Here is a 288358-nt window from a genome sequence, read left to right on the forward strand (position 1 = left end):
ACCAAGTAATATACCATCATAAGGACAACATATAATTTTACTAAGGCAGAGAAAGTGGCATGAAGGCACCCACACGTTAATACACTTTCTAAGTGTAAAAAATAAACAACAACTAGTTGACTGCATTGAACGTATTATGCTATCCCCTATGTCTTATTGAACATATATGGAAGACTAATGGCAAAATTATGCCTAGAAGCATTGGTATACTTTGTAAGGCGCTGCGGAACACTTGTGGCGCCATATAAATCAATGATAATAACTGTGTCCTAGCCTACTTCTGTCATCTCTAATCCAACATACAGTGCCATCTGCTGGTCACATTAATATATTCAGATAACAGTAAAGTACATGGTATACAGAGCCTGATTCAGCAAGGAACGCAGTTGCTAATACGCACGCAATTGGTCGATTAATTTGCATTGCGTATGCATCGCAGTGCGCATACGTGAACTAGTAATTGCAATGGGAACTGCGTTTGCAGAGGCTACGCAGACTCAGAACAGAGTGAATGACAGGAAGTGCCATTTGTGGGTGGTGACGAGGGGGTGGTCGGGAGAACGCAGGCGTGCCAGTGCATTTCAATGCTGTTACATGGGCATGCATAAATTAGAAACTGCGATACCAGACACCTCCTGAGGCCTCATAGCGTGCGCAGAAGTTAGCAAACCCTGAGTGAGGTCTGTCCTGCATTAACTGTGCGTATGGGTCCGATGTTACCGATTGTTTAGCTATGTTCCCCTAGTATACGGATGTGAGTAAGGGGAAGTGGGCGTCCTTATGTCTGGCTGTGATCGCAATGTGAATGCAAACATTTAAATATCACCGCTGATATTAGCAACTACGGTGTATAAGCAGAATAGCGATCCTTGCTGAATCCTACCCATAGTGCACATAAAAACAGGTGCTATGCCTGTAAATCCATGCTTGTACTGAAATACCAGTTTCTTGCAATGTTCCTATTTTATAGATCTGCTTTAAGACAAATTCCACAGAAGCCACATTTGCTGTAGTCACTAAATACTTCCAGTCCCCAAAAAACTGGGATAAGAATTGGCCACACCCAGATCTACACAACCATCCCCTGAATCAGTCATTTTGGGCCACTGATCCTCAGGACGGTTGGGAGTGTTTGGTGTTGAGACGTTATGTGCTATGTTGCAGATAACCCATGGATTGTAAGCTTACGAGCAGGGCCCTCTTACCTCTCTATCTGTCTGTTATTACCCAGTATTGATTTATTGCTGTTCTATTACTGTTTTGTTCCTAACTGTAAAGTGCAATGGCATATACTGGCGCTATGTAAGTAATTACCACTGCAGAGCTGCTGAATAAGACACATTACATTTAAAGCCCTCAGAACATGTCTTTTAAGTCGCCACAGGTACCGGCGTATTTATTAATGTATTCATAGTACAGTACAGCTCTGCTGCCATTTCTGTATTTGCAGCTGTATAGCATCTCAGAAGACAGAGCTAGCGCGGTAAGTGTAATAGCCTGCGGGATGCAGGCACCGGGACACGAGAGAGGGGGTGCAGGTAGGATGTAAAGGTGCATACACACTACACAATGTGTGTACGCAGCAATGTGACCGGCGACCCCCCCCCCTTGCCACGTCGGCCCCTGCTGCATCCCGCTACATGGGGTATACAGCGCTATCGTCAGGATGACCTGCACGTAGGACCGACCCGATTGTGCTTTCAACGATGTATCATTCTGATCCGTTGGAATCGGGCAAATAGTTAAAAAAATCATCTACTGTACCTTAAGACGTAACCTATTTATTTTGCATTATGTTTTATGTTCTGATTGCCAAAAACTTTTGCAAACAAATTAAAAATAAATATAAAATAATTGAAAAAAAAACAAAAAAAGCTCAGATAACGTATGGACCTGATTCACTACGGATGCTATTGCAATCGCAGCTGCCATTAAGCACGCGGGTCTGCTGTGAAAATATGCTAATGAATGCAATCGCAAAGCCGTCGCAGAACCGGCATAGAGATGCCCACTACCGCTATCTCACATCCGTAATACCCTGCAGTCCTGCGTATACATCAGTAACATCGGCCCCTCACGCACTATTATAGCAGGTCTGGCCTTACTCAGAAATTACTAACCTCGTGAGTACATGAGCTCCATATGCCGTCACAGTGGCTAATTTATGCACGCCCAAGTAACCGCGATACCAGAGGCACACCTACATTTCTCAGACCACTCCCCATCACCATCCCCAAACACTGACCTCCCATCGCTCATTTTGCGGTGGCCTTGTATCTGCGTAAGTGATCACAGTGCAAACGCAATGCTAACTCACGCATGCGCACTGCGGTGCCTACGCTTGTGCTGTACACACCATCGGCCGATCTGCATACGCTATTACAATTGCTATCTGTAATGAATCAGGGCCTATGTATGTAATTTCCTAAAAGGACTTTTAACAAAGAAAAAATAAATAATATTTATGGGCTAGTGAAAAAAAAGCTCTCAGAGTGGGGTGGATTGAATTAGTAGCAAGCCTGAGTATGTGCATGTATATCTTATATCTTATACGCACGCAACGCAGGTGCTAATATCAGTGGTGATATGTAAATGTTTGCATTCGCATTGTGATCGCAGCCTAACATTAGGACGTCCACTTCCCCTTACACACATCTGTATACTTTGTCAACATAGCAAAATAATCGGAAACATCGGACCCAGACGCACAGTTAAGGCAGGTCAGACCTCACTCAGGAATTGCTCATTTCAGCGCACGCTATGAGGCCTCAGGCTACGTATGGTATTGCAGTGGCTAATTTATGCACGCCAGCGTTCGCCCGACCACCCCCACACCCCCCCGTCACCACCCGCAAACGGCACTTCCTGTCAATCACTGCAATGGGTCTGCGTATACTCTGATCGCAATCCCAATCGCAGTGGCTGGTACGCACACTGCAATCGATGCATATGCATGCGCTGTACACACCATCGGCCAATTGCGTGCGTATAAGCAACTGCGTTCCTTGCTGAATCAGGCCCTCTATCCCTGAGACCATGGGATCTGCAATTTCGGGCCAAAATTGGGGCGTAATGGTATCAATTTGATGTGCCATTGCTGGCATTTCCATGCTGTCGTAACGGTACATTGCGGGCATCGTCTGCAATTGAATCGACCCAAAATGTTTCCCTGGTTTCATATACTTGTTGCTGGTTCTGACAAAGCCTGATTCAGAGATGGAGGCTAATGCAGTCACAGCTGCGATGGAGCATGGACCACAGCTGCGAAAATATGCTGATACCTGTAGTTACAAAGCTTACCCGAGCATAGCTGCTGCCTTCTAATCTGCGTCCTACATCGCGTACCAGCGTAACATCAACGCACATCGACCAGCCATGCAGCCCTTGCGGAAAGTCTGACCTGTCTCAAATGCCGCGGCTCTCCTGACACGCTGAGAGCTCTCATGTCATGCTGCGTAGGAGATCGCAATGGATGATTTTTGCACGCCCATGTAACGGCGTTTAAGCGCTCAGATACGCCTACATTGATCTAATCACCCCGTTATCTCCCCCAAATGCTACCTGTCACTCACTTTGTGAATGGGTTCTCTGTGCGAGTGCAATCGCAAGACATTCGCAGCGTGACTTTGACGCATGCGCAATAGCAAAAAAATGCTCGTTCTTCGTAACAATCACAATTGAGTATTTCTCCGAATCAGTCCCAAAGTCCTTATACCTATAATCTACAAGAAAATAAAATTCATAATGCCTACGGCTAAGACATCCCATGACTTGTGATAAATTATCAAAATATAACGTTTCGTAGCGAACTCAGGGCCTGATTCACTACGGATCGCAATTCTGCTTATACGCACGCACCACAGTTGCTAATATCAGTGGTGATATGTAAATGTTTGCATTCACAATACGATGGCAGCCTGACATGAGGACGCCCACTACCCCTTACATCCGTATACTAGGGAAACATAGCAAAACAATCGGTAACATCGAGTACCATCGGACCCATATGCACACTTGCACAAGCCCTGACCTTACTCAGAGATTGCTAACAGCCACGCACGCTATCAGTGCTATGGCTGCTTATGGCCACGCAGTGGATAATTTATGCACGCCCCTGCAACTGCGGTGAAAGGCACTGGCACGCCTGCGTTTGCCCGACCACCCCACTGTCAACACCCACAAACAGCACTTCCTTCCACTCACTCTGCTCTGGGTCTGCGTAGCCCCTGCAATCACAGTTCCGATCGCAATTGCTAGTACGCGCAATGCGATGCATGTGCGGAATGCAACAATCGACCGATTGCGTTCGTATTAGCAAATGTGGGCGTAATTCAGACCCGCTCGCGAGCACTGAGCGCTCGCAAGCGGGTCGATGTTGGCCCAGTGCACATGCGCACGACGGACCCGGCTCCGTCGTGCGCATGCGCGGGACCCGGATAGCGACGGGCAAGCCGTCGCTATGGGTCTCGCTACAAAGGGGGCGTGCTGTTGATGGTGAGTGACAGCACGCCCCCTTTGCTGGGCGTGCTGGGGGCGTGGCTGGCCAGACGGAGGCGTTCCCATGGTGATGTCAGTGGGAGTGCTTTCGGCTCTGCTAGGCGTTCACAAGTGATGTCAGTGGGAGTGCTTTCGGCTCTGCTAGAGCCAAAAGCACTCCAGGGCTTGCAGCAACGAGACCCTACCACTAGGGTCTCGTCGCAAGCCCGATGGTCGTGATGGTCTTGACCATTGCGACCATCTTCCTGGCCGCTCGCTATAGCTGTGGGTGGTCACCCACAGCTATACGAGCGGCCAGGAGGCCGCTCTAAAAATTCAGGACGGCCCTGATTCAGAGCGAGTGCTCTGTCAGAGCGTCCGGCTCTGAATCAGGGCCAGTGTTCCTTGCCGAATCAGACCCTCATAGTACACGTGAAATGAAGAAAGACACATCCAAATCACTGTCATGGAAACATGCTTTCTCCTAATACGTTTATTGTACAATCCATATAAAAAAGTTTCCAAACTTTTTTGACTCATGTCGCACTAGAGTTATCAGCATTTTTGCACAGCACCCCTGAGCCAAAAGTTTCTTATTTAAAAATTCAGAAAAAAATTAAATGAAGTAAATTGTGCTTCTATGTCACCCTTCGGTTCTGTTATGTGGCGGTTGACAGGGCTGCACTAGTTTTTGTCCACACGTTCTTTGATTGGCAGTAATTAGCACTGGTCTTGCCTATCGCACTGACTAAATATAATTTTTTTTGGTACTGGACCACCAACCCGAGGCACCCCTGCAAGTGCCCTGAGGCACCCCAGGGTGCCACGGCACACAGTTTGGGAACCACTGGTCTAGTTTAAATTAATGCTGCGCTGGTACTTTAGCTTGCGGGTCTGACGTCTGGTACAGATCTCGGAGTCTATCAAACTTTGATCCCCATTCGCATAGGTATTCATAACTGAAGTCTTCATCAGCACAGGAGGAGTACAGAGAGCTGAGGCTCCCGGCTACCGAGCCAGCGCCCTCTGTAGAGTAGGTGTGGAGGGCATCTGGTGGGTGGCTTTTCTTATCATTATCCATGGCTAACACAATCTGGGACATGTAGGCCTGAAAGTAGGGGACACTGGTCTTGGTGTTAGCCTTTCCGTGATGCCCTGGTCCTCTGCATCTATCTACATTGGGTATGTGGTCAGTCTCTATAAGATGCCCTGGTCCTCCTGATCTATCTACATTGGGTATATGGTCAGCCTCTATAAGATGCACTGGTCCTCCTGATCTATCTACATTGAGAATATGGTCAGAACTGTGACACAACTTTGAAGTTCTGGGGTCATTTGAGGTAGAACATAGTTGATGGGTGTTTGCTCTTATTGTTTTTTTGAGTCTCTGAGGGTAATATCCATTCTGAAAAGAGAATAACATCAGGTCAGTTATAGAAAGTCACTAGTGATTGTTATCATTACATTTACAAGTTCGATAATATATGTTTTTAAGCAACATATTAAATGGTACAAAGCTGCCAAAATTGGTGAATGTTCTGGTCAGTTACTAAAAACAACAACTGTTTGTATCTGACATACTGTGTCTGTCACCGGTGGGGCTGTTGATCAGTGGCGTAATTAAGGGGGGTCAAGCAGGGCGTGTGCCCTGGTACTGACCGCCCTAGTTAGGCAGTGTAGCGCAGTGTGTGCGGTCAGCGCTACACATTTACAAAAGACCAGCGCTAGGCTTCCCTGCCGAGGCCTTCCCTCCCCCTGAGCGCTTACCCAATGGCGACAGGAGAAGGGTGGGAGGCAGGCAGTCTCAGGTTGTGCAGTAACACACACATCGCCGCCAGTGCGGCAGCAATGTGTGTGTTAACCAGCAGCCAATGAGAGTCAGACAGACTCTCATTGACTGATGAACTACCACTGCAAGAGCCGGCTCCTGCAGTGAGTAATGGGAGAGACGTCATGATGTCATGACGTCTCTCCCATAATGCAGAGCGCGCCAGCCTGGGAGGACTGACGTGCGGCGCCGGGAGCAGTGGCTGGAGCCGGAGCGTGGATTCAGGCAAGTGTATTTTTTTTTACTTGTGTTGTGTGTCTGCACATCGGGGGGGGACCACTACTGGGGCACCATTACAGGGGGGGAGCATTACTGGGGGCACCATTATTGGGGGGACCACTACTGGGGGCACCACTACTGGGAGTGGGGCACTACTGGGGACTACAACTGGAGGGGACTACTATTGGGGGCACCACATCGGGAGGGGGGGGGAACTACTACTGGGGGCACTATATCAGGGGCTTACTACTAGGGGACCACTACTGGGGGCACTAAATAGGGAGGAAAACTACAGGGGGCACTGGATAGGTGGGATCACTGCTGGGGGCCTAAATAAGGGGGACCACTACTGGGGGCACTGCATAAGGGAGGGGACTACTGCTGGGGGCACTATATAAAGGAGCACTGCATAAGGGGGACCACTACTGGGGTCCTGAATAAGGGGAACTAATGAGGGGCTGCATAGGGGGGACCACTACTGGGGGCATTGCATACTGGGGGTACTGTATAAGGGGAACTAATTGGGGGCTGCATAAGAGGGAGCACTACTGGGGGTACTGTATAAGGGGCACTACTATGGGCCTGCATAAGACGGACCACAACTGGGGACATTGCATACTGGGGGTACTGTATAAGGGACACTACTGGGGTTAAGGTGCATATGGAAAGGAATGTTCAGAGTGACGATAAAGGGGTGTGTCATGTTGACGCCCCATTTTTAAGTGACCACGCCCATTTTTTTTATTATTATTTTTGCCGTGCGCGCCTACTGCGCACGCCCATAGGGGGGGGGCAACAATTTTACATTTCCCTGGGCTCCAAATACCCTAGTTACGCCGCTGCTGTTGATAGTTGTACACAAATGAGAACTAAACAAATAATGAGAGAAAACGATAAGCAATGAGCCGTTCTCATTATTAGCTCTAATCCAATTCTTATGGCCTGATATGGTATACAAGGTTTGGTGTAGGAATAACTTTGCTGCCGAGTAGCTGATGCAGAGAGCCCCATATTACCCCTAAACCTAAAATATATGTTGTTTAGCGGGTTGGACCTTGAAATTTGAAACAGAAACCCCCCGTGGAGCAGAAGGGCACACAGGGTTTTCTGTCCTCCCTGAGCTCGCCTTAGGACACCTGCGTTACGTTTTCCTTTAATTATTAGTGATGTTTTAAACCTGCTGAGACTTGCAAAAGCCGGCGCTCTGTAAGTGTACCCCTGAATGAAACACATTTCAAGTTCAGTCAATGTAGGGAGGATGCAGGACCTATTGTGCCCTTCTGCAGGCGCCCAACCATCTGAGATGTATGCTAAGCAGTGAGTGTGCATACTGCACATCTCTCTGACTGCTAGCACTGACTATGCACTACTCACGGGAAGCATGCACCTAGTATGCAGTATGTACGTGTGTATGCACCATGAATTATGCCCAATGACTGCTAGCACTGACTATGCACTACTCATAGGGAAGCATGCACCTAGTATGCAGTATGTACGTGTGTATGCACCATGAATTATGCCCAATGACTGCTAGCACTGACTATGCACTATTCATAGGGAAGCATGCACCTAGTATGCAGTATGTACGTGTGTATGCACCATGAATTATGCCCAATGACTGCTAGCACTGACGTATGCACTACTCACGGGAAGCATGCACCTAGTATGCAGTATGTACGTGTGTATGCACCATGAATTATGCCCAATGACTGCTAGCACTGACTATGCACTACTCATAGTGAAGCATGCACCTAGTATGCAGTATGTACGTGTGTATGCACCATGAATTATGCCCAATGACTGCTAGCACTGACTATGCACTACTCACGGGAAGCATGCACCTAGTATGTAGTATGTACGTGTGTATGCACCATGAATTATGCCCAATGACTGCTAGCACTGACGTATGCACTACTCATAGGGAAGCATGCACCTAGTATGCAGTATGTACGTGTGTATGCACCATGAATTATGCCCAATGACTGCTAGCACTGACTATGCACTACTCACGGGAAGCATGCACCTAGTATGCAGTATGTACGTGTGTATGCACCATGAATTATGCCCAATGACTGCTAGCACTGACTATGCACTACTCATAGGGAAGCATGCACCTAGTATGTAGTATGTACGTGTGTATGCACCATGAATTATGCCCAATGACTGCTAGCACTGACTATGCACTACTCACGGGAAGCATGCACCTAGTATGCAGTATGTACGTGTGTATGCACCATGAATTATGCCCAATGACTGCTAGCACTGACGTATGCACTACTCACGGGAAGCATGCACCTAGTATGCAGTATGTACGTGTGTATGCACCATGAATTATGCCCAATGACTGCTAGCACTGACTATGCACTACTCATAGGGAAGCATGCACCTAGTATGCAGTATGTACGTGTGTATGCACCATGAATTATGGCCAATGACTGCTAGCACTGACGTATGCACTACTCATAGGGAAGCATGCACCTAGTATGCAGTATGTACGTGTGTATGCACCATGAATTATGCCCAATGACTGCTAGCACTGACTATGCACTACTCATAGGGAAGCATGCACCTAGTATGTAGTATGTACGTGTGTATGCACCATGAATTATGCCCAATGACTGCTAGCACTGACTATGCACTACTCACGGGAAGCATGCACCTAGTATGCAGTATGTACGTGTGTATGCACCATGAATTATGCCCAATGACTGCTAGCACTGACTATGCACTACTCACGGGAAGCATGCACCTAGTATGCAGTATGTACGTGTGTATGCACCATGAATTATGCCCAATGACTGCTAGCACTGACTATGCACTACTCACGGGAAGCATGCACCTAGTATGCAGTATGTACGTGTGTATGCACCATGAATTATGCCCAATGACTGCTAGCACTGACTATGCACTACTCATAGGGAAGCATGCACCTAGTATGTAGTATGTACGTGTGTATGCACCATGAATTATGCCCAATGACTGCTAGCACTGACTATGCACTACTCACGGGAAGCATGCACCTAGTATGCAGTATGTACGTGTGTATGCACCATGAATTATGCCCAATGACTGCTAGCACTGACGTATGCACTACTCACGGGAAGCATGCACCTAGTATGCAATATGTAGGTGTGTATGCACCATGAATTATGCCCAATGACTGCTAGCACTGACTATGCACTACTCATAGGGAAGCATGCACCTAGTATGCAGTATGTACGTGTGTATGCACCATGAATTATGGCCAATGACTGCTAGCACTGACTATGCACTACTCATAGGGAAGCATGCACCTAGTATGCAGTATGTACGTGTGTATGCACCATGAATTATGGCCAATGACTGCTAGCACTGAATATGCACTACTCACGGGAAGCATGCACCTAGAATGTAGTATGTATGTGTGTATGCACCATGAATTATGCCCAATGACTGCTAGCACTGACGTATGCACTACTCACGGGAAGCATGCACCTAGTATGCAGTATGTACGTGTGTATGCACCATGAATTATGCCCAATGACTGCTAGCACTGACGTATGCACTACTCATAGGGAAGCATGCACCTAGTATGCAGTATGTACGTGTGTATGCACCTTGAATTATGCCCAATGACTGCTAGCACTGACGTATGCACTACTCATAGGGAAGCATGCACCTAGTATGCAGTATGTACGTATGTATGCACCATGAATTATGGCCAATGACTGCTAGCACTGACTATGCACTACTCACGGGAAGCATGCACCTAGTAAGTAGTATGTACGTGTGTATGCACCATGAATTATGCCCAATGACTGCTAGCACTGAATATGCACTACTCACGGGAAGCATGCACCTAGTATGTAGTATGTACGTGTGTATGCACCATGAATTATGCCCAATGACTGCTAGCACTGACATATGCACTACTCACGGGAAGCATGCACCTAGTATGCAGTATGTACATGTGTATGCACCATGAATTATGCCCAATGACTGCTAGCACTGACGTATGCACTACTCATAGGGAAGCATGCACCTAGTATGCAGTATGTACGGGTGTATGCACCATGAATTATGCCCAATGACTGCTAGCACTGAATATGCACTACTCATAGGGAAGCATGCACCTAGTATGTAGTATGTACGTGTGTATGCACCATGAATTATGCCCAATGACTGCTAGCACTGACGTATGCACTACTCATAGGGAAGCATGCACCTAGTATGCAGTATGTACGTGTGTATGCACCATGAATTATGCCCAATGACTGCTAGCACTGACGTATGCACTACTCACGGGAAGCATGCACCTAGTATGCAGTATGTACGGGTGTATGCACCATGAATTATGCCCAATGACTGCTAGCACTGACGTATGCACTACTCATAGGGAAGCACGCACCTAGTATGCAGTATGTACGTGTGTATGCACCATGAATTATGCCCAATGACTGCTAGCACTGACGTATGCACTACTCATAGGGAAGCACGCACCTAGTATGCAGTATGTACGGGTGTATGCACCATGAATTATGCCCAATGACTGCTAGCACTGACGTATGCACTACTCATAGGGAAGCACGCACCTAGTATGCAGTATGCACGTGTGTATGCACCATGAATTATGCCCAATGACTGCTACCACTGACGTATGCACTACTCATAGGGAAGCATGCACCTAGTATGCAGTATGTACGTGTGTATGCACCATGAATTATGCCCAATGACTGCTAGCACTGACGTATGCACTACTCACGGGAAGCATGCACCTAGTATGCAGTATGTACGTGTGTATGCACCATGAATTATGCCCAATGACTGCTAGCACTGACTATGCACTACTCACGGGAAGCATGCACCTAGTATGCAGTATGTACGTGTGTATGCACCATGAATTATGCCCAATGACTGCTAGCACTGACTATGCACTACTCATAGGGAAGCATGCACCTAGTATGTAGTATGTACGTGTGTATGCACCATGAATTATGCCCAATGACTGCTAGCACTGACTATGCACTACTCACGGGAAGCATGCACCTAGTATGCAGTATGTACGTGTGTATGCACCATGAATTATGCCCAATGACTGCTAGCACTGACGTATGCACTACTCACGGGAAGCATGCACCTAGTATGCAGTATGTACGTGTGTATGCACCATGAATTATGCCCAATGACTGCTAGCACTGACTATGCACTACTCATAGGGAAGCATGCACCTAGTATGCAGTATGTACGTGTGTATGCACCATGAATTATGGCCAATGACTGCTAGCACTGACGTATGCATTACTCATGGGAAGCATGCACCTAGTATGCAGTATGTACGTGTGTATGCACCATGAATTATGCCCAATGACTGCTAGCACTGACGTATGCACTACTCACGGGAAGCATGCACCTAGTATGCAGTATGTACGTGTGTATGCACCATGAATTATGCCCAATGACTGCTAGCACTGACTATGCACTACTCATGGGAAGCATGCACCTAGTATGCAGTATGTACGTGTGTATGCACCATGAATTATGCCCAATGACTGCTAGCACTGACTATGCACTACTCATAGGGAAGCATGCACCTAGTATGTAGTATGTACGTGTGTATGCACCATGAATTATGCCCAATGACTGCTAGCACTGACTATGCACTACTCACGGGAAGCATGCACCTAGTATGCAGTATGTACGTGTGTATGCACCATGAATTATGCCCAATGACTGCTAGCACTGACGTATGCACTACTCACGGGAAGCATGCACCTAGTATGCAGTATGTAGGTGTGTATGCACCATGAATTATGCCCAATGACTGCTAGCACTGACTATGCACTACTCATAGGGCAGCATGCACCTAGTATGCAGTATGTACGTGTGTATGCACCATGAATTATGGCCAATGACTGCTAGCACTGACTATGCACTACTCACGGGAAGCATGCACCTAGTATGTAGTATGTACGTGTGTATGCACCATGAATTATGCCCAATGACTGCTAGCACTGAATATGCACTACTCACGGGAAGCATGCACCTAGAATGTAGTATGTATGTGTGTATGCACCATGAATTATGCCCAATGACTGCTAGCACTGACATATGCACTACTCACGGGAAGCATGCACCTAGTATGTAGTATGTACGTGTGTATGCACCATGAATTATGCCCAATGACTGCTAGCACTGACGTATGCACTACTCACGGGAAGCATGCACCTAGTATGCAGTATGTACGTGTGTATGCACCATGAATTATGCCCAATGACTGCTAGCACTGACTATGCACTACTCATAGGGAAGCATGCACCTAGTATGTAGTATGTACGTGTGTATGCACCATGAATTATGCCCAATGACTGCTAGCACTGAATATGCACTACTCACGGGAAGCATGCACCTAGTATGTAGTATGTACGTGTGTATGCACCATGAATTATGCCCAATGACTGCTAGCACTGACGTATGCACTACTCACGGGAAGCATGCACCTAGTATGTAGTATGTACGTGTGTATGCACCATGAATTATGCCCAATGACTGCTAGCACTGAATATGCACTACTCATAGGGAAGCATGCACCTAGTATGTAGTATGTACGTGTGTATGAACCATGAATTATGCCCAATGACTGCTAGCACTGACATATGCACTACTCACGGGAAGCATGCACCTAGTATGTAGTATGTACGTGTGTATGCACCATGAATTATGCCCAATGACTGCTAGCACTGACGTATGCACTACTCACGGGAAGCATGCACCTAGTATGCAGTATGTACGTGTGTATGCACCATGAATTATGCCCAATGACTGCTAGCACTGACATATGCACTACTCACGGGAAGCATGCACCTAGTATGCAGTATGTACGTGTGTATGCACCATGAATTATGCCCAATGACTGCTAGCACTGACGCATGCACTACTCACGGGAAGCATGCACCTAGTATGCAGTATGTACGTGTGTATGCACCATGAATTATGCCCAATGACTGCTAGCACTGACGTATGCACTACTCACGGGAAGCATGCACCTAGTATGCAGTATTTACTTGTGTGGTGAAAAGTTGACACCAAACTGCTGACAGGTTCTGATTGACAACAGTCTAAATGTCGACATGGACATTTGGTCAACGGGTAAAATGTCGACATTCCTAAATGTCTACATGATTACATTGTCAACATGTTCATAATGTAAACATTTAACTTGTCAACACCAAATGTTCAAAAACAGATTTTTGCCTTACTTTAACCTTAAACCTAACAATAACACAAAAATGTACTGTCGACCTATTGGTATTGATATTCTGACTGTATACATTGTGACTGTCAAGATTCTGACTGGAACCCCTATTTACCAAGGCTTTATACAATGTACTGAGATTGTAGTGTCGACATGCTAAGCGGTGACATTTGACTGTGTTGACCTAAATACATGTCTACAGAATGATGGTCGACCTAATGACCATGTCAACATTTTTACTGTCTACATTCAGATCCAGTCGACCGTTATACTGTTGACCTTTTATATCACACCCCCTTCTTCCAACTCCTACGGTCATTTGCTGTTATCGCGCATTTGCATATTTTCATATTCTGGGACCCACAGTTTGAATTCACACAAAATACAATATGCAACCTGGGTTAATACTATATCTCTCTCTCTCTCTGCCTGTTCTCTAAGTGTGCAATAACCAATCAGCTAATTTGTACATCTGATTGAATGGTTTGGGTTACTGTACACGTGAACTTTCTCTATGTTGATAATGTTCCACATCGAGTGACCTCTCGTATAACTCAACTTGCACTATATGTATGGTCTCTGTCACTAGACTTGCACTATATGTATGGTCTCTGCCACTAGACTTGCACTATATGTATGGTCTCTGCTACTAGACTTGCACTATATATATGGTCTCTGTCACTAGACTTGCACAATATGTATGGTCTCTGCCACTAGACTTGCACTATATGTATGGTCTCTGCCACTAGACTTGCACTATATGTATGGTCTCTGCTACTAGACTTGCACTATATGTATGGTCTCTGCCACTAGACTTGCACTATATGTATGGTCTCTGCCACTAGACTTGCACTATATGTATGGTCTCTGCCACTAGACTTGCACTATATATATGGTCTCTGCCACTAGACTTGCACTATATGTATGGTCTCTGCCACTAGACTTGCACTATATGTATGGTCTCTGCTACTAGACTTGCACTATATGTATGGTCTCTGCTACTAGACTTGCACTATATGTATGGTCTCTGCCACTAGACTTGCACTATATGTATGGTCTCTGCCACTAGACTTGCACTATATGTATGGTCTCTGCCACTAGACTTGCACTATATGTATGGTCTCTGCTACTAGACTTGCACTATATGTATGGTCTCTGCCACTAGACTTGCACTATATGTATGGTCTCTGCCACTAGACTTGCACTATATGTATGGTCTCTGCCACTAGACTTGCACTATATGTATGGTCTCTGCCACTAGACTTGCACTATATGTATGGTCTCTGCCACTAGACTTGCACTATATGTATGGTCTCTGCCACTAGACTTGCACTATATGTATGGTCTCTGCCACTAGACTTGCACTATATGTATGGTCTCTGCCACTAGACTTGCACTATATGTATGGTCTGCGGGGGACGGGGGTTTAGGGGAGGGAGGGGGGGGCGGTGCAGGACTCGGGAGACTTGACTCCTTTTATGGGTGGCTGCCCATTTTGGGATAGTAGGCTAGTATGTGTTGTGCAGATATTCTGTACCACATCCTATGCCACTATACATAAAGCCTAAATATTTTCAGATCTCACCAATAACTTTACATTTTGGAGAGATTGTCACAATGGATATGTCTTCCTCACAGTAAGGTACGATTGTGTCTGACTAATCATATTATCAACTCTTTTAATACTTATTTTCCTCTGTTTGTTAATACAAAGTAGGCACAGAAATTCATAGTAAATAGCAGAAGCTTATCCAGCAGACCTCCTTAGGCTGTGTACACACGGGTGTTTATGTACGTCTCCCTAGCTTTCGCCTTTTGGCAGGTGCCTAGAGAAGAGAAGGACACTGACAAAGAGATTGCTTCAATTCTTTCTCCCTCTGCCATGTCTTAGGGCCTGATTCAGACATGGACGCTATTGGCACCGTCGCTGCGCCTTTGTATGCAGCGGCTGTGCGAAAATATGCAAAAGGCTCAGGAGGCGTATTGTGTACAAAGGCGCCCTCAGCCGTCTTCTGTGATTCGCTGCTTCATCCGTAGACGCAGCATCGGATCACCATCGTGATCACTGGGCAGGCATCGGCCATCTGAGTAACCCACAGCTCCGGTGCCAAGGCCAGTAAATCTGCATCTGTAGACGCAGTCACTGGCCTAGGCACTCCCACAAAACGGAGACGACACGCCTCCACAACGGTCCTAGTCTCCTCCCCCAAATGGCAGGCTGCGGCTTCCCCTGCGTCTGGAACTGCAGCAGTATTATAGTCAGTATGTAAATGTTGAATATGCCAGTCTCTGCCACAATCATTAATCATGTCCCCTGAGTTAACTCCTCCCACGCCTGCGCGCTCTATCATGTTCCTAGTTGGCCGTGTGCTCACCTGGTCACTCAGGTCATTGCAACTCAGGGATGGCCGACTGTCAAGGGGCGGAGTCACAGCAAAAACATGAAAAATGGCTGCCTGCAGAGACCGGCAAGCTGGCATTTTCAGTGGGTATTTTGTGAAAACTTCTCCCCTGAAAGAAAATAAAGCCAAAGCCTGGTGTTCTTGTGAGGTGTAATCAACAGACAGCTTATTTTATTTAAAAATAAATAAGTTAAATCCAATACATATTCATAAATACAGGGATATTAAGGCAGTTTCTACTTACAACAACCTTGGTATCATTGTGGATTACTGTCCCACTTAGTCTGTCTGCTTTCTTCCAGCGCTGAAAATAACAGCAAAAGTGACTATTATTTCCTTGTGACATTGCTTTTTAGAAGTTATAGAGCACTTATGAGGCATGTACAGTGTTGGCAGCCATTTTGGGAGTGACATCTGCATTTGTTTACTTAACCATTAGCTAAAGAATAATGGTCTTGCTAAGCTGTATTCTCACGCACATTAGTGCAGGAAAAATGTAGCTGCTGTGACGTGTGACTTTAATTGCAGTACAATGACACTGCACAGTATGAATATATAATATAATCTTTAAATCATGGGGTTTGTTATAAGGTGTACAAATGGGATTATTTACTGCAGAAGGCGCTGTGTGATGGCCATACCTGCTCATGCTCTCCTCCACCCTCTTCATTATAATGTAAGACATTCTCTCTGATGTCCTCCCAGCTCTCATGTTCTGCGGGTATGTGGTAAACTCCTCCTTTACGAAACTTCGACCTTCCCCATTGACTCCATACTGTGTAGGAGACTAACAAGGCTGCAACAACAGGAATATACATTTTTCTTTGGTGAAGGAAGCTCCCCCAGTAAAATCGCAGGGACTGTCTGGCAGTAACAAGGACTTTCCCATGGGAAGCGTCCGGACTGCAATAGCAGAGAACACTTCCCATGGGAAGCCACTCCCCTGCTATTACGGCAGCCCTTACCGGCTTCTAGGGGCTGCAGCCGATGCAGTCCCTAGCAGCCGGCCAGTTTGATCATTTGTGTGCATCGGCGTGATTGCAATGCGCACAATTTAAGACCCCCTGGCTAGAAAGGAGCTGGACTGGTTAAAGCAGCTCTATTCTATCTTTAACACAGCCTCTGCGCTATTATATGAGAAAACAGGTGAAATATAAAAAAAACATCCCACAGAAGAGGAAAATGGCCGCCATCTCACCTATGAAGATCAGGAGACACATACTGATGGCTAGAATGGATCCTGAGCTCAGACCGATGGTCCTCCCTGTCTTGTTCTGGGTGTTCTCACAGGCCCTCCCCTTGTATCCATTCTTGCATTGGCAGACATATTTATTCTGGGAATGCACCACACAAGTGCCCCCGTTCTTACAGCTCCATTTTGTGCAGGGTGATGGGTGACACTGCTTCTGTTCTGTCACATTACTCATCACCTCCACTTTGTCTGCTGGGCATCTGAACAAGAAGAATTCATGTTACAAATACAATGTTGGATATATTGGCCTTATCACCAGAATGAGATAAGTGCACACCTCAATATTCCACCTTAGGTATTCCTGTCACTCACACAACAAAGGCACTTCTGGCTGCAGGGGCATAACTTGGTTGCAAAGGGGCGGTCGCACGTAAGGTAAGTTGAATGAGGGCGTGTCACAGGCGGGTAGGTGGAACTACGCGCTATGCAGAGTTGTGCGCACACAAAAATCCACCTGATTTCAGATAGATCTCTTGCACTAGATATAAGGCTGGCACAGGTGCGTGCTGATAATGACGACAGGTATTACATATGGAACAGGGCGGTGTGGTCGCATTTCCGTGCATACAGTATGAGTGCAATTGCGGCTGATTTGCACGCTACTATGAATCATATATTAATGATGTTGCCAGTTTCTGATGAACTGATCAGATATATTCATGAAATCAGCCTCGGCCCAGAAATTCTCTGCATGTTGGCTACAGATAGGCCTCAACATTTGTGCCAACAAAAGGACTTTGCTTGTGGGCACCAACTAACAAACAGAGGTTTCTGTACATACGCACATTAGCAGCCTTAGAATAAAGCATATATAAGGCATTCAGCAGATCCCTCCAGACAGTTACCTGCACAAAGCACCCAATATATTCAACCTTACAACGCTACATGGAGAGCCACAGCTAAAGCTTCAAGCAGTCACAGTCTATGATTAAGGAAGCACTGAGGCCCTTTAAATCCAAGCATTCATCAGCATGGAGTGCTATTTTCTCCATGTGGTGCTCCGGCTTCCTCCCATTGGGCAAAGGCATACTGGCAGCAGATTAATTTTCCATGGTGTGAGAGTACGTGACAGGGAAATTAGACTGTAAGCTCCAGTGGGAAATGCTTAAATAAAACTGTCCGATTGCACAGTACCCTGGAACACGTTGGTTCCATGTAAATGAAGGATAACAGCAAAAGCAGCCAGAAAATACATTGGTTATGTTGCATTTGTCATTCAAGTCATTGGTCACATAACTACTGCTGCTACAGTCATACACAGCAGGAATAGCCTGGGGACATCTACATTACTAATATAACTTTACAATATTTGTGTTGGTGCAGCGTACCTGCACTCATACTTTCTCCATAGATCGATGCAGATGAGATGAGATGCACAAGGCAGGCTCCTGCATACGTCAGTGTGGCAGCCATTGCTGACTCCCTGCACGCTGGCCACAGAGCCGTACTCGTTCCCCTCTTCACCCAATGGCAGCCAGTGCCCATTGAGGCGCAGGTCACGCAGGCATCCTGTTCACAAAAGCGACATTCTCAGGATATAAACACTCATCCATTAAACAGACAATACACAAGAGATCATTGCTGTTGTTGCTCCAGCCTACAGCTCAGGAACATTATATTCCCATCCTGTTCCAAGCCTGATGAAATGTAAATAAACACCTCTGAGCATGGCGTTATTTGCAGACACCTAAAAGCAAAGTTCAGCAAGTGTCTCTGAAAGGTAAATTAATAACACATGCTATATTAACTAGGAGTTTGTCCAGTAAGCCATTTAAAACCAGACACAGTATACACGTGTATTCAGCACTGCATAGTTTTGCAGGCTGTACGTTTCACCTGTGTCAGGTTGACCTAGCAATCCAACACTTACGAAACTGGCATTGGATTATGACCAGGAGTAGGTTAAGTAGAGATACTAAAAAACTAAAACAAGTGTTGCCGTAGCAACCAATCTTGATCTTGCTATAATTTTCTGGAATGTACTAGATAAATGAAAGTTATAGTCTGATTGGTTGCAATCAGCAACACCTCCATTTGTCCTTTATATAGGCTTTAGTAAATCTTAGGGACTCATTCATTTACCGCGCGGGGAGTAGGGCGATAGCCTCAGACTTTTACGCCTGAGGCTATTCAAGCAAGAGCTTTTTTAATCGCGCGGTAAGTCTGCTGCTAACTCGCCTTAACCCATGGATTCCGGGATAAGTAATAGGAGCTATGGCTTAAAACGTTTGCGGCTGCTGCAATAATAGCAGAAAACCCTATATAACGCGGACGTCTGTTCGAGCCTCAGGAGGAGGTGAACAGAAATCCGCGTGCAGTGGGCAGTAATTGAATAGCCCTGGGCACTGCATCGCGGGTTTTTAGCCCTTTGAGGCTAATTGAGTTTGGCCCTTAAACTCCCTGGTAAATGGGTTGTTTACCATGGTAATACTATACTTGCCTACTTTTGCACTGTCTCCTCCAGGAGAAGCCCAGAGGAGAGATGCAGCGGATTGGAGATGGGGGTGAGGCCCAGTGACAGGGCTGGACTGACCATCGGGCACTTCTGGCATTTGCTAGAAGGGCCGATGGTGTCAGAGCCGGTACGAGGAGGGTGGAAGTACCCCCTTCCTCCACTCCACACCACCGGATACATGATATTCGGTCAGGGGGAGGGAAGGGGTGGCGTCAGTGGTCCGGGAAGAGAGGGGGGCGTGCCACGCGGCCAGGCCCCTGTGACTTGTGGCACGCCCCCTTCAAGAGAGCGTGCGCACAGGACGGACTGCCAGGGATGATGTACAGCCCCAGTCCGTGTACTCGCAGCAATATCCTTTCCATAGTTCCCACTTCGTTAGGAAGTAGGCAGGCTGCAGGAGGGCCACCAACTCTTTCTGGGTCCGGGGGTCAGCTCCCAAATTCGGGAGTCTCCTGCACCTTCTGGGAGAGTAGGATAGTATGGGTAATACTGTGCTTTTCTCTGTATTGGAAAATACAAAACAGTTGCGAAATCTTTATTTATTTTTTAAATAAATCTTGCACAATTTCCTATCCAATATTCTGTTAAACTACAGATATATATATGTCTAACTTAAAGCCTGTTTCTAACGCTTAAAGTCTGTTTCTGGCAGCCATTTTCCTGGTGACTAGAGGAAAACTGAAGGACGTTTACATGAATGACTGAGGCAAACGTCCAATCAGGAGCCAGCTGTCATTTGACTCAAGAGTATTGAACCTTCTAAAGAGGACAAGAGGAAATGATGGCCATTGCAACTAATCAGCTTCGAGCTATCATTGATTTAGTTCATTCCATAAAAAGATAGGAAGAATCTGATTAGTTGCTATAGTCAACTTCTCTACTTTTCCTGTTTAGGTTTGATACATCTCTCTCCCATTTGTGTTGGATCTGTACTATAATGACTACACAGTGACACTTACCCTGAAAACCATTCTCCGCTTGTTGCGGCAAGCTGTTTCCTAGCAACACACTGGATGTGTCAGCATCAAACAGCCAGTTTCTCCCAATAACAGATGTTACTTCGCGGGCACCACCCCCTCTGTCAATACGTAATGTGAACACATTGCCATAACGCTCCATGTTCAGAAGCGTCCACTGCCCGTGATCTATTCGCAGATCTGGAAGTCTGATCATGTGGTTTCGCTCTCCAAAGTTGAAGTAGACAGCAAAATGTCCTCCAGCAATCTGCAGGAGACAAAAATACACAGAAAGTATAATGTTATATACTGTACATACCTCCCAACATGACCCTCTCCAGGAGGGACACAATGCTCTGGTCCTGGACTTCCCAGGTAAGAGGCTGGGCTGCAGCACAGTTCAAAATTCAAATAGGGGAGACACACCAACTGTCATTTCACACGCTGCCAAACATCACTGGCTGGGACTCAGTGGCAGTTGGTGTGACTCCCCTATTTGAATTTTGGACTGTACTGCAGCCTCACCTCTGGAGCCGCCACCAATCATAAATTACCAGGGAAGTCCAGGACCAGAGCATTGTGTCCCTCCTGGAGAGGGTCATGTTGGGAGGTATGTATACAGATACAGTGGTCATCAAGGGTTGGGTACGGGATCCCGACAGAATCCAGACCCAATTAGGTAAGTGTCATAGCCCTAACCCCTAAAAAAACAGTCTCCTCTGCCTGCACTTGGTAGGACGGGGGAGAGCGATTGCACTGATCGCCTCCCCCTGGATCTGCCCCTTGCTGAGGGACACAATGGCATTCTGCAAATATAAGAGGGGGGCATGCCGCGCGGCCAGGCCCCTGTGACTTGTGGCACGCCCCCTTAGAGAGAGCATGCGCACAGGGCGGACTGCCAGGGATGATGTACAGCCCCAGTCCGTGTACCCGCAGCATTATCCTTTCCATAGTTCCCACTACGTTAGAAAGTAGGAAGGCTGCAGGAGGGCCACCAACTCTTCCTGGGTCCGGGGGACAGCTCCCAAATTCGGGAGTCTCCCGCACCTTCTGGGAGAGTAGGATAGTATGGTTAATACTGTGCTTTTCTCTGTAGGGGAAAATACAAAACAGTTGCTAAATCTTTATTTATTTTTTAAATAAATCTTGCACAATTTCCTATCCAATATTCTGTTAAACTACTATAAATGTCTAACTTAAAGCCTGTTTCTACAGCTTAAAGTCTGTTTCTGGCAGCCATTTTCCTGGTGACTAGAGGAAAACTGAAGGACGTTTACATGAATGACTGAGGCAAACGTCCACTCAGGAGGCAGCTGTCATTTGGCTCAAGAGTATTGAACCTTCTAAAGAGGACAAGAGAAACTGTTGGCCATTGCAACTAATCAGTTTCGAGCTATCATTGATTTAGTTCATTCCATAAAAAGATAGGAAGAATCTGATTAGTTGCTACAGTCAACTTCTCTACGTTTCCTGTTTAGAAGGTTTGATATATCTCTCTCCCATTTGTGTTGGATATGGGATCCTAGCAGTCAGAATACCGACAGCGGCATCCCGAAAGTCAGAATTCCGACCCAATTAGGTAAGTGTCATAGCCCTAACCCCTAAAAAAAAACCAGTCTCCTCTGCCTGCACTTGGTAGGAGGGGGGAGAGCGATTGCACTGATCGTCTGGCTGAGGGACACAATGGCATTCTGCAAATATAATTTTTTGTAAGGAGATGTCCTTACATTAGGCCACACTCCTTGCCAGTAGCCGGGACGGCCAGGCTCTCTACAGCCCTGAGCGGAGAGGGTGGGACTGAGCAGCAGAGACGGAGGTGTAGCGGGACAGAGATGGGTCAGAGCAGCAGATAGAGAGGGGGCAGGCCTGAGCGGGGCAGACTGAGGGGACCTGGCATATGCCGAGTCCCTTTTCTAGTTATAAAGGGTTTGTGTTTTAAGCTTGATACCCAGGGGCGCATTTATAATGGGAGGGGTGCGGTGCACATGGGCCCCTGGGTCTAGGGGGGCCCACACCGCACACCCTGCACCCATATTTAGTAGTACTTACCAAAAAATCACAGGGAAAATGGCATCCATTTTCCCAGTGACTCGCGCACACGCAGGAAAAATGTCCCCGGGTGCCATTTTCCCAGAGACCAGCGCATGCACATTAGATTCTGGTATGAAGCCGCAATCTACTTAGCTGACAGAAAGGAGGGGGGCCAAACGGAGGCTGCACACAGGCCTCCTCATCTCTTAAAATGCCCCTGTTGATACCCTTCACTAATCTTCCATTCAAACATCAACATTATATATCATCCAGCCTAAATCACATACATGTGGTTACTGGCGATTTATTCAGATTTGGGGACCTAACTGGCGGGTTCCACATGTCTCACCTCCAGCCGCAGGAAAGAAGATCTGTCTTTTGAAGCCAAGTGGAGGATAGTAGAAGAAGACACTCGTGTGCGAAGCATAAGCTGTACGTGTGTACTGTGCGGGCTGAGAGAATGATGGATTACAAGATGGACCCAACTTCCTCTTTCAAAGGTCCATTCCTGTAGAGCTGGCAAAAACGTAGCACAATTATAATCTAATAGTATTAACATAGGCAGCCTATTTTACATTTCCATCAATTCATGTTATGTGACATGTTAATATCTTCTTCTAGTTGTTGATGTCAGAGGAGCATATTCTGCTTGTAGAACTGTCCTTTAATAAACTATTTTTTGGGGGGTCAGATTCTATATTATTAAATACATTTAAGGGCAGTAGTGCAAACAGACAGATATAGGCCTGATATAAGGCAGGGGTGTATCTATAATGGGTGCGGGGTGCTGAACGAAAACTTATGCAGAAGCCCCCTCATTTGTTACAAGGATATAAGGAACAGGAGGAAAGAAGCAGTCAGATCACATAGGGGCTGATTCGGATGCAGTGGGGTGTTTTTCCTTCCATGCATGCCTCTATGTCATGTATCTCATGTATCCACATAACTCACACACAGAGTCGTAGCTGCGATAGAGGCGGACACGAGACGCGCAAATGTGTTGAAAGCATTCCTAGACAGTGACAGGGAGGTCGCTTAGAGCACGCACGAAGATGGTCCGTATTATGGGCGTGTTATGGGAGTGTTGGGGACCACACTCAGACAGAGAAACTGCAACTGCCATGGTACAAGCTATGGTGCCATATAAGGACGCGGGAGTGGGAGTGTCAATGCTTGCACAATCAGTCGCTCGGATGTACACAAGGTAAGGAGCCTGTATGCCGTTTGCCTAAAGTCGCAGACGGGCCAAAAGATGCGTCAGTCTCAGCCCATAATCCCTCCACATTATTTATTTTAACATGAGGGTCACTCAGATGAACCATGATCCGATGCTGCGTCTTCAGATAATTCAGCAGCAGCGGATCACAAAAGCAATGCATAGTTTAGCACAGCCGCAGTGTACAAAGACTGTGTAATACCAGTATCTCTGTATCAGGCCCATGTATTTTAGCTTAATCTTTGGAAATTTCGTTTTACACTTCTAGTTGTCCTTTAAGAACATATACCTATAATGACCAGAGATTAGTCCATAATATAAAAAAATATATACCAATGCCACATTTCTAGACACTATAATTTGAAAACATTAATATGACAGGGAAACTTGGATTTAAAATAAGTTACTACTCAGTGAAAAATTTTTTTTTAAATAGCATTAACAAACATTAATAAATATTTCCATGAGGGATTAAAGTGGACAATAAATGCACTGATGACAATTCAGCTTGTCAGCTCACTGGAAACTAGTAGCCAATCAGTGATGTCACTACTAGTGACATCACTGATTGGCTTCACTGCTGTGTACAATGTGCATCTCTGTGAGTGCATTGGACCATACTTGTTTTGCATACTCTCCCGTGACGTCTGGGACACTCACAAATTTTGGCCAATCCCCCAAAGGAGACCAAAAAGGTGAGTATGCATTGTGACCTCATATTGGGCCTGATTCAGGAATGGATGCAAATGGCGCTGCTGCGGCGTCTTTTTACGCAGAGGCTGTGTAAAAATATGCAAATGTGGCAGGCCCCGGGACTTGCATTGACACGCCCACCTGCGACATCTCAGATCCGCCGCTTGCTTACAAAGACGCAGCCATCAGTCGCACATCGGTCGATCATTGAACTTCTGAGTAGCACTGTGGATTACTCAGAATGGCCGTCGGAAATGAAACGCCGCAGCCTTCACTACTGCGTACGGGATCGCAGGCTGTGATGCCCAGAAAATGGTCGCAACATGCTAGCTTTTTTGAGTCGCCAGCTCCCCCTGTTGCCACCCACAAATGGTCCCTGCCTGTCAATCACTTTGCAAATAAATCCTCAAAGTGAACGCCGGCGCAGGACCATCACGGCACATTACAGTGGTGGCCAAAATTGCGGACACTTTTTGAAATTTGAATGTTTTTCAGCTTCGAATGCTTATAAAAACCGTTACACTTCATGCAGTGCAATGATTCATGTATCAAATGAAAGGAAATTTAATGTTGAATTCAACACAATAAACAGAGGTCAAATATTTGCATTACAAGGGAAGTTATGCCGTGAAAACAACACTTAGGGTGAAAATCCCTGTGTACTTATGATGTTACTGTCCTATCAGTATTTCGTTGGGTATCCTTTATTTTTCAAGACAGCAGCACAGCGACGTGGCATTGAGCCAACCAATGTTGGAGCTCTTCCTTCTTTTTTATGTGGTGCCATGAGACAATTATAGCCTCAATTAATTGTCTTTTATTGGATGGGCGCCTCAGATGTACCAGTTTTTTCAAACTGAACCACAAATGTTCTATGGGGTTCAGGTCTAGGCGGTTTGCTGGCCATCCCAGCACCTGCATGTCATTCTCCGTGAATCACTGTTTGCATATCCGTGCAGTGTGGCAGGGAGCTGAATCCTGATGGGAAAAAAATGGGGCAATATCTGGAAAAAAATCTCTGATAGAAGGTAGAAGTTTTGGTTGTAGGATGGTGTCAATGTACTTTCTGCTGTTCAGTGTGCCATCTATGACATAAAGGCGGCCTACAGCATCTGCTGTCATACATGCCCAGATCATAACACGTAGGATTCTTTGTTGTCGCTTGAATGCAATCTGGGTGTACCTCTTCCCCGATGCGACGTCTCCAATATTTTCTCCCATCACGGCCTAATATCGATATCTTAGTTTCGTCACTCCATATAACTTGTTTCCACTGACCTTCTGTCCATGCAATGTGTTCTTGTGCCCACTGTACTCATTTCTGCCACTGCTTTTTATTCAGCAATGGCTTTTTTGGGGGGAATCCTACCTTTTAGGCCAACCTCCAATAGTCTTCTCCGTTCCTTTCTTGCACTGACAAAAACACCATTTGCACTCAGGTCACTGCTAATGGCCGCAGATGACATCCATCTGGCCCTGACGCAAATTCGTTTTATTCTCCTATCATTGACAGCTGTTTTCCGGCCTTTTCCTTCTTTGTTTTGTATAGATTGTGTTTCCTGATGGCGTAAACAAAACTTTCGTACTCCTGATGTTGTCACATTCCCACCAACTTCTCTCACAATTGCTGCATACGAAAGACCATTATCACGTAACACCACAATCCTGGATCTCTTCCTGGGTGACCAGTCACCACTTTGCCTGGACGACATTGTTGTATTTATTTCTTACACCGTTGTTAGCACTAAACAATACACACAAACATCCAACCATAATTGCACTTCAATAACCAACTTTATTCTGCAAAATGAAACCGCCAAACTGACCTTTCCCACCTTTGAACATGACCTTGCACCTGCTTATAAACAACAGCTGATTGGTCCTCAGAACAACGATTCCGATTGGCTGGTAGTAGCTGTTACTACAATCCGCTTCTTGAATCTAACGCATCTGTGCTTCTTTATCTGACTGAAAGTAGCATAACTTCCCTTGTAATGCAAATATTTGACCTCTGTTTATTGTGTTGAATTCAGCATTAAATTTCCTTTCATTTGACATATGAATCATTGCGTAAAGTGAAAAAGTTTTTATAAGCATTCAAAGTTGAAGAACATTCAAATTTCAAAATGTGTCCACAATTTTGGCCACCAGTGTACACAGGGCCTGATTCAGACTTGCTTGCGAGCGCTATGCGCTCACAAGCGGGTCGATGGTGGCCCAGTGCGCATGCGCACGACGGTGCCGAGCAATCCGCCGCTCTGGGTCTCGTACCAAAGGGGGCGAGCTGTCGATGTTGAGTGACAGCACGCCCCTTTGGTGGGCGGGCCGGGGGAGTGGCTGCCCAGACGGAGGCGTTCCCATGGGAACGCCTACCATCTGGGGCCGGCCCCACTGACATCACAAGTGATGTCAGTGGGAGTGCTTTCGGCTCTGTTAGAGCCGGAAGCTCTCTGGGGCTTGCAGCAACGAGACCCTACCACAAGGGTCTCGTCGCAAGCCCGATGGTCGCGATGGTCTTGACCATCGCGACCATCTTCCTGGCCGCTCGCTATAGCTGTGGGTGTTCACCCACAGCTATGTGAGCGGCCAGGAGGCCGCTCTGAAAAACAAGAAGGACGGCCCTGATTCAGAGTGAGCGCTCTGTCAGAGCGTCCGGCTCTGAATCAGGGCCACAGTGTGAATTAAAATAAAATGGTTATTTGCGAAAACTTTGGCATTGCATCCATCTGTGAGTCATATGATACAAAAATATAATTTCCCATGCATGGCAATGGCTGATTTTGCTAAGCAATACAAATGATGACCTTGTCTGACCCAGCATGTTTAAGGATATATAGCTAAAGAAGCACTGACACTAATGAGGAAACATACAGTACACTGTATATTGTTACAGAGAATGCGGACTGGTGGGACTCATTTCCTTACCTGTATCACAGTGTTCCCCGTAGTAACCGGGATGACAGTTACATTTGGCAGAATTCCATTCACTTATACAGAATCCGTGACCTCCACAAGGGGGCGAGCCAGTGACACTGCACAGCTCATCTGTTATAGCACATCCGGCCGCACTGTTTACTGACTCCACAGGCTGCTCCAAGTCATAGACCTCAGAAAAAGGCAACAACTGAATGCAAAACAACTGAACTGCATAAAGCCACAGCATAGATACAAAGCAAAATACCATTATCGCCTAGGTCAGTGCTTCTCAACCTCGGTCCCCGGGACACAATAACAGTCCAGGTTTTAATTACATCCATGCATGGGCATAGGTGGGGTAGATTAAGTACCTTCATCATTTTGATTGAACCATTTGTCCTCATGGCTATCCTTTATAACCTGGACTGTTAGTGGGCCTGATTCAGGTCCTGACGCTAGTAAGGGTATTAACGAATCCAGTTTTCAGATTATCGGAAAACTGCGCTGCGATCTCGCTCACAGATCCCCAAGCATCAGCATGATTGACATGTTGCAGTGTTTGGGGCAAACCTGCCTACCTTTTTGTTCTCCTCCCTGGGAGAAGCAGGTGGGTTGCGATGGGGGCGGGGCCTGACGGTTTGCATAATTAAGCCCCACCCCCTTTGTGGTAAATTGACGCTCATGAAGAATCACGTCATTAAGCTCCGCCCCCTACACAGGGACCCGCGATCGTCGTGGAAATTCTCCCCATTCTGCCCACTTAGTGTCTACCCTTCCGGGGGTGCGGGGGGGTTACCCGAAAAATTGGGAGCCTCCCGCGAATTCCGGGAGGGTAGGCATGTATTGTTTGGGGATCAGAGTGTCACCCCCGTTTTCCGGGAGTGCTGAGGCCAGGGCTAGCGTCAGTGGACGCAGATTTCCTGACATCGCATGCTGCCAGCCTGAGTAAGCTTACTCAAACTGCCCGGTGCCGCAGCCCAGGGCCGTAGCTAGGGTAGTGCGGCCGGTACCATCGCACAGGGCACCACAGGTCAGGGGGCGCTGTTTGGGCCTGTCAAATTTGGGCCTGTCAAATTTCTGTTTATTATCATTCTCGCTTGTAGCTTCCTCTTATTTCATCCTCAGCATCTACTGGCCTCCCCTATCTTTTCCCTGGCCCTTCCCCAAGTAGCCATTCCCCTTTTTTGGGTGCATTATGAAAACACTTGGCTGCTTATGTGGGTGTAAAGGTCGCTAATATATAGCAATGTTTATTATCCATGTCCGTGTCCTGCTTGTTATTGTAAGTCGCTGGTTACTTATTTGTTTATGTACTTTGTAAGACGCTGCGGAACACTTGTGGCGCCATATAAATAAATGATAATAATAAAATCAGGCCCAGTGTGTCTTGAGGACCGAGTTTGAGAAACACTGGCCAAGATTATAATAGATTTCAGTAATTAGTGGCAATAGGATCCAATATTTTTTTCATATTGTGCAATTAAAAATAGATATATAGATAGATAGATATGGGATAGATAGATAGATAGATAGATAGATAGATAGATAGATAGATAGATAGATAGATAGATATGGGCTAGATAGATACAGGGCCGGCTCCAGGGGTCAGAGCACCCTGTGCCGGCCCATGTTATGGTGCCCTGTCATCGCGCGCGCCCGAATTTGGGGGCGTGGCCTAATTACCATAGGCCACACCCCCTATGTGCTGTTATTTGGAGGCGTGCCCGCATGGCACGCCTCCAAATAACGTCAGGCTGGGGGTAAAGCCCAGCAATCCGTCACTGGCTGGGCTTCCCCCAGCCCTCTTCCGTCAGTGAATGGATGCTGCGCGCATGCGCGGCATCCATTCACACTCTGGGGGTCCCCAACCTCCCAATTAGACCACCCTCAGGCCACTTCGGCCCGCGGATGGAGCAGCGGGACAGTACTGTCCCGCTGAAATCGGGATGTTGGGAAAGGATGCCGACCTCTAGGGGTGGCGCCCTTGTGCGACCGCACTGGTCGAACACCCCTAGAGCCGGCCCTGGATAGATAGATAGCTATGAGATAGATAGATTTGAGATAGATAGATAGATAGATATGGGATAGATAGATAGATAGATAGATAGATAGATAGATAGATAGATAGATATCTGTGAGATAGACAGATAGATATGACATAGATAGATAGATAGCTGTGAGATAGATAGATAGATAGATAGATAGATAGATAGATAGATAGATATGGGATAGAGAGAGAGATACACAGATGGATAAATAGATAGATAGATAGATAGATAGATAGATACTATTCAGAATCTATTATGTTTCAAAGCAGGCATTTCATATCAGGCAGTGTGGTGCGAGTGTACCATATAACTTTCTTGTTATTTGAAAAAAAGAGGTGACCATCTCTGCCCAGGACGGGACTGCACAATGCCTCTTACCTTGCTATCCACCAGCAGATTCCTGATGCAACCAGTAAAGCCCTTCAGATGGATGGAAGGATGAACACTTGTTGGGAATGTCTTTACTCCGCCAAGCTGCAGGGGCTGGTAAACATTAAGGAACCTAGGTAAACGGCAAAGAACAACAGTCAAGAATACATATGTATTAATATACTAAGGGTCAGATTTATTAAAACTTTATTTGTGGGAAATCTTCAGAAAACAGGACTTTAGGGAATATTCCCACAAAATGTAAGCATTGCCACAATGTATGAAGAGCTGACCGCATTTCTATATTTATGACACATTGGCTAAATAAATAATTAATTTCTTATTGGGGCTAAAATGTGAATCTAGATAAATATGCCCCTAATATACAAGAGTATTATATATCAGATATGATATTATACTGTATTTGACCCAGGCGTAACCTAGATTTTTTTGTATTCTGTTTTTTTCTTTTTTCTCTCACCAGTGTCTACCTTTCAATTCTTTTTACAGGTCCACATGTCTCTCTTCTCCACTCTTTCCGCCCGGCTTTCTCTTTCCCCCTCTCCCTCCTGTATCTCCGTCTACCGCCTAGCGAGCATTGGCGCCCCCTCATTTTTCAAAGGGACATAATGCACCCAAAAAAGAGTAATGGCCTCATGAGGAAGGGCCAGGGAAGAGATAGGGGAGGCCAGGAGATGCTGGGGATGAAATAAGAGGAAGCTACAAGCAAGAATGATAATAACAAGAGATATGGTAAGAACTTACCTTTGTTATCTCTGTTTCTACGAAGTCCATAGGGTCCACAGGGTTGACCTTGGGGATATAGCTGGATCAGGATCCATGGGCACCACACAGTTAAGCTTTTAGCTCTCAGGATGCACTTGGGTCCTCCTCTATACCCCGCCCCCGAGCCACAGGCACCTCAGTTGGTAAGCAGCCTAGGCCGGAGGAGAATATGGAACAGAGAGAAGGAAGACTGGAACACACAAGAAACCATACTCACAGAAATGGGAGACGGAAAACCGGTGACCAGCCACACAGCCCATTTGAAGCCAGGTGCGTCAGGGCGGGCGCCCTGTGGACCCTATGGACTTCGTAGAAACAGAGATAACAAAGGTAAGTTCTTACCATATCTCTTGTTTTCTACTTCAGGGTCCATAGGGGGTCCACAGGGTTGACCTTGGGGATGTCCCAAAGTAGTTCAACTAAGGGCGGGGACGCTCCTGTGCTGAAAGGAGCACCCGGCGCCCAAAGGATGCATCCTGAGAGGCGAAGGTGTCAAACGCATAGAACCTCAAAAACGTTTGAATTGAAGACCAAGTGGCCGCCTTACACAGCTGAACAGCAGAGGCGCCACGTCTAGCAGCCCAAGAGGGACCCACAGAACGAGTGGAATGAGCCTTAACAGAAGCTGGCACAGGTAAACCCTCCTGTGCATAAGCCTCACAAATAACGGAACGAAGCCAACGGGCTAACGTTTGTTTGTTGGCAGGCCAACCCCTCTTGTGAAAACCAAAGAGGATAAACAAGGAATCAGACTTCCTAACCGAAGCTGTCCGGTCTACATAAATTCTAAGCGCCCGGACCACATCTAAGGAAGTCTCACCAGCTGAAAGATCAGGGGACTGAAAAGCTGGCACAACAAGTTCCTGATTAATGTGGAACTTCGAGACCACTTTGGGCAAAAACTCAGGACGAGTGCGGAGCACCGCTCTGTCCCGGTGAAAAATCAGGAAAGGAGGGCGACAGGAAAGCGCCCCCAATTCAGACACCCTCCTGGCTGAAGCAATTGCCAGGAGAAAAACCGTCTTAAATGTCAGCCACTTGAGCTCCACCGACTCAAGAGGCTCAAACGGAGGACCCTGCAGGACCCGTAGCACCACTGCCAAGTCCCAAGGAGCCACAGGAGGCACAAAGGGAGGCTGGATCCTGAGAACACCTTGGAAAAAGGTGTGAACGTCTGGCAGTATTGCAATCCGCCGTTGAAACCACACGGACAAGGCGGACACATGAACCTTCAGAGATGCAAGGCGTAAGCCGAGGTCCAATCCTGACTGAAGAAATTCCAAGATCCTAGAAACTCGGAACACCTGAGGATCATAATGTCTAGACTCACACCACTGAAAGTAAGTGTGCCACACTCTGTGATAAATCCGTGCTGAAGCAGGCTTGCGTGCCCTGAGCATGGTACCAATAACCGAACTGGAGAAGCCCGAGACCTCAAGACGGCTGTCTCAAGAGCCACGTCGTCAAAGACAGCCGACCCAGATCCGGGTAAAGGCAGGGCCCCTGAGACAACAGGTCCCGACGCTGAGGAAGAAGGTACGGCGAGTCGATGGAGAGGCTCCTGAGATCGGAGTACCAAGGCCGTCTGGGCCACGCCGGAGCCACCAGCACGAGCGTGCCGCCGTCCTGCTTGAATTTCTGCAGAACCCGAGGAAGTAGGGATATCGGAGGAAACAGATACATCAGGTGAAAAGACCATTTCACCGACAGCGCGTCCACCAGACTTGCGCCTGCGTCTCTTGTCCTTGACCCGTAAACGGGCAACTTGTGATTGTGACGGGAGGCCATCAAGTCCAGCTCTGGCAGTCCCCATCTGTCCACGAGTAGCTGAAACACCTCTGGGTGAAGCGACCATTCCCCGGGATGCACGTCGTGACGGCTGAGGAAGTCCGCTTCCCAATTGAGGACTCCGGGGATGAAGACCGCCGAGATCGCTGGAATGTGACCCTCCGCCCACGTCAGGATGCGAGACACCTCCGACATCGCTGCCCGACTGCGAGTTCCGCCTTGGTGGTTGATATACGCCACCGTGGTGGCGTTGTCGGACTGCACCTGTACCGCCCTTCCTTGAAGCGCGGGGCCGGACGACTGCAGGGCCCTGTATACTGCCCGCAGTTCCAGGATGTTGATGGGAAGAAGTGCTTCTTCCGCAGACCAACGACCCTGGAGAGACAATGAGCCGGTCACTGCCCCCCAACCCCGGAGACTGGCATCGGTCGTGAGCAGGACCCAGTCCGGGATCCAAAAGGGGTGCCCCTCGACGAGATGAGCAGTCTGAAGCCACCAAGCCAAAGATTTCCGAACGTCCGGAGACAACACCAGCACCTGAGAGCGGATCCGGTGAGGTAACCCGTTCCATTCCGATAGAATCAGCCCCTGCAGGGGCCGGGAATGGAACTGGGCAAATTCCACCATGTCGAATGTCGACACCATGGACCCCAGAACTCTCATAGCCGAATGGACCGACAGGTGGCAACTGCTCAGGCAACTGCGTATCCGCAGCTGTAGGGAGGCGACCTTCTCCGGAGTCAGGAAGATCCTTTGCTGACGCGAATCCAGCAGGGCTCCCAAATGAACCATCCGCTGTGATGGAATCAGGGAGGACTTTTTCCAATTTATCAGCCACCCGTGCGCTTGTAGGCAAGCGATCGTCAGGTGGAGATGTTGAAGCAGTACCTCCGGGGAGCTCGCCAGCAACAGGAGGTCGTCCAGATACGGCAGCAGCCGTACATTCCGGTTCCGAAGATGTGCGGCCATGACCGCCATAATCTTCGTGAACACCCTCGGTGCCATGGAGAGACCAAAGGGCAGCGCCCGCAACTGATAGTGGTGTTGAAGGATAGCGAACCTCAGATACCGCTGGTGCGAAGATGCTATCGGAACATGGAGGTAGGCGTCCTGGATGTCCAGGGACACCATGTAATCCCCCGGTTCCATCGCCAGAATGATGGAACGTAACGTTTCCATCCTGAACTTGGGAACTCTGAGGAATTTGTTCAGAGACTTCAAGTTGAGGATAGGGCGATGAGAACCATTGGGTTTCTGCACCAGAAACAGAGACGAATAATACCCCATCCCTCGTTGTGATTGAGGAACGGGAACAATGACCCCTGCTTTCAGCAAGGACTCTATAGCCTCCTGAACCTGTAACGCCTTGGTCTTGTCCTGAGAAGGACTCGTGCAGAAAAACTGGTGGGGTGGTCTGTGCCGAAAAGACAGGGCGTACCCCTGGGAGACCACTTCTCGAACCCAGGCATCCGTGGTGGTATTGTGCCAGCACTGGGCAAATAGAAGAAGTCGGCCTCCCACTCTGAGGTCCCTCAGAGGGAGGCCTGTCCCATCAGGCCGCAGGTTTATCTTCCTGCTTGGAAGAAGGGCGCCGAGCACTCCAGGCTTGCTTCTTGGGTTTAGAGGCAGTCTTACTCGCAGACTGTCTTGGGAAGGACTGACCTTTCGCCTTACCCTGAACCCGAAAGGAACGAAAAGCCGAACTCCTAACCTTAGCAGGCAGTGCCGCCGAAGGGAGGAAGGCCGACTTGGATTTAGCCAGGGTATCCACTATTTTGTCCAAGTCCGGACCAAATAGTAATTCCCCATTGAAAGGTAAGGCCTCCAGACCTTTCTTTGAATCAGAGTCCGCTCTCCAGGACTGCAACCATAAGGATCGGCGGGCAGACACCGCTGCAGCCGATACCCGCGAGGTCAGTAGACTAGCATCTAAAGAAGCTTCTCCAATGTAAGAAGCAGCGTCCCTCATTTGTCCCAACAATGCCCACTGGACATCCGGAGCGTCGTCCGGGAAGGTATCTTCCAATGCATTGGCCCACCCCTCAATGGCCTTGGCCACCCAGGAGATGGCCATGGACGGTCGGGCCACCGCCCCGGAGAGGGAGTAAATAGACTTTAAGCAAGTCTCAACTGTCCGTGGGATCCTTCAGCGAGGATATCGACGGTAATGGTAAGGTAGCGCCCCGAGTTAAACGGGTGACATGGGAATCCACCGCCGGTGGAGTTTCCCATTTTTTACAATGTGCCTCAGGGAAGGGATAATTAGAAGCCAACCGCTTCTGAGGAAGGAATCTCTTACTGGGCGCCTGCCAAGCTACCGCCATATGATCCGTCAACTGATCCGACAGGGGAAACACCGCAGAAGCCACCTTAGTTTTTTTGAAACTAGGAAACTTCGACTTAGGAACCGGTGCCTCATCCTCTATAAGAAGAATAGCTCGCACCGCCCTAACTAGTGCTCGTACATTAATGGACGACTTGGTATCCATTTCCTGGACCGAGGCGTCCGAGTCAGTGTCATCAGGGACCTCCCCATCATCTGAGGAACCCTCTGAGTCCGATACCTGAGCAGCCCGTGTCATGAGTGGGCGTTTTGAAATCCTAGAAGGCATGTCAGTCTGCAACATTGACTGAAAAGCCGAGGAAGCGGCCGCCAAATTTTGCACGGAGTTGGAGAGCACATCCACCCAGGGTGGAGGAGTCGCCATAGGGGCCTGAAAAGGTACCACAGGCTGCTGCGGCACAGGGGAAGCCTGTATATACACAGGCAACCCCGCATAGGGACCCACTGACTGAGACCCAGGAGGACTCTGCAATAACTGCGGGACACCCGGGGAATGAGGGATGGTCGGCTGGGGTAACGCCCTAGTAGGGAGAGCAGTCGGGACCGATAGACGGTCCGCAATAGACACCAGCACTTGAGAAAACATCGCCCACGGTGGTTCCTGCGTCAGAGAAGGTCTGGATGGGCCAGGAGCCACCTGGCATCGACTACACAGGCCATCCTGTGACAAATCCTCCCTATCCACTCCTGCAGAACAGCGTCCGCAGGAGGCCAACACCGGAGCCACTGAGCGCTCAACCTCCTCGTCTGACATGACAGAATATATCTGGCAACAGGGCAGAAGTAAACGCACTCACCGGTGTGCTGAACAACAGCCCACAATATGGCACTGTGTAGCACACAACTGTATGTGACGGACCTCACAAATACGTGATCTATATAAGTGAGGTCAGTAGAAACGCCCCTCCCCCACACACCTGTAGGGCTTGTAGGAGAAGGAAAGGGATAGGTATAAGCTGACAGTAAGCGGAAAATAAGCACAGACAGGCAGCACTAGCAAAAGTCACATACCATGCAGAGAAGATATACTCACTGCACCTTTTCACTACAATCAACCTACCCAGATTCAGTGTCTGGGAGGGCTATAGCGCTGTGTACACTCTCCTTAAATCGGGGGAGAGGTACACAGGGGGACCGGTCCGCGTGCTCCCTGAGATCTGCGCTGCCACATAGAAAATGGCCCCCAGAGACCTCAGAGGAGGAGTGGCCGTAGAGTCTGCAGCTCAGCGACGCCAGACTGCGTGTTGAAAGGCGCGCTGAGCTGAGGGAGGAGCCGCTGTACAGGGAAGGCTTCCTCCCCTGGCTGGCCATAACCCCAGGGATGCTGGCTTCCCGCATGCCTGTTAACCCTGGTGGTCTAGTGGTCCCACGGGTTATGGGGGGCCCGCCGCCACTGCCAGCAGCCTCCGGTCTGTCCCCAGGACCGGAGGCTAAAGGACTGCATTTTAAGGCATTCCGCGCGCCGCCGCTAGCCAGCGACGCGCGGCTTACCTGAATCCCCGGCGACTCCGGCAGCAGTCCTGGGAGGTAGACAGAGTCCGGCTAGCACGGACTCTGTCCTCCCACCGCGATCCCCAGATCAGTATTGGCGTCGCGGCGCCAGTCGGGGATCAGAGCGGCAGCGTGGGCGTCTGAATAGACAGCCCTTCGCTGCCGTCTGTAGTGAAAAGAAAGATTAAATAAACAAAATCTAAAAAAAGCTTCTGGGGGCTGCTCCTGCAGCCCCCCCTGCGCGGTGACCGACTCCGGCCGGGCACCAACTTACACTGAGGTGCCTGTGGCTCGGGGGCGGGGTATAGAGGAGGACCCAAGTGCATCCTGGGAGCTAAAAGCTTAACTGTGTGGTGCCCATGGATCCTGATCCAGCTATATCCCCAAGGTCAACCCTGTGGACCCCCTATGGACCCTGAAGTAGAAAAACAGAAATTTGACAGGCCCAAACAGCGCCTCCTGACCTGTGGTGCCCTGTGCGATGGCACCGGCCGCACTACCCTAGCTATGGCCCTGGGTCTTACGTCCATGTGTCAAAGTTTTCATGTGATATTACTTACTTTTATTATATAGACTATTATGCTATTTTAAGCTTTTATGGGACCTGTTGGTCATCAGTATCTGCTTCTGTTTAGTTATTAAAGGCAACTCCAAGACCTTTTTGATATAGGCAATATTAACACCACTTGGGAGAGATGTGAAATATGGGGGCTATTACTTTATAGAGAATGATGTACACCATTAGGCTACAGTAGTTTCCAATTTCTCTTACTTCCTGTTATCAGAACAGAGCTATAGCCTAGGACTTATTCTTACAGGAGTACTTGTATGCTCTAATAAAGCATATACTGTAGGGGAAGAGCCAGAGTTGAACACAAGTAGGGGATATTCGCCTGTATACTGTATATGCAGGGTCTCAAGCCCCTATCCATACATTTACTTAAATAACCATCATTATCATTGCACATGTTGCACTGTGTACAGTGCGCTCGTGAAATGTGCATCAACCACTTTATACCATAGTTGCCTACCTTTCAGTTGCTCTTCCCGGGAGAAGCCCGGGTAAGAGAAGCAGCAGGGGGGGTGACGGGGGCGGGGCCTGACAAATCGCGTCATCAAGCCCCGCCCCTCGTGGTAAAATTGCCGCGATTGGTTAAAATTTGCATAGGGGGCGGGGCCAAACAACGTGATTCATGTAGAATCACGTCTTAAGCCCCGCCCCCTACACGGAGACCCGCGATCGCCGCCAGAATTCTCCTCATTCTGCCCACTTCACTAGGAAGTGGGCAGAATGCGGGAGAAATGCCTACCCTTCCGGGGGTGCGGGGGGTTACCCGAAAAATCGGGAGCCTCCCGCGAAAACCGGGAGGGTAGGCATGTATGCTTTATACCTGTTCAATAGTATTGAACAGGTATAAAGTGGTTGATGCACATTTCACGAGCGCACTGTACACAGTGCAACATGTGCAATGATAATGATACCAAGGATCTGGTTTCTGATCATGCAAAAAACATAAATGTGTATCTGTATGCAAAAACTCGCCATTTGCACCTGTGCAACACAATCAATCCTTTTTTTTTTTCTCAGTTCACCTAAAACTGATGATAAGGACAGGTATAAAACCAAACGTTGAGATAGGGGTGGTCTACCCACATAAATGTGCACAAACTCTGTATACCAGCGAATAAACGCATTTAGGGAATAGAGTGAGATATCTCTCTCATCTGATCATCTTGGTGAAACCATGCTGCACTGCAGGGGGGGCAGATTTAAAATGTGCAGAGAGATTTAGATTTGGGAGGGAGGTGTCCAAACTGACATCTAAATTGTAGAGTAGTAATAAAGCTGTGCAGAATTTGTGGGCTACATGTAACAGCAGCCAGTATTTACCCTACATGCAAAAAAAATATGTATTTACACCCCTTGCATTACAACATGGTTTGTCCAGGTACACAGTTAAGTGCTATCTCTCTCTCTCTATTCCCGACTCTGAATCAGGGCCTTAGTTCTGTGCATGCAATGCGGGGGAAATTACACCCCAACATGTTTTCAACCCTGCATCTGTTTGTAGATTATTTTATCACCTTTTGCTCCTAGGTGTTTCCCCAGATACTTCACACAATGACCGATCTGTATGTGTCCCATGAAAACCAACTTCTTCATTCACCGGGGCTTCTGCACAGTGATCCAGGGTCATCTTCACTTCCTAGTACAAGAAACAGAATAATGAATAAGCCATCATGCTAGAATAGTAGAAAGTTTATGTATGCCGAAATCTAAAAAAGGTCTCAACAACAGTGTGACAGCACTTAAGTGTTACTCAACGGTAACAGAACATATTAGATTACAACAAGAACATGTTATAACCGTGATGGCACAAACTAAACGCGGAGCATGTGATGTGCTGGCACATTAGCCTCTATCTGCAATAAATTATTACCAGCAGGGGGCGATATAAAGTGATGACAGCCGCATGAAATATAGGGGCTAATTCTAACTCGGTCGCACTTCTGTGTGCAGGTGCAAATGGCGAGTTTTGCACAGGACCGCCTTAACTTGTGGGAGTCTAATAGGAGTGTGGTCTGTGTATATGAAATCAACTGCGTGATTGGTGGGTACAGGAAAGGGAAACCTGCTTCTGACGGTGCAAGTACAGATACCAATGATGACTGATGCGACGACTGGCATAAAATCAGTGTGCAGCGCGCCCTCCTGCTTGCAGGCACACAAGCCTTAGTTGTATGGAAATTCGCATTAGCCTAACGTAGTAAATCAGATGTTTGCAGATGCCCGCAAATACAGCAACTTCTGCCTCATAGTGGGTATATGGGGGAGATTTATCAAGCCTTGGAAAAAGTCATAGTACAGGCTGCGTTTGAAAAATGATAGGAGCTGATTGGTTGGTAGTTTATCTCGCCAATGCTTGATACATATCCCCCTTATTCACATAGGAGCAAAAAGGGCACAGCCACAAAATGGTTCTCTTGCATGTGCTCACATTGCTGCCGTACAGCTGCCACATAGAGACACCCACTTAGCGGTCACAGAGAATCGGCTGAGATCCATTCAGCTAAGATTTGTGCATACTGTCGTAAACTTGCATGTTCAGCCCAGGACGTATAGTATGCAAATAATAACTAGATGCCACCACATTTGAAGTCAGGTATATTGTCTTTCATAGTCTATTATGTCATTGATGAATCAAAGAAAATGACTGGTTGGTTGCTATAAGTGACAGAGCCTGTCCACTAATGCTAGAGAATAACCTCCAGTACGTCCATAAAGAAAACCTACCAAATCCATCAATCAATTCTCAGATATCAATTCTGTAAACTCTAGATTTGATGCGTAATGTCCGTCATCCAACAAACAACAATGTTCATACGTAGGGATAAAATCAAGATGTACATTGTATCCTCTGTGACCTACTACATAATATGGTACCTTTCCATTGCTTGTGATCTTTACGTTATGCCAGCGCCGGTCTGACACATTAAGTTTCTTGGCAAACTCCAGGAATAGTGATCCAGAACCGTGGTTAATAGCCAGGCGAGGAGATCCGTTCTGAAGCTCTATATAAAAGAGAAATACGCACATGTAGATAAGTATTATTGGTGCTTTTACCTTTTAGAGACAGTGTATGGTGCTCAGTACAGTTTAGCACAAAAGAACCAGTAACTAGAGATCCAGATCATAAATGTCTTTAATATGTGGTCAGAAATTAGGGATGTGCGCAGACCCCTGTGTTTTGGTTTTGGATCTGTATCTCCTTCAAGGTTTTGGTTTTGGATCTGGATTTGGTTTTACAAAACCACCCTTGCGTGTTTTGGATCTGTATTTTTTTCTAAACAAATCATAAAAACAGCTGAAATCACATAATTTTGGCCAGTTTTTGTTCCTACAGTATTATTAACAGCAATAACATTTATTTCCAGTCATTTCCAGTCAATTATGACCACCTCACAATATTGATTTCATCCAGTTTAGGCCAAAAGGTTGCATCGAGCTAGCTGGCTGAATAAGCTAAGCGACAGCAGTGGGCGGCACTAACATGTGGCAGTTTAGCTTCCAACATGGCACAGAGTGGCACAGCAGTGGCAGACAGGATAGCAGTTAAACTAAAATTGAAAATGTCAGGCAGCAATGCCCCAAACAGCACATACTGCCCCTTATATGGTTCCCCAGATAGTGGTCCCCCTATGCAGTGCCCCTTATATAATGCCCCCCGTAGTAGTCACCCCCTGTGCAGTGCCCCTTATATAGTGCCCCCAGTACTAACCCCCCCCAGTTCAGTGCCCCCAGTAGTGGTCCCCCCGATGCAGTGCTACCAGTAGTAGCCCCCCCAGCAGTGCCTCCAGTAGTCTACCCCCCAGCTGCGCCCCCAGTAGTAGTCCCCCACCTTTGCAGTGCCCCCAGCAGTGTTCCCCACCTTTGCAGTGCCCCCAGCAGTAATCCCCACCTTTGCAGTGCCCCTGGGTAGCGGTCCCACCAGTGCAGTGCCCCCAGCAGTAATCCCCCCCAGCAGTGCCCCCAGTAGTAGCCAGTAGCCTCCCCCCAGCAATGCCCCCAGAAGTAATCGTGCCCCCAGTAGTAGCCTCCCCCCAGGAGTGCCCCCAGTAGTAGCCTCCCCTCAGCAATACCCCAGTAGTGATCGTGCCCCCAGTAGTAGCCTCCCCCCAGCAATGCCCCAGTAGTAATCGTGCCCCCAGTAGTAGCCACCCCCCCAGCAGTGCCCCCAGTAGTAGCCTCCCCCCAGCAGTGCCCCCAGAAGTATTCATGCCCCCAGTAGCAGCCTCCCCCCAGCAGTGCCCCCAGTAGTGATACCCCCCCAGCAGTAATCCCAGACAGACACAAACGGAAGAAAAAAAACAAAAGCCTTCACTTACCGTAATCCACGCTCTGACGTCCGCTCCTCTGTCACCTAGGCCGGCCCGCTCTGCATGATGGGAGAAACGTCATGACGTCTCTCCCATCACTCACTGCTGGAGCCGAAAAATGAAGCTTATGAGTAAGCTCCAGCCCGGCTCTGGCAGTGGGCGCAGCAGCCGATGAGAGTTTGTCTGACTCTCATCGGCTGCTACAACAAACACACAGCTGCCGGCGCCAGCGGCTGTGTGTTTGTTCCTAGTAGTGTAGTGCAGACTGCAGTTATGTGCGGTCCACACTACCGCCCTACAGTGGCCGGCGCTCTTAGGTAGCTGCCTAAGTTTGCCTAGTGGTAGCGTCGGCCCTGACTATAATGCAAAGAAAAGAGGTGCAAGATGGAATTGTCCTTGGGCCCTTCCACCCACCCATATGTTGTATATAATAATGTAAACAGGAAATGCACAGTTTAACAAACCAATAACTTCAGTGACAGGGACTGCCAATTGTGGATGAAGCGATTGGTTTGTTTGGGCACCCACAAAACAAGCTACAAACGGGCAGCTGACATTGCTGGCAATGATCTCTCTGTGCACAAACTAGCTTAACAGAGGCAAGATATTGTCACCATCATCATCCGATTCCTCACCCTCATTAGTGTGTACATCTTCACATAATATTAATTCATCCCCGCTGGAATCCGCCATTACAGCCTCAGGTGTCGCTCTAATTTTTGGATGTAATTGGCGGTAAAGGTCTTCCTCGTGGAATTTGTAGTTCATTTTGATGAACATCATCTTTTCCAAATTATGAGGAAGTAGCCTTCTATGCCGATCGCTGACAAGGTTCCCGGCTACACTGAAAACTGTTTCTGAGTACACACTGGAGGGTGGGCAGCTCGAGTAAAGAAAGCCAGTTTGTGTAAGGGACTCCAAATTGCCTTTTTTTCCTGCCAGTAGTGAAAAGGACTGACTGACATGCCTATTTGGACGCTATCATTAAAATAGTCCTCAAGCATTCTTTGAATGGTGACTGTATCAGATGGAGTCACGGTAGAGGTCTCATTAATTGTAGGCAATTCTTTTAGACCCGACCAGATGTCAAAACGGTTGTGTTGATTCATCTGCATTACCAGTGGGTCTTTTTTAGGGAAAGTTTCGTTTTTTCTTGGCAGCTGCACTTGCTGGAGAAACTGAAGGAGGAGCCATCGCTACATCACGTGTTGCTTGAGCTGAGAATATCCTTACCAACAGCTCTTTACATCTATTCAGATCTGTGTCTGCTGGGAAGAAAGACACGACATATGACTTAAACCTAGAATCCAGCATGGTTGCCAAAATGTATTGATCTGATTGTAAGATCCTGACAACCCTTGGCTCCTGGCAAAGCAATTCTTGATCTACAAATCCAAATAATTTAATGGAATCGCTTCATTTCAGCTCCTCCTTCAGTTTCTCAAGCTGCTTTTCCAACAGTCTAATTAGGGGAATTACCAGACTCAAGCTGGTAGTGTCTTAACTCACTTCACAGGTGACTATTTCGAAGGGTTTCAGCACTTTGCACAACACGGAAAGTATTTTCCACTGAGCTTGAGTAAGGTACATTCCCCCTCCTCTTCCTATATCAGTTTGTTGTGTAGCTTTGGATTGCTTATTGCTGTTCCTCCATCTGCTGAAGCATATAAAGGGTGGAGTTCCACCTTGTAACTACCTCTTGCTTCAGCTGGTGACAGAGCAAATTCAACAATTCTTGTAGGTGCTGCAATCTTCTAAATGCAGCTGCTGGATGACGAAAATGTCCAGAAATTTTGCTGGCCACAGAGAGCATCTACTGCATAGCCCTGTCATTTTTTAAAACATTTTGCACCGCCAAGTTGATTGTGTGAGCAAAACATGGAACGTGTTGGAATTCACCCTGCTGTAATGCTCTCACAATATTGGTGGATTTGTCAGAAATCCCAAATCCCGAGAAGAGTCCAAGCGGGGTAAGCCATTTTGCAATGACTTCCCTGAGGTTTTCTAAGAGATTGTTAGCATTATGCCTCTTAGTGAAACTGGTGATACACAGAGTAGCCTGCCTTTGAATGAGCTGCTGTTTCTTAAATGCTGATGCTGCTGTTGGTGGCGTTGAAGACAATACACCCACCCAGTGGGCTGTTACAGTCATGTAATCCTTCATTTGCCCTGTTCCGCTTGTCCACATATCTGTGGTTAAGTGGCCAGTGGGCACAATGGCATTTTGGAGGACAATAATTAAGTTTTTTTTAACGTCCCTGTACAGGCTAGGAATTGCATTTCTAGTGAAGTGGAACCTAGATGGGATTTGGTAGCGGGGACACAGGACCTCAATTAACTGTCTAAAACCCACTGTACTAATGGCGGATATTGGATGCACATCTAATACCAGCATAGATATTATGGGGTCAGTGATCCGCTGTACAACTGCTGCCATACTTATTCCCCTTGCAAAGGATTGTTTAACAGCCAATTTTTTTTTAAACTACTACTAGTAGTCTTCCTGGTCCCCTTCTGGGATGAAGATTCACTCCCAGCAGCAGGCATAGCACTCAAGGATTCTTCTGAGGAATCCAGGATAGGGAAGGACTGAGTTAGCCTGATCAAATTTGATGCAGGACTAGTTCCAATCATGATTAAGGATATTGTTGATGAAGGTGTTGGGGGTGAAGTTGCCAGGTGCTTGGATCTAGCAGAGAGAAGGGAACTAGCTGACGCTGCACTGCTTGTTGTTACTTTTTAGCCAAAGTTTCTGAAATTTACAAACATTTTGGATGGATGCACTGTAGATGATGTAACAGGGAGGAGTTTCCTAGATGGTTAAGGTCCATACCTCTATTTACTCTGGCATGACAATGGGTACAGATGGCTTGACAATTGTTGTCCGGATTTGGGTAGAAATGATTCCATACATAAGAAGTGGATTTATGCCCAGGTATGACAATGGGCTTTTCGGGCAACAACTGTTTCCACTGGGTCCTAATTTACACAAACAACATGCTCATCAACAACATCCTCATCATTAGCATCCTCATCATCAACATACTTATTAGCGTCAGCTACACAAATATCCTCTTCATCCTGGTGCACTTCCACAGAAGCATCCTCGATTTCTGTGTCAGCATGTTGACTTGTGCTGCTCATCCCCACATTTGCAGAGGATGCACAAGTGGTGGAAGGAGGCTCCTCTTCAAGTACAGTTTTGGAAAGGTCAGGCTCACACATGGCACCCGCTGACACACTTAGATTCTCCTCAGGGATTTGTGAGAGCAAAGTTGGTGCCTTCATTTTTTTGGAAACGTCTACAGGGAGAAGGGCTTACATCATCATAAGAGGTAGAACCACCAGCCTTAGCCTTTCTTTGCCACTTTGTGTGGTGAAAGGCACATTGCCAATTTTATGTCTTTCTGCAGCTAACTTTCCCTTTGATGTTTTTTTCTTTACCACTGTTAAAGATTGCTTCTTTGATTTTAGATGCCCTGACTTAATACCTGTATGCCCTTGGGCATCGGCTTTAGTAAATGACGTAGACGGACTAGTATCGTCATAACTGGTGGCACTGGCTGCATCTCCAGCACTAGTATGTGGTTCCTTGCTCTCCTCTCGACTAATCATTCTCCATTTCAACAAATAAGAACGAAGTGGGGTACAGCACACATGTCAATTTGTAAAAATGTTAAATATGACACTGCGGTATCAACAGTACAGTACCTACAGTGACACAGTATTTTTTTATGAATACACTGCGCTACCATGTACAGTGTCACAATAGGTGTTGAATATTACACTGCATTTCCACTTACAGTTACAATAATTTTTATGAATACACTGCGCTACAGTATATCTTACAGTCTCACAATAGTTGTTGAATATTACACTTCATTTCCATTTACAGTGTCACAATATTGTTTATGAATAAGACACTGTTACCACTTAGTTTCACAATATTTTTATGAATACACTGCGCTACCATCAAATTATATTATTAGCTTTTATTTGCTTTTTTTTTTTACACTGGGAACCCTTGGACAGACAGAGCACCCCTGGATGGACACAGCAGCCCCTGCCCCTGGATGGACACAGCAACCCCTCGATGGACTCAGAAGCCCCTGCCCTGGATGGACACAGCAGCCCCTGGATGGACACAGCAACCACTGCCCCTGGATGGACACAGCAGCCCCTGGATGGACACAGCAGCCACGGCATGGGATGGACACAGCAACCCCTGGATGGACACAGCAGCCACTGCCCCTGGATGGACACAGCAGCCACTGCCCCTGGACAGACACAGCACGTCTGTTCACTTCACTCTCCACAGCCGGAGTGAAATGGCGCCGATGACCGGGTACCTTTGTAGCATCCAAAACCCAGAATCCGAAAGCGGGATGATGACATTTTGCCTCGTTTTGGGAGCAGAGTCAGGCGGGAAAAACCCCGAGCTGGACTCGGATCCCAGCCCGGATCGCAAAGTTCGGGTGGGTCTGGCTCTCAGGGAACTGGACTCGCTCATCTCTAGTCAGAATAGGTCACTTACACTTAGGACACAGTTTTGAATTAAACTATTTAAACAAATAGGTCTCTATGTTGCGCTGGCTTGGTTCTAATCGCAAATGTAAATTGCATGTAGGAATAAAACACATACGCATTTGCCACCTATGCATAGTTGCTTGCGGACACGAGATGCATCCAGCACAGAGTGGCCAGCAAAATGCTCCTCCTTACTCCAGCAAATCCCAGGAGCAGATGTGACTGGACTACAATAGGGGGTTATTATTTTTTTATTTAAGTACACAATAGTAGTTAGTAGCTCATTCAGACCCATTCGCAAGCGGCCGCTCGCTCATTCGCGGCCGATGGTAAGCGACCGTGCATGCGCACGCTTCGTTCTGCATGTGCGCAAACTACTTGGAATTCGCTCGCTCGCCCAGCAAAGGCAGCCCATTGTAATGAGTGACAGGAGAGGCTGTTTGTGGGTGGTAACAGGGGCAGGACACTAATAACGGGGTAGTGGAGGTGCAAACGCAGGCGTGCCTCTGTGTTTCAACGCCATTTCAGAGGCGTGCATAATTATCAGCCAGCGTCATGGTACATGTCACCTGCCTGTTTTTTACACTGAAGTCCTCGCAGTGCTTACGGTAACGTAAGGCAACCACAAGTGCTGCGTTAGCTTCCGATGGTGCTCGATGTACCAATGTATTAATACACTTCCTGGAGATGACGTGCGCTAGTGGGCATCTCTACATACGCTAATGGGTGTCGATAAACACAAAGTGATCGTTCGCCAACACAAAGTGGACGTGCTTATGCCTTTCCGAGTGCCTGCCATGCCGTCACTTAGCCGAATTTGCATATGCTGGGTGCGAGCGATCGCATCTAGCGAGCGGCTCTGAATGAGCTCCTTAGCCTTCCCCTTTACAAGCTGACTAGGAAACATGCTATATTGATAATCTCATAGTGCACTCTAATTCTGCCAAAAGATCACAGCGGCATCATTATTAGAATATTAGCATAAGTGGGAGGGGTTTAGATGCAGTCAGCCAATCAGATACAACCGTCATCATCATCATCTTCATCAGTTTGCAACTTGCATCACATGTTGAGCACCCACAAGTCATCAGCCTTCAAACAGCATGGGACACGTTTTGCAAGGACGTCCTTCCTGCGTTTCGGACACGTCTACATGCTCCCCTCACAACCCTGTCTCACCACCCTTTGTGAAGACTCGTAGGTGCTTAATGTCTATTTATTAGCAAGTGTACACCAATTAGGTACACATATAAAGGGCTCTATTTACTACAATCCGCATATTGAATGCAGATTGTAGTGTGATATTAACGACTGAATTCGCATTGCGAATTCAGGCAATATCACAGGGATTTACTACAAATCCCTTGCAGGGACAGAGCTTTTGCAAAAAATACCGTGATTAAGTGCCCGCGCATGCGCCGACCGATCGCCACTGCTAACCCCCCGGTGCTAAGCCCCGCCCCCGCGATCGCGGACCCCCCCTCCCCACCCGCAACCCCCCCCCCCCCCTTACTTACACTTACCTGCATGCTCCGGGCCTCCGGTGATGTTCACTATTCCTCCGGTCAGGTGATCTCCCATACTGCACTGGGGCCCGATCACCTGATGACCGGGCAGCAGTGCACTATGGGAGACCAGCTGACAAGAGGGGAGTCATCACCGGAGGCCCGATCACCAGTCCCTGGAGTCAGGTAAGTAAATTTTTTTTTTTTTTTCTTTTTTTTACAGTAATCAGCTTGCGGTCTGTTTAGACCACTCAGCTGATTACTGGGACCGACTCCCGGCTCTGCTCTCCCCGTTAGAGCAGAGCAGGAGTCCGGTAACCGGGGGAGACCCTGGATAACGCCACCTCCAGGTGGCGTTATTATCACAGGGCTTTCCCCGGATATTTTTTCACATTTTATTTTTAGTAACTGTGGTCGGATCACATTTCCCATTACAGTTAAAGCGATCTGCTTTACTAAAAATAAGTGATACTTAGGGGTTGGAGTAGAATTTTACGACTTCTACTCCAATTGCCCTGTAATAACTATAGGTGATACTAAAATAATGTGAAAAGGGTGTGAAAACACCCCTTTTCACTTTATTTTAGTCAAAATAATGTTAATAAATAAAGCCCTTAGTGCATAAGCATTTTACTGGGAAATAGTGCCAAACATTGCGTTTAAGTCCAACTCAGCATGAGCCCCTTAGTAAATAACCATTAATGTGTTTACTGGAAGGTAGAATTATTTTTTTATTTATTCTCGCACAGTTTGAACTTGAAGGTACAAATTTGTCCCATAAATCGCCCATGTTAGAGGGTGTGAGTTTGACTTGCATTAGAGTGAATACGAGTTAAACTGCGGTAAACTCGCACCTTGTAATGCGACTTTCATTACAAGGTGTGAGTTAGACTGAAGCCTTCACAGAACAGTGAGATCTGTGAAGGTTTCTGTTTGTAAAAAGCTAGTAAAATGTTAAAAATAAAAAAATTTAATTATGTGGCATCCCCCCTTAAAGCACCACCAGCACAGGGCTGTGTTAGCCAGTCCTGGTTGTGAAAATACGGGGGGGAAAAAGATGTAGGGGTTCCCTGTATTTTCAACAACCAGCACGAGGCTCAGTGAACCATCCTGTTTGTGGAAATACGGAGGACAAAATGAGTAAGGGTCCCCTGCATTAGCCACAACCAGCACTGGACTCTTTCTAGCAGGGGTGTAATGCTGCAGCAAAGCAATCGTATCCCATGCTAATCAGCCCAGGCCAGGGATCCCTGGGGAGATGGGGACCCCACCAACACAGGGGCCCCTCTCCAGGGTACCCCACCTGGGGATCCCCCTCTCCAGGGTAACCCAGGTGCGGAGCTGATAGCCCGGGGCTATCCCCGGCACCCCTAGGTGGTGGGTGCTGAGTTGATAGTGTAATAAATAGTTAAAATGATATTCTCCTTTACAGGAGGACTAGAGGTCCCAGCAAGTCTCCCCTGCAAGCTGGTACTTGGAGAACCACAAGTACCAGCATGCAGGGCATTGAGGGACCGCTGGTACCTCTAGTTCACCTGCAAAAAAATATATAAAATAAGGACACACACACCAAAGCTTTTAATATTTTATTCCACATACACTCACTCACTTACACTCACACTACATACTTCACTTCCCGGTCTGTCCCCTTCTCCAGTTGAATCCACATCGATACCCGTTAGTTTCGGCCCTCATGTAATAGTTTGCATTTTCTTGCACCCTATTACATGTGTGAGTTGTGAAAAATGTTTAAACGTTTAGCGCTAAACTTGCATTTTTTTTTTTTTACAACACGCTCCCTATTACATTTAGCCCTATATCTTTTGATCAAAACGCTGTGCATTTTGTACATGAGATGATGAGATTGGCTGGAATAAAAAAACACCTTCTGGCAAGAAGTCTCGGACAGCATGAAGTACGGGCTGGCAAGTCATGATATTCATTTATGACAGCAGTCACCAAAAAACCCATCAGTCCTTTTGGTTGCCGGCAAACTTCTAGGGACCTACAGAACAACCTACTATGCCTGTAGGATGGTTTAGATGTTCTAAAAGGAGCTCTTAGTACTAGGGGTGAGCGGGTTCGGATTTCTGAAATCCGAACCCCCCCGAGCCCCCCCGATCCGAGTCCGATCCGAATCAGGCTCGACTTTTCCCGCCTGACTCGGATCTGAAATCGAGGCAAAACGTCATCATCCCGCCTTCCGAGTCTCGCGGGTTTTGGATCCTATATAAGGTACCCACGTCGGCGCCATTTTCTCACTCGGCTGTGGACAGTGAAGAGGGAGGGTGGGAGTTAGGGCTGTGTAGTGTAGTGTAGTGTAGTGCTGCTGTTGTCCACTACTTCAAAGTCCATAGGGGCTGGCTGTGTTGTGCTGTGCTGCTGTTGTTAATAGGGGCTGTGTCCACTACTTCAAAGTCCATAGGGGCTGGCTGGACTGTGTTGTGCAGTCAGTTCTCCATAGGGGCTGTGTCCACTCCAAAGTCCTGTGCAGTGTCCCAGTCCTAAAGAGGTGCTGTAGTGTTGTCCAGGGGGTGCTCTGTCCATCAGGGGTGCTCCCCCCAAGTGCTAAAAAAATAATATATTTTCTGTGTTTGTGAATTGTGTGCGCAGTAGCCGCACGTGCATCAACAAAGTAGTGCCAAGCGTGCGCCTGTGTCATAAGTAAAGGGCCGGCTGGCTTGACCGTTAAAGGGTGCTGTAACCCCCGAAAGTACACTCCAGTCCAAACCAAAAAAAAATTATTTTCTGTGTTTGTGAATTGTGTGCGCAGTAGCCGCACGTGCATCAACAAAGTAGTGCCAAGCGTGCGCCTGTGTCATAAGTAAAGGGCCGGCTGGCTTGACCGTTAAGGGTGCTGTAACCCCCGAAAGTACACTCCAGTCCAAACCAAAAAAAAAATTATTTTCTGTGTTTGTGAATTGTGTGCGCAGTAGCCGCACGTGCATCAACAAAGTAGTGCCAAGCGTGCGCCTGTGTCATAAGTAAAGGGCCGGCTGGCTTGACCGTTAAGGGTGCTGTAACCCCCGAAAGTACACTCCAGTCCAAACCAAAAAAAAAATTATTTTCTGTGTTTGTGAATTGTGTGCGCAGTAGCCGCACGTGCATCAACAAAGTAGTGCCAAACGTGCGCCTGTGTCATAAGTAAAGGGCCGGCTGGCTTGACCGTTAAAGGGTGCTGTAACCCCCAAAGTACACTCCAGTCCAAACCAAAAAAAAAATTATTTTCTGTGTTTGTGAATTGTGTGCGCAGTAGCCGCATGTGCATCAACAAAGTAGTGCCAAGCGTGTGCCTGTGTCATAAGTAAAGGGCCAGCTGGCTTGACCGTTAAAGGGTGCTGTAACCCCCAAAGTACACTCCAGTCCAAACCAAAAAAAAATTTATTTTCTGTGTTTGTGAATTGTGTGCGCAGTAGCCGCACGTGCATCAACAAAGTAGTGCCAAGCGTGCGCCTGTGTCATAAGTAAAGGGCCGGCTGGCTTGACCGTTAAAGGGTGCTGTAACCCCCGAAAGTACACTCCAGTCCAAACCAAAAAAAAAATTATTTTCTGTGTTTGTGAATTGTGTGCGCAGTAGCCGCACGTGCATCAACAAAGTAGCAGCGACAAGCGTGCGTCTGTCTGTTAAAGGGTGTTGTAACTCTCAAAGTGCTCCAAAAAATCAAAAAAATTTTTTTTATGTGTTTGTGACTTGTGTGCGATGTAGCCACACTTGCATCCTCAAAGCAGCAGCGACAAGCGTGCGTCTGTCTGTTAAAGGGTGGTGACACCCTCAAAGTGTGCTACACAAACAATTAAAATATTGTTATTTTTTCTGTCTTTGTGAATTGTGTGGGCTGTAGCCGCACCTGCATCCTTAAAGCAGCAGCGACAAGCGTGCGTCTGTCTGTTAAAGGGTGGTGACACCCTCAAAGTGTTCTACACAAACAATTAAAATATTGTTCTTTTTTTTCGGTCTTTGTGAAATGTGTGGGCTGTAGCCGCACCTGCATCCTTAAAGCAGCAGCGACAAGCGTGCGTCTGTCTGTTAAAGGGTGGTGACACCCTCAAAGTGTGCTACACAAACAATTAAAATATTGTTCTTTTTTTTTCGGTCTTTGTGAAATGTGTGGGCTGTAGCCGCACCTGCATCCTTAAAGCAGCAGCGACAAGCGTGCGTCTGTCTGTTAAAGGGTGGTGACACCCTCAAAGTGTGCTACACAAAGAATAAAAATATTCTTCTTCTTTTTTCTGTCTTTGTGAATTGTGTGGGCTGTAGCCGCACTTGCATCCTCAAAGCAGCAGCGACAAGCGTACGTCTGTCTGTTAGAGGGTGGTGTAACCCTCAAAGTGTGCTCCACAAACAATAAAAATATTCTTTTTTTTTTTCTGTCTTTGTGAATTGTGTGGGCTGTAGCCGCACTTGAATCCTCAAAGCAGCAGCGACAAGCGTGCGTCTGTCTGTTAAAGGATTACATCGGTGACAGCATCCAAGTAGGCATGTCAGACAGTCCGTACCTGTACTGGCAGGAAAAAGAAGCAATTTGGAGGTCCCTGTACAAACTGGCTCTATTTTACCTGAGTTGCCCCCCCTCCAGTGTGTACTCCGAAAGAGTGTTTAGTGCAGCCGGGAACCTTGTTAGCGAAAGGCGTAGGAGGTTGCTTCCACAAAATGTGGAGAAGATGATGTTCATAAAATGAATGATCAACTCTTCCAGGGAGACCAGCCTCCAGAACGTACAGAGGGACCTGTGGTTCCAGCAGGGACGAATTAATACTCTGTGAGGATGAGGATGTACATAACACTGAAGAGGGTGAGGAATCTGTGGATGAGGAGGATGAGGACGACTTCTTGCCTCCGTAGAGCCAGTTTGTGCAGGGACAGATTAATTGCCAGCTTGTTTTGTGGGGGCCCAAACGAACCAATCATTTCAGCCACAGTTGTGTGGCAGACCCTGGCGCTGAAATGATTGGTTTGTTAAAGTGTGCATGTCCTGTTTATACAACATAAGGGTGGGTGGGAGGGCCCAAAGACAATTCCATCTTGCACCTCTTTTTTTTCTTTGCATTATGTACAGTTTGGGGCCTAGTTTTTCAATGCCATCCTGTCTGCCACTGCAGTTTCACGCCTAGATGGGTCACGTGTTTGTGCCGCCCACTCGTGTCGCTTAGCATAGTCATCCAGCTACCTCGGTGCAACCTTTTGGACATAAAAACACTATTGTGAGGTGTGAGGTATTCAGAATAGACTGGAAATGAGTGGAAATTAAGGTTATTGAGGTTAATAATAGCATAGGAGCAGAAAAACCTACAAATTCTGTGATTTTAGCTGTTTTTATGCTTTTTTTCAAAAAAATACAGATCCAAAACACAAAACCCAGAACCCAAAACACGGAAGGGTGGTTTTGGCAAAACCAATCCAGATCCAAAACACGAAGAAAGATCCAGATCCAAAACCAAAACACAAAACACGAAAAGTGGCCGGTGCACACCCCTACTTAGTACCTGTATGGTTTATGCATGCTCTGTGTACCATTTTATTATGGCTCCCATTCATAATCCAACATCCAACATATATCTGAGAACTGTGTAATGATTAAACATAAACAATCCAGTATACTTGATGTTTCTATCATGCTACGGGGTCATCAAACCTTTCAAAAAGGACAAGTGGAGATGTTGCCTATAACAACTAAATCAGATTGTAGCTGTCGTTTTAGAATATGTACTAGATAAGTAATAGCTACAATCTGAATGGTTGATATGGGCAACACGCCCTCTTTAGAAGGCAGGTTTTCCAAGCAATGACACATTGATAATCTCACCTAGAGCAATGAAATCCTCCGAGTCCCCACGACTGCTGGCTGCCATAGGACCACTGTACAGGAGGAGGCCATCAGCTACTTCTGTGATGAAATCCAAGGAGATCTGGCTTTCCAAGCAGAGCAACATGGGAGAGAACCAGGCATAGCCCTGTCCTGTAAATGTGCGTTTTGTTTGCTGACATTCAGGTCCATCATAAATAGGAGAACATTCGCACCTGTGAGACAAATCAGAATTGCTAGTACAGTAGTTACAGGGACAATTTGCACCATTAGATATTACATTAGAAATATAGAGTTTTGAAACATTAAGCGTAACATGAAAATGACAACTGCAAAAGAGAAAGCAATCTCCGCCTTTTTTTTTTTTCTTTACTAGTGAAGATAACATTTTAGTATATTCAGAAATCAACATTAATCAATTAACAGATGGATATACAAGATTAATGCTGTGAAGTCTGGCTTTTGCTATTGGGAAAGCTCTTATTGGTTCACGATTGTTTGGGAGAAAATGTGGGTCTATTTATTGGTTGCTATGGGCAACTTCTCCACTGGTTCACGTCTCCACACTTTTCACTGCTTGATAAATAGACCCCAAAGTGGAGAGAGATAAAGGGGTCTATATACCAAGCATTGGAGAGAGTTAGGGGTCTATTTACTAAAGCAGTGTTAGAAGACAAAGGGCTCTATTTATCAACATTATTTTTACTAAAATAATGTGAAAAAGGGTGTTTTCACACCCTTTTCACATTATTTTAGTATCACCTATAGTTATTACAGGGCAATTGGAGTAGAATTCATAAAATTCTACTCCAACCCCTAAGTATCACTTATTTTTAGTAAAGCAGATCGCATTTCCCATAACTGTAATGGGAAATGTGATCTGACCATAGTTACTAAAAATAAATGTGGCGTTATCCAGGGTCTCCCCCGGTTACCGGACTCCTGGCCTGCTCTAACGGGGAGAGCAGAGCCGGGAGTCGGTCCCAGTAATCAGCTGTGTGATCTAAACAGACCGCAAGCTGATTACTGTAAAAAAAAAGAAAAAAAAAATAGTAAAAAAAAAAATTACTTACCTGACTCCAGGGACCGGTGATCGGGCCTCCGGTGATGTCTCCCCTCCGATCAGCTGGTCTCCCACAGTGCACTGCTGCCCGGTCAGCAGGTGATTGGGCCCCAGTGCAGTATGGGAGATCACCTAACCGGAGGAATGGAGAACATCACCGGAGGCCCGGAGCATGCAGGTAAGTGTAAGTAAGGGAGAGGGGGGTCGCGGGGGGTCGCGGGGGGTCCGTGATCGCGGGGGCGGGGCTTAGCGCCAGGGGGGTAGCAGCGGCGTCCGGTCGGCGTATGCGCGGGCACTTAATCACAGTATTTTTTGTGAAAATATCGTGATAAGGCTCCGAAGGGGATTAGCAGGGACAGAGCTTTATCGCAAGCTCTGTCCCTGCAAGGGATTTGTAGTAAATCCCTTTGATATTGCCTGAATTCGCAATGCGAATTCACTCGGTAATATCACACTACAATCTGCATTACCAATGCGGATTGTAGTAAATAGAGCCCCTAGTGTAAGGAGATAAGGTACCAGCCAATCAGCTCCCAACTGTCATTTTTTAAATACAGCCTGTGACATGGCAGTTAGGAGCTGATTGGCTGGTACCTTATCTCATATAGGGGTCTATTTACTAAGCAGTGTTAGGAGACAGAGTGAAAAGTGATAAGGTGCCAGCCAATCAGCTCCCAACTGTCATCTCACAGGCTGTGTCTGAAAAATGACAGCTGGGAGCTGATTGACTGGCACCTTATCACTTCTTTATCACTTTTCACTCTGGCACCTTATCACTTTTCACTCTGTCGCCTAACACTGCTTAGTAAATAGTCCCCTTAATTTTGTCTCCTAACACTGCTTAGTAAATAGACCCCCCTAAAGTGGATAGAGATAAAGGACCAACCAGTCAGCTCCTAACTGTAATTTTTCAAATGCAGCCTGTAAAGTTAGTTAGGAGCTGATCGGTACTTTATCTCCTTCCACTTTATCTCTCTCTGGTACTTCATAAGTAGGCCCCTTAACATGTTGTCTCTATGTGTACTAGATAGATGTGATTGATTTTACAAGAACGCAAAGCTCCTGATCCTGAGTCGGACATACGCACAGCTGTGGAGGCATCTCGCGGATATCAGCATACTGTACATGCTCCATAGAAAGAAGGCTTCCTTTGCGCATGTGCAGGATCAGCCATGCGTTTACTGAAGGAGATCAATACCACGAACAGACTGAAATTACCAGGACCATCTCCAGGGCTAATAGCGCCCTGTGCTGGCCGAGTGCTCTGCGCTCCTTATTGCGCGTGGCTGAAATTGGGGGCGTGGACTATTTACCATATGCCACGCCTCCTTATGTGACGTTATCTGAGGGACATGTCCTCATGGCACAGATCCAAATAACGTCAAGCTGGGGGGAGCCTCACTAGCTGGGCTTCCCCCAGTCCTCTCACAGCACTGAATGGATGCCGCACGCATGCGCACAGCATCCATTCAGACTCCAGGGTCCCGACACCGCCGCACAGCTGCGGTGGTGGGGGTCCCCAACCCCTGATTTGAACACCCCCGGGCCACTTCGGCCCACGGGTGGAACAGCAGGACAGCACTGTCCAGCTGAAATCGGGATGCTGGGGAAGGGTGCGCCCTCTATGGGTGGTACCCCTGTTTGACCGCTCAGGTCGAACACCCCTAGAGCCGGCCCTGGAAATTGCCATACTTTACTTGTCGTGAGGAGACATTTCACCTGCAGTATTCCTCTACCTGATAAACATTGGGCCATGACAGGTGGACCTCAGTACAAAGCTGATGAAGATCGGAGCAGGCAAGGGAAGTATATATAAGATAATAAACTCCCTACTGTAAATGATAAAGTTATTAGACATTATCACGGAGTTAAGTGATCATTTAAAGACACACGTCTCCAGGCCAAGTGCTTTTATATGGAAATCCCAGATGATATTTAGTATTCGATATAATTTACATGAGGGTTATCTCTTTTATCATACAATAGGGTTCCTAAAGAACACACAAAAGATGACATGAGAACTAATCATTTGTAAGCAATGGCATCAAATTATCATTCATAAAGAGTTAATATACACATCCTGGGTCTGATTCAGAGTTGAACACTATTCCACTGTTTACCCATTTGAGCGGTTATCAGTAGGACAGTCCTGTTTTTCTGGGATTGTCCCACCCGCAGTGTAGGGGGGGGTGAGCACACAACGCTGCTCTGCACAGCAGAGCACGGCATCTAGCCAGAGTGTAGGGGGAGCCTGTAGGCAGCCCAGAATCGTGGAGAGTGCTGGGCACACCCTCACAGTGACGCGAAAGGAGGATGCCCCAACACCCCGCCCCATTCACAGAGTGTACACCCCCTTTTCATTGCACGCAATGTCCCTCTTCGAAGAGCATAAAAGTTGGGAGGTATGCTACTGGCACTGGGCATGTGTACGACTGGTACCAGTGTTTGAGCTGCTTGGAAAGGCAGACTGGGGGCATTCCCATGTAAGTGCAGAACCAGAAGGGCGGGCGGGCGCAAGTTAAGCATGCTCCTTCAAAAACGGAGAGTTCCTGGAGAGTAGCCAATGGAGAGCTCCCGTAAATCAGGTGGCACTCCTGGCGACCCGGAAGGGTGTCAAGTTTCACAAAGCTGGCTGCAACCCGCCCTCAGCCGCCCCCTTATCGAGCAAAAGTGGATGGTACCGGCAGCCGATGATGCGATTTGCGCTGAATCACTTCCAATCCGCTCCTGTCATTCTTCAAATACAGCCTGTAAAGTTACAGGTAGGAGCTGATTGGTTGGTACTTTATCTCCGTCCACTTCATCTCTCTCTAAGACTTAGTACATAGACCCCTTATTAGACGCATTTGCACTTAAAAAACATTGACCTTTTGTGCGAATATCAGCATTACGTCTAACTCAGGATCAGACCCAATGTGTTTGTGTGCTATGGATATGGTAGATCAGGATTCACTATAGCAATATGATATACTATTACATATATTATATAACAGGTAGCATTAGCGAAAGAATAAGTCACACATCAGACACATATATCAATGGTACGGTTATAAATACACTAATTATTATTATAGTAGTGGCTTAGTGCTCCAAAATAATTTTCCTTTATAATGTTACAGGATTAATTTTCTACCTTCAAATGTCATGCAAAGAAGCAAAAGAACAAATATGTCTTACTGGTGCACTCATTATTAATAGTAGATGAAAATCATAATATATATAATGACAAAAACAAGAAAAAGTATTTATATGTATAGACGTAATACTTAACCTTTATTTAATTGTTTAAAAAAAGAAAACAGTGTATTGGTAGATACACCTATATAAATGTAAAATCTCAAAAAGATACGGATAATAAATAAATTTACACACAACAATCTTGCATGTATAAATTAATCCAGGCGAAAATATTAACTCCCAATTCCTAATTAAATATTAAGCGAATGTATAGCATGAGTAATTGGGGATGAAAACCACCTGCTTCAATGTTCAAAATATGTGAACAGTGTCATCACTACATCAGGTAGCAGTTTAGACTTGTTAAATAAGGAAGATAACCGCATATCCCAATAAGTCATAAATATTACATGAAACATCAGAAAGATTGCAGCTCAAAAAACAAACAATGTTAAAGCCTGATCGGTAAATTAGGCTAAACAGATTGCAACGCTCACTAAGCTGAAATCATTTAAAACACATAATTATATAATCAGAATATATGTCAAATAATGGAATTCATATATATACACATCAAAGATCTGAGTGTATATCACATAAGAAACACATCTAGACATCAAGGTGTAGAGATGTTGAAAATAATCAGTATTCAATAGTTAATGCATCTATGCTGCAAAAGGTGGAATATATCACAGCAAAAACAGAATATAAATCAATTCCATGATATCCGATGGTATTAATAGATGTCATGCTGATTCCTATACATGATATCTGAAATGAGCGTTTACTGAAATAACACTTGTAATGAATTGAAAGAAAAGAAAAGCCTGGGGAGAAGAAGTGTTTAAACGACTTCTGCTTTCCCTTGTCAAAATGAATTTCAAACAAGGGATGAGAGAGAAGCAAACAGTGGCCCTGATTCAGAGTCGCTCGCTCTGACCAGAGCGCTCACTCTGAATCAGGGCCCTCCTCCATTAAAATGGAGCGTCCTCCTGGACGCTCATATAGCTGTGGGTGACCACCCACAGCATATACGAGCGTCTAAAAAGATGGTCGCGATGGTCTTGACCATCACGACCATCGGACTTGCGAGGGAAACCCTGCGGTCGGGTTTCCCAGCCACAAGCCCTGGAGTGATTTTGGCTCTATCAGAGCCAAAATCACCCCCACTGACATCACTTGTGATGTCAGTGGGGCCGGCTTCAGACGGTAGGCGTTCCCATGGGAACGCCTCCGTCTGGCCGGCACGCCCACCAAAGGGGGCGTGCTGTCAGTCACCATCGACAGCACGCCCCCTTTGGTGCGAGACCCGGAGTGACAGCTTGGCTGTCGCAGTCCGGGTCTCGCGCATGCGCACGACGGAGCTCCCTCCGTCGTGCGCATGTGCAGTGGGGACCATCGACCCACTTGCGAGCGTACTGCCGCTTGCGAGTGGGTCTGAATGACCCCCAGTGTCCCCAGGGAAACAACAGTTTAAGAGCGCTTCTGCTGTCCCCGCTCCTGACAGTATCTCCCCTCTGTTACTATAATAGCATAGCAGAGGAGGAGTTTCAGTCCGGCTTGGATGAGAGAGCGCTATAGAGATAGAAATGGTATAGAAATACCTCGTGAAGAGCTAATAGGCAGGAAATGCGACTGCCGGTGGTAACTCAATAGAATTTAGCTATACAGAGGAATGCCAAATATCATGGGCAGGGAATACAGCTGCCTGTAGTAAATCAGCTGAGCTGTGCAATGGAAACGGCCAGTCAGACAAAGAATTCAGGCTATACAAATAATGTATACACACATCAATGATCCGAATGTATATCACATAACGAACACATCTAAAAATCAACAAAAATGTTGAAAATAATCTGTGTACAATAATTAATGCCTATATACTGCAAAAAGTGGATTACTTCACAGTGTAAACAGAGTACATATGGATTCCATGATATCTGAGGATGTTGATTGATGTATTACCTGATTTTTTTATATATGTATATCTACAATGAGCGTAACTAAGGTGTCACTTATAAAGTAAAGAAGAAGAAAGAAAAGCCTGGGGAAAAGAAATGTTACACAACTTCTGCTATCCCTTGTCAAAGTGGATTTCAAACAAGGGATGAGAGAGAAGCAAGACAATGTCCCCAGGGAAACAACAGTTTGAGAGCGCTTCTACTATCCCCGCTCCTGACAGTATCTCCCCTCTGTTGCTATATGAGCATAGCAGAGGAGGAGTTTCAGTCCGGCTTGGATCCTGAAAGCGCTATAGAGATAGGAGAGATAAAGAGATACCTCATGGAGAGCTGATAGGTAGGGAATGTGGCTGCTGGTGGTAAATCAAAGGGGCTCTGCTGCACGGACGCCCGCCGAATGTCATAGGCAGGGAATGCGACTGCCTGTAGTGTATCAGCTGGGCTGTGCAGTAGAAACGGCCTGACAGGACGCGCGTTTCGCCTCTGAAGGCTTGATCGTCACCAGGTGTATTCCCTGCCCATGATATTTGGCATACCTCTGTATAGCTAAGTTCTATTGAGTTACCACCGGCAGTCGCATTTCCTGCCTATTAGCTCTTCACAAGGTATTTCTATACCATTTCTATCTCTATAGCGCTCTCTCATCCAAGCCGGACTGAAACTCCTCCTCTGCTATGCTATTATAGTAACAGAGGTGAGATACTGTCAGGAGCGGGGACAGCAGAAGCGCTCTTAAACTGTTGTTTCCCTGGGGACACTGGGGGTCATTCAGACCCACTCGCAAGCGGCAGTACGCTCGCAAGTGTGTCGATGGTCCCCACTGCGCAAGCGCACGACGGAGGGAGCTCCGTCGTGCGCATGCGCGAGACCCGGACTGCGACAGCCAAGCTGTCACTCCGGGTCTCGCACCAAAGGGGGCGTGCTGTCGATGGTGACTGACAGCACGCCCCCTTTGGTGGGCGTGCCGGGGGTGTGGCGGCCAGACGGAGGCGTTCCCATGGGAACGCCTACCGTCTGAAGCCGGCCCCACTGACATCACAAGTGATGTCAGTGGGAGTGATTTTGGCTCTGATAGAGCCAAAATCACTCCAGGGCTTGTGGCTGGGAAACCCGACCGCAGGGTTTCCCTCGCAAGTCCAATGGTCGTGATGGTCAAGACCATCGCGACCATCTTTTTAGACGCTCGTATATGCTGTGGGTGGTCACCCACAGCTATACGAGCGTCCAGGAGGACGCTCCATTTTAATGGAGGAGGGCCCTGATTCAGAGCGAGCGCTCTGGTCAGAGCGAGCGGCTCTGAATCAGGGCCACTGTTTGCTTCTCTCTCATCCCTTGTTTGAAATTCATTTTGACAAGGGAAAGCAGAAGTCGTTTAAACACTTCTTCTCCCCAGGCTTTTCTTTTCTTTCAATTCATTACAAGTGTTATTTCAGTAAACGCTCATTTCAGATATCATGTATAGGAATCAGCATGACATCTATTAATACCATCGGATATCATGGAATTGATTTATATTCTGTTTTTGCTGTGATATATTCCACCTTTTGCAGCATAGATGCATTAACTATTGAATACTGATTATTTTCAACATCTCTACACCTTGATGTCTAGATGTGTTTCTTATGTGATATACACTCAGATCTTTGATGTGTATATATATGAATTCCATTATTTGACATATATCCTGATTATATAATTATGTGTTTTAAATGATTTCAGCTTAGTGAGCGTTGCAATCTGTTTAGCCTAATTTACTGATCAGGCTTTAACATTGTTTGTTTTTTGAGCTGCAATCTTTCTGATGTTTCATGTAATATTTATGACTTATAGGGATATGCGGTTATCTTCCTTATTTAACAAGTCTAAACTGCTACCTGATGTAGTGATGACACTGTTCACATATTTTGAACATTGAAGCAGGTGGTTTTCATCCCCAATTACTCATGCTATACATTCGCTTAATATTTAATTAGGAATTGGGAGTTAATATTTTCGCCTGGATTAATTTATACATGCAAGATTGTTGTGTGTAAATTTATTTATTATCCGTATCTTTTTGAGATTTTACATTTATATAGGTGTATCTACCTGTACACTGTTTTCTTTTTTTAAACAATTAAATAAAGGTTAAGTATTACGTCTATACATATAAATACTTTTTCTTATTTTTGTCATTATATATATTATGATTTTCATCTACTATTAATAATGAGTGCACCAGTAAGACATATTTGTTCTTTTGCTTCTTTGCATGACATTTGAATTGTGATTTTCACAAATTTTCTGGTAGCACCTCCAACCACAGTATCAGTCTTACTTCAATTTATTTCAGTTAAGACCTGTATGTTGGTATTTATAATTTCACTTAGATTTATTACATGACCATACTGAGTGACTGGTGCGGACTCCACTCATACTCTTTTTGTCCATTAATTTTCTACCTGTCAGCACCTCAGACCAAGCGTCATCTTTTGAACACTATGAAAGGCTTAATTCTATCTATTGTGTGTGTATACATACATACATTACCTATATCCAAGGTCAGTGTCTATGCAGCTGCCCCCATTAAGACATGGAGTGGATGGATAGGAGGAGCAGGACAAGTGCTGATGCTCCCGGGCAGGGCAGGAGCAATGAACATGAGTCACCACAGTCACTGATCCAAAGGAGACGCTGGTAGCTCTGACCATGGTGGGGAGATGTTTGTATGTAGTCTCTATGACACATCCAGTCTTGTGGCTGCACAGCGCAGTCTCACACTCCTGCTCCCCAATCTGAGCCACATGAACGCCCAGTGCAGATTCTAACTGTGGGGAATAAGGGCTGACTGTTAGCACTGGAGTTACACCTTTGTACATACATTCAATGCATGTTATTAATTATGGGTTCTAAGATAAAAGAAAAAAAAATACAGTATACAGTAGGATTCACTGGATGAATAAAAGAAAAATGTGGCTCTATATATATATATATATATATATATATATATATATATATATATATATATATAGGGGTACAACAGGTGAATGAAGAAATCATTTCTAGATGAATAAAAGGGAACCTGACACAAATGCAGCAAGGGTTGGGTACAGGATGCCAGCGCTCGGGATCCTGGCTGTCAGAATCCCGACGTAGGCATCCTGACAGGGTTACGATACCACCACCTGTCTGTAAGTTTTCTAACCCTACTCCTAACCCTAACTCTCTCTCCCCGCACCCTACACCTAACCTCCCCCCTTACTGCCTAAACCTAACCCGCCCCCCCAGTGCCTAACCCCACTACTTACCGTCAGGATGCCGGTGCCAGGATTTTGAGTGATGTTGGGATTCTGGCACCGGCATCCCGACAGCCGGGATTCCAACTACCTCCCTGCAGCAATGCTATAGCACAGGGGCAGAACTATGGGAGACAATGGAGGCGCCTGCCGCCGGGCGCCAGCACTGAAGGGCACCTCCTCCATTGCCCACAATATATTCACCCCACTTAGGGCTGTAACTATGTACCCAGAGTGTACCGTCATGGCCTCCCAGTACATGGCACCTCTTCCCGGCACCTGAGAAGCCACCATACTGGAGAGCTCCGTGTTAGACCATCAGCTGCCGCCTCCATCTATATATAGCCTTGTCCCTACTCATTGGTGTTTCGCTGCTCCTCAGATCATGTCAGTGTGACACATCCGGCGCCTCCCCTCACCCACAACTCCCCGTCGCACTCGTCCCTGGCGGCAGCACTAGCCTCAGACCCGTGCAGCAGTCCCGGCGCACCCCCTCACCTACCACTCCCCATCCCACTCCATACATCTATCCTCCGTGCGCTACAAGTCGCGTTACACATAACGTGTGAGCACAGAGTGACTCGTTAGCGCCGAGCATCTTTTCGTGCAGATATTCTCATTGGAATGCATCTTATTTGCACAGCAATGCCAATAGGATGCACAAGCAGCGCCTTTTCGTGCAACTTTTTACCTTCAAATGTGTTATTTCCACAAAGCGATGCAAACAGGATGGACAGGCAGCTTCTGCTGATTAAAATGATATGCGGCATGCCTATATTCTGTGTGTGACTGAGGGTGCATCTGCATGCAAAATGCTACGTTACAAAGTCAACAGCTGTGACGGGGGCGGCACCAAATTATAACTTGCCTCCGGGCATCTGGGATGAATTTACGCCACTGCTATAGCTCAACTGTTCATTTACATGATGTAGCATAGACTGTTCAGCTTTACTTTTTAACATGTGTACCTGTTTCAGAGCTGCCGCCACCGAGCTTGTGTCTTTTTGCGGAGATGCAGCAAAGATAATATGAAAATGCTAGTTTCAGCCTTCCCCTTGTGTACTAACGTGCAACACTGCCGGTGGTTCCAAACAACTTACCATTGGCGCACCATCGTCCCTTGTACCAGCCTATGGAAGGTGCAGTGTCTAAATTCCATCTAAACGTGACCTCTGTGGCTGCAACTCTGTGACAGCCGCTGTCGCTGACACGCCACGACACTGCCATAGAACGCCCACACCCAGGGGCGCCGAGAGGGGGGGGGGGGCGGGTACAGTTTACCCGGGCCCGGGCTTCCAGAGGGGCCCGGCGGGGGCCCGTGTCTGGCGCCGCCCCCCCCTCACTTACTCCCTCCCTCCCTCTGCAGCAGCTGGGCTGCAGTGGGAGATTGCTTGCGGCTGCTAAGTAGCAGCCACAGCAAACTCCTATGCCTGAAGGGGGGAGCGACCATACTGATCTCGCCCCCCACTGGCTTTGCGCCGGGCTGAGGGGCTCACAGCGCCCCCTCCCCAGCCAAACACTATTTTTTTTAAGGGGGCGTGACCACGCCTTCTGAAATTAGGCCACGCTCCCTCTTTACCGGGGCCCCGCGTGGCTCTCTATGCCCCTGCCCACACCCATGGGACAGATTTTTTTGTGTTGCTACTATAGACCACCTCCCAGTCACCACCCAGGAATGCCCATGGTTTTCCCTCGCCAGTTCTCATACCAGTGGTCCCATATGCAACAGCGCATTTGTGCGTACACACAGGACAATGCATTATTTTGCACATACGCAGTAGCAAACAATCGCTCAACTGTGTGAACACCGATATTGCGTGCACTTAGGGCCTGATTCAGCAGTACACGCAAGATTCTTGATTATTAGAAATCTGCGCGAGCAATTTCAGGTAACCTTTAGTAACCTAGCAGTTCTTACCGTTGAAGACGATGGTGAGAACATTTCATTGGGTGAGAGCAGCGGAGGATGTGAAATGCCGTGCCTGAGCTGACATTCGGGAAGTACCGTCCTTAGAGGATGGTACTTAAGTCAGTGGGTTGGGCTTTGCATTTTTTTTATTTTGCAGGTGAACTAGAGGTACCAGTGGGCCCTTAATGCCCTGCTTGCTGGTACTTGTGGTTCTCCATGTACCAGCATGCGGGGAGACTTTCTGGGACCTCTAGATCTCCTGTAAAAGACAATGTTAGTTAATCTATTTTTACACACAATCAACCCGGCACCCACTGCCAAGGGTGCTGGGGATAGTCTCGGGCTATCAGCCCAGGCCTGGTGTGCCTTGGAGAGGGGGAACCCCTTTATTGGAATTTATTGAGGGGTCACCACCTCCCTAGGGATCCCCAGCCTGGGGATATTGCTATGGCTATACTGCTTTGGCCGGGGGACCCGGTGAAAGGGTTACCTAGTTGTGGCATTACACCCCCGCTAGAAAGAGGCAGGTGCTGGTTTTGGAAAATACAGGGACCCCTACGTCTTTTGTCCCCTACATATTCCCAAAACAAGGACCGGCACACTGAGCCCAGTGCTGGTTGTGAAAAATACGGGGGACCCCTATGTCCTTTGTACCCCGTATTTCAAACCAGGACCGGCTCAGAAAAACACTTTACAAACATTTTACACACTGAAGCATGCATGGATCTCAATGATCTGGGCAGCACAGACGGTGTAATGGTTAGCTTTACTGCCTCACATCACTGAGGTCATGGGTTCAATTCCCACCATGGCCCTACTTGTGCGGAGTTTGTATATTCTCCCTGTGCTTGCGTGGGTTTCCTCTGGGTACTCCGGTTTCCTCCCATACGCCAAAAATATACTGGTAGGTTAATTGTCTCCCAACAAAAATTAACCCTAGTGTGTATGTGTGAGCATGTGATAGGGAATATAGATTGTAAGCTCCACTGGGGCAGTGACTGATGTGAGTGGCCAAATATTCTCTGTAAAGTGCTGCGGAATATGTGTGCGCTATATAAATAACTGCTAATAAATTAATATTAATAATCTGTGCATGTATCTGTGTAATTCATACTTGCTCATGCTAAAATTGCCAGCATGAAGCAGGTCTATTATTTTGGAGATATGAAGCTCAATTAGGTGTTCCTTTTCAAATAGAATATTAGTAAATGTGGGATTTGTATGTTGGTCTTTGTAAAAGTACCGATGTTTTGCCGATGTTTGATTTTGATTGGGAGTTGAGTGGGATTCGGTTTCATGTACGATTTGACATTCGGTTTTGCCTTTAGTAATTCTCCAAAGGCAAAATCGAATATAAACCGAATGCAAAACAAATGTGAAATCACACAAAACTCAAAATAGAACATTAGTAAATAGATACCCTAGATATCAGATCCAATCAACTAGAATGTAAGCACTCTCTCTCTTGAGCAGGGCCTTCCCTAACTCTTGTTTCATTTCTGCAGTTATTTTATCCACCTGTTTTTGCTCCGATTTGTTTGATGGCTGTGGAGCAGAAATCTGTGACAATAACAATAATAATAATAAGGGTTTACAAATGACCTTGTCTTGGTGGGAGGCCACAATGCCAATCAGTTTTTTAGCTTGGTGATACGGAGGTCCGGAAACTGAAAACCAAACATCTGTAGAGTTGGAGAGACCGGGAACGTTCATTATGCTGAATAGGTGGACGTGATCTCGTACACAGGGAATTATTGCTGACAGGATATCCCTCATCTGTTCACATTTGCTAATGGTCCCTTGAGTCCGAGCTATGAACTCTTCTGCTGTGATACCTGCATCCGTGAAAAAGAAAATTACGTTAAAAAAAAATGCTTTGTTTTAAATAAATTACATGCATACTATTACATTTGTTTCCACCTCTTTATTACTTTTGTTTATTGTTTGATCTCCTGCAACTTTTACAAATTATAGAACTTTTTCTTAATATCTTCTTTCTCTGCCTCTTAGCCATGTATTTATATCATTATGAGATGACATACAGAGCGGCTTTCTGCTATGAAGAACACAATCAAGCTGTGTTGTAATCTGCTGTAGGGCACTTAAAAATAAACAAAAAATAAACAAACTTTTGAAGATATATTACATGATGTGGTAATAAACAAAGAAAGAAGGTAAAAAGAAAAGCAATGTGCCTGTTACAAAGCAAAAAATCCTCCATGTTGATGTTTGCCACCTCAAGTAGACCTAGATTTCCATCAAAGACTTAAGAAACAAGATGGAGGACAAGCAGACACTTGCACTGATCAGTGGGAGGAGTCAGACGGAGTGAGGGGGTTCCTTGTAAATTTGGAGGAGGTGCACTGGTTGCCTCGTTTTGTGAAGCAGTGTGAAAACAAGATCTCATTTTGTGGAGTGAGGTTATTGAAATAAGAGAAAGAGGTGGAGAAGACACATTGTAAGTAGGGAGGACAATCCCGGGCCGTTTATTGAAAAAAACTCAATCCCGGGATTCCCAGGATAACCGGGATTGTCCTGGTTTTTAAAAAAAATGTTCCCCTGTCCAGCCCCCACAGTGACTTTCTGGGCGGCGGCCGTGTGGCGGCAGGGAAACGACAGCGTGTCCTCACGTTATGCTGCGTAGTGCGCACAGCCGGGGGAAAGGAGAACCGGGCAGCGTCTGAGAACTCTGCTGGAGGCGCTCAGTGCTGCCCGGCAATTAAAAAAAAAACATTTATGGCCAATGCCGGGATCAGGATTGGAGGCTTCCAATCCCAGGCTTCAATGCCGGTCATTTTTAGGCCAAAATCCCTGGATCCCGATCCCGAGATTGGCCTCCCTAATTGTAAGGGGTGTTCCAGTCAGAGGGACGATGAACTGGACGTGCCAACTAACATTCCCTGCAAGTCAGGTGAAATGTGCTGGCTGCTAGGATGGCTGGACAGTCCCCAAGAATCAGAACTGTCTTTTTCAGCTAACTAATAAGCTAATGTATAACAGGACTGTAACTTCTCACCTCGTAATCTCACGCCTACAGCATTACGAGCATCTGCCTCAGTGACGTCAGCCAGTACAACCTTCACTGTACAGATCACATCAGGCCACAAGCCATCTGTCACTCTCACCCTCAGCTTATAAATGCCGGGCATGGCTCCTTCTCTTATGGTCAGTAAGCCAGAGACATCATGGAGCGAGAAGAGCCTGTCAGGTTTAAAAGTCAAAATTATAACTTAACTGCTTATAAATGTTTTACAAACCATCTACTCCTTTTTAGAGGATTACCTATGGCACACTACAATATCTTATCATTTATTATCAGAACAGTTACTTTAACAAAGAAAATCATAAAAAAGTTGCTCACTACAAATAGCCATATTTCTGTGAAAGCCTTACACCCCAAGTCACTGAGATGGACGAATAAGCGATACTGCGATTACCTTGATTTAGTTTCCAGATAATACATTTTGTGTTCCCAGTCATCTAGGTCTGGTGACAGAACCTTTCCAAGGACCACTGTTGGAAGTATTCCTGTTAAAAGATGACATACCAAATCATATGCATAATATCCCATACAGCTGAAATTTGCCATACTCATTCATGCTCACAAATGCTAAATGTATGTATCTAATATAAATGCCAAAGTACCAGTTCAGAACAGAATTTGGGAGACAATTAGGCGACATTCGTTTCTTGACGGTCACAGATAACTAGCATTAGTAGTAGCAGGGCCGGATTAAGGTCTGTGGGGGCCCCTGGGCAACAAACATGTGGGGGCCCCTATTACGTGCCCTTTATGCAGTGCACCCAGTAGTAGTGCCCCCAGGAGTGTTGCTCCTTATGCAGGGCCCCCTATGCAATGCCCCCTGTAGTTATACCCCCAGTAGTAGTGTTCCCAATAGTAATTCCCCCTGTATAAATACCCCCAGTAGTAATACCCCTGTAGTTGTGACCCCTGTGGTAGTGTCACCAGTAGTAATGCCCCTTGTGGTAGTGGCACCAGTAGTAATGCCCCCCCCCCGAGTAATGTCCCCCCCGAGTAATGTCCCCTGTAGTAATGTCCCCCTCGAGTAATGCCCCCCCCAGTAGTAATGCCCCCCCCGGGTAATGCCCCCCCCAGTAGTAATGTCCCCCCGAGTAATGCAGCCGGTAGTAATGTCCCCCTCGAGTAATGTCCCACCCGGCAGTGGAAAAGCCGCTTGCGCTAAAGAGAAAAAAAAAAAAATCATACTTACCTTTAATAAGCCCCGCTCCCGCTGCCTTCTGATCCGCTCAGCTGGCGCTGCTCCTCTGCACTATGGGAGAGACGTCATGCGGTGTCCGGAAGAGGCGGAACCGGTTCACTTTAACTCCGATGGCTGGGTGTGGGGGCCCTTCAGGTGTGGGAGCCCAGGGACGATCGCCCCTGTCGTCCCCCCTTTAATCCGGCCCTGAGTAGTAGGTGATGCAGTGGTGGAACTAGCGGTGGTGCAGCCGGTGGCTTGTGCAGGGGCCCATAGCTGCTGCACCCACCACCAGTGTCCCCTGGGCCCCACAGTATGTAAGTGTGAGTATTTGAGAGTAGTCCGCACTACACAGAAACAAATACACCGCCGTCACACAGACTCTCATTGGCTGCTGAGGCCACGGGGGGAGCCAACTGGAGCTTACTGATGAGCTCCACCTTCCGCCTCCCCCCACAGCAGGTGGAGAAACGTCATGACGTCTCTCCCATAGTGCAGAGCGGGCCAGGAGGAGCGGACAGCGGCAGGAGCGGGGATTCAGGTAAGTTATGTGGTTTCTTTTTTTTTGTGTTTGTGCTATTTAAAAAAAATATATATATTATTTGTGTCTATTTTAAAAAGTTCCAACGCATTCTGCAGCACTGTGTAATCAAAGACAACAAATAAAGTGGTTGAAGGGAATGCAATGTTAGGGATTAGTTTGAGTGACGTAGGTAGTGCATACCAGTTTACAGCGTCAGCCAGGGAGATAGAAGTGGGAGGGTCAATCTTGGAGACAGGAGTAGGAGGTTATGATTGGTGTAGGTCATTGTCTGACCAAAGAGCAGGGTTAGAGAGGCAAGAGATGGTGCAGCACTGGAATATTGATATAGCCTATTGGGGTGGTGGTCACAATAGGTGTCAGGCGGAATGTGAAAGTGACTGTTAGGCCACACGGAGAGCCTGTAACCAGGATACCGGTTTATTGATAACAGCAGGGTAATCAATGGTAAGCAGAATATTGCAGGAGATAAGCGGTATTGCAGGAGATAACAGCGGTATTTAGATGTTTCATCTCAGGAGCTAAGTACTGTGCACCAGCTGCACATGAGTATTAGTCCAGCGGAGACACCATCAGGTCGGAGTTTCCACCTCCCACTGACTCTGGATACTAGTGCCCAGCATGTATGGCAGAGAGAGGAGACAGTGCCGGAGCCCACTGCTCTCTCTAATACCCCTTTTCCACTGCCTAATAAACCCGGGTAATTGCCGTGTCTACCCTGGACTGAGCTCAGTGGAAACGGCTCCAGGGAAAAAATCCTGGTTCTTCTGACCCAGGATTATTTCCCGGGTAGCGAACAGGGTTTTTAGTGGGTAAAACCTGGTAATGCTGCAGTGGAAACAGCTCTTAACCAGGTTTTTTTACCCGCATAATTCCAAAAGCCGCTGATTGGTCCTTCCAGGGCGTTGGCTGCTGATGTAATCACCCAAAGACTGCAGGAGACAAGTCCACGCTGGGTGAGCCTGAATAAAGGCCATTATTTATGACATCCATAGGTTTTGCTGGCCTTTTCTGGGTTCAGTGGAAACGGAGATGATCCGGGAAAAACCCAGGATGAAGGTGCCGTGGAAAAGGTGTAAAAGCCGAGTACGACCTGGCAAAATACCTGGTCAAAAAACCCGAGACAGACCCGGGATTTTGGTGGAAAAAGTATAATTGGTGGAAAAGGGTATATGAAGAGCTTTGTAGATAAGAAAGCACAGACAGCCAGTGCAGTGAGTTGGCACTTTATGTGTGCCAAAATTGCCACCAGCAACCCCAGGAAAGGGGGGGGTGGAAAAGAGTGGAAGAAGATCTACGGTCTAAGGCACAAGTGAGAGTTTAGTTATAGTGATCTGTGATCAGGTTAGGATATGAAAGGAAAATGACATTTGCGGTTATAAGGTGCCATTAAATAATATGTTATTTGGAGTTTTGGCTTCGGTGCATGGAAAAGTAAGATTTTTATCCTTACCTGTAAAATCTTTTTTTCTGAGTCCATGGGAGACACTGGAAACCATGGGTATAGTGGAGCTGCAGGAGTCCTGGACACCAAAGAGTTAACTTCTTTTTGGACAGCAGCACAGGCTCCTCCTTCCCTATACCCCACCCCCAGCCAAAGGACCAGGAAACAGAGGAGAGGAGAAGACCAACACACACCCAGACACAATGATGGTGGGCATCCTGTGTCCCCCATGGACTCACAAAAAAGGATTTTACAGGTAAGAACAATGGGGGACACTGAAAACCATGGGACATCCCAAAACTGTCCCTTTAAGGGAGGGAACGCTCCTGTGCTGTGCTTTTGGACCCTATTCCCAAAGGCGAAGGTTTCAAAACTGTAGAATTTGCTGAAAGTGTGGGCAGAGTACCACGTGGCATTCTGACACCAGCTCAAGCACCACAGCGAACCACCCAAGAGGTCCCTAGTGGAATGAGCCTGCACCTAGGTCAGAACCTGTCAATTTGCTAAAAGGTCTGTTTAGAAGCTGGCCAGCCACAGTTAGTAAAGTCATAAAGGACGAACAATAAATCTGACTTGCGAATGTCCAGAGTCCAATCGACTTAAGTACGGAGAGCCCGGACCACGTCTAGAGTGATCAGAGATGGACATTTGTTACACTGTAGAATAAATCTGCACACAGACACACAGTAAATATACTAAGGGCCTGATTCAGAGGCGCTCGTTGTTTTCGAGAGCTTGCTCTGAATCAGGGCATGCACACGCCAGATGCAGCGCATGCGCAGTCAGGGACCATAGTCTGAATCAGGCCCTAAGCTTTTGTGTGAGTGCAAGAGCACTGAATACTGTGAGACCACAAATACAAGAATAAGTGGTGGATTTGTGGTTCTGTTACCGTAAGGTCCCAATTACAGCGCAGTGAATACCATTACCAATAAACAAATGAGTAGTCCAGGGGTGGGGAACCTTTTTTGTGCCGAGGGCCATTTTGATATATATAACATTATTCGGGGGCCCGGTGCAAACCACGCCCCTGTGTGACACACGGGGCGGGGCCACAATCGCCGGTGATTACAGCAATGCCAAACAACAAACACCTAAACTATAGAATTTAACTAATTTAGCAGGCAGTAATGTGTTATAGTACAAAATAAATAACCACAGACAATGAGTAGGCACTTATAAAAAAAATAAGCCCTATACTGCAGATTTAATCTAATTTAGCCGCTTACTTGTCCCTTGATCCAACCATGGTTGCTCCCAGCGCAGTGTGTGTAAATGCTGACCCACTAACAGCCCAAAAGTGAAAGTAAAAAGTAAAGTAATAAAGAAGTTAAAATAAAAAAAGTCAGGTTGCTTCTGGCAGCCCTTGAAAACGAGCCGAGCTCCTTGGGCACCAAAGAAAAACTGGCTTTCCTGGGCTAAACTGGCTTCCCTGGGCTGGGTGCGGGGTATAGGGGAAGAGGAGCCTGTGCTGCAGTCCAAAAAGAAGTTAGCTCTTTAGTGCCCATGACTCCTGCAGCTTCACTATACCCATGTTTTCAGTGTCTCCGTTTGACGAAAGAATAAAGTACTAATCTGAGAAGTATACACAATGCAATGGCAGCAGAGTGCTTATAGCATTATACTAGTAAATCCCAGTGACGTCATCATGTGATGTCACTAGGAATTTCCAAAGGAAGGCTGTGGATCATAACTGTTATTGTGGTACCATATAATTCAGTTTGTATTGGATCTATGAATAGTAAAACTAGGACAAAATGATTGGAATATTATTATTTAAGAACTCTCTTAGTTAAAATAAACCTAAAACTAAACATACAGTATATCGATAATCTGGTATCACTATACTCAACATACACTTGAGCAATTTATTAGTCATTTTGTTGGATTACTCTGAACAGGTTACAATGGGAAAAATACGTAAAACTTTATTTTGTATGATTTTTGTCCCTCTTCCCACCTAATAGGTGCAAAAATGAATCTATGTCAATATGTTAATTGGGTAGGTAGTATAAATCTAACTCAATGTCCTGAGAAAAATAAAATTAGCTTGGGTAGACTAATAAATAAAAAAGAGATTTCCATCCAGAAACACGTGTCATAGCGGTGTTAGTCACTTTTGGTTTTGAAGGAATAAAATGGGTTTACAGTCTTTAGATAACATTAATGTATTGGCTCGTATGTCACGTTTTTACTCTCTACACTATTTACATTTCCAGCCAGGCCGGCAGTGCTGCAAAAAAGTCATTTTGGGGCCAAATTTAATAGTCTGAGAGTTAAGAAAATGTGAGAGTTTTCTCGTACTTTTTAAACTCGGCCAATGTAATAAAGTCAGAGAACAGGGCAAACTCACATGTTTTTTAGACTCAAAATACTCTCACGATGTTAACTCTCATCCAGATGTTTTCCCATTTTGAATATAAAATTCGACCAATGTAATAGTGTGAGAGTTTTCTGCTAAACTGTCACATTCTCTAAACTCTCACCCCAGGGGCGTGTTAAGAGAGGAGGGGTCCCGTGTGCATTCCCCGTCTGGGGAACCCACTTCTCTCCCCAGCGGCCAGCAGCAAACTGACACGCTGATAGGCGACCCGCAGCATCAGTAGACTCTGGGCATTAGTGGCCATTTTCCGGAGTTTTGTGCAGGGTAGAGAAACCTGACGTGGAACCTCGAAGAGGTGATTATTAGATAAAATGGGTGCGAGCCCCCTGCACCCATTATACATATGCCCCTGATCTCACCCTATTACATTTTGCCATTGGTTCTGGTTTTAGTTGTTAATGAGGTGTATCTGTGCACATTAAAATGTCAGTAAGTGACCCTTACTGAGTGCTAAACACAGTTAATGCCAGCATAATTACATTATCTTGTTATGTTGGGAAGTTAGGAAGAGCAACTAAAGCATTTATTTTATTTTAATTTAAAAATATAAATTAAATATAATTTTACAAGCTGTTAAATTTAAAGAAAATCATTTCATAATATATTTATTGCTATAGGATTTACTTTATTTTACCTTCTTCTTAGTATTTTGGCAGTTTGTTAATGTATTCCCTATAGTCCATGGCATCACTATACTTCTCAGAAGCGATGGCTCCTGCAATGGCCAATGCTTACACCAACACAGCTATGATGGAAGAACTTAAAATTATTTGAACCTTGTATATATTTTCATTGAGTTGTCTCTAAACTGCTTCAGATGCTGAACAGTATACAGTATATAGGTGTAGGTAACAATATATGAAGGTGTAGCTAACAAGAGGGAAGAAGATAAGATAAGTGTCGTAACATCAACTGGCCAAGTATTTAGATTTGTTACCCTTATAACTGTACACAGTGCAGTCCAGGTGTCCAGGAGAATGAGGGTGATCATTCCTGTCTCCAATAAGGATTGTTAAGGTATTTGTTGACGTCATAGGAGGGCTTCCACTATCCGTAATTAAAATTGGCAAATAAAACACCTTATGCAATTCTCGGTCAAAGCTACGCAGAGCGGTGATCATTGCACTTCCATTGTGAAAGTCCTTTAAACTGAAGAAGCTGGTGTCCAGAGGATCGTTCAATAAATGAAAAGTAAATGGAGGACCATTTACTGCTGTATCATTGTCTTTAGCATATAACAATGTTGAGGTTTTGTTTATTTGTACAACATGCGGATACTCCGTATTTTCCCATATCATAGGACTATACTGAGCTTCAAATTCTGGAGCACTATCATTGATATCTTCAAGGCTGAAGAGGATGGTGGCACTTCCGGTGAGAGCTGGCTCACCCATGTCCGTAGCAAGGACCACCAGCTGGGGATGAGGAGATGATTCCCTGTCTAATGGACTAGAGACAACAACAAAACCATCACCAACAACTGAGAACTGGTTGCTGGGATCTGAAGAATTTAGAATGTGATAAGTGAACATCCCATTTAGTCCAGAATCTAAATCTATTGCAGAAACTTGGACCACCGTTGTGCCAACAGTGACGTCTTCTGACAACGGGGCAACTTCATAAAGATGTGGATAAAATATCGGAGCCTGGTCATTTGAGTCTTGAACGTGGATGATGCAGTAGGCGATACTGAAAAAGTCCATGTCTTCTACTTTTATTGTCAAATTAAATGATCTTTCATAGGGCTTTTCATAGTCCATCCTTTTTCTAAGACGAATGACACCTCGTTTTTGAATTTTATCAGTCTCGATAAAGAACTTGCGGTCATTGTCTCCTCCAATGATGCTGAAAGCCATCATCGCATTTTCCCCCTCGTCGATGTCCCAGGCATGTAAAGCAGCCACTTCGCTGTTAACGCCTGAACTTTCAGGAACAACGGCTGTATAAATCTTCTGTGTAAAAACTGGTGCATGGTCATTCACATCAGATACTAGGATGGTGGCCGTGCCTGTCCCGCTAAGACCTCCTCCATCTTTTGCTTCTACGACAATCAAGTATCGGTCTTCTTTCTCTCTATCCAGAGAACCCAACATGGTGTATATGGAACCAGTAGATGGATTAATTGCAAATAAATTAAGGTTAATCTCATTTTGGACATTTTGGACAATTCTGTATGTCAACACAGCATTCTTGCCAGATTTTGGGTCATCCAAGTCCAAAGCTGTCATCTCCATCACTGTAGTATCTGCAGGTGAGTTTTCTGGGATGTACCCCATGAAGCAATCATCAGCGGTGCAGAGGAACATTGGTGGGTTGTCATTTACGTCTTTAACATCAACCACCACGTCTGTAAAACCTGTTAATCCTTCCCCGTTCTCATCAGTAGCAAGAACAAGGAAGCACCAGCGGGCGCGCTGTTCTCGGTCTTGCTTTTTCTGCACATATATTTTTCCGCTGTACTGATCGATGCTAAACTCGCTGTTGGCTCCTTGTCCATGCAGGGAATATTGCAGAGCAGTTTGATCTGCTTCTTGGTCAGGATCGGTAGCTGAAACCTGCACAGAATCGAAGATAAAAAGATCAGTGACTAGTTTATTAGCAAAATGCAAATGTCATGATGTTGGCGTATATATAGGAAATGACCTGGGCTTTAACAGTAAACTGCTGAACAGATGAGTGTATTTGATTTGTTGATTCCTTCGTTTAGTATTTTCGACTTAAACAATTATTTTGAGTGAACATTTCAAAATATTGGCGGGATGTATCAATCTAAAAGATTATGTTTTGGGAGATTTACTGCAATACATATGGTTCCCCATGTATGTATTAAAAAGGTCAGCAGCAGATACCAGATGCAGCAAGCTCCATAAAGAATAACTTTCCGGAGCTTCTCACCAATAGGCAACAGCATCTATAGATGTGGATTGGGAATGCGGAGACCAACAGGACTCCTGGTAATAATAGTGGAAGTCAGTACTTTGCCAGGGGTTGGGTATGAAATACTGGCGGCATCCCGATAGATGAAGATCCCGACAGGTTGCGGTGAGTACATTAACCCTCCCCCTCTCCTCCCCCGGTGATGCCTAACCATAACCTCCCCCCCCTGGAGGTGCCTAACCCTAACCTCCCTTCCTGTGGTGCCTAACTCTAATCCCCCCTGACCGCACCCTAAACCTAACCCTCCCCAGGGGGATTCCTAACCCTAACCTCCCCCTGGTGGTGCCTATCCCTGAGCCCCCCTCCCCGTAGCTTAACCCTAACCCTCCCCAGGGGGGGGGTGCCTCACCCTAATCTCCCCCTGGAGATCCCTAAACATAATCCTCCCCCCACGTTTAGACCTTACAGGCCCCGCTTACCTGCATTCGGGATAGCAACTGTCAGAATTTTGGCATCGGGATTAAGCTAGGCACCGGGATCTCAATGCCTATCTTTAGTCCCGGGTTGTGCTACAGATGTCGGCATTTGGCCGCTAGTAATGTAACTACATCCCCTTTGCCAGGACAGCGCTATATAACTACAGCAAGATGTTTTTGCGCATTTCAGCACTTTGTTATATACAGTTTGTAAAAAAAAATGTCCTTCCAAATAAGTTATAATTAAAGGTGAATTACTTTAAAAAAAAAATTGACATCATAATTTGACTACAGGAATACATCGGTCTGTCTGACATAAGACCATTTTAAAAAAAAAAATATTTAATTATACATCAGACCAGATATATAGAAATTCCTATATATTTACAGAGATGCTAGATTATGTTATTTACTGTAAACTAAAGCCTGATTAGGAAACAGGATATTTTTCGTTTAGTGCTAGGGCTGGCAGACCAAGATTACCGGGACTAATGGTGTCAATTAGACATTGCAATGCAAATCAGTCAATTACAATTTAGAACAAAAGGGAGCAATTAGAAACGATGGGCGCAAAGTGCTGAAGAAACGGTCGGAATGCCGTCACCTCTTGGCCATCTCACATTTTTCCTTACACCCCATAGACATGTGTAGGAAAATACGCAATGTCGGGGTACTGTAATTATCGATTATGTGCACGTATTGCCCTTTTATGTATATAAAACTTATTTACACTAATATATTAAGTACAAATAAGGTAATGCAACTTTAACATTACCTACTGAAATTGTCAATCCACATTAGCTCTATGCTATAGTGCGGGGTAAGTATACAGGCTTCTACCCCTGACATAACAATATTTGAGATAGCGACAAGGTGTTAGATAGCAATATATAGTTCTTCAACAGGAGCAAGTTTATATTTCTAATATGAGGGTTGTTTTCTATATCCACGATCTTAATGATTTCTGTATGTTCATTTTTGATCACTGACAAACATTTTTTTTAAATTAAGTGAACTTTTTTAACTATCTATTAATGAAAGTCAAAGAGCTCCAGTTTATTCTAATTTTCTTTCTCAACCTTTATTTTGTTATGTATTTGTTTTTGTTATGTGGATGGTGACCTGTAGTACAAGCACAGGAAGGTCTGTTAATTCCTCCAGGATGCTGTCATGATATTCGCTCTGTGTGAAGACCGGGGCCTCGTCATTTAGGTTGATGACATTGATGACCACAAGAGTGTGGTTCTCCCACTTTCCATCAGACGCCACCAGCCTGAGCTCGAACTGTGTATCCTGCTCATAGTTCAGACTCTGAGTAATAAATATTCTTCCAATCTCTGGCTCCACATCAAATATGCCCTTGGCATTTCCACTGGTAATCTGGTATCTTAGTTTGGCGTTGGCACCTGTACTGAAGAACACTATTTTCATCACAGGTTATTAAAACATACATATGATATAACACAAAACCCCCTAAGGCTGTGTTTCTGGGAGCAATAAAAGGGCAAAAACATATTGGGGTCTATTTACTAAGCAGTGTTATGAGACAGAGTGAAAAGTGATAAGGAAGTGATAATGTGACAGCCAATCAGCTCCCAACTGTCATTTTTCAAACACAGCCTGTGAGATGACAGGTGGGAGCTGATTGGCTGGCACCTTATCACTTTTCACTCTGTCTCCTAACACTGCTTAGTAAATAGACCCCATTGTCTGTTAAAGGTTTGAAGTTCTATTAAAAATGGATTCATTAGGAAGTGGGATGAGGTTCTAGGTGAGCAGTTAAGTATGATGAGTATATTTAATTATATGTTATATAGCAAATATGATTTTTGCATTTATTCATAGGATTGTCCAGACTCTATGGATCTGTTGTGACACTTCTTTACATTATTATATTGTGTACAAATAGGGTAGTGCAACTTTATTACTACTAAAACTGCTAAGCCACATCTCTGCACATTGTCTGTGCTACCATGTGGAGTAAGTAACAACTGTTACGTCTAGAGCAAATACTACTGTTCTTCAGCTGGACATATCGTGAGACTAAACCAGTGGTTCCCAAACTGTGTGCTGTGGCACCTCGGGACACTTGCAGGGGTGCCTCAGATTGGTGGTCCAGCACCAAATCAAATTATTTGTGGTCAATGCAATGCAAATATGTGGACAAACAGAATCACAAACCTGTCCACCACCACATAACTGAGCCTGAGGATGACAGGTCAGCACAATTTACTGCACTTTACTAAATTTTTTCTAAATCTCTCAATAACAAACTTAAACTTAGGGGTGCCGTGAAAACAATGCTGATAACCGAGGGCGTGATTCAAAAAAGGTTTGGGAAGCACTGAACTAAACTGAATATATGCAGGAATACACATTTCCCGCACTAATATGCTACCACAATATAAAGCTAAAATATCCCAGGTAATTTAATTCAGATTATTACAACGTTGTAACCATTAGGAATATGAAACAATTTCTACTCACGTGTTCTTACTACCCACAACTACACATTTACATGAAATATTTGCACAGTTTAATGTGGTCACAAATGTACAGATAATTCTTACAAACGTTACCTTTCTATGACATTAAAGAATTCAATTACGACACTATGTTTAGGAGCAGATTCAATTAAGCTTCAGAAATCTCCGGAATAGGTCCCCGCGGCTTCCGCGTGTTTACTACAGAACGGAAAACAATGTCGTTTTTTTACGATGCACTGCCGACTAGTGCACCATAACAATCTACGGGGTCTATTTACTAAGCAGTGTTAAAAGACAACGTGAAATAAGATAAGGTACCAGCCAATCAGCTCCCAACTATCATTTTTCAAACACAGCCTGTGTGCTTCATGGCAGTTAGGAGCTGATTGGCTGGTACCTTATCTCATTTCACTTTGTCTCCTAGCACTGCTTAGTAAATAGACCCCTACGTACTTTTCCCTTGATTTGCCTAAGCCTATGTAGCTGGTAGCACCTCCTTTGCAATGACATTGGTGGTACTTATAATAGGAGAAATAGTCGGTTTTGACCTGTGCAATCAGTCATCCCTCTTACAATCGTTAACTAGAGAAGGGATTCTGCTGGCGGCCTATGGAGTTGCGAGCAGAATCTGACTAGCGGATAAACGCGCAATGCGAGCTGCCATGGGATAATTGAATCCTCCCCTTTGACTCCACTGAAAAAAGAATAACATAGAATATATGTATCATAATATATTACTCTTACTATAGGTGTAAATGCTGAGTTTTGATACAATCAGTTACATTTGGTGAGCTCCTGTATGTAACAGTCTCCCTGTAGAAGACATACTGTATAAGGGTAGAAGTAGATCAGATATATTAATACTTTATGCCAGATTTTGTGTACAGTTTGCGGAGCTGACTTCACATATAAGGGGAGATGTATCAATCCTTGGACAGATAAATTGGAGTGGTTGCCGAAAGCTGCTGTCATTTCAAAGACTTTACTAGATAAATGACAGTTAGAAGCTGATTTACCCCCCTCTGAAGCTTGATACATCTCCCCAATAGTATGATGACATTAATCTGTATTGGAATACTTATGTGGCCATGTGATCAGGAAACACTGTGCATTCTATTTCCCATTGTAATTAAATATATGTGATATATTTCCAACTGCTATAAAACCTATTAATTGAAACAAATGAAAGTGTATGCTTTACCTTCATCTTCATCAGTAGCACTTACAGTCATTACAACATAACCCACTTCCTTATCCTCTTCCACGCTGGCCTCATATCTCTGCTGTGGGAACACTGGGGCATTGTCATTGACATCACTTACGAGTATCCTCACATAGGCTGTATCTAAGGAGAAGAGAGATCACAAGTCATCCTAACAGATATGAGGAACAACCACCTTTCCCCTTACAGAGAGCATGAATAATGCATCCCCCCTCCCCCATGCTCTAGAACATATGGAGGAAAAAATAAATAAATAAATAATCAGGTCACAACGAATTGTTACCACTAGTCCATCATTTGTACGTGCAGGAGAAACAGAGATTTTTTAGACTGAACCACTATGCGAAGGAATGCACTTTACTGAGAAGTAGTGACATCACTGAGTGAGAAGTAGTGACATCACTGAGGGCGACTCCCTGTCTGTAGGTAGCAGGCACTTTAATGCAGACATTCTTTGCCACAGGCAACCAGGGCCTTGATCATTGTATCTGTCTGTCTACTGTATGCACTCAGAAAATAAAGCTATTTAAAGGAGTAAGAAGCTTATTGACTAACTGCAAAATACACTGACATGCTAAGTACATGTTATGTAAATATGATGATTTTTGGCAAGTGCCAAGGCAAACACTACGGGAAGAAGAGAAAAGAGAATCCAGCAAATGTAAAACATTGGGTCAAAGATTGTTGACTCATACACTACACCAGTGGTTCCCAAACTGGGAGGCACCCTGGGGTGAAATCAATTGATTTCCGTTGGCATCTTTGTAGGCTGGGTCTTGTATTGTCTGTTGGCATTTGCACAGGCTGCACTGCTTAGTGCTGTATATGCCTGGCAGCCCAGCTCTCTCCTGTACTTCCCATGAATTCTATTCCTCTTCCACACGGTTTCCTACAGTACATACACACAGACTCTCGGCAGACTTCAATGCAAGTAGGGTCCCTGCTACTCTCCTGTTCTATTCCTCTTTCATTCACCTTCCCCCATCCACATTCTGTGCCTCTGTTCCCCCTCTGTATGTCTGTCACCATCTACTAATCAGGGCCACAGAGAGCCGGCTCTGGGAGGCCTGGCCTAACTGCGGATGACGTGGTCACGTTCCCCTTTGAAAAAAAATACAGGGCCGTACTAGGGTAGTGCTGCCTTTGCCATGGCATAGGGCACCGCAGGTCAGGGGGCATTGTTTGGACCTGTCAATTTCTGTGTATTATCATTCTCACTTGAAGCTTCCTGTTCTTTTATCCCCAGCATCTCCTGGCCTCCCCTCTCTCTTCCCTGGCCCTTCCCCATGAGGCCATGGCCCTTTTTCAGGTGTGTTATCTCCCTATTTAAAAAATAGGGGGGTGCCAATGCTCTTTCTGGCACAGGGCACCAAAAAGTCTACTTACGGCTTTGAAAAAATATATTTGCAGCGCCACGAATTGTTGCACGCCGATGACGGAGGCGCCGTGAGGAGAGGAGACTGCTGCTGCTCAACGGCGTCACGCCCGAGTCCGGGTAATTAGTACCTCCCCCCCTCTCGGCACCCCTGATGTTAATCTGTCTCCAATCTTATGTGTATCTGTCTCTCTGTATGTGTCTCAGTCTGTTTGTCTCCTCATGTGGGCCTCTGTCTCCCACTAGGTCTCCCACTGACCCCCCATTCCATATGTTTCCCTATTTCTCCCATCTGCTGCCACAACCCACTGCCCACTTACAAAACACCTTCTACCCCCTCGTTTTCCACTTCTGCCATCTTCACGGTTTTCTTTCCTACTCTTCTGCTCAGTGTGATAGGTGAAGCCAATGCTTCAGGCTGCCAATCAGTAGCTGCATGGACAAACAGAAGGGTTACTGTGTCCGCCACAAGATAACGGAACCTAAGAATGTTAGGTAAGCACAAATTTCTTAATGTAATAATATTTGCTGATTATCTCAACAGAAAACTTTTGCTTTAGGGGTGATGTGAAAAAAAAAATGGTGGCACGCTAGAGCACCATGATGTTGGGCACCTCTGTAAAACGTCTATAATCAGTTATAATACTTTACATTTGTCTCCTAAAATATTGCTGGTTCAAGACTTGTTTCTGCTTAAATCAGGAGTATAGACTATAGAGGGACATCAGGGCTGTCTTTATGCGTCACACTGTTAATGTTTTACTTGCATTGGTATTTTGCAGGTAAAAATTTATTTTTCTGTGTACCCACTTAGGCTGGGTACACACGTAAAGATTTTCTGTCCAACCATCCAACTAGTTGATTGGTTGGAATGAAAATCTGGTAAGGGATGAAAGCAAATGACAATCAGCAATTTGCTCCCAAACACCGGAAAATGGACAAAAACTGTTGTTTGAACAAATTGTTTAGATCAAACATTTTAATAAATTCGTCTGACGACCATTTTCATCTGTTTTCTGCCATTTAGCAGCAAATTGCTGATCGTCAGTTACTCCTATACCTTACCAGATTTTCATTCCAACCAATCAACTAGTTGGATGGTTGGACAGAATATCCTTACGTGTGTATGCAGCTTATGAGCAAAAGGTGTGCCTTTAAAAGTATAGAAAGACCACTTGCTAAAATAAATATACCTCCCTAAACTTGCATTATCTAATTCATTTAAATATCTTGACCCAGAGCAGGAAATATTTGTTTTGCATGTGGGTGCAGAGTGAGGCGCTGTCCTACTGTCCTGTGCCTCACCAACATGCAGCACTGATGATACCCCCATCCAATTAGCTCCATGGAAGAAAAATGTTTCACCCTAACATTTGGCATTTTGTCCTAGTCCAATGCTAAGACCTCTATAAACAGCAAATTGTGCAAAAATAGGTGCATAACAAAAAGTAAAGTACATTGCACGGCTACAGTTTTACAGATTTGTAAATTTACCTTAAATATGTTTTCTGCAACAAAATAAATGCTTAAATCAACGTCTTTGGTCTATTCAACTTGAGCTTTTTGTGCTGTTCATTAAGTCACTACATGTTAAAATAAATCTTTAAAACAGTATTTGGAGGTATAGTGTACACTGTTGGAGGGTAGTCTTTCAAGAACATACTGTATATTCACTCTACAGCTAAAGAAATGTCTTAATTGATTATTGCCCTATGCTGTAGTTTGAAAGGATAATTCATCGCTGTAGTTTGAAAGGATAATTCATCATATTTTATTAATTAATATATCTAAATAGAGTTATGATTGTATGGGAAAGGGGAAAGGCCATGCTGACCTGTGTTGGGATGTCCTTGCATTCCTGGGCGTGCGGATTCTGAGGAGTCCTGAGACTGGACCTCTATGAGGTAAGATACTTGTCTCTCCCTGTCAAATAAAGCTCTTGTGTATATAACTCCTGTCTCTGGGTTAATCGTAAAATGTCCGTTGTCTCCATTGGCATCTCTCAGTATCACATATTGAACCTGCACACGGCAAAAGTTATCTTAATGCATAGATGTAGAAAACCTTAAGAAAGTATTGTGGCTCTTTATTTTGCTAAATATTTGTAGGTTTTGTGTCAATAAATCAATATATCTAATAACCTGAAATGGAAATACAGTATTAAATAAATACAATTTATTTGACACGTGTCAGTACCAGAAGAACGCAGGGTTGTCTTAACAGCAGTGTGGGCCCTGGACAAAGCAATGCCCCTACCCACCCATTCACAGGAAACAATTTAAATGGTCAATAAAACTAAACCCTCCTGCATGCCCATCAGACCTTCCATACTGGTGTGAAGTCGGCGGACGAAGTGAAACTGGGACTGAGGTGAGTACTCGTCACCGGGGGGGATGGGGTGGGGGAGGTTAGATCAGAACACAGTGCACCGGCGGCCGGCTTATAAAAATATCACAAATTTACCAACGGGCCGCAGCCGCAGGGGGGCGGGTTAGAGGCCCCTACAAGCTTCGGGCCCTTGGGCAACTGCCCAACAAGCCCAATGGAAGAGATGGCCCTGGAAGAACGTCCGTTAATTCTACAAGAGTTTATACACTACGTTGCCTTTAGCATTGTTCAGGGAATACAAGACCCAAATACGGCTTCAACTTAAATCAACCTAGCCAGTAGCAGGTTTTGCCCCCTTAGTACCGTTATAGGGAGATGAATGGAGAGACGCTGACATGCAGATGTGCTTACAACGCTCTCTGATCTACTACAAGTTCAGGGAATCATTTCCATGTTAAATGATCCTCTGTTCATGGTAAATAAGCAACAAAATTAAAATGAAATTCCGCATATTGTAAGAAGTTACAGACCTTTCCATGCAGGCCGGAGTCTAGATCCGTAGCTAGAATTTGTGCTATTGATGTTCCAATCTCTGCTCCTTCTGGTAAAGTCACTTCATAAGTAGATGACATGAAGAATGGAACATTGTCATTAACATCTGCAGAAGACAGACACACCGTGAGCAACTACACAAACCAGGCTGAGCTTTCCTGCTCTCGTGCAAGTAAGGGCGCAACTTTTAGGTAGGCGTTTCCTGTCTGACCCCAAACCCCCTGGGCTCCCTGACATTCCCCAAACTCTATCTCCGAGACACGTTATATTAGATACATTTTTTATTTACTGTGTAACACTTTTATAGTTTTTTCTAACAAAAGGAGACTTTACAGATAAAAAAGGTACAATTTTCAGTGATCTACTGGTGCTGCCTGGCTAGAGAGAGCTGAATTAATGCTCCTCTGTTTCTGTCTGGGCTTCCCTGTTCATGGACACTGCCCAGTACAGCCGCGGACCAGGAAACTAACGACAGGCTGCCATGCTATGTGACCTGCTGCTTTCAGCGGCATTACTTACATGCCCCACACCTGGCATCTTTATAGGTGCAAACCTGCACCTGCATCCTGTGTGACACCAGACACGTAATCATCACACATCAGGGGCGCCTGTAGCTGTCTCAGCGCAGGCTAATTTCAGAGCATTTCTGTGACTTATTATCTGTGTATAGATCTGTTACTGATATATCTTATTCCACCTGCTGTTAGATAACTTGTTATAGACCTGTCCTGTTTCCAGCCATTCTCTTCTGCTTGTGACCCAGACCTGGATAATTTCTTACCTCCCACCTGTATTGCTCATCTTGTACTCTGACCTGTCCCTCGCTATAGTTGTGCCTTGTCACTTGTCTCTATGCCCTTCTTATGTCAGTCACTGCTCAAAGTGGAAAACCTGGAAGCTGCCATCTACGGGTATCCTGATGCGAACTCCGTCACCCCCTTGCACTGATCCCTTGGCGAAAACTACACATCACAGCAAACTTAGTGAGCCGGGGCCAATCTCTTGCAGCGCAGCCGGTTCACACCCACCATCTGCAAAATCATCAATAGTGCATGACACAGAGCCAGTAATGGTGGTCCACATTGTAGAGGGCAGTCACCAGCTTGTAAACTAGGGATGCAGGACCCAGTTTTGCAATCACTATTGCTATACCACTGCTTGTGTGACTGTAATGTGGCCTTTACCCCATGTGTACATGAATTTGAACAATTGCATCTGCATTTCCACCAAAACCATGGCTTTGAGATTTTGATGGCGGCATTTGTGGGAGAGCAAATATTTGTGCACACTGGGGGAGACGTTTCAAGCCTTGGAGAAATATAAAGTAGAGTAGTTGCCTAAAGCATCCAATCCGCTTCTGTCATTTATCTAGCACAGTCTTTGAAATGACAGGTAGGCCCTGATAACTTCTTTCACTTTATCTCTCTCCAAGGATTGATACATCTCACCCACTGATAGAAGAGATGAGCAGAGTTTTGTGCACGTGTGGGTCATTTTGCAGACCAGTGCAGATCAGAGACTATTAAGATGAGATAAAGGGTTGAAAAGTGCACATTTCTATGCGTGTCCTTTGTTGGGGGCCACAGGGGCATTTCCGCTTCACAATAAGAACATGAATTTTGCAGAAGATCAGAGCTAGAAGTCTTAAGGTGCCTACGCACTTGGCGATGTGCTCACGATACAACGATGTGTCCGATTTCCCCTTGAACTCTCCCCAGCAGCTCCCCGGCAGTCGTGGGCACGATTTGGTGTTAAAAACTGTCCAATGTGACAAACGATCTATCGTGCCTCCTAACTATTCCAGTGCATCGTGACTGAGATTGTCAGATCTGCTCTACAGCACGGCAGATCTGAAAATGCGATTTACGACCTGCGTGGAGTGGACGCGCATCTGCATCGTGATCGTGAGTGGACACTCATGGTTTGGGCATATTTTACACGATTTGTCGCCGCGATGCGTCGTAATCGGGCAAATCGTGTAAAACATCGCTAAGTGTGTAGGCACCATTAGAATCTCAGTTTATTCTTTTAATGGAAACAAGTTTTCATGTACAAGTTGCACTTTGGCAAAGAAGCTTATTTCTAGCTAGGTGCATGCTGAGCAATGTAATAAAAAGCTTCATACATATAGAACTGTCACAACAGTCCTGATATCCTCTCACATCCATGATTCATTTAAGTCATAAAAAAGATTAAACAAAGCAGTATATTAGGTGAAAAACTGTAACGCTTATTTGAATAAAAAAGGAATGGTAATAATAAGTGGTAGCAGATTGGTGCAGATACTAGGGGCTGATTCAGGGTGAATGCTACATTCAAATTGCAAATATCCTCTCTGCACATGCTCAGAATTGTGTGTGATTGCACATGTGCCCATAATGATTGACAACTTCTCGCAACAGTCTTTGAAGGCTTAAGACCAAATGGATGTGGGCATTCTGTTGTAGGTAATGTACAGTAAGATCGTCTTAATAAAAATGTGTTCAGCCGATAAAAGATGGAAATATGCCCAGAACAGACGTATCATTTGCAGATCATTACCAGATTATAATGATGAGGGCTGTCAGATCTAGCGAATCACTTGTGATTGGCTGCTTGCAAACACTACTCATCCCTAATACTTCCAGATACAGAATATGCTTCTGTAAGCATTTGTGAATTGTACTTTCTAGCTTTTCTTGTGTACGCAAGATGTGGGTGTTTTAACATTCAAAACAATGCAGAAGATTAACCACTTAACCGACAAATTATATTTTTCTCAAAAATATCTTTAAGAAATTGTAGATTTAAAAAAAATAAAAATAAATATTAATTAGATAAAGTAGATCTATTTAGAAGCTCAATTTGATAATATTTTTTTTGCAATCAATGCAGTTAGGGGTAGCCTGTCACCCCGCTTCAGTGGCCATAGATCTATATTATGGTATTATCCCCAACCCCACCAGTAGCTGTAGATCCCCCATAGCTATACCCCACCCCTGTCATCCTAATCCCCCAACAACAACAGACAAGAAATGGAGTTTCAATATCCCACCATAGATCCACTCACCTGTCACATTGACATAAACAGTTGTGAAAGATGCCAAAGGGACTGTAGCCACATTCTGGGCTCGGATCTTCAGGGTGAAGAATTTGGTCCCCTCATAATCCAGGGGTTCAGATACTAGTATAGAGGCTGAGCCATCAGCTCTGTTAGGCTTCAGGTAGAACCGAATAGGGTTGTTTGTCTCTGGAATGAGCCCTTCTTCCATGTTGTACGTGACTCGGGGGTCACCGAGCAGAGATGTGGCTTTCACGGTCTACAATACAAGCAGAAGACATAGCATGCACACCATGGAGAATGTGGCCTACACATTCACTAGAATCAACAGAGATCACAAAGATACAAAGTGACGACCGGGTCATTTGAGTGTGTAGAATATAGTGAGGAGAAGACAGGTTGGAAGAGATTGAGAAGAAGGACAGTGTCAGTCTGTTGTCAAGTCAACGTTTAAGCAATCTGGAAGCCAGTGGGAGAAAGGAGTCAGGCTGGGAGGTCTATGTAGAGAGAAGAATGGTTTGCTTTGTTAGATCAGGATAATTATAGTCAATTTATTTTGAAGACAAAGGAATTATACCAGTGGAGAGTGCCAGTGATCAGGAGCTTTGGTCCATGATTAGAGGAAACCTCTTCCCTGCTTATAGGTCAGAAGCAGATGAGGACTAATGTCATGTTCATAAGCTATCGGCACAACACCTAGTGACCACTTAGGCTATATTAGGATGGGATGTAGTCGGCAACCCAGCGCACAGAATGCTGGAGTTCAGAATCCCGCCACCGGAATCCAGGCAGCAGTCAGAATCACAGATCTAGAATTCTGACGGCTGTGATCCCGACGGTGAGTATTAGGGTTAGGCACTAGGGGGAGGGTTAGGCTGCGGGAGGGTTAGGATTAGGCTGCTGGAGGTTAGGGTTAGGCTGCTGGTTGGGAGGGTTAGGCTGCGGGGTGAGGGAGGGTTAGGTTGCGGGAAAGGTGGGTTAGAGGTAGGGTTAGGAGTAGGGGTAAAATACTTACCTGCATGCATCGGGATTTTAAACCTGGGGGATTATGCTGCTGGGATTCTGACCACCGGCATTATCAGCGGGCCGATTCGGAGTCAGACAGATCTCTTAGCACGGATGTAAATGGTGAGTTTTTGCATACAGTGCATGTGCAAATGTATGCATTCTTGTCTATTCTGAGATGGCCGGAACTTGGCCAGACCTGCCTTTCCATGACATAGGGCGTTTCGGGTCCGGTACTAGGCAGTGACAATGCAATCATACGTAATCACCCTGACTTGTGGGAGTGTCATGGGCTTATATCAAAAGCTTGGTGTGAGTCATGCGTACGGTGCAAGTGCAGATACTGATGATGCCGGCCGGCATAAAATCAATGGGTGGTACGGCTTTCCACTTATATATGCACAATCTCAGTGGCGTAACTACAGCCCCCGCAGACCCTGCGGTGGCTTGGGGGCGCGGGGGCTTGTGGGGCGAGGTGGCTGCAGATTCCATGCGGACTGGCCGTCCGCATGGAATCTGCAGAAAACGGCCCTCCAAAAATGGCCGCCGCCTAGGAGGAGACAGATGCTAGAGGTCCTACTTCACCTCTAGCATCTGTTAGTCACGCAGGCAGGGTGGTAGTGCGGACCGCATTACACTAGTATAACAAACACACAGCCGCCAGTGCCACCAGCTGTGTGTTTGTTTTAGCAGCCAATGAGAGTCAGACAGACTCTCATCGGCTGCTTGTCTTGCGCCCACTGCCGGAGCCGGGCTCTTCCGGCTCCCGCAGTGGGTGATGATGGGAGAGATGTCATGACGTCTCTCCCATCATGCAGAGCGGGCCTGCCCGGGAGGACGCCGGACGGGGGAGCCAATGCCGGAGCGTTGATCAAGGAAAGTGGATTTTGTGTGTCTGTCTGTCTGGCAGGGGGTGGGGGGGTTGTTTACTACTACTGGGGGCATTGCTGGGGGGGGTTGTTTACTACTACTACTACTAATGGGGGCATTGCTGGGGGGGTTGTTTACTACTACTACTACTGGGGGCATTGCTGGGAGGGGGGACTACTACTGGGGGCATTGCTGGGGGGGTTGTTTACTACTACTGGGGGCATTGCTGGGAGGGAGGACTACTACTGGGGGCATTGCTGGGGGGGTTGTTTACTACTACTGGGGGCATTGCCGGGAGGGAGGACTACTACTGGGGGCATTGCGGGGGGGGTTGTTTACTACTACTACTACTACTGGGGCATTGCTGGGGGGGTTGTTTATTACTACTACTACTGGGGGCATTGCTGGGAGGGGGGACTACTACTGGGGGCATTGCTGGGGGGGGTTGTTTACTACTACTACTACTACTACTAATGGGGGCATTGCTGGGGGAGTTGCTTACTACTACTACTACTACTGGGGGCATTGCTGGGAGGGAGGACTACTACTACTACTGGGGGCATTGCTGGGAGGGAGGACTACTACTACTACTACTACTGGGGGCATTGCTGGGAGGGAGGACTACTACTACTACTACTGGGGGCATTGCTGGGAGGGAGGACTACTACTACTACTAATGGGGGCATTGCTGGGGGGGGTTGTTTACTACTACTAATACTACTGGGGGCATTGCTGGGAGGGAGGACTACTACTGGGGGCATTGCGGGGGGGGGGGTTGTTTACTACTACTACTACTACTGGGGGCATTGCTGGGGGGGGTTGTATACTACTACTACTACTACTGGGGGCATTGCTGGGAGGGGGGACTACTACTGGGGGCATTGCTGGGGGGGTTGTTTACTACTACTGGGGGCATTGCTGGGAGGGAGGACTACTACTGGGGGCATTGCTGGGGGGTTGTTTACTACTACTGGGGGCATTGCTGGGAGGGAGGACTACTACTGGGGGCATTGTGGGGGGGGTTGTTTACTACTACTACTACTACTGGGGCATTGCTGGGGGGGTTGTTTACTACTACTACTACTGGGGGCATTGCTGGGAGGGGGGACTACTACTGGGGGCATTGCTGGGGGGGGTTGTTTACTACTACTACTATTACTAATGGGGGCATTGCTGGGGGAGTTGTTTACTACTACTACTACTACTGGGGGCATTGCTGGGAGGGAGGACTACTACTACTACTACTAATGGGGGCATTGCTGGGGGGGTTGTTTACTACTACTACTACTACTGGGGGCATTGCTGGGAGGGAGGACTACTACTGGGGGCATTGCGGGGGGGGTTGTTTACTACTACTACTACTACTACTACTGGGGGCATTGCTGGGGGGGTTGTTTACTACTACTACTACTACTGGGGGCATTGCTGGGAGGTGGGACTACTACTGGGGGCATTGCTGGGGGGGTTGTTTACTACTACTACTGGGGGCATTGCTGGGGGGGTTGTTTACTACTACTACTGGGGGCATTGCTGGGGGGGTTGTTTACTACTACTACTGGGGGCATTGCTGCGGGGGTTGTTTACTACTACTACTACTACTACTACTACTGGGGGCATGGCTGGGAGGGAGGACTACTACTGGGGGCATTGCTGGGGGGGATTGTTTACTACTACTGGGGGCATTGCTGGGAGGGAGGATTACTACTGGGGGCATTGCTGGGGGGGACTACTACTGGGGGCATTGGTGGGGTGGAACTACTACTGGGGACATTGCTTGAGGGAGGACTACTACTGGGGGCATTGCTGGGGGGGACTACTACTGGGGGCATTGGTGGGGTGGAACTACTACTGGGGACATTGCTGGAGGGAGGACTACTACTGGGGGCATTGCTGGGAGGGAGGACTACTACTACTACTACTGGGGGCATTGCTGGGAGGGAGGACTACTACTACTACTAATGGGGGCATTGCTGGGGGGGGTTGTTTACTACTACTACTACTACTGGGGGCATTGCTGGGAGGGAGGACTACTACTGGGGGCATTGCGGGGGGGGTTGTTTACTACTACTACTATTACTGGGGGCATTGCTGGGGGGGGTTGTATACTACTACTACTACTACTGGGGGCATTGCTGGGAGGGGGGACTACTACTGGGGGCATTGCTGGGGGGGTTGTTTACTACTACTGGGGGCATTGCTGGGAGGGAGGACTACTACTGGGGGCATTGCTGGGGGGTTGTTTACTACTACTGGGGGCATTGCTGGGAGGGAGGACTACTACTGGGGGCATTGTGGGGGGGGTTGATTACTACTACTACTACTACTGGGGCATTGCTGGGGGGGTTGTTTACTACTACTACTACTGGGGGCATTGCTGGGAGGGGGGACTACTACTGGGGGCATTGCTGGGGGGGGTTGTTTACTACTACTACTATTACTAATGGGGGCATTGCTGGGGGAGTTGTTTACTACTACTACTACTACTGGGGGCATTGCTGGGAGGGAGGACTACTACTACTACTACTAATGGGGGCATTGCTGGGGGGGTTGTTTACTACTACTACTGGGGGCATTGCTGGGGGGGTTGTTTACTACTACTACTGGGGGCATTGCTGGGGGGGTTGTTTACTACTACTACTGGGGGCATTGCTGCGGGGGTTGTTTACTACTACTACTACTACTACTACTGGGGGCATGGCTGGGAGGGAGGACTACTACTGGGGGCATTGCTGGGGGGGATTGTTTACTACTACTGGGGGCATTGCTGGGAGGGAGGACTACTACTGGGGGCATTGCTGGGGGGGACTACTACTGGGGGCATTGGTGGGGTGGAACTACTACTGGGGACATTGCTGGAGGGAGGACTACTACTGGGGGCATTGCTGGGGGGGGACTACTACTGGAGGCACTGGTGGGACCACTACTGGAGGCACTGGTGGGACCACTACTTGGGGGCACTGCACTGGTGGGACCACTACTACTGGGGGCATTGCTGAGGGAGGACTACTACTACTGGGGGCACTGCTGGGGGGTTAGTACTGGGATCACTATTTAAGGGGGTCTACTACTGAGGGCATTATATAAGGGGCACGACTACCTGGGGCACTGCATAGGGGGACCACTTCTGGGGGCACTACTGTATACTGTAAACTGTCTAGGGGGGGTGGAAGCACATTTTTTACTTTTGCACTGGGGGCCAAATTGCGTATAAATGGCCCTGTAATTATTTTACCAAAATGCCGAGGGGAAGAAGGGGGCGACAGAAAAATTTTTGGCAGGGGGGAACAAAATTTATAGTTACGCCACTGCACAATCTCCGACATTAGTTGAAGGGATCCCTGCATTAGCATAAGGTAGCAACTCTGCATTCTATGGCAGCATTATGGAGGTCAGATTGCTACATACCACAATCTTTGAATCACGTGTAATGTTTTCTGGGATGGAGACCCAATATCTTGCCTGTCCCCACTGTGGAGGCTGGTTGAGAACATTAGTGATGGTCACGGTCAGCTCCACACTGGTGCTCCGGTTACCTCCATCCGTGGCAATGATGTGCCGAGTGATACGAGAGGTCTAGAAAAAAATCAGAAGCTATTGAGCATGTTAAATATTATTTATGGAGAGATCTTTATGTTTAAGGTTAATAAATGCAGATAGATGCCTGATATGGAATGAAGACATTTACCAGTTAAGATATAAATAACTGAGTATAAAATTAGTATTTTTGGCCATTTTGAGGTACAATACACTGTGTTGTCTATTGGATTAGTTTTTGAGGTTGACAAGGATTGAGGTGCATATGAAACCAAGTTTAATATATGCATGTAACATGCAGTTAGCAGTACTCGGCTCAGCCGATGCCTGCAGCAGTTTTACATTTAAACTGGTTTCATTCCTTCTTCAGTCTCAACTGTTTTTCAAGACCAAAACAGTTTTATACGAAGGATTCTTAAATGGCCATTTTGCTATAAATATTTTAGAAATGTAAACAGAAATAATATGTATAGTCCAATATAAATCCTTTTAAGAAGAGAAATTCTAATTTGTTAAAGTGCACCTGTCCTCTATAATAAAACTGAGGCATTTAATTTATTAATTGATTGTGCCTAATAATGTGCTTCCTAAATATTACCTGAAACTAAAAACGGCTACATCCACCATATGTAGGTGATACGTGGCGGATTGGCCATAGGCCTCTCCTGACATTTTCCCAAAGGCTAAGAGCCCCCATGATAACATGAACTGCTTGATGTTTTTGATTTCCCTTAAAAGGCAAAACAAATAAAACCTAGGCTGGACAGGGCTGCCCTGGACCCAGAACCCCAGTCTAGGTGCTCTTCACAATATTTCCGATAGCTGGCCCCCATGCTAGGAACAAGCCTCTTTATAGTATGTGATGAATCACGGATCCATTACTCCTCTGCCTTCACTTTCTGTCCATCCCTTCCCCTCCCATCTCTGGGCCTGATTCAGAGCCGGACGCTCTTTCAGAGCGCTCGCTCTGAATCAGTACCCGCCTATTGTATTTTTAGAGCGGCCTCCTGGCCGCTCGCATAGCTGTGGGTGACCACTCACAGCTAGTGCAAGCGGCCAGGATGATGGTCGCGATGGTCAAGACCATTGCGACCATCGGGCTTGCGACGAGACCCTTGTGGTAGGGTCTCGTGGCCGCAAGCCCTGGAGTGCTTTCGGCTCTATCAGAGGCCGGCTGTGAATGGGGCTGGCCGTGCTGTGAATCACCATAGGCAGCATGCCCCCTTTGGTGCGAGACCCGGAGCGACGGTTTGCCCGTCGCTATCAGGGTCTCGCGAATGCGCACGACGGAGCCGGCTCCATCGTGCGCATGCGCACTGGGCCAACATCGACCCGCTTGTGAGCGCTCGCGAGCGGGTCTGAATCAGGCCCTCCTTTCATTGTCTTTCCTCCTATCACATCCCTTTTGCAGGGGCGCCGAGAGGGGGGGGGGAGCAGGTACAGATTACCCGGGTCCGGGCTTCCTGAGGGGCCCGGGTCCGGCGCCGCTCCCCCTCCCTCACAGCAGCCCAGCACACAGCGTGTGCTGAGCTGCAGTGGAGACTGCTCGTGGCTGCTGAGCAGCAGCCACAGCAGTCTCCTATGCCTGTGGGGGGGAGCGATCACACTGATCGCACCACCCCTGGCTTTGAGCAGGGCTGAGGGGGCACAGAGCGCCCCCCTCCCCAGCGCGCGGAGCTGCATTTCTATTTTTTTTTTTCGGGAAGGGGGCGTGGCCACGCCTCCCGCGATTAGGCCACGCCCCCTATTACCCGGGCCCGCCGCGGCTCTCAGCGGGCCTGCCCTTTTGCACACACTGGAACAGAGATGTTACCTGCCCAGAGAGTCAAGAAGGTCTGTGGAAGACAATGGATTCTGTGAGTATAAGGGTGTGTATGAGGTGTTTTTTTTTACCTCTTCCTTTATTTGGTTATGTATCTGTTTTTTTTATTGTAAAAAAAATAGGTTTAGAAAAGTTTTGCCATAAAATAAAGTATACCTACACACTTCTCATCTCTGTTCTACCTCTTTCCCCTAAACCAATCACTTGCAAACATCTATACTATCTTCCCCAAGCCATGGTTTCTAAGTTGCCAATAACACACCAACTTCTTGGGTGATCCCACAGTCAGCTTTTTAATCCTAATCCATGGTTCTTCAGTGTCACTCACCCCAATATTCCTGGTCCCCATGTTATCTCCTCTCATACTCACCCTTCTCTCCCAGGTCCCAGCTGCGTGCACTGTTAGCCAGTCTATGATATATCTAGTTTGCACTCTACTTTATAACTCTCTGTTGCTCTGTCTGCACCTCACCTTCACGGCTCCATGTGTCAGTCTCACCCACTCAGACTTTCTCCTCTCTTCCATTCTACCAGCATCTGTCTCTCTTATTCACTCACCCACCATCCAGCTTTGTCTGCCATTTTGTCCTCCTTTGTTCGGTCCCTGGCTTAACCCCCCCCCCTCCCCCAAAGCAATCTTTGTCCAGGAACAGATTACCAATGGGGTGGATGGGACTACAGCCTCAGGCCTCCACATGAAAATCAGCCCATCATCATGACAGGATGATGACGACCAGCCGCCCAGCTGGCAACATGGTTGGCCATAAATGTCAAGTATTAAAGCTGCATTTCTTTTCCTCACAAGATGATGTCATTTTCTGCTTTAACATATGTACTGAGAAATTTTTACAGACAGAGTGGAGGCTGTACACACCCATATCACACTGACAACACCCACACAGAATTGATCACTTCTTCTCAGTTTATCACAATAGACCCTTGATCATTTCAGCCCTAGGCCCATGTGATCCTTAATCTGGCCAGGTCTGTGCCCTATCAGAAAGTGTCAACCTTTAAACACATGTACACGTGGGCATCTTGGTCCTCTAATAACAGCATCTACCCACAAAGCTGGGTGCGTTTGTGCAATAGTAGGCACGATAGGGCGGGACACACCAAAGTCAGACATGCGGTCATACATTCCGGGGCTTGAATGCAGTGGGCAACGCAATAGAAGCCTACGGGCTTCAATTCGCGACGCCCCCGCCTCCCCCCCTTCCTGGGAGGGATCCAATCGACTCCCTCTCAGCTCCTTCCGTGGTGCATGCGCAGAAGGACACCAGAGGGAGTTCTGGGTCATAGACCCGGAAGTCCGTCTCTCACAAAGGACAGCTCTTATGGGGAGAGCTGTCCTTTGCATTTTTCATCATGCATACCGATGTATTTAACGCCAGCATGCGATGAGTGGCGGGATGCATCGCATGCAAATTGCGATGCGTCATGCATCCCGCCCATGGTCACAGAATTGCATTTGTACAGTAATTCTGCATGCTTGCAATTGAGCCATAATGACATCAGCATAACTGCAGTTGCCAATGATGGAAATCTAATCTTATCTTACTTTTGAACAGATAGTAGGAAATAAGTTTTACAACATAGAAAAAAGGGGGGAGAGCAGATGCACCGTACAATCATTAATAATTACATCATAGACAAGGTTTTTGGCATAAATTTGGCCAAAATTATGAGCTTATCCACCAACGTCAAGGTACCCTCATCGGATAAGTCCCTAACATTATGGGGGTTGTATGATGCATCTGCTCTCCACCCTTTTTTATATGTTGTAGTACTAAGGCTGCATACACACCTAAAGATTTTCTGTCCAACCATCCAACTAGTTGATTGGTTGGAATGAAAATCTGGTAAAGTATGGGAGTAAATGATGATCAGCAATCTGCTCCCAAATGCTGGAAAATGGACAAAAACTGTTGTTTGAACAAATTGTTTAGACAAACATTTAACAAACTTGTCTGACGACCATTTTCATCTGTTTTCTGGCATTTAGGAGCAAATTGCTGATCATCATTTACTCCCATACGTTACCAATCAACTAGTTGGATGGTTGGACAGAAAATCTTTACGTGTGTACCCAGCCTTAGGCCCGTATTCAATTTGAGGCGAAAAGTCCAGACTTTTCGCCTCCTTCGCCTGTTATCCAGGCGGACAAGTATCGCGTGCGTGCCCGCTATTCCCCGTATTCAATTCCAAAGTAGGCGAAATCGGGAACAGGTGAAACTTTGATCGGCAAAAAAATAAGGGAATTTTCGGGAAATAATTGTAGGACGCCCCCTAAAGATGTCCAGACCTGGGGGATCACTATGGGTAACCTCGTTTTTGCCTGCAAAAGAAAGTCAGGTTTTTAAATAGCAGCGGGAGGTGTTTTTTTCCTGACTGTGAAGAAGTGATGCAGAAGAGCACTTATTTTTTTTCATTTTTAAAAGTGGTCTCATCAAATTTGGGGTACCTGAAAATGGGTACTGGCATATTTTTAAGTCCCTAAACTTTTTTAAAAAAAATTCTTCAAAAAAGCACCTGCAGCTAATAGCCTATTCTAGAAAACACCTGACGCATACTTACAGAATACCCCTGAACCTATTTTGCGTTTTATAAACATTGTGCCCCTATTTTATTTTCACCCAAGAATTTTAATACATTTTTTTGGGGTGTCACTATTTTTTTTTTTGCACATTTCGTTTTAAGAGGGCATTCCCAAGGGTGCAGGCTATTTTTTTTAAAGCCTGCACCACTAAACTCCAATTCTGCCCTTTTTTCGCCATGTAAAACATGATGAAAAGTTATCCCCGTTTTTTTTCAAAGACTTTTCGCACCGGCGAAAAGTCTTTGAAAAGGAATATGGGATTAGTTGAAACATGCGAAAATTACGTCATCGATAATTTATCTTCGATTCCGACTTTTCGCAGCTTAATTTAATACCCCCTAAGTCTCAGCTAGGTAGCACATCCCATTAGAAAGAGCTAGAGGGTGCAGTCCTTCCCCTAAAATATTCAATATATTATGTGTATGTATACAGACATGAAGGCCGAGACTCCATCAATCTAGACTAGCATCCCACTCACCTGCCTCTGATGTTTTTAAATAGGGGTCCAGCATTTGCTGACTGAACAGTCTGTATAACAAAACCACAGGTAAAGCTGACCATCCACTATACAATTTTCTGTCAGATATCTGTCCAATCTGGCTGGTTGGAATGAAAACCTGGTAATGTATGGGAGCAAATGACAATCGTCCATTTGCTCACAAACACTGGAAAATAGCCAAAAATGGTTGTTCAGACAAATTGGTTAAAATACACAAATGTAACCAATTTAAAAAAAAAAATTGTCCTTTTTTCAGTGTTTAAAACCGTATGATCGACTGTCATTTGCGCCCATACATTACCAGGTTTTCATTCCAACCAGCCAGATTGGACAGATATCTGACAGAAAATTGTATAGTGGATGGCCAGCTGAAGAACTTTATGCATTTAAAGTGGGTATCCACTAGGCGATTCTGACAGGCGATTGCACGATAACGATGTTGTTATCGTGCAATCGGCCGCAAATCGGGCATGTAAATTACAAAAATGACCAGCGATGCGCGTGCCCGCTGGTCATTTTTGCCATCTCTCATCGCCCGTACATGCTGGTCAACCTGACGATCCCGTCAGGTTCAGCATGTACGGGGATGATGGATGTGCCTGGACTGAATGAGTGAACGTTCAGTCTAGGCACATCACTAGACATACAAACGACAGAACGATTGCAAAGTCATAATCATGCTCTCGTTTGTATGTCTATAAGTGGATACGCACCTTTAGAACAGTGGTTCTCAAACTTGGTCCTCAGGACCCCACACCGTTCACTTTTTCCAGGTCACCCAGCAGGAGCACAGGTGTAGTCATTACTCAATGACACTTTTTGAAAGATCCACAGGTGGAGCTAATTATTTAATTTGTGATTCTGTGAGGAGACCAGGAAAACATGCACTGTTTGGGGTCCTGAGGTACGAGTTTGAGAACCTGTGATTTAGAATTATAGAGCAAGTCAGTTGTGGGGTAAACTTTGGGGCTTGGGGCCGCTTGAACTGCTCTGGCTGGACTTCTTTTGGGGCATCACCACTTAACACTTATTTTTAACACTTTATATCACTCTATGTTTGTTTCTTATTTATGTTACATTTTTCACTCATTTATTTTTCATTTTTTCTAACACTTCCAACACTAAGCAGCCACTTTCACTTACCTAACGCTTCAGTACTTCACTGCTATTCTTTTTTTATTTGTGTGGTGCACTGGGGTGGTTTGGCTGGGATGGTTTAGGGGTGCCCCACCCCTCAGACATGAACCCCCATAATGTTAGGGACTTACCCGATGAGGTTACCTTGACGTTGGTGGGTAAGCTCAGAACTTTGGCCAAATTTATGTCAAAAACCTTGTCTATGATGTAATTATTAATGGTTGTGTTGTGCATCTGCTCTCCCGCCTTGTTTCTATGTTGTAGTACCAAGTCTCAGCTAGGTAGCACATCCCATGAGAAAGAGCTAGGGTGTGCAGACCAGGCCCCCTTCCCCTAAAATAGAAAATCCGTTTTACCTGGGATATCGGATAGTTCACATAAACCCATCCGGTGCTGGGGTGTATCTGGAAATACTCAGGTTGCTGTGCTAATATTGTATATGTGATGGCAGCGTTAACTCCTTGGTCATCATCGAGAGCAGTAACACGAAGGAAACTCGTTCCAACTATCGTATCTTCGCGCAGGAAATCTAGATTTCAAAAAAAGATAACCTGTTATTTGAAAGAAAGCGTTTGGCAACAATACAGGAGGGATTGCTTAAATCCTCTGCTAATAACTTGGGTTCGATTCACACCAAGTCCCTGTTTGGAGTTTACATGTTCTCCCCGTGTTTGCTTGGGTACTCCCACAATTCAAAAACATACTGGTAGGTTAATTGGACTGACAAAAAAATAAAAATAAAATAAAAGTGTATATGCGTGTGAATGAACATGTGGTAGGGAAGATGAGCTCCACTGGGGCAGGGACTGATGCAAACGACCAAATATTCTCTGTAAAGTGCTGAGGATATTTGTGTGCGCTATATAAATAACCATTAATAAATAAAACAATAAAAAACAAATAAGATCCTATTATTTGTCATTCAGCCATTGTGGAACTTGAGGTGCACACTCACTCACATTGGTAGCGACTGTTCTCAAATTTGGGATCATTATCATTGACATCCGCAATAAAGATGGTTACTTGGCAGATGCCAATGAGGGGCTCCTGAGCTTGGTCCGTGGCGGTCACAGAAATCGTGTACTCTCTTTGCCTCTCCCTGTCAAAGCTTTGAGCCGTGGTGATCACACCTACATACACAGCGAAATGCTATAGCTTAAAAATCGGTTATGAATACTTTCCTTATCATAAGAACTGTTTTTAGGGCGCCAATTATCCTGGGGATGTAGTTAGCATCCCAGCAGTCGGGATTCCGGCTCCAGAATCCCGACCGCCGGCAACCCAAAGGTAAGTATCGGGGGTGAGGGGAGGGTCAGGGGTTAGGCACTAGGGGGAGGGTCAGGGTTGGGCACTAAGGGGGGAGGGTTAGGTTTATGGTGCGGGGAGGGGGAGGTTAGGATTAGGCACTGGGGAGGGAGAGTTAGAGTTAGGGAACTTACCTGTTAGTGTCGGTATTGTGACTGTTGGGATGCCGCTGTCGGTATTCTGACAGCCGGCATCCCGACAGCCGGGATTCCATACCCAACCCATTTTCCTGTACCTGTATTTGCGCCAATGGTAAATGCTAGGCTTGCTCCTTCTCTGTGCATTATTCCATACTTCACTTCTCCGTTCAAACCAGTGTCTGCATCAAAGGCTTCTACTTGTAAGACAAAGGTACCATGAGGCTGGTTCTCCAAAACCCAAGTGTTCTCGCTGTACTGAAGACACTATAGATTATAGAACTATGTCAGGTGCTGCAATAGCAGACATAATGTAAATGGCTCTGTTAGGTGGGAACCAGAAAACATGTGCGGTGCTAAATGGCGCCCAAAAATACAAGATATAAACACTTCAAATGCTAGCAATTTATTAATAAATACAGTAGAATCACAAATAAATAACTCCCGGGAGTAGAAAATATTAGCAATAATGTGCATAAATAAGAAAAAAATAATAAAGATAATCTTAAATGAAAAAAAAAATAATTTTTTTTTAAACCAGTCACATCTATAAAAATATACAGATAACAATGTTAGGAGTAAATGTATTCATAGGTAGAAAAAATATAATTAAAAAAAAGGCACAATAATAAGTCTCTAGCACCAATCAGGAAATATAGTTCTCAAGAAATGCTTTTGGTAATCATTCCATATTGTTAGGTGGGAAGCTGACTGGATAAATGAAAAAACAGGTATCTCATGGGGCGGAATGTGAAAGTAAAAGAGAATAATTTCATTGTCACTTATTCTCCTTTAAGTTACATTGGGCCTCATCCCGAGTCAAACGCTGCAGTGTCTGTGTGTGCGTCTGTTGCCGGTATTGCGTCTGCGTCTTTATGCAAATGCCTCTGCAAGCCCTTCCCTGGTGTACAGCCGTGTGTCTGAATGTGCAGGGACTGAGGGCCTAATTCAGCTTGGATCGCAGTTGCTAACTTGTGTGCAATTCTGTAGGCAGGTCTTAGGAGAATATATACAGATGCTGCCTTCACAATGCCGTCGCACGGCTAACATACACACGCCCTCTGTCTACGCTCACATTCATAATACCGCCCAAACATCGGACACATCGATGGACATCGAACCCACACCAAGCATTGCGGCAGGTCAGACCTTACTCACAAGTTGCTAACTTTCCAGGTCACATGGGAAGCTCAGGCTAATATATGCACGCCCATGCAACGGCGTTCAAACCACAGGCAAGCCTACGTTTCCCCGACCACCACCCCCAAACGCTCTCTGCCTGTCAATCAATCTGCTAATGCCCATGGTGTCCATGAGTTTGCAATGGCAAGAGTGCGCACTCACACTGCGATACATACGCATGCGCAGTACACAACAATCGATCGATTGCGTGCACATTAGCAACTGCGATCCAAGCTGAATCAGGCCCTGAGTCTTTAGATGAAGAAATACCACTGGATGCTATTGAAGGATGAAAGATCGACAGTATAAAGGTCGACAAGCAATAGGTCGACAACAGATGGTCGACAGGGGCAAAGGTCGACACTGATGTAGGTCGTCAGGTACAAATGGTCGACACAAAAATTGATTTATTTTTTTTTAGGGTTATGCACTTACCGGAGGGTTATGCTCTAGGAGGGACGGTTAGGGTTAGGCACTTGCCCCAATGGTTAAGGTTCGGCACTAGGAGGGACGGTTAGGATTAGGCACCAAGGGGAGTGTTAGGGTGAAGATTAGTGTATAAAAAAAAAAAAAGTTGCCCATTTACATGTCAATCTTTGGTATCTGTCAACCAACACCCATGTCGACGATTTGTGTCAACCTTTTGCTCCTGTCAACCTATTGACTGTCGACCATCTGGTGTCGACTTATTGTTTGTCAATCCTTTTACTGTCGATGTGTTATTCCACACCCGCTGGGTGCGTCTTTCGAACCATCAAAACTTGCACCAGCCACATGCTATGTGCAAGTTCTCCGTCATAGTATAGCCTCCAATGTGGGCGATAAAGCGTCTGACTTAGCAACCACTTCAGCAACACACCCTTTATACTCCCATAACACGCCCATAGGGCAAACCATTCTCGGGAGTCTGAATAGCCACCTCCCATCCTATTGCAACTGTGCCTCTCTCCGTACACACAGTGGGATGCTGTGCAACTTTTTAGGACTTTGGGGTCTATTTATCAAGCAGTGAAACGTGTGGAGAAGTTGCCCATAGCAACCAATCAGCTTTGAAGTAGCATTTATCAAGTACAGTCTTTAAAATCATAGGTAGGAGCTGAGTGGTTGCTATGGGCAACTTCTCCACTAGTTCACTTCTCCACACTTTTCACTGCTTGATAAATAGACCCCTTAGATACATGAGCAGTAGCAAAAAAACGCTCAACTCTGCGAACATCGGCACTGCGAGCGAATCACAATCTGGCGCATTGAATCTTATGCAAAATGTGTCTCAAAGTGAAAACAATACATTACTGGAGATTGGCTCGGGGTCGCTATACAAAATGGAAGCCCCCATTTAAGCATGGGGACGATATTAAACATCACATCATAATAAGTGTAATGTAACTAGTGACGTTTCTCCATGAAGCCACCAATCCAGCTCCCTTACTCACATCACTGAAGACGGGCTTGTTATTATTGACGTCATTTATTCCCACAATCACTTGAGTAAAGTTGCTTAAAGGCGAAGGTCCGTCCGAGGCGTTATCATCCAATGCGGAGATATTTAATACATACCGAGCCTTCGTCAACCTTGGTAGAGGTGTTCTGCGAAGTTTTAAGATACCTAGACATTATATTAAAGAAAAGTTTGGTAAATATATGCATGGTACAATAATGGTTAGAAGCTGTATTTATTTGTCCTGTTCTTTACCTTTCTGGCTGTCCAGCTCAAAATTCCCCTCTTCATTCCCTTCCACAATAAGGTATGACACCCCATCTCCATCAGGATCCCTGGCATGGACTATCGCCACCAAGGTGTTTGGTCCAGCATCTTCTGACAGGAAAGTGTTATACCTACAAATGATTTATTATTTATTACCAGTTATTATATAGCGCACACATATTCCACAATCCCCACAAAGGACCGCTCTGACGGTAAGAGTGTCCCTTTGCAGTGAAGGGGCTTCTGGGTCTATCACCCATAAGCCCCTCCGGCATCCTTCTGCGCGTGGGGGGTGCTGGGAGGGATCTGATTGGACCCCTCTCACAGCACTCTGCGGAGAGAAGCTTCTATGGGTAACGCCATCAGGAAGATGACATTACCCACCGCAGCCAAGTCTTGGTGCATATGAGAATTGCAGTCAAACCTGCATTTTTGGGGTTTTACCGCATTTCTCGGCTTGCTGCATTCCGCCATTTGTGAGCTAAACACTTATTACTTTAGGGCCCAAATGTAATAGACCACGATTTGCGGGCACCACGGCTATTCCGGCGAGATAACGGCTAGTTTTAAAGCAGCAATTTGTTTTCAGCTAAAGCCAGGGTGGTTTGCCTTAAAACTAATTGCCACTTTAAATCTAGCGACTATCTCTCCAGAATCGCGCTGGTGCCTGCAAATAGTGGGCTGTTATATTTGGACCTCTTTAGATGTCTTTCCAGGGACACTACTATTAATACTTGCTATTCATATAGCTGGGTGTTATCAAGCAAAAGATACCAAAAGTCTGTAGCTTCACTGTAAGTAATGTGTGTTTGTGTGGTACAGAATTTAGACTGTAAGCTCCACCGAGGCAGGGAGTGATTTGACTGCTTAAACATTCTTACTAGAGCCTGCATAATACTGTATGTTGTGAATAAAGATGGATAATAATAATAATAATTAATGCCCATTTTCACATTTATGTAAATCTTTGTTTTCAACATTCATGAAATCATTTATTCTGATTCAAACTGTGGTACCAAGTTCCCCCCCTTCCTTTATTACATTACATACCTGTGTGCCCAAATTATACAAACATCCCCCATGTCTGTGTACAGCAGAGGTGCAGGAAGATCATTTATTAATGCTGCAGATAATATAGCTATATTATTAGGATGTCATGTTTCTACTGCTGAACACTATCCGCAAATATCTTGTGTTTTGTTCTGTGAATAAGGGACATTTATATTAATATTTGCGAACTGCGCCCGAAATAAAGATTTTTTTATCTCGCAATTCAATTTGTTCATTTTTAACTATTGCTTATTAGCACAGCATGAAAACCCTGAGCAGTGATAAAACACGTGATTGCCAGAGAGCAGAATCAGTGGTTTCTGTATGATGCCATTTATGAATCACTACAACATGAACCCTGTAACAGCCCTAGCAGAGAGGTGACAAGACAGGGATAAGGTAAGGAGCGGTAGGCTGAAACACAGTGGAGAGATCCAGGTTGGGATTACATACTGTAAGTAGGAGAGGATAAGTACTGACTAAAGCACAGGTTTAAGGAGATGTCATAGGAAAGGTAACCCCAACGCATTCTAGCTAGCCCCCCTTATTACATTATTACCCATATTATCTGTTGCTACAGTTTATATTATGAGTCCCTACTCTATGTTAGGTAGTGGTTATCCATCATGGGGCCGTATTCAATTTGTCCAGATCCGCGGTAATTTACCACCGATGACGTCATTATCGCCTGTTTTAGTTTTACCCCGTACTCAATGTGAAACACTTTTCGCCTAGGGGGAAAGTCAATGTAATGTAATAGGCGGTAAAGTATCGCCTATGAATGGGAGGCGGTAAAAAGAGCAGAATTGGGGTTTCGGGGTGCAATCTTTCGGGAACCCCCGTGCAGCCTTCAGACAGTCCCCCAAAGGTAATGTGTCAAAAAAAATGTAAAAATAGTTAAGGACACCCCAAAAAATGACTTTGAAAAAGAGGGCGAAAAATAAATAAATTGGGGTACAAACTTAAAAACTAGCAAACTTGACTCTGGGGGGGGGGGGTCCCCAAGTATGCCCCAAGTGTTTTTTTGATTGCAGGTGTTTGCGGCAGGTGGATTTTTCCCAATTTTTTTTAAGTCACTATAGCAAGTTTAAAATATGCTGAACCCCATTTTCAAGTACCCCAAATTTGATGGGCATAGTTGTTTTGCCCTAAAAAAACTTCTAGATGCTCTTCTGCATCACTTTATTCAAAGACGCATTTATGCACCTGCCGCGGCTATTAGAAACCCCTACTTAAAAATGGGGGTACCCTTTGACATCCCCTATGTCTACACATCTTTAGGGGGGTCCCTAGAATATTTCCTGAAAATTCCCGTTTTGTTTAACCTGTAAAAAAATAGGGTAAAAATGTACAAAAAAAATGACATAAGGTCCCTCCCCAAAAGCCAAACCAGCCCCAGGCTTGCCAGCCAGTGGTGGTTTCTAAAAATATGGGGAAAAAAATGTGTAGGGTTCCACCGTATTTTAGAAACCAACCCAAGGCTGCAAGGACCAGTTCTGGTTTTAAATACAGGTGGAAAAAAAACGTGGGGATCCCCCTTTAAGACCAGCACCAGACCCAACCAACTGGGGTCTAATGTCACAGCCCGGAGACCCAATCACCGGGGCTCCAGGTCCAAAGCATTAGCACCCCAAATCGGTCAGCGCAAGCCGGTGATCTCGGGGACCCCCCAAAGAAGGGTCCCCCCCCTCAGGAGCACCACAGGCTTACGCTGAAGCCCGGGGCTCTTCCCCATACCCCTGGTTCGGTGGGTATGGAGGTAATGAATAAAGCAACACAACAGCTATCAGTATGTGTGTTGCCACACATACTGATAGCTCCCGAATGCCAGTTGATGGGACTGAACGGGGCTTTGCAGTCCCATCAGCCAATCAGCGGCCACACTAACTGTAGAGCGCCCGCTGATTGGCTCCGGCTACTGACAGTTCCCACGTGGTGTGACTCGCCCATATGGGAACTGTCAGTAGCCGGAGCAAATCAGCGGCCGCTCTACAGTTAGCGCGACCGCTGATTGGCTAAGCTGGTATTCGGGAGCTATCAGAATGTGTGGCAACACACATACTGATAGCTGTTGCGTTGTTCGTGTAAACTCGTTTTTTTGTTTTGCCAAGTTCAAGGATTACTGCGGAAACCAGCGGTATATAGGTGAGTATGAATTTTATTTGCAAAGCCATTCATTAAGGATATTCTACTGGACAAGGGGACAGACACATCTGGTATAGGTAAGTATGTGTGAATGGGTAGGTGTGTGTAATAAAGTTATACTGTCACGGTGTGTGTGTTTTGTCTTTTTTTAACTATTTATTTTATAGTGAAGTTACAGGTGCCACATGTTTGTCCAAAATGGCAGGCATGCTGGCACTTGTAGTTCCACTGTAAAACACAATAGTTTTACATTATTTGGCCCCCAAATTACCCCCATACCCACCGAACCAGGGGTATGGGGAAGAGCCCCGGGCTTCAGCGTAAGCCTGTGGTGCTCGGTAGGGGGGGGACCTTTCTTTGGGGGGTCCCCGACTCCCCCGAGATCACCGGCTTGTGCTGACCGATTTGGGGTGCTAATGCATCAGACCCCAGTCGGTTGGGTCTGGTGCTGGTCTTAAATATAGGGGGATCCCCACGTTTTTTTTTTACCCCTATATTTAAAACCAGAACTGGTCCCTGCAGCCTTTGGTTGCTTTCTAAAATACGGTGGAACCCTACAAATGTTTTGTTCCCCATATTTTTAGAAACCACCACTGGCTGGTTTGGCATTTTGGGGGGGGGGGCCCTATGTCATTTTTTTTTATTTTTTACTTCTATTTTTTACAGGTACAACTCAAGGTGAATTTTCGCCAAATATTCCAGGGAACCCCCTAAACATGTGTAGACATGGGGGATCACTATGGGTACCCCCATTTTTAACTCCTGAAGGAAGTCGGGGTTTCAAATAGCTGTGGCAGGTGCATTTTTGCATAATTTAAAAAAAATTCGTTTTGGGACTTAAAAATATGCTAGTACCCATTTTCATGTACTCCAAATTTGATGGGATCAATTTTAAAAACGAAAAAAATAAGCTAAGTGCTCTTCTGCATCACTTTTTCAAAGTCGGGAAAAAAAACACCAGCCGCGGCTGTTTAAAAACCCGACTTTCTCTTGCAGCCAGAAACGGGGGTAACCATAGTGATCCCCCATGTCTGGACATCTTTAGGGGGGTCCTAGGATTATTTCCTGAATATTCCCGTTTTTTTTAACGCCGATCCAAGTATCGCATGGTCCCGTTTTCGCCTACTTTCAAATTGAATATGGGTATAGGCGGGCACGTGCTCGATACTTTAACGCCTACAAAACAGGCGAAGTCAGCGTTAAGTCCGGGCCGCGTTAAATTATCGCGGCATGGCTCAAATTGAATACGGGCCTTAGAATGGAACATGGAGATTTCGTTCATAGTTAAAAAATCTCTCTGGGAAGAGGGTGATGCAGCCGATATCCAGATAGAAGATCGACAGTCAATAGATCGACACTAGGTTGTCGACATTAAATAGGTCGTCAGGTTCAAAAGGTTGACTGGCAAATGGTCAACAGGTTCAAATGGTTGACACAAAAATTGTCAACACATGTTTTTGCATGATTTTTTTCAACATTTTTAAGGTTAGGATGAGGGTGAGGGTTTAAACACTTGGGGAAGGGTTAGGGTTAGGCTGCCTGAGGGTATGGCTAGGGTTAGGCACTAGGGGAAGGGTTAGGCCAGGGTTAGGTTTAGGCACTATAGGGAGGGTTAGGCACAAGGAAAGGGAGCGGTGGTTAGGGTAGGCTGCCTGAGGGTATGCTTAAGGTTAGGCACTAGGGGAAGGGTTAGGCCAGGGTTAGGTTTAGGCACCCTAGGGAGGGTTAGGAACAAGGAAAGGGAGCGGCGGTTAGGGTAGGCTGCCTGAGGGTATGGTTAGGCACTATAGGGAGGGTTAGGAGTAGGCTGCTTGAGGTTATGGTTAGTGTTAGGCACTAGGGGAAGAGTTAGGCCAGGGTTAGGTTTAGGCACTATGGCGAGGGTTAGGCACAAGGAAAGGGAGCGGCGGTTAGTGTTAGGCTGTCTGAGGGTATGGTTAGGGTTAGGCACTATAGGGAGTATTAGTGTTAGGCTGCCTGCGGTATGGTTAGTGTTAGGCACTATAGGGAGGGTTAGGATTAGGTACAAGGAAAGGGAGGGGCGGTTAGGGTTAAATTAAACAAATAATAAAAATGTGTCGACCATTTGACCTTTTAACACTGTCGACCGTCTGCACTGTCAACCATTTGTCCCTGTCAACCTTTTGACAATGTCGACCTATTGCACGTCGACCATATTGTGTTAACCTACTGACTGTTATTATGCCACACCTGGCAGTGTCCCAACGAGTGGGGGATATCTACATGACTGTGATTACAGATATATGGTTTATGTCTGAGTGTAAGGCATTTACAGTGTCAGGACCCCTCAGTTATATCTGTTATTGTAATGAATACAGTCAGGTGCATAAATATTGGGACATTGACAGAATTTTCATATTTTGGCCTCTATTCACCACCACAATGGCTTTGAAATGAAACAAACAAGATGTGCTTTAACTGCAGACTTTCAGATTTAATTTGAGGGTAATTACATCCAAATCAGGTGAACGGTGTAGGAATTACAACGGTTTCTATATGTGCCTCCCACTTTTTAAGGGGCCAAAAGTAATGGGACTATCAACTCAAAAGCTATTTCATGGACAGGTGTGGGCTATTCCCTCGTTATTTCATTAGCAATTAAGCAGGTAAAAGGTCTGGAGTTGATTCTAGGTGTGACATTTGCATTTGGAATCAATTGCTGTCGACTCTCAATATGAAATCCTAAGAGCTGTCACTATCAGTGAAGCAAGCCATCATTAGGCTGAAAAATCAAAACAAACCCATCAGAGAGATAGCAAAAACATTAGGTGTGGCCAAATCAACTGTTTGGAACATTCTTAAAAAGAAAGCGCGCAGCGGAGAGCTCATCAACACCAAAAGACCCGGAAGACCACGGAAAACAACTGTGGTGGATGACAGAAGAATTATTTCTCTGGTGAAGAAAAACCCTTCACAACAGTTGGCCAAATCAAGAACACTCTCCAGGAGGTAGGTGTATATGTGTCAAAGTCAACAATCAAGAGAAGACAAGAGTGAATATAGAGTATTCACCACAAGATGTAAACCATTGGTGAGCCACAAAAACAGGAAGACCAGATTATAGTTTGCCAAACAACATCTAAAAGAGCCATTATAGTTCTGGAACAACATCCTATGGACAGATGAGACAAAGATCAACTTGTACCAGAGTTATGGGAAGAGAAGAGTATGGAGAAGGAAAGGAACTGCTCATGATCCAAAACATACCACCTCATCAGTGAAGCATGGAGGTGGTAGTGTCATGGCGTGGGCATGTATGGCTGCCAATGGAACTGGTTCCCTTGTATTTATTGATGATGTGACTGCTGACAAAAGCAGCAGAATGAATTCTGAAGTGTTTCGGGCAATATTATATGCTCATATTCAGTCAAATGCTTCAGAACTCATTGGACGGCGCTTCACAGTGCAGATGGACAATGACCCAAAGCATACTGCAAAAGCAACCAAAGAGTTTTTTAAGGCTAAAAAGTGGAATGTTATGCAATGGCCAAGTCAATCCCCTGACCTGAATCCGATTGAGCATGCATTTCACTTGATGAAGACAAAACTGAAGGGAAAATGCCCCAAGAACATGCAGGAACTGAAGACCTTTGCAGTACAGAAGATCGACAGTCAATAGATCGACACTAGGTTGTCGACATTAAATAGGTCGTCAGGTTCAAAAGGTTGACTGGCAAATGGTCAACAGGTTCAAATGGTTGACACAAAAATTGTCAACACATGTTTTTGCATGATTTTTTTCAACATTTTTAAGGTTAGGATGAGGGTGAGGGTTTAAACACTTGGGGAAGGGTTAGGGTTAGGCTGCCTGAGGGTATGGCTAGGGTTAGGCACTAGGGGAAGGGTTAGGCCAGGGTTAGGTTTAGGCACTATAGGGAGGGTTAGGCACAAGGAAAGGGAGCGGTGGTTAGGGTAGGCTGCCTGAGGGTATGCTTAAGGTTAGGCACTAGGGGAAGGGTTAGGCCAGGGTTAGGTTTAGGCACCCTAGGGAGGGTTAGGAACAAGGAAAGGGAGCGGCGGTTAGGGTAGGCTGCCTGAGGGTATGGTTAGGCACTATAGGGAGGGTTAGGAGTAGGCTGCTTGAGGTTATGGTTAGTGTTAGGCACTAGGGGAAGAGTTAGGCCAGGGTTAGGTTTAGGCACTATGGCGAGGGTTAGGCACAAGGAAAGGGAGCGGCGGTTAGTGTTAGGCTGCCTGAGGGTATGGTTAGGGTTAGGCACTATAGGGAGTATTAGTGTTAGGCTGCCTGCGGTATGGTTAGTGTTAGGCACTATAGGGAGGGTTAGGATTAGGTACAAGGAAAGGGAGGGGCGGTTAGGGTTAAATTAAACAAATAATAAAAATGTGTCGACCATTTGACCTTTTAACACTGTCGACCGTCTGCACTGTCAACCATTTGTCCCTGTCAACCTTTTGACAATGTCGACCTATTGCACGTCGACCATATTGTGTTAACCTACTGACTGTTATTATGCCACACCTGGCAGTGTCCCAACGAGTGGGGGATATCTACATGACTGTGATTACAGATATATGGTTTATGTCTGAGTGTAAGGCATTTACAGTGTCAGGACCCCTCAGTTATATCTGTTATTGTAATGAATACAGTCAGGTGCATAAATATTGGGACATTGACAGAATTTTCATATTTTGGCCTCTATTCACCACCACAATGGCTTTGAAATGAAACAAACAAGATGTGCTTTAACTGCAGACTTTCAGATTTAATTTGAGGGTAATTACATCCAAATCAGGTGAACGGTGTAGGAATTACAACGGTTTCTATATGTGCCTCCCACTTTTTAAGGGGCCAAAAGTAATGGGACTATCAACTCAAAAGCTATTTCATGGACAGGTGTGGGCTATTCCCTCGTTATTTCATTAGCAATTAAGCAGGTAAAAGGTCTGGAGTTGATTCTAGGTGTGACATTTGCATTTGGAATCAATTGCTGTCGACTCTCAATATGAAATCCTAAGAGCTGTCACTATCAGTGAAGCAAGCCATCATTAGGCTGAAAAATCAAAACAAACCCATCAGAGAGATAGCAAAAACATTAGGTGTGGCCAAATCAACTGTTTGGAACATTCTTAAAAAGAAAGCGCGCAGCGGAGAGCTCATCAACACCAAAAGACCCGGAAGACCACGGAAAACAACTGTGGTGGATGACAGAAGAATTATTTCTCTGGTGAAGAAAAACCCTTCACAACAGTTGGCCAAATCAAGAACACTCTCCAGGAGGTAGGTGTATATGTGTCAAAGTCAACAATCAAGAGAAGACTTCACAAGAGTGAATATAGAGTATTCACCACAAGATGTAAACCATTGGTGAGCCACAAAAACAGGAAGACCAGATTATAGTTTGCCAAACAACATCTAAAAGAGCCATTATAGTTCTGGAACAACATCCTATGGACAGATGAGACAAAGATCAACTTGTACCAGAGTTATGGGAAGAGAAGAGTATGGAGAAGGAAAGGAACTGCTCATGATCCAAAACATACCACCTCATCAGTGAAGCATGGAGGTGGTAGTGTCATGGCGTGGGCATGTATGGCTGCCAATGGAACTGGTTCCCTTGTATTTATTGATGATGTGACTGCTGACAAAAGCAGCAGAATGAATTCTGAAGTGTTTCGGGCAATATTATATGCTCATATTCAGTCAAATGCTTCAGAACTCATTGGACGGCGCTTCACAGTGCAGATGGACAATGACCCAAAGCATACTGCAAAAGCAACCAAAGAGTTTTTTAAGGCTAAAAAGTGGAATGTTATGCAATGGCCAAGTCAATCCCCTGACCTGAATCCGATTGAGCATGCATTTCACTTGATGAAGACAAAACTGAAGGGAAAATGCCCCAAGAACATGCAGGAACTGAAGACCTTTGCAGTACAGAAGATCGACAGTCAATAGATCGACACTAGGTTGTCGACATTAAATAGGTCGTCAGGTTCAAAAGGTTGACTGGCAAATGGTCAACAGGTTCAAATGGTTGACACAAAAATTGTCAACACATGTTTTTGCATGATTTTTTTCAACATTTTTAAGGTTAGGATGAGGGTGAGGGTTTAAACACTTGGGGAAGGGTTAGGGTTAGGCTGCCTGAGGGTATGGCTAGGGTTAGGCACTAGGGGAAGGGTTAGGCCAGGGTTAGGTTTAGGCACTATAGGGAGGGTTAGGCACAAGGAAAGGGAGCGGTGGTTAGGGTAGGCTGCCTGAGGGTATGCTTAAGGTTAGGCACTAGGGGAAGGGTTAGGCCAGGGTTAGGTTTAGGCACCCTAGGGAGGGTTAGGAACAAGGAAAGGGAGCGGCGGTTAGGGTAGGCTGCCTGAGGGTATGGTTAGGCACTATAGGGAGGGTTAGGAGTAGGCTGCTTGAGGTTATGGTTAGTGTTAGGCACTAGGGGAAGAGTTAGGCCAGGGTTAGGTTTAGGCACTATGGCGAGGGTTAGGCACAAGGAAAGGGAGCGGCGGTTAGTGTTAGGCTGCCTGAGGGTATGGTTAGGGTTAGGCACTATAGGGAGTATTAGTGTTAGGCTGCCTGCGGTATGGTTAGTGTTAGGCACTATAGGGAGGGTTAGGATTAGGTACAAGGAAAGGGAGGGGCGGTTAGGGTTAAATTAAACAAATAATAAAAATGTGTCGACCATTTGACCTTTTAACACTGTCGACCGTCTGCACTGTCAACCATTTGTCCCTGTCAACCTTTTGACAATGTCGACCTATTGCACGTCGACCATATTGTGTTAACCTACTGACTGTTATTATGCCACACCTGATATAGCCAGTGTCCCAACGAGTGGGGGATATCTACATGACTGTGATTACAGATATATGGTTTATGTCTGAGTGTAAGGCATTTACAGTGTCAGGACCCCTCAGTTATATCTGTTATTGTAATGAATACAGTCAGGTGCATAAATATTGGGACATTGACAGCATTTTCATATTTTGGCCTCTATTCACCACCACAATGGCTTTGAAATGAAACAAACAAGATGTGCTTTAACTGCAGACTTTCAGATTTAATTTGAGGGTAATTACATCCAAATCAGGTGAACGGTGTAGGAATTACAACGGTTTCTATATGTGCCTCCCACTTTTTAAGGGGCCAAAAGTAATGGGACTATCAACTCAAAAGCTATTTCATGGACAGGTGTGGGCTATTCCCTCGTTATTTCATTAGCAATTAAGCAGGTAAAAGGTCTGGAGTTGATTCTAGGTGTGACATTTGCATTTGGAATCAATTGCTGTCGACTCTCAATATGAAATCCTAAGAGCTGTCACTATCAGTGAAGCAAGCCATCATTAGGCTGAAAAATCAAAACAAACCCATCAGAGAGATAGCAAAAACATTAGGTGTGGCCAAATCAACTGTTTGGAACATTCTTAAAAAGAAAGAACGCAGCGGAGAGCTCATCAACACCAAAAGACCCGGAAGACCACGGAAAACAACTGTGGTGGATGACAGAAGAATTATTTCTCTGGTGAAGAAAAACCCTTCACAACAGTTGGCCAAATCAAGAACACTCTCCAGGAGGTAGGTGTATATGTGTCAAAGTCAACAATCAAGAGAAGACAAGAGTGAATATAGAGTATTCACCACAAGATGTAAACCATTGGTGAGCCACAAAAACAGGAAGACCAGATTATAGTTTGCCAAACAACATCTAAAAGAGCCATTATAGTTCTGGAACAACATCCTATGGACAGATGAGACAAAGATCAACTTGTACCAGAGTTATGGGAAGAGAAGAGTATGGAGAAGGAAAGGAACTGCTCATGATCCAAAACATACCACCTCATCAGTGAAGCATGGAGGTGGTAGTGTCATGGCGTGGGCATGTATGGCTGCCAATGGAACTGGTTCCCTTGTATTTATTGATGATGTGACTGCTGACAAAAGCAGCAGAATGAATTCTGAAGTGTTTCGGGCAATATTATATGCTCATATTCAGTCAAATGCTTCAGAACTCATTGGACGGCGCTTCACAGTGCAGATGGACAATGACCCAAAGCATACTGCAAAAGCAACCAAAGAGTTTTTTAAGGCTAAAAAGTGGAATGTTATGCAATGGCCAAGTCAATCCCCTGACCTGAATCCGATTGAGCATGCATTTCACTTGATGAAGACAAAACTGAAGGGAAAATGCCCCAAGAACATGCAGGAACTGAAGACCTTTGCAGTACAGAAGATCGACAGTCAATAGATCGACACTAGGTTGTCGACATTAAATAGGTCGTCAGGTTCAAAAGGTTGACTGGCAAATGGTCAACAGGTTCAAATGGTTGACACAAAAATTGTCAACACATGTTTTTGCATGATTTTTTTCAACATTTTTAAGGTTAGGATGAGGGTGAGGGTTTAAACACTTGGGGAAGGGTTAGGGTTAGGCTGCCTGAGGGTATGGCTAGGGTTAGGCACTAGGGGAAGGGTTAGGCCAGGGTTAGGTTTAGGCACTATAGGGAGGGTTAGGCACAAGGAAAGGGAGCGGTGGTTAGGGTAGGCTGCCTGAGGGTATGCTTAAGGTTAGGCACTAGGGGAAGGGTTAGGCCAGGGTTAGGTTTAGGCACCCTAGGGAGGGTTAGGAACAAGGAAAGGGAGCGGCGGTTAGGGTAGGCTGCCTGAGGGTATGGTTAGGCACTATAGGGAGGGTTAGGAGTAGGCTGCTTGAGGTTATGGTTAGTGTTAGGCACTAGGGGAAGAGTTAGGCCAGGGTTAGGTTTAGGCACTATGGCGAGGGTTAGGCACAAGGAAAGGGAGCGGCGGTTAGTGTTAGGCTGCCTGAGGGTATGGTTAGGGTTAGGCACTATAGGGAGTATTAGTGTTAGGCTGCCTGCGGTATGGTTAGTGTTAGGCACTATAGGGAGGGTTAGGATTAGGTACAAGGAAAGGGAGGGGCGGTTAGGGTTAAATTAAACAAATAATAAAAATGTGTCGACCATTTGACCTTTTAACACTGTCGACCGTCTGCACTGTCAACCATTTGTCCCTGTCAACCTTTTGACAATGTCGACCTATTGCACGTCGACCATATTGTGTTAACCTACTGACTGTTATTATGCCACACCTGATATAGCCAGTGTCCCAACGAGTGGGGGATATCTACATGACTGTGATTACAGATATATGGTTTATGTCTGAGTGTAAGGCATTTACAGTGTCAGGACCCCTCAGTTATATCTGTTATTGTAATGAATACAGTCAGGTGCATAAATATTGGGACATTGACAGCATTTTCATATTTTGGCCTCTATTCACCACCACAATGGCTTTGAAATGAAACAAACAAGATGTGCTTTAACTGCAGACTTTCAGATTTAATTTGAGGGTAATTACATCCAAATCAGGTGAACGGTGTAGGAATTACAACGGTTTCTATATGTGCCTCCCACTTTTTAAGGGGCCAAAAGTAATGGGACTATCAACTCAAAAGCTATTTCATGGACAGGTGTGGGCTATTCCCTCGTTATTTCATTAGCAATTAAGCAGGTAAAAGGTCTGGAGTTGATTCTAGGTGTGACATTTGCATTTGGAATCAATTGCTGTCGACTCTCAATATGAAATCCTAAGAGCTGTCACTATCAGTGAAGCAAGCCATCATTAGGCTGAAAAATCAAAACAAACCCATCAGAGAGATAGCAAAAACATTAGGTGTGGCCAAATCAACTGTTTGGAACATTCTTAAATAGAAAGAACGCAGCGGAGAGCTCATCAACACCAAAAGACCCGGAAGACCACGGAAAACAACTGTGGTGGATGACAGAAGAATTATTTCTCTGGTGAAGAAAAACCCTTCACAACAGTTGGCCAAATCAAGAACACTCTCCAGGAGGTAGGTGTATATGTGTCAAAGTCAACAATCAAGAGAAGACTTCACAAGAGTGAATATAGAGTATTCACCACAAGATGTAAACCATTGGTGAGCCACAAAAACAGGAAGACCAGATTATAGTTTGCCAAACAACATCTAAAAGAGCCATTATAGTTCTGGAACAACATCCTATGGACAGATGAGACAAAGATCAACTTGTACCAGAGTTATGGGAAGAGAAGAGTATGGAGAAGGAAAGGAACTGCTCATGATCCAAAACATACCACCTCATCAGTGAAGCATGGAGGTGGTAGTGTCATGGCGTGGGCATGTATGGCTGCCAATGGAACTGGTTCCCTTGTATTTATTGATGATGTGACTGCTGACAAAAGCAGCAGAATGAATTCTGAAGTGTTTCGGGCAATATTATATGCTCATATTCAGTCAAATGCTTCAGAACTCATTGGACGGCGCTTCACAGTGCAGATGGACAATGACCCAAAGCATACTGCAAAAGCAACCAAAGAGTTTTTTAAGGCTAAAAAGTGGAATGTTATGCAATGGCCAAGTCAATCCCCTGACCTGAATCCGATTGAGCATGCATTTCACTTGATGAAGACAAAACTGAAGGGAAAATGCCCCAAGAACATGCAGGAACTGAAGACCTTTGCAGTACAGGCCTGGCAGAGCATCACCAGGGATGAAACCCAGCGCCTGGTGATGTCTATGCGTTCCAGACTTCAGGCTGTAATTGCCTGCAAAGGATTTGTAACAAAGTATTAAAAAGTGAAAGTTAGATTTAGGATTGTTTAGTTTGTCCCATTACTTTTGGCCCCTTAAAAAGTGGGAGACACATATAGAATCTGAAAGTCTGCAGTTAAAGCACATCTTGTGTGTTTCATTTCAAAGCCATTGTGGTGGTGAATAGAGGCCAAAATATGAAAATTCTGTCAATGTCCCAATATTTATGCACCTGACTGTATATTAACATTATGTTTTCCTATTTGTATCTAAATAATGTCCAATTATAGTAATATATAACTGATACGGCTGATTCAGAATTGTACACTGATAGCATCACTGCTGCACTTCCTGACGGCATCACAGATCAGAGTGATGCATCCAAAGACGCAGCATCTGATCACCATCGTGACCACCAGACGCGGCATCGCCATCTGGGTGAGCCTAAGGCTACTCGGAATGGCTGTCACAGCTCTGTAGCTGAGGTCAGTAACTCTGCGTCACAAGACAACGCCCCCAGTTTTCGGCAACTTTGGCCATTGCTGTCCCCAAAACCACTGCAGCGTGAAAATCATGCACCGGCTTAGGGGCACTGTGACCGTAGTCACAGAAAGAGACCTGCACATGCGTAGTGCAGATCCTGCGAGTGCACAGATCTCTAACAATCGGAGTTGTATGCAAACCGTAGGTGAATTTACCCTATTTATAGTTTTGGAAGTTTTATTAAAGTCCTTACACAGTTTGGGAGAAAACAGGAGCTTCGTCATTGATATTGGCCATGTGCAGTCGCACAGACGCGGTTCCTGTCCGAGGGAAGTTTCCTTTATCCACAGCTACTACCACAAATTCATACATGTGATTGGCTCGCTCATAATCTAATCGCTGGCTGGAATGGATGACTCCTTGTGATGTGATGGAGAAATCCGAGCTCTGCGTGAAGTAGGAAATCTCTGCGTTGTTTCCGGAGTCACAGTCCTGTGCTGTAACTAATATACAATATATAGTGACTACAAAGAGGTATAGACATACACAGAAATGTGCAGTAACCCATAGCGACCAATCATATATTGGCTTTCAATCTGTGGCTTGCACAAGACTAAAGCTAGTTTCTGATAGGTTGCTTTGGATGATTGTAAATTTTCACCTTAGAAAATATATAAAGAATGAAGAACCATTACACTAAAACATTGCAATTTTTTTTTTAAATCGTTTATTAGTTTTATAGGACTAGATATATAAAACAGTATTACATCTCGATGGACAATAGAATATAGAGATAAACAATTGGTCTCTAATACGTAACAATTGTGCATATCAAAAAATATAATAGACAACAGAAAGAAAAGATCTTCCATGTTATAATAATTGAAGACAACATCCTCATAAATTGCAATGAAACTATAATATAATAACCGTGATATAGTAAAAGAAAAAGGTAAAGAGATGAAGCAGAAAAAAAGGGAGAATATGGGGAAGGTTGAAAATATATAAGTATAGATATAAGTATAAATATAAGCGAGCCGGGGGGACAAAATAATACCGAAAAAAGAAAAGAAAGGAAAAAAAAAAAAAAAATGAGACCGGGTCAAAAGTATGAATCATACTTCACGTGAGGCCAGGAAGGGTAACCGCTTGGAGGGAGTACCAGGAGGACCAAATAGAGTGAAACCTCTCCACTGAGTTATGCAAAAGACTGGTAGTGTACTCCATTTTAGATATAAACCAAATCCTATTCAAAAGTTCTTGACGAGTTGGAGTATCAGGATTTTTCCAGTTACGTGCTATCTGATATTTGGCCGCACATGAGATGTGATCAATTTGTTCGAATTTTTAGAAACCTGGTCTACTGGAGCACACAGTAACAGGTTGGCAGGTGATAGAGAGAAAGGCACATTAACTACTGATGATATAAGGGTACGGACCATGTTCCAGAATGGAGTAATTTTTGGACATGTCCACCAAGTATGATAAAATGTGCCAATGTGGCCGCATTGTCTCCAACATAGGTCAGAAGTGTTAGGAAACATTTGATGAAGGCGCTCAGGGACTAGATACCATCTGGTAAAAACTTTATATGAGTTTTCTTTGATAGCTACACTAAGAGAGCATTTGGAGATAGCGAGACAAATTATTTCCCAAGTATCGTCTCCCAGTGGTTGTCCCAGGTCTGCTTCCCATGCGAGTTCATGTATAGAAAGTGAGGGGGACTCCAATACCAAAACAGAATGACAGAGAAAGGATATAGTGCCCCTATCAGTGGGTCGGTATATACACAGTTTTTCTATTGGGGACGGTGTGCGAGACTGGGGGGTAGAAAGTGTTGACATAGCAAAGTGTCGGTGTTGTAGATATTGGTAGTGAGAGGAGTCAGGGATGTTGTATGTCTGCTGAAAATCACCAAAGTTTTGTGGAGCAAATTGTCCTATAATATGGCGGATGCGTGTGATACCTGCTGCAGACCAGATAGATGCCACAGCAGTTGAGAGCCCTGGTGTAAATGAAGGATTGTGCCACAGGGGGGTCTGAAGAGAGGGGTACTTGGAAAGAGCAAATTTTTTATTAAGAGTGTCCCATGTAGAGAGTGTTAAAGCTACTGCCGGGGTTGAAAGTACGGACCTAGGTCGGTGTTTACGTGGTAACCAGGGTAAGTATGAAATTGATTCCACCCCCACCAGAGCTCCCTCTAGATCTACCCATCGTTTAGTGAAAATAGGGGCATGCCAAGCCACCATTTGGCTCAAACGAGAGGCATTATAGTACCGTAGGAGCATCGGTAATCCTAGTCCCCCATTCGATGATCGTCTAGCCAAGACTTCCCTTCTTATTCAAGGCTTTTTATAATTCCAGACAAAATTACAATATAAAGATTGAAGCTGATAAAGAACTCTGGTCGGTACTGCTACCGGGAGCGTCTGAAACAAATACAACTTAGGTAAAACGTTCATTTTAATAGCGTTTATACGGCCAATCCATGATATAAAGTAGGTCTTCCACTGTAGCAAGTCATGTTCAATAGACCTAAACAGTGGAGGATAGTTAGCCTGATACAAACGATCATATGTCTTGGTAATATTAACCCCAAGATATGACAAGGAGTCTTTTCTCCAATTGAATTCAAAATTCAGCTGCAGCAGTTGCTTCAGATCTCTCGGGAGATGAAGAGGAAGAGCTTCCGATTTGCTATTGTTAATTTTGTAGCCTGATAAATCTCCATAGATAGATAGTTCATGAAACAAATTTGGTAATGAGATAAGTGGTTTAGTCAAGGTAAGAAGGATATCGTCCGCAAATAATGAGAGAGTATATTGAGAGGTCCCAACAGTCACACCAGTAATATCGGGATTTATACGTATCCTTCTAGCAAGTGGTTCTATGATCAGTGCAAAAATAAGAGGCGACAATGGGCACCCTTGCCGCGTTCCATTGGTTATGGTGAATGGGTCTGAAAGCAGTCCCCCAGCTAGAACAGAAGCAGTAGGGTTATAATATAGGGCTTTAATGGCTTGTAAGAATTTACCTCTAAAACCAAAGGCGGAGAGTGTGTGCATCATAAATGGCCAAGCAACCCTATCAAAGGCTTTCTCCGCGTCCAGGGCAAGCACAAGAGAGGGAAGTTGGTGTGCATTAATATAGTGAATAATATCCACAGTTCGTCTGGTATTGTCAAGTGCTTGCCTGGACGGGACAAAGCCCACCTGATCAGGGTGAATAAGGTCAGGTAATATGGGGTTAAGCCTAGTTGCTAGTATTTTTGCAAAAATTTTTAAGTCGGCGTTAAGTAGTGATATGGGTCGGTAATTAGAAGCAATGAGAGGATCCTTATTTGGTTTGGGGATAACTGTGATGGTAGCTTTAGTAGTAGATGGGTGAAAGGTTTCACCGTCTAAAATTTTATTAAACATCTTAGTCATGTGTGGAACTAAGGAATCTTGAAATGTTATATAATAGGATATGGGATAGCTATCAGGGCCAGGTGCCTTTGAAGGGTTTTGGGTTTTAAGAGCAAGGCGTGTTTCTTCCTCGGTAATAGGAAGTCCCAGCCTTTCTGCCATTTGTGCATCAATACTAGTTAGACCACAGGAGGAAAGGTAATCAATAGTTCGTGAATTAATGCTAGGATTCGCATTGGTTGCATCTGCAAGATTATATAATTGATCATAGTATGTCTGAAAGATGCCATTTATGGTAGCTGGGTTATATTGAGGGACGTCATTCCTATCTTGTATGGCCTGTATGGCTGTTCTAGCCTTCCGGGATTTTAATCTATTGGCCAATAATGTGTCTGCTTTATTACTTTTTTCGTAAAAGCGTTGATTGAGCCAGCGGAGAGATTGTTCGTTTTTTTCAGATAAAATGGCATTAAGGTCATTTCTGGCAGATATGAGTTTTTTTATAGATATGGGGGGATGGGTTTTGTTTGTGGGAGGTTTCTAATTGTTTGACTTCATCAGTCAGAAGAGGCAGTTTAAGTTTACGCTCCTTATTCCTAAAAGAGGCATAGCTAATAATGTGTCCACGGATTACGGATTTGTGGGCCTCCCAAACCAAGGGTGAGCAAGGGGATTCCGCCAAATTAGTAGAGAAATAGTCAGCTAATGCGGATCTGATCCTAGTCTGAAATTGTGGGATCTTCAGGAGGGTTTCATTTAATCGCCAAGATGGTCTGGATGCAGGCGTATCAAGAAGATCATAAGAGGTTGTGAGGATAGAATGGTCCGACCATGAATTAGGTGTTATAGTTGAGTCTAGGAGATGTTTGGAAGCTTGAGTACAACAGAGAAATAAATCGATCCTAGAATATGTATGATGGGGGGAAGAGAAAAAGGTATAGTCTCGAGAAGATGGATTGAGTGCCCGCCAAGCGTCAAAGAGCCCTGAGTTCTGAATATGCTTATTAAGGGATTTAGCGAGCCGATTTACATGGGTACTATTTGAAAAATGTGATTTATCTAGGTCTGGATTAAGAACAGTATTGAAGTCTCCACCCACTATGAGATATCCCGCTCTACGTTTATTTAAGACCGAAAAAAAGGAGTTAAAAAACGAGATGTGACCCGTGTTGGGAGCATAAACATTAGCTATTGTCACCTCTAAGTGCCCCAGTTTTCCAGTTAGAATAATGAATCTACCATCCGAGTCTGTGAAAACAGAGTGTTGAGTGAAAGGAAGTTTATTATTAATTAGAATGGCAACACCATTATGTTTGCTTGAGCTTGAAGAATATAACACAGTGGAGAAGTTCTTAGATTGAAGAGTTGGATGGCAGGGAGCGCGGAAATGGGTTTCTTGTAGTAGTACTATTCCGGCTTTAAGGCCACGAACAGTGCGGAAAAGCAATGAGCGTTTTTGAGGGGAATTAAGACCCTTAACATTCATAGAAACGACAGTGAAGGGCATCTTGACAAATTCAATGAACCAAATAAAAAGGGAATAAGATAAAAATAAACAGTAAACGAGGAAGAAGAGGAAAAAGAAAAGAAAGGAAAGAAGAAAACAAATAAAAAAACAAAACAAAAAAAAAAACAAACTCTAAAATCCCGACTCGCTCAAGAGGAGAAGAAAAAGAGAGAGAAAAGAAAAAAGAGAAAAAGAAGAAAGAAAAAAGGGAAGGAAAGATCAGGAAAAGGGAAAATATGAATGGAGTCTGAATGCGGAATCCACGAAACCAGCGTAGGTTAACACATACAGAGATTAGGACTAAAGAGTCCAATGAGATAAACAGGACTTTGTCTGCTTAACCTCTGGGAAAATAGAAAATAGTATTTATAGTTAAACGAGAAAAGTAGTAAAAAAAAGGAAAAATATATAGGTAAGTTGTTGTGTATCAAATATATCCAAGATACAGCTTAAAAAAAAAAAAAACAACAGAAAAAGAAAAAAAAAATACAATTCAGAACTAGATAGAGTAAAATAGGTCTCAAATCCTCTGGGTGTGTGCTAACATTTTAAACATTGCAAGGCCTATAATAGTAGAAAAATACACATTTTAAGAATAAAAATAATGCTAGTTGAAATGAATTTATCAACACATGACATAGCACAGTACTTGCAATTAGTGATATTGAATAAACCTAATAAATGAAACATAAAATGGAGATAAGCAAGTGGTGTATTACCTAAGGATAGGTATTAATTTGTATTCCAAGTTTACATCCCACTTGTCAGATTACAAACATGAAACAATGAAATATATAAATTCCACGAGTGATGTCAACATTAAACATATATAGGAAAAATATGACAAATATACAATTTCTGTAGTAGTACAATACTATGAATAAAACCTGTGAGGAATAATCAATAACAGGTGGTATTGTATTTTCATTAGTAAAAGTAACAAGGCCCTTGGGGTGGGTAGAAGGACTCTATCAATAAAGAGTGGGTAGATTCAAGGGTTATCTCTAGAGGAGTGGGCAGGGGGACCTGATTCTTCTAAGTGTGTCAGGAGGTCTCTCCCCTCTCTAGGGTCCCGTATAACGATAGTTTTGCCATGAAGATCAACTATAAGCTTGGATGGAAACCCCCCATCTGTAACGTATTCCACGATCGCGTAGGGCCTCTGTCAAATCCCGAAGTTCTCTTCGTTTAATAATCGTCGTGGGAGCTAGGTCCTGATAAAATTGAAGCTTAGTGTTTTCGTAAAGAATATGAGGCTTGCCCCGGGTCGGAGCTAGGACTGCCTCTCTGTCTTTGAAGCTAAGGAATCTCATGATGACATCTCTGGGGGGATCACCATCCCGAGGTTTAGGCCGAAGAGCCCGATGTGCCCGTTCCAATGGCAGTTGACGAGACCCCATGTCAGGGAGAAGAAAGGAAAACAGTCTGTGTAAATAGGGTTCTAAAGAGTCCGGTGTAATGGATTCAGGAACATTGCGAATTCGAAGGTTATTTCTTCTCTCTCGATTTTCGAGATCTTCATTTTTCGTGCGGAGATCAGAGAGTTCCTGAGCGATATGATCTAGATCTCTATGGGTATCCGTCTGAGCTTTGTGGAGAATGTCCTGACGGGATTCCAGTTTAGTTGTCCTAGAGGCTAGGGAGGAGATATCGGACCTGATAGATGTGACAACTTTGTCGAGTTTAGTCTCCAGGGATTCCTTAAAGTCAGTAATCAATGACCGCAGGGCTAGTATGTCTTCCTTAGTGGAAGGGGCAGGAAAGGAAGGGCCGTCCTCGTCTGAGGGTGGTAGTGACGGAGAGGGGGGATTTTGAGATTGAGACATTTTGTCGTTTCTTGAGAAATGTTGAGCAATGTCACCACCCACTGATTTCTTGGTTCTTGCGTTGGTTTTACTCATGGTTGAAAGAAAGAATCACCAATGGTATAAGATAAACAAGAAAGTAAGATAAAATAAAGGGGCCAGTTAATTGACTCCCAGAGGGTTAAAGGCCAGGTAACTAGGGGGCCATTAAGTAGGCGGTAAAATATCAAAGAAATACAATTATATGAGGATTGGCCGTGGTATCGGAAGGACAGCCAATATTAGCTTACCAGTAAGATGAGTGATTATGGTTTCTTAAGGAAAGAATGATCGCTAAAGCAATACACTTTAATATAGAGAACTATGTCAAGCAACCACTAGAGGGAGCCAAAGCTCAGAAAGTAAAAGTAATTACTTTCAACACTATAAACCACCTGATATAAAATATTGTAATAAGGGGAATAAAATGCAAATATTGCTTGTTTAATATGTTGATCAGGCTTATCAGATAGGAGTGTTAGGTAATAGGGTTCAAATGTGTTAGCAAGCAGTATTGGTGTAGATACCATACATTGTTATTATGAGGCAGATAATGAGAGAAAAAAGAAAAATAAATAAATAAATGCTGAATGAAGCAGTGTCCCGAAGTGCTCACCACTGCCAGCCAGGGAGAAGAGGAGGAACTCAGCAGGCTGCAGAGAGTGTACTCCAAGCAGAGGCCCCTGGGAGTGGACCAGCCGACCGCCCAGATGCCGCTGGTAGTAGGGAAGCTGCTGGAGCAATGGCCGCCTCAGGAGTAGCAGCCGGAGGTCTCACCTCACCAGGAGAGATGATCGTTGGGCAGCAGGAGCAGGCAATCAGGTAAGGCCGGCGGGAGAGAGCAGCTGCACATGCACCCGCGGGGCGGAGAAACGTCCCGATTCAGAGACGCCTCCGTCGGCTTGCGGGCCTAAATCGAGTCCCCGGCTCGGGTGGGACGGGAAGGCAGCAATCCGCGGGGATACCTAGTACCCCCCGATTCCGTGGCACAACCGCCAGACGTGATGCCGGTAAGTTGGGATGAGGAGCTTTGTACAGGTGGGCTGTATTAGCGGCAGGTATCGCTAAAATAGGGGGTTTTTAGCGGGAGCTCCGGCCCAGCACGTCTGCCTCACTTGCTTGTCAAGCCACGCCCCCCAAAACATTGCTAATTTAAAGAACCAACCTGTGTTTTGTAGATGTTTTCTTGCTTAAAACAAAATGACGCAATCCCCCATTTCCCATTTTTCCCTTAAAATTATTTTGACACAAATGCGGGCAATAAAACTAATAAAATGGATTGTAATTTGTAAGCCCTACATTTCAGAGAACGCAATCACTTTGAGACTCAGGACTTGGTGAATACAATAAGGATAAGAGGAGCAAATCTATACACAGAAAAGACAACACTTCCTACCTTGTAACATGGATGTGCCCACAGGTATATTCTCTAGAATATTGTCTTGGGTGTATATAGACCTTAGGAACTCAGGAGAGCAGTCATTATCGTCAGTAATGTGAATCATGACCTGAGATATATAAAAAAAAATAAAAAATATGTCATTATGGGGGAGATCGATCACATAGAGTGGTAAAAGTTGGTAAAGTTGCCCAAAGTAAACAATCAGCTTCTAAATGTAATTTTATAGACTGTAGATAAGTAGCCCCCTTATCCTCCGGGCCCTTTTGCCGGGTACTCACTAGACGATATGTCGTCTGACCCGGCGGATTGGATGACATATCGGGCACATTGGCCAGTGTGTACACGCTATGTCGCTGACGATGCACGCTCCCATGCTGCATGGCCTCTGCTGTTGCGCCATCACTCCCGTGAGTACACACTTGCCGATGCCGGCACCCTGTTGGGTCCCCTCGTTAACGAGGTTGGTAAACACTAGACATTAAAAATGAGAATGAGCGCTATATGGATAAATTAGGCATAATAAACGTGTAACATAAAATAATCATAAATGATATTGATGTTTATAGTCTTTTGACTAATGTGGGAGGAAAGTCAGGACCCGGTCCGGGTGATGGTCCGCCTATGCCCGTACTACCTGTCCCTACCTTACCGCCGATCTTCTTAGGGGTTACCTCCGTCGGGGACTTCCCTTTGCTTCTTTGGCGGGGACTTGTTGCGGACAGTCAGCTGTGCCGCGGCGCTGGTTGATAACGTCTAGCGCCCGGCGCCGGATGTAATACTCGAGTCCTGTTAGGCGTTTGTCAGAATTGAATGTACTGCTTCCTCTTTCCTCCTTGCTTCTACGCGTTTCAGACCATCTAGGTCCTTTCTCAAGAATGGGAGAGACCTCTCCCACAGCTCTTTAAATAGGTAAAACTTTGTTGGTAATTAGTTTAAAAACCGGATGTGCCTCAGGTTTTGGCGTCAAGCACATGTTCCTGGGCCAAATAAACAAAAAATAAAAAAGTTTTTTTAAATTTTTTTTTTTTTTAAATTGTTTAGAAATGTTAAAACCGTTTATTATGCTTAAATTAAATGTGACTGTATGTGTTATAAAAAGGATTTGAGTTCTATATCTATGTTTAAACCATTCGGTTCCAATGTGTTTAAAAGACAGATCCATTTTGTTTCTGTTCTCTTCAAGAGGTTTACCACATCTTCTCCTCTCCAATGGGGTAATATCTTCTGTATTCCCATAAATTTTAGCCCTTTGGGGTCTTTGTTGTGATGGTTGAGAAAGTGGGCCGATAGACTGTGGGTGGTAAGGCCCCTTCTTATATTGTAGATATGTTCTGATATCCTTATTTTCAGTTTACGTTTTGTTTCTCCTACGTACTGGATCCCACAGGGACATTGGAGTAAATATGTAACTCCTTCACTCTCGCATGATATCATTTCTTTTATTTTGTACTCTTTTTTGGTAATTGAGGATGTAAATATTGATATATACTATCAATAATACTGAGCTGCTTTTACACCACAAGCGCATTGCACTCATCCATTATTAAACACTAGACATTGTCTAGTGCAGCGGTTTTCAAACGCTGCCGCGGTGGCAGCCAGAGCCACCGGGCACATTATACAGTACCATGGCACGGGCTGCCGCTGAGCTCCTCTGGGAGGCTCAGGCGCGCCCGAGCTGTCACCTGCCTAGTCGCGGCAGCGTGACATCACAGGTCAGGCACGCCTCATTGGCCGCCAGCTCCGCCAAGTGCCCGCCTGCCTGAACGCTTGCCCGCTGCTGACAGCTCTGCGGTATGTGTGGGACAAGTTTGTTGGTTTTTTTGATCAATGTGCATGATCTTTCTGTGTGGGGGCCAGCCAAGGTTGTTTTTTCTGTGGGGAGCAATGTAATGGTTTTTGTTTATTCTGTGGAGGCCACTGTAGTGTGTTTTATTCCTGTGGGGGCCAAAGGTGTGGGAGCCAATATGTATGTTTTTTCACAGGTCGCGCACGCCGGACCGCCGGATGGTATGCCTTGGCAATTTTAAAATCTTGCATAGTGCGCCTCGAGTTGAAAAAGTCTGAAAAACACTGGTCTAGTCTGTATCGGCCTTTAGTGTCCAGGGGACCGCAGGAGCTATACCCACCCAAAATGGTGATTAACTGGACCACAACGAGATGGCTGCTGCTTAGCTACTAGATGGCCATCAGCTCCGTCTCCAGTGTTCCTAATATGGCAGAGAGAGAACAAATCCAGGAGGCTGACCGGTCAGCTGCAGTCAGACCTGTCTGGGCGTGTGGCTGCCAGAGCACTACTGCTAAGGAGCTGAGAGACAGGGCAGTTGATCCCTGTAGCAGCTGGAGAGCGGGCTGGAGTAAGGAACGATTCAGACACACTCGCTACGAAGCGCTCGCACGCAGGCTGCCGGTGTTTGTGTTGTGCGCATGCATACACATCGCAGTGCACGTGCGCGAACCAGTCCGAGCAATCGGGAATCGTACGCTCACTGCACATAGATTGCTCAGCCGAGTGAGTGACAGGAGAAGCCATTTGTGGGAGGTGATGGGTTGGTCTTTGAAAACGGGGGAGTGGAGGTGCGAACGCAGGCGTGGCGGCTCACCGCCGTTTCAGAGGCGTGCATAATTAAGACACAGTGTCATAGTACATGTCACCTGGCTGGATTGTACACTGAAGTGCTCGCAGTGCTTGTGGTAGGGTATGGTCAACCACAAGCGCTGCGTTCGCTTCCGATGGTTGCATACACATTCTGGAGATGACGTGCGCAAGTGGAGGTCTTAAGACAGGCTGGTTGGCGTCTGCATACACAGAGCGATCGCACGCCAAGACATAGTTGGCGTGCTAATGCCTTGCCGTGCGATCGCCTGCATTGCTGTTAGTTAGCCGGATTTGCATACGCATCGAGCGAGCGTACGCATCTAGCGAGCGGGTCTGAATCGAGCCCAGAATGCGCACTGGAGGTGCAGAGAGCAGTGTGGAGCTCAGGCTGACCCCTTGGGAGAGCCAGGCCAGTACCTACAGAGCTGGGCATTTTCAAGCTAATTCCTGAACCGAGAGGGAGGCTACGGTCCTGGGTGAATGGAGTCCAGGTTTTAAGGATATCCATGATTGAGCACAGATGACTTAATTAGTACAGTACCTCAGTCAATTTGATGTAACTATCTGGACTCATGCATGGAACGCCTTAAAATCTGCACTGTAATGGTGGAGTTTGGGACCTCTGCCGTAGAGGATTTCTTCAAGCAAAAAAGAGTTGATTATTACCTATCTTGAGTTCTTTGTAGATAAGTGACATTACCGGATTTACATATCACTGTTGAGAATAATTGCTGGGAGCTGTGGATAGTATTGCAGGAGTGAATATTTATAGGCAAGTATTCTTTTGGAGACATAAATGACTGCTCTTGTGTTATATATTGTGAAGAAAGGACAAAGTGATAAAGATAAAGTGCATTCAGAGTGCAAGAGCAACAAACTAAGGGCCTGATTCAGACCCGCTCGCGAGTGCTGAGCGATCGCAAGCGGGTCGATGTTGGCCTAGTGCGCATGCGCGAGACCCGGATAGCGATGGGCAAGCTGTCGCTCCGGGTCTTGCTACAAAGGGGGCGTGCTGTCGATGTTGAGTGACAGCATGCCCCCTTTGGTGGGCGTGCTGGGGGCGTGGCTGCCCAGACGAAGGCGTTCCCATGGGAACGCCTACTGTCTAGGGCTGGCCCCACTGACATCACAAGTAATGTCAGTGGGTGGACTTCTTGCTCTGTAAGAGCAAGAAGTCCACTGGGACTTGCGGCAACGAGACCCTACCACAAGGGTCTCGTCACAAGTCCGATGGTCGCGATGGTCTTGACCATCGCGACCATCATCCTGGCCGCTCGCACTAGCTGTGGGTGGTCACCCACAGCTATGCGAGCGGCCAGGAGGCCGCTCTAAAAATACAATAGGCGGGCACTGATTCAGAGGGAGTGCTCTGAAAGAGCGTCCGGCTCTGAATCAGGCCCTAAGTTCTGAGATACATTGTTTTACATAAGTTTGCATTTGACATTCAACGTTGAATGCGCAAACAATGTATAAAAAGTAGAAACAACCTGCGTTTAAAACTCTACAGCTACGGTTCTCCTTATAGGCTCACCACAGCCTACAAGAGGGGTAGCCGAACTTGGTCTTCGAGAGCTACCAACAGTTCACATTTTCAAGGTCACCCGGCAGGTGCACAGGTGTAGTTATTACTCACTGACACATTTGAAAAGATCCACAGGTGGAGCTAATTATTTCACTTGTGATTCTGTGAGCAGACCTGTGAAACATGCACTGTTGGTAGCTCTCGAGGACCAGAGCTGACTGCCCTACAATATATACACAATAGATAAAAATATGAAAGACCAGCACATTATGATAGTCCTCTTGTGGGATAAGCCAGTCCCACAATGCAATAATTATGACCAATAATCCATAAGGATATTACAGTTTTGTACCCCAGATAAGTGTTCTTCGATTTATCCAATTGCCTGAGACAAAGGGCCTGATTCTGACCCGGACGCTAAACCGCGAATGCTCGTAATGGGCGATTGTTGTTAGTCTGCGCATGCATCGCAGGGTGCGTGCACGAATCAGTCACTGCGAACAGGAATCGTGCGCTCGTAGCACAAAGACTGAGCGCTACTTTGAGTGACAGATAGTACCATTTGTGGGTGGTGACAGGGGAAGGTGCTTGTGAACGGGGGAGTGGTGCTGCAAACGCAGGCGTGTCTGGGCATCAAACCGGAGTTTTAAAGGTGTGCATAATTAGCATTGAAGCGTCATTGTACACATCACTTGGTTGTATTTCAGCCTGCAGTGATCGCAGTGCTTGCGGTGGGGTAGGGTCTACCTCAAGTGCTGTGTGTAGCCCCAATGGGTCTCGATCAGGGCTGCCATCAGAAATCGTGGGGCCCGGTACTGACAAAGAAGGCAGGGCCCCCCCCGGGGGATGGCACAGAGGTGGGAGGAGCTGTATATAATGTGGGTGGAGCTACACGGGGGGGGGGGGGGTAGCCGTCAATTAGTGCATAACCCAGTTTAAAAATTCTCAAAGTTTGGGGTGGGGAAGACAGGATGGGAATGGGTGGCACAGGGCTGGGTAGGCTGGACTGGGAGGGCACAGGGAAGGTTGGACTGGGGGTGCACAAGGCAGGGAAGGCTGGACCTTAATTGGGGGGCACAGGGCAGAGAAAGTTGGCTGGACTAGGGGGGGGGGCAGGAAAGGCTAGGTACACTAGTGGGGAGGCACAGGGCAGAGAAGGTTGGACTGGGGTGGGGGACAGGGCAGGGAAGACTGGCTGGATTAGGGGGGGCACAGGGCAGGGAAGGGTGGCTAAACTAGGGGAGCATGGGGCAGGGAAGGCTGGCTGGACTAGGGGAGCATGGGGCAGGGAAGGCTGGCTGGAGTAGAGCGTTAGGGCAGGGAAGGCTTGCTAGTTTCTTGCAGTAGGTGGAGCGGAGGGGCACAGGGCAGGGACTCCTCCTACCTTGTTTCTTCAGAGGGCCCAGGCCGGGAGACAGCAGTGCAGAGTATATGAATCAGCAGCCGGGTAGACACAGTGCCGCTGGCGGTAATTGAAATACGACGCTGCCCGCGAGCCAATCACAGCTCGCGGACCGGCAGCCAATCAGGAGCGGCCGCAAAGGCTGCTCCTGATTGGCTGCCGGTCCGCGAGCTGTAATGTCTTGCGGCCGGCACCATATATCAAATACCGCCGGCGGCGCTGTGTTTCCCCGGCTGCTGATTCATATACTCTGCACTGCTGTCTGCCGGGCCCCCGCTCTCTCCGGGCCCGGAAGTCCCCCCCTGACGGCGGCCCTGGTCTCGATGGTTCTGATTAATCATACACTTCCTGGAGATGACGTGTGCTCACTCTGCCGTCGCTCTCTAAGGCATCCTTACACCAGACAGTGCAATCACGGAATTTGCATACTCGGCCCCTTTGGGATGCGAGCGATCGCAGCTTAGCGTCCGGGTCTGAATCGCCCCCAAAGTTCTTAATAATAGAGATCTTCTCACACTGGACAGATCAGTGATTCACAAACTCAATCCTCAGGACCCCAAACGTCCTGTCATGTTGTCTGGGTCACCCAGCAGGTGCACAGGTGCAGTCATTACTCTCTGACACATTTGAAAAATCCACAGGTGGAGCTAATTATTTCACTTGTGATTCTGTGAGAACTGGAAAACATGCACTGTTTGTGGTCCTGCAGACAGAGTTTGAGAACCTGTGTGATAGATGAATTGGATAACCATTCAAACAAAGAGTGGGCCTGATTCAGAGATGTCACACACCACCTTGCTGCATCTGCGTGATCCCAGCGATGTTACTGAGGTCGCAGCCTGGGGTCACCTTCGGAACAATCGGTCGCGATTGTTGTCCCTTCGGCCAGGCTGCGGGAGCTTTAGCTTTCCACAGTCTGACCAGGTCCTAGCAGCTTGCGAGGCCAGGAAGTCTGCGTGCACCCACGCAGACCCTGGTCTCGTCCCTCCCGGAAAATGGGGGTGACAGGCCTCCGTTTCCGGGAACGCTGTCAGGAATCTCCCAGGTTCCGCCTCCCAAACTGAAAGACACTGTGAGCGAAGTCGCAGACGAAGGAGCTGCACATGCGCAGTCCTCCCACCATCGGAGGTGTGCTAATAATAATATTGTGGAAATAAAGAGTGAAGGTAGGACTGTGTTTCATTTTTATTACAGCAGTAATGAGGCCACTGACTGATTATAGACATTTGTGTAAAGTGTGGAATATGTTTGCGCTATATAAATAAAGTATAATATTAATTGGTCAAATTTCTTATCTTTAAATGTTTTTAACTGTTGTCGGTTCATTATTGTAAATTGTTTGTAAGATTAAAAATGAAATGCTTTGAGCATGCAGTTAGTGTGATATTTTTGATACTGTTATCCAGGGGGCTCAGAGTTGGATGGAAATGCGGATGAGCTGTGTTTCCTCATTCCATAAGTTTCTTGCACAGAAAATAGGGTCCTATATTTATTTATTTTGTAACTCCAGTACTGTTAAGGCCCATTTAATGATGGGGTCTGGTACCTCAGTGACACTGCTAAATCCGCTGTCCACCTCCAGAGCCTTCACCAGCAAGTGGTAAAGATGATGTTCACTCTCGTAATCCACAGCATGCGTCAGGCTCAGCTCTCCACTTTTCTGGTTGATGGTAAACAGGCCACTTGGATTCATCAGCAAGGTATAGATGATGGGTTTTCCTTGGAAGGACACAGCTTCTACTACTGCTATCCTGCAGGGCAAAAGGACAACAGTCTGAATTAAAGGTTTGATTTTATGAATGTTTTAAACAGCTGCTCTTTCTTTCAACAACACTAGAATGCCTGCTGAATCTGTCTCCACTATATGAATAGAACACCAATGACAAAGAAAGAGGGAGGCAACAGCTTACATAGATAGTTATACACACGTTCTTATTAAGTAGCTATTTATTATACAAAAGGCTGTTGAGAAAAGTGAAAATTTTGCAGCGTTTAAATACTTTTTTCTATTTAAAAAGTGTAATAAATAGTAATATTGTCCCAACATCTGAGTTTATTACAGGGAGGAGTGAAAACAGTAACGGAAGGGAACAAATAAAAATGATTTCACAGGCCTGTAGCAGAGCACATCAACGGCGTCTACTGGCCTCCACTGCTCCTCAGCACCAGAACATGTGACATCATGGCGTAACGAACAAGAGGCAGGGTGCCAGGCACATACTAAGGACACTCCGCCAAGCACCTCTGCAGGGAGCTGTTCCAAACACCCCACAAACCAGAGAAGGTTGTCCCTAGGCTAGGGCAATGACGGCGCCTTGTACCCTGAGCAGCGGCACTGATCGCACATCGTCGCCGTGGAAGTGGGTTTTGCCCATTGATAAATCATCCTGTAAAGTCTGTAAAATGTGTCAGTAACACACACAGGTGGCATAAAAACATTCATATGTATTCCAACAAAACTGAACATTAAGAGGTCCTGATGCCACTTACATTCTTGCCAGACATCTAATGTGAATGTTACACTAATAGCAAATTTTGAATCACTAAACTAGTCATTGACCATCTGTATGCCAGCCATACCACTCATCTGCATTCCTGGTGGCTTCATGCCATAAATGACCATGGTATGAACAGTTATTTACAGCACAATGATGGGAAGTATCAGAGCAATGTTTCCAATGCTGCCCATAGTATTAGTACCTGTAGCAGTAACTGGACAGGATTTGTGTTTAAGTTTATATTAAGTAACTGGTGCAGTTTCCACACCCAACTGGAAATACTGTGATTAAGCTGTGTGTTATAACTAACTTCACCCATATGAATGTGGATGTATGTTTTTCTCGGCAGGACCCAGCCAGCCGCTGTCACCTACCTCTCTCCAGGGCTTTGTGACTCTCCCCTATAGTGTGAGGCATGTACATAGGGAGTTTCTATATAGTGGGATGAATTGTAGTGTAACGGGGGGCAGGCTCCTCCCACCACTCACAATCGGCATTAAATGTAGCTAGGATATGTATTGTTACTACACAGCTGTAACATCATTATAAGTGGAGTCTGTACTTACTTCTCCCCAACGGCTGTGCTCTCAGGAACAAACAGACTGTAGGTCATATTGGTAAACTGCGGAGGCCGTAATCCAACCAGGATAGAGATAGACGCATGGGGGCTCTTTTTCCCATGTCTGTCAATAGCCTGCACTGTGAGAGCATATTCCTTATTCCAGATCAATGGTAAACCAGTCGTGCTGATAACTCCGGTATCCTTATTAACCTGAAACCGCTGCTCCGCACCTTAATACAATGTAACACGTTAGAATGGTCTTCCATACATGCATTACATAATACAGTAGTTATGGTGACCACACTGTACGAGGACCACAAGGATGTTATGCGACAAGGCTTCCAAACCAAGTGTACACCGATGCCTTGCACGATATTATCGGGGATAAATGTGATTTCAGTCGTCTGTTGTTTCTTATGACAGTCACGCGTTCATCTGTTACTGCGTCATTCTCTATCATCAAGAAAAGTTATTTATTCTGTCATGCCTGTGTATTCTATCTATTGTTACCATAACTGTGTTGTCTGTTTCATAGTATATGTGATGATGATCTCTTGTACTTTAATGCTTTATACGTATGTTAATGTGTTCACTCCCCGTCCTACATGGGCGATGACATCTGTTGCCCTGTTTTATTGTATGACAATCATGCCATAAAAAATTTAAAAAATTCAAAAAGGAAGGTTATTGTAATATATGTCATTTGTATGTAACATGGAGATGGTGTCATGCATATTGAACATGTTTTTATATGAGTTATTGTTATTGCCCTGGCCTGTGATATGACACATGGATGCTCTCTGGATTTGACTGTATTCAGGAGAACATAGTGACGCAGTGTTGAGACCCTCAGCCATGAACAAATACAACTCTGCCTAATCATACAGGGGCCAGATTCAGGTCCGGGCGGTATAGCACAGTCGCAATATATATCATCCAGCATAAATTAAAATTCTGCAGGAGGCATCTATAGGAAGTAGATACCTCCTGATAGCAATAGCGATCCGTGTGCAGTTTACGTAGACAATGGCAGCAGCACAGTCCAGTTTGAGTAAGCTTCAGCATGTCCTGGTGTATGCAGATTTCCTGGCCTTGGCTCTCCTGGAAAATGAGGGTGACACGCCCTTGTTTCTGGCAACACTGGGGGTCATTCAGACCCGCTCGCGAGCGCAGGATGCTCGCAAGCGGGTCGATGTTCCCCCACTGCGCATGCGCACGACGGAGGGAGCTCCGTCGTGCGCATGCGCGAGACCTGGCGAGCGACGGGCTCTCCATCGCTCCGGGTCTCGCACCAAAGGGGGCTTGCTGTCGATGTTGATTGACAGGACGCCCCCTTTGGTGGGCGTGCCTGCCAGACGGAGGCGTTCCCATGGGAACGCCTACCGTCTGAAGCCGGCCCCACTGACATCACTAGTGATGTCAGTGGGAGTGATTTTGGCTCTGATAGAGCCAAAATCACTCCAGGGCTTGCGGCAGCGAGACCCTACCACAGGGTCTCCGTCGCAAGCCCGATGGTCAAGACCATCGCGACAATCATCATGGACGCTCGCTATAGCTGTGGGTGGTAACCCACAGCTATACGAACGTCCATGAGGCCGCTCCAAAAACAGGTAGGAGGGCCCTGATTCATAGCGAGCGCTCTGGTCAGAGCGTTCAGCTCTGAATCAGGCCCACTGTGCAGGCATGCCCTCCCCACCCACCCCCAAATGCCACAGCATGTCAATCATGCTGAGGCTTTGGGGATCTGTGTGCGAGATCGCAGGACGCGCCCTGCACATGCACATGATAATCGGAAAACTGCATTTGTAACCACAACTGTGTCCGGACTGGAATCAGGCCTTAAATACATAGATAAATGGCATAGAATGAAATATGAGAGAAACTGGTATATATTTAGTATAAAGCACTGTTGGACATGTAGACGCCATTAATTTGAAGTCATTGGGAGAAGAAAGCCACCTTTAAGGATAACAAAGTCAGTCGATTTACATAGAACATCAATATTTGTATTTATTTAATATAAATGTAACATATTTTTTAATGCCGCACATTAGCAATATTATTGAAGAGATTGCGTTTACCTTCCATGAGGTAGTAAGATATTCCACCCCCAGAGCTCTCCTCATTGTAGTAATGGGCCAGCAAATGGTATACAAAAGTGCCTCTTGGTGCTTCAGGGTCCACACAAGCCAGGTACGGAAACGGGTACATGGTCCACTCCAAGCTCTCCTCCCGTGGAACAACAATTGTTATGTGGCACAAGTACCAGTCACTGTCTGCAGACAAGTGAAGAAGATGTAAGATGTCCCATCCATATTATATCAATCGCTCTGGGCTCTATCTGTGGTAATGGTCTTGAATGCAATGGGCAAACAGAACAAAGTCTATGACTAAAAACACAACTTCCTATGCAAAGTAACAAATAACATTATATCACCACTCAGCCAAGACTACAGCCATGGAAAGATGGTCACTTTAATTACACACACAAGTTAAATCAGTAATTAAATAAAGCATAACTATGGCAGCTGGCTTTGGTGGTGTGCCATTTTCGTGGCTGTGGACAATGGCATGGGTGTGGTATAAAAAAAATCGACAATATGAAGGTCGACACCAAATGGTCGATAGCGCTAAAAGTCGAATGGGTTAAAAGGTCCTCAACCTAACTTTCCCCTAATGCCTAACCTTCCCGCTGGTGTCTAACCCTAACCCTCCCCCTGGTGCCTAACCCTCCCCGTAGTGCCTAACTCTAACCGTCCCCTCCAGCAGCATAACCCAAACCCTACCCCAAGTGCACGGTCAACATTGGGAAAAGCTTATCTGTGTTAAAATGTCGACCATTTGAACCTGTCAACATTTGAACAAAGATAACCTTTTGCCACTGTCGACCTTTTGTCCCTGTCAACCTACTGCATGCGTACCATCTGGTGTCAACCTATATATTGTCACAAACACAAGAAGAAATGGTGTACTCAGAGCTCTGTATTAACTTTACAGACCACTAAGCCAAATAGCTGCTAACACAGTGGGGTATACTCCCCACAAATAGAAACATACAAAAGGAAAAATGTGAAGAGCTTGCCCTGAGTTTAGTAGATGAGTCAATGAACACATTTCTCAATAGTAATCAATACAATCATAAATCAGTTGTATAGATCACGACTATAACATCCATAAATAACACTCTGCATGGTGCAACAGAGAGAAAAAAACTGTACACAAATCTCTAAATGTAAAATGGATTAAATAAGCAATACACTATATCAGGTAAATCACATAGCGAAAGTATGCAAATCCACGATCAATGCCTCTATCAGGTAAATCACATAGCGAAAGTATGCAAATCCGCGATCAATGCCCTCTATCAGGTAAATTGCAACACTGTATTCTTTCACTTCTAGCATTTATTCATTTCTGCAGTCCCCGTGATACAATGTATTTCTCCGGGTATAGCAACCCCTGGTTTCATCAGAAGGTAAGACATCACCACACCAACACTGGATCTTTCACTGGCTGCTCCTCCTTTCACTTCCTATAGGAACACGGGGCCCAATTCATACCGCTCGCTAGGTTGCGTTCGCACGCAGCCAGTCGGTTTTTGCAATCTGCGCATGCGTATGAATCGCAGTGTGTGCATGCTAACTAGTCCAGGCGATTGGAAAGCGTTCGCTCGCTGCGCATAAACAGCTCGCTAGCTAGAGTGACAGGACAAGACGTTTGTGGGTGGTGACAGGGGATTGTCCATGAAAACGGGGGAGTGGTGGTGCGAACGCAGGCGTACCTGAGCGTCTCAACGCCGTTTCAGAGACGTGCATGATTAAGACGCAGTATCATAGTACATGTCACATGGATGAAAATCACACTGAATCACTTGCTGTGCTTGTGGTAGGGTATGGTCAGCCTCAAGTGCTCGACCGCTTCCGATGGTACTCGATGTTACCGATGGATGCATACACTTCCTGGACCTGAAGGGGGACAGTGGGCGTCTTAAGACAGGCTGGTGTGCATCTGCATACACAGAGCAATCGCACGCTTAGACATAGTGGGCGTGCTATTGCTTTGCTGTGTGATCGCAGATTTGCATACTTTCGCTGCGTGCGAACGCATCTAGCGAGCGGGTCTGAATCGAGCCCACTTTTCCCAATTAAAAGGATATTCAGCTTCACTCCCTCACTGAAGAATATCTATCTATAAATACCATATAAACAAATACATCGTATCAGAGGGGACTGCAGAAATGAATAAATGCTAGAAGTGAAAGAATACATTGTTGCAATTTACCTGAGAGTGTATTGCTTATTTAATCCATTTTACATTTAGAGATTTGTGTACAGTTTTTTTCTCTCTGTTGCACCATGCAGAGTGTTATTTATGGATGTTCTAGTCGTGATTTATACAACTGATTTATGATTGTATTGATTGCTATTGAGACCTATTAATAAATGTGTTAATTGACTCATCTACTAAACTCAGGGTAAGCTCTTCACATTTTTCCTTTTCTATTTATTGTCAGTCTTCTATCCAGATACCCAATGACACACCTAGAAGTTAAGTACCATTATTTAAAATATAACATTTGAGTAATATAAATAAATAGTAATGTATATTTAAAATTAAAAAAAAGTGTAGGATTAAGGTAACAAGACCTCTCACATGTGTAATGTTCTTTATTTCATTATAATTTCCCATCAGGCCAATGCAGGTAGACCACTGCTTCCCCTCACGGTCATAAGACTGCACCTCATATCAGTCACACAGTCCCAATATCAGGTGTAAGATGACGGGACTGGCGGAAACATGGTCAAACATTGAGGTGCGTAGTGTGATCGGATTTCTGCGTCTAAAGGGCACATCAGCAGCTGAAAATCATCGCCAACTTGTCGATGGTGATAATGTCATGTCATGGAAACAGATTTTCGTTTGGTGCACTGCCTTTGATACTGGCATTATAGATGTTCAAGAAGATCAGCGATGCAGTCGGCCGGCCAAGCATGTCTACCACAGAGGACAAATTGTGCCGAATTGAACGTCTGATTCAGGAGGACAGACGCATTCATGTTAGTGATATTGCTGACGAACTGAACATCTTAGTGGGTACTGTGCCCAACATTGTTCATGAGCAATCTGGGTACAGGAAAAAGTAATCACGCTGGGTACCGAAGCAACTCACAGACATTCACAAAACCAATAGGATGGGATTGTCTCTTGAGCACTTGACATGGTACCATGAGTAGGGAGGGCAGTTCCTGCAGCGTATTGTTACACTGGAGATGAAGCAAGTATCCATGACATCGTCCTCACCTTCAAAGACATTTAAAACAACTCCATCAGCAATGAAGGTCATGGCGTCCGTGTTTTGGGACCACAAGGGCGTGCTTCTTGTTGATTTCCTCACCAAGTTGCAATCGGATCCCTCCCAGCACTCCCCGCGGCACGTGCGGCACTTGATGCAAGCGCAGAAGGACTTCTGTGTCATAACCCCAGAAGTCCTTCTATTGCAAAGGACAGCTCTTACCGGGAGAGCTGTCCTATTTGATTTTTTTCCATGCATACCAGTGTTATTTACGACGGCATGCATGCGATGATTAGCGGGATCCATTGCATGCATGCCCCTAATGAGATCTGTGATTACTGCTCTCATAGCCATTGCTGATGCCGACAGCCGGCGTACCGACTGTTTTTTCCTGGCGAGGGTGAAATGCCTGGCGTATAGATGTAGACGCCGCTCATTTCCCCAACGCCGGGAGACCGGCTCCTGGCATCCCGATCGAAGGGATGCCGGGCGCCGTGAGCGGACTGCCGCGGGGGGAGAGGGTTAGGTTTAGGGCACCCGGGGGGGACTTAGGGTTAGGCTAGAGGGAGGGAGGGTTAGGGTTAGGCTAGGGGGAGGGAGGTTTAGGGTTAGGCTAGGAGGAGGGAGGGTTAGGGTTAGGCACCGATGGGGGGTACTTAGGTTAGGCACCCCCTGGGGGACTTAGGTTTAGACAGCGGGGAAGGAGTGGGTTGGGGTTAGGCACTTAGAGGGGGAATTAGGTTTAGGCACTTGGGGGGGAGATTAGGGTTAGGCACCCCTAAGGAGGGTTAGGGTTAGGGGGTTAGGTTAGGTTAGTTTTTACTTACCTTAGGGACGATCAGGATTTCCAGCGCTGTCTAGCTTCCGCTGCCGGGATCTCTGCTTCTGTCGGCCTGCCGCTGCCGGGAATCGAACTGCCAGAGGGCCGGCAGTATTTCATACCGATTCCCTATTATCCCTGTGCATACTGTTACTCTGAATACAGCTGTTCAACTCAGTGTACACCGCTGTTACCATAATATACCCAGCAGCCTGGTTATGGACATCTGTGTGGACTAACCTCCATTTCACATTCCGCTGACACCTATTGTCACCAAGCTGCAGGTTACACTAACAGAAAAGGGAAACTAGAAATGATAAATGCAAAAGTAACAAATGCTAAATTAAACAGAGAAAATTTAATTAAAAAAAAGGACAACACAAACCCCACAGACTTCTATAGGTTCTTAATACAGCTCTAGGTAGAAAAAAAGAAAAACACAAGACCAGCTCTAACTGTATAGTATTGTTTTTCTAATTAGATCAATGGGAAAAACACACTGAGGTTTCATTTGAGCCCTTTAAATGTGTTGTGCTCTATAGGGCCCATGACATATTGGCACCTGTATGTGAAAAAGGGCCGACAAAAGCGGCCGGACAGGGCAAATCTAGTTTAATCCCATGAAGCCCGAGCAGTCACCAAGAGAGTAGGATTAAAGACGCCCTATTCATTTAGGAAGGGTCTGTTCTTCTTTTCAGCAGAGAATGAGCAGGCTGCGTCCTGGAGGATCCTGGGATTAGTGAGCTCCGGGAGTTTAATATGAGACACTTTCAGGAACTGTTTAATCTCTTAGGCATGGCTGCATTTTTCCTTTAGAGTGACCGCTAAAGCCTGTCCGCACTCCACTTGCTGCCTTTTCCTGGCAATGGATCTTACTGAAAGCGTAATTAAAAATATGCTTAGATTCCATGTGTGAACTAAGCCACATTCTGATGTTTATTCATGTTCATATGTTCACAATAGAATTCATCAGATCAGTTATTGCCTCAAGATCTGAGGGATTCTGCTAGACTTCTATCTATTCACATTACTTCACCTCATTTACGTTCTTATTTATCAGCTCCCTGGCCCCAGAGCTTGCACTTACCTGCTTGCTCACCAAGAACCCCTGTAAAAAATTAGGTGAAAGTTCTTTTTCTTTCCTTTTTATTCATGGCCACAAAGATTACAGACAGCAAGGCATTGTGGGCCTGATTCAAACCAGTTTGCTAGGCTGCGTTCGCATGCAGCCGTCAGCAGCCAAAGTATGCAAATCCCGCGATCGCTAGCAAGACATTAGCACGTCCACTATGTCCTGCCGTGCGATCGCGGTATGTATTTAGATGCCCACCAGCCTCACACAAGATGCCCACTTTCCCTTAGTAACACACGGCATCTCCAGGAAGTGTATGGCACAATCGGTAACATCGGACCCATACACAGCACTTGTGGCTGACCATACCCTACTGCAAGCACTGCGAGTGCTGCTGTGTGTAATTCAGCCATGTGACGTGTATGCTGAAGATGCGCCTTAATTATGCACGCCCCTGAAACGGCGTTCCTACGCACAGACACACCTGCTTTCGCACCACCACACCCCCATTACCATCGACTGAGATTGTTAGCCATTGCGCATAAGTCGCATTGCGCATGTGCTGCGATCGCGCACACACAGAGGAGAGGGAGTGGTCGGAGAAAGGCAGCCATTTGAATGCTGTTGCATGGGCGTGCATAAATTAGCCACTGCGATTGCATACACAGCTTGAGTACTCACTGCGTGCGACGAGACTTGCCGTTTCTACGAGCCAATGTACGTCGATGGTACCGATGTTTATGCAGGAGTGCGAGGTTGGATGCAGCTGCGATCGTGCTTGTGATAAATACTGATTCAGCCCCATATTGTAGAGGGGATTTAGGATTGTTTATTTGTCGCAAAGGAATTAGTATAACATGCCAGATAAAGCATAACCATGGATGGTGCAGGCCACTCGTATCGGACCTGTCGTTTGCCTTTTTACACAGACTGCATACTTTTATCTCACTTTTACGTCTTCTTCTTATAGTGGACGGGATGCACAATGCATTGCAATTTGCATGCGATGCATCCCGCCACTCATTGCATGCATGCCGGCGTTACTTGCGCAGTTATGCATGCAGATAACCGCAAAGGACAGCTCTCCCGATAAGAGCTATCCTTTGTGACAGCGGGACTTCTGGGTTTATGACCGAGAAGTCCCTGTGGCGTCCCTCTGTGCATGCGCAGAAGGACCCATGCGCCACAATGGGTGCTGGGAGTGATCCGATTGGATCCCTCTCGGGGGGTGTTGCGAATAAAAAACGATCCATTTAAAGAAGGCATTGCCCACTGCATCCAAGCCCCGGGATCTATTGCATTCCGGAGCTTGGTACATATGAGAAATGCGGTCACACCTCCGAAAACTGCATTTTCGGGGGTTTGACCGCATTTCTGACATCGATGCATCCCACCCAGTGTACTAGATGCTTAAGTTAGGCACACACTGGAGCGACGGGCCTTCGTTCCGACATCAGAACGAATGTCCGTCAACAGTGATTCTGTGTCCACACTGGACAACTTTAATGAACAACCTATGGATCACCATTACGTCATTCATTAATAATGCACTGTCCGGTAGCGTTATTGCTAGGTTTAATGTGCAGCACCATCGCTAGAGACAGCGGGAGTGCGCAAAATGCGTACACACTGAGCGATGTAGGTGATATGTCGTTATGAAATGGCATATCGGCCCGACATCGCTCCAGTGTGTACCCAGTTTAAGGATTAGAATTTTTGTAGCAAACAAATTGGCATTAAGTTGCAGATTAAGCGTAACGATGCATAGCGCGGGCCACTTGGTTCAGACCTCTGTCTTTTGCACTTTTACCCTAGATTGTGTACTTTGGGGGTCATTCAGACCCGATCGCGAGCGGCAGTACGCTCGCATGCGCGTGACGAAGGGAGCTCCGTCGTGCGCATGCGCGAGACCCGGGGAGCGACGGGCTTTCCATCGCTCCGGGTCTTTAACCAAAGGGGGCGTGCTGTCGATGTTGATTGACAGCACGCCCCCTTTGGTGGGTGGGCGTGCCGGGGGCGTGCCTGCCAGACAGAGGCGTTCCCATGGGAACGCCTAACGTCTGAAGCCGGCCCCACTGACATCACTAGTGATGTCAGTGGGAGTGATTTTGGCTCTGATAGAGCCAAAATCACTCCAGGGCTTGTGGCAGGGAGACCCTACCGCAGGGTCTCCGTCGCAAGTCCGATGGCCTCTCGCATATGCTGTGGGTGGTCATCCACAGCTTTACGAGCGGCCAGGAGGCCGCTCCATTTTCATGGAGGAGGGCCCTGATTCAGAGCGAGCGCTCTGGTCAGAGTGTTCAGCTCTGAATCAGGCCCTTTGTCCTGTTGGGCATCCACTATACAATTTTCAGTCAGATATCTGTCCAATCTGGTTGGTTGGAATGAAAACCTGGTAATGTATGAGAGTAAATGACAGTCGATCATATGGTTTTAAACACTGAAAAAAAAATTGTTCAAATTGGTTACATTTGTGTTTTTTTTAACCATTTTATCTGAACAACCATTTTTGCCTATTTTCCAGTGTTTGTGAGCAAATGGAAGATTTTCTGTTCAACCATCCAACTAGTTGATTGGTTGGAATGAAAATCTGGTAAGGTATGAAAGCAAATGACAATTTCTCTCAAACGTCAAAAAATGGACAAAATCTGTTGTTTGAACAAATTGTTTAGATCAAACATTTAACAAACTTGTCTGACGACCATTTTCTGGCATTTAGGAGCAAATTGCTGATCATCAGTTACTCCCATACGTTACCAGATTTTCATTCCAATCAACTAGTTGGATGGTTGGACAGAAAATCTTTATGTGTGTACGCACCATTAGTTTGCCTATAGTGTACTAGGTACTTAGGATTAGTGTTTTAGTGTGGCTATTTCACAAAGTCCGTGGTCTGCTAAACAGGGCTATTTGGTGCGACTGAGGATAGGTGTATGGACACATCCGTAGTTTCATGTGCCCCTCGGATTAACTGCCGCCTAGGGCATTGCCGATATCTTGGGTGCATAAAGTGGTTGCAATAATTTCCCAAATAGCTGATTTAAAGCTACATGACAATTACAGTATAAACTTCATTGTATAAAATGATCCCTATACTTTTACTCCCTACGGTTGTAGAGTACAGAAAACACTGATAATACTGCAGTATTATCTGACAATTTTTTTGCTCAGACACAAGTCATCATACCCCATCAGTATTCTTATATAAGGTGTGGGATATAAAGGGGGGAATTACATTTTTCTTTTCTGTGAATCATACCAACACCCCTCCCAATTCCAAAAAGAAACAAGTCACCAGTCAAGATCCTCTCATTGCAAAGCTACAAAAACGAATCGTCTAAAATAATTAACGTATGTTTATTTATCATATATTATATTGTACAAATTGGAGTTAATGTTTAAAGTAAATAAAAATAAAATACATGTAGCCAAGTTCTGTAATAGTGCAGGGCTAGGCAACGTGTAGCACGTGTAGTACTACAGCTGCTGTGGAACTGCAAATCTCTGCACGCCCTGCCATAGTTTTACAGTTAGGGCTTGCTAAAACTGTGGCAGGGCATTCTGGCATATGTAGTTCCACAGCAGCTGGAGTGCCACACGTCGCCTACCCTTGTAATAGGGGATACAAAACTGAACCATCTGGGCTAGTTCCACACAAAATAAAATGCTCTAATCACTGATGGTATTACTAGCCTCAGACATACTTGAATACACTCCTGGAAGTGGCGGGAGGCTCCCGATTTTTCGGGTAGCCCCCGCACTCCTGGAAGTGTAGGCACTTCTCCCGCATCCCGCCCACATACCTCCCAACATGACCCTCTCCAGGAGGGACACAAGGTTCTGGTCCTGGACTTCCCTGGTAAGAGGTTGGGCTGCAGCACAGTTCAAAATTCAAATAGGGGAGTCACACCAACTGTCATTTCACACGCTGCCAAACATCACTGGCTGGGACTCAGTGGCAGTTGGTGTGACTCCCCTATTTGAATTTTGGACTGTACTGCAGCCCCACCTCTGGAGCCGCCACCAATCATAAATTACCAGGGAAGTCCAGGACCAGAGCATTGTGTCCCTCCTGGAGAGGGTCATGTTGGGAGGTATGCGCCCACTTCCTACTGAAGTGGGCAGAGTGGGGAGAAACTTACCTGGAATCCACGGTACGTTGTTAGGGGGAGGGGCGTAGTGACTCATTTCTATGATAATCAGGTCATTTGGCCCCGCCCCCTATTAAAATATGCACAATTTGTGGGATTTCGTTGTGAGGAGCGGGGCCTAATTACCCGGATGGTCCGCCCCCGCCCCCATCACTGCTCGACTGGTGACTCTCCCCAGGCTTCTCCCAGGGAGAACAGATCATAAATGGGTAAGTATGACCTCAGATACAGTGTAACTCCTAGTAACCAAACACATTCTGTCATTGGCTAGTACAGTATGGTTGCTATGGGTTACAAATCCTTTTTCTTAGCACCAGGTCATACTTTTTTTTCTCAATGTCACACTAGACAGTGTGCAAGATCAAATAACTGTATATAAACCAATCAGATACTGTCAGGCAGGGGAAAACCTACTCCCTAAAATGAGAATATTAAAGTTTTTCCTTCTTGAAAAAAAAAAGAAAATCAAAGTAATGACAGTGCTAATATTTTGAAGCAACAGTCATCCCTCAGATGGTTGTACTGTAATTGTTTTGAAGATAAACACGTATCTGTACAACCTAAACTGCTGCAAGATGACTATTAATATGATATGATAGAGATAAATAAAACAAATACTAGTTCTATGATAACTGATTTTATTTAGTACAACTTATAACCCAAATAATAATGTCCTCAGGGTGCAGGTCAGGTAACAGGCCCCGTATGAACTTTCAGATATTTTGCAATTTAATATATCCACAAACTGTGCACATGTAAAGAAAATGTGAGACGTAATTAATGTGACTTATCACTAAAGATGTACAGAGATTGAATTTAGTGGTATATTTACTAAAGTGAGAGTTTTTAGAAATTGAGTTGTTGCCCATAGCAACCAATCAGATTCTACTTATCATTTAACTAGTACCTTCTAGAAGATAATAGCGAAAATCTGATTGGTTGCTATGGGCAACATCTCCACTTCTAAATACTCTCACTTTAGTAAATATATCCCGTAATGTGTTCTAACAGGGAATAGGACGGTAAGTATAACCGACACAGACTCCTGCTAATACACACCCACACAGGGCAATGCATTTGTGCTTTTGAATCAGAAGAGTACTAGCTTCAGTAACATGGATATAGGGCATCGGTATGAAATACCGATAGTCGGGAACCTGGCGGTCAGAATCCTGACACCGGGATCCCGACAGGGTAAACATACCGACACCTGTTGGCCGGTATGCTAGCCCTCCTCCTCGCCCTACCCTAACCCTCCTTCTTTGGTGGCTAACCCTAACCTCTCCCCCTAGTGCCTGAAGATAACCTGCCCCTCCCCGCCCCCTAAACTTAACCCTCCCCCTTAGTGCCTAACCCTATCCTCTAAACTGTCCCCCCAACTCCGCTACTTACTTCAGAATCCTGTCGGTCGGGATACTGGCATCAGGATTCTGACCGGCGTCGGTATCCCGGCTCTGTTAATGTAAGTGTCGGCACCCCAACTGCCGGGGTGCCGAATGCATCCCGGATACAGTAATTGGGTCGACATTTACAATGTCGTCACAATGTCGTCACCACAAATGTCAACATTCTGAGAATGTCGATATTAAAAATAGGCTGCAGGGTGAGATTAGGGTTAGGCTCCAGGGAGGGGGGGTTACTGTTAGCACTAGAGGGAGAGTTAGGATTAAGAGTAGGGATTAGTGCTAGGGATAGGGGAAGAATACTTAAGGGAACGCAGGAGGATCACAGGTCTGCCCCGGAAGTGACAGTCACATGACCACGCCCCACAGAATCCATGACGGGGCCAAATTTTAGCTCCAGTCCATCCCTGAGTGAGAGTTATGCTGGGTACACACTGACAGATTTGACAAATGATACTAGCGACTAGACAATATTTGGAGCTTAAAAAACGATCCTGAGGACATCTGACTTTGAGCGTACCCACAATAATCGTTCCATTCAAAACAATCGCCTGTTCTTAAAATCCTCGATATCTTGTCTCCATACACAGAAAATTGTGCCTCCACGGTGGGCTGGACTGGATGAAGCTACAGAGGGGCCATAATATTTGCCATTACAGTATTGCTCTTTGTATTGTGTAGGAGTGCGGTGTATATATAATAACTGCTGCACTATACAATTGACAGTGTATATACCTTCAAGAATGGATCTTGAAAGTCCAGCTTTTGCTGCCTAGAGTGACAGTACACGAGCTTGTCAGCTATAGTGCCTACACGGGTACCGCCTAATGTACAGTTCACTGCGCTGGAAGATGAAAATACAGCCCTAAGGGCAGGGCGTTTCTAGAGAGGAGGGGGCCCGTGTGCAGACTCCGTCACGGGCCCCCTCATCTCCGTCCGGCAGCGCACAAAGCGGTGCGCAGCCAGTGCTGCACTTATAGCATGCGCTGGTCATCGGGAAAATCGCCGCGGCTGCCATTTTCCCTGTACTGAGCATGCGCAAATGAGGGGAAAATGGCCACGGCGGCCATTTCCAGCCATTTTTTACAGCACCAACACTGGCGCCGACGTGGGACTCCAGAGAGGTAAGTATAATATGGGTGCAGGGTGTGCGGTGCTGGCACATCCTGCACCCATTATAAATACGCCTCTGCCTAAGGGGGCCTATTTATCTTTCTATATTTGTGGCTATATCCCCCGAATATACCTGTTTTCGGGGGTTAACAACAAATATTAAGTTTCCCTGGATGTATGAAGGAGGGACTGTAGCAGGTAACAGAGATTCCATAGGGTTTCTGTAGGAGATTCGATGCTGCCAAATGTACCAATATCCGGAATGTGATACATTCTGGATATTGACTCCCGCAGGGCCGTTGAGAGCCTGGCCGGGCCCGGATAATGGAGGGGGCGTGGCCTAATCGCGGGAGGCTTGGCCACGCCCCCTTGGGGAAAAAATCATCACTTTTACGCTGCGCACCGGGGAGGGGGGCGCTATAAGCCCCCCAGCCCGGCGCTAAGCGGGGGGGTGCGATCAGTGGAGACTGCGAGTCTCACACAGCAGCCCAGCACAAGCTGTGAGCTGAGTTGCTGTGAGGGAGGGGGGGTGACCCAGGGGCCCCGACGGGCCCCTCTAGCAAGCCCTGGCCAGGGTAAGCTGTACCCGCTCCCCCCCTCTCGGCGCCCATAGACTCCCACAGCTAGCGCTGTCTGAAGATAGCGTTAGTCGCTGTAGCCTATGGGCTACACTGCGCATAATTAACAGGCGGAGTGGCAATGGCAGCCGTGCATGTGCAATCTACGGGACTGCACATGCGCAGCAGCTCTCTCGGAGCCCTATCCCCGCATGTGCCGGATGATATATCCAGGTGATATGATCGCATATTGCAATACGATCATGGGCGGTAATGCATGCCGTGCCCATTTTCCAGACGATTTTAACAGCGCTGATACCGGCGCTGACGTGGGACTCTGGAGGCGGAGTGGTAATTATTAAAAATATGGGTGCAGGGTGTGCAGATGCGGTGTGTCCCCACTGGACCCAAGGGCCTGTGTGCCCTGCACACCCTGCACCCATTATAGATACGCCCCTGATGAGGATCACACTCTACACCCAACTTAACTTTGACTAAAAGTATTTTAGAATTCCTTGGAATTTTGTTTGACGGTATATTATCCCTGTGGTAAATATGTGCAGTATAGTAATATGTACCTGAATACCATCGATTATCAACACCATATTACAATAACTGTCAGGTGAAAGTATTGATCAGATTCCACTACTTGTCAATGGGATAATCCTAAATAACCAACTATTCTTTTTTTGTGTAAAGTGTGTTGAATACTGCATAACCAATGTATCTACTGTAGTTAATTTAATACCACTTTCATACAGAAAATCAAATTACCGGGTAAAGCACTCTTACCGGTAATTTGCAGATGAACACAGATTTTTCTTCGGTGTGAAATAGTCATGTTTCTCTGATTATACTAATTAATCTGTATTCTCGGATATTGGAATAATCCGATACTTGAGAAATCTGGACCAGACCCCTCGTAAAGTAACTGTTGTATGAATGACTGCGCAATTCAAATAACCTTGAACTACATTATTCACTGCCAGACCCTCCCTGAAGGCAAATCTGCTGTCAATACTCCTATTAGAGCTCAGGACGTGGTCAGGAGGCCTATCACAGTATAGCCATGCAGCTGCCTGAATGGGCATAAAGATGAATAAACACAAAATCATGTTAATAGAACAGGATAATCCACTGGAAGTATTCCATATTCCGCTAAATTTTAATAATCCTGTTCCATTTTTATGGAGACCCTTCATCGACCATAGGAAATAATGAAAACTAAAAATAAATGCACCACAAAAGGAAAAACAGTAATTATACCTAGGACTAGAGCAAGGGAACATGCGGCTCTCCAGCTAATGTCCTTCCAAATGCAGTTGCATGCTGGCAATTATAGTGCTATAACAGCTGGAGAGATAGGTTGCTTAAATCTGCTCAGTAGATTACAAATACATAGTGAATTCATTATCAAGGGGCTTTATCTAGACATTGTGGACCCCAATGTACGTGGGGCTTTGACTCGGGAGGAGGGCTTCCCTTGACTCTGGGAGCCATAGCATATGCAACCCCTGTTACTACTATGGTAGTTATGCCTAGGGGTACCGAGACAGGAAAGGGAGGAGCGAAGTACATGCCATGGGCCTTTCCAGGGCCGGTGCCTACAAAAGAGGCATGCCAGGTGGAGTGGCCATGCCACTTTCAGCATCTTCATAGGGAGCCTGATATTCACTACAGAGTATGGCCACCCACTCACACACCTGGAAAGACCCCCAAGTATAGGGACTGACATTTCTCATGGTGGCCCTGGTTACACCATTGGTGCTGACATCGCACACTGGACTTCAAATGCCAATAATTATTGCAACATTTACAGAATGCACAGATCTCAATGGCAAAGACCATATACTGCAAAGCACTACTACCCTGTAAATAGTATTTACTAATTACCCTAAATATAAACCACCCTTAATTGACAAACCCCTCCCTAAAATCACAGGTCACCAATTACAATCTTCAAATGAAAAGACCATGAACAAATATACATAAAAGCATATTTAACTAATAATTAAATACAAATAGTATATATAACACATTACCAGAAATTCAGAATATACAGCACTTGGTATATAATTATAGTGTTATATCAATACCATCAATATTAATAAGGAACAGATAATTGTTATTCTAGTCACGTACATCATGTACTTGAAAATTCAACTTTTTATAATAATTTAATACTACTATAATTATAATATGGCAGTTTATAAGCTTTGTGATTAATTAATAAATGTTCTAACTATATAATTTACAGAGTACTCTGTATATTATTGGAAATATTGGTAATTGTCACATTCATAATATGCCAGTTTTACTTATGTGTACGTATACTGTGCCCTATATCATCTTTGTAGCTAGTAATAGGAACGCATTACTGGCAAATTAGGGCTCATATAAACCAGATCATAAACAGGGTCACAAATTCTGGAAGAAAGCGCCTCTGTTTCTAAAGGGGATGAGCCCCCACTATCCGCACCAGCAAAAACCTGGAAAGCTTTCATTGCCTGTTCCTATATAATACTATAATATAATAATGCTGTAGATGTACAGTGTCATATAGGAATATACAGTGATGATCTGCTGGTAAACATATAAGGATGTGTATACACAATGCAATCCTAATACTTCCAGAAGTGAATGAAGAATCACAATTGGATACAAGCAGCTTTTGTGTAACTGCAATATATAAATTCTGCATCTACAGTATAGTAGGTAGGAGAAGACAACTGATTATATTAAAAAAATTTTTTTATATAAATAATAAAATACCTTTCCAGGCCCAGGGCAAGTGACCCCACTTTCTGACGTCTTAACACTAAAGTTAGTGCAAAATATAAAATATGCGAAACCATCACCCCTTGTAATGTTATACAGCAGGACACACTGATGAGTAGTATCACCCCTTGTAATGTTATACAGCAGGACACACTGATGAGTAGTATCACCCCTTGTAATGTTATACAGCAGGACACACTGATGAGTAGTATCACCCCTTGTAATGTTATACAGCAGGACACACTGATGAGTATCACCCCTTGTAATGTTATACAGCAGGACACACTGATGAGTAGTATCACCCCTTGTAATGTTATACAGCAGGACACACTGATGAGTAGTATCACCCCTTGTAATGTTATACAGCAGGACACACTGATGAGTAGTATCACCCCTTGTAATGTTATACAGCAGGACACACTGATGAGTATCACCCCTTGTAATGTTATACAGCAGGACACACTAATGAGTAGTATCACCCCTTGTAATGTTATACAGCAGGACACACTGATGAGTAGTATCACCCCTTGTAATGTTATACAGCAGGACACACTGATGAGTAGTATCACCCCTTGTAATGTTATACAGCAGGACACACTGATGAATAGTATCACCCCTTGTAATGTTATACAGCACTGATGAGTATCATCACTCACCTTGCACCAGGCTGTGCACCTTCACCTGTATCTCGGTCTGTCCTCCCTGCAGCTTGTGGGCCAGGTACAGCCGCCCGGAGCCGCTCTCTATCCGCACCGGGGGATCGGGGGGCCAGCTGATCTCAAACCACTTGCCCCGGTACCTCCTGTCCGGGACGGTGAATATTGTTTCCCCGAGGGCGCCCCCTGCCGGGACACGCACGGTGTAGGACGAGGATATGGCTTGGGGCAGAGAGGAGCGGGCAGACCTGTGCCGGGCTGTGAGAGAGGGCACAGGGCTGCTGCGGGCTGGCACAGAGCGGGCACGGGACTCGGAGAGGGCATGGATGATGGGCATGGAGGGGTGAGATGTTGGCTCAGGAGGGGAGAATGCAGTAAGCCGCGGGGGTGTAATTGATGATTGGGGCAACGGGGTAGGATGGGACTCTGTACTCCCTGGCAAGGGAAATTCTGCCAGTGTTGGCATAGAAAGTGCCAGGCTGAGCACTGGGGCTGACGGCTGTAACTGAGTGGCAGAGTGTGGCATCACTAAGGTGATACTTGCGCTCTGGCAGCCCCCCCGTCTAGTTGGTGGGTACCCTGCTGTGCCATCAGCTTGAAACTCTCCCTGGGCAACACCCGGGACTTTCAGTGACTCGTCAGGGAGAAAAGAATAGATGGAGTCCCCTGGACCAAGCCCACGGACAGCACCCTGGTCCTCTTCTTCCAGAACCACTGGAGTGCCCCGAGACTGGCACTGAGTGGCAGAGAATTCCAAGAGGATGATAATGGGCAGAATGCAGCCATGTAGTTTCCAAGTTCCGTAGCACATGATGCCCGGGCACAGCAGCAGCATCCTGCACTGCACTCACTCCCTTGGAACCAGCATGCAGCCAGCAGCAGGAATGTACCTGGAAAAGGTTGCAGGAGGGTGCAGCTCCAGCAGATGGGGTGTGAAAGCTCCTCTGCTCCTGCTTCACACAGTGCACAGTATCTCAGGCTGGACATGTGTGGAGGATGCTAATCAGGACACGCCTCAACGACCAGCCCTGATACAGGGCAGTGACCTCATCACATGTCAGCCCTACCACCATGGCAGACACAGCACCAACCTATTATCAGATGGCAACCTTTACAAGAAAAATCATAGTGAATTTGCTGTAGCTCTCATGTTATACAGCAGGCTTGGGATTGTATAGAAAATGCACCTCTTGCCAAAATGTTTCAAACTATACAGTTAATATTGGGTAAAATATCTCCCTGGACCTTAAATTGCTCATATGTTACTGTATTTGATCACTTTTAAAAGATCATCAGTGTTCCAACTATGGAATTAGTGCCCATTCCTGTTCTAGGTAAAGGACAGTTTAAAGTGGAGAAAAGTGGTTAATCAATCTCTAGCACATTTTAATATAAGCTGTATTCAAAGTGGGTGCCCTGAAAAGTTCTAAAACAAATTGGACAGCTTACATTTAGGGGCATATCCAATTGTCTGCAAGATATTTCTTGCTGAAACTAATGTGCCTATCACATCCAAATTCCAATTAACGCGGCTATACTGTACATGCTCCCGATTCACGCCCCATCCAATTAATGCGGCCATACTCTACATGCTCCCGATTCACGCCCCATCCAATGAACGCGGCCATACTGTACATGCTCCCGATTCACGCCCCATCCAATTAACGCGGCCATACTCTACATGCTCCCGATTCACGCCCCATCCAATGAACGCGGCCATACTCTACTTGCTCCCGATTCACGCCCCATCCAATGAACGCGGCCATACTCTACATGCTCCCGATTCACGCCCCATCCAATGAACGCGGCCATACTCTACATGCTTCCGATTCACGCCCCATCCAATGAACGCGGCCATACTCTACATGCTCCCGATTCACGCCCCATCCAATGAACGCGGCCATACTCTACATGCTCCCGATTCACGCCCCATCCAATTAACACGGCTATACTGTACATGCTCCCGATTCACACCCCATCCAATTAACGCGGCTATACTGTACATTCTCCCGATTCACGCCCCATCCGATTAACGCGGCTATACTGTACATGCTCCCGATTCACGCCCCATCCAATTGAAAAGAGAAAAACCTTGCACGCTAGATTTGGCTGGTTTTAGCTGCGTTATTTATGGAGAAAAATGGGTAACTAAGATTACAAACTGCACATAAATATTGGATAACAGTATAGAAGTCTATTACTGGGCAAAAACAAAATATTTGGGGCTTTTAAAAGGTTTCAAATGGCTATTTCCATTTTTTATGGAAAGCAAGTGTTTTTAAACAAAGAAATGATTTAGTTAAATTAGGGGTGCATAAAAAATGCATGTAAGCTGATTTTAGAGTCCTTTATAGACACTTTTAAAAACTGGGAAAAAAAAACCTGTCAAGCTAGATACACATTAAACGATTTGCTAACAATGCGTTATTGTTAGCAACTTCCCCTGAACTCATAGACAAACGATATAGTGCATACACACTGTGCAACATTACTAACGACCAAATGATATATAGTTCGTCATTAACTATTTCCAAATTGTTAGATTGTAAACGATGTATCATTTGCTGTACCAAACACCTGACGACCATCTTAAAGATTTCAGCCAAAATATAAATAATGGGCTGTACTATGATAAAGATGCATACACAGATCAGTGAGATCCGTGCATGCATCTGTGTAAAATAAAAAATTACGTGGGGTCCCTTCCTAAAAGCACAACTAGCCCTGAACTTTTCAGAGCCAGTCCTGGTTGTGAAAATACAGGGGTTAAAATACGTAGGAGTCCCTTGTATTTAGCACAACCAGCACTGGGCTCAGCGAGCCGGTCCTGGTTTTGGAAATACAGGAGACAAAGTGAGTAGGGTTCCCCTGTATTTTCCATAACCAGCACCGGACCGGTGCTGGTTATGGACAACACCGATGTAATGCCACAGCCAGGGGAACCCTTTCACCGGGTCTCCCGGCCAAAGCATTACACCTGACCACTAGTCAGCCCTCATTGGGGATCCCTGGGGAGGTAGGGACCCCCCAATAAAGATGTCCCCCTCTCAAGGGCACCCCTGGCTTGGGCTGAGCCTGGGGCTATCCCTGGCCGGTGGATGCCAGGTAGATTGTGTCTTTTGCTGGAGAACTACAGGTCTCGGCAAGGATCCCCCGGCTGTTACTTAGCGAACCACAAGTACCAGCATGCGGGCATTAAGAGCCCACTGGTACCTGTAAAATAAATATTAAAATAAACACAAGACATACACACCATGACAGTATAACTTTATCACACTTCCACTGACACTCACACATACTCACCTACAATCCTTGGACACGTCTTCTTTTCCATGTAGGCATCCAATGTCTTCTTGAAACAGAAAAACGAAAAGTCCCGACTCACAAACTTAGTACCGGCCTCTAAGGATGGTACTTTCCGAATGACAACTCAGCAACAGCATTTCTCTATAGAAATCCTGATGCTGAGCGTTTATTGGCTGAGAGAGGTGAGCCTCCACCTGTCTCAGCTAATGAACGGTTCCCACCATTGATTTTAATTGTAAGAACTATTATGTAACCATTAGTAACCTAGCGGTTCTCACCATTGAAGTCAATAGTGGGAACTGTTCATTGGCTGAGAGAGTCGGGGGCTCACCTTTCTCAGCCAATGAACGCTCAGCACCAAGATTTCTATAGAGAAATGCCACGGCTGAGCAGTCATTCGGGAAGTACCATCTATAGAGGACGGTATTAAGGGCTCGATTCAGACCCCCTTGCTAGTTGCGTTTGCACACAGCCAGCGTATGCAAATTCGGCCAACCCGCAGCAAGGCATGCAATCGCACGGCAAGGCATTAGCACGCCCACTATGTTTTAGCATGCGATCGCTTTGTGTATGCAGACGCCCACCAGCCTGGCTTAAGACGCCCACTAGCGCACGTATTCTCCAGGAAGTGTATGCAACCATCGGTAACATCGAGTACCATTGGAAGCGATTGCAGCACTTGTGGCTGACCATACCCTACCGCAAGCACTGTAAAATTCAGCCAAGTGACGTGTACTATGATGCTGCGTCTTAATTATGCACGCCTCTGCAACAGCATTAAGACGCTCGGGTACGCCTGCATTCGCACCTCCACTCCTCCGTTTTCTCCAATCAACATCTTGCACACGTAGTCATTGAGGATGCTTCTGTGGAATTGCACATGGAGGAGGAGGATATTTTGGTGGATGAAGGCGCTAAGGATGATGAGGATGTTGATGCCGAGGATGTCCTTTGTGTAAGTAAGGCCGGGACAAAAGACAAAAAAAATCTACTTCTCACATGTGCAATTATTTCCATCCCAATCCGGACAACAGTTGTCAAGCCATATGTGCCCGTTGCCATGCAAGAGTGAGTAGAGGGAGGGACCTAAACCACCTAGGAACCTCCTCCTTGTTATGTCACTTGGCGCGCATTCATCAAATATCAAAGTGTACATCACCAAGTTCCAAACAAGTCCAGTGTCACCTACCTGCTCCCTCTCTGTGAGATCCAAGCGCCTTCGATCACCAACACCTGCATCACCAACATCCTCATTCATCATCGGAAGTAGTCCTGCTGCATCCAATGTTGGTATTCGAAGCATGATTGACTGCTCTCCTATCCGTGATTCCTCAGAAGGATCCTTGATGACTATGCCTGTTGCTGCTGCTGTTGCTGTGAGTGGATCTTCATCCCAGAAGGGGACCAGGAAGAAGACAACTTGTAGCTTATCCTCCAAAAAACAATTAACTGTCAAACAATCGTTTCCAAGGGCAAACAAGTATGACAGCAATCACCCATTTGCACAGCAGATTACTGACACCATAACAGCAATGCTGGTATTAGATGTGCATCCAGTATCCGCCATTACTGCAGTGGGTTTTCAACAGTTAATTAAGGTTCTGTGTCCTCGCTACCAGATCCCTTCTAGATTCCACTTTGATAGAACAGCAATTCCAAGTTTGTACAAGGACATTAAAAAAAACCTTATTAGTGTCCTTAGAAATGCCATTGTACCAACTGTCCACTTGACCACTATGTGGACAAGTGGGACAGGGCAAACTAAGGATTACATGACTGTGACAACCCACTGGATAGGTGTATTGCCTACAACAGCAACAGCGGCATCAGCAACATCTCCCAAAAGACAGCTGATACAGATGCAGGCTACTCTTTGTATAACTGGTTTCACTAAGAGGCATACCGTTGAGAATCTCTTAGAAAAACTCAGGGAAATCATTGCTAAATGGCTTACCCCACTTGTACTCTCCTCGGGATTTGTGATTTCGGACAATGCCACCAATATTGTGAGAGCATTACATGTGGGCGAATTCCAACACGTCCCATGTTTTGCTCAGACAATTTGGTGGTGCAACGTTTTTTAAAAAGTAAGACTGTCATGCAGGAGATGCTCTCGGTGGTCCGCAAAATATCCAGACATTTTAGACATTCGGCAACCGCTTGTCCAAGATTGCATGACCAGCAGGTACTGTTAAATTTGCCCTTCCATCAGCTGAAGCAAGAGATAGTAACTCGGTGGAATTCTACCCTCTATATGCTTCAGTGGATGGAGGAACAGCAAAAGGCCAGCCAGGCCTATACAACGGACTATGACATAGGCCGTGGAAGGGGAATGCACCTTACTGAAGCGCAGTGGAGAATAATTTCCGTGCTGTGCAAGGTTCTCAAGCCCTTTGATCTTGCCACACATGAAGTTAGTTCAGACACTGCCAGCTTGAGTCAGGTCATTCCCCCTATCAGACTTTTGCAAAAACAGCTAGAGAAACTGAAGGAGGAGCTGAAATGGAGCAATTGCACAAAGTATGTTGGGCTGGTGGATCAAGCCCTTGATTCACTTCACCAGGATCCAAGAGTCATCAATCTATTGAAATCTGAAAAATATATTTTGGCCACCATTCTAGATCCTAGGTTTAAGTCTTACCTTGTGAGTTTTTTCCAACAGACCAAAATCTAAAACTATGCAAAGAGCTGTTGGTCAAAAAATTGTCAGCCGCATGTGAAATGCCTTCATCTCCTCCTTCAGTTTCAACAGTTGCCATGAAAAAACTAAATTTTCCTTACAAAATGCCTGCTGGTCATGCAGATCGTTCACCAGAAAATGACATCTGGTTGGGCCTGAGAGAACTGCCTACTAGTGACATGTCTTCTACCGTGACTAAGTGTGATACAGTTTCCATTCACAGAATGGTGGAGGACTATTTCAGAGATAACATCCTAATAGACATGTCAGACAGCCCCTTTCAGTACTGGCAGGAAAAAGAGGCAATTTGGAGTCCCATACACAAACTGGCTTTCCATTACTTAAGTTGCCCACCCTCAAGTGTGTACTCCGAAAGAGTTTTCAGTGCAGCTGGCAACCTTGTCAGTGATCGACGTAGGAGGTTACTTCCTCAAAATGTGGAAAAGATTATGTTCATTAAAATGAATTACAAATTCCACGAGGAAGACCTCTACCAACAATTACATTAAAAAATTACAGAGGCGCCTATGGTGGATTCCAGCGGGGATGAATTAATATTGTGTGAAGGAGAGGATGTACTCACTGATGGGGATGATGAAGACGAGGACAACTTGTAATGTAAAGCCAGTTTGTGTATGGGATCATGTCGCTGAAATGATTGGTTTGTTAAACTGTCCTGTTTCATATACAACATAAGAGTTGGTGGGAGGGCCCAAGGACTATTCCATCTTCCTTTTTCCTTTCCATTATGTGCTGGTTGGGGCATTGCTGCCTGACATTTTAAATTAATGTTATGGTTGGTTTAGGAACCAATGATTTATTTTTAAATTAATTTATGATCAATTTAACAGCCAGGGGCTGTACCCAATCAATTGTTTTTAAATTAATTTATGATCGATTTTTACACCTGGCTGTCACTGGCGTAGCTGTGCAGGGGTGCTGTGGTCCTGTCTGTCGAGGGGCTGTTGCCCAAAATAATAAACAATTTTTTTGTGTGCATGTCAGCCACACCTGTCATCGGCATAGCTGTGCAGGGGTGCTGTGCTGCTGTCTGTCAAGGGGCTGCATGAATATTGCAATGAAAACCTTTTTTTTAAAGTTATTGGGTTACAAAAAGTTTTTTTTTTAAGCTCAAACATAGCAGAAATGTTATCCTAACAGCTTATAAAGTTATATGCTCTAAAAAACTAAAGCCTATATTTGTAAAAAAAAAAAAAAACTAAAGCCTAATTCAGCCAAAAGAGAGACTGACACCATGGCTAAACATAAGAGTCACCATCTGGATGTGAATTATCTCATTTGCAAGGGGAAAACACAACCCTCAGATGAGATGGATCTCAGCCAGTGGACAACATTGAAATCACCATTAAAAAGTCACAATGGAAGACTACAGTGTGGAGAATCTTTCTTCACAGTCAGGAGAGGCCTCAGAGAACATTAAAAAAGATGCTCTAGGTGCTGAACTTCAAGGGATTTCTCCATCATGTTCTGCAGTGTGGAAAGGTATCATTTACATGTTTTCTATAAAGCAGTTCAAAGTTACAGCCTTCAAAGTGTCTGGTAATTCCTGGCAAAGGTGGGTGTTATATATAGCCAAAGATTATTACAAGCAAAGGATTCATCTGTCCGGAATCTGTCTGGGAATTCATGGATCGTATTTGGCCTTCTTCTTCCAAACAATCCATCCTGGACTGCCTGTCCAAAAAGGGTAAGCAGGATACAGAAAGAGGAGCTAGATGTCCCCAATGAAATTTTTTTCTTCTATCATAGATGATGTGGAGAGATAAGAGCTTCAGATGTTGGACTCTGAAGCTCCCACCTATTTGGCTTCCGTCCAGAGAACAGAGCTCTGTTCCTCAGGAACTGTCTATGCCTGAGCTGATAGGTAGGTAGTCTCTGTCTGTTGGTAAACACCCTTCAGGAGATGGCAACCCAGAATAACAACTACTATAATAATGTGTCCACTGATAATATTAATAACCAGCCTGATCCCATAACAGCAACATACCCCATATGGCCAGCTCATAACATGACACCCAGTTTGCAGCCTCCTCTTGCTTATGACACTAATCCAGTCGCCATGGTTGATCAATCAGCAATGTGTGGTCTACCCAATTTTTGGCCTTCTACATTCTATTCTCATTCACAAATCTAAGAGAAGTGGACAGTGGGAACAATGGCAATTTGAAGGCCACTAACTAACTCTGTTTTCTTTAATGTCCCTGTACAGGGCGGAAAATTCCGTTACAGAAAAGAAGGTTTGCAAAGGATTATTTAAGTCAATTGTCTATTTATTATTTTTGTAAAGCACGCTTCCTGCTCCCCTTCTGGGATGAAAAAAAATCAACTCCCAGCAAGCAGGCATGGCGCAGCCGCACAACGTAATACTTAAACCTTAGGTCTGAAATGTTGCATTTGCTGCTCAGTTCCGCTTGTTCACAATATATCTCATATGGTTAAGTGCACAGTGAGAACATCGGCAGTTTGAAGGCCACTAACTGTTTTTTTTTTATGATCCTCTACAGGTTCGGAAATGCCAGTTTATAGAAAATTTGCAAAGCATTATTTAAGTCATTCGTTTATTTATTTTTGGAAAGCACATTTCCTGGTCCCAACGTGAGCTGTGAGGTGGTCAAAAATGACTGGAAACAAGTAGAAATAAATGTTATTGAGGTTATTAATACTGTAGGAACAAAAAAAGCCCATTTTATATGTGATTTTAGCTGCTTTTTTATTTTTTAAGAAAAAATCCAGATCCAAAACCAATACCAAAACACGAAAACAAAACACGGAGGTGAGGTTTTGGCAAAACCAATACAAATCCAAAACCAAAACATGAGGGTCGACGCACATCTCTAGTTATTACTGATTACAACCTCACACAACATCGAAAGGCATTTGTAAACACTCACAGGAAGAGGGCTGGCAGACCAAATGCCATAACAGAATCTGAAAACAAGTTTCTGAGAGTCAACAGCTTGCGTGAGAGGTGGCTCACAAGACAACAGCATAACACTGCTCAAAATAAGCAAGACTCAGTTTCAACTGTGAAGAGAAGACTCCAAGATGCAGACGTGACAGAGTGTAAGTAATACTTCTTTTCCACCCAAATTCCAGGCCCAACCCGGGATTTGGAACACGCTTCCAAACCGGGTCAGACCCCTTTCACACCACGGCACCGACCCGGGTTAGTCCCGGGTCAGCACCATTCACACTGCACCCGTGTGCAGTTGAACTCTTATGCCAGCGCTTGGAGATGACATCATCTCCAAGCGCCAGGAAATCTGTATCTCCCCATTTTGTAAACGGGACCTGGGTTGTCTGACTCGGGTTACTCATTTACACCGCCCCTTAAACTTTGTCCTTCCTGTGTCCAACCCTGGTCACTACCTGGATCACTGGACCCAGGTTATTTTTTGGGGGACCCTTTTCCACTGAGCTGAGATCTGGGTAGACCCGGCAATAACCTTGGTTATTGCAGCAGTGGAAAAGGGAAATAAGAAAGCCATTGCTAAGATAGCAAAATAAGAAAAAGAGTCTTGCCTGGGCCATAAAAACCGATGAATCAAAATCTTTGGTTCATCACACAGGGTTTTTGTATGCCATTAAGTAGACGAGAGGATGGTCTCTCACGTGCGTGACTTCCACCTGCCAAACATGGAAGAGGAAGCACGATGGTCTGGGTCTCGAGTGGCACCCTGAACCAAAAGGGCTTCTGCAGCATTTTGCAATGTCGTATAATATCCTCTGATCTACACCTAGTTGGTGAAGAGTTCATGCTGCAGCAAGATAATGACCCAAAAACATACCTCCAGGCCATGTCAGATCTACCCCTAGAGGAAAAGAACAAGACAGTAGACCAAGCCATGAAAGGGCCAACAGTCTGCAGATTTAAACCCCATAGAGCTGGTTTGGGAAGTAGTGGACAGAAGGGTGAAAGCAAAGCAACCTACAAGTGCAGCACATTTATGGGAACTTCTGTAAGAGTGTTGGGTAGAACTTCTCGAACAATATTTGATCTCCAATGTAGAAAGTGGGTTCGACGATTATATACAGAATGTAAAGGGCGGCCACTTTGAGGAGTCAAAAATTTAGATTAAATTTTGTTAAACAAAATGATTCCACAATTTCTTTTATTTTGTATTATCTCCAATTGTCTATTTGTTCTATGCTTTAATTTTAGAGTACAATGAGACATTAAAATGAGTAATTTCCAAAAATAACTGAAAAAATGGGATTGTTCTAAAACTTTTGACTAGTATTGTACATCTATAAAACCAGTATACTCAGTCAACCAATGTCAGGGATATAGAGCCTGAGGGATTCTTAATCACTGCCAGGAATCAACAGTGTATGTATCTGACTCTTGATCTCTTGCATTGGCATATTACGCCCTGTCTCTTGATCCCTGGCATTGGCATATTACGCCCTGTCTCTTGATCCCTGGCTTTGGCATATTACGCCCTGCCTCTTGATCCTTGCTACTGGCTCCTTTATCTCTCCTGCTCTTGAGCTCTGGCATTGGTTGATTCTCTCTCTAGTTCTTGATCCCAAGCAATATGGTGGGTGGGCCCATAACCTTGGCCATGATTATGCTAAAAACCTCTATTGATTGCAAAATTTTATTGCATTTATATATATTATTAATAATTTGGAGTTGTGCACCTGAGATTTGTCTGTTTCTGTGCCTGCAATTAGTCTCATCAGGTAGCACCACCCATCATATATATAGTCAGGTTGTGCAGTCCAGAAATCTTTCCCATTGGTTTATTATGTCCCTGTCTCGTGATCCCTGGCCTTGGTTGCATAAAGGGGATTACACACTACAAGATATATTGGACAATCTGCCAATCCTCACCCAATCTTCACGACCATTTTATAAGTCCGGATTAAATTAGCCATGATGCTTACCGCGGGCTTGTAGCTCCAGACTTTAATGCCAAGAGCTATTCAATTACAAGCCCATTTGCGGCACGTTAACCCATAGATTCCAGGTTATGTATCTAGAGCTATGGGTTAATGCACTTGTGGAGGCCGCGAAAGTGCAGAAAGCCCAACTTATTGCGGATGCGCGGTAAATGCAGGCTTACTGCGGTCCGCAATTGAATAGCCCCGGCCACTTAACATTGGAGCTACAAGAATTAAATCTGGCCCATAGTGTGCACACCTAATTAATCGTGTAAACACTACTGAGGTTGTATCAACCCATTAGATGTGCTGCACGTCAGATGGGATGTAAGATATAGAATAGGAATAGTGTGTACGCACAACCACACAGTGGGCGGGACGCATGACGCATCGCACTCGCGATGCATTCCGCCGGTCTTTGCATGCATACCGGTGTTGGTAACACTGATATACATTACGATCACCGCAAAGGACCGTTCTGTCGGTAAGAGTGGCCCTTTGCGATGGAGGGACTTCCGGGTATATGACCTAGAAGCCCCTCCAGCATCCTTCTGCGCAGGATGCACACGCCGCGGTGGGTGCTGGGAGGGATCAGATTGGATCCCTCAATCAGCACTCAGCTGAGAGAAGCTCAAAGGCTTCTATAGGTAACGCCATCAGGAAGATACCGTTACCCACCGCAACCAAGCTTGGTGCATATGAGAAATGCGGTCAAAGCTGCATTTTCGGGGTGTGACCGCATTTTTTCCCCTTGATGCATCCCGCCCAAGCAATCCTTTTAAGATGTCATCTGAGCTGAATTGTGTTTGATCTTGGGGCACAATATATAACGTGTTTGGAACGATGATAGCAGAGTGTGTACTGGGATCGTATCCTTGTTAGTGAAATGACCATTACATCATTTTTAAAATTGTTTAGGCGTGTACCCAGCTTTACAGATCGTCAACCAATGTCAAGGATCAAGAGCCTATCCATTTTATACTTGATCACCCTTTATTCTCCTGCAACATATTTCAACATACCTTAGAAATTTCCTGTATATGTACTGTGGGCCTGATTCAGAGATGGTCGCTGATACGATCGCAGCTGTGATGTCGTACGCAACGCAGCTGTGAAAATATTCCAATAGTTACAAAGTTTACCCGAGCATAAAGACGCCCACTGTTGCCTTCTCGTAGGATGTCACATACCTTTGAAAACATCAGTAACATCAGAGCGCATTGAGGGGCCATCTTGCCCTTGCGCCAGACTGACCAGCCGCACACTCGGCAGCTCTCCTGACACGCAGGGGGCTCTCATGCTCCTTAGGAGATTGGAAGTTTGGGTTTATGCAACGCTCATGTGACTGCGTTTAAACGATCAGACACATCCGCGTTTTACTAACCACCACCAAAGGCTGAAAACCCCCTCACTGGCGATGGATAACTGTGTCCGTATTCGAAATGCAAACGCTGAGCATGCGCAGTGCGATTTACACACATGCAACCGCTCGATATGCGTACGGAACCTCCTTTGCATCCATCTCTGAATCAGGCTGTATGGGTGCTTAATTCAAGTTTTAGATCAAGACTTTTCAAAATATATTTCTGTTATAGGAATCCACTCTGCGTATTATTGTCTGACTGTCACCAACTAGTCAAGGCATTACACTTAAGGGGGGTATCCACTTAGCGATATACAAACAAGAGCACGATTGCGACATTGCAATCGTGCTGTCGTTTGTATAGCTAGTGATGTGCCTAGACTGAATGGTCACTCGTTCAGTCCCGGCACATCCCCCATCCCCGCACATGCAGAACCTGATGAGATCGTCAGGTTGACCTGCATGTATGGGCGATGTCGAATGACGGAAGCGACCCGCGGGCACACGCATCGCGGGTCGCTTCCGTCCAAAACATGCACGATGCATGCGCGATTTGCAAGCGATTGCACGATAACGATATCGTTATAGTGCAATCGCTTGTTTAAATCGCTTAGTGGATACCCCCCATAACACAGTGGTTCTCAACCTCGGTCCTCAGGACCCCTCACAGGTCACGTTTTCCAGGTCACCCAGCAGGTGCACAGGTGTAGTCATCACTCACTGACACATTTTAAAAGTTCCACAGGTGGAGCTAATTATTTCACTTGTGATGCTGTGAGGAGACCTGGAAAACATGCACTGCAGTTTGAGAACTTGTGCACTAACACCATGCTATGCAAAAACCCCTATTCTCATAATCGTCTACAAATTTCTGCTTTTGCCCATATGGCGCTAGATCACCCTGCATAGTCGTGCACTAGCCACAGCAGGGTAAGCCGCGGTGTCCCCAGGCAGTTTTCATGTCGTACGTGAGGTCCTGTGAATGCAGGTGGGGATTCAGCTAGAATGGACTATAGCCAGAAGGAAACATCCAGTCTCCACACTTTGGTCTGCGATGTACTGTAGCCCAGAAGTGAAGGAGTTACTGATAACACAGATGCTATTGTTGCAGAGAAATGTCAGTGTTCCGCTATACAATACATGTAATAACCGGCTCCTCCATTTGCTTCCATTATGGGGAACTGGATATGTGTTATTAAAATGAAATTAAATCCCCAGTTACCAAGAATAAGCTCATTATTTCAGCCATACAGAGGAATCCAAATCAGCTCATGTCTAACAAATAGTGTTATGAAAGATGTCAGAGGCGCAGATGATGACAGTCGGACATATTATATAAATAACATGAATGACCCAGCGCATGGAAGATAGGGTTTAACTGTTAATAAATATTTGCGGCTAAGAGATGTTACATGGGTTGTACCACCCTGCTGACCACATTCATACTCACACATTATCAGCAATAACATTTTAGCCAATCAATATTGTATTGTAGTTCATGGTATTTATCTTCTTTTTGTATTTTGTTCGCAGTCACATAGGGCTGTGTACAGATATCTACCAGCATGGGGTGAGCCCAGGGCACCAGGTGGGTGAAAGGAGGTGCCTCTACCGATGTTCCCACGCCATTGCAACTGCAATTCCCCTCCCCCCTCGCTTCTATTTGAATTGACTCCAATATATTCAATATTTATATTCTATATTAAATTCATAGGTTTGTTTGGTTAAGCATTCGGACACCCCTGCGCCTATTGGGATGAAACCAATGCGAGGTGGTCCAGCTGGATCCTGGCCAGGTTTTAGGGGGGTTAGGCTGCCGGTCAGACCTCCCGTTGGTGTATGCTGGGCAGAACTGTGACCCGGGGAGCCTGTTCTGTGCCTTCCACTGGATGGATATGGACGAAAACTTTACAGAGTGGTAACAATGGATCCCAGAAGACATACTTAGGGGTTGAGGTCCTGGCCAGACCTCTGGTTGTACGCTGGGCAGAACTTTGACCCAGGGACGCTGGGCAGAACTTTGACCCAGGGAGCCTGTTCTTGGCCTCCCACTGAATGTATGAAAACTTCACAGAGGGGTGGCAATTGGTCTGAGATGCCTAATGGAGTGGTTGGGGTCCCAGTCGGACCTCCTGTTGGTGTAGGCTGGCAGAACTTTGACCCAGGGAGCCTGTTCTTGGCCTCCCACTGAATGTATGAAAACTTCACAGAGGGGTGGCAATTGGTCTGAGATGCCTAATGGAGTGGTTGGGGTCCCAGTCGGACCTCCTGTTGGTGTAGGCTGGCAGAACTTTGACCCAGGGAGCCTGTTCTTGGCCTCCCACTGAATGTATGAAAACTTCACAGAGGGGTGGCAATTGGTCTGAGATGCCTAATGGAGTGGTTGGGGTCCCAGTCGGACCTCCTGTTGGTGTAGGCTGGCAGAACTTTGACCCAGGGAGCCTGTACTGGACCTGCCACTGAATGGACTTGGACATAATAAAATTTAATACATTAAAGAATTAAACCCAGGCAACACCGAATACTTCAGCTAGTTTTTATATACCGTACATTGAACAAGATACAACCGTATCAGGACATTCCCACAAGTACATATTTTGACGGGCCATCTCTGTAATTTATGCTCTAGGTTGCCAAGAGTTTACAAAAAAAGAGTCTAATCTCCAAACACTCCCGATTACTGAAGCAGGTGCATGTCCTCACTAGAACACACTGGGGTCAATTCAATTGCGGGTGGTGCCATCGATGCCCTCAATTTAGTGTGGGCATAAGCCACACTTACTGTAGTCCCAAGACTGCCTATGTATGCAGTTTCAGGGTGAAAATACCACAAATTGGGGGCGATTTGGTGTGCCGTTGCTAGCGTAGAAGTTTACCAATAGACCGTCAAGTGCGTAAAAATCAGAATAGCGTACAGTGCTCAATCCGGCCAAATATGTACAAAGTAGCAACAGACATCATGAGTAAAGATGTTGATTTATTAACGATCACTCCACATCTTACACCGTTTTCAAAAGTAGATGTTTGTGGCTCGGACTGCGAGAACCTACAGCAGCGCTCACAGGTTCCTCGCCTTTCCACGTGTGTAACATACATAGTACAGTCTTCATTTTGGCAGGCGACTTTGGTTCACAGACCAATATACAGCAAGTACACTTGTCATAAAAACATACAGCAACCTCACAAGCACACACGCACTACAAACATACATAAAATGCCAATCATGTGGCAAGATGGACACTTAAATAAAAGCCTGCAATGCTGGTAACAGGATTAACAGAAAGCAAAACCAAATCCATCACTAGGTAATACATGGGGAACAGTAACATTGAAAAGAATGTTTCAGTGCAGAAAAGACTAGCTTATATAGGATCATGGCAAACCATGTATATTATTTGAACGTGTAGCCATGGCCTGTGCAAAGTGTAGGCAGCTGTTCTAAATTGTGACAATGGAGCAAATTAATTCACTAGGAATTGAGGCAGGACACACTGTGCCTCATGGCTCCATGAAGTACTGTATCTTGCTCTCAATGAACTGATATGGGTACCATTTAATGACCCTAAACAAATATTTCCCAAAATGTAAAATACACATCTGTTCAGCTTATACATACTTAGCATTGGAATATACAATGTCTCTTGGAATATTAAAGTGTGCTACATACTTAACATTGCATCATTCAAAGTCACTGACTGACCTGGGAGTGATTGTAGACCAGCAGCAGCTAGAAGACCATCATGGCCTGGTGTATGACATTACATTAAAAGCAGTGGTATCAATAGTTACCCATGGTGTTTTTAATAGCCAATCAGAGAGCAGGGTATGCAGACGTGCACCCATGCAAAGGCATATCCTGTATGTAACTGATGGGGCTCAGCGTGAGAGTCGGCCCATATTCTGCACTGTATTCCCTCCCGGGCAGCTGCCTCATTCCGTCACTGTTCCCCTCCCCAGTGATTACAGGAATAACAGCTGACCAGCAGCACATGTAATGCAGCATATTGGCCGACTCGGACACTGAGGTCTTGATTCACTGAGCAGCTTTCATGTAAAATCGCCGATATTCAGCAATTTTTTTCCCTGAAAGATTTCTAGAAAAAAAAAAAAAAGAATTTTATTAAAGGCACAACCAGGCACAGCGGGATAGAAAATATAGATTTCTATAGAAGGAAAAACGCTGCTCAGTAATTCAGGTAAAGTCACGTTTCTTTTTTTTGCATACAAGACACCTGAGGCCCATCCTTTGTACACCCGTTTTTTCTATGCTCTCTGCCAAGCAAAAAATAAAATAAAAATGTAAATATATATTTTTGTAGTTACATAAAGCACTAGGAATTTTATAAAATATGTATCGTGTAAAATACAACAGGTCTGCCTAATAAAATAAAAATCAAGACCAGTAAAAAAACAGTGAGAGGAAAAAAAAATATGTTATCATTTTGCATATTTTAAAGCTGAAGATGCATCCAACTCAAAATGAATCGTAGCGCGCTACTGAACAGCAGCGATTCTCCGGATTAGGACTCGCATGTTCCAAGGTCCAATGCTTTCTCACAGGCCCATAGAACCATCAGACAGCCTTGTGTAAACATTAAACGATTACAATAGAACACGGTCCCATGTTCTGGGAGTCAGATTTAGCAGAAATGCGATGGGGTAATATTGGAGAAACGCGATGATGTAGATATTGGAGAAACGCGACGGGTTCAGAAAGAAAAGTCTCACGACAAGTTTGTCAATGTGATAATTGCCAAGCACAGGTGAAGTGCGTGTGATTTTCAGTACTGGAAAGATATAATTGTGTTGATTTTATATACAAAATAGGACCTGTTCCAAAATACCCTGGTGAAGTAGTTCACATATGGAGAATAATTCATTTTGATTTCATGGCAGAAACGTCCATATTTCGAGTAGGCATAAATATCCCCATTTTCATTCACCACCTGTTGAAGGAGAGAATAATTCATGCAGATAAACAGAATCTCATAACCTAAAGATATAATTCTACAACTGGACAATGTGTGTTTGAATAAAATGCAGTTAGTCTGAAGCAGTCTGTAATGTAGGTGAAAATGTATTAAGTAATGGGTGCAAGTAATGGGTGCAAGTAACGGGTGCAAGTAACGGGTGCAAGTAACGGGTGTAAAACACTCGAAGAGGATTTATTTTATGTTCTATATTTAAAGCATGTCCACATTCTGATCATATGAGCATTAGGGTTAGGCTGCGTGTTTGGATACGGTTAGGGTCAGTGGTCGAAGTGGGAATTTTATAGTGGGGGTATGGAAAATCTAAGGTTGCACTTATGTGCACACCAAAGGCGCGCATGCACCGGAACAGGGTGCGTGTCCTTATGACGCGCTCTTTTTCAGTAGTATAGTGTACCACACCGTAGTACCCCTTATACACATTATGCCACACAATAGTAGTCCCCTATACAATGCCCACAGTAGTAGTGCCCTTTATGCAATGCTCACAGTAGTTGTGCCCTTATACAATGCCCACGGTTGTAGTGATCTTTATACAATGCCCACAGTAGTGCCCTTATACAATGCCCACAGTTGTAGTGCCCTTATGCTCTTTATACAATACAGTAGTGCTCCTTATAGTAGTGACCTTATACAATGTACACAGTAGTAGTGCCCCTATGCAGCGCCCCTGGTAGTAGAGTCCCCTATACAATGCCCACAGTAATAGCGCTCTCTATACAATGCCCAAAGTAGTAGTGCCACTATACATTGCCCACAATAGTAATAGTGCCCACTATACATTGCCCCTTGCAGTAGTGCCTCCTATTCATTGCCCAGTAGAGTAACAGTGCCCCCAATATATTGGCCACAACAAAAGTGCCCCTTGTATTAGTGTACACAGTATATAGTAGTAGTGCCCCTTGCAGTAGAGCCCAGAGTAATAGTGCCTCTTGTAGTGCCCATATTAGTGCCCCTTGTAGTAGTGCCCATAGCACTGGTAGTGCCCACAGTAGTAGTAGCCCTTGTAGGAGCGCCCACAGTAGCAGTAGTGCCCCTTGAAGTAGTGCCCATAGTAGTAGCAGTAGTTCCCCTTGAAGTAGTGCCCATAGTAGTAGTAGTAGTGCCCATAGTAGTAGCAGTAGTGCCCCTTGAAGTAGTGCCCAAAGTAGTAGCAGTAGTGCCCCTTGAAGTAGTGCCCATAGTAGTAGTAGTAGTGCCCATAGTAGTAGCAGTAGTGCCCATAGTAGTAGTAGTAGTGCCCATAGTAGTAGCAGTAGTGCCCCTTGAAGTAGTGCCCCTTGAAGTAGTGCCCATAGTAGTAGCAGTAGTGCCCCTTGAAGTAGTGCCCACAGTAGTAGTAGTGCCCCTTGAAGTACTGCCCATAGTAGTAGTTCCCCTTGAAATAGAGCCCCCTTACACATAAACAGTCAGACAAACACACATAAAAACATACTTACGTGAAGCCCCGCTCCGGTGCCCGCCGCCGTCTGCCAGCTCCTCGCTCTGCAGTGGGAGAGAACTCCCACAGTGCATAGTCCTCTCCTGTCAGCTCCGCGCTCTGCACTGTGGGAGAGGGAGAGACGACATGACGTCTCTCCCCAAAACGCACTGCAGGAGCCGGGAGGCACAGCTCAGGAGTGAGCTCCGTCCTCCGGCTGCAGGGAAGGAGTCGCCGGGCGCCTGCTGGTAACACAAACTCAGCAGGTGCCCGGCATATGGAGAAGGCAACATCAGCGCCTTCTCCATATGCCTCTCGGCGGCGGGCGGGTCAGTGCTGGAAGTGCCGGTATACCATCCCGTTGTATACCGGATCACTTCGAGCACTGGTTAGGGTAAAATAGTACTGTCGACATTCCATGGTGTCGACATACATAATGTCAACATTGAGGAACGTTCGACATTCTGATTCTCAACAGTCAGACCAGCAAATTCATATACCAGGGGAGCACCAAGTTCCACTCAGTCAGGGGCAAATCCATGGGAAGGCGATCAAAGTGATCTCTCCCCAGGTTCCCCCCACCAAACCCCCCCTGCACAGCCATAGGAGACTGCTCCTGCTGATCAGCAGCAGCAGCCTCCCTGGTCTTCTCACAGCCCAGCACACGGCTGCTGCGGCTATCAGGTAAGGGAGTAGAGGGGGGAGGAGAGGGGAGAGGGGGGAAGGGGGTTGGGTCGAGCAGTGGACACAGACCCGGACCCCTCCATCAAGCTAAGGTAATTAGTACCGCCCCTCCTTGGCGCACCCTACAGTATGAACTCTCAATGTGAGCGATGACATTCACAATTGTGTACGGCATCGCTAATACTTGAGAAGAGGTTTGCGGTGCCTGGGCGGAGATTTGGAGTGTCACGGGCGTGTCTGGGAACAATTGCACAGGCGATGCAGCCTGAAAATGGGCATCGCAGCGCCCATACACGCCATCGCACCAGCCTGCACAAAGGGAAGGCATATCCCCGCAACTGCTACAGCGAGAGCGGCTGCGACCGTGGATGCGTTATCATCCACCTCTGAATCAGGCCCCTTGTTCTGTATTTTCACAATAGGTTTTGACATAACCATTTTGGCAAAATAAAAATGCAATTTGCAAAACAGAGATCCCCTGTATATTTATATATAAAGGGTTCTGCACCTTGTCACTACTTTCAGTCATTGGTTTGTACAGACACTTATGTCACATCCATTGTCTTGTGCTTTTATGTCCATGTACATGATCAGAAACGGTTATTGTCCTTCTATAATCTGTTTACATTGAAGTAGAAATACATCTGAAATGTCGTCATGTGATATATCGACATCCTCAGAATGCAGACGGTGAAGCGCCACTTAGGGCCGTATTCAATTAGCGGTGGAAACGGCCGTTTATAGGCGAAAACAGACGTGTTTCGACAAAAAAAAAGGGCAATATTTTTGCCAAAGAAACAGGAGAAAACACAATTGGCGAAAAAAAAAACCTGGGGAAAAGTTTTCTCCATTCCAGACCAGGCAAAAAAAAAATGCAAAATCCCTATTTTTGACTAAAAATATTGGGATTTCTTTCAGAACCCTTTGGACACCCCCCCCCCTAATGATAAATGAATCCCAAAAAAATTTGTAAGTTGCGCACTTTGGTGAAAAACGTCCACGCAAATTTTGGGTAAAAAAAACCTGTTGAAATTGTTTTAATGTATTGGGTCTGATTTTTCGGGGGCGGTATGGATGTGTGAAGTATTAAACATCGCACGCGGCCGCAGCAGGCAGTTTATTATGGTTTTTAAAATTGCGTTTGTACGACACGAAAATATACTTGCACCCATTTTAACGTACTCCCAATTTACGTGGAACAGTAATTTCCTGGGAAAAAAATTTCTTTTTCACCCAAAATTGCGTGGTCGTTTGTTACCAAAGTGCGCAACTTACAATTTTTTTGGGGGGTAATTTATCATTAGGGGGGGGGGGGGGGGGGGTGTCCAAAGGGTTCTGAAAGAAATACCCACATTTTTAGGCAAGAATAGGGATTTTGCATTTGTTTTCTCACTTGGTGTGGGATGGAGAAACTTTTCTCCAGGTTTTCATTGGTTTCGCCAATTGAGTTTTCGCCTGTTTCTCGTCGAATACATTGCCCTTTTTTTGTTGAAAAATGGGCATTTTCGCCTATGGCGAAAAAAAAGTCTGTTTTCGGCGCTAATACGGCCCTTAGAGGGTTAGGGCTAGGCTGTGAGGGGTGGTTAGGATGCGGGAAGGATCCTAATTAAATACGTAATTGAACGTCGCTTCATCAGACAACTTCGCCGGAAGTGCTAGTCACATGGCCACTGGCAACCTGAGGACATTGCTGGAGACGCCACTGCCGCCAGGACCAGGTAAGTGACCGCTGGGCCACCAAGGATCTTAGTTCGACATTTTATCATGTCGACATGTTATCCGTGTACTCAAGAGGATTGTCGACATGCTTATTTCGACCATGTCAGCTTTCTCATATTGACATGATTGAGAACCATCAACCTAACATAACCGCACCCATTCTAGAACACATTTTTGATGGTGTCATCTAACTCCCCCTCGTATTTCCCTCCCACTGCAGATGTTACACTATTGGTGCCTCTCCTATAAGCCAGGATAGAACAGGCAATAAACGTACGTGGTCATTTGCAATATCCAGTAAGTCTTTCACCCTGCAGCCTTTCATCCCCGCCACATCATTGCAGATGGAATCTTCAATCACTACATAGCTGGCCTTATACGAGGTGAGGATCTTGTAGATATCTTCTGCTGACCTCATGCTATAGATTTGATAAACCTGTGAGATATCAAATATTCCATGTTTATACAGTTTTGAAACAAACAGTCTTAAAATAACTAGAGAACATTACAGTACACCTACTTGTGTACGGCTAGCTAGGCCTAGTAAACAGCGAAGTGGGCTCTTGTCCATCCAGTAAGTGATCTGGTTCCCTCTGGTGGACACTTGAAGAAAAGCAGACCTTATAATCAATGTAACGGTGGGTACACACTGTCCGACGCGCCAACGATATATCGGCCAAACTGTCGGAAAGTGTGTAGCCAGCATTAAAAAGTTTTTTCTTTATGTTGAATACTAACATAGATGATCCTATCCTTAAACAGAAAAATGCCTAAGCAAGCCCATGAAAAGTGGCCATAGGCACTATCGGAGATTTCCCAGTAGGCTGCCATAGAGCATGAGGTCATGGAGCTGCTTAAGGCATTTAAAAAAAAAAAAGTGTTAAAGTGTGATATGCAGACACAGTGGGGCGCCACTCCTCGGTACCCTGCTCAGCAGTGCTCTTCACAGTAACTCTAAGAGAAAGAACGAAACGATCCAGTCTCCATGTATAATGACAGAACAGCAACTATTATTTACTCTGTATCCTTTCTGGTCTATGGCACTCTCAGGACAACGGCTCATCCACATAGACTACATTCTCACAAATATTGGTTCAGCCTAGAGCAGTGTTTCCCAACCTCGGTCCTCAAGGCACACTAACAGTCCAGGTTTTTGTGATATCCATGCTTGAGCACAGATGGTTAAATCAAAATAACTAAGACACTGTGCTTAACTGTGGCTATCCTTAAAACCAGGACTGTTAGTATGCCTTGAGGACCGTGGATGGGAACCCCTGGCCTAGAGAATGGATGCAGACACTGCATAGGTAAAGCTGGGTACGCATTACACGATATTTCGGCCGATCTGACGGATCGGACCGACATATCGTCAAAATCGCCTAATGTGTAAGTCCATGTCTGCCCATGCGCGCTCCTGTTTGGTCGTCAGTCGCATCTTCAGGTCGGCCCTACATGCAGCTCAGTCAGACGATGCGGCCGATGACCCCATGCAGCAGGACGCGGCATGTGCCGACATATCGGGCGGTCAGGCTTCGGAGTGTGTAATGTGCTCCGGCCGCCCGATATGTCAGCCCGTCTCATCGCTGGGTACACACATCGTTAAGTGTGTACCCAGCTTAGCAGATGCAGTGTAAAATAAACAATACTAGGAAATGCATTTCATTTTCTTTTTAAAAATAGGGACATGGAATCAAAAGAAAGTACAGAAATCAAGACAGATTTGCTGCCTGCACATGTAACAATAGAGAAAACACAATACATGTAAATCATTAATAATAGTGGAATTCTTTGTGTTGGGCTGATCCAGACTTTCTGCATCACTACAGCTGTACTGAATAGGAAAAGCCAGTGCCAAGGTCATCCGTCAAGGTCACCAACTAAAGAAAGGGACAAAGCTCTTGTACGGAGACAAGGACACGTGTCTTGATCTCGTTAGTTGTGGGTTATTGTAATCTACTACCAGCAGAAGCTCTCATCTATGCAAATCTCACTAATGTCATATCTGTAAAACTACTAGTAGACATCTAAAATAGCAATTGAAGCGTAAGAATTACATGTTCATTCCTCTTCATCAGGTCTTCATCATTGTAAACTGGAAGACTCGTCACCATCCACCCGGTGCAGAGTTTAATAGCAGCCATGAGCTGAGGGCTCCCAGCAAACACTGCCGCAATGGGGGCCTGGCCTCTGCAGAAACAGAATTGATGAAATCATTGCTAAGTATAGTTACAACTAGACTCATATACTCAACAGAAACTACTGACTTTCCTCCAGCACTTATGGGGGAGACACATCGGAATCAGAGGGCTGCTTGAAATCTTTACATTCATACAAGAAGTACAAAACTTGTGGTTCTTAGATTAAAAAAATAATAATACTAATGATAATGTATGTGGCACTGCAAATTTAAATTACTTCAAGACCAGCTTCCTTTTTTTATTAATGCAAACTCACACAAAAAAACAAAACAAAAGATTTTTACACAGCGCCTCTCACAATCCAGTTAAAGGCAAAAAATATGGGGTGAGCTTTCTTTGTTTTTGTTTAAATATATTTCTTAAAGTGGAAAAACGTTGAGGAAAAGCATAGATACAGAAAACATGTTCTGTTAGCTGCAAGGTAAATATGTAACAAGTGTTAATGTGTAAGATGTAATGTGCGGCAAACTAACTGTACTGCACCTGTAATGCAATTGTCCGCTTGACAAACTCTTAAGGGAAATTTAACTTTAGTGCAGTAGGGGGCGATGTGCCGCTCCGGAACAGAGAATCGTGTCCTTTCACACGGCAAGTTTTCCCTCGTACCCCACAGAGGCGGGCAGAAGAACTTGCGATGACGGCTGTACCGTATATAGTTGATATGTGCACAGCCAAGAAAATTGTAAAAAGTTGAAAAAGAAATTTAAAAAGTGTGGACGTGGGTCATTGGGAAATTTTATCTCCTGTACACACATATTTATTGTACATCAGACGCAACATCACGTTAGTGTGGTTATTAGACATCTTTTACCTACTGACTGGCCTAATACACACAGCGCCCCCTCCCCAGCGGCCCGCAAATTATATTTTTCTTTTTTTCTCTGAAGGGGCTTTGGCAACGCCTTCCGTGATTAGGCCACACCCCCTACCCGCCCCCAGTAGCATGCAGATGATGGTCGTTCAGTGTGTATGAACGACAATCATCTGCATCTGCTTTCGCAGCCTCGGACAGTCTCCCAGTGCAGCCCAGCACACAGCAGCGTGTGCCGGCTGCTGTGACTTAAGAAGGAGGGGGAGCTGTGCCGGACTCGGGTAACTAGAACCCGCCCCCCCCCCCCCTCTCGGCGCCCCTGTGTACGGGCGATCGGCTGATCGCCCGTACACACTTGCCGATGGACAGATATCGTCTGTACACACTGGCTAACGGGGGCACGATATATTGGCAGATCGGCCAATATATCGGCCAGTGTGTACCCAGCATTATTTGTTTCATTTTTTACTTTACGTATACTGTTTATGTAATAACTGTGTATATCACTGAGTGATTTATTTCTCTTTTTCGCTTCTGCAATAAAAATATTTTTGAAGAAAAAAAAAAAGTGTGTACGTGGCATCGACTTTTTCTATATTAACCGGAGATCCATTAACCCAACATTCTGCTGGCACTCACTTTATCCAGTTCATGAGCTCCACAGCGTCAGACTCGTAGTGTTCCTCCAGTTCCGTCAGCTCGTTAACTATTTGGGGTAAGAACTGTTGAGGGAATTCAAATACAAAAGTAGTAGCCTGGTTACAATTCTGAATGAACCATCTGTCCATCTATAAAATATATATGGGCTTTCCATGTTTATAGGTCATGATTCAAACCCATTACATGATTTGTACATTAACGTGCAGCAAAACACTTATACAATTAAAATAAACCCTACAACAGTAACTAAAGTCCACATAAAGCAAAGCTAGCAAAAAAATAATGTCTAATCTAGCAGGGCAAGGTCTCATTTTAATGCCCCTATGTAGTTATCTGGGGAATGCAGAGTTTATACACACACACTTCATTCTAGCACCCTGCACCTCTCAGAACTTGTGCAGTTTCTCTTTCCTTTCTGGGGGTGTTGCTCTCTAATCTGGTGTATCTAGCACACTCTGGGCTGTTTGTTGCATCAGTTGAGTGTGCTAGAAGCACCAGAGCAGAGAGCTACACCCCAGGCAGGAAAGAGGAACTGCAGGGGTAGTAAAAGGTGCAGGGTGCTGGAATGAAAACTATACTGTATATAGGTGTATGGGGGCTAATTGCACCTCATTCTAATACTAGCTAAAGACTTTAAGCTGAGACTTCTTAAGGTGCATACACACACAACGATTTTTGGAACGATTATCGTTGCCGATATCATTTATCATTCTATCGTTGAAAAAATCGTTCACTTTCTAAGTTAAAACGATGAACGATTATCGTTCATGCGCGTTCACGTTTGTAGTTCAGTCAGACTGACCAACTCAACGATTTTCAGTAATGGAATATGCAAAAATCGTTTGTAGTTAAAAAAAAATCATTCATTACATTTAGTAAATGAACGATTTTAGTAAACCATTATCGTTCATTTTTCCCTTGAAAAAATGAACGAAAATCGTTGACTAAAATCGTTCATTTAAAAAATCGTTGTGTGTGTATGCAGCTTTAGTGTTTCGTTACAGTGCTCATTCCCAAGTGTAAATTACTGCAGAGTTCACGGTGTGCTATATAAACTGGGTCACCTCATAGGCCCAGCAATTGTTAGAATTCTACTGCATCTTAACGGTCACATCCCATTTATACACAGCAAAGAGATGACTGAAGACGAGACTTTGGGGGTCATTCAGACCCGGTCGTTAGCGCCGATGCGCTCGGACCGGGTCGATGGCCCCCCACAGAGCATGCGCACGACGGCGCCGATGCCGTCGTGCGCATGCGTGAGCCGGTCGTAGCGGGTCTCGATCCAAAGGGGGCGAGCTGTCGATGTTGATTGATAGCGCGCCCCGTTTGGAAGGCGGGCCGGGGGGGGTGGCAGCCCAAACGGAGGCGTTCCCATGGTAATGCCTACCATTTGGGGGCGGCCCCACTGACATCACTAGTGATGTCAGTGGACAGCTTCCGGCTCAGATGGAGCCAGAAGCTCTCCGGGGCTTACGACAAGGGAGACCCTACCCTAGGGTCTCGTCGTAAGCCCCGATGGTCGCGATGGTCTCTGACCATCACCGGAGCGGTCGTTAGAGCTGTGGGTGTTAACCCACAGCCTAACGACCGCAACAGAGGCGGCCGGTCAGGATGCATGTGGCCGCCCAGTTTCTGTGCGACCGCTTGCATCCTCCGACCGCCTCTGAATGAGGCCCTTTGTCCCTATGTGTAATGCAATGTTTACTGTGGAAAGTCTCTCACCTCTCTCCATAAGCTGAAACCAATCACTGCAGGAACAGCAGCACTTAGAATGAAAGCCTGTAACATATAAACAGAGACAGAAGTAATGCAGCACTACGGGCTCAGGCCAAGTCTGAGACATGGAAAAGGACCACAAGGTTATTATATTTGGGTCTTATTCAGCATGGTAAACTTGAGCCCTGCAAATGTAAGTGTGCAGTACTCATGCAGCTCTACTCAAACTATTGCACTGCACACTTCTATAATAGAGCAAAAGTACCCTACACCAAACAGTCTTTTGTTCTCTGAATTTACATGCAGTGTAAAATCATGGTTGTGAATTTCAATCCATGCAATGCTCCTGCCACCTTGTGTTCAACACTGGAACTTCAGGGTGCAAGCATTGCATAAAAAAACATTTACATCCACCTCCTGTATCCCATTCATGCATAAACAGAAAACAAGGTAAGTTGTGTATGACTCTTTTTGACCATACATTTAAATTAGTTTAAAAAATGATTGCTTGTTAAAGAGTCCAACACTTTGACATTTCCATACTAACTGTACCACCAGGTATATTAACAACATTTACAGATCTATAAGGAAAACCTCCAGCTACATAACTTCAATCTTTATAAAGGAGAGTACAAACCATTGTTCTATGCTACCACCCATGTCAGGCTGGCAGCCGTGTGCTCCTCATTCATATCCTTATCTCCAATATGTGAAAGTTTTTCGTGTTTTTGCGTGTTATGTTATTAGCTCTTATAGAAGGTGTGTGTGTATATGTGTGTTTATTAGCTTTTATATAAGCCAACTTGTACTTTAGTGGCCCTTATAAGCTACTTCATAAAGATATTATACAAGCCACTCCTATTCAGTCAATGCACCATCCGCTGGGCACTGAAAGCATGCAAGGCCAAATCGCAGCCATACTGCTTCACCCGTAATGGGACTCATCATGCTCAGTAAGTGAAGCCAAGTGAAGTTGCCCATAGCAACCAATCAGCTTCTCGTTAAAATATATCCAGTCCATTCTATAAAATGATTGGTAGAATCTGAATGATTGCCATTGTAAACTTCTTCACCTGTCCTCTTAACAAGGTTTGACACATGACACACCTCCCCTAAGATTAAAAAATGGTTATGGAGACTTTACCCTACTCCCTAGAGAAGCTTTACTAGAACATCCTTCTGACAAATGGCTTTACGTGGCAGCTCTTGGGATCAATGTTTTGCACACTTGTAAATGACATTTCTGTTCTCCTGGATAAGAATGGCTTATTCCCTTTCAGTCACATAAGAATATGATGGCCAGCAAAGCTCATGTATTATAGATAAGTGGATTGCTCACCAGCAACACGGGATGTATGGTTTTCAGACGAATCCACTTGAAAAGCGTTATCCAAAGTTCAGGGGAGCAAACTCCAAAAGCAGCGAGTACACAAACGTAGGGCGTCCAGAGATACTTCATTCTGAAACATGTTATACACGCATGAGTTTTCTGTAATGCCGAATAAGTCTAATCATAGTTGTGTCCAGTTATTATTTCAAATATTAGCACTATATAAATCACAGATAACTTCTCTACAAGGTCTAGCATGCCCTGAAAGCTTACCCATAACTCGCTGGGCATACTGGGTAGTCCCACAACAGCTGGGGAGCCATAATCATTTAATAACGCATGTGGGTGAGTTATTAAATCATTATCAGTTCTACTGACATCTATGGGTCTCTAAACTGACTCAAGTTAGGATTTCAGTGGAGTAAACAATGATTTAATTCTCAGACTTACTGTCTGATGACAGCAAGTATTCAGCAATATCACATAACAAAGGAACAAGCATGAAATGGATTGTATTGTTTAGATGCAGGAAATACATGGTTTCATACCTCCGTGTACAATATACACCAGAGTCCGTCTGTTCAGCCCGCTTACCAAGGTGGAATGGGTGAGGTAGGCAATAAAGCCGGCCGCACGGTTCAAATCCCGACAGCGGAAGCCAGGCAGAGGTGAAGATCCCGATCGCTAATAAGGTGTATTTACTAACTCTACCCCCCATTCCACCTAACCCCAACCCTCCCTTAGGGATGCCTAACCCTAACTCCCCCTTCCCCTAGCCCTCCCAGTGGGGTGCCTAACCCCAAGTCACCCCGGTAGCCCTAAAACCTAACCCTCCCCCCCGCGGCTGTCCACGCCCGGTTTATCTTCGTTCGGTATGCCGGGTGTCGGGAAGCCGGCGGTCGGTATTTAGACCGTCGGCTTCCTCACTACATCCCGGTGGAATATGTGGCCAATCAGGCCACACACGGCGGACCACACTACACAATGGTGACTAAACAAATGGATACCAAGAGGTCGGCGAATGGCCAGAACCGCAGATAGGGTGATCAGCAGATCAGAGTCATGACTGCCAACATCCTGATCAACTTCATGCTATAGGTTTAGTCCAACACTCTAGGGCAGTGGTTCCCAAACTGCGTGTGGCAGGGGTGCCACGGATTGATCTAGGACAATATCAGACTATTCGTTGTCATTGTAATATAGCAATGTTTATTATACATGTCCATGTCCTGCTTTGTATTCTAAGTCACTGGTTACTTATCTGTTCATGTACTTTGTGAGGCGCTGCGGAATACTTGTGGCGCCATATAAATAAATGATAATAATAAATAGGCAAAACCAGCACTGGTGGCTGCCAATGATAAAATATGTGGACAAATAGAAGCACAACCACATAACTGAACCTAAGCATGGCAGGTAAGCACAATTTACTTCATTTAATCATTTTTTGCTGTATTTCTAAATAAATAAAAACTTTTGGCATAGGGGTGCTGTGAAAACAAAGCTGATACTCTAGGGGGCTCCGTGGTTCAAGACAGTTTGGGGAGCAATGTTTTAGGTAAATGTGAAAAATAAATAAAACGTGCCAACAGGTGACACTGCCCCAGCATAAGCTTGGCTCTGGGATTGTCAAGAATGGTGAACAATGGGATTTATTAAATGTGAGAACAAGAGATAGTGTATGTGTAACCTCAAATGTAAGTCAGACCTCACCCCTCAAATGTCATGGCTAATGAGCCAAGGAGCAGCGTTTGGATGACATGATAGATGACTTCCGGCTTCTCCCCGATCCGTCCTTCCTCAGGGGCGATGCTACTGCTTATAGGCACACCCCTGCAAGCACAATGCTACAATCAGTGCTAGGACCAATGACAAACTAGAACAGCATTTAAAAAGATCAACTGTGAAAAAGAAACCTATTATAACCACACACATATATGCCAAGTACAGTATACATCCATTACATAATTAGGCTAAAAAGCACATTTCTAATACAGCATGCAACCTCCTGTTCCATGGGTTTTCTTTTGTTTATCATCAATAATTCTCAATTATACACCTCAGTTTTCCCATCTGTGCAATACACGTTATTAACATCCCATTCATCTTCCCCTAATTTCTCTATGGCAGAAAACATGATTTTTGGACTTTTCTGGATAAATCCTTTTATCTGATTCCATGGGGGACGCTGGAGATGGAATCAGGATGAAATCACGACACCGGAAGCCCCAATGGTCTACATCCCAGCAGGGGCTGGTAAGTACCCTAACCCTCCCCTGTCCCCCTTTACCCTCCTTTAGTGGTGCCTATCCCTAACCTCCCCCCAGTGGTGCCTAACCCTAACCCCCCTTCCCCTAGCCCAACCCTAACCCTCCCTGGGTGGTGCCTAACCCTACATCCCCCCAGGGGTGCCAAAACTTAACTAGGATTTTCTTCTGAAAATATAAATACAGCAAAGAGACCTGTCCTATTATGGAACGGAGACATAAAACCAGGTCTAACCCCACCTAAAGGAAGGACAGGATCTTGGGAAGACGAATAACACTGAAGAAGTAAACCCCTGTTGTCCGCAACAAAAAAGTAGTTATTCCACAACCTATGGTACTTTTTACAGACATAGGTTTCAGCGCATGGTGCATGGTCTGAACCACTGCGTCAGAGAAACCTCTAGCCTTCAAGAGGGATGTCTCAACAGCCACCCCATCAAAGCTAGATGCAGGAGGTCTCCTTGAAGGGAGGGCCGGACTGAAGATCCGGGCGGAAGGGCAGCAGCAAAGGACCATTGAGACCAATTTGGGGCCACTAGTATATCCAGAACACTTTCCCAGTTTGACTTGTTTAGGACGTGCTGAATCAGATCAATTAGTGGAAAGAGGTAGACCAAGTGGAATGGGCAGGGGAGGGTTGACAAAACAGGTCTCCGGGTCCAGATAGAAAAATATCTGTCCATCTTGTGGTTCAGCCAGTAGGCCATTAAGTTGACCTCCGGCTGGCCACTAAAAGCGAAAAACCTCAGAGTGGAGGGACCACTCTTCCGAGTGAACGTCCTGGCACCTGGGATAATCCACCTTCCAGATGTCCACTCCCAGAAGGTAGACAGCGGAGAGAGAGCCGGAAGGAACTTTTCGGGCCCATTTTATAAATTTTGCCGTTTCCTTCAAAGCCTGAGGTCTTCTTGTGCTGTTCTGATGGTTTATACAAGTGTCAGCCATTGCAGTGAATCTTGATAGGCAGATCCCACAAAAGAGGCCATGCTTGAACCAAAGCCAGGTATACAGCTAGAAGGTCGAAGACATTTATAGGTAGCCATGATTCCCGAGCAGAAAAAGTAGTCTGCATAGTCACTGCTCCCCATCCACATAGAATGACATCTGTCGTGAGCAGAGTCCAGGGGCTTTATTTACGAAGACAGTCTTGTATGGGGACATAACCGGAAAGCCTGTGACCAAATCTGGTAGTGGGATTTTCCACTTGGAAAGCCCGATGATGGAACTGAGCAAACTCCACCATAAATCGCGCACTATAATGTCGGAAACGACCAGCGATGCGCGCACCCGCTGGTAGTTTCCGACATCTATTATCACCTGAACATGCAGGTCAATCTGCCAATAACTACAGATTGGCCATGTTCAGGGATGAGAGAGGGTGCCTACACTGAACGACATATCGTTCAGTGTAGGCACTACAGGGGATTAGGAACTACTGTACAATTACAATGTCTTTCCTAATCGCCAAGTGTGTACACTGCTTAAGGATGCCATGTAGTCTCCAGATTCCAAAACTTGGAGGATGGACCCGAGAAACTCAATTTTGAATATGGGAACCCTAAGGTGGAAATTTGAGATTGAAAAAGGGGTGGCAGGAACATTCTGGCTTTTGTACAAGGGAGATATTTGAGTGAGTAAAACCCCTTTCCTCGTTGATGAGGAGGTATGGAAACCTAGACTTTTGAAACCAAATGGGTATGAATGGATTCCTTCAAGGACCCCTAGTGGGATCTGAGGAAAGTCCTGTTGTGAAAACCAGATGTGGTGGAGGTCCAAAACATACCCTCTGGTAATAATATTTCAAACCCATGTCTCTGATGTAGACAGAAGCCACTGGTTGCTGAACTTTAGAAGACAGCTACCATTAGGTCACCAGGGGTGAGTGGAGACAGTTAAGCGGCCTGTTGGTTTGGGGGCAAGGTGACGTTCTGTGCAGGTGTGCTGGCCTCTAGAGCAGGTGCCCTGCGAGGAGAATGCGGACCCCTAGAAGGGGGCTGAAAACTTGGCATCCCCTGCGCTCGAAAGAACCAAGAGGAAGGGAACTTAGATTTTGGTGTAGTAAGACAGGAGGAAGGGTGTCTTGGATTCTGCAAGCTCCACAATGATTGTTTTCTCATTTTTGGCCAAACAATGCTTCCAAATTGAAGGGGAGAGACTCTATGGCCTATTTAGATTCTGCATCTGCCTACTACGTATGCAGCGAAAGGACCCATATGGCCGATCAAGACTCTAGCAGACTTAACTCCTGAGTCAATGGCAGCCTCTCCAAGATACACGGTTCTTTTCTGATGTTTTCAATGATGGGTATTAGATTACAATGAGGCGTACCCTTTCAGAGACCTCCATCCAAGTATTCAGCACACCTTTTAAATTCCTTGTTGACCGAGGCTGAAGAGAGGGCAGGTCTCAGGGCCATACCTGTGAAATAAAAAATGGGCTTCAAAAATCTCTCAAGATTTCTATTAGTAACATCCATGAGTGAGGCTGTATTAGGGAGAGGAATCGTCATAGCCTTGGCCAAACATGTAATGGGCATATCCACCGAAGGTGGCGTTTCCCACTTAGTTCTATCAGCTGGAGGGATAGGATAAAAATTGATAATCCGCCTGGACGCCTGAAAACTCCTCCACAGTTGACTCCAGGATTCAGCCAACAAATCCTCCAGCTGGGCAGAGGAAAGAAAGGGGACTACCTCCTTTTTCTTGCACTTAAAAGCAGCGAGATGCCCTGTTCCGGCGCATCCTCACTGTCCTTAATTAAGAGCATGGACTTAACCACTGCACTTAAGGCCTATAAGAAAGATACGTCTAGCTCTGAGTCCTGATGAGTCCTCCTCCCCAAGAGAGAAGAATTCAAAATTTGAGTTGTATCCCTGCTGCCTAAAGCGCAGGCAATGGACACTTCTGGGTACGAGGTACTACGGCCAGATCCAGTATCCTCTGTAAAGATGAGGACACCTCCACTAAACCCTGCACGGACTGAGACAACCTGGAAACCAAGAAGATTCTGAAGTAGGCGGCTGTGTGAGCTTCTGCTGTATTGGAATGGCACCATGTGCAGTCCACAGAGGAGGCTGTATAGAGATTGGGGACAGCTGTTTTGACAGCTCAGTCTGAGACCATGCAGGGCCCCCCAACTGGCGGAGATTAAACAATTCTCCTAGATGCCAGACTTAACTGCAGGAGCTCAAGCTGCTGGAAAAGACAGCCACCTCTGCGTAGGAAGAGTGTCTCCATGGTGGGCAGCCTGAAGAGGGAGTGCGCCACAGAGGGGCACAGCGCTGTTACTACGAAACATCAGGCAAGAAGCAGATCTCATCAGGGAAACCACACCTGCACCTCCTTCTGATATCCTCCATTTATTTGGCACCCAGCATCTACAACACTCCGGTAAACAACATGAAGACTACTCCCAGGCCACTACTAAACCGGATATTCCCACCGTGCCTCTTCATACCATTAGGAAGGAACTTTTCCTTGCATCAGACTTGGTAATAACATTTTGGAGAGACTCACTCTGCTCTGGAGTTCACACATAATCCAGGTGCCCCCTTAATCTTTATTTATAAGGGACTACAGCACTACTTTATACCTATGGTTTTATTTTTATACATATGGCTATATCCAATAGGTAATCTAAGTGTATATTCTTTATATGCTGCTATGTGGAACTCATACAGTTTTGTAATAATGTATCAATAAATAATTGTTAATATTTTTACTGCAGAATCTTCTGTAGGCAATACATATTGTTCAATATTGTTAAACTACATACACACTGTACGATCTGCACAACCAACGATATCGCTGAACGATCTTCCTTTAACTCTCTGTAGTGCACACACTGAAAGATATCTATGATAGATCTTTCAGTGAAGTCATCCTGCCACATCTCTGAACATGCAAATCGTGATGAAATCGTCCAAGTTGGCCTGCATGTACAGACGACCATAGATATCGTTATCGTGCATAGATATCGTTATCGTGCATAGATATCGTTACGTGTGTACGCACCTTTACAGTTATTGCCACCAAAGTCATCATCAGTTCACAACACTGCGCTGTCTTTTTCCTCCATTTTCCTTTTTCAAGTAAGGTGTATTACTTACAACTCTTCACATTCAAGTAAAGTCGACGTTTCGGTCAATAGCAGACCTTCCTCAAGACATAAGCCAAGCCAAAGAGAGAAAAACATGGTGGGGGTCATGTCTTGAGGAAGGTCTGCTATTGACCGAAGCTTCAACTTTACTTGAAAGTGAAAAGTTGTAAGTAATAAACCTCACTTGAAAAAGGACCCTGGTGAGAACACTCTGTTTCTATTGAAGTAGAATTGTGATTTCACTTAGGGGACTCCGTGGGCCTGAACCCCAGTCAGCATTATTGTTGTGTGTGCGCCAAATATATGTATATATAAAACAGTGTGCCTAAATGAATCCACATACAATCAACAATTTCTTACCGAAGCCTTTTAACTATTCCCTGGCATATGGAGCAGAGGCATATTAAGAAGACCAGGATGTAAAATGGCAGGAGAGAAGACTGTGTGAGCCGTAAGATGTAGTCCTGGGAGGGCGGCTGGAACGATTCCTGGCACAGCAGCCAATTGACTGTGAAGTTTCTACAATACAGTAATACAGTGAAGAACACAGTACAGACTGACAACGTGCCTGAATACGGAAACAAACTAAAATGACACAGAACTTACTTGGTCATGTTCAGTCCAAATTTTACTTCAAGAAACTTTAGAATTTGACGGTTTTCTTTATGAGGAATCACAGTCTGAAGAAAATAAAGTCCATGCTTATAGTAAGGAGGGCTTTAACATACTCTCCACCAGGCATCTTTACCTGACAAAAAAGCTACGTCTCTGTGGTTCCCAAACTTTTTAGAATTACGGCACGCTAGAGAATCAGCATTTTTTTCACGGCACCCCTGGGCCAAAAGTTTCTTACAGAGAAATTCAGCACAAATTAAATTAAATAAATAGTGCTTATATGTCACCCTTAGGGTCAGTTATGTGGTGGATGACAGGGCTACGCTTCTTTTTGTCTACATATTTTTTTATTCACAGCCATTAGCAGCGGTTTTGCCTATCACACTGACTAAAAGTCATTTTATTTGGTGCTGGACCACCAACCCGAGGTACCCCTGCAAGTGTCCTGAGGCACCCCAGGGTGCCACGGCACACAGTTTGGGAACCACTGCTATATTTCCTTTCTAAACCTTACAAAGCTGGGGATTATTCTAAAGAAGTTGGGGATGAGCAGTGCGCCACCTGGAGGGAAATGTATAATACATCCTAATTTGCGACTTTCTCTCTCCAACATGTAGGTACAATGAGGACTTGGAGGAGACTGGAGACACAAAGTTGGCAGCCCAAACATCTCTTTTTCTGTTCCTATTGGCTGGCCCTGGGTATTACCTTTTCCTGTTGTATGGGCCCATCCCTTAATCTTGTTATTTTTCATTATGGTTATTATTGTACAGAGTCTTAATCATGTTTATTGTGTAACTGCTGCCGTCACAGACGGAGTAATGGTTACCATTACTGCCTCACAACACTGAGGTTGTGGGTTTGATTCCCACCACGTCCCTAACTGTGTGGAGTTTGTATATTCTCCCTGGGCGTGCGTGGGTTTCCCCCCCCCCCCCCCCGAGTGCTCCGGTTGCCTCCCACACTCTAGAAATATACTGGTAGGTTAATTGGCTCCCAACGAAAACTAACCCCAGTGTGTATGTGTGAGCATGTGATAGGGAATATAGAGTGTAAGCTCCACTGGGGCAGGGACTGATGTGAATGGCCAAATATTGTCTGTACAGCGCTGCGGAATATGTGTGCGCTACATAAATAACTGGTAATAAATAAATAACTAACTAAAAAGATATAAAAAATATCTGTTTTTAACAACAAACTTTTTATAACAATCCAAAAGGGTATTTTTTATTTTTTTTTGCAAATTACAATTCCTGCCTATCTTGTTGAATTTGTCAGATACCCCTATGTAGCATACCCTGTAATATAATCATATTATTTCTAAACAGTGCTCCGAATACATGCTCACTGCCCAGTTAATATTTCCTTTACATATCTGCTGTCAACTACACTTCAACATACACATTGTATTGCTGTGTGCTGATGTTCAAATCACATACTCGCCAGGACAGTCAATAGATAGAGAATACGTTAAAAACATTATATAAAACGTACCCTTATTAAAAAGTGCAGCGATGCAGCTATTGTAAATGCCAAATAAAAATACATTATCTTCATCAATTTTACTCTGAACGTGCCGCTTTTCACACTGATCTGAGAAAAACAGTTAAGAGTGGAAGTTAACGGGAAACTTAATACCAAAAATAAAAATAGGTTATGCGTCTATATAAGGAATGTTCGGCAATCAATGTGACAAAATAAAAAATAAACATGCCAACTTGTGTGCTTTACTGATATGGAATTGCAGCAAGGACAGGCTTGTTGTCTCCACATAAGATCTCACGCACCAGCTGATATACACTCATGGAGTCTGCAAGAGACTCTCCAAGCTACAGGCAACACTACAGCCGATAACCTAATGTGTGAAACAGCAACAGAGGCTCATACACTGTGGCTCCAGCCGCGGCAAGGTGCCGGATGACTTGGCGTCTATAAACTGGGGAGTGCCAAAACTACACTTGTATAATTGTGTGCGACTGAGCCTGAATCTGCATACGAAGCGCTACAATGTAGCGGTCCATGGCTCTTTCTCACGCCAAGTTCCGTTGTGCTTCACCTGTCACTTTGTACCTGTGGTTAAAGTCGCAGTCCAGCGTCTCTAGTGCACCGAGTGCTGTATTGCGCTGTCTGTGATACGAATAAGACGCCAAATTTAAATAAAAGGACGGCGAGCTACATTTCTCGGGGCAGCTCTGTCTCGTCGGGTGACTATTTCCTGTATGGCGTAGGGACGCTAGGTGTATGGCGAAACATCTGTATATGAAGATTTGTAGTACAGTGAGAAGTGATGAAACCCTGAGGTTTCCTACAGGAAATCACTTACAACTGTGCACTTCTTCAATATACAAACATAAATGATATACAGGTTGAGTCTCCCATATCCAAAATGCTTGGGACCAAGGGTATTTTGGATATCGGAATATTCCGTATTTTGGAATATTTGTATACCATATTGAAATGTCTTAGGAATAGGGCCCAAATCTAAACACAGAATGCATTTATGAATCATATACACCTTATACACACAGCCTGAATGTAATTTTATACAATATTTTCTATAATTTTGTGGCTCAAACAAAGTTTGTGTACATACATGAAATTCATTTATGTTTCATATACACCTTATACACACAGCCTATAGGTCATTTTATACTTTATTTTTAATAATTGTGTGCCTTAATAAAGTTTGTGTACATTTAACCATCAAAAATCAAAAGTTTCACTATCTCAGTCATGCTAAAAATATTCCGTATTTCGGAATATTCCGTACTTCGGAATATTTGGATATGGGAGACTCAACCTGTACCATGTTTTTCTGATAGAGTCTTGATTATAAAGCGAGTTCTAAGGTTATATATACACATGAGAGCTACAATTCGTCCATCTATTACCTGGAGGCTTTTGGCAATCATTGAACCTACAACAAGGCACAACAGGGGAGAGGTCAGCAGTGCCAAATTCTCAAACTGGAGTAAATATCCCAAAAACACAGAGAATAAGTACATCTTATGTACGTCATGCACCTAAGAAACAAAACAAAACCACATTTATTTCATCAGAAATGTATACTTTATAAAATCACATTCTGCCTGGCTGAGCGTAATGACACTATTCACAACCATCCTAGGTCATTATGGTGAGTTCTGCTGGGACCAAAAAGATAGATTTTATTATATTCTGTACTGCAATCTTTTTTTTTTTTTTCAACCTGTAATTCCCAGCAAATTAATGTAACTCTTATTTACAAGCCACGTAAGAGACTTTGCATAAGTCATTTATATTTAAATGAAAAAGAAAAACAGATCTTCAATAAATTAAATGCACAACCCTTACTTGTGACCAATGACTGTTGGTTGGACCAGTCACTGGTTGGTTGGTTGGGTGGAGTGGAGTGATGATTGTATATGTTACATGCATCCAATGCAAATAAAAGTTGACCATTGTGTGTGCCAGACTAAAGTTCATGTAAATACAGCCTATTAATTGGCAAGTAATCTGCGATATCACTGCGCCATCGGAATCTTCATGACTATAGGGGAGATGTATCAAGCCTTGGAGAGATATAAAGTGAAGTTGCCAAAAGCAACCAATCAGCTCCAAACTGTCATTTATCTAGCACAGTCTATGAAATGACAGTTAGGAGCTGATTGGTTGCTATGGGCAATGTCTCCACTTTATTTCTCTCCAAGACTTGATACATCTCCCCTCCTATGCCCGGCCATTCGTTCCCCGTAGATTGCAGAGCAATGTACCCCACACGCCTCTGTGATGTCGACAGTATTAAATGAACGGAAAAGCTGCATTGTCGTGAATATTGGTTCAGTCCACAGGCTGGATGCCTTCACTTTATCAAATGACCACGGCTTCAACAACATTTATCTTGTGGAGAAACAAAAAAGCCTACTAATATTACTACTGTTCATGGTTTGGGGCTCTGTATCAGACAGTTTTACCTTTTCCTTCTTGACAAGCGACAGGCCATCGAGCAGACACAGAGATAAGGCCTGTATGAATAGCAGGTAATGGCTGTACTCCCACATCATTATAAACGTATAGGTTGATGCGCTCATCAGCAGGTAACAGAGCCTCTGTAAAAGGTAACACAAGTCACAAATAATCAACCCTACCAGAAGAGCCAGATGAGAGATCGTTGGGATAGTCAATTAGAGATTAGGGGGCAGATGTACTAAGCCTTGAAGAGTGATAAACTACCAACCAATCAGGTCCTGTCATTTTTCAAAGACAGCCTGTAATATGGCAATTAGGAGCGGATTGGCTGGTACTTTCTATCTCTCCACGACATAGTACGTCTCCCCCATATTTTATATGAAGGGTGGGTACACACTTGCACGCCATCAGGTCGATTTGTCGTTTCCGGGCAAGTTAGACCGATAAATCTGGCATGTTGTGTGTATGCCCGATTGCGCGCCTCCACAGGTGGCATGTGATATCGTGTGATTGGTTGAGCTGCACGGCCAATCACACAATATCGTGCATATTAATGAGATTGCCTGGGACGAAGGGTAATTGCCCCGTCCATCTGCACGATGGCCGGTCCTATAAGTGTGTACTCACCCTAAGTACCACTCACTTAAGCTGGTTTTATACCTTCATCACATCAAACTAAACCAACTCAACGATTGTCTGGCTATATCAGATCATGAAGTGGACTCCATACACGGACAGTTTTCTCATAAGATATGCCCAATATTCTGTCCCTAATGGTTGTCACAAATCGTTTCTCCCCATACATTCATCAGATTATGATTTCACTCAAAGCCAAATTAAAATAATGAGCTGGACATTAGGAGCTTGCAAAGACAAATTAAAAATATGTAGGAATCCCCCCAAAATTCTAAGCAGCACCTTCAGACTATTGCCACTTACTCAAAATCAGGGTGAAAACGGTCATGGGCTCCAAGCCCCCCTGATTTTAGGCTAAGCAGCTCTAGGCTGGGCTGGTGGGAAAATAGAGGACAAACCAGTACCAGGCCAGTTGGCACCAGCGTTGTGTTTCCAGGGGTGAGTTCCACAAAAATTGCTGAGCTTTTCTCTTTGCAGGCTTCAAAAAAGAAGGTCTTAAATGACCAGGAACATTGCCTCTATGCCAATACACAATTCCTTTGTCTATGCATCGCTTGAAGTTGTCGTGCATTGTGGCTATTTTCTCTACTGTTCATCATTCCTGCATGAACCTCGTGGTACAATTGCCCACCCTACAGCTAAGCTAATATAGATAGAATAGTGGGTGCTCCCAAGAACATATTAATACAATTTCAGGTTGGGTGCCAGAATAAAAAGTAAATTCAAAAGAAAGGAACGGCCCCCCATATGTCTGTATTGCATAAACACTCTGGTTTATTTTTCAATTATTAGCAAAATCTCTGTCCTGTGTGCGCCTTAAAACTTTACAGAAATGCTTTCCTAATTTGTATTGGTAATTTGCAATCAGGACTGTGCATAATCTTACACTTTTTTGGCAACATCCTCTGCTGTAGTTTGTGTGCTGTGCCAGGGGGGAGACATTCTAGGAACAGCAGGATAATAAGGGATGAGATTTTCTGCAGAAGGGCTCCGGCCTACGCTTACCTCTAAAGACAAATTGCTGTTGTTCCTAAGAAAGCCTGTGAGTGCAGCAACCTGACACGCAAAGTAGGGGAGAGCCCAGTTTTCTCTCAGTGGGATGGATTCTTCCATACGGGTAGTATCTGTCCTGGAAGAAAACACAAGGGGGCAGCAATACAGAAACATATTAATTCCTCCGCTGTCTGCAGTGAAAGCAAAAATAAGCCAACATAGGATTAGCACCGAGTCCACTAACTGAATGAAACGTAATAACCAATGCCATTAGTGTCTGCCATGCTGCAAGAGGGAGATGGATACCAGTGTTCTATATGTAATGCATGACTTGCTCCATCTAGCTTGAAGGACAAGTAAAGGTGCAAGATACACCTACAATCGGGCGTATAGTCACTTACATCTAGCTCCGCAATAACCTGCAATTTGCCGAGCACGCCCTCACTGAACTGTGCCTGCCCTGTCCTCATCTAGTTCTCTTTAGTTGTGAGTGTAGATGTGATCGAATTGTGTCACCTTCGACTAAATAAAAACTGTAGATACCAAACACATTGTTATTGTCACCAGTCACAAAGAAATGTGTGCTTGTAGGTTTAATAGCTAATGTCAGAACACACAGGCCACTAACACAGTGATCAAGTTGATAAGCACCAGTACAGATGGGTCCACATACATCTAGCCTCCTGATGCATTAAACAGCCCTTCTAGTTGTGCCATGCTCGTGCATATTTTTACCTTCAAATGAGTCTTATTCGTACAACGATGCGAATGGATAGCACAAGCAGCTTCTGCTGATTAAAATGATATGCAGCATGCCTATGTTCTGTAAGCGAGTGCGGGTGTATCTACATGCCAAATGCTATGTTACAGTGTCAGCAGCTGTAACCCTGTAACGTAGTGTTTAGTATGCAGATACACCCGCACTCGCTTACAGAACACAGGCATGCTGCATCCATTCTCATCGCTGTGCGAATAAGACGCATTTGAAGGCACAAAGACGCACGAAAAGACGCTCGGCGCTACTGAGTCACACTGAGCTCCCGCGTAAAGTGTGGCGCAACATTTAGCACATGGAGGAAAGATGTATGTGGGCACATCTGTAATTAGGTCAATGTCTGAAAAACAAATTTGAATAGAGCTCACTCTTTGGGCATAATAGAAGAACAATGCATCAGTCATAGCAGCTATTAACAGGGGTGGGAATAACAATGGGTACAGTGGGCACTTTGTGCTTAGTAATGTGCATACAATTTAAAAAAAAGAAAAAGAAGGCACAAATGGGCAGACAGAGATTTCGGGCTGTGTGTGTGTATGACCTGGAAGTGTCGCTTCCTGCGAAAGATCGCTCAGTGAAAGCCAATGTGTGCAGCAGCTAATCACTTCTCATACCTGTTAATAATAAACCAGGCTGCGGTCAGCATCCCAGCCAGCCAGGTCCCACTCATTATCCAGCTGGTCACAAACAAGGCACTGATATAAATTCCTTGCAGGCCAAATATGATCCCAATGTAGAAATAAACGGGGTCCACAACACCCTGTGACGGACACGGATACAACAGTCAGGTTAATTGCACTAGGTACTAATGAAAATATAAGCACAGACTTTACCCTGTGAAATACCCCAAAAAGCTGGGTTTCAAATACAGTAACCTCAGAAGTTGATAAAATTTAAAACTTGTGGATTTAAATATTTCTAAAGTTATACACTAGTGTTCCTTGAGTAATGGCCATTGTGTTGGAGTCTTGCCGTCTTCCTTTATATAGTATACAGAACAATCATCAGTAAAGGGAATGCATGGTGTTCACCTGACTTCCAGACATCTGATACAAGGCGCTGGCTATAAGCTCTGGGTACAGCGTCATCTGCTGTACAGCATTGATGGTCTTCAGTGGCAAAGTCCTGTTGTTATACGCCAGCTCAAATACACCTGGAAGGAACAGTAAGGACAAGTAATCCAAATACAGGTTATACTGCTCCAAATGACTTGTTTTTACAGAGGAGGGAACGGTATTATTTGATTAATTCATTTGTGACTACTATGATTAAGTTGAATATTGAAAGCCCCTATTGTAATTACATTATAAAAATAGTAGTCAGTATTTCAATATTAAGCATAATCACAGTAGTAAAAATTAATTTTCAACTTCATTAAATACCTCGTAATCTCTACTAATATAGTAAAAAAAAAATATGAGATATGGTAAAAACTTACCTTTGTTATCTCTATTTCTACGAAGTCCTTAGGGTTCCACAGGATACCTTGGGGTATAGGTGATGACGTCAGGCATCGGGCACCATAGAGTTAAGTTTTCAGCCTCCCAGGATGCACTAGGGTCCCCCTCCTATACCCCGCCCCCGAGCCAAGGCATCTCAGTTACGTACCAAGCCATAGGCTGGAGGAGGAGAAGGAAGAAAGAGAAAAAAGATCTGGACACACACAAGAATCACATTCTCACCAGAGGAAGACGGAAAAACCGGTGACCAGAGTAAAGCCCATCTGCAGCACAGGTGCAACAGGGTGGGAGTCCTGTGGAACCCTATGAACTTTGTAGAAATAGAGATAAAGGTAAGTTCTTACCATATCTCATATTTTCTACATCAGGGTCCATAGGGTATCCACAGGATACCTTGGGGATGTCCCAAAGCAGTATCCTTTAAGGGTGGGGACGCTCCTGTGCTGAAAGGAGAATCCGCCGCCCGAAGGAAGCATCCTGAGAGGCAAAGGTGTCAAACGCGTAATACCTCACAAAGGTATGGGCCGAGGACCAAGTGGCAGCCTTGCAGATCTGGACTGCAGAGGCACCACGTCGAGCAGCCCACGAAGGACCCACAGACCTAGTGGAATGAGCCCTCACAGTGGAAGGAACCGAAAGGCCTTCATGAAGATAAGCTTCTGAAATGGCCATATGAATCCAGCCTGCCAAAGTTTGCTTTGAAGCATGCCAACCCTTTTTACGGAAGCCATAGAGGACAAACAAGGCGTCCGACTTGCTAAACGAAGAAGTGCGGTCAACATAAATCCTTAAGGCCCGCACAACGTCCAAAGTGGCCTCACCCACCGAAAGATCCGGTGAGTTAAAAGCCGGCGCAACGATTTCCTCGTTGATGTGAAAACTGGAAACAACTTTAGGAAGGAAACCAGGACGAGTGCGCAGCACCGCCCTGTTCCTATGAAAAATCAGAAAAGGGGGTCTACAGGAGAGAGCCCCTAAGTCATAAACACGTCTGGCCGAAGCAATGGCCATAAGGAAAATTGTCTTAGCTGTCAGCCATTTGAGGTCCACTGAGCCGAGTGGTTCAAACGGCGGTCCCTGGAGAGCCCTCAGGACCACAGCTAAATCCCAAGGCGCCACCGGTGGAACAAAAGGTGGCTGAATTCTGAGAACACCTTGCATAAAGGTGCGCACATCAGGGATTGCAGCAATCCTACGATGGAACCAGACGGACAGGGCAGACACCTGCAACTTCAGGGACGCAAGGTGAAGCCCATGGTCCAGTCCCGCCTGTAGGAAAGCTAACACTCTAGACAAAACGGAACTCCCGAGGAGCCTAACCTCTCGGCTGACACCACTGGAAGAACGTATGCCACACACGATGGTATATCCTTGCAGAAGATGGTTTCCGAGCTCTTAGCATAGTTTGCACTACAGAGCTGGAAAACCCCCTGGACCTTAACATGGCCATCTCAACAGCCACACCAGGTCCGGGTGAAGACAATGACCCTGTGACAGGAGGTCCGGGTGTAACGGCAACCGCAGAGGAATGTCCACGGACAGTCCCTGGAGGTCTGAGAACCAGTGCCTCCGGGGCCACGCGGGAGCTATCAACAGGAGCGTCCCTCCTTCCTGATAACAGATAAGCAAACCGGAACGTCCACCGGACGGACAGAGCATCCACCAGAGACGCCTTTTCGTCTCTTGTGCGAGACCCGTACACCGGCAACTTGTTGTTGTGCCGTGACGCCATGAGGTCGATCTCTGGAAGACCCCACCTGTCCACCAGCAGTTGAAAGACGTCCTGGTGCAGAGACCATTCCCCCGGATGAACGTCCTGGCGACTGAGAAAGTCTGCCTCCCAGTTTAGAACTCCCGGGATGAATACTGCTGATATGGCCGGGAGATTGCGCTCCGCCCAAACCAGGATTCGGGACACCTCTACGAGAGCCGCCCGACTTCGGGTTCCTCCTTGCCGATTTGTGTAGGCCACGGTGGTAGCGTTGTCCGACTGGACCTGCAGTGGGTGATCTTGGAGAGCCCGATGTGCCTGCTGGAGAGCATTGACCACCGCGCGGAGCTCCAAGATGTTTATTGGAAGCTCTGTTTCCGCCCGAGTCCACCTGCCCTGGAACAAGTGTGGACCCGTGACTGCTCCCCAGCCCCGAAGACTGGCGTCCGTTGTCAACAGGACCCAATTCGCCACCCAGAACGGACGACCCTTGTTGAGATGGGTCGTCTGCAACCACCAGGCTAGGGACAGGCGAACCTCCGGAGTGAGTCTGGGACCGTAGACTCTGAGGCAGTCCATTCCATTTGGACAGGATCAAGTGCTGCAGAGGTCTGGAGTGAAAATGGGCATATTCCACCATGTCGAACACCGACACCATGGAGCCCAGTAACCTCATCGCAGAGTGCAGAGACACCCGGCGATTCTGCAGACAACTGCGCACCCTCAACTGCAAGGCAGAGATCTTTTCCCACGTCACAAAGATCCTTTGCTGTCCGGAGTCCAATAAGGCTCCGAGGTGCAGAACCCGCTGAGACGGGATCAAGGTGGACTTCTGCCAGTTTATCAACCAGCCGTGCCGTTGCAGTACTGCAATGGTCAGGTCCAAGTGGCGTAGAAGGAGCTCTGGAGATCCTGCCACCAACAGAAGGTCGTCCAAGTACGGTAACATGCGGACTCCCTGCAGCCGCAGGGAAGCCGCCATGACCGCCATCACCTTGGTGAAAACACGTGGTGCTGTCGCCAACCCAAAAGGTAACGCCCGGAACTGAAAGTGGTCGTTGCGGATTGCAAACCTGAGGAAATGTTGATGGCGTAAAAGAATAGGGACATGCAGGTAAGCGGGGGCCTGTGCCGAAAGGAGAGAGCGTACCCGTGAGAAACCACCTCGAGAACCCAAGTGTCTGTCGTGGTAACCGACCAACACTGGGCAAACTGCAGCAGGCGGCCTCCCGCTTTGGGATCCCCCAAAGGCAGGCCCGGACCGTCAGGCCGCAGGCTAGTCATCTGGCTTAGGGGCCGGACGTCTGGTACTCCAGGCCTGCTTCCGGGGCTTGGCCGATTTTTTGGGGCCAGCCTGTCAGGGAAAGGACTCTGCTTTAGGCCTACCCTGGGCCCTATAAGGCCGAAAGGACGACGTACCTGAACTGGAAGGAACTGCAGCAGACGGGAGACATGCAGATTTGGCTGCCGCCAGCGTGGCTACAAATTTGTCCAGGTCCGGACCAAATAGGACTTCTCCATTAAAAGGCAAAGCTCCCAAGACCTTTTTGGAATCAGCGCCCGCCTTCCAAGATCGCAACCATAAGGTGCGACGAGCAGCTACAGCTGCCGAAGAAATCCGAGACGCCAGGGTACTGATATCCAAGGCCGCTTCATTGATATAAGTGGCCGAATCCTGGAGATTGTCTATCAACTCGGTCTGTTCAGACGAACAGTCGGAATCAAAAGACGCCTCCAAAGTATCAGCCCAGCGCTCCATAGCTCTGGCTACCCAACAAATGGCCATAGCCGGCCTAGCTGCCCCCCCCCACAAGGGAATAAACGGACTTTAGGCAGATCTCCACCTTACGGTCCGTAGCGTCCTTCAGGGAAGACAAGGAGGGCATGGGCAATGTGGCACTACGGACTAGGCGTGTCACATGAGAATCCACCTGTGGAGGGGATTCCCACTTAGAAAAATAATTATCCGCAAACAGATAAGCCACCGCCAAGCGTCTCTGAGGCCGATACCGTTTGCCAGGACGTTTCCACGCCTCCTCTAAATGGTCCACTAACTGACCTGAAAGAGGAAACACTGTGGCGTCACCCTTAATATCCTTAAAAAAGGCATATTTAGACTTGGACACCGGAGGATCTTCATCCTCAATCACTAAAGCTGTGCGGACCGCCCGAATAAGTCCAGGAATATATACCTTGGACCTAGCGTCCGATTCTTTAGTACGGAGAGGTTCTTGGTCAGAAAGATCCAGAATCTCCCCATCATCAGACGTCACGTCGTCATCCTCATAAGGAGCGGACAGAGACGCCATGGGCCGCTTATGTGGCCTCAACACAGACTCCCCTTGTAACACGTCCGACAAGTGCTGTACAGAACTGGTCAGAGAATCAACCCACGCAGGCTCCTGAGAGACTTGGGGAGGGGAAATAGGGAGACTGTGTGGTACCATCAATTATCTCGGGAAACCCTGCATGGGTGACGACACCACTGACTGCTGGGACAATCCCATCTGTGTGAACGCAGGCTGCGGAGCTAACTGGCCCACAAGGGTTGTAAGCGCTTTGGCGAAACAAGCCCAGGGCGGCTCCTGTACTGGGGCCGTTACAGTAATTGGTCGCGCCAATAAATAACACTGCCGACATAGCCCTCCGCGCTACCCTCCCCCTCCGCTATAGGTACCTTGCACATAGTACACAAAAGCTGGAGAGGAAAGTCACTCTCAGACATGATGGTAAGTATGTGACCCCTCTCACTGATACACGTAGTATAGTGTGAGACCACCCTGCAATCACCGCACCGCAAGGGCTTTAGCAGAAAAAGATCAGGGACAGTGAAATGGCTGACAGTAGAAAATGAAAGTACAGGCAGCAGCGCTAGCAGAAGTCACATGCAATGCAAAGAAATTCAATTCCTGCACTAACAACGCTGATAATCAACTACGCAGACACAGAGCCTGGTAGGACACAGCGCTGCATACACAGACTTGAACCAGACGGAGGAGAGGTATGCCGGGGGACCCAGACAGCGATGCCACCGCTTCCAAGCTTCCAGCAGCGTTCACCATGCGCTTGTAAAGATGGCCACCGAGGAGCATAGAGGAGGCCGGCCTGGGGGTCAGCACAGTGCAGAGAGGGCTGTGTGCAGCGGGGGAGGCGCCGGCTGCGTACAGGGAGGCGCGCTCCCCTGGCATGCAATTAACCCCTGGGACACCGCAGCGCTACCGCTCAGCTGCGGTCCGCTGTCCCAGGGGGGTAGTGGAAGCGCAGGTTAGGTACCTGGCTCCACGCTGCAGCCAGTCCCCAGGGAGTCCCCTGCCTGGGGACTCTGGACCATGTTTCAGCAGGGTCCCACCGTGGGACCCCGCTGCTTACCTGCTGCCCCCCTTGGATCCGGCCATGGTCCCAAACATCTGGGGTCACCGCTAGCTGTGACCCCAGATGCTTACCAGCATCCCCGGATCAGTACCGGCGTTCTGGTACCGGTGGGGGGTGTAGGGAAGAGAGCATGGACGTCAGCACTGACTGTCCATGCTGTACTTCCAGATGTGCAGCCACAGCTGCACTGAAGAAAACTTCCGGGGCTCTTCTTAGCCCCCACTCCAACAGGCGCATCCGACTCCGGCCGGGCACCAAACTAAACTGAGATGCCTTGGCTCGGGAGCGGGGTATAGGAGGGGGACCCTAGTGCATCCTGGGAGGCTGAAACTTAACTCTATGGTGCCTGATGCCTGACGTCATCACCTATACCCCAAGGTATCCTGTGGATACCCTATGGACCCTGATGTAGAAAAAAGAAAATTAAAATTCATGGGATATGCAAACACCCAAAATAAAACAGTAGGATCATTGAGAACACACCTAGCACCTCCAGTAGGGTATACAAATGTAACTAGCCCATGTGGCTTATAATGGGAAATTCTACACACAGAGCTTTTTCTATTTATTACAATGGGTCCACTCACTATAATCCCTGCACATGCACACGCACACACACACACACACGTATGTAGACATACATACATACATACATAAAAGTCACCTCAAGAATATTGAACATATCTCAACTGACTGAACCAGTGAAAAAAATCATTGGTCATTTCCAATAAATTAACTTTTCATAGATTATACCTGTTCTAGATTTATCATTGGCGAATACACTTAGTTTAGACATTAGGCACAAGGATCCACCAGGTTTTATTTTTAGGTCAATAATGGCAGCGGTGGCTTCCTTGAGGATTCCAAAATAACAGCTAAGAATACGCCTTAATATATCCGATATACTGTAAGCTTGTGAGCAGGGCTCTCTAACCTCTCTGTCTGGTGACATTCTTGTTTATTACAGTGGGGGGTGATTCAATTCAGCGCGATGCTGAATAGCCCTGGGAGGGAGGGAACTCGCGGGGCTATTCAATTCACTGCGCTGTTTAGTTGAACGTAAGGATTCCTGCTCGCACCCCCTTGGGGATGCGAGGAGAAATCAGACTAAAGTTACTGCTCAGCGCGGCAGTGACAGCTGCGCGGCCGGCACTTTAGTTGGAGAATGCTGGTTCTCTAAGAAGCAAGCATCCAGGTTAAGACGCGAGAACTAAGCATCCAGGTTAAGACTCTCCTACTTAACCACTTGCCGACTAAGCATTCTGCGCAGTGAATTGAATACCTACGGAGCTCCCTCCCGGAGCTATTCAGCATCGCACTGAATTGAATCGCCCCCAGTGTCTGTTCCCATTTGTAAAGTGCTACGGAATATGCTGTCTATAGAATAACTCTAGTCAAAAATTCTCCCATTACATAGGCCATCCCCTTCCTCCATAAGATTTATTTTAAACTTCAGAAAGTCTTTTGATGAATAAGCCAGAAGTTAAAATGCAAATTACCAGGCCTTCCTACCATTTGTTTTTATCAAATCATTTATGCACCCTTTAAAGCCCTACGTATGAAACTTAAAAATATTAAATATTATAATTTTCAAAAACAAATTGCTTCTCACTGAGTCACAGTATTCCAGCTAAAAGTGAGTCTGATATATATGACATTCATAGTATTTGAAGGCCTTTTGTACCTCTTTCAAATGAGGGTGCCCTCAGCATGTCCTTATAAAAGGAATAATAAACGGCTCCATCCCCCTGAAATGTGATTTCTCTTTCCAGGTCCTAAAAAAAGAGAAAACAACACAGACGAGGAGATGGTAATTACCATTCCATCAGGTGCACGCACACAATGTATGTCCCTATCAGATGAGAAATACTATACACATGCTAAAGGGAGTGTAAGAGGCAAATGGACAGCCCTACATTAACCCCCATATAGCACATATCAACATTGTACCACACACCAAGCAGTATGCTTACCCTGCGGCTGGAAAACCAGAACTTGCGTTCATGGTAGGTGGAGAGGTAGGCCGCATACATCATGCCACTCGTAACCGTTACCAGGCAACCAACAAATATCTTTGCAAACCGCTGCACTGCAACACCTGGAAAAGTGGGAGAATGCAGGAATCAATAAATGAAAACAATGGGGTACATTTATAGAAAAATGGCAAAATGAAAAAAAATGTAGGTGAACAAGCCTTAAAATGTCCTGGAAGCGTCACAAGTGCCACGTTTAGGTAATACAGGTAAGAGTGTGTAGCACTTATAGGTCTGGATGACCGTGACATGGATAGAGGAGGTTACAGCAAGTACAGATACTTTGGAATGGTGCGGGGATAGTGTTCATGCAATGCATTATTGGTAGGGCGCTGCGCCCCTGCCCAATTTGTAAGTGCAGATTTGCGCCTTGCACTACCTCGAAGTATGGCGCCGCCACACGCACACTTTCAGCTGGGTCACGCAGAATGCGTTGCAGCCAATAGGATCTTGCTTTCTCTCCCATCCAATAGCTGTCAGTCAGCGCTGTAGAGAGGTCACCAAATCAGCTGGCTTGCTGACTGGTATGTGGGTGCATAAGGGTGTGCGAAACCGCAGACTTCGTATTCACCCCGTGTGATCACAAGTCACAGCAAATGACAGCTCCTTGGACGTGGTCACATACGGTAATCTCCGTATTCGGCTGTGGTTGCAGTGCTTTCTCCAGGCAGTCTCTAGCCGGCTGCTTGTGGAGTTATTAGTGACAGATCCTGCTGAAACCACTGGCTGTTGTCATCTGCTTTCATCCATTGATTTGGTTGGACCTCAGTGTCCCATTGTCCCAGGCCGGCTACATGGGGTAGTGCTCTCGGGGAGGTATTTAATTCTAATAAAACTGCTGTATGAAAGTTCCCTACTCTGGATAATTGGACCCAGGGCCAGATTAACAATGGGGCAGATGGAATAATGTGAATAAGGGGCACTACTGTCTGGCATAATATGAATTGGCCAAACTATTGTGTACACTGTGTGTGGCATAATGTGAATTGGGGGCATTATATTACAGTACATATAATGTAACAATTATATATTTTAAATTACTGATGTATATATCACTGTATAGATCAGCTTTATCGATGCGCCCAAACAATTTGCCCTTCAAAATGAAAAATGTGTCTTCTTTGGTGGTCAGCACCCTACCCAAAAAAATCTTACAGTGAACACTACGGGGAGCGGGAGCTCAGCCTCCCTACAATGAGTCCAAAATGTTGCAAAGATTATTTATTGGGCTTCCTATTCCAATTCTGATCCTGCTTTTCTTAGAGGTCTCTCTCGGCTCCCTATTAATCTAAAGATAAGCTTTAAAATGATTATTTTCTTGTACAAAGCCATAAAGTCCTATGTTCCTTCATATAATTCTACTCATCTACAGTATGCAAGTAAAAAGCTTTGCTCCTCTCTGGCCTGATTGATACACAGACAAATTCACCTTGTATAAGCCCATCCCATAGGTTATCTCCTGGAAGGCCTCCCATTAGAAATCTGCTTTCTTGTTACTTATTTTGCATTTATTTATATTCTGCGCTTCTGCCTTGTCTGTATCTTGGTTACATAAAACTCTGCATAAACTGCAAATATTCGAGAAATACCTGCATACATACACGCGTTCTGCACACACTAAACAATAGCCAGGGAAGGGGACAATGAGGCATGCCTCTAAATAGAGTCAACTCTCATTAGACTAAAACAAAACAGTAATTAGCAAGCAACAAGAAGCCCGTTTATTACCATCTGTATGTGGCTGGGTATATATTCGCTGCATTCAGACACTGCTTTAACCAGCACACAATGATGTGAAACTATGGCTGCCTGAAATTGACCAAGATAATAGACCCTCTCCATACCAAGACAATTGCCTCAATATGGGATAATTAAGCATTATTTGAGACCTACCCTCCCAGAAGTTGCTGATTCGGATCAGACTGAAAAAGTGCTGCTCAGCCTGCCTCGTCTTGGACACTCCTACACCCAAGCATGCTATGCTATACAATGGGTTGTCTGTACAGGCAAAGTGTAATAGGCAATTCTGTACATTTAGCAGCATTACCTGCGCCCATGTTTTACTTATTTATTAAGCTTGCTAAATACGCATTTGCTATTAGTCTTCTAGAAACTCTTTCTAATACATCAAGATGCAACTCTCCATTTTGTGTATTAAAATTATAGACATGATTTGCAAAACATTAATAAAACTGTGGTTGGGCATCTCCTGTAACTTCCAAAATATTTAATGGCACCTGCTTTACAATATAACCGTATGCATTATGGGCCTGAGTTGTACAAAGTCACAGCGGCTGTGCAATAATATACACGGGCGGCAGGAGGTGTCTTCTGTACATAGCCGCCTACTGTCTGCTTCTCTGATCCGCTGCTGCGTCCGACGTAGCCATCGGATCACTTGCGTGAACAACGGACATCTGAGTAGGCCTCAGGTTACTCAGGATGGCCATAAAATTCATGCAGCCGGTGCCACTGAAGCCGCGGTGGAAGACACAAACGTTTCAAAAACACTCCCTGTTGCCGCCCCTTCCCCGCCGATCACCAACCATCAGGTTTGCTTACAACTATGATTTGGGCCCAATAGTACTTCCACGTTTCATTAGACAGAGTGATTTCAGGAGTCACTCAGAGCCATAATTAAGAGAAACAGCTTTGGTCAACTGAGTACTGCACTACAACTTACATCTTGCAGATATCCCCATTTTTCGGTTGACTTTGGGTTTTTCAGTTTGTTCCGTGCCCCTTGTTTCTGACAGAGGAGCCTTATTTCTGTGCCTCATCTCCACCGCTGGTGAATCTAAAAAACCCAAACACTGAATAATTACATTTACAGACTAAACAGAGCGAGGTAAGATGAATAAAGGTAAATATGTGTTCACTCTAGATTGCTCATCCAATATTTGATGATAGTGGAGTAGATGCAAATATTTTGTGGGATGATAATATATCAGCCATTCAAATTGTTATGAACTAGTGACAACCCTTAAGGTGCCCATACACGGTGCAATAAAGCAGCCTATCCGACAGATAGGTCTGATTTGGCTGCTATATTGTACCATGTGTGGGCATGATATTGGCCAGTGCACACACCTGTGGGGTCGTACATCGCACCCCCAGATCTTACTGCAGGTTCAGTCGATGCAATGTGCGATCCCATGCATCGCTATGCGGGTGGGGGAGGGAGGAGCCGGCATATCGGGCGGTCGGCCACCCAATCGCACAGTGTGTGGGGACCGCCCGATATGTTGGACGTCGGATCCCCCTTCGCTTCGCACATTGCATATCGCACAGTGTATGGCCAGCTTTAGTTATGAGTCTCCCAGTGAGCCAACAGGTTGATTTTTGTAAAATTTCAGTTCAGCATATAAAATGTCTGCCTCCATCTTGTGTGTTTACCTTCAACCTCCATTTTGAAAAGTCTGCGATGATCTTGAAAAGCTCAGTCAGTGAGGGTCATACAGCCCATGCTATATGTAGCCTCCGCACCATCAGCAGGGAACATTACAACATGAAAGGGTACTGGTAGTGGGCACAACAGTATACTAGTTACAAAAAGTCCTTGAAGAGCTACAATAGAAAGAAAAAATAAACTCACATTAGGCAAAAGCCAAAATAACAATGAAAGCTTCCTATGGTCAGATGACTCCTGGGGATATCTAGGTTTCCGCCTAGGTCCTGTGGCACTCTCGGTGCCCACCAATAAGTGAGCCCCTCACTTGTTTTACAGTTTTGGTGTAGAGTTGTAGAGGTGTGAGCCTGGCAGTACCTGGAGTCTGGGTCAGATCAGTGCAGAATGATCAGGGCCACCACCTGCCTAAAGGGTACAGGTACCACCATTGCTGCACTTTCCGGTATGTATTCGTTTTCAGTTGTAGTGGAAGGGGTACACCAGGTTGTATGGAGTGACCCGAACTTGCCTAGGGAACCATGTATGAGGTATGTGCATCATGGGGCACAAGCATTGCGATACAGATTGGCCCCTATATCAATCATTCAAACATATAGCCTTTTATTCAGAGTCAGACTGAAATGCTATTTGCAATTTTGTTTTGTCTCGATTTGTTTTTTGTTGCACTGTGCATTTTATTTCACACTAAAATGTGAATTGAGACTATTTACAACTATGGGGCTGGCATGGGCACGGAGTCGCAGGCAGTGGGCATGCGTGTAATCGCAGTGGGCATAGAGTTACACTACAGTAAGGGGATGGTGTGGGCGGGTATTCACACAGTGAGCCTAAAACGGGCGTCAGAAAGTCTCAAACGCAGCGTCCTGGAGGGGTCTGAGCCACTTGTGCTCTGTCCCTGGTGTAAGTGTAAACTTAATAATGGCTGCGTGTAATTATACACAAATGGTGGAAACATCTATTTATGCAAAACCCCTAAAACTGATCCAAAGATTTTAAATGCGACTTTACAATGCTGTCAACACACTCGTTTTCCACAAATAAAGACTGCTCCAGACTCACATGGGGATGGGGAAGCCTGCACATATATTCAAAAGTGTATTTAATTATATTTGCCCGGCTTTGCTAGACATTGCAGATGCACCAATCCACTTGGGTTCTTTTCTGCCCTTATCCTGCCATCTGTAACTTGTTTCCTTCCTGCACTGCAATTTTTAAAGTCACCTCTCACACTTGTACAAGTTGAGGGAGTCGTAGCACCAGATTGGCTTCAGCAACTCACTGTGAATGGGGCGCAAGATGCGAATAGATTTGCAAATGCATTTAGCGACTCCAGGAGTGACTGCCTCTGAATAAGCCCCATAGTGCAGTTACTGTAGCAGAGGAGGAACTGGATCATTTGCATAAGAGGAATTGAACAGGAAAGCATTTAAAGTATCACCCAGACCAATCATTAGTCTAATCTTACTCAGGAGTTGTAGTGTGATAGGCATGGAATATGACAATCTCAATATCAATAAAGAAAAAAGCAACAGTAACACAATGAGCATGCAAAAAAAACAAAACACACAAAACGAAACAAAAAAAAACAAACAACAACCAAGAACTGTACATTAAAGAATCTTATACCATAACTGTGGGAGAGCTCTGCAAGAGAAGAGGTTAAGGTGCTCGTCTCCAGCACATGTGTCTCAGTGTTCCCCGGCTACCTGGAGGTCACCCCCCTGTGCCCAGCTCAGGTCCTGCTGCACGGCTCCCGGCGATTGCACATAGCAGCATCAGCTCCCATTCACACACAGCAATGCAAAGCAGGAAGTAGACGAGCTCAATCAAATACCTATTCAAGGAGGATCAGTCTTTAGTGTTCTCAGTCTGTTCATTCTAAAAAAAAAAAACCTGTAGATTCCCTGCTCAGCCTCAGACACAGCAGAGCAGATCTGGGAGGAAGTTTTTCTAACCCGGCTGATACAAAGTTTACTCAGTAGCAATACACTCCACTATGGGCCTGATTCATTACCAATTGCAACTGCGATCACGTACGCAATTGGCCGATTGTTGCGTACTGCGCATGCATCGAGGTGCTCTAGCGAACTGGCCACTTCGATCAGTGACTACGCAGACCCATCGCAGAGTGATTGACAGGAAGTGATATTTGTGGGAGGTGACGGGGGATGGGGCGAAACGCAGGTGTGCCAGAGCGTTTGAACGCTGTTGCATGGGCGTGCATAAATTCGCCACTGCGAGCCCATACACGTAATCGCTATTGCTATCGTAGTTGCAATCCGTTGTGAATCAGGGCCGATGACCATCTTCGGTTAAGGAAATGTCAATGTCCTGTGACCCTAAAAATCTGACTTTTTTTATAAACTAAGCGACAGAGTAGCAGCTCACAGTCCCTACTTTTGCAGAGTATCAGTTGTATTACTTATATTTAGGGTACAGAAGGGAGTTGAAAAAATAGGAAAAACTGCTTGCAGAAGGCTGTACAATTTCCATATATTTCTTCTACATTAGTGTAAGAGCAAAAAAATCTGCCTTGGTATTGGGGCATATTTATTAATTATCGTGTCCTAGTTCCGATAGTTGTAATTTCTTATCACCACTGTTTTGGCATTAAGAAATTAATATTCGCAGTCCCGATCGCAGCGTCTGGTTCTCTGTCACTGACAGTGTATTTTAATATTCGAGTGAATGTATTAAAATACACTGTCAGGGACAGAGGGCCTGATTCAGCAAGGAACGCAGTTGCTTATACGCACGCAATTGGCCTATTATTTTGCACTGCGAGGATACGGAGAGCCAGAGTGATTGACAGGAGGTGACGGGGGGTGGTTGGGACAAATGCAGGCGGGCAAGTGCGTTTCAATGCCGTTGCATGGGCATTAATTAGCCACTGTGAGACCAGGCGCCACCTGAGGTCTCATAGCGTGCGCAGAAGTAAGCAACTCCTGAATAATGTTACTCGATGTTACCAGTTGTTTTTCTATGTTGGCCAAGTATACAGGTTACGATCGCAATGTGAATGCAAACATTTAAATATCACAGCTGATATTAGCAACTGTTTTGCGTGCGTATAAGCAGAATAGCGATCCGCAGTGAATCAGGCCTGTCCCTGCGGTATGTAAGAGTTGAAGGGTTCGCATCAGCTACTTATTTGGGTGCGGTGCAAACGATTGCTGATAACGCATGTGCGAGCGGAGAGTGCCAGGGAGGGATCCTATGAATCCCTCTCCTGGAACTTTTTTTGCGCTATGTAGCCCATAGGCTACAATGGCTGATGCCATCATAGCTATTGTGGCCAAGCTCCGGAATGCATCTCTTTCTGTAGCTTGGTAAATTCGACTCACATAGAAACCTATGGGGGTGGCTTTTGCAAACGAAAATGGGTGTTTTCGGGGGATATCCCGCAAAAAAGAATTGATAAATGGGTCCCTTACAAACAAGGCACCTCGGTATCAAAGAGAGATATCAGGGTCGTAGCTAGGGTAGTGCAGCCGGTGCCATCGCACAGGGCACCACAGGTCAGGGGGCGCTGTTTGGGCCTGTCAAATTTCTGTTTATTATTCTTGCTTGTAGCTTCCTCTTATTTCATCCCCAGCATCTCCTGGCCTCTCCTATCTCTTCCCAGGCCCTTCCCCATGAGGCCATTCCCCTTTTTTGGGTGCATTATGTCACTTTGAAAAATGAGGGGGGTGCCAATGCTCTTCTAGCACAAGGCACCAAAAAGTCTAGTTACGGCTCTGAAAGATATATCTTCTGGATATGTATTAAATCCTTTGTTCATGTCTTTCTCTTTCTCGTTTATGACTATTTTTCTGGTTATTCTCTATTGCACTCTCCAATTTGTGCAGTCAGTTGCATCTGGAATCTGAAATTGCAATAGAAAAATTATTTGTGTTTTTGCAACATTGGCATACACAAATCTCAGATTGCGACCCCCTCCCCTTAGCTGCAGCTTACTTTTCATACCCGACTGAGATGAGACAGGATTGTGATTGGCATTGTGATTTCTGTGTGCAAGATGTGAAAAAAGGGATGCGGTCAATATCCCGACCGCGGGGATTCCGGCGCTCAGAATGCCGGCGCTGGAATCCTGACACATGTCAGAATCCCGAAGGTAAGTAGCGGGGTTGGAAGGAGGGTTAGGGGTATGGGTTAGGCACTAGGCAGAGTGTTAGGGATAGGCACTAGGGGAAGAGTTAGGTTTAGGGTGCGGAAAGGGGGAGGTTAGGTTTAGGCACTAGGGGGAAGGTTAGGGTCAGGCACCGGGGAGAGACGGTTAGGGTAGGGAGAGGGGGAGGGTTACAATACTGATCGACAAGTGGCGGGGGCCCGGGTCCGGCACCGCCCCCCTCCCTCATACAATAAAGCATCCCAGCACACGCTGCCGTGTGCTGGGCTGCACTGGGAGACTGCTCGCGGCTGCTAAGTCTCCTATGCCTGTGGGGGGAGCGATCACACTGATCACGCCCCCCACTGGCTATGCGCCAGGCTGAGGGGCTTACAGCACCCCCTCCCCAACGCGCGGCACTGCAAAAATGTTTTATTATTTTATTCAAAGGGGGTGTGGCCACACCTCCCGCGATTAGGCCATGCCCCATTCTTCCCCCAGGCCCAGCACAACTCTCGGCGCCCCTGGCTACCAGCATGGACATCCAACCATAGACAAGAACATCAGCAAGATCAAACATACTATGAGGAATATGCAAATATTGTGCTCAGTTAACCTCAAGATAGTCAAGAGGCAAAGTCAAGAAATGACTGGTGTGAATGAAAATCAGCAGTAGACAAGGAGTTGAAGTCACTTAATGACAACAGTTGTGAGTTCGTAAAGAAAGGAACTGTTAATGTGGTTCACATCAGGGACGTGCAGGCAGAGGAGGCAAAGCCTCATCTGTCATAATGAGTAAACACAGATTCTATGTCATAAATATCTGCTTTGCATCATTCTAATCTCTACAGTTAAAATCAGTCGCTGCCTCCCATTGACAATAGAAAATCGCTGAAGTGGGGGGTGGGGCCATGCCACAGGCTGTAAAAGCTCATTGAAAAAATAGGACAGAGTGGCACCTATAGAAGTGCATCATTGACAGGGACGTGCTTTCAGCCCACATTAGCGGTGGAGATCCGAGAGGATCCAGTCCCTGCCAGCAGTTCAGCAGTGGTTCCAATATCAAAAACGGCGCCTCAACGTAAAGTTTTTAAATTCAAGATGGCCGCCGTGAGCCAATCACGGCTCGCCACATCATCAGCGTGAGGCAGTGGCTGGCAGTCCGCCGGCAGGGAAAGAGTGCGCAAGAGCTCCCAAAGATAGAAGACGCTGGAAGCCCTGGGGAGGTGGCGGCCATGCAAAACAGCTTAAAGGCCGCAACACCACAGGTGAAGACACTGGAAGCCGTGGAAAGGCGGCATCCACGTAAAAGAGCTCAAAGGCCGGTCCCCCCCAGGTGAAGACCCCGGTAGCCCTTGAAAGGTGGCGGCCCCCAGGTGAAGACGCCGGAAGCCCTCTGCCATGCAAAAGATCTGAAAGGCCGCTGCCCCCCAGGTGAAGATGCTGTATAATAAACTTTTATTAAAAAATTAAGTGTCACATTTATTTTAATATTTTCTTTACAGATGGACTACAGGTGCCAGAAAACCCTTAATGTCCGGGCATGTAGGCACTTGTGGTTCTCCAAGTGCAGGCATGCTGGGGCAGGCTTGCTGGGACCTGTAAAGAACAATGTTATCATACCATGAACCCCGCACCCACTGCCACCAGCGGTGCTTTCAGCCCAGTGCTGGTTGTTGCTCAGGAGGGGGGACCCAATTAAAAAATTTTGTGATCCCCACTTTCTGAGGCATTCCATCCCTGGGCTGACTAGTTTAGGGGTGGTTAATGTGATGGCAGGGGGGACCCCACATTGAGTGTACCCCCTGCTATATCATTATCCCATACTTGCCTACTTTTGAAAAAGTTTTTCAGGGAGATTGTGAAAGCAGCACCTACTGTATGAGCGTGGCGGTAAAGTGGGCGTGTACTGCTACATCTTAGAGGCGTGTCATAATCCAGACTTACATCCAAATGTAAAAGAGCTCCAAAGCAGTTAGTCATATCTACATGTTGATGAAAATACACTGATACTTCTCAGAAAATGCATTTAGCCATAGGGATCATTGTGCCTTATCACCAAGGAATCGGTATGACAGCGGCATCCTGGCGGTGAACATCCCGACAGGGGCTGGTAAGTAGCCTAACCCTCCCCCTCTAACCCTCCCCTGGTGGTACCTAACCCTAAACTCTCCCCGGTGGTGCCTAAACCTAACCCCCCCCGGGCGATGCCTAGTCCTTACCTCCCCCGGTGGTGCCTAACCCGCTCTCCTCACAGCCTAAGCCTAACCCTCCCAGGCAGGTCCCTAACCCCCACAGCCTCGGCCTAACCTCATACTTGCCTATCTTTTTTGCCTATCTTTTTTTTCTCCTCCCTGGGAGATTCATGTAGAGTCGCGTCATTAAGCCCCGCCCTCTACACAGGGACCCGCAATCGCCGCAGAAATTCTCCCAATTCTGCCCACTTCACTAGGAAGTGGGCAGAATGTGGGGGAAGTGCCTACCCTTCCGGGGTTGTGGGGGGGGGGTCACTCAAAAAAATCGAGAGCGAATTCCAGAAGGGTAGGCATGTATGACTAACCTGCATACTTACCTTCAGGATGCCGGCATCGGTATCTTGATCCCTTCGGGAAGCACGCATCGGCATTCTGCTGGGCATTGGGATTCTGGTGTCGGTACCCTGACGTCCGGCATCCCGTCCGCCAGCATCTTGATTGGATCCAATAATCAATGCAGGGAAATTTTACTAAGGATCCCATATGAAATTATATATATATATATATATATATATAAATATATATAAAAAACAGCTTCATAATGGGGGTAAGATGCATTCAGGGAGATTGCTAGACTCTTCAGGGAGACCTCACCGCACGTCACTGGTTCACATTGTCAGCAAGAAGAATCCTGCCAATTTCCTTACCAAGGGGTCTATTTACTAATCAGTGTTAGGAGACAGAGTGAAAAGTGATAAGGTGCCAGCCAATCAGCTCCTAACTGTCATTTTTCAAACAGCCTGTGAGATGACATTTAGGAGCTGATTGGCTGGCACCTTATCACTTTTCACTCTGTCTCCTAACACTGATTAGTAAATAGACTCCCAAGACATGTGGACTAGGCTCACTTGAACTGTTGATATGTTCCTGTTTGTCTAACCCTCAATCTGTGTTTTACAGATTGCTGCTTTAATGTTGAAAGTAAAAATTGTTTGAGTAACATAGAGAAGCTTGCAGTGAGAGCGGGGGGGATATGGAGTGTGCTACTGCGCAGTCTCCATGATACTCCTTTAGGGAAGCATCAGTACCTTACCAAGACGGCTGCCGGTTATTCTTCTGCGCATGAGCGGTGCCATCTTCTCAGTATGTTAGAGCGCCACAGTCAGACATGCAGGTGTTCCACTTAGCTCCACTGAGACCCTGCAATATATCCACAGTATACCTGCTATAACCACTTGTACTGTATATGCACCGCTGCTCACATACATCACTGTGTTCCGCTCAAGCTCCGCTCCATCCAGATACTATTGGGTATATTCACGAAAGGTTGATTTTATTCAACTTAAAATCGATCAACATCGGTGTTGTGTTTCTGGGGCTACATCACACATTTACTAATAGTTGAAAACCAAATAAAAAATTGGCTGTTAGTAAAAGTCCAGATACTAATGATGAAGGTTGCGGCTACGGGTGTAAAAACGGAATAGGCTTCCGCGTGCAGACGCATGGATTTTTTGTTGGAATATGGAGCACGCTACTGCGCTTCCCTCCATGACTGAAGCATCTTCCTTTACCAAGATGGCCACCAGTACTTGACACTATGTTTAAGCAGCAAAGCTGTGTACCTCCTTAAAATCGCGTGTCACTCCCAGCCCCCTGGAAGGGTGGGCACGTCTCACGGACGGCGCCACCCGCCTGCACCCCCCTACCGGCATCCGCTCCCACCTTGCATAAGTGACCGGTTCGGGGGGAACTGAATTGCGTTATTGTGACCCCGTCCCTGGGGTCACAATAACGCAATCAGTCTTACAATACTGTAAGACTGTTACTGTGGTGGGACGAAAAATTACAACATGCCCAGTCTACTGCCGACTGCATCACATGCCGGGAAGTTGCTCCACCAAAGATCTGCCCCCCAGACAGTCGTTGGTGTCCCAGGCTACCGCCTCCCATGCCCGCTTACTTGCAGCTCCGTTCGATGCATCCTTGTTATCATCCAGCTCCTGGAAGATCTGCTGCCGCACTTATCCTCGGGCCAGCCACTCAGGACTCTGCTGCATGGGTCCGTGGCTAGGGCTGCCGCCAGGAGGAGTGGGACGTAGAGTTGTGAGTGTGGGGGGCACCGGGACTGCTGCACGAGTCCACGGCTAGTGCTGTCCCCTGAGAGGAGTGGAACGGGAAGTTGTTGGTGAAGGGATGCGCCAGGACTGCTGCACTGGTCCGAGCAGTTAGGACTGCCACCAGAGAGGAGTGAGACAAAGAGTTGTGGGTGAGGGGTCGCCGGACATGTCACACTTACATTAGAAGCTGTGACACCAATGAGTAGGGACAGGCTATAGATAGGTGGAGGTGGCAGCTGATGGTCTGACACGGAGCTCTTCACTAGTGTATAGTAGCTTTGCATGTGCCGGGAAGAGGTGCCATGTATTGGGCGGTCGTGACAGTACACTCCGGGTACATAGTTACATCCCCAAGTGGGGTGAATATATTGTGGGCATTGGAAGAGGTGCCCCTTCAGTGCTGGAGCCCGGCAGCTGGCGCCTCCATTGCCTCCCATAGTTCTGCCCTTGTCTGTGCAGATATGCTAATGCACAGGAGGCATCACGCCTCCTGCTGCATTACTTATCCAAGCTGCGTTGTCCAATGCAGTATCGGATAATCTGTGGAACATTGGCCGGCTAAGGTGACCCATGGGGTCATGCAAGCCGGCCCCCGCAGATGAGAGAAAGCAGCCAGGAAATCTCCGTCAGCAGACAGAGATCCTGGCTTCTTCCCTCCCTCTCCAATGGTGGCAACACACCTCTGTTTTGTTAAACGGAGGCCATCGCCCATCCCTCCCCGCTCACAAACAGCAGCAGACTGTCAATCACTGCCAGTCTGCTGCCAGTCTACTAGCAGGATCGAATACCCGTTGTCACGGCTGCAGACACTTGAGACTCCTGGAGGGAGGCAGGCCTACTAGGCAAAATAAACTGGGGTGGTTTTAGGAATGACCTTTCCATGAAACTCAGTAGCACAGGATAAAGGTAAAATAGAATTTATTCACGCATGAATTATAAACAGCAAGGTCTCAAATAAAATCTCAAACAGCACAGAGGTTCACTTATGCAATAATATGTATAGGAGAGAATCCCCAAATATATATATAAGCAGTCTTTAGCATATAGGAACACCTCAGGATGACATTAAGGACCTTTGCCAGGGTAGAACCCTGTAGTAATGGAAATCCGGAGCAGAGCAGGCCCTGCAGAATAATATAGTTCCGGGACAGGACTGAGCCCTGCGGTGCAGTGAGAGATGAAGCAAACTTGAGCCTTGTGGAGTAGTGAAGTCGGAGCAGGGTTAAGCCCTGTAAGACGATGAGATTCCAGGACAGGGTTGAGCCTGCGGCGTGGCTAGTTCGGAGCCCCGTGATGCAGAGAGGATTGAAGCAGGGTTGAGCCCCATGATGCAGAGAAAATTGTAGCGGGGTTGAGCTCCGTGATGCAGAGAAGATTGTATAGTGGTTGAGCCCCGGGAAGCGGAGAAGATTGTAGCGGGGTTGAGCCCCATAATGCGGACAGGATTGAAGCAGGGTTTTTGCCCTGTAGTGTGGCTAGGGTTCGGAGCGGGGTTGAGCCCCGTGATGCAGAGATGACACTAACGGTGCAGTTGACAACTGTAACAAGGATGGGTTCAATATCCACAGGAACAGGCAAAGTAGTGCAGCAAAATGGTGAAAGTGCAGTGATGAAGCAATCAGCAATACTTAGGCAATAGGAATGCTGGCCCTGTAGTGCAGCGGGTGACTGACATCAGAAGTTCATCTGGAATACAACAAAGTCCACAGCAATCCACAGGCACAGTGGGGATCTAGCAGAAGTCCAAAAAACGACCTTGAAGCAACGTTGCACAGACACTGAGACACAGTTAGCAACAGGTTTATGCTAGAGGTCTGTGGGCCTGATTCAGACCTGGCCGCAAGCGCTGAGCGCTTGCAACCGAGTCGATGGTGGTCCAGAGCATAAGCGCATGATGAAGCCGGCTCCGTCGTGCGCATGCGCGAGACCCGGATAGTGATGGGCACTCCGTTGCTCCAGGTCTCGTACCAAAGGAGGCATGCTGTCGATGTTGAGTGACAGCACACCCCCTTTGGTGGGCGGGCCAGGGGAGTGGCTGCCCAAACGGAGGCGTTCCCATGTGAACGCCTCCGTTTGGGGCCGGCCCCACTGACATCACGAGTGATGTTAGTGGGAGAGATTTCGGCTCTGTTAGAGCCGAAATCTCTCTGGGGTTTGCGGCAACGAGACCCTACCACAAAGGTCTCGTCGCAAGCCCGATCGTCGCAATGGTCTTGACCATTGCGACCATCTTCCTGGCCGCTCGCTATAGCTATGGGTGGTCACCCACAGCTATGCGAGCGGCCAGGAGGCCGTTCTAAATTAAAAAAAAAGGCACTCTGTCAGGGCGTCCGGCTCTGAATCAGGGCCTGTGATCCATAGGAGGTTTCAGAACATATGACCCAAATGGAATCAGGTTTGAAATAATGAGCAATCTAGGAATCCCACAACCTGACGACACCTGGGAAACAGATGATCACTTTAACATTCTATCCCCTGAATGAGAAGCATGCCAGCAAGCAGGATAGCTCCTCCAACGACCACAATGGAACTTTGGCAAAAGTAGTCTATCTTTACGTACTGAAATAGTCGCAGTCCTGACACCCGTTCTGCACCTGCACAGGATGGGTCAGGCACCTGCGCAGATTCCCGTTCACTGCTGAATGAGGAACTAAGCCCATTACGGTCAGCAAGGTTCATTCGTACCGGCAATTCCACCATACAGCCGATCATACACATACAGTACAATATCCCCCCATTTTTTTTTAATACTATTTATTATTATCATTACTCTTTTCTTTTGCATTAACATGTTTATATATTAGTGCTCCTGGTTTCTTTCCCTTTGTAGTACTCAATAAGCCGCTCCCTTCTGTTGAGCTGCTTTTTAAACACATCAGATTTCATTGGAGGGCCCAATATAATTTTGTCTTTACACCAGGGAAGGACTTGTTGCGGCATTTGCATAAAGCTGCAGGCGTGCGAGGGGCAAAAGACACAAACGCTGTTGCGTGGACTCAGAATCAGCCCCAATCTCTCGAGAGGTGAATCAGTGTATGAAAGAGAGTCACTTTTTTCACTTAAGTCTTGTAGGCAAAATTGCATCACACTCTAAATCAGGCCCATAATGAGACACATTACATCATTTTTCCCAACTGTGACTATCGGGCAACTTTTTATAAAAAGAGGACCAGTGACCTTCTACCAGATGAGGTCACTGCTGAAAAGAATACTCCAACAAGCTATCTGGGCAAATCTCAAAAATAAGTTAATAGGTGATGGCTCACATCAGATGGGACTATAGTGGAGAGGATGGAAGTTGCTGCCAGGAGAAAGAGGTGAAGAGCTGATCCACTAAACGCTTTGGAGTAAATTTACTAAGAATCGAGTTTGGGGGGAAATTAAACTCGAACAGGTTCCCTCAAACATGCATGAGTTTTTCCAGAGCAAACTCTCAAATTTACCAAGAAGGGGGTTTTGTTAAATTATGTTTTTCGATGGTGAAAGCAAATGTGTTTTGTTATGCGAGTTTTTGGCAAAACACGTGAGAGAATGGATGTGTTTATAAAACATGCATGAGAATGTATGCATTATCTTACAAACATGTTCTGATTGGTTGAAGCAGTCACATCATGGTCAGCCCGACCTTTGAGGGTTTTGCTGGTTGGAGTTTGCAGAGGGACAGTGAGGAGTGTGTTTAGTGATATATGAGATTATTGGTTAGTGGAATTGATTGCTGCTTGGTTGGTGTGTGAAAGTTCTTTTGTGCTTATTTATTGTTTGTGGAGTGTGTTTAGTGATATATGAGATTTTTGGTTAGTGGAATTGATTGCTGCTTGGTGGGTGAAAGTTCTTTTGTGCTTATTTATTGTTTGTGGAGTGTGTTTAGTGATATATGAGATTTTTGGTTAGTGGAATTGATTGCTGCTTGGTGTGTGAAAGTTCTTTTGTGCTTATTTATTGTTTTGTTTTTTATCTGTGTAACCCCCCTTCAGTGTGCGGTGTGGTACATAGGTGCATTTGGAGTGATACACCTCCTATTGCCTCAGGCTAGCTCTCCAGGGTGTGGGCAATACCTGAGAAGGGGGTCCCTGACCATGCAGGCTTTATAACAGTCACACATATAGATACAGGTATAGATAGACACATGCAGCAACAGTTCTTTTGAATAACTTGGGCGCCAGACCTTCTCTTATAAAAATAAACCAATTTATTTCTCTCCTCCTGCACATGACTTTATAGGACAAGAATATGGTTACAGCAGCTTCTCCTCTCCCTCCAGCTCATATACTTGGCATGTCAGATGGTATATGACAATCTTATGGATATGGTTACATTACATCACACTCTTCTTCACCAGCACAGTCTTTAAGCATAGTCACAATGAATGCTTTGCATTTTACCCACACAGGTCCACCTGGCCCTTTGCTGGCTGGTGCCTGTAGTTCTCCACTTCATATGTGCAGGTCCACCTAGCCCTTCGCTGGCTGGTGCCTGTAGTTCTCCACTTCATACGTGCAGGTCCACCTAGCCCTTTGCTGGCTGGTGCCTGTAGTTCTCCACTTCATATGTGCAGGTCCACCTAGCCCTTTGCTGGCTGGTGCCTGTAGTTCTCCACTTCATACGTGCAGGTCCACCTAGCCCTTTGCTGGCTGGTGCCTGTAGTTCTCCACTTCATATGTGCAGGTCCACCTAGCCCTTCGCTGGCTGGTGCCTGTAGTTCCACAGCTTCACACACATCTCACATAACTTCTTTTGCACACTGCCTCTCCTTTGTCTCTTCTAAGACAATATACAGAGTGTCTCATACACAGTCTGCCTCTCTCTGCTCCCCTTCTCTTTCACATGGGACAGCAATATACAGACTTTTCTATTGCAGCTATCAGACGCTCAGCTGCTGCCCATCCCTATCCTACAGGAATGGCTCCTATAGCCACACTGCTACCACAGTGACCCCCCATTTAATGGCTGCTGGGTGGCTTTTATGCATAAGGGACTCCTCTGGTACCTTAACAGTAAAAGCTCCTGGGAAATTCCTCTTCCCCATCTCTTCAACACATATACTTGCGTCTCTTACCCCTCTCATGGGTGCTGAACACTTCACTGGGCTACTCACACTGCAACCTTCCAGCTCTTTCTCTGTGGTCTCTCACAGACTTTATCTCAGTGGTCTCACTCTAGACCTATTTCTCCTTTGGCGTTAGATGGGCATCGTGGCAGTCACCACGGCCCCGCCAATCTCCCCCTGCCAGGGGAGCACGAGGGCTACATTTCTGCTTCCCGCTCTGAAGCTTCCCAAAGATGTCTGTGCTCCCCCAAATTCTTCTTCCCAACTCCCTTTGTTCTCTCCCCCTCCTCCCCCTTCTCTGCCAGCTACACACCCAGTCTTCCCACCCCTGCGTGTCTATCTCTCCAGCCCCTCCTTTACCTGAAAACTGATCCGGGTCTCAGGCATGTAATATCTACAACAGGAAGCAAGCTCTAACACTGAGAGGGGTGTATTTACAAATACCTAAACCTTCTATCGGATGAGGTGTTGTCATGTGTGCAAACCACTTATCATACTAAGATAAAATAAAGACACTGAGACATGGATTTGGCAGATAACTTGATGGCGATTTATTGGAGCAATAATAATTATTATTTATTTATTATTTATTTAAGGATGTATGGTGGCAAAGAAAGGACGGCCAGAAATCAGCCAAATCTGCTATGCCCACACACAAACAACAAAAGGCATAGCAGGCGTAGATCGCCCAGAGTGCATACACATAACCATGTCAACAACAAAAGGTAACGCTCACCCCCATCTTGACTTCCCACCCGTTTAGGTGGTGATACTGCCCCCCGTTAGGTTGGTACAGCCAACTACCAGTCAACGAAGGGAGCGCCCTTAAATCATAATTGCACCCGGACTGGCGACCTGCCGTTCTTTCCCACCACCCAAAACCAAACCCACAACATACCAAAATTTATAGGGGAGGGAGGGTGGGGAATCTGGAACAAAGAGGCTTTGGCCCACACTTTTAGCCCACTATATAATGTTCCTGTTACAAACCCGCCCCTGCTTGCCATAGGCTAACTCCCACAAGTAATTTGCATACATGCCTGCCCCCATCCTAGAGGTTTAAAACACCTCTTTTCTTATGCAATCTTTCGGTTTCTCTAAACCTTCTATCGGATGAGGTGTTGTCATGTGTGCAAACCACTTATCATACTAAGATAAAATAAAGACACTGAGACGTGGATTTGGCAGATAACTTGATGGCGATTTATTGGAGCAATAATAATTATTATTTATTTATTATTTATTTAAGGATGTATGGTGGCAAAGAAAGGACGGCCAGAAATCAGCCAAATCTGCTATGCCCACACACAAACAACAAAAGGCATAGCAGGCGTAGATCGCCCAGAGTGCATACACATAACCATGTAAATCATGTCAACAACAAAAGGTAACGCTCACCCCCATCTTGACTTCCCACCCGTTTAGGTGGTGATACTGCCCCCCGTTAGGTTGGTACAGCCAACTACCAGTCAACGAAGGGAGCGCCCTTAAATCATAATTGCACCCGGACTGGCGACCTGCCGTTCTTTCCCGCCACAGCAAGGTTCTGCTTATAGAACCGCCGCACCGCCACCATACCAAGTACTACCCCAATAACGCCAACTCCTCAAAAAGATCCCCAATAAACAATGACAAACCCTCCTCTGCTAAATGAACTTCATCAGGTCTATACATATAACTAAATCGAAATTGAATGTTCTTATGGTAAATGACACGGCCATAATTGGCCATCACAAATTTGGCAACTGCGAAATTAAGTTTCTTCCTAGCTTCGTCATTAGCAGGAAAACTCCCAACCCATGCCAGACCTGTCGAGGTACAATGCAAGACCAAATTAATTTACACAAGGGCCAGGCCGATAGCACCCTCGCCAAATCGTTGACAATATCAACTCGTAATTCTACAGTGGACCTCTGCCCTAAGTCGTTGTCTCCTAAATAAGCCACCAAAATATGTGGCCTACCAAAAAGCCTTGCATACTCTAACAGTTTAGGACAAAAGGAATGCCATCTCATACCTCTGGAACCTATCCAACGGACCCTAGCTGAATATTCAAAAATTGGAGCTTGATCTGAACTCATAAACCTAGCAGCCCAGAAAATATATGAGTGGCCTATCACCCAAATGTCCTGCGTGTCAAAGAGCAATCTTAAAGGTGGAGGAAAGCAGTAAATAAAAATTAGTAATTGTCATAAAACAATAAAATTTTATGGTGTATTAGTGGGATCTGATAGAACATAAGTGAGTATCTGCCAAAAAGAAAAATTTTCTATTGGTCGCCGACTTTACTATTTAAAGTGGCTAAGACAAACAGAAGACACAAAGGGGAAGAATGGGTGGGGGGGAATTGGGAAAAAACAGGTGAACTCGGCAAGAGGTAAAATAAAAACCTGCTGAGGGATGGACTATGGCCTAATTAAATGATTGAGAATAGCCGAATTGAATCCGTCAGTTCAGGTAAAAATTGTAAAATCCCTCAAGACTCCCATTGCCAGCAATGGCAAGTAGCTAATCCCGAGTAGGACGGACAGGGGTAACAGACAAGACAAGACAGGACAGTACATGAGACAAGACAAAAACCAGGCAAGCATAAAATATAAACGTAACCGGAACAGACTGTGAAATGACTTTAAACAAAGGGCCTTCACGCCTAGGTCGAATGTAACCTTTATAACTATCCGATTTCCAACGTCCTAGGGCCTTAATTTCTGATGCCAAGAAACCCGCAGCTGCCGCCGAAGTTGCGGCTCCGATCCGAAACGAGTGTGTACCAAAATCTTGAGGCGGGAGGCCTAAAACTGATACACACCTCTTCAAAAACCAACCAAACTGGTATTTGGTAAGCGGAGTCCTGTCCATATGCATGAGTCATGAACCAGTAACATCCGGCCGCAATAACTCATACCGCATAGCTAGTGCCACGGGGCAGATCTGTTCGTCCCTAGATGGACCCAACGAGATCCACCTACCCCTACCAGTCTGGTCGGTCTTCGACCGCCGAATCCTACAGAGAACAGACCTCTCACTGACCAGGATATCCGAGAGGAGCATGGCCGCATCAACCCATTTGGATGATGCCACCAGCTCCGATACCCTCAAGGTGCCGTGAAAAGCCTCCGAAAACACCACTTGAATCAGGACCGCCTCATACGCAGTAAGAGCCACTCCGAGAACCGCCCCTAATACTGCCGGAAGCAGATGAGCGTCCACAGGTCTCCTACGGTCAGCTACTGGCTGGGAGCCCGTGCCCAACCCTTTAAAGCCTTCACAATCAGAAAACTTTTAGCAAAGTCAGGTTGGCCCTTCAATTTACAATAAAATGCAATGCCCCCCAAAGAGCGCGCAACAGAAGCCCTGGATCTGCCAGCCAAACGGAGACTCCAAATAAAAGAAAGCATCGAACGATGCTGACTCTTACCTGCCTGTTTGCTGCTACGGTAATAATCTTCCCATTCATTCCATGCCTGCCGATATGCTCGCAACGTGGAGGGGGCTAGAAACTGTTCTGCTAAGCCCTCCATGCCGGCTCGATCACCTGCTAAACATAAGAGGGGCAAAGCACAACGTCAGCACCAGGGGCCACAGATCGGAACCTAGCCCACTGTAAACGTGATAACGCATCGGCTATCTCATTCTCCACCTCAGGAACGTGTCTTGCCTTAAACATGATGTTACAGCGCAAACATGTGAGCACAGCTGCGCTAGCAAGCGCAAAGCCAGCAGGGAAGCCGCACGTTGCTGATTGTATCGCATGGACCACGCCCAGGTTGTCACACCTGATAATGATGCTGCGATTGCGTAACCATTCCAAGGTTACCATCCCCAGATTTCCAAGGAAACCATTATGGGAAAGAGTTTGAGAAGGAGTAAGTCCTTAGTCAAACCCTTTCCCACCCATTCTTCCAGCCAACGGCCAACGCACCAGGAGCCATCAAGGTAACATCCGAACCCCGTGGTGCCTGCTGAGTCAGTGAACAGCTGCAGCTGCAAATTGTCAGCGGCTGGAGACATCCACAACCGAATGCCATCCTGAAGAAACGAGACCCAGACAGAGAGGTCCTGCTTAATCTCTGAGGATAAATGTAGCAAATGTCTCGGTTAGTGACACCAGCCGTGGCCCTTTCCAATTTACGTGAAAAAACTCTGCCCATTGGAATTACTTTACAGGCCCAGGAGGGATTGCCCCTGCCGCAGGGTAATTCTACTGGAAGCCGTGCATTCCGCTATGGCATTACACAACTTGACAGGCTTATCGAGAGGAATGCGACAAGAACCCGCCGAGGCACAGATCTCGATACCCAGGAATGACAAGCAAGGGGAAGGGCCCTCCGTTTTGTCCACAGCAACGGGAACTCCAAATGAAAAAACAGCGCTCGTAAAGAAAACAAAAGATAACTGCATCTGCCTGAACCGGAAGGGCCGACACAGAAAGTCATCGAGATAGGGCTATCCCATGACTACCGCAAAAAATTAAATAAATAAATTCCGCGCACCAGTGTAGGAAGGTGCTAAAACGCTCGAAAAACGCACAGGACACAGAACACCCCATAGGCAAGCATTTGTCTATGTAATATCCGTTGTCCAAGCTAAAAACCCATAAACTGGAATGACTCTGGGTGCAAAGGAAGTAGACGAAAAGCTGACTCAACAACAATCTTAGCCATCAGTTTGCCCGGACCATAACACCTAATGACGTCCAAAGCATCGTCAAAAAGACTGGTACACCACCGAGGAAACCTCAACTGGTATGGCATAATTTACTGACGAGCCTGGCGGATAAGACAGATGTTGCATGAGCCTGTATTTTCCTGGAATTTTCTTGGGAACCACTCCCACCGGGGAATTCACAAGATCCCTAATGGGGGTTCTGCAAAAGGCCCTGCAATGCGCCTGACACTAACCTCGCCAGCCACTTTTTCCCTAAGAATGTGAGGCAATTCAAAGGCAGACTTCAAATTTCTAGGCGAATGTGTGTCGACATCCCTGCAAATAGGTAAACGAAAACCAAAACTGAAGCCTTTTAACGAAAATTCTGCGTCCTGCAGAACCGGGTACCAACTCAACCATTTTGCTATCGCTGTGACAGGGACAGGGGATGGAGCTTTACTTAGCACTTGTGCCTTTTGCTGGCTGTGCAGGCTGCTGCTGGGCACTCACCTTGAAACACTTGGCAACTGGGTGGTTGCCACCACATCGCAAGCAGAGGTGACGAAAACTACATTTTCGTCCCTGCGTACAGGTGGAATTATTAAAGGCGAAGCATTTTCCCCCAGACGCCTGCTGTTAGCCCTGACGAACTGAACTAGCTGCTTTGCTCGCATTGTACCCTTCATAGGCAGGACGCGAAGGCTGCGTGACCTCCAGCAATGTATATTTGTCGAAGTAGGAGCATAGCTGAGAATGGAGCTTCCCGGTGATAGCTGCTTGGGGCAGTGATTGCAATAATAAGCTGTGCACCCTGTAGAAATTCACTGTAGCACATGTATTCTGTCTATTTTGTAAGTTAAATGCTCAGAATACAGTATATAATACAATCTCCTCTATTGACTGATAATAATGATTCAAAGGAGATAAAAGCTAGATCTTAGGTGCTATACATAAATAAAGCAGTGTCAAAGCCATTACCCCTTACTGTCAGATAACGCATCACTAAAGCATTCTATTCCCCCAATGATACCTCAATGCCCAGCATAATACTGACACTGTTTGCTGCAACTGTTTTACCATTAAGAGGGCATAATCAGCACTTAGACCAGCTATAAAATACATCATACTATTGTACTGAATGAAATAATTCTGGCATATACAGGACCAGCAAACACAGTAAGCAATTATATGTAGAAGTAGGGCCATCCTGTCTGAGCTGAATCTTTTTATTTCATGTGCAGGCTCCTTTACAGATCATTTGAGCAAGTTGGGGAATCTGGGAGAGGGCAGAAAAAGAAACCATGCTGCACTGCCCTGGACATAGATGCACAGATTGGTCCCCGTATGTACTGGATGGTGTATTATCCAGTATTAATAATTGATCCAATAGGTGGTCCATATCAGTGCACCCCGAACAGTGCATGTTTTCCAGATCTCCTAGTTGGTGCACAACAATATTCATTACTGGCTTTTTAACTTTTTCTACTGGCTGACACATTTAAAAGATCAACAGGGACTGTAGTGCTAGTTATTTCATTTGTGACACTGAGGGGATCCTAAAAAACATGCAACTTTAGTAGTATATGCTTTTTTTTATTGTAGTCATCATGGTGTAGGCTGAGGGGGGGGGGGGTTCAGGCAAGGCACTCATAAACCCCTCCTGCATTTGCCTATGGTGCTGGCCACTGCAGCCACAAAGATGATATTGACTAGGGGCATTAAGGACTGAAGGGAAGTACCCCTCCCCCGCACTGGCACACCTTCCACAAAGCTGCAGCAGCCTGAGGGGGGATAAAACTATCAATAGGGGAACCACACCTGCAGCCCCTAATAACATGGGGGCACTGTGGAGCCAGGGACCAGGGTCTGGGTAGGCTCATTACAAGGCAGGACATAGCTACCACTCCCCCAGCAGAACAAGAAATCAGAAAAGACAGTGATTGAGGACAGAAAGGAAAAGTAAAAGCAATGATATGAAGTAAATGAAAAGAATGACTAAATACAATAAGGAAAAGGAGGAGAGAAGAAGAGAAGGAGAAGCACTAAGAGAGTTTTATTAAGGAAAATTACAACTGACAAAATGCACTTCCCTCTCCTGGAGGAATCTGGAACAAAGAGGCTTTGGCCCACACTTTTAGCCCACTATATAATGTTCCTGTTACAAACCCGCCCCTGCTTGCCATAGGCTAACTCCCATAAGTAATTTGCATACATGCCTGCCCCCATCCTAGAGGTTTAAAACACCTCTTTTCTTATGCAATCTTTCGGTTTCTCATCCCTTAGAGGGTGTTACATCTGTTTGTCTCATTTTTCTGTCTTTGATTGTGTTTTTATATTTTGTCCTGTCAGTGTTTTGTATGTGTGGGTAGTAGGAGAGAAGGTTTGTGTTAGTTTCTCTTTTTTTTGTGTGTGTATGTTTTGTGTTTGTATAGGGAGGGGGGCAGGAATAGGTCCAGGGCAGAGAAGAGGCAGGGAGAGAGTGAGGTGGAGTAGGTCGTTGCTCAAGAGGCCCTATTGAGCAGTACAGGCAGTAGTGATGAGGTGCGCAGGAAGAGGGGCACGCCCAAGAGAGGGCGCAATGTGAAAATCTCTGTTGAGGAGAACATGACCCTAGTGCAGGAGGTCAGGAGAACATGCCCTAGTGCAGGAGGTCATGAAATCCCAACACATGCTTGGACAAAAGGCTGCAAGCACATCAACCTACTGCAAGAATGCCTTCGGGGTGGGGGTTGTGAGGGCAGTCAATATCACCCAGGACATTAGGCATGCCCGCAATGCTATCAAAAGTTACCCTGACTGCATGCCACTGTGAATCCTGGCTAGGGAAGCAGATGCAGGTATCTATTAGTGGCTGAAATGCCACCATTACCTGAGTTAGGTACCAATGTTGACTGGGATATCCTGAGAATTCTACCGGTCACAGGCTGAAAATTACCAGTAGCCAGAAAGTGCTGAGACAGAGTGGGAATGTGCTGTGTCAGGGTCTAGGCCCAGTTTTACTTGGTTATACAGATGGAATATATTGTTTTACGGTTCAGCCATATCATCTGTATGACCTAAAAAACTGTGGCCTGTGCAGCCTTTGTGGTACAGGTTGAGTCTCCCATATACAAATATCCCAAAATATGGAATATTCCAAAATACAGATTTTTTTTTTTTAGCATGACTGAGATAGTAACACCTGTTTTCTGATGGATAAACAAAATTTGTAAAAATATTGTATAAAATTACCTGCAGGCTGTGTGTATAAGGTGTATATGAAACATAAATGCATTCTGTGTTTAGATTTTGGTCCCATTCCCAAGATATTTCATTATGGTATGCAAATATTCCAAAATACGGAATATTCCAATATCCAAAATACTGCTGGTCCCAAGCATTGTGGATATGGGAGACTCAACCTGTACTTGCATTACCTCAAGAGCCTGCTCAGTTTCTTGCTCCTGAGTCCTTCCAAGCTGGTGGTAGAGCCTCTGATAGCCCAGCCACACGCAGTGAATAGCACTGTTAGTTAATTCTGCCATTTTCGCTTCACACAAATGAATGCAGCTGTTTTAGCCCCTTTTATAGGCATCATCATTGTGCGCTCAGTAATTGCAACTTGAAAGCAAAACACCTGTGAAAATATGCAAACACTCACCTCAGGAGGTAGTCTATTTGAAATATCTATTTTTCACAGGCTGTGTTTGAAAAATGACAGTTGGGAGCTGATTGGCTGGCACCTTATCACTTTCTTAACACTTTTCACTCTGTCTCCTAACACTGCTTAGTAAATAGACCCCTAAAACTCACTGACGCCGCTCCAGACTTGCAATATATTAAACAGTCTGCCTGCTCTTTCAGGTCGTCTTACAAACAGTGCTGCACCTTTAGAATAAGGCTGACATGCAGTGGCAGGGTGGTTGGACGTCTAAATCTCACCGCCGCCATTCCAGATCCGTGGCTCCCACTTGTATACAGCCAAAGGGGTGATGTCAGTATTGACTGGTCAGTGCTTCCAAGAAAAGAGATTTCAACGCATTTCTCCGCCTGTATCAGTATCAGTGGCTTCCTTGTCATTTATTTATTGAACTGTGGATGGAATTTGTACTATATGGGCAGGACCACAAGGGCACTGAGTGAGGCTATGGAGCACCAGAAAGGCATCATCTGTAGAGCTCTGTTATATAGGACCTGATTACACGCAGGCCTGTATGCAGACACCTCTAACAAGCTTTATCAAACTATGCAGGCGCCGTACCAAATGTATGTGTCTTTGTGTATCTCTGAGCGATCATGAGTCCGACAGATTTTGTCCATTTCTCTCAATCTGTGACATGGGTATTTCTGGGTGTCAGCTGGGCGTGCTCAGGGAAGAACGTCATCTCATGGGAGCGTAGTGGGCGTGATGCTGGAGTTCTGCATACCCAGAGGGAATGCCTATTTCAGATGCATCTCTTGCATCCAGCATGGGGTAGCTGTAAATGCCGATAATACTGAATTATAAAAACTGGGGGCAGTGCAGGTGCCAAGCTCCGTGCAACTTATAATATGGGTGTACACTCACATTTGCATTCCGTTTTCTGCTCATCCGCATTCACAGCTGCTTTCGGATCTGCGTACAACTTAGAATCAGGCCCATAGTGACTGCAAACATTTTAGTGACCACCATATTGGAGACCCCCCCCAGTATTATAGGAAAAATAACAATTGAAATACAGACAAATAAATGAGAAGCAAATGTGTGGTTTTGAGATGTTATAAGACTACAAGGCTCAGCATGCCCTGCCAGGACTTGTACTCCCATGACAGCTCGGAGCCATACATTGCCTACCTCTGAAATCATTTCCCCTTGACCCCTTCTAACAAGTCTGTTAATTCCAAGGTAAGTAACCCATGGCATGCTGGGACCTGTACTGTCACAACTGACAATGGGGTAGATGTATTAAGAGGCAATATTAGGGAGGAGTGGTATCAGTGCAGGTTACATATGCTGATACCGTCTTTCCCCCATGTATTATTCTGGGGTATGGAGATAAAGGACAGGGGCACTATGCAGCCCTGTCATTATCTACAGGATAGCAGCACTGATAAGCTGGGCTATGTATGAACGGTCAGTGGTACTGACCATTCCGACAGCTGCAGTTATCGATATTGAAAGCTGCAGCTGTCGTTGCCCTATCACCACAGCAGGGACAGCATTGTCCCTGCAGCAGCGGCTGCTGGCTCTGGGGGCTGCACGCGGAATCTCACGATGCTTGCGAGATCCCACACATGCCCATTGGAACCGGCCGGGAGGAGAGAAGCAGCCACACGGTGTCTCTCCATTAACTGCGCATACGCAAGTTCACAAGCGCTGCAGCTGGCGGGAGACAAACAGGCGGTGCATGCGCAGAACAAAGTTTACAGCCGAGCAGAGGAACCATCCGTGGGTGGGCGCCAGGGCCGGCTCCATGGTTCGGAGCACCCTGTGCCGGCCCTCGAGAAGGCGCCCTAACATCGCGCGCGACCGAATTTGGGGACGTGGCCTAATTACCATAGGCCATGCCCCCTGTGTGACGTTATTTGAAGGCGTGCCTGCATGGCAAATAACGTCAGGCTGGGGGTAAAGCCCAGCACTCCGTCACTGGCTGGGCTTCCCCCAGCCCTCTCCCATTAGCGAATGGTTGCCGCGTGCATGCGTGCGCATCCATTCACACTCCGGGGGTCCGGCACTACCGCACAGCTGCGACGGTGGGGGTCCCCAACCTCCGATTTGACCACCCGCCTAAATCGGGATGCTGGGGAGGGGTGCCGCCCCTCTACGGGTGGCGCCCCTGTGCGACCACACTGGTCGAACACCCCTAGAGCCGGCCCTGGTGGGCGCAGACCACCACATAGGTGATTTAGCGCTCTTCCTTATTCTAAAAATGCCAGCTTCATACATCCAGCCAGTAGCAGCACCCGCTTCATCACAATCTGACAGTGAAGCAGGATCAGACAAATACTGCCCTGAGCCAGCCGCTTCATACATCTGCCCCAATATCCCCAGCTTGTCAACCAGTGAAAAATAATCCTGATCCACAACAAGAGGGACCAAGAGGAGGGGGCAGGACCCGGGCTTATTGGAGGGCCCCACCTCTTACCTGTCAGCAGCCCAGCACACGCTGCTGTGTGCAAGGGCTGCAATGGGAGACCAGGGAGACTGCTGCCGCTGAGCAGCAGTCTTCTCTCCTCTGCCTGTGGGGGGGAAGCCATCACACTGATTGCGCACCCCCTGTATTTGTGCCAGACTGAGGGGCATACAGTGCCTCTCTCCCCAGCACGAGCTGCACTGCAAATAGGGGTTTTTGTTTTCATTTTTAGTAGGGGTGAGCGGGTTCGGTTTTACTCGGTTTTACTCGGTTCTTATCGCCACTTTACCGCAAATTTGGCTCGATTTTATTCGCTATCCAAAACACATGTTCGGCGATAGCCAATAAAAAGATCCGGGTAAAACCGAGTAAAACCGAACCCGCTCACCCCTAATTTTTAGTTATGGGGCCCGGGCCAGCTCTCTACAGCCCTGTCCACAACTAATACAGGTGAGCTGGAACAATTAAAGTAATTTTGTCTTAAGCAGGTTGGGAAGTAACATGGGGAATTTTCCTGGTCTATGGGCCTGATTCACTACGGATCGCTATTGTGATTGCAGCTGCAATTACCAGTGACGTGCGGTGAGGTAGATGGCTGGGGAGGCACCGGCTAATGTCAGAGCCATATTTACAGATACATATATGAACACTAGGTTCATGTGGGCATTATACAAAGGTGCAGCAGTATATAGTGCTGGAAATTTGATGTGTTTTGATCAGGGATCAGGAAAAGGTAGACAGGGGAGGCAGTGCCTCACCTGCCATACACTTTTTTACTTCAGAGTTTTTACTATAAAAATGATTAGATTACAAAGAAGATATTTAATGTAAGAATAGGAACAGGTGCGCAAAACGGTCTATATGAGAGACAAATTTGTCTATTGAGCTGCTACACTAAGTGGGAACTGCAACCCACTAAAAACAAAAAGCAAATATAAAAAAGAAAAGGTAGCACTGACAGACAAGTAAAAACAATTTATTATAACACAGTGGGCCTGATTCAGAGCTCTCTGAATCAGGGCGGGTGCTGTTTTTTTTCCGCATAGCTATGGGTGACCACCCACAGCTATTGCGAGCGGCCAGGATGATGGTCACGATGGTCAAGACCATTGCGACCATCGGGCTTGCGACGAGACCCTTGTGGTAGGGTCTCGTGGCCGCAAGCCCCAGAGAGCTTTGCTTGGGAATGCCTCCGTTTGTGAAGCCACCGGCCACGCCTATAAAACAGGGCGAGCTGTCGATCAACATCCACAGCCACCCCTTTTGTAGTGAACCACGGAGCGAGTGCTTTTTCCTCTCGCTCCGGGGCTCGCACGTGCGCACTGGGCTGCCATCGAACCCGCTTGCGAGCGCTATGCGCTTGCGAGCGGGTCTGAATCAGGCCCAGTGTGCGATAGGACAAATGGATAACAATGTATCAACTCAATAACATATGACAATATAATGAGAAATGTAAAAAAGCTGCTAATATGACAGTATCAAATCAATAGTCTCCCCAGTTTGTCACCGATATCCCTCTGGGATAAGTCTTTCCAGGTGGTATATGGAAATAATAAACAAATCCCCGTTGGTTAGAGATCTCACTTAGATAGAGGTATTAGAAATGTCAAATCTGGTGTGTACAGCGATGCTTGAAAGATTACACCTCAATGGTGGTCTGCACAGATAACACAGCAGGGCTGATTTGGATGCCGCCGGAATTGAAGATAATTGAGGGGGCCGTGGTGTAATACCTGTCTGGTCCTACGGCTCACCTCAGCCTTGGTCGGCTTCTTGTTATAAAGTCTCCGCTGAAGGCTCCCAGACTGAATGAGCTGACACCCTGCGTCTGTGTCAGTGCATGGATAACCAGCAGCCGCTGTACATCTGTGTCCAGATAGACATGGTGTGGGGAGCTCCTATTGGCAAATATAGCAGGGATATGGATCATTTCCAGAAGGAAGGGAGTGATCACATCAGGTTAAGTCTGTCTGACAGTAGCAGCATAAGCCCATAGATCTTAACGCGTTTCTCTGGGACTTGACCCAGTTTCTTCAGAAGAAGGGCATGAATGGTCTGCAGTCCCATAACAGGTTTTAGCCTAGAAATCACACCCCTTTCGTTGATAAGTTCATTAATAAACACCTCCTTCTGAAGAAACTGGGAGTCAAGTCCCGGAGAAACGCGTTAAGATCTATGGTCATATGTCCTTATTCTGCTACTGTCAGACAGACTTATCCTGATGTGATCACTCCCTTGCTTCTGGATATGACCCATAGGTTCATGTGCCACACTATCAATTACAGTAGTAAGTTTCTTACCGCATGTAACCCCTTGCCGTCATCGATACCAGATACTATCTGATAATACAACATGGAACATATGACCAGTACATATAATAATGCTGCAACACAATTTTATAGAAATTTGGAACCATGGCACACTCACTGTGACACCAATTCTCTCTCCTCTAATAGCTGAATACCTCTACTGTATATTATATTCTTTTCTGACACTGAATACTTAGAGGCCATAAAGCTATATATCTCCTAGGGATGTAGTTATAATCCCGACAGATGGGATGCTGGCACTTAGAATGCCGACACCTGTCAGAATTCTGGTGCCGGCATCCTGACGGTAAGTACTGGGATTAGGGGGGAGTTAAAGGATAGGGTTAGGCACTAGGGGGAGGGTTAGGGTTAGGCCTCTAAGGGGGAGGGTTAGGTTTAGGGTGTGGGGGGAGTTTAGGTTTCAGTTAGGTTTAAGCAGCGGGGAGGGAGGGGGAGGTGTAAGGAGTCAATCTCCTAACCCTGTCAGGAAGCCGATGTTGGGATTCCGACCGCCAGGATCCCGAGCACCGGCATCCCGTACCTAACCCATCTCCTAGGGTTCTGTCCATGCCCATATGACTTTTAGGCACCCCACACCTTTTATTTTCCTGAAGACAATAACAATATTGTTTTCTTCCGGGCCGTCATAGTGTGTCAATCACATGTTCCTGGGGCACTTAGTGGATTTGCAGAGCAACTCACCAAATCTGATGCATATGTTTCTGAAGAAATCACTGGGAGCCACAAAATGCGTTAAGCAGCAGTGATTCATTCATCTTAGGATCCCACAAATTCTGTGTAGTATTATTGTATGTTTAACCATAGACTGGACCTTTATTTAATACTTTACATGACCAGTGTTCAGGCACTGAGCGCATTAAGTATCTGATTCAGAGGTGGTGGCAGAAGCTCCTGCAGCTGCATGTATTGGTGTAATTACATCCAAATGCATCTCTAATGCCCTTCCCTTGTGTACACCTGTGTGTCCCAATGTGCAGGGACTGAGACGCCCACTGTCAGTGTCTGTACCTGCAGTAATAGCGATTAGTGCGTCCTTAAATGCCACCATACACTTCTACCTGCGTGCGCCTAAATTTACAACTGTGACTCTATACGGACACAATCGGGTAGCATGCGCGGTGTCACTTAGCAGTAGCAAAAATAAACTCCACAACGTCCAGCAATGGAGCGCGTTCACCTCTGAGTCAGGCCATAAGGCTCAGTATCTTATATTATAAGGTCAACCACAGGCACTGAGCTATCTGATCATGGACGGTCTTTGGGTCATCTTCATAATATGAGCGTGTTACATCTTACAGCCTTCTATAAGACTAACCCTGCAGATATCTTACTTTGGGTCTTTTCTTTCTGTGCGTCTAAGTCGAACTGTGCACACACCCGCCTAGAGTCCGTGCGCACAGAGTAGCAGTTGCTATTGAGACGCATGGAAAGCTATCACTCACATTGGAGGATATGCTCTGGCAGACAATCTGCACCTATTGTAGCATGGAGAAGATGTAACTTTTCATTGTGTGATGCTCAAAGTGGGCGTCTCAGTCCTTACACATTTAATCGCATGACTGTACACCAGGGAGGGGCTGGTAACTGGAATTGTATAAAGCCACAGACATGGACGCCGTTGTTCAGAATCAGGCCCTCAATGTCTGTATTTATTTAGTGTTATTTAACATGTGAGTGTGCCCAAAAAGATTTATATCATAGGCATAGCTTCATTCACTAAGAATTGATATTGTGGCCTAGCCTTATTTACCAATCAGACAAAGCAACATATCGCTGATAGCTTTAGCTGTGTAATAAAACCTGTGTATGTCACAATCCTGAATAACTGGCCCAGTCAGCTGAGGAGCAAAATATTAATAGCTCTCTGGCTGCAAAAGGGTTAATTTTATCACTGCCCATCCAAACCCCTTTCTCATATACTTTAAGTGAAATGAAAGCCCTAATGTTTATTGTATTAATCCTTTATTTGTATTTGGATGTAGTTGCAGATTCCTCTTCCTGTGATCGGACACTGAGAAGCTGTGAGGTGACGATTTATCAGTCCTTTTACATTTCACAGTGGTTCTTGCTCACATCTCACTCACATCCACAGAGTTATGACTGCTGTTCCCTCTGCGGTTTTACAGGAGACGCACTTCAGGGTCCTCAATAGGATGTCCTCAGCTCACAGAAAGGGGGCTATTCTAAATGCCATCATCCTAATGCCAGCCTAGCCCACAATCTATGGCAAAATTGCTTGATTTTGGTACAAGCTCTTGATGTACATCAATGCTGGTTTTGGCCTTTAACCTTAAATGGATGCAAGAGCTCTACTGTTTGCAGATTGTTCTATCTGAGACTCCGAGGGGTCTATTTACTAAGCAGTGTTAGGAGACAGAGTGAAAAGTGATAAGGTGCCAGCCAATCAGCTCCCAACTGCCATCTCACAGGCTGCGTTTGAAAAATGACAGTTACGAGCTGATTGGCTGGGACCTTATCACTTTTCACTCTGTCTCCTAACACTGCTTAGTAAATAGACCCCTTGGAATCTCATATTATATCTTTGTTTCCCTTCTTAGTAGTATTTGATACTGTAGCAAAACAGGCCATCCTCAAATTCTGGATTTCTAGGGGCCCCGCCATTGGGCTTGGTAAAGCAAATGCTTCTAGAGGTTTCATTTCATTAATGGATTGAGGTGTGTATAAAGAGTTTCCATTAAAAAACAGGTGCTCTTCCTGCTACCACCTAGTCTAATATTCTCAGAGTGTTGGAAAATACTGATGCTCACTTGATACCATTTTGGTCGCTATAACCTTAGCAGCACTGCTGCCTAATTTCTGCAGCCTCTGTTGTCTCCCTTGTGTTCCCCTTTTACACAGCTTCCCCTGAAGATTGCCTCGGGAATTGCCACCTGACACTTTTATTGTGGAAAGATGTAATGCACTACCTCCACATGATGCTCCTTTAGAGACGCACCTTTCCTCTACCAAAATGGCCACCGTCTTAGTCTTCTTGTCACTGTGTCAGAGCACCACAGTGGAACACAGACATGTTCCACACAGCTCCAGGAGACCCTGCAAAATATGCTGGCTAGAGACCACAAAAGGTCCAAACCGCTTGCTTGTATATGCACCGTTACCCACATACAATTACTGGCTGGGGATCTGTATGTTCCGCTTAAGCTCTGCTCCATCCAGGACACTGACTGTATGTAACAGTGAGTACGGCTGTACAAACATACTACTTTGCAAAATTAACCAAACTTCTGGTTAAGTCCTGAGCTGTCTAGTACATCTGGTGAATCCGCTGGTGTATACTATTTACTCTGCTTATCACCGCCACATAGTATAAACAAATATCAAAATTTACTTAGTTCTAGATTTTGTTTTTGACTATGTTTTGATGTTTTATACTGATTTTAGTTTTTGGTGTATTTGTCTTGCCTGGTTTCCATGTAAACATGTTTTACTGAATTTGGGGAAAAATATGTTATTATTATTATTATTATCCTTTATTTATATGGCGACACAAAGGTTCCGCAGCGGCAGGAATGTTCCATTCCTGTTTTACCGTTATTTCATTCAGTGCTGTTTTTTTTAAATATATTGTACAATAAAGAGATTCAAAAACAACCCAACAAAACCCCTATTTTTTTCCAGAATTGGAAAACCATGCAATAATCAGATGTTTTCACTATTGATACATGATATAAAAATTTGTATTGGTAAATTATATTGTACTATAATTTATTTTCTTTTGTACAACTTCTTTGTGTCTCTTCCTCATCCACTATATCAACATATTTGTCTTCAATACCCCGTTTGCTATCCATTATCAATTTTCTATATTCTGTCTGTGATAAATTAAAGAAACAAAATTGACATGATCCAGAGAATCCTTAAATGTATTTTTATTTTAGTAAATTGCAGAGTTTGACCTTCTAATCTCTGATTATCAGGGAAACTTATGACCAAAAAGTCAGATGGCTGCTCAAGGGCTATGCCTATAAAAGACCCTTATCAGCAGATGCCTCTGACTCACTAAGAGCCATCCTTCAGCTCTCAGGAGAGGAAAAAACCCCTGTGGAGGAAATCTCTGGGGAACCATGGCTGGGAGGACGGCCCTTCCCTCTGGGCATTAAGAGGCTGTACAGAGAGGCCAGTGGAACAGGAAACCTGTGAAGGAAAGAAATACAGCCAGGGCCAAACCTTATTATAATTCTCCAGGCATGCACACTCATCCAGGTGAGGGGTTGTTCTAGGTCATGGATAAATTATGAGAGATATCCCTGGTCACCACTCTCCATCTGACCATGTTCTTAGCTGCCTTTATTTGTGCATGTTAGTGTAATGTGGATTTTATGATTATGTATTAAATGCAACTTATTGAGTATTTACCAAAGAGTCTGATCCATGGTGTTGGCATGGGCATGGTCCTAGTGCCCAACTAATGAAGGGTTACTAGCTGGCTAACAAGGGGCCAACAGCCTGGTGGTCTAGTGGGGTATTAACGAGATAAGTTCCCCAGTTACACCTAACCTGCTCTGGCCGACCTCGACGGGCAAAGGGGGATACCCAGGACCAGATTTAGACCTTTAGAGGCCTTAAGCACTTAAAAGATTTTGGTGCCCCCATATATATTTTGTCCCCCCCCCAAAAAAAACAAAGAAAAGTTAGCTACAGAATTCTCACCAAGGCCTGGCATTGACAAGAACATGAGCCTAGTGCCTGACTAATAAAATGTCCAGTAAATGGAGCCTAAAAGTCACTGGTGCCGTGGTTCTAGTAACTGGCTAACACGGACCAACACCATGGTCTTGTAGAGTATTAAGGAGACAAGTGCCCAACTGAGGCCTTACCTACGCTGGCCGACCTTGGTGTGTTCGGCTCTCCCCCACAGGGGTCAACATAACTCCAGAAATGGGCCTTTCCAGCTTGCCAGGCACAGTTTTCATCTGGGCAGTGGAGGACAAGCATTATATCCTTTGCAAGAGCCCTCTGATGACCCCAGTGCTTCCACACCGCCTCTTCTTCTTGGGCTTCCTGCCGTTGTCCTGTCTAGCTGCACCTTTTCTTCATTCCAGGAGGTACTTATGTGTTGAGTGCGACATCTCTTTTCTCCTCTTCAAGCAGGCTTCTGTGTTCTTCTGTCTCGCGTCTTTTCTTCTTTTCTTTATCCAGCGTGTCTTTTAATCTTCGGAAGCACATACAAGCTCCATCTCCACCGTCTGACTCTATCTGGTACTTCCCCTCTCAAGGCAGATAATACAAATCATCAAAAGGGGAGGCAGCCATGACGCAGCTGCTCCTGTTTGACCTGTGTGCAGTTAACTCGTTATTGGCTTGTGGGTGTGTCGACATGTTTAATTGTCACAGACTGATTGAAAGGCTTGAATCTACAAAGATTCAAGCCCACCACAGCTGAGCGGATAAAGGACATACTCACCGGATCTTTCCTGAGGTTGCAGTCACTGCCTCCTATCCCGAGGTTGCAGGCACCGCCTCCTATCCTGAGGTTGCAGTCACTGCTTTCTATCCTGAGGTTGCAGGCACTGCCTCCTATCCTGAGGTTGCAGGCACTGCCTCCTATCCTGTGGTTCCAGTCACTTCCTCCAGTCCTGTGGTTCCAGTCACTGCCTCCAGTCCTGCGGTTCCAGTCACTGCCTCCAGTCCTGCGGTTCCAGTCACTGCCTCCAGTCCTGCGGTTCCAGTCACTGCCTCCAGTCCTGCGGTTCCAGTCACTGCTTCCTGTCCTGTGGTTCCAGTCACTGCCTCTTGTCCTGAGATAGTGTACAATACAACTGACAAAAGTGCTTTAGTGCGTGGATCTATCTCTACAAGAATAACTATGTATTAAAGATTAATAACAATTGCAATTACAAATATAATATTGATAAAATTAAGAATGACCATTATATAGAACTTATACTAATAATAGATAGTATAGAGGGAACATTGTCAAGGTGTTTTCTGATTACAGTACTACAGATTAAATTTACTATAGCACACCTAACACAGGGCCTAATGCTGAATTGCCCCAAAGGCCTGATGCGCCCATCATTGACAAGGACACTAGCCAAGTGCTTTACTAATTATGGGAACAATAAATGGAGCCTAAAGCTCACTAGTGCCTAACTAACAAGGAGCCAACACCCTAGTGGTCTGATGGGGTTTTAATGAGATAAGAGCTCCACTAAGTCCATACCTGCTCTGGCCAACCTTTGCAGGCACAGGGAGATACCCCTTGTCCTGGCCCTCCTCTGCAGGAGTTAGCATTGGCTTTAGTCCACTTGCCAAGTCCTCACTGGGCAATGGAAGGTAAGCATTAACTCTTTTGCAAGAGCGCTCCACTGACCCCAGGGCTTCCACTCTGCCTCTTCTTCTTGGACCTTATGTCATTGACCCATCATCTAGAGCTGTACCTTTTTTCCTTCTAAGAGGTCTTCTCCTATTGAGTGCAATGTCTCTCTTCTCCTCTTCTGTCTGGCATCTGTGTTCTTCTGTTCGGCATCAGTGAAGAGGAGGGAGAGACATGACGCAGTTCATCCTGGTTGGTCCACGCACCACGAACCGCCCTTGGCTCGTGGGTGGTGCAATCTTCGATATGTGGCATACTGATTGTTTGGACTTGAACCTGCAAAGATTCAAGCACACCACAGTTGATCGGGTACAGGTTCCCATGTCGCCATATGCAGAAACAACTTCATCACAGTATGTAGACCATCCTTCAGCTGGCATCCTCTTAACTTGATCTGTCGCATCTTGCTGCTGTCCGGTTAGCCACAACAGGCTTTTTTTTTTTTTTTAGGAAAGAGGAGTTTTTTTTGCAGAAGTGCCCAAACAGAAAACCTATGAATCCTGCTGGTCACCTCATAGTTCCTCCTATCTGAGGTTACAGTCGTTGCATCCTATCCTGAGGTAGGACTTGTCAGCTCCTGTAGGGGTCTATTCATAATCACTTAATTTCTACAAAAGCAGGTGAAAATTAACACTTTCACATACTTTTGTAGAAATTAAGTGTCAGGGCTATTCATCAAGTTCCGAAAAAGCATTTATTTTTTGGAACTTGATGGTGTTACTGTACGCCAACCTGAGATGGCGTACAGGCCTCAATACTCTTCACAGGCTGCCTAAATGGCAGCCTCTTGAGAAGAGGGATCTATTTAGATCCCTCAAGCTGCAACTCCCTCCTTACCTTCGGTGGCTCTGGGCTCCGGCAAGCAGGTCCATTTGATTCTGCAGCTTCTCCTGCAGGGGAGCCAGGAACACAGACACTTGTGGGGAACATTACAGTGGCAGCTGCAATGGCAGGTGGGGGGGGCGGTATGTGGGTTCAAATGGAGAGTCTGTGGCAGGTGCGTGGGGGGGAGGGTGTCAGGTGGTTGACCCGAGACAGATACTAGGTGGCATGAGGCTTCCTACAGAGCGGCAGTGGTGGCCACAGTGGGTTGGCTGGGATAGACACTGGCATGTGGGTTCATGCTGTGGCAGGAGCAGGGGAAGTTTACATACAGGGGCTGGATGGGGGGCAAGGGAAGGACAGGCTCCGGCGGGGGAAGGGGGGGAGTGATTACACATAGACATGAGGGAGCGGATTGGCCTGGGACAGACACCAGTGGGGGGGGAGACACGGAGCAGGGGCTGCGGGCAGGGTGAGGGGAGACACTGAGCAGGGGCAGCGGGCAGGGAGAGGGAGACACTGAGCAGAGACTGCGGGAAGGGAAAGGGGATACAGGAAGCGGCATTGCGGACAAGCAGAAAGGAGACAATGAGCAGGGACTGTGGGCAGGCACGGAGCAGGGGTTGCGGGCAGGGAGCGTGGAGACAAGCAGAGACTAGGGGCCTGATTCAGACCCACTCGCGAGCAGCTGTCCGCTTGCAAGTGGGTCGATGGTGTGCACTGAGCATGCGCACGACGGAGGGAGCTCCGTCGTGCGCATGCACCAGACGCGACGAGCGAAGGAAAGTCCTTTGCTCGTTGTGTCTGATCAAAGGGGGCGTGCTGTCGATGTTGATTGACAGCACGCCCCCTTTGGTGGGCGTGCCGGGGGCGTGCCTCCCTGACGGGGGCGTTCCCAAGGGAACGCCTACCGTCAGAAGCCGGCCCACTGACATCACTAGTGATGTCAATGGGAGTGATTTTGGCTCTGATAGAGCCAAAATCACTCCGGGCCTTGCGGTTGAGAAACTCAACCGCAGGCTCCGGCTCGCAGTGGCGATGGTCGCGATGGTCAAGACCATCGCGACCATCAACCTGCACGCTCGTATAGGCTGTGGGTGGTGACCCACAGCTATACGAGCGTCCAGGAGGACGCTCCATAATTATGGAGGTGGGCCCTGATTCAGAGCGAGCGCTCTGGTCAGAGCGTCCGGCTCTGAATCAGGGCCTAGGTACGGAGAGGGCTTAAATAAAGGAGAAAAGTATCATAATTCTGAAAAGCTGACTCTGCAAAAAGAGCAGTTTTTTGGAAATGATACTTTAGTTAAAGAGGCATGATGAATGCCTCCGAACGATTCTTTGAACCTATGTATTATTCTAACAATTTCAATTACAAAGTAAATTTTTTTAAAATTAAGAATAATCGTTATATAGAAGTAATACTATTAATAGTAGAGAGAACATTATCAAAACCATAGATTAAGGCCCGTATTCAATTTGAGCCGAGCCGCAATAATTTAACGCGGCCCGGACTTAACGCTGCCTTTGACTATTTTGTAGGCGTTAAAGTATCGCGCGCATGTCCGCGTATCCCTGTATTCAATTTGAAAGTAGGCGAAAACGGGACCCGGCGATACTTGGATCGGCGTTAAAATGACGGGAATTTTCGGGAAATAATCCTAGGACCCCCCTAAAGATGTCCAGACATGGGGGATCACTATGGGTACCCCCGTTTTTGGCTGCAACAGAAAGTCGGGTTTTTAAATAGCCGCGGCAGGTGTTTTTTTGATGCAGAAGAGCATTTAGCTTATTTTTTTCATTTTTAAAAATGGTCCCATCAAATTTGGGGTACATGAAAATGGGTACAATCATATTTTTAAGTCCCAAAACGCATTTTTTTAAATTTCTGCAAAATGCACCTGCCACGGCTTCAGGAGTTAAAAATGGGGGTACCCATAGTAATCCCCCATGTCTATACATGGTACCCCAACATTTTTATTTCGCCCCCTTTTTCAAAGTAAATTTTTGGGGTGTCCTTAACTTTTTTCTATTTTTTTTGACACAGATTACCTTTGGTGGACTGTCTAAAGGCTGCACGGGGGTTCCCGAAATGTTGCACCCCAAAACCCCAATTCTGCACTTTTTACCGCCTGCCATTCATAGGCGATACTTTACCGCCTATTACATTGCATTGACTTTCCGCCTAGTCGGAAAGTCTTTGAAATTGAATACGGGGTAAAACTAAAACAGGCGATAATGACGTCATTGGCGGTAAATTACCGCAAATCCGGACTTAACGCCTCAAATTGAATACTGCCCTAAATTGGTTATTTTATTTAGCAAAAAATAATACATATTTGTAAATAGACTAATGATGCATACACACGGTCAGATTTGTCAGATGAACGATTTCATCAACGATGACCGATTTCTGACAGTATTAAAATGAATGAAATTGTTAAAATCTGACTGCAAAGAAATCAGATTTCAGAGATCGTTATCTGACATGCGGGAACGCGCATCGTTCATCGATGCATGCCCCACTTGTCAAAGATATGAACGATTTTTACAATCATTATCGCCCCCTGACTGTATGTATGCACCATTACATGTTACAAAGATAAATTACTCAGGATGAAGTAACAATAGTTATCTGCTATCACAGAACAACAGAATGTGTTTCCTGGATAAAGAGGGATAATTGTAGACTGGGATTGGCAGGGAACACCAGAAAACACAGGGCCTGAATCAGGGCTGGCCTTCTTGTTTTTCAGAGCGGCCTCCTGGCCGCTCGCATAGCTGTGGGTGACCACCCACAGCTATAGCGAGCGGCCAGGAAGATGGTCGCGATGGTCTTGACCATCGCGACCATCGGGCTTGTGACGAGACCCTTGTGGTAGGGTCTCGTTGCCGCAAGCCCCAGAGTGCTTTCGGCTCTAACAGAGCCGAAAGCACTCCCACTGACATCACTTGTGATGCCAGTGGAGCCGGCCCCAGACGGTAGGCGTTCCCATGGGAACGCCTCCGTCTGGGCAGCCACGCCCCCGGCCCGCCCACCAAAGGCGGCGTGCTGTCACTCAACATCGACAGCACGCCCCCTTTGGTACGAGACCCGGAGCAACGGATTGCCCGTCGCTATCCAGGTCTCGCGCATGCGCATGACGGAGCCGGCTCTGTCGTGCGTATGCGCACTGGGCCACCATCGACCCGCTTGCGAGCGCATGAGCGGGTCTGAATCAGGCCCACAGTTACAAGTGTCCACTGTACGATATTATTATTAATAATAATATATTAAATCATTAATAATCTACACAAAAATAATTTGGTTACAGTACCTCTCATTGCTGGCAGATTCGGAATCACGCTGGTGGCATGATGACCGTGTCACAGTGGGCGTGGAATAACACAATTACTGCTGCAGGCTGTGGAGACACTTACCTCCACTGCATGCCTCCAGGTACATACCTCTCCTCCTCCCATATATAGGGCCGAATAGAGCCAGATGATAGTCCGAGCTACAAAAAAGATAAAAAGTTAGAACAGTTTGTATACTCACACTCCAGCTGCTAGGTGTGTACTGAGTGTGTGCTGCTGTGTCAGTCTCCTCTATGTGTGTGTGTATGAGTAGTGGGCACAGTACAGCTGCTAGGTGTGTACTGAGGGTCTCATTTAGAGTAGGGATGTGCAGGCTCGGATAGGTTCGAGTTTGCACGTGGAGTTCGGATTTTTCCCTCCAAAAAAACGGAACTCAGAAAGAGGCCTAACGTCATCTTGCATGGACGAACATCATCATTCCTGGACAAAAGTCCAGGAATGATGATGTTCGTCCGTGCAAGATGACGTTTTGCCTCTGAGTTCCGTTTTTTTGGAGGGAAAAATCCGAACTCCACGTGCAAACTCGAACCTATCCGAGCCTGCACATCCCTAATTTAGAGCCGCTCGTAAGCGGCCGTTCGCTCGTTCTGAGCGATGTTCACACATCTGTGCATGCGTACGGATTGTAATACGCATGCGCGAACCAGTCAGTGCGGCCGAAAATCGTGTGCTCACTAAATAGCGAATGCCTGCTAATTTGAGTGACAGGAGGCGTATGTGGGTGGTAACAGGGGAAGGTGCTTGAAAACGGGGAGTGGAGATCAGAACGCAGACGTGCCTAAAGGTCAAAACGGGCGTTTTAAGGGTGTGCATAATTAATACAGCAGTGTCATCGACCACGTCACTTGGTAATTTTATAGTCAGAACTGCTCGCAAGATTGCGGTAGGAAAAACCAACCACAAGAATAGCGAGCAGTTTAGACGCCGTTCAATGTACTCGATTAATCTATTAAATAGCGGACATGACGTATGATGCGAGCGGCCAGGGGGCGTAATTGTCAAAAAAACTACCGCATGTTTTGTTCGCTCGTTCAGACATAGAGGCGTGAACAGACCGCAAAGAGCGAACGGTTCATTTAAATAGCCACCCCCTTTATCAGAATGATCGTCCACAAATAGCGTCCGGCTCTGAATCAGACCGAGTGTGTGTTGCTGTGTCAGTCTCCCCTATGTGTGTGTGAGTAGTGGGCACAGTACAGCTGCTAGGTGAGTACTGAGTGTGTGTTGCTGTGTCAGTCTCCTCTATGTGTGTGTGAGTAGTGGGCACAGTACAGCTGCTAGGTGTGTACTGAGTGTGTGCTGCTGTGTCAGTCTTCTCCTCTATGTGTGTGTGAGTAGTGGGCACAGTACAGCTGCTAGGTGTGTACTGAGTGTGTTGCTGTGTCAGTCTCCTCTATGTGTGTGTGAGTAGTGGGCACAGTACAGCTGTTAGGTGTGTACTGAGTGTGTTGCTGTGTCAGTCTTCCCTATGTGTGTGTGAGTAGTGGGCACAGTACAGCTGCTAGGTGTGTACTGAGTGTGTTGCTGTGTCAGTCTCCTCTATGTGTGTGTGAGTAGTGGGCACAGTACAGCTGTTAGGTGTGTACTGAGTGTGTTGCTGTGTCAGTCTCCTCTGTGTGTGTGTGAGCAGTGGGCACAGTACAGCTGCTAGGTGTGTACTGAGTGTGTTGCTGTGTCAGTCTCCCCTATGTGTGTGTGAGTAGTGGGCACAGTACAGCTGCTAGGTGTGTACTGAGTGTGTGCTGCTGTGTCAGTCTCCCCTATGTGTGTGTGAGTAGTGGGCACAGTACAGCTGCTAGGTGTGTACTGAGTGTGTTGCTGTGTCAGTCTCCTCTATGTGTGTGTGAGTAGTGGGCACAGTACAGCTGTTAGGTGTGTACTGAGTGTGTTGCTGTGTCAGTCTCCCCTATGTGTGTGTGAGTAGTGGGCACAGTACAGCTGTTAGGTGTGTACTGAGTGTGTGCTGCTGTGTCAGTCTCCTCTATGTGTGTGTGAGTAGTGGGCACAGTACAGCTACTAGGTGTGTACCAGGCTTGCCTACCCTCCCGATTTGGTCGGGAGCCTCCCGAATATCGGGTGCCGCTCCCGACCCCCCGGAAAGGCAGGCAAGCCTCCCGGCTGCCGCCTGCCCCCCGCACAACTACTTGAAACCCCCGCAGCGGGGATGCCCGATGACGCGATTCGCGCTGAATCGCGTCATCGTGGCTCCGCCCCCCGCTTCACAATGCCTTTATTTTTGGCATCGTGAAGAGGAGGCGGGGCCACGATGATGCGTTCGTGCGGACACGCCCCTGGCCCCGCCCCCAAAACGTCGTCATAGCCGGCCACGCCTCCCCCTCTATGCTTGCATTCAGCTCCCTCCCGGAAGGAGGGAGCTGAATATCGGCAAGTATGGTGTGTACTGAGTGTGTGCTGCTGTGTCAGTCTCCTCTATGTGCGTGTGAGTAGTGTTCACAGTACAGCTGCTAGGTGTGTACTGAGTGTGTGTTGCTGTGTCAGTCTCCTCTATGTGTGTGAGCAGTGGGCACAGTACAGCCACTAGGTGTGTACTGAGTGTGTGTTGCTGTGTCAGTCTCCTCTATGTGTGTGAGCAGTGGGCACAGTACAGCTGCTAGGTGTGTACTGAGTGTGTGCTGCTGTGTCAGTCTGCTCTATGTGTGTGTGAGTAGTGGGCACAGTACAGCTGCTAGGTGTGTACTGAGTGTGTGTTGCTGTGTCAGCCTCCTCTATGTGTGTGTGAGTAGTGGGCACAGTACAGCAGCTAGGTGTGTACTGAGTGTGTGTTGCTGTGTCAGTCTCCTCTATGTGTGTGTGAGTAGTGGGCACAGTACAGCTGCTAGGTGAGTACTGAGTGTGTGTTGCTGTGTCAGTCTCCTCTATGTGTGTGTGAGTAGTGGGCACAGTACAGCTGCTAGGTGTGTACTGAGTGTGTGTTGCTGTGTCAGTCTCCTCTGTGTGTATGAGTAGTGGGCACAGTACAGCATTGTTAGCAGCAGTGACTGTGATGTCATCACTCAGCATCACAAAGCCTGGAGATCAGCAGAGATATTATATATCTGTGTGTACACACAGTAGATTCTGGCTGAGATTATTATCCCTATCATTACCTGTTCACTTTCAGCTACAAGTGCATCTCTGCAGCCATATTTCTCTATAACTATGTGTATCTGTTCGCTGAATCCAGTTATCATGGATGTTCTGAAAAACAAAGAAAGAAAAAGGTATAATTAGTGACATTGGTGGAGATGTATAACACCCTGTAAAGCTGCATACACACGTAAAGATTTTCTGTTCAACCATCCAACTAGTTGATTGGTTGGAATGAAAATCTGGTAAGGGATGAAAGCAAATGATGATCAGCAATTTGCTCCCAAATGCTGGAAAATGGACAAAAACTGTTGTTTGAACAAATTGTTTAGATAAAACATTTACCAAACTTGTCTGACGACCATTTACATCTGTTTTCTGGCATTTAGGAGCAAATTGCTGATCATCAGTTACTCCCATACGTTACCAGATTTTCATTCCAACCAATCATCAAGTTGGCTGGTTGGACAGAAAATTTTTACGTGTGTATGCAGCTTAAAGGTGCCCACACACATACCGATCTGCCCACGATCAGCCGATGTGTACGATTTGTGTACGTACGATTTCCCTTGAAACTCTCCCCGGCAGCTCTGCACACGATCCCCACACAATCTGCACACGATTTGGTGTCCAATCTTCAAACGATCTCTCCTGCAGTCAGACTTTCACAGTGCATCGTGTCCTAGATTGTCAGATCTGCCCTACTGCACATCAGATCTGAAGATGCGATGTGCGACCAGCGGGGACGCGCATCGCATCGTGATCGTGAGTGAGGACTCACGATTTCCTCACGATTTGGCCATATTTTACACGATCTGTCGTTCCAATGTGTCAGAATCGGCCAGATCGTGTAAAATATTGCTATGTGTGTGGGCACCTTAAGAGGACAAGTTAGAGAAAATGCCAATAGCTACCAATCGGCTTCTAGCTAGCATTTTATAGCTTGTACTGGTAAATGATAGACATCAGCCGATTGGTTGGTATGGGCAACTTCTCCACTTCTTTTTAGAAAGTTTAATACATCTCATCACGCACACAGACATGAGCAGCAGGTGGTCCGAGGGGAACAATTATATAAATCATGTACAAGGTAACCTGCTAATTCAGCTAATTAATAGATACATGAATAAATCCATTCATCAGCCTGGATGCTGGGGTAAAACAAGCAGTGCAAATACAACTTATCCCATTGGAGACAATGGGCTGTGCTGGGAAATCATAGACACGTGGGAGATGTAACTATAAAACAAGTCAGAATTGTAATTTAAGCTGGTACACACTATATGATATAGCGTATGATAGTTCTGACAGGGATCGGAATGATATTGCGGGGATCGTATATTTATACAGCAGATGGTACGATGCAATAAGCAATGCCATGCTGTAACATGGAGCATGGAACAATATATTGCGCCATCAAACACCGGATCATGTAGTGTGAACAGCACGCGCAATATATCGTTATGTCACTGGGTACACACATTGTATAGTGTGCCTGATATAGTGTGGCTTAATGCAGTATTCCGACTATGGCCCGTATTCAATTAGTTTTGCGTACACGATAAAGTTTCGCCCTGACACTTCATTTTTGCAAATGTATGTGATTTTCACCAGCTTTTGTAAAAATAAAGTGATGATGAATAGACCCCTCAATTGCTTGTGTTAGAAAATTATTTTCATTGGCCAAAGTCACTATATACAACAGTACACTTAATAATTCTAACCAGTTGCAGATATTTCAGTGGCAATCCACAATCCCAGCGCTCTAAAGATATAGGGCGGGATGTACTAAGCAGCGCATTAGCGATGTGGTACATTCTCCCTGACTTCGGGTACATACTGCTGTTCATTATCGCGGTATGTACCAAGAATTTCACAAAGGACTGCACTCCTGATAAGAGTGGTCCTTTGCGATGCTGCCGGGCAGAGGGTCTTCCAGGGTTAACACCCAGAAGTCCCTCTGGCTTCCTTCTGTGCATTCACAGAACTCCGCTGGCCGCGTGGGCTCATGGGAGGGGCGGAGCATCCTGATAAGATGCCCATAGGCCTCTACTGGGGAACGCCACCTGAAGGTGGCGTTACCCACAGGGGCGAAGCATCGGAATACATCGCATTCCAGGTGCATAGTGCACTCGGGTAATGCGGTAAAACTCCTGAAGACGGCATTTCAGGGGTTTTACCGCATTTTTACCTTTAGTACATCCCGCCCATAATGCGTCTTCAGTCAGCATGGCTACCGAAGCAATGTTTCAGTGCGCATGTGCAGTGGAGAGAGGCACAATATGTTTTTTGTCTTCGACTTTACATGAGCTTCATAAAGTGCATTTATAGGCATGCTGGGAATAGAGGGGGCGTGGACTCATACCTACGAGGCCACACCCCTGTTTTTTTTTCTGTTTCGGGGGCGTGAACACTTATCATGCCCCCGTTGTCATCACGCTGGGGGCTTGCCCAGCGCTCCAGGATCTGATGGGAAGCACCCAGTCTCTCCGGGCACAGGGGTGTGTGTGGAATGTATGACACGCGCATGCTCGCCGCTCAGTTACACCATCCGAGGGGGTGACACCAAATTAGCAGAGCAGCTGCTATCCCACTAGGTTATGTGCACTTGTTTTGGATAATTTTCTGTTCCATCTTATATTGTGCAGCTTGCTGTGATCTAACTAGCAAACTGATATTTATTTACTATTTGGTGCTGAGCTATATCAAACCATATAAAGAGGAAAGGTGGAGAAGTTGCTCATAGCAACCAATCTTTTAACAGAAAGTGCTTGATGAATAATAGCTTGCAGCTAATTAGCTGCTATGGACAACTTCTCCACTTGTTCTCTTTAGAAGGCTTGATGCATGCAGCTCCCTTACCTGAGTTGTTCGCTTGTTTCCACTCTTTGTACCAGCAGATCACTGTCACTAGATGGCAGCAGAGTATTGTTTTTTTTCTGAGATTTGGGGCCTGAGCCTTAGATGTACACAATGCTGATATTTACGCAGATTGAGCGATTGCTAGCCATTGCGCATTCATGTAAGCCGCACTGCGCACACACAGCGATTGTTTTGCGATTACGCCTGCACAGAGGATCCATTTGCAAAGTGAGTGACAGGTAGTCAGCATTTAGGGGAGGTAACGGGGTGGTGGCTAGGCAAACCTGACCATTTAAATGACATTTCATGGGCGCGCATAAATTAACTATTGCGATCTCCTTCTCAGCGTGTCAGGAGAGCTGCAGTGCTTGCGACTTGTCAGGCTTGCTACATATGCTGCATCAATGTTACCAATGTTTACGCTGTTGTAAATCATCGGACGGATATGAAAAGGCAGCAGTGGGCAATCCAGGCTCTGATACAGAGATGTACACTAATGCAATCGCAACTGCATTCTCTCATGGATCGCAGTTACTAAAATATGCTAATGGTGCTCCAGCCAATCAGCTCCCAACTGTCATCTGGTATGAAAAATGACAGTTGGGAGCTGATTGGCTGGAGCACCATTTATCGTACACAACAAGTTTTATCACTCGTTGTGAATGATAAAACTCGTTGATAAATGAGGCCCGGAGAGAGGAGGGACTCCTGACTGTCAGACACCTATCGGAGAGAGACCATGCTTGCCGACTATCTGGCTGCCCCTTCCGGGAGGGAGCAGCCAGATCGGCTTGACTGGGTGGGCGTGGCCAGCAAATGGGGGCGGGGCCGGCCAGACTACAAGAGTTTGTGGGTGGAGCGGGGGCGGAGCCACGCGATCGCGTCATTTTGGCCCTGCCCCGCTACACGCTGCCAATATTACAGGCAGCGTGAAGCAGGGGGCGGGGCCAAAATGACGCGATTCAACGTGAATCGCGTCACAGGCCCCCGCTGCCGAGGATTTTCCTATCATTGCGGTGGGGGGCAGGAGGAGTCGGCAGCTGCTGGGAGACTTGCCTGCCTTCCCGGGAGGTCGGGAGTGGCACCCGATTTTCGGGAGGCTCCCGACCAAATCGGAAGGGTAGGCAAGTATGAGAGAGACCGCTCCCAAATGCTTGATGGAGGAGAGACCCGATACTGCCGGTGGTGTGCAGATGATACATAAGTTTTTTTTATTTTATATTAAGTATTGGGCAGTCAGTGATGCAGCACAGACACAGGAGTCTTCTGGCTGTTTACGAAAAAAAAAACACGGCCGGAGCGGGAGGTGGGAAGGAGCTGAAAAATGTCTCCTTATTGTAACTGCTGCACGGAGGGAGCCGCTCTCCGCCATCTGAGAATGGCGTAGACATCGCTAAGATTTTTCACAATTTGACATTGGTACATTTGAGCAGATTGAATTATCCCATAACAAGGCTGGGAAATGTGACATGCTGACTTTAAAACGTGGAGTGATTGGCTTGAAGGAGAATTTGGTAATTTTTCCTCCAGGGGTGTATCTACGGGTCTGTGTGTGCCTGGCAAAGTAATGGACTGGTGCCCCCCTCTCTCCATATTTTCTGAATAATTACATTCTGTCTCCCCAGCCATCCCCCTTCTGTCTCCCCAGCAATTCCCCTTCTGTCTCCCCAGCAATCCCCCTTCAGTGTCCCCAGCCTTTCCCCCTTCTCTCTCCCCAGCCACCCCCCTTCTGTCTCCCCAGCAATCCCCCTTCATTTTCCACAGCCACCCCCCTTCTGTCTCCCCAGCCATCCCTCTTCTGTCTCCCCAGTTATTAGCCTTCCTCTTTTTGTGTCCCCAGCCATCTCTTTTCGGTTTCCCCTGCCATCCCCCTTCTGAGTCCCCAGGCATCCCCCTTCTGCTGCCCAACATCCAGTCCCCGCAGCCCACACATATACTTACCGTATCTTCCTGCTGTGTTGTGGCTGCGTTACACTCCTCAGTAAGAGCAGCAATGCGGCACGCGTGACATCATAGCCAGCGGCTACAGGGCTCTAAGCATCTGCCTGGGTAGGAAAGCCGGTATGCGGGGACTGAAGATGACGGGCTGGGTGCGACAAAGCGCGAAATCAGGACCCTTAGCACGGTGTTTGTTATCCTCCGCAGGCGGTGAGCCCCCCTCCTCCTCCGCCCTGCTCGGTGTCCCACGTCCTCCTCTCTGCACCGTCCCTTCCGCCGGGCACTCTGGGCAGCCGCCACCGTGCTGTCAATGAAATAGGGATCAGCAGCAGGGGCATGCCTGGGAGCCAGGACTCCAGTCCTGGCAGTCCCGGCCTGATTCTACACCTTGTCCACGGATGGCACCACCGGATGGCGCCCCCCCCTCGGCCGGAGCCCCGGTGAGTGCCATCCTGGCCAATGGGCAGATACGCCCCTGTTTTCCTCCAAAAGCCAGTTCATACATTTCAGTGTTACTAAAGAAAATGTGAACAGTGTGAAAACACCCATCTTCAAATTTTTTTTAGTAAAAAAAGAAATGATAAATAGAACCCTTATAGGTTATTCATTATCACTTAATTTCTACAAAAGCAGGTGAAAATTAACATTTTCACCTAGTTTTGTAGAAATTTAATGTGCAGGCCATTCATCATAAAGGTAATGCAGGAGATATCATAGATATCTCCTGTTTACCTTTCACTTCCGATGTGGCCCTGGGGACCTAAATTTATTAGACTCCAAAAATACAGTATTTTCGGAGCTTGACTGCGGGAGCATTCGCCATCTTCAGATGGCATTTGCCCCCGCTCATGTCGCACACACCCCCCGGGTTGTGAAGAGGGATTATTTCAAACGGGATGCAATCTGGAAGCCGGCTGACATTATACCGGCAGCCAGCTTCCCAACTGTCATATCCCGGCGAGGGTGAAATGCCCGATGTCTAGATGTAGACGCCGCTCATTTCACCGACGCCAGGAGACCGGCACCTGGCATCCCGATCGAAGGGATGCCGGACGCCCTGAGCGGACAACCGCTGGGGGGAGGTTTAGGTTTAGGGCTCCCGGGGGGGACTTTGGCACCCCCCCGGGAGGTTAGGCTAGGGGGAGGGAGGGTTAGGCACCCCCTGGGGGAGGTTAGGGTTAGGCACCCCCCCGGGGACTTAGGTTTAGGCAGCGGGGAAGGGGGGGTTAGGTTTAGGCACTTAGAGGGGGGATTAGGGTTAGGCACTTCGGGGGAGGTTAGGGTTAGGCACCCCTAAGGGAGGATTAGGGTTAAGGGGTAGGTTAGGTTAGTTAATACTTACCTAGGGACGATCGGGATTTCCAGCGCTGTTGGGCTGCCACTGCCGGGATCTGTTCCAGTTTCGGCCTGCCGCTGCCGGGAATCGAACCGGTGGCCTTGCGGACGGCGGTATTTCATACCGATTCCATTTCAAATCCCTCCACCTCTGTCCAGCTCGTTCTGCTGGGCGCCGGGGCTTTGTGCACCTGCGTGAACTCTAGTTCACGCAGGCACACTAGCACTGTCGAGTCAGACTTGGCAGTGTTACGTTTCATTGCTCCGAAAGGAGCAGTGAAACCATTCAGGGAGGGAGACTGCTGATTTTCAGAGGATGAATTGCTCGGGCGCTCGCCGCTAGCAAGAATATTAAATGTCGGGGACCGAATTAACATAGTGTATAGACCCCTTAATGTTAGAAGTTATGTTATGTGTTTGTTACAATTACAATATACTTTGTTAGGTGTATTATGTTCTACCTGACTTTGCTGCCAGTAATCTAGTCACACTGAGCAAAGTTCTGATGCTACAGAATTTTAATAAAATAGAGGAACTTGAACAGCAGGAAAACCAGTTAAAAAAAAGAGAAAATCTGTTTTAAATAAATATTTACTGAGCTTATGTTCCTGGTGTTCAGGAACCCTCCTCTATGCTGTAGAGATGTCGTTTTAGATAAGCTGTCTGAGTACACCGCAGGTTACAGTCACATCTTGATAAATCCTATTCACTTGCACTTTCTTTCTTACTATCAGTCCCAGTTACAGCTCAGTCACATTACTGGTATTCTCCAAACCACAAGACACTTGAAAATACCATTAACCCTTCTAGCATCTGTTAAAAATGTTTCCCCCAAAGGTGGATTGAAAGTGTCTTCTGAAGCATTTTTTTCTATGGTAGAAAAGTAACTTATGGTGAATACACACGGTCAGATTTGATGAACGATTGAACGATTTTTACAATGATTTGAACGATTTCATCAACGATGAACAATTGAACGATTTCTGACAGTATTAAAATGAATGAAATCGTCAAAATCTGACTGCAAACACAGTCGACGAGATCGTTATCTGACATGCGGGAACGTGCATCGTTCGTCGATGCATCCCCTATAAAGATATGAATGACTGAACGATTTTTACAATCATTATCGTTCATATCTTATCTGATAAGAAATCGGACTGTGTGTATGCACCATTAATGTTAAATTGCTGTCTGCATTTGAATTGAATGTTCTGTGGCACTTTGCTATCTCTTCATGTCAGCATGTCAAATTCAACATAAAGAGGCCTATTCATCAACACGAAAATAAAGTTTTTAAGGTAATTTTCCTTAATTACCGTTATTTTAGTATTCGTGAAGACAGTTAACACAGGAGATATCACTGATATCTCCTGGTTAAGTCCGTCTGCATTAATTTCCACACTCCCCATACATTAGTAAGGGGATATGGAAATTATGCTATTCATCAAATTCCGAAAATGATGTATTTTCAAAATTTGATGGTGTTAGTATACGACACTCTCAGATGGCGTATAGCGGGTTACACTTACCTGCTGTCAGCTAGGCAGGTCCTTCGCCGGCTCCCCCCGTCACTATGGTCGCTTCTCAGGCTCCGACTGCTTTGCTGACACTGTGTTCTCCCAGCAGAACAAAGTAAAGTTTAGAAAAAATAAAAAGTACATAATTCTGCCATACCACCATGCTTGTACTCACATATTTCCAACACCCACTCTCACATTCATTTAAAAAGTCCTTACCCAATCCTCTTCTACTTACATCACTAACCTTATCTCCCTTCACACTCCCGCTCACCTACAAATGAATGCTCCCTCTCCTGACAACTGATTAATTCCTCCAAAATTTCACCCATCCTGCTCCCTACCACTGGAACTCTCTCCCTATAAGACTCTCCACCTCTCTACTAAACTTCAAATGGGCTCTCAAGACCCACTTCTTTATCAAAGCATTCCAGCTCTAACCCTAACCCACTGCTCCTTGCTCGTTGTCTCTTCTCTGTGTCACCCCTGTCTGTTTGTCTCTCCCCTTTAGACTGTAAGCTTCCCTCATTTGCTTTTCCTTCCCTCACTTACACCTTCATCTCCTCCCCACTGCCTACAATGGTTCTTCCATGCTGCTGCTTATTTGGGTATTATGACTGCTGATGCAGCAATGTTTAGAAACCTTGGGCCTGATTCAGACCCACTCGCAAGCGGCTGTCCGCTCGCAAGTGGGTCGATGTTGTGCACTGCGCATGCGCACAACGGCGGGAGCTCCGTCGTGCGCATGCACCAGACGCGACGAGCGAAGGAAAGTCCTTCGCTTGTTGTGTCTGATCAAAGGGGGCGTGCTGTCGATGTTGATTGACAGCACGCCCCCTTTGGTGGGCGTGCCGGGGGCGTGCCTCCCTGATGGGGGCGTTCCCAAGGGAACGCCTACCGTCAGAAGCCGGCCCACTGACATCACTAGTGATTCAGTGGGAGTGATTTTGGCTCTGATAGAGCCAAAATCACTCCGGGCCTTGCGGTTGAAAACCTCAACCGCAGGCTCCGGCTCGCAGTTTCGATGGTCGCGATGGTCAAGACCATCGCGGCCATCAAACTGCACGCTCGTTTAGGCTGTGGGTGGTGACCCACAGCTATACGAGCGTCCAGGAGGACGCTTCAGAATTATGGAGGGCGGCCCTCATTCAGAGCGTGCGCTCTGCTCAGAGCGTACGGCTCTGAATGAGGGCCCTTGTCCATGTCCTGCAATGTTCTATACTGTATATCACTTATTTTCTTGTTTTTGTTTATGTACTTTGTAAGGCGCTGCATACCCCTTGTGGTACTATATATATATATATATATATATATATATACCCAGTGGCAGGCTGGGCCGGGGGGCAGGGTGCCATGTGCCCCCCGGGCCGCAGCGTCATGCGGGCCGCGGGCCGGTGCAGTCTGTGTCACTGTGACACAGACTGCACCGCGTGTGTAGCGCTGACAAACACACAGCCGCCGGCTCCGGCAGCTGTGTGTTTGTTGTAAGCAGCAGCCAATGAGAGTCTGTCAGACTCTCATTAGCTGCTGCTGCGCCCACTGCAGGAGCCGCTCCATCTTCCGGCTCCCGCAGTGGGCAATGGGAGAGACGTCATGATATCATATGACGTCTCTCCCATAATGCAGTGCGGCCCGGCCCGGGAGGACAGACGGAGGAGCAGATGACGGCGGCGGGAGCGGGGATTCAGGTAAGTGTTTTTTTTATTTTGTTTTTTATATTTCGTGTGTCTACTGGAGGGGGGGTGTCTGGCACTACTGGGGGCACTACAAAGGGGGGACTACTACTACTGGGGGCATTACAAGGGGGGTGGGGGACTACAACTACTGGGGGCACTACAAGGGGGGGGACTATTACTACTGGGGGCACTACAAGTGGGGACTACTGGTGGGGGTGCTACAAGGGGGAGGGGACTACTACTACTGGGGACTACTTCTACTGGGGGCACTATAAGGGGACTACTACTACTACTACTGGGGGCACTACAAGGGGGGTGGGGGACTACTACTACTGGGGACTACTACTACTTGGGACACTACAAGGGGGGGACTACTACTACTGGGGACACTACAAGGGGAGGACTACTACTGGGGGCACTACGGGGGGGGACTACTACTACTGGGGGCACTACAAGGTGGGGACTACTACTAATGGGGGCACTACAAAGGGGGGGACTACTACTACTGGGGGCACTGCAAATGGGGGGACTACTACTACTGGGGGCACTACAAAGGGGGGGACTACTACTACTGGGGGCACTACAAGGGGGGGACTACTACTGGGGGCACTACTGGAGGCCTGCATAAGGGTCTTCTCTCCTGTGGCACACGGGGGCACTGCATATGGGCACTACGACAGGGGGCTCCCCTAATCTTTATTTTTACCTTACATTAATCCCATATGAACCCGCCTCCTCCCTGGAACACTGGAGGGGGGGGCGCCGTAGCACGCATATTCTTCGGACACACACGCTACTCCTCTGCCAGGGCCGCCTGCATGCATTTGCCCCCAGGGTAAAAGTTGCCAGCCAGCCCCTGTATATACCATTACCATATACCATTGTTTCAAGTTTCACCTCTCCTGCTGATTTCCCTAAGTTACATGTTCAGTTCTCTCTTTGTTCTCTAGTGTTTCGTGGAGCAAGTCTGCGTATGGATCCCAGTATTTCCCAACGCTAATCTGCATCAGGATCTTCGGTGTTTCTTACAGCAGTCTGTGTTTGGACTTACTATACATTTTTACAGCAAGTTAGTCTCAGGATCTCCCATGTTTCCCAGAGCAAACCTGCACCTGGTTCATTTCCAGTAATTCCAGTGCCACTTCATTTCCAGTGTTTCCCAGTGCCATCCCATTTCTAGTTATTTCCACTACTGTCTCGTTTGTAGTATCTCCAGTGATACAACTTTTTTAGTAGCTTCCAGTGTTATTACGTTTCCAATAATTCCCAGTGCTATTTCATTTCCAGTATTATATATCTGTCTTCTGCCACTCCCAGGTACCTGTCCAGAGGGCCGCGACCTGCTCACTTGGTGCCGCAAAACACAAATCCCAATAGTAGGGGTCACTAGTGAAGACCACCAAGTGGGTAAGACTCTGCGCCTCTGGGCAGGTCTAGCCAAATCTGGGTTTCACCTCAATAGGAAGACATTATCACTGTCACCCCCGTCTGTTGCTGCTTTACCGCCCTAACCCCCCCACCCCCCCCCCTGGTCTTGACCTCTACAGAGGTATTCCTAGTGCCCGGATTTGACAAGTACTTTCTTTTCTATTGTAAACTAAAATTACAACATATTGTTGTTGATCTGGAAGACCCTGCGGAATCGCATAAATCAATCAAGTCTGTGAAATATCTTCCTGCTCATCACAAAATATTTATACCTTGAAAATATTCCAAAAATGGCACTAATTTATGTATAAGAAGATCGCTGTTCAGTCTGCACGTAGACTGTTAGCACTCTTTACTAAACACGCCTAGTACAAGCAATCGCTATCACACAGTACATCTCGTACGGCGTTTGCTATGGAAAACATTCCTTAGCTGTTTTCTGCAAAGCTTGTTTTCAGGACCTGAGCATGTTTAATGAACTCACAGTGAACCTGCCCTTTATGCCTCTATCTCCGCTTTTCCAAGAAAGCTGCATAATCAATAATTTTGCCTGAATAAATAAATACCTGCATGGCTATTTCTTACCCTACAGTACAGCAGCTGATCTTATCTTCATGTATTACTGTCCCTATAATGTGAAATGAGAGATTTTGCTTTCTCCTGGACATGCGGAATCAGTGAATGAATATGCACTGTAATAGCTTTGCTGCTGCTAATCCGATTACAATTTTCAAGTACACAAGGTGCCCCACATGCTCTGCTCTCAATGGCGACATCAACTATGTATTCTGATATCAATTTAATATTAGTCATAGATCATTTTGGAACTGCTCATTTTGGAGTGGTTGGAGAATTAATGACAAATGCCAAAAAGGTTGTTTGGGTTCACATAATGAACTCTGCACTGAACTGTCAGGAACCTGGCACCGCTATAACAATACAAGCAGCAATTCTTTATGAAAGGCTACCTAATGTAACAGCCTATGTACAAAGGGCCTGATTCAGAGCCGCTCGCAAAAAGCGAGCGCTCGCTCTGCATCAGGGCGGCTGCATGTTTTTTCAAATCCGGCCTCCTGGCCGCTCCCATAGCTGTGGATGACCACCCACAGCTTTTGCGAGCGGCCAGATGATGGTCGCGACCATCGGGCTTGCAACGAGACCCTTGTGGTAGGCTCTCGTTCCCGCAAGCCCCAGTGAGCTTCTGGCTATAATAGAGCAGGAAGCACACCACTGACATCACTCGTGATGTCAATGAGGCCGCCCCCAAACGGCAGGCGTTCCTTCGGGAACGCCTCCGTTTGGCAAGCCACCCACCCCGGATCAGCATCGACAGCCGCCCCTTTTGGATGCGAGCACCGGAGCGAGCGATTTCTCGCTCACTCCGGGGCGCGCGCACGCACCGCGCGTGCGCACTGCACGCCCATCAACCCGCTTGCGAGCGGGTCTGAATCAGGCCCAAAGCTCCCACTATCAGCGGACTGTTTCATAAAATTTTAAATTTTTCAGATGGATAAGAGATGTAGGTGATCACTGTGGGGTTTAGGTCCAGATGCTGCTTGTCATAAAGCCTGCCCCTTTGCAGCATAGTGTCACAATGCGGAATCGTGGAGAGGATCTGGGACCAAGATGACCGGCTTTCGAGAATCACTTATCTAGTGTCCTCCCCATCTCGCCCATTGCACCAGGAAGTAGACGGAATGTGGGAGGGTGAAATACTACCCTGTGAGTCTGTGGGGACTCCACAAAATGTATGAGGCCTTTGGTTGTTCCATGAGGGTAGATAAGTATGTGCTATTTATCAACCTAATTTCATGTAGAAATGGCACTTTGCTCATGATTTAACTAACTATCCTATTTAAAAAAAAGTCTAATGCAGGGGATTGTATTAGGCAAACCAATACTGCAGGCCGTAGTTTCTATTATTATCAATGGGGACTGTGATCTGGGCAATCTATCAAGCCAAGATTTTTGCAGCTTGGCCTTGATAGCGTCATTAGCTGTTGTAACCCTCTGGAGGGATTATTGATGAGGAGGGATCTTCTGATGTCTCCCTGGCAGTCTGCATTCTCCTTCTCAACCGGTTATGTCAACTTACTCCGTGCGGCATGATGTAAGCGCAGCAGAGGCCTGGGGGTCTGTGCGTAGTGGCTTTCATCGCTCCGAACAGCAGGGCCACCCCCGTTCCCCCTTCCTTCCCCAGAGCTTGTGCCAGCAGCCATTTTTTGGATCATGTTTTCTAAAAGATGGTGTACGTACACTGGCAGAGTTTTTGTGCAATCTCCCACTCCAGTTCCATCTCTCCGAATATATCACCCGAAATATGGTCGTCAGCAGCAGGTATAGGGGGGAGCAATGGCTACCAGTTTACTGCAAAGCCCTTTTCTGGAAATGGGGTCTTTTGCTAAATACTCCTGAAAAGCCATCCCTTATCACAGAAATATGCAGAGATTTAAAGGGTGATGGGTTCCATTGCTGTGTCTTATAGCCAGTGACTACATTGGTTAAAGAGTAATGTCTTCACTCAGTAAGTCTTTTATCCTATATTCCTAACATTCTACAGCCAGAAGTGTGAGCCATCTCTAGGTCATTACTCAGCGACCTGGAATGACAGAACTTCTAACAATGAAACCTAACTTCCTTTTCTAGTATTGCTTTCACATGATGTGTGTACACAAAACGGTTTTGTATACAGTAATAATAGCATGCTATGTCCACAGACACAAACAGGAAACTGATATAACAGGAGCTTATTATAGTGTGTTGTATGCAATCCTCTGCCATGTCACTGTGTTGTAAACTACTAGGCCTATAAATAAGTAGTGAATACAAGTGCGTATGACTCAGCGTCATGATAGTGAAAATCTATTTCTGTACTAATGAATGGAGACTATAAGATGTGAGTATAGCATTAAAATGGCATTAACGGATCTATTATTAATGAAGAACCACTGACTGTATACGTACATAAATAATGGATGAAAGCTTTTGTCCGCAGATAAACTACTTATAAAAGGGCGTAACTAGACATAATAATGTCTAGTAGGGATCGGTATGGAATGCCGCCGGACCTATGTCCGGCAGTTCAAGTCCCGGCGCCACAAGCCCGGCACCAGTGAAGATCCCGACTGCGCTTAAGGTAAGTACTAACTAACCTAACCCCCCCCACCCTCCATTAGAGGTGCCTAACCCTAACCCCCCTCTAAGTGCCTAAACCTAACCCCCCCTTCTCCGCTGCCTAAACCTAACCCTCCCGGGGGGTGCCTAACCCTAACCTCCCCCCGGGGTGCCTTACCCTAAGCCCCACTTCCACTAGCCTAACTCTAACTCCCCCGGGGGGGTGCCTAACCCTAAGTCCCCCCCGGGAGCCCCTAATCTAACCCTCCCTCCCCGCGGCTGTCTGCACCCAGCATCCGGCTTACCTTCGATCGGTATGCCGGGCATCGGGCTCCCGGTGTAGGTAAAATTACAGGCATCGGGATCTCGATGCCTGTCATTAGACCCCTGCCGGGATTAGACAGTCGGGAAGCTGGCGGTCGGCATTTCGACCGTCGGCTTTCTGACTGCATCCCGTTAAGTATGGGCTCCCTTGTACTACCCATTGGTGAGAAACACATGTACACATGTGGATTTAGGAGGGAATGTGGTTTCCCCTCAGAAGCGGGACGCATAGCACCTATAACAATGGTAGTTACGCCTATGGGGTATATTTACTAAAGTGTGGATTTTTAGAAGTGGAGTTGTTGCCTATAGCAACCAATCAGATTCTACTTATCCTTTATCTAGAACCTTGTAGAAAATAATAGCTAGAATCTGATTGGTTGCTATGGGCAACTCCACTTCCATAAACCCGCACTTTAGTAAATATATCCCTATGACTAGGAATCCACAATATATTATTCTGCCAGGATTGACAACTTGTGTGAACAGCAAGAGGGTTATCTGGAATTTATCCCTAAACCTAAAGCCAATTGCCGATATAAATGGACAGTTGAACGATAACGACTTCGTTATCGTTCAGTCGTTCATTAATCATGTAGTGGATATGCCGGCAACGACCAGCGGTGCGCGCTACCGCTGGTTGTTGTCGACATCGGTCATCACCCGAACATAACGGTCAACCTGAGATCATCAGGATGGGCATGTTCAGGGATGAGCATATCATATTGTTCAGTGTGGGCACAGCACAGTGTAATAACAATATCGTTATCGTGCAGTCATTCATTGTCGGCAAGTGGATACACGGTATTAGTCTATTGTTGTAGATTGTAATTATATATACATTGTAGTATACTATCTGTTTGAAGGTTCTTATGGTGAAACATAAATCGTATGTTTTCCAGTATCCCCACACATGGGTGGCAAAATGGGCAGATCCTGTGATTGCCTAGTCTCCCAGAACCTCTGAGAACTCACATCATTTTGGAGAGTCCCATGGACTCCTGAAAGAATAAGTCATCCTCAAGCATCCCACCCACTTTCTAGTGAAATGGGCTGTACGAGGAAACGATCCTCAGAGAGTCATGTCATCTTGACCCTGCCCCCTTTCCCGGACCCGCAATGACAATTATGTATAATGTCTGAAATATCGGCCTACTAGAATGTCTCTTCCTTCTCTCATCCCTCCTGACCTACAAGTGTCAGGTCCATGCACATCTACATAAGCACATGTATGTATGCAGACAGTTTTCTATTTACCTGCAAAACCAATTTGTATATTTTACAATACGCAAACATCGTAATTTAGCTCCATTTTCTGTTTTCTTTAATAATTTTTATTTAATTTACGTATATGGAGCCAAAAGATTCTGCAGTGCAGTACAGTGGGGAAATAGAGGGGTGTGATATGTATTACCGCCGGCCGCATGGTTGGCTCAAATCCCGACAGCGGCTGCCCGACAAGAGAGGAAATCCCAATCGTCCTAAAGGTAAGTATTTACTAATCTAACCTAACGCCCCTAACCCTAACCCTCCTTAGGGGTGCCTAACCCTAACCTCCCCCCTGTGCCTAACCCTAAACCCCCTCTAAGCGCCTAAACCTAACCCCCCCTTCCCCGCTGCCTAAACCTAAGTCCCCCGGGGAGGTGCCTAACCCTAACCTCCCGCCAGGGGTGCCTAACCCTAACCCTCCCTCCCCCTAGCTTAACCCTAACCTCCCGGGAGGGTGCCTAACCCTAAGTCCCCCCCGGGAGCCCTAAACCTAACCCTCTCCCACCCGCAGCTGTCCGCTGCGGCGCCCGGCATCCGCTCGATCGGGATGCCAGGCGCCGGTCTCCAGACGTTGGGCAAATGACAGGCGTCTAGATTTAGATGCCTGTCATTCGTCCCTAGTCAGGATAAAGCAGTCTGGAAGTCGGCGGTCGGCATTTAGACCATCGGGTTCCAGACTACATCCCAAATAGAGCTTAGTACAAAAATACAGGTCTAACAGGTAAAATAAGGATAAACAAAATACAGCACATTTCAGAATTAAGAAATTAAGCATAATACTTTACGTATCACATAATATATTTGTAACCCTGGTTAAGGGTTAATACCATACTGAATTAATATATATTAATTCAGTATGCAACAAGATTCCGATGTCCGGTGGCAGGAGCTGGACAGGGGCGGAGGGATCCGAAAGGATCCCTTCTCGAAACCCGGACCTACTTCCCATAGGGAAGAGCGGGTTGCGAACCCAAAGCGGTGCATTCTCCATCTGAAGATGGCAAATGCCCCCGCAGTCAAGCTCCGAAAATATAACATTTTTGGAGCTTGATGAATTCTGTCCCCATACCTGTGATATCTGTGATATCTCCTGCTTCACCTTCTTAATGAATGGCCCGATTACTTAATTGTCATAATTGCAGGTGAAAATGTGCTTTTTCACCTGCTTTTGTGACAATTAAGTGATAATGAATAGGCCCCTATATGTTCATCAAGACATCAGCCTAGTTATATTGAAGGCACTTGATGTGGATGCAGCACAGAATACACTATTACTAACTAGAAATACATCCGTGACTATAATTATAAATACCTATAGTGGAGAAGTTCCAAAACAAAGGTAAAGGAGCAGTTGGACAAATAAAAGAGACAATATTTGCTTTCCAAGGACTGAAACTATTATTATATGTTTTTTTAGACTAGTAATATATTAGTGCTAATGTGTGTTAATTTTGGATACAAGGAGCTACATCCTGTTTAAGTGTATAAACATCGTAATCTGTATGTATGTTAAGTAGTGTATAAGCAAATTACCAATGCATGTTCTTTGCCATTATACTCTATAAAAAGGAATTTATAACAGTTATTATTGTGTAATATTTACCTGGAGCAGATATCTGGGGAAAATTCCAGAATAGCAACATCCTGTAGAAGATAAAGGAACCAGGTGGTAAATTGAAAGTATATGTGGTATAGTAAATTGTTTATTGAATACTTGCACACTACACACTGGAGAACTGTATGCAAACAGTATTATTCTGTAGGTTGTCCCAGGCCAACCTTAAATAGCTTGGGTGGAGGCACAATTACAACATCGATATCATACCAGTGAGTAACCTAGAGTTCTTGTAGAGGGTAAAGGGGGGGATTACATATTATTAGCATAACCTGTTTGGTCACAGTAGTTCATACTTGCCTACACTCCCGGAAGTCACGGGAGGATCACGATTTTTCGGGTAGCCCTCCGCACCCCCGGAAGTGTAGGCAGATCTCCCGCATCCTGCTCACTTCCTAGTGAAGCGGGCAGGATGGGGCACTGACTTTTCTGGAGAAAGGGGTGGGGCCTATTTATGTCACCAGCCCGCCCCGGAACCAGCCTGCAGGAGCAGCTGTCCACGCTGCTTCCGAAAAGCTTATCTACAAAGTAGGTAAGTATGCAAATGTTATCAGCGGAATGTGAAGTGGAAGTTAGTCCACAGTCACACAGATGTCATATGTATGGTTCATTATGGTAATAGCGGTGTACATAGAGTTAACAGTGGTGACAGTATTATACACAGTAAGTGCAGGGTTAACAGCTGTAACAGCAATGGCAGCATTAATAGTAAGTCTCTAGCAGGAGCTAAGTACAGCACATCCAAATATATTCTAGTCCACACTTTTTCAGAAACACATTTAGCAATTGTGACATCAGCCCCTTTGTTGCGATATCAGCATTATTATCTTCGCTACATAGGTTACGCCCATAGACTTTCTCTCCACTAACTCACAGATGAAGAGATGTCTAATAGCAATGTGCTTAGAAAGTCCATGGTGTTTGGTGCTGTAGGACACACTCAATGCTAATAGTCTCATCTTGACTAAGTAGACTTAAGTCTCTTTTAAGCATAAGAATTCTTTGTTGGTTTCTTTAAGCGCCATGTACTCCACCACAGTGGTGGATAGGACAACAGTGGGTTGCTTTCTGCTTGACCAGCTGATGGCTGCACCTGCCAGTACAACAGGCATCCAGTATATGAACGACGGTAATCCTCATCTGATCTCCAGTCAGCATCAAAGAAAGATTTAATTATAGAACCTCCAGGCTTTGAAAAACTCTGTCAAGGGAATTGATCCCTTTAAGTATGTTAGGATAATTTTACCTGCAGTAGTTTTGTTTCTCAGGATTAATTGCAAATTGGCTCACCCAGATCACAGCATGAAGTCTGTACGAGTCCCAATGCTTGCATACATTAAACTTCAAAGAATGCTCTGCAAAGGAGCTTTCCTTGGTGACATACTGTAGCTCTTGTTATTTTTGTGCCTTTGCCAATGGGAGTACTGAATGGTATATCCCTGTTGATCGATTGCGACAGTTCCTGCTCTCAAGCTTTGTAAGATCCTCAAAACTATCTTTGAACTTGAATTTTTTGTCATTTGACATTTTGTAACAGATGCTTGACAGTGGTTATGTGTTTCTCCTGACTTGCTTGCTAGCAACAGATTATCCACGTATACAACTATGATGCACAATTTTTACTCTAATGCCTTGTGGTATAGACAGTGATCAGTCCTGGACACACAAAGTATATCTCTAATAGTACAGCACCTAGCATAATGTACTAACAATTATCACTTAGCTTTAGACCATACAACTTTTCCTTCTTGGAACATGTCCTAATTTTAATGCTCAAGAGATTCCATATTAATTTATTCTACTAGTACTCCATTTAAGAAAGCTGAGTTAAAGTCTAATTCATATAGTAGTAATCATGCATGGCAAATATGGCAATGACTAAACATAATGTACTGTACCTTGCAATATGTGAGTGTATTCTTTAGTATCAAGAAGGGCTTTGTAACGGGCAATAGTTCCATCTGTATTTAGATTTTTACAAAAGACCCTTCTTTTTATAAATGTTTTGTGGTGACTCAGCAGCAACAAAAGTCCATGTATCATTGTCATCCAGTGATGCAATTTCTTTATCTATTACTGATTTCTATTCCTCCCGGTCGTTGCTTGAATTTGCCTCGTAGATATTTTGCGATTGACAGAAAGTGATATTTGAGTAGGGAGTGTTCCTCTATGCGTCTCACAGTACTCCAGCTCTGTGATTGGATATCCATATTGGCAGTCTCAAATTCAGCCAAACTTTCAGCTGTCAGCATATCCAGGTTAATAAACTTGTTTTGCGATTTTTGGGCCTTATTCAGCAGTGCATGTATGCTGAATGCAAATTCCTGATGGTCAGGAATCTGCACAGGTGCCGGACCCGTACTGTGCATGTGTAGTATGGGTCCTACGTGATCGCGCGCAGAGCGGGAGCAGGCTCTCTATAATTGAAGTCTGCTGCCATTTGTGAGCAATGGCCTCTGTTTCCTGAAACAGAGGCGTGTTACTGCCGTTGGTGGGGAGGGAAGAGGCCAGGATCGGCTGATGGAGATTTCCTGGCCTTTTTGTTGTAAATGCGGTAGCCGGCTTGCGTGAACCCCATGTGTCATTTAGCCGGCCACTGTCATCACAAATGATCCAATGCTGCATCCTTGGACGCAGCTCAGATAAGTATTGCATGCAGGAGGCATAACGCCTCCTGCTGCATTACCATAATTGCAAGGATGGAATTGCAAAGCTGCTAGCGTACAGCTTTGCAATTCTGTCCTGTGCTGAATCAGGCCCCTTGTTCCAGCTTTGCACAAGATTGCACTTTCATTCAGTCCCCCATTCACTGTTCCTGGATTTTATAAGCTTTTTGTTTGTAATTTCCTATAGTCAGTATCTGTCACAAGCCGTCGTTACATCTTGTTACCATCACGCCGTACCCTTTGGCTGGAGGATCTGACAGCCTCCCTGGTCAGCAGGCAACGTGGATGCCGGACTGGGACGGCTCCCTCAGTTGATGGGAGACCTTGATGTCAGAAGGCCGCAGGTGCTGCTGGGTCTGCCGGATAGATGTGCAGTGTCCCAGCTGTCAGCCGTCAATAAATCTGAGCTCCCGCAGCTCATTGGTGGGGGATCTGTTATCAGTCTCTCTGGACCAATGAAACATTGCTGGTGATAGCTTGCACCTTGTGTGTGAATACTGGTTCCTGGCAGTCTGCCGGTGTCTCTGTCTGCAGGTATCCTGCCAGTTAGTGTCTTAGACTGCTGTGTCTGTATTCCTGTCCGACTTTTGTATCCAGTCTCAGTCTGTGGCCTTGCCGCACCCGAGGCATTCATTTGAGGATAGCAACTTTCATCTCTGGTCTACTGCCATCTACCCTTGCTGCTCACGCTACCTATGTCTGCAGTTCCTGTCTGAGGCCTAGCTATCTTCACAACCTAGATGACATCACGGCCCTCAAGACCGCACCTCGGCACCACTGCCAGACCTTGGCCCTCAAGGCTGCACTTCGGCCCACAAGGCCGCATCGTGTCACTAAAGTCGCACCCTAGCCTTCAAGGCCGCACCTCGGCTCCAGTGCCCCATCTTGGCCCTCAAGGCCGCACGGTGTTACCAAAGCTAGATTATGGCCCTCAAGGCAGCACTCTGGCCCAGTCCCACACCATGACCCTCAATGCCGCACCTTGGCTCTCAAGGCCACACCTCGGCACCAGTGCTGCACCTCGGCCCTCAAGGCTGCACCGTGACACCAGTGCCGCACTTCAGCACCAGTAGTGCACCTCAGTCCTCCAGGCCGCACCTTGGCCCTCAAGGCCACAACTCGGCCCTCAAGGCCTCATACTATCATTAAAACCACACTTCGGCCCTTAAAGCGGCACCTCGGCCCTCAAGGCTGCATCTCGACCCTCAAGGTCGCAACTTGCCACCAAAACCGCATCTCAGCTCACCTAGTCGCATCACCAGCTGCCTACATCTTGTGATCGCCGGGATTGTTGTGTAAGCCCCTACTGTCCAAAGTTTAAGACCAGGCAGTTACTTAAGCACTTAAGTACCATTGAGTGTATCTAGCTCTAAGGGGACATTGGGTGACTGTTATTGGCAGAAGATCTCACCAGCTTGACTCTAGGGGGTAAATTTACTAAAGTGAGAGTTTTTAAAAGTGAGTTTTAGAAGAAATGTTGCCCACAGCAACCAATCAGATTCTAGCTATTATCTTCTAGAAGGTGCTAGTTAAATGTTAAGTAGAATCTGATTGGTTGCCATGGGCAACATCTCTTCTAAAACTCACTCTAAAAACTCTCATTTTAGTAAATTTACACAGTGATTTCTTGTTGATTGTAACATTATCCTTTACTTTCCTGGCAGTATCCAGGCATGATGCACTCCACTGATTTAGGATCAAGCTCACATCTCTTCTCCTTAGGGACATGTACATATGCTCTACACCCGAAGACTAGGACCAGATTGATGTCTGGCTTTCATCCAGACCACACCTCTAGTTGTGTTTTTCACAGCTACTGTGGGCACACTTTTTTTAGCTAAACTTTGGTAGACACATCATTCGGCATAGTCACCGCTCTCTCACAATTCTGCGGTTGGCCCGCTCGCTGACACCATTCTGTTCTGTCATGTGTGCAATGGTTAGCTGGTGCTCTATGCCATTTTTCTTCACGAAGACTGCTACATTTTTATTCTCATATTCCCCGCAAATGTCAAATCACAAGATCTTCAGTTTCTGACCCGTTTGAGTCTCCACCAAACTCTTGTAGTTTGCAGATTTGTTTATTACCTCACTTTTAACTTTAATGAAGTAAACATGTGTTATTCTTGTGAAGTTATCGATGATTGTCAGGAAATATCGGTATCCACTTATTGATTTCACCTCAGTTGGATCACACGCATCCCGATGGTCACAATATTGGCAACAGGATCCCGGCGGTCAAAACGAATCCCGATGGTGAGTATTATGTTAGGCACTAGTGGGAGGGTTAGGATTAAGCTGTGCTAATGGATGGTTAGGGCTAGGCTGCCTAATGGGACAGTTAGCGTTAGGCTGTCAAAGAGGACAGTTAAGGTTAGGCTGCAGGAGCGTTGGATTAGTGTTAGAATAATCCATTGGGATGGTCACTGGCCGGGATATCATACCCAACCCGTTGCTGGCACCCTTGCTGTTATTGCAGTCTCTCTTTTATTCTGCACAACACATATGCCCTATGCGAACTTGACCTTGAATCCTTTTCTTTCTAGAATACTTATGGCGATGAGGTTGGCCAACAAATCTGGTTCAAATAACACATCTGTGACTATGGTTTCACCTTAATTCTCAGGCGCACCATGATTGTCCCTAATTTTGTGGCTGTAAGGATTCCAATTCCTCTGAATAAAATAAGGTCTCACGTGCTCAATGATTTAACCCAGGGCTCGATAAATCCCGGGGGCCAGGTCGCCATGCCGACTAAACTTTGTTGCCTGGCGACCAGATTTTTCAGGGAGGGAGGATTGGAGGAAGCAGTGCCCCAGCAAAGATTCATGGGCTGCCATTTCACAGGAGTGCATGCGCTGACAGTGTCTCCTGTGCTGACTCCTCTGCCTGCGGTGACACTGCTCTCTCTTCCATCCTGGCTGTATAGACCCCCGGTAAGAGGTTCTATGCATGGCTGGGGATTGTGGCTGCGGAGGGTACTGATGTGGCCACCGGGGACAGATGGGGAGGGGGGGGTGATTTGGCCAAGAGGGGCAGGTGGGGTAGCAGCACTGAAGGGGTTAACCCCCTGTGCTGTTGCGCCATACTCAAAGGGCGCTAGGCGCCATGTTTTCAATGTATTAACTGTGCTAGGCACCGGGTGTTAAAGAAAATGTGTTTTATTGCTGCCGTGGCCGGGCCTTCTCTGTGGCCATGGCAGCACGGAGTGTTAACCCCCATCATCTCCGGTGGCTGTGGCAATGGGGGACCATGTGGCTGAGCCGCTGCAGCCGGACTGCAGGGCTAAGTAGTACACAGGGGGACAGGGTTAGCCAGCTCCCTGTGTGGTGCTGTGCGCTGACGCTGGGGTTCGGGATCCTAGCTCCCGGCACCCCCAGCTCCACAGCACTTCGATGCAGAATTGGGCTGTGTGCCGGCTGCTGGGGAGCGGGAGCCTAGCTCTTGGTGCCCCAGCATTAAAGGATGGCCGAATTGAGTGCCACACTGGGGGTAGGATCCGGGCGTACGAAGCCGCTCTGCACTACCAACTGGGGAATGGGAGCCTAGCTCCTGGTGCCCCCAGCTCCACAGGGCCGGTTGTGGATACGCTGGGGGAAAGGGAGAGCACGCTTCCCCGATCCCCAGCGTGGAAGGTGGCAGGAAACCGCTGCTGCTGGCACGTGGGTCCCAGCACAGCAGGACTGAGAGCCGCACACAGGAAGACCGGACAAGTTGGCTCCCTGTGCGGCGAGGCAGAGGGTAGGTGCCTGCATGCAGGGGGACAGAGAGAGACAGTTCCCTGTACACCCAGCACTAAGAAGGGGAACAGCAGGTGAGTGCTCCTGGGAGTAAAGGTGCAGCTGGGGCATGGTCCCAGGTTGCAGAGCTGAAAGGCCTATGCTGGGGACTGGGAGCTCGGCTCCCAGTGTCCCAGTACGGCAAGGCTGATTTAATAAATTATTAACTGTGTTTTTTTTAGAACAGTGGTCTGGCTCCTACACTTTCATCCTGGCTCCTAGATTGTAGAAAAATTTGTAGAGCCCTGATTTAACCCATTCTTGATTGCAGCTGAAATGCCTTGTGGCTCCCAAAGCCATGTACCAGCAATCCTCCTGTGACTGTATGTGACATTTAAAGCTGACTTGTTGCTTTTATCATGCTTCTTTTACGTGCCACTTGATTCTTTTAGTCTTCATTCAGGGGCTTTATTTCTCACTTTGTGACATATGAAGCACTTGTACTTAGGCTTTTTTGGCTTTGTGTCCTTTGTGAGTAAAGCAGAAATCTTAGCATTTGTCTCAACCAATTATTCAAACTGCAGTAGCTTAGCCCTCATGATCTCCATTGACAGCTTAGTTGCACATGATTCCAAAGCCACTACTAAGAAATCAAATTCAGGCAACAGATTTTGCAGAATTGCCATTGCAACCTGCTTGTTGTCCCCCTGGACCCTTACAGATGTCAATTGCTAAGATATGGACAGTATCTTAATAATGTAGTCATTTATATCTCTTCATGCACACCTCAGGATTATCCTCCTCATTCAACCTTTATCTTAATTTGCTGCCTGCAGGGCTATCCATATGTTACGTGCTGACACTTTCCTGTGAATTATGAACTACATGTGCTTTTCTACAGCTAGGCTAATGGTTCCTATGACTCTATCCACTTCATCAGGATTTGGATTGTCACCTGGACCATTTGTGATTTACCACAACTTTTCTTCCTTTAGCTGCATTTCCATAGCAAATTTCCATGTGGCATAATTCTCTGAGCCTCTCAATTTTGCAAAGCTCACGTTGGCTACTGCACTGTGCATTTTATGTGCTGAACCAAATACAGGACTTTTCAATGTATTACACACCAGGCTTTGAAAAAGTCTAATTTCAAGGAAATTTTTGATTATTTTAACTGCAGTACAGTTTTGTTTCTCAGTGCAGTCCTGCTGCACTTTACATAGTGGGGTGAATGATCATAGTATTTGTACTCGTAGGCAAACTCAGAAAACTAAGTTTTTGGAGTTTGCTGAATATCAGGTAGTCCTATTGGATCCCTTATGATGAATGGCCTGTTACCTAAAATATGCAGAAACTAGCGTTTTTGCATGTGTAACAGACCATTAAGTGATGATGAATGGACCCCTATATCACACAATGGCCCTGATTCCGAGACGGACGCTCTGACAGAGCGCTCGCTCTGAATCATGGCCGGCCTTCTTGTTTTTTAGATCGGCCTCCTGGCCGCTCGCATAGCTGTGGGTGACCACCCACAGCTATAGCGAGTGGCCAGGAAGATGGTCGAGATGGTCAAGACCATTGCGACGATCGGGCTTGCGAAGAGGCCCTTGTGGTAGGGTCTCGTTCCTGCAAGCCCAAGAGAGATTTCGGCTCAAACAGAGCCGAAATCTCTCTCACTGACATCACTCGTGATGTCAGTGGGGCCGGTCCCAGACGGAGGCGTTCACATGGGAACGCCTCCATTTGGGCAGCCACTCCCCCGGCCCACCCACCAAAGGGGGCGTGCTGTCGCTCAACATCGATAGCACGCCCCCTTTGGTACGAGACCCGGAGCGTCGGTTTGCCCGTCGCTATTCGGGTCTCGCGCATGCGCATGACGGAGCCGGCTCCGTTGTACACATGCGCACTGGGCCACCATCGACCCACTTGCGAGCGCATAGCGCTCACGAGCGGGTCTGAATCAGGCCCAGTGCTCCCAGTTCATATTATCACTTTGTAGTGCCCCAATTTAACAATCTGCCAGTACACATGCCATGCAATTCCCCCATTTTACATTATGCCACAGACTGCTTAGTGGGCAGTTCCAGGAATCTGGTAGACAACTTTATGACCTGGGTGCAGTTGAGTCAGGCTCCAGGGGTGAGCCCCCTAAACCTCTGAGCCCAATAGCAATGTCTCTCCCTGCACCCACTAGAACTACACACATGGAAGGGGAAATTAAATGTAATGGCATGCAATTTTGATGGCATATTCAAACCTGCTTTGATTGCCAGATTTAATACACAGCGGTCTGGAGGGTTAAACTACAAATCAGAAATTTGTGGCAAGTTTGAAAGTAACAATTAATAAATATATTTAGGGCCGTATTCAATTTGAGGCGAAAAGTCTGTTTCTGCGTGTTTTTGGTGGAAACTTTTCGCCGATGATGTAATTTTCGCCTGTTTGACTTTTACCCCGTATTCAATTTGAAATACTTTCCGCCTAGGCGGGAAGTCAATGCAATGTAACAGGCAAAAAAGTTTCACCTATGAATGGGAGGCGGAAAAAAGTGCAGAATTGGGGTTTTGGGGTGCAACGTTGTGGGAACCCCCATGCAGCCTTCAGACAGTCCCCCGAAGGTAATTTGTGTAAAAAAAAAAAAAAATACTTAAGAACACCCCAAAAAATGACTTTGAAAAAGGGGGCAAAAAAAAAAATGTTGGGGTACAAACTTAAAAACTAGCGAATTTGACTCTGGGGGGGGTCCCCAAGTATGCCCCAGGTGTTTTTTGATTGCAGGTGTTTGCGGCAGGTGGATTTGTCACGAATTTTCAACTTCACTTTAGCAACTTTTAAATATGCTGACCCCCACTTTCAAGTACCCCAAATTTGCTGGGATGTTATTTTCTGGAAAAAAAGCTCCTAAATACTATTCTGCACCACGTATAGAAAAATGCTATTTAACAGCTATTGAGCCCATTTAAAATCACCAAATACCTTAAGCGAGCCAAATCGGGGAGTACCATAGCTAACCCCTTTGTCAGAGCATCTTTTGGGGGGTGTCAGGCTGATTTCCCCAAAAATGACAGTACTTTCCGCCTGTTTCAGTTTCGCCAGGTCCCGTTTTCGCGTACTTCCATATTGAATATGGAAGTACGTGAAAAAAAAAATTATTATTTCAGCGGTACGAAGCGCTGGGGAAGGGAGTGCTGTGTGCCCCACAGCCTGGCGCACAGCCAATAGGGGTATGATCAGCGTGATCACTCCCCCCATAGGCATAGGAGACTTCTCCGGCTGCTGCTTTAGCAGCCACGAGCGGTCTCTTAGTGCAGCCCAGCACACAGCAGCGTCTGCTGGGCTGCTGTGACTTAAGAGGGAGGGGGAGCAATGCCGGACCCGGGCCCCGCCGGGCCTCTGCAGCAAGGTAATTTGTACCCGCTCCCGCCCTCTCGGCGCCCCTGATTGCTGCCCCACTTTATAATGCCGATATTACTGGCATTGTAAAGCAGGGGGCGTGGCTATGATGACAAGATTCAGACCGGGGGGCGGTGGCCATTCCGGGAGACTTGCCTTCTCTTACGATTTTCGGGAGGCTCCCGGTAGTCCATCGAGAGTAGACAAGTATGGCTGACATCAATATACGATATATAGTTTGTGCAACCGACGCATTATATATCATTTAGTACATCTGCAGGTGTGTAATCATAATATATCTGTGAGTGACCTCGTTCAAAGATATTTCACGTCAGCCATGCACCACGATCAGGGCTCTATTGATGATTAGACCCAGAAGTCCTGTGAATGAATAACACCATCATGCCTAAATGTGCCCGGTAACTCAATGTTCCTGCAAACTGTGTCTAATGCAAATAAAGATAAATTAGGGTGTGTCACTGCAAGCAAGGACGTGATAGAATTCAGGGTGCAGCTATGCATTTACATTAGGACCTAAAATTGGAGTATTAAACAGGAACAATTCCTTGATCTTGTCCCAATTCTGCAACTTTGTTATTAATGGGACATTATCATGTAAAATACTTCATTGTTTATGCTTTTAAATATAGTTCATATTATCAATGTGACAAAATAAAGTATTAATTTACCATTTTATTTATTGGCTAGTAATTACTGTGGGCCTGATTTACATTTTGATGCATGCCAACTTATGGCGCACAAAAGTGCTTTTCCGCCATGCACATGTGCACAAAAGTGCATTGATATTTAGAGTTAGATGTAACTCACTTGCAGCCACTGGAACTGTAGATGCAGCTGTAGGGGGGGGGGGGGTGAGCATAAGCTGAGTAGGGACATGTTCAGGTGAGTGTAGCAGGAAACACTAATTTTTTCACAGAATTCTGCCACCTCGGATGTTCTCTGTATTCTATAGAGGTCACTAGTATGTTCTCTGCATTGTATAAAGATCAATAAAATGACACTCTCTGTATTGCATGACACAAATGTTTTTTAATCATATATAAGTCACTAAAATATTCTTTATAAAGCTTATTGTTATTAGGATGCTCTTTGTAATGTATAAAGGACCCTAGAATGTTCTCTATATTGTAAATTAGCCACTATGATGCTCTCTGTATTGGGTATTGGTCACCAGGATGCTCTCTGTATTGTATATTGGTCACTAGGATGATCTATGTATTGTATATTGATCACTAGGATTCTCTGTATTGGATAGAGATGCTTAGAATATGTTCTGTGGGGCTTATTTATACTCTTATTAAGTTTTACAAAAGAATGTACATTGGACAAGGCACATGTAAACAAAAAGCATACTTATGTGTATATATTGAGTCAGAAGATGCGTCCAGACATAAGACTGGCATACAAATGTATATACTTAGGCCCCATGAGAGTGGCTTGACTGTGTTTGCAATACAAGTTCCATGAGCCTATTTGTACACAGGAGCTCATTCAGACCCGCTCGCTAAGATGCATACTCTCGCTGCTGCCGATGGTATGCATTGTGCGCATGCATCGCAGTGCGCATGCGTATGCATCACAGTGCACATGCGCATAGCGAAAGTTCGCAATGCGTTTGCTCGCTGCACATAGACAGCCCAGCAGAGTGAGTGACAGGGGAAGCCGTTTGTAGGTGTAACAGGGGCTGGCCATTACAAACGGGGGAGTGGAGGTGCAAACGCAAGCGTGCCTGAGCATCTCAACGGTGTTTTAGAGGCGTGCATAATTAAAAGACAGCATCATAGTACACATCAAAAGAAAAAAAATAGGGAATCTGCGCTGTCTTTATATAACATGTATAATGATTTACTAGTTAGTGAATTTAACGCACAAGCAGATGGTGAGTATGAGCATAAATCGATAATAAATTTAATACATATTAACATACATGACAATATCAATATAAATAAGAATAAAAATAAAAAAGGGGATTGTGTGAAAAATTTCACCAATCAAATAATAAACAGTAAAAATTGTTGCCAGTGACTGTGATTAAACACCTTTTCAGTCTGACTAAGGAAAATGATGTGACTGATAGAACCTGGTACTGCAGAGTGCTCTTGTTGTACCAAGTAACAATGGCCCTGATTCAGACCCACTCGCAAGCGGCTGTCCGCTCGCAAGTGGGTCGATGTTGTGCACTGCGCATGCGCACGACGGCGGGAGCTCCGTCGTGCGCATGCGCCAGACGCGACGAGCGAAGGAAAGTCCTTCGCTCGTTGTGTCTGATCAAAGGGGGCGTGCTGTCGATGTTGATTGACAGCACGCCCCCTTTGGTGGGCGTGCCGGGGGCGTGCCTCCCTGACAGGGGCGTTCCCAAGGGAACGCCTACCGTCAGAAGCCGGCCCACTGACATCACTAGTGATGTCAATGGGAGTGATTTTGGCTCTGATAGAGCCAAAATCACTCCGGGCCTTGCGGTTGAAAACCTCAACCGCAGGCTTCGGCTCGCAGTTTCGATGGTCGCGATGGTCAAGACCATCGCGGCCATCAAACTGCACGCTCGTATAGGCTGTGGGTGGTGACCCACAGCTATACGAGCGTCCAGGGGGACGCTCCATAGTTATGGAGGACGGCCCTCATTCAGAGCGTGCGCTCTGCTCAGAGCGTACGGCTCTGTATGAGGGCCTATGTTTCCACAGAAAAATTTTGGTTACTGTCAGTATTACTTATAGCATATAAAAAATTGCAGTTGATGTTGATCTCCAGTGGATACAGCGAATGCGTATTAATGGTATAGTGGAAATAATGTCACGGTTCCTTAGGATAACAGCAATTAAAAAATTTATCACGTTTAGCTGTAAAGCTCATGCAATATTCCGACATAAATTGTAGCTCTGATAAAGGACTTATATATATAGGAGATATTGTGTAAGCCCAAGATGACCCAAATGTTATTAGAGAGCCAAATCTTACTGTGTCAAAGTGAAAGGATCCAGATCAGCTGTACTGCACAATCACAGCGCCGCTGGGAGTACTCACGTGCGTGCCGTGCGTTATGCCTGGTGGCCGAGTTGAAAGCTGCCGATGCAGTGTGTAACGATACTGCGGCGTACCTCACTGAACTTGCGGGCAGTGTGCTCAGTCCAGCCGCATCCTGCTGGTGCGCTAACAGGGTCCCGAGCAGAGGCTGCCAAATGTCCGAGTAGTGTCAACTGGCAATAATGTATTCAATGATGAATAGGTCCCGTCTAACGCGTTTCGTCACAGATCATGTGACTTTTTCAAAGGTGGTGATGTAAAACACTAGAGACATAAATATACCTAGCACCACTGGTGTTTTTTAGAAAGTGAAACAAAAAGAACCAATCAGTCCTTGATTTGATATCCATTTGATGCATATAAATACCATCCAGGTTACACAAAAAAAATTATAATCTTATCATTTAAAAAATCAGCTCAGATAATACTATATAAAAAAAATGTGTATATAATAAAGAATATATATATATATATATATATATATAAAATAAAAAATAATATAAAATATAAATAAAAAAAAAAGGTACATATAATTAAATGATACATATGAAAATAAAACTCCATAATACATATATTATTAATCATAGAAAAATCTATAAAAAAAAATCATAGTACACGTCACCTGGCTTGTTTTTTTTTACACTGAAGTGCTCGCAGTGCTTACGGCAGAGTATGGTCAACCTCAAGCGCTGTGATAGCATCCAATGTAACAGTCCTGGTTTTAAGGCAAGCCATACTGGCGCACAGGTGACCTAATTAGTACTTCACTTATTTCTGATTTAAACCACTGTGCTTAAGCATGGATATCACTAAAGCCAGGACTGTGAGTGTGCCTTGAGGACTGAGGTTGGGAATCACTGGCTTAGAGCTTAAGTCAGAGGTTCCCAAACGCGGTCCTCAAGGCTCCCCAACAGTTCATGTTTTACTGATACCCATGCTTAACCACAGGTGACTTAATTAGTAGTACCTCAGTCAATTTGCTCAACCATGGATATCTCTAAAACCTGAACTGTTGGGGTGCCTTGAGGACCGTATTTGGGAACCTCTGGCTTAAATACTATTAGCTGGAGGGGTCAATACACAATCACACCAGGGGCGTACCTATAATGGGTGCAGGGTGTGAGGTGCACATGAGCCCCTGGGGCCAGGGGGGACCCGCACCGCACACCCTGCACCCATATTATCTAAAACTTACTTCTCCGAGGACCCTCGTCAGGTCTCTCAGCACTGCTTTAAAACACCGGAAAATTCCAGCGTGTTGCGCATACACTGTGAGGAAATCGCCTGGAAAATGGCGGCCACAACATTTCTCCGGCGATCTGTGCATGCGCAGTAGACTCTGGGCACACTCTAGTGCCCAGAGTCTACTGATTCTGCAGTGGCCAGCCAACCACGTTAGTCAGCTGCCAGGGTGAGAGGAGGGGGCCCATGACGGGGGATGCACACGGGCCCCCTCCTCTCTGAAGACGCCCTTGAATCACACAATGATAAAAGGGTAGGTATAGCTGCTATTATCCTTGGGTATTGTTGCCGATTCATGTACAGATGCTTATCTATATAAATATGCAGATATTTTTTACTGTATTTTAAACTAGAAAGGGCCATATTCAATTAGCGGAGAAAACGAGCAATTTCACTCAGCCGCGAGACCGGCTGTTTTTTGCCAAAAAACAGGCGAAAAGTTTTCTCCATCTCAGACCAGAAGAAAAAAAAATGCAAAATCCCTATTTTTGCCCAAAAATGTGGGGATTTCTTTCAAGAAAATAACCACCCCTAATGATAAATAAAACGTTGAAAATGGCAGTAACGTATTAGGTCTGATGTTTCGGTGGGCGGTATGGATGCGTCAAGTGTTTTAAACATCGCACACGGTCGCAGCAGGCACTTTTTTAACAGTTTTTGAAATTGCATTTTTACAACACGAAAATTTACTTGCACCCATTTTAACGTACCCCCAATTTACGTGGGACAGTAATTTCCTGGGAAAAAAAATTTCAACGATTTTTTTTTTCACCCAAAATTTGTGCGCCCGTTTATTGCCAAAGTACGCAATTTACAATTTTTTGGGGGGAGGAAATCTTTTTGGGGCCATTTATCATTGGGGGGGGGGGTGTCCAAAGGGTTCTGAAAGAAATCCCCACATTTTTAGGTAAAAATCTGGATTTTGCATGTTTTTCTCCTGGTCTAAGATGGAAAAAACTTTTCCTCTGTTTCAGTCTTTCCTATCGCAACCGGTCGATGGTGGCCCAGAGCGCATGCGCACGACGGAGCCGGCTCTGTTGTGCACATGCGCGAGACCCGGATAGCAACGGGCAATCCGTCGCTCCAGGTCTCGCACCAAAGGGGGCGTGCTGTTAATGTTGAGTGACAGCACGCCCCCTTAGGTGGGCGGGTCGGGGGGTGGCTGCCCAGATGGAGGCATTCCCATGGGAATGCCTACCGTTTGGGGACGACCCCACTGACATCACAAGTGATGTCAGTGAGAGAGCTTCCGGTTCTATTAGAGCCAGAAGCTCTCTGGGGCTTGTGGCCACGAGACCCTACCACAAGGGTCTCATCGCAAGCCCGGTGGTCGCGATGGTCTTGACCATCGCGGCCATCATCCTGGCCACTCGCATTAGCTGTGGGTGGCAGAGCGTCCGGCTCTGAATCAGGGCCAGTGTCCCTTGCTTCTGGCTAGCAGGGTGCCTGGAACGGCACTATGCAGCCAGTAACGCTGCTGCAGTGCTGCTAGTAGTTTTCTTTGGACATTATAGACAAACACTCTGCCTTGTATACAGCTGCAAGTAGTGTCTTCTAGATGCTTCGTGTGCTGCCGTGCCAATATAAAGAGTAACTGCAGATCACACATCACCAGTAAATACAGTATATATTTTTGAGAACCTAAATAAAAAAAATCCCCCAAGTCAACCTTAATTGAACTTTTCCTCAAGAATTTTGAGTCAGTGTTACCCGGTCAGCCCTCCAACCAGTAACTCGTCTGTGGTGTAAACACACTGATCATAGTGGGACATGACAAAATCCCCCATATTTAATGACAAGCTGTCAGCATATTCTGTTCCTGACATTGCCAGCAAATATGGATTGACGATCCAGATTAAATGAGCCAGTTTTATCACATGGCCGTCTGGGATGAGGTTTCCTGTTACATTATATAATTTACGGGGTATATTAAAAGCAGGGCTTGTAAAGAACTATATATATATATAATATATATATATTATATATATATATATATATATATATACAGCAGATTACATAGATTCGGCACTGAAGTGGTAAATTGTCAGTGCTCCGTTGCCTTCCTCCAAAGCAGAGGTTCCCAAACGCGGTCCTCAAGGCTCCCCAACAGTTCAGGTTTTAGAGATACCCATGGTTGAGCACAGGTGGTTAAATCAAATTAACTGAGGTACATATTAAGGCCCTGATTCAGAGCCGCTCGTAAGCGGCCGCTCATTCGTTCTGACCGATGTTCGCACATCTGCGCATGCGTATGGATTGTAATACGCATGCGCGAACCAGTCAGTGCGGCCGAAAATCGTTTGTTTGCTATATAGCGAATGCCTGCTATTTTGAGTGACAGGAGGAGGCGTATGTGGGTGGTAACAGGGGAAGGTGCTTGAAAACGGGGAGTGGAGATCAGAACGCAGGCGTGCTTAAAGGTCAAAACGGGCGTTTTAGGGGTGTGCATAATTAATCCAGCAGCGTCATTGACCACGTCACTTAGTTTTTTTTTACACAGAACTGCTCGCAAAATAGCGGTTGAAAAAACCAGCCACAAGAATAGCGAGCAGTTCATACGCTGTTCGATGTACTCGATTAATAGCGGACATGACGTATGGTGCGAGCGGCCAGGGGGCGTATTTTTCAAAATTGCAACCGCAAGTTTTGCTCGCTCGTTCAGACTTAGAGGCGTGAACAGACCGCAATGAGCGAACGGATCATTTGAATAGCCACCCCTTGTTTTTGAACGAACGACCGCAAATAGCAAGCGGCTCTGAATCAGGGCCTAAGTCACTTGTGGCCAGGCATGGATATCCTTAAAACCTGGACTGTTAGGATGCCTTAAGGACCAAGTTTGGGAACCTCTGCTACAAAGCAATATAGTAGCTACAAAATCCGGCAGGATACAGACGACACTCGCAGTCTTGTTAATAGCAAATTTTATTTCTCTATGTTTCAGGGGACTAAGGGGTCTATTTACTAAGCCTTGAATGGAGATAAAGGAGACGGAGATAAAGTCCCAGCCAATCAGCTCCTAACTGCCATGTCACAGACTGTGTTGGAAAAATGACAGGAGCTGGTTGGCTGGCACTTTATCTCCGTCCACTTTAGCTCCATCCAAGGCTTAGTAAATAGACCCCTTAGTCCCTTTCATCAGGGGATAACATACAAATGCACAGACACAGTTTAAAATAGCCCCCCCACACAGGTAACATACTGTACCTGACGTGAGTGACAGATTAGGCACAATTACACAGACATTTGGAGGACTTGGGAAAACATGAGCTAAATCCCACTCATTTTTTTAAGCATTATATATATATATATATCTCAGTGTAGAACGGATGGCACTCCAAGAGACTTGATAAATGCAGTAAAGAACGAGACAGACAACTGCGTGTCAAATTCAACGTTTCATGATGTAAAACATTTTCCTGACGATGATTTATCAAGTCTCTTGGAGTGCCATCCATTCTACACTGATACATATTCCCGTTTGTTGGACGTGCACCCAGAGCCTGTACTTTTTTGGATAGGAGTGCCAGCCATTTGTATCATTGTGTTTTATATATATATATATATATATATATATATATATATATATAGTATCTTGGAAGCGGCACTCCACATAAATAGTAGCAAAGTGTTTTGAAGAAATAGTTACGCTCCGGTGCCTTCCATGCCAAACAATCAGTCCATGCGGCAGTATGCAGATACCCAATAGGCGGCACTCAGTGAATAATTAAAGGCAGATAAAGTTTGTGTAACCAACGTTTCAATGCTTCACAGGCGCATTTTCGTCAGGGCGCAAGTAATGCCTGTGAAGCATTGAAACGTTGGTTACACAAACTTTATCTGCCTTTAATTATTCCCTGAGTGCCGCCGATTGGGTATCTATCTATCTAACTATACAAATTATACCACACCTACCCCGCTGAGGTCACTGCTACAGAGAGAGGACAGGAGACAGCACAGGAGCGCAGTCCCCTCTAACACCCACACAGCACCGGTCACAGCTTCTCACAATAGGCCATTGAGCATTTTCAGCCCCTTGCCAACATGGCCCTTAATCCGCCCCTTGTTATGTCCCTACAACCAGTGGTACCAGGGGGCGCACAGCACTACTCTTCCTTGTGCCGGGACTCTGATGGTGTGGATACGATGATTTATTGGGCCCATCACCTAAAGCACTTGGGAAATCCCTGATGTCTCTGCCGCTAACCCGTGATACACAGCACAGATCAGTGAAGAGATATTTTTCTATAATTTTAATTTTGCAAAAATGTTACTTTTTTTGACTGCCTTATTGCCTTGTAGTGCTAAAGCTTTCAGTTATAAATCCCGGGTCATACATCCGACTTCAAAGAGAGATGCACTGCGCCATCGGCAGAGGCCCCCTCATATACCCCTTTCACATCTCAATGCCCAGTCACACCCGGGTTTTGTTCAAGTGTCCATCCTGGGTGCGATCCGACTTGGATTCCTTTCAGATGGGCGGCCCGACCTGGCTTATTGCCGGGTCAATGACGTCACCACCATCATGTGCTGAACCTGCGCTTGGAGATGAGCTCATTTCCAAGCGCTGGCTCTTCAAATACATCGACCCGGGTTACCCATTCACACTGCACCGTGTGACGGGTTGAAATCAATCCTGCTCGATACCCGTCTTATTTCAACCTGACCCTTTCACACTGCACAATAACCCGGGTTATTGCAGCAAGTATGAAAGGGGTAATACTCATATTAGTGCATGGGGAGAGACTCCCACTAGAGCACTATTATTCAGGATGGAGGGGATTTCAGTAAAGCAATATTGAAAGGCTTGTGTATGGCTATGTACTGTATCTGCTGTATGTTTCTGTGTATGTTTCCCAGGGCTCCTTAATTGCCTGGATTAGTTTTATAAACAAACATTGCCTCACCTCAGTCCTGTTTAATGATGTCAACAAATGTACCGAACTTCTCCTGAGCTGTCCCGGCACACCCAGAAGTTGCTTAACTGGCAGGAAATAATTATCTCTTGCCCCTTGGCCTGTGCTTACCCTGAGTTTTATTTGGCAATGACAATACATTTTATTAGTGCTGGTAAATAAGACGAGGAAGCGAGATTTCCTGTTGGCCTGTCCTGGCCACGGTTCTGTAAGTGATGTGATATCTTCACAACCATATTGCAGAGAACCTCATGAATTAAAACAAGGATTTGCAACATCTGACACTTTCTAAATTGTTACCAAACTGCATTTCCTAGGGTGCTCGGCCAGCCCCAGTTCTGATCAGAATGCATCTGATTGCATTTAGTAAGGGGAGGGGTGGTATATGGCCCCCAGTATTCAGCTAGAACTGACAAACACAAAGGCAACTCTGATCAAACCTGGTACTGTTGGTGGCTGGATGGCAGCTAGCTGACACAGGAGTCCGAGGGCGGGCTAATCTGGCAAGGCTGTCAATCACACAGAGACCCAGATGATCCTTTTCCAATGAGTTTAATGATCGAAATGTTCTGGACCTGTTGTTAACTCTGTCGTACAACTGTCGCTCCCAATAACCATTTCATCTACTATTTTATTTTGTATAAAAGGTTGCTTTATCCATTGGACAGAGGGCCTGATTCAGAGGCGCTCGCAAAATGCGAACGCTCGCTCTGAATCAGGGCGGGTGCTGGTTTTTTTAGGAGCGGCCTCCTGGCCGCTCGCATAGCTGTGGGTGACCACCCACAGCTATAGCGAGTGACCATCGGGCTTGCGACTAGACCCTTGTGGTAGGGTCTCGTTCATCGCAAGCCCCAGAGAGCTTTCGGCTCTAACAGAGCCGGAAGCTCTCCACTGACATTCACCTTAAATACCATATGCTGCATTCCAACTACCCGTTCACTGTTCACTTCAGTACCATCTGATGATAATAACGCGGGCAGCACCTTTGTGTAGTGGCTAGCATTGCTGCCTTACAGCACTGAGAACGTGAGTTTAATAGCTGATCACGGCCAGTGTGTTTGGGTTTCCTCCCACACTCCAAAAACATACCCGTTGGTTAAGTGGATTCTGACATAAGGATTAGTGTGTATGTTTGAGTGCACATTTATATGTTCAGGAATTTAGGGGTCTATTTATTAAACTCTCAACTTTTTTTCAATTAATAAAAAGGTTAACACCGATGCTTACATCCACATCCACCCCCAGAGGCTAAGCGCTATTGGGTAACGCCATCTTGAAATGCATTAGCCTATACATGGCAATGGGGACCTACGAAGCTAAAGGTTTTCACTTTGGGGGTCATTCAGACCCACTCGCGAGCGGCAGTATGCTCGCAAGTGGGTCTAAGTTCCCCATTGCGCATGCGCACGACGGAGGGAGCTCCGTCGTGCACATGCGCGAGACCCGGGGAGCGACGGGCTTTCCATCGCTCCGGGTCTCGCACCAAAGGGGGCGTGCTGTCGATGTTGATTGACAGCACGCCCCCTTTGGTGGGCGTGCCGGGGGCGTGGCAGCCAGACGGAGGCGTTCCCATGGGAACGCCTACCGTCTGAAGCCGGCCCCACTGACATCACTAGTGATGTCAGTGGGAGTGATTTTGGCTCTGATAGAGCCAAAATCACTCCAGGGCTTGTGGCAGGGAGACCCTACTGCAGGGTCTCCGTCGCAAGTCCGATGGTCGCGATGGTCAAGACCATCGCGACCATCTTTTTGGCCGCTCGCATATGCTGTGGGTGGTCACCCACAGCTATGCGAGCGGCCAGGAGGCCGCTCCAGTTTCATGGAGGAGGGCCCTGATTCAGAGCGAGCGCTCTGGTCAGAGCGTCCGGCTCTGAATCAGGCCCTTTGTCCCCATTAGGTGAAACTACTGTGAGCACACACAACCGCACAGTGCACTAAAATTTATATTGCTATAAAAAGTGGTGATACTTTTTTTTTCGTACAAACTGTGGGCCTGATTCACCACAGATCGCAACTGCAACAGCGTACGCAGATCGGTCGATGGTGCGTACTGCGCATGCGTATGCACCACAGTGCGCGTACGTGAGTTAGCATTGCGATCGCACTGCGATCACTCCCGTAGAAAGAAAGCCATCGCATAGTGATTGATGGCAGGTCAGCATTTGGGGGTGGTGACTTGGGAGTGTAACTGTAATTGTGCGTGCAGTGCTCGATGTTACGTGATGTTCCCCATGTATACGCAGGACTGCAGGGTGTTACGGATGTGAAATAGCGGTAGTGGGCGTGTCTTTGCTGGCTGTGCTACGGCTTTGCGATTGCATTCATTAACATTTTTTCGCAACAGACCTGTGCGTGATCGCAGATGCGATCGCAATAGCGATTCGTGGTGGATCAGGCCCCTGTGTTTATTGTGAAAAAGTTCACAACACAAGATGCATTTACAATAAATGAGAAGATTCAGGGGACAAACACAATCACAATGTTATACAGGACCGCATAAGTAAGGATACATCATACACACTAGACAGTGACCATGAAACACGTAGCAGACAAGTGATGAAGGAAAAACATATAAAGAAACAAAAATAAACAAAATAAAACTCTGTAATAAAAGGAAACACAAAAAGGAGGAGGGTAGGTGGGGAAGGCAGAGGGGAGAAGGGGAAACGAGAGAAGGAGGGAGAGAGGGGTTGCCTCTAGAAGCCTGTGTGGAATAGACAGTCTATGGCTTGCTCACAATCACTAAAGCCAGCGTTTGGGACAGATTAAGAAGCTTTTCGGTCACTGAGAGAGGAAGTGTAATGGGACGATTTTAAATTCTCACCTGGGTAACCAGATAGCAAAACAATCAGTATATCTATCAATAGAAAGTGTGTTCATATAATCTATATCCACATAATTATCTTGGTGCGCCAGGCTGTCAAATAATATAGCATCAATGCTAACATGTCTGAGGAGGAATTATTTTAGGTGCTAGGAGGGGAATGGGAGAGGTTAAGAAGGCAGAATATTGGATCCCCCTGGAACGTTACCCCACCCCCCCAAAAAAATAATCCTGCACACTTAAATAATTGACTTCCAGAAGAGATGAAGCCTGGGGCAATCCCACCAACTATGAAAAGAAACCTTACTGTAGCTTCATTGCATCTACAGCATACATCAGAAATCCTGGGATACATTTTGAGGAGTAGGATTGGATGCCTATACCACTGAGATAATACCGATACCACTGAGATAATACCTTACAGAGAGTCTCAAAGGTTTATGATACAGCTATTTGGAAGATTTTCTCCCGGTCCGAGGGGCTGACCAAACCATGCTGGTCTCTCTCCCATACTAACGTAAAGGGAGGTAGTGTAAGAAAAAGATTTTCAATTATCAATTTATATAGAGTAGATATGGTGTGGGTGGGGGCTGGGGTAGAGGCACAGAGGAATTCAAAAGAAGTAAGAGCCCTAAGTATGTTTTTTTGCGCTAATTAAGGAGAAGAAAGAGTAGCAGATTTGCAAATATTTTCAAAAAGAAAATTGTATGTCCGATAAAGAAGGCACCCCCAATGAGCACATTAGCTGGTCGACCCTAAAAATCCCAATCTCCACCCGGCCCAGGTGGCGTGGCCTAAGCGTGGGAGGCGCAGCCATGTCCCCTTAGAAAATAAAAATTAGATAACTGCGTGCTGAGTGGGGGGGGCACTGTGAGCCCCTCAGTCTGCTACAAACCCAGATGGGGCGCGATCAGTGTGATCGCTCCCAGAGTCGTAACTAGACTTTTTGGTGCCCTGTGCCAGGAAGAGCATTGGCGCCCCCCTCATTTTTCAAAGGGACATAATGCACCCAAAAAAGGGCCATGGCTTCATGGGGAAGGGTCAGGGAAAAGATAGGGGAGGTCAGGAGATGCAGGGGATGAAAATAAGAAGCTACAAGGAAGAATGATAATAAACAGAAATTTGCCAGGCCCAAACAGCGCCCCCTGACCTGTGGTGCCCTGTTCGATGGCACCGGCCGCACTATCCTAGCTATGGCCCTGATCGCTCCCCCCCTACAGGTAGAGGAGAGGAGACTGCTACTGCTCAGCAGCAACGTGCAGTCACCCAGGTCTCTCACTGCAGCCCAGCACACAGCAGCATGTGCTGGGTTGATGACAGGTAAGAGTGAGGGGGAGCGGCGTTTGACCCAGGCCCCTCCAACAAGCCCAGGCCCGGTTATTTAGTACCCGCTCCGTCACCTCTCAGCACCCCTGGGTTGGGGCATGAAGACCTGGAGCAAAAGCAGGATTAAACAAAAAGGATGTTAGGGTGGAGGTGGGGTGGGGATATAAGGAAGGGTCCTCATGTTTTTCCAAAAACATAATGTAGGGGTGATGGAAGGGTGGTCAACAGTTTGAAATGAGCATGGGCCAGGAGAAAGCAAACGCGTGTTTCACACTAGAAACAACAGAAGCGGGTGCAGTCAAATTCAGAGCGATAGATTTTGCACAGTTAATTTGAAAATTCTATAATCTACTAAACTTCTCAAATTCTAAAATCAAGTTTGTGAGCGAGATAATCAGGTCAATTATCAGAGCTAACAAGTCGTCTGCAAAAAGGGCCAGTTTATACTCCTGACCTGCAAGGTGGTTACTGGAAATGTTGGGGTTCAATCTGATGGCCCTTGCCAATGTCTCCATAAACAATACAAATAATAGGGGTGACAATGGACACCTGTGTCTAGTGCCGTTGTATATATGAAAATACTCATTTAAAGCTAAGATTCTATGGAGGCAGATGAGCCCCATCATCAAACGCCAATCTACTTGGCCTAAGGCCTTTTCGGCATCTGCAGACAAAATTATTGAGTGAGCCTTTGACCGAGAGGCAATATTAACTATGTTTAGAACTTTGGTGGTATTATTCTTAGCCTCGCAGCCAAGAACCAAGACCACCTGGTCATCATGAATCAGCTGGGGGAGTAAAAGTTTTAAGCGACTAGCTATAAGTTTAGCCCATAGCTTCATTTCAATATTTAACAGTGTAATGGGCCTATCACATGGGCAAAGAAGCTGGTCTTCCCCTTCCTTTAGGAGAACACTTATATAGGCTTCCAAATATTGTTTGGAGAAGTGAGTTTCTTCTGAGTGTAAAGCTTGTACAAGCATGGGGGCTAATTTTTTCTTGAAAACCATATAATAGATAATTGGAAAACTATCAGGACCTGGACTCTTTTCGGCAATGATATTGCCTGTTAACCCTCCGGCAATAGAAAAGGTTGCTCAAGGGAGTTTATATCATCTGATGATAACGTGGGGTCGTTAATAGACTGGGACCAGTGTGCAACTGCAGCTCGGCATCTACGCTTGTCGTTCCCGCCCTCGACCACACCTAAATTGTAGAGTTTGGAACATTAGGCAGAGAAGAAATTAGCCATCTTCTTGTCCTCATTTTGGGGTCTATTTACTAAGCTTTGGATGGAGATAAAGTTTTTCAAACACAGCCTTTGACATGGCAGTTAGGAACTGATTGGTTGGGACATTATCTCCGTTCACCTTCTCTCCATCCAAGGCTTAGTAAATAGACCCCTTTGTTTGATCATCTTTTCAAATAGGAGCCTAGCTGAATGCATTTGCTTCATGGGACACATTTATGTGATTCTCACACTGACACCTTTGAAACGTCAGTTTGATCATTACATTCACAATAATTAGCCAAAGAGGATTCTGTGTCCTGCAATAAATATCTTGTATTAGAAGATAATTAAAATGCTAAATGTAAGGTTTCAGCATGGTTTTTGGGAGGGATGGGATGGAGAAAGGTACACAGGGACATGGTCTTACCAGGTGACAGGTCCTATCGCAGTATCCTGCAGTAAATGGATTAAAAATAATCTATAAAAGAGTAAATTTGGTGTGGTTAGGAGAAAATGTAAAGTGTCAGTAGTTATGGAATTGCAGAGAGTTACCAAACTTAAAATGGGTTTTCTTGCACTAGGGCTACATCAACTCTATCAGCCCATAAAGACCTCAGCAGCTTAGAGTGGTTTTCAGGAATGTTCAGCCCTTTAGCGTTTATAGTAACAATACGTAGGAAGTCTTTCCGACCTGCCATAGTAACATGTATTGAGGAATTGCTAGAACCTTTAATGAATATTGGGCATAGTAAAAAGCAATGGAGAAAGTAGAGAGGGAATGAGGGGAGGAAAGATAGGGACGGGAAGATGGACATGAGAGAAAGGGGTCTAACACTAAAAACAAAAATGAGAGAATAAAAGTAAAACATAAAGCTGACACAAATACAAGAAAACAACAATAGACCAGGTAAACCGAGGTTGCATTGGTTGGGGGTTGGGGGGAGGCACACGGGAACAGGAACATTAACCGTGACAACCCATATGTGTTAAATGATAGATTGGACAGAGATACTAAGAATCTGAACAACTGCAATGAGAAAGTTATAACAAAGGCAGAGAAAACAATTATAAGTAAGTGATTGCTAAACATGGAAAACTGGAGCAGTCTCACCCAAAGCAATCACTCTAAGAAAAGTTCATGTAGCATTAGATGAACTTGGTCCCGACAGCTGTCTGGATTTCCACTTCAGAATCTGTACACAGTGCCATGGTTCCCCCTCCATCAACAGAGGGAGTGTTGCCTGATGGTGGAGAGCAGAAGGGCTTTAGGTTGGTTTCCTAGGGAAGAGTACAGGTCTGATGGTGATTGTAGGGAGTTAACTTTGCCAGCATGATGGACTTGCAGTCTAAGCGGGAAGCCCCAATGATATTTTAGACCATGTTTACAAAGATCATCTGTCAGGGGTTTCAAGGTTTTTCGTTGTTCCCAGGTGTGTCATGACAAATCTTAAAATATTTGTATTTTATCTCTATTGATGCCATTAAGTTATTGAGAT

The 288358-nt window shown here is 46.0% G+C and overlaps 2 protein-coding genes across 2 annotated transcripts; both read right to left on the bottom strand.

Moving 5' to 3' along the window:
- Positions 1 to 5022: 5022 nt before the first annotated feature.
- On the bottom strand, positions 5023 to 153167 carry LOC148524892 (neural-cadherin-like). The gene is made up of 34 exons (XM_088471349.1): positions 153071 to 153167; positions 136419 to 136613; positions 134342 to 134567; positions 132824 to 133028; positions 125749 to 125860; positions 117848 to 118097; positions 103328 to 103470; positions 103068 to 103240; positions 100551 to 100719; positions 99970 to 100140; positions 99367 to 99539; positions 92825 to 92992; positions 87554 to 87803; positions 84483 to 84610; positions 83459 to 83645; positions 80229 to 80372; positions 77664 to 77947; positions 74126 to 75743; positions 68038 to 68128; positions 67617 to 67801; positions 66203 to 66435; positions 61946 to 62223; positions 53216 to 53430; positions 39947 to 40074; positions 38587 to 38708; positions 30102 to 30225; positions 27685 to 27865; positions 23200 to 23366; positions 20823 to 21087; positions 18737 to 18917; positions 17355 to 17608; positions 16798 to 16952; positions 16401 to 16460; positions 5023 to 5881 (listed from the first exon to the last, which is right to left on the bottom strand). Exons 1-34 carry the CDS (start codon positions 153165 to 153167, stop codon positions 5339 to 5341), a joined length of 7875 nt encoding a protein of 2624 aa, XP_088327475.1. The 3' UTR covers positions 5023 to 5338.
- A 14227-nt stretch (positions 153168 to 167394) lies between these two features.
- On the bottom strand, positions 167395 to 207093 carry DPY19L4 (dpy-19 like 4). Its single transcript, XM_088471494.1, has 20 exons — positions 206913 to 207093; positions 205274 to 205444; positions 204561 to 204674; positions 201818 to 201942; positions 201529 to 201619; positions 194333 to 194454; positions 193916 to 194061; positions 192539 to 192662; positions 190903 to 191037; positions 189841 to 189972; positions 188444 to 188542; positions 186941 to 187014; positions 186695 to 186853; positions 181683 to 181802; positions 179979 to 180099; positions 178646 to 178702; positions 176900 to 176982; positions 175306 to 175438; positions 173529 to 173687; positions 167395 to 169383 (listed from the first exon to the last, which is right to left on the bottom strand). Exons 2-20 carry the CDS (start codon positions 205284 to 205286, stop codon positions 169219 to 169221), a joined length of 2172 nt encoding a protein of 723 aa, XP_088327620.1. The 5' UTR covers positions 205287 to 205444; positions 206913 to 207093; the 3' UTR covers positions 167395 to 169218.
- Positions 207094 to 288358: the final 81265 nt, after the last annotated feature.

This window comes from Taudactylus pleione, unplaced genomic scaffold (genome assembly GCF_031769625.1).
Source record: "Taudactylus pleione unplaced genomic scaffold, aTauple2 ptg000114l, whole genome shotgun sequence".
NCBI lineage: Eukaryota > Metazoa > Chordata > Amphibia > Anura > Myobatrachidae > Taudactylus > Taudactylus pleione.

What these genes read in the sequence shown, in the direction of transcription:
- LOC148524892 (XM_088471349.1), bottom strand. Translation starts at nt 153,167, where the DNA reads ATGTCCAGCCTGAGATACTGTGCACTGTGTGAAGCAGGAGCAGAGGAG. An exon ending in CACTGTGTACAGTTATAAGG is followed by an intron (nt 68,129 to 74,125) that starts GTAACAAATCTA and finishes ATCTTTTAACAG; the next exon opens with GAATACTTCCAACAGTGGTC. An exon ending in TATCTGGAAACTAAATCAAG is followed by an intron (nt 67,802 to 68,037) that starts GTAATCGCAGTA and finishes TAAACCTGACAG; the next exon opens with GCTCTTCTCGCTCCATGATG.
- DPY19L4 (XM_088471494.1), bottom strand. An exon ending in CGCTGCACTTTTTAATAAGG is followed by an intron (nt 187,015 to 188,443) that starts GTACGTTTTATA and finishes TATTTTCTTCAG; the next exon opens with ACTGTGATTCCTCATAAAGA. An exon ending in TGGATATTGCAAATGACCAC is followed by an intron (nt 169,384 to 173,528) that starts GTACGTTTATTG and finishes CTCCTTCAACAG; the next exon opens with GTGGTGAATGAAAATGGGGA.